The 285366-nt window shown below is 35.9% G+C and overlaps 26 protein-coding genes, 7 long non-coding RNA genes, 3 other non-coding genes and 28 pseudogenes across 73 annotated transcripts in view; 29 read left to right on the top strand and 35 right to left on the bottom strand.

Moving 5' to 3' along the window:
* Positions 1 to 1831: 1831 nt before the first annotated feature.
* On the top strand, positions 1832 to 7489 carry AT5G28250 (annotated as a pseudogene; the record flags this gene model as incomplete). Its single annotated transcript has 18 exons — positions 1832 to 2698; positions 2972 to 3257; positions 3329 to 3402; positions 3439 to 3567; positions 3739 to 3786; positions 4056 to 4103; positions 4264 to 4311; positions 4484 to 4519; positions 4680 to 4727; positions 5354 to 5401; positions 5625 to 5711; positions 5798 to 5845; positions 5933 to 5989; positions 6094 to 6129; positions 6257 to 6316; positions 6397 to 6468; positions 6544 to 6653; positions 6772 to 7489.
* A 2919-nt stretch (positions 7490 to 10408) lies between these two features.
* Positions 10409 to 13776, bottom strand: AT5G28253 (annotated as a pseudogene; the record flags this gene model as incomplete). Its single annotated transcript has 1 exon — positions 10409 to 13776.
* A 4208-nt stretch (positions 13777 to 17984) lies between these two features.
* AT5G28260 lies at positions 17985 to 18815 on the bottom strand (annotated as a pseudogene; the record flags this gene model as incomplete). The annotated part of the gene is made up of 1 exon: positions 17985 to 18815.
* Positions 18816 to 21358: 2543 nt separating this feature from the next.
* Positions 21359 to 22582, top strand: AT5G28262. The gene is made up of 2 exons (NR_144275.1): positions 21359 to 22160; positions 22379 to 22582. It is a non-coding gene; the product is annotated as an other RNA (non-coding RNA).
* A 1563-nt stretch (positions 22583 to 24145) lies between these two features.
* Positions 24146 to 39340, top strand: AT5G28263 (annotated as a pseudogene; the record flags this gene model as incomplete). The annotated part of the gene is made up of 1 exon: positions 24146 to 39340.
* A 404-nt stretch (positions 39341 to 39744) lies between these two features.
* AT5G28266 lies at positions 39745 to 40699 on the top strand (annotated as a pseudogene; the record flags this gene model as incomplete). The annotated part of the gene is made up of 1 exon: positions 39745 to 40699.
* A 199-nt stretch (positions 40700 to 40898) lies between these two features.
* Positions 40899 to 43280, bottom strand: AT5G28270 (annotated as a pseudogene; the record flags this gene model as incomplete). The annotated part of the gene is made up of 7 exons: positions 40899 to 41066; positions 41138 to 41257; positions 41338 to 41687; positions 41773 to 41971; positions 42056 to 42153; positions 42256 to 42966; positions 43202 to 43280.
* Positions 43281 to 45645: 2365 nt separating this feature from the next.
* Positions 45646 to 46396, top strand: AT5G28280 (annotated as a pseudogene). The gene has a single exon.
* Positions 46397 to 47699: 1303 nt separating this feature from the next.
* AT5G28285 lies at positions 47700 to 51429 on the bottom strand (annotated as a pseudogene; the record flags this gene model as incomplete). Its single annotated transcript has 1 exon — positions 47700 to 51429.
* Positions 51430 to 57980: 6551 nt separating this feature from the next.
* AT5G28287 lies at positions 57981 to 58351 on the bottom strand (annotated as a pseudogene). The gene has a single exon.
* Positions 58352 to 59051: 700 nt separating this feature from the next.
* On the bottom strand, positions 59052 to 59435 carry AT5G28288 (Defensin-like (DEFL) family protein; the record flags this gene model as incomplete). Its single annotated transcript, NM_001036884.1, has 2 exons — positions 59052 to 59218; positions 59348 to 59435. 2 exons carry the CDS (start codon positions 59433 to 59435, stop codon positions 59052 to 59054), a joined length of 255 nt encoding a protein of 84 aa, NP_001031961.1.
* Positions 59436 to 59986: 551 nt separating this feature from the next.
* On the bottom strand, positions 59987 to 60762 carry AT5G00495. 2 transcript variants are annotated; one of them, NR_144162.1, is made up of 2 exons: positions 60636 to 60762; positions 59987 to 60180 (listed from the first exon to the last, which is right to left on the bottom strand). It is a non-coding gene; the product is annotated as an uncharacterized misc_RNA (transcript). The 2 variants fall into 2 exon arrangements; NR_144163.1 differs by having other exon boundaries at positions 59987 to 60762.
* A 661-nt stretch (positions 60763 to 61423) lies between these two features.
* Positions 61424 to 65633, bottom strand: NEK3 (NIMA-related kinase 3). 3 transcript variants are annotated; one of them, NM_122712.3, is made up of 15 exons: positions 65214 to 65633; positions 64604 to 64732; positions 64424 to 64490; positions 64126 to 64191; positions 63981 to 64027; positions 63849 to 63894; positions 63679 to 63759; positions 63556 to 63598; positions 63426 to 63475; positions 63268 to 63349; positions 63123 to 63172; positions 62958 to 63031; positions 62813 to 62864; positions 62361 to 62729; positions 61424 to 62282 (listed from the first exon to the last, which is right to left on the bottom strand). In NM_122712.3, exons 2-15 carry the CDS (start codon positions 64687 to 64689, stop codon positions 61689 to 61691), a joined length of 1707 nt encoding a protein of 568 aa, NP_198181.1. In that variant the 5' UTR covers positions 64690 to 64732; positions 65214 to 65633; the 3' UTR covers positions 61424 to 61688. The 3 variants fall into 3 exon arrangements, with proteins under 3 accessions (NP_198181.1, NP_001330383.1, NP_001330382.1); NM_001344067.1 differs by having other exon boundaries at positions 61480 to 62237; positions 65214 to 65423; NM_001344066.1 differs by having other exon boundaries at positions 61461 to 62282; positions 64604 to 65425.
* Positions 65634 to 66090: 457 nt separating this feature from the next.
* On the bottom strand, positions 66091 to 66586 carry AT5G28295 (uncharacterized protein; the record flags this gene model as incomplete). The annotated part of the gene is made up of 2 exons (NM_147927.1): positions 66091 to 66168; positions 66269 to 66586. 2 exons carry the CDS (start codon positions 66584 to 66586, stop codon positions 66091 to 66093), a joined length of 396 nt encoding a protein of 131 aa, NP_680232.1.
* Positions 66587 to 67414: 828 nt separating this feature from the next.
* Positions 67415 to 68561, bottom strand: AT5G04705. The gene is made up of 2 exons (NR_142779.1): positions 68181 to 68561; positions 67415 to 67520 (listed from the first exon to the last, which is right to left on the bottom strand). It is a non-coding gene; the product is annotated as an other RNA (long non-coding RNA).
* Positions 68124 to 68638, top strand: AT5G04715. Its single transcript, NR_142780.1, has 2 exons — positions 68124 to 68449; positions 68556 to 68638. It is a non-coding gene; the product is annotated as an other RNA (long non-coding RNA).
* A 4600-nt stretch (positions 68639 to 73238) lies between these two features.
* AT5G00500 lies at positions 73239 to 74168 on the bottom strand. 2 transcript variants are annotated; one of them, NR_144164.1, is made up of 2 exons: positions 73414 to 74168; positions 73239 to 73325 (listed from the first exon to the last, which is right to left on the bottom strand). It is a non-coding gene; the product is annotated as an uncharacterized misc_RNA (transcript). The 2 variants fall into 2 exon arrangements; NR_144165.1 differs by lacking the exon at positions 73239 to 73325 and having other exon boundaries at positions 73327 to 74168.
* Positions 74169 to 75087: 919 nt separating this feature from the next.
* Positions 75088 to 78092, bottom strand: AT5G28300 (Duplicated homeodomain-like superfamily protein). Its single transcript, NM_122713.3, has 2 exons — positions 77516 to 78092; positions 75088 to 77062 (listed from the first exon to the last, which is right to left on the bottom strand). Exons 1-2 carry the CDS (start codon positions 77908 to 77910, stop codon positions 75598 to 75600), a joined length of 1860 nt encoding a protein of 619 aa, NP_568506.2. The 5' UTR covers positions 77911 to 78092; the 3' UTR covers positions 75088 to 75597.
* Positions 78093 to 81941: 3849 nt separating this feature from the next.
* Positions 81942 to 82407, bottom strand: AT5G04725. Its single transcript, NR_142781.1, has 2 exons — positions 82324 to 82407; positions 81942 to 82259 (listed from the first exon to the last, which is right to left on the bottom strand). It is a non-coding gene; the product is annotated as an other RNA (long non-coding RNA).
* A 518-nt stretch (positions 82408 to 82925) lies between these two features.
* Positions 82926 to 84653, bottom strand: AT5G28310 (NAD(P)-binding Rossmann-fold superfamily protein; the record flags this gene model as incomplete). Its single annotated transcript, NM_122714.1, has 6 exons — positions 82926 to 83084; positions 83126 to 83179; positions 83273 to 83420; positions 83488 to 83572; positions 84319 to 84434; positions 84514 to 84653. 6 exons carry the CDS (start codon positions 84651 to 84653, stop codon positions 82926 to 82928), a joined length of 702 nt encoding a protein of 233 aa, NP_198183.1.
* Positions 84654 to 84744: 91 nt separating this feature from the next.
* Positions 84745 to 88951, top strand: AT5G28320 (embryo defective protein; the record flags this gene model as incomplete). Its single annotated transcript, NM_122715.5, has 12 exons — positions 84745 to 84827; positions 84937 to 85006; positions 85089 to 85161; positions 85269 to 85381; positions 85447 to 85707; positions 85764 to 86622; positions 86734 to 86884; positions 86943 to 87076; positions 87344 to 87874; positions 87971 to 88032; positions 88128 to 88436; positions 88814 to 88951. The coding sequence occupies 12 exons, from the start codon at positions 84745 to 84747 to the stop codon at positions 88949 to 88951; spliced, it is 2784 nt and encodes a 927-aa protein (NP_198184.5).
* On the top strand, positions 88375 to 91118 carry AT5G28330 (annotated as a pseudogene). The gene is made up of 8 exons: positions 88375 to 88730; positions 88814 to 88987; positions 89299 to 89478; positions 89586 to 89726; positions 89895 to 90073; positions 90231 to 90554; positions 90644 to 90729; positions 90816 to 91118.
* A 291-nt stretch (positions 91119 to 91409) lies between these two features.
* Positions 91410 to 96395, bottom strand: AT5G28335 (annotated as a pseudogene; the record flags this gene model as incomplete). The annotated part of the gene is made up of 1 exon: positions 91410 to 96395.
* Positions 96396 to 96926: 531 nt separating this feature from the next.
* On the top strand, positions 96927 to 99969 carry AT5G28340 (Tetratricopeptide repeat (TPR)-like superfamily protein; the record flags this gene model as incomplete). Its single annotated transcript, NM_122717.3, has 6 exons — positions 96927 to 96938; positions 97312 to 97431; positions 97504 to 97572; positions 97662 to 97735; positions 98253 to 98336; positions 99021 to 99969. 6 exons carry the CDS (start codon positions 96927 to 96929, stop codon positions 99967 to 99969), a joined length of 1308 nt encoding a protein of 435 aa, NP_198186.3.
* A 686-nt stretch (positions 99970 to 100655) lies between these two features.
* On the bottom strand, positions 100656 to 102669 carry AT5G28345 (uncharacterized protein; the record flags this gene model as incomplete). The annotated part of the gene is made up of 4 exons (NM_001344068.1): positions 100656 to 100952; positions 101765 to 101871; positions 101978 to 102168; positions 102656 to 102669. The coding sequence occupies 4 exons, from the start codon at positions 102667 to 102669 to the stop codon at positions 100680 to 100682; spliced, it is 585 nt and encodes a 194-aa protein (NP_001331379.1). The 3' UTR covers positions 100656 to 100679.
* A 253-nt stretch (positions 102670 to 102922) lies between these two features.
* AT5G28350 (Quinoprotein amine dehydrogenase, beta chain-like; RIC1-like guanyl-nucleotide exchange factor) lies at positions 102923 to 110183 on the top strand. Of its 2 annotated transcripts, none has more exons than NM_122718.6 (23): positions 102923 to 103256; positions 103349 to 103456; positions 103768 to 103916; positions 104029 to 104110; positions 104189 to 104601; positions 104868 to 105300; positions 105390 to 105613; positions 105817 to 106012; positions 106136 to 106278; positions 106351 to 106525; positions 106709 to 106762; positions 106939 to 107118; positions 107248 to 107360; positions 107484 to 107666; positions 107858 to 107915; positions 108137 to 108196; positions 108296 to 108337; positions 108433 to 108560; positions 108658 to 108793; positions 108882 to 108959; positions 109135 to 109251; positions 109343 to 109405; positions 109489 to 110183. In NM_122718.6, exons 1-23 carry the CDS (start codon positions 103110 to 103112, stop codon positions 109588 to 109590), a joined length of 3384 nt encoding a protein of 1127 aa, NP_568507.3. In that variant the 5' UTR covers positions 102923 to 103109; the 3' UTR covers positions 109591 to 110183. The 2 variants fall into 2 exon arrangements, with proteins under 2 accessions (NP_568507.3, NP_974846.2); NM_203117.2 differs by having other exon boundaries at positions 103014 to 103256; positions 103888 to 103916; positions 109489 to 109700.
* A 1351-nt stretch (positions 110184 to 111534) lies between these two features.
* On the bottom strand, positions 111535 to 112748 carry ACS3 (annotated as a pseudogene). The gene is made up of 3 exons: positions 112344 to 112748; positions 112112 to 112243; positions 111535 to 111855 (listed from the first exon to the last, which is right to left on the bottom strand).
* A 2167-nt stretch (positions 112749 to 114915) lies between these two features.
* On the bottom strand, positions 114916 to 117593 carry AT5G28370 (Pentatricopeptide repeat (PPR) superfamily protein). The gene has a single exon (NM_122720.3). The coding sequence runs from the start codon at positions 117365 to 117367 to the stop codon at positions 115184 to 115186; it is 2184 nt and encodes a 727-aa protein (NP_198189.1). The 5' UTR covers positions 117368 to 117593; the 3' UTR covers positions 114916 to 115183.
* Positions 117594 to 121347: 3754 nt separating this feature from the next.
* AT5G28380 (Tetratricopeptide repeat (TPR)-like superfamily protein) lies at positions 121348 to 123816 on the bottom strand (the record flags this gene model as incomplete). Of its 2 annotated transcripts, NM_122721.2 has the most annotated exons (4): positions 121532 to 122480; positions 123165 to 123254; positions 123594 to 123676; positions 123766 to 123816. In NM_122721.2, the coding sequence occupies 4 exons, from the start codon at positions 123814 to 123816 to the stop codon at positions 121532 to 121534; spliced, it is 1173 nt and encodes a 390-aa protein (NP_198190.2). The 2 variants fall into 2 exon arrangements, with proteins under 2 accessions (NP_001331188.1, NP_198190.2); NM_001344069.1 differs by lacking the exons at positions 123165 to 123254; positions 123594 to 123676; positions 123766 to 123816 and adding an exon at positions 122623 to 122836 and having other exon boundaries at positions 121348 to 122512.
* Positions 123817 to 124832: 1016 nt separating this feature from the next.
* Positions 124833 to 125806, bottom strand: AT5G28390 (RNA-binding (RRM/RBD/RNP motifs) family protein; the record flags this gene model as incomplete). The annotated part of the gene is made up of 5 exons (NM_122722.2): positions 124833 to 124968; positions 125055 to 125140; positions 125230 to 125246; positions 125346 to 125553; positions 125711 to 125806. 5 exons carry the CDS (start codon positions 125804 to 125806, stop codon positions 124833 to 124835), a joined length of 543 nt encoding a protein of 180 aa, NP_198191.2.
* A 1026-nt stretch (positions 125807 to 126832) lies between these two features.
* On the bottom strand, positions 126833 to 131043 carry AT5G28400 (embryo defective protein; the record flags this gene model as incomplete). The annotated part of the gene is made up of 9 exons (NM_122723.4): positions 126833 to 126970; positions 127348 to 127656; positions 127896 to 128430; positions 128602 to 128847; positions 128900 to 129096; positions 129184 to 130415; positions 130506 to 130609; positions 130774 to 130851; positions 130961 to 131043. 9 exons carry the CDS (start codon positions 131041 to 131043, stop codon positions 126833 to 126835), a joined length of 2922 nt encoding a protein of 973 aa, NP_198192.4.
* A 2306-nt stretch (positions 131044 to 133349) lies between these two features.
* On the bottom strand, positions 133350 to 137462 carry AT5G28405 (annotated as a pseudogene; the record flags this gene model as incomplete). Its single annotated transcript has 1 exon — positions 133350 to 137462.
* Positions 137463 to 140992: 3530 nt separating this feature from the next.
* Positions 140993 to 142247, top strand: AT5G28410 (uncharacterized protein; the record flags this gene model as incomplete). The annotated part of the gene is made up of 5 exons (NM_122724.2): positions 140993 to 141250; positions 141497 to 141542; positions 141640 to 141753; positions 142045 to 142106; positions 142218 to 142247. Exons 1-5 carry the CDS (start codon positions 141182 to 141184, stop codon positions 142245 to 142247), a joined length of 321 nt encoding a protein of 106 aa, NP_198193.1. The 5' UTR covers positions 140993 to 141181.
* Positions 142248 to 142400: 153 nt separating this feature from the next.
* On the bottom strand, positions 142401 to 146827 carry AT5G28415 (annotated as a pseudogene; the record flags this gene model as incomplete). The annotated part of the gene is made up of 1 exon: positions 142401 to 146827.
* A 595-nt stretch (positions 146828 to 147422) lies between these two features.
* On the top strand, positions 147423 to 148277 carry AT5G28420 (Pentatricopeptide repeat (PPR) superfamily protein). The gene has a single exon (NM_147928.2). The coding sequence runs from the start codon at positions 147643 to 147645 to the stop codon at positions 148096 to 148098; it is 456 nt and encodes a 151-aa protein (NP_680233.1). The 5' UTR covers positions 147423 to 147642; the 3' UTR covers positions 148099 to 148277.
* A 273-nt stretch (positions 148278 to 148550) lies between these two features.
* Positions 148551 to 150230, bottom strand: AT5G28430 (annotated as a pseudogene; the record flags this gene model as incomplete). The annotated part of the gene is made up of 3 exons: positions 148551 to 149264; positions 149330 to 149514; positions 149669 to 150230.
* Positions 150231 to 150479: 249 nt separating this feature from the next.
* Positions 150480 to 151126, bottom strand: AT5G28440 (annotated as a pseudogene; the record flags this gene model as incomplete). The annotated part of the gene is made up of 3 exons: positions 150480 to 150677; positions 150749 to 150982; positions 151061 to 151126.
* Positions 151127 to 151155: 29 nt separating this feature from the next.
* AT5G28442 (quinoprotein amine dehydrogenase, beta chain-like; RIC1-like guanyl-nucleotide exchange factor) lies at positions 151156 to 151997 on the bottom strand. The gene is made up of 2 exons (NM_001203486.2): positions 151683 to 151997; positions 151156 to 151592 (listed from the first exon to the last, which is right to left on the bottom strand). Exons 1-2 carry the CDS (start codon positions 151827 to 151829, stop codon positions 151485 to 151487), a joined length of 255 nt encoding a protein of 84 aa, NP_001190415.1. The 5' UTR covers positions 151830 to 151997; the 3' UTR covers positions 151156 to 151484.
* Positions 151998 to 155680: 3683 nt separating this feature from the next.
* AT5G28450 (Chlorophyll A-B binding family protein) lies at positions 155681 to 156999 on the bottom strand (the record flags this gene model as incomplete). The annotated part of the gene is made up of 4 exons (NM_122728.3): positions 155681 to 155804; positions 155892 to 156178; positions 156675 to 156739; positions 156848 to 156999. 4 exons carry the CDS (start codon positions 156997 to 156999, stop codon positions 155787 to 155789), a joined length of 522 nt encoding a protein of 173 aa, NP_198197.1. The 3' UTR covers positions 155681 to 155786.
* Positions 157000 to 157521: 522 nt separating this feature from the next.
* AT5G28460 (Pentatricopeptide repeat (PPR) superfamily protein) lies at positions 157522 to 160188 on the top strand. Its single transcript, NM_147929.4, has one exon. The coding sequence runs from the start codon at positions 157736 to 157738 to the stop codon at positions 160034 to 160036; it is 2301 nt and encodes a 766-aa protein (NP_680234.1). The 5' UTR covers positions 157522 to 157735; the 3' UTR covers positions 160037 to 160188.
* A 2066-nt stretch (positions 160189 to 162254) lies between these two features.
* Positions 162255 to 163782, top strand: AT5G28463 (uncharacterized protein; the record flags this gene model as incomplete). The annotated part of the gene is made up of 3 exons (NM_147930.2): positions 162255 to 162499; positions 162756 to 163567; positions 163719 to 163782. The coding sequence occupies 2 exons, from the start codon at positions 162255 to 162257 to the stop codon at positions 162904 to 162906; spliced, it is 396 nt and encodes a 131-aa protein (NP_680235.1). The 3' UTR covers positions 162907 to 163567; positions 163719 to 163782.
* Positions 163783 to 164546: 764 nt separating this feature from the next.
* Positions 164547 to 165093, top strand: AT5G28462 (uncharacterized protein; the record flags this gene model as incomplete). Its single annotated transcript, NM_001344070.1, has 2 exons — positions 164547 to 164717; positions 165073 to 165093. 2 exons carry the CDS (start codon positions 164547 to 164549, stop codon positions 165091 to 165093), a joined length of 192 nt encoding a protein of 63 aa, NP_001331226.1.
* A 13014-nt stretch (positions 165094 to 178107) lies between these two features.
* On the top strand, positions 178108 to 178595 carry AT5G04745. The gene is made up of 2 exons (NR_142782.1): positions 178108 to 178255; positions 178294 to 178595. It is a non-coding gene; the product is annotated as an other RNA (long non-coding RNA).
* Positions 178596 to 180999: 2404 nt separating this feature from the next.
* AT5G28464 lies at positions 181000 to 182858 on the top strand (annotated as a pseudogene; the record flags this gene model as incomplete). Its single annotated transcript has 1 exon — positions 181000 to 182858.
* A 970-nt stretch (positions 182859 to 183828) lies between these two features.
* Positions 183829 to 184549, bottom strand: AT5G28466 (annotated as a pseudogene; the record flags this gene model as incomplete). The annotated part of the gene is made up of 1 exon: positions 183829 to 184549.
* Positions 184550 to 189796: 5247 nt separating this feature from the next.
* AT5G28468 lies at positions 189797 to 192505 on the top strand (annotated as a pseudogene; the record flags this gene model as incomplete). The annotated part of the gene is made up of 1 exon: positions 189797 to 192505.
* A 5854-nt stretch (positions 192506 to 198359) lies between these two features.
* Positions 198360 to 198902, bottom strand: AT5G28469 (annotated as a pseudogene). The gene has a single exon.
* Positions 198903 to 210403: 11501 nt separating this feature from the next.
* On the top strand, positions 210404 to 210740 carry AT5G04755. The gene has a single exon (NR_142783.1). It is a non-coding gene; the product is annotated as an other RNA (long non-coding RNA).
* An 801-nt stretch (positions 210741 to 211541) lies between these two features.
* On the top strand, positions 211542 to 215216 carry AT5G28470 (Major facilitator superfamily protein; the record flags this gene model as incomplete). Of its 2 annotated transcripts, NM_001344071.1 has the most annotated exons (6): positions 211542 to 211676; positions 212587 to 212706; positions 212788 to 213005; positions 213083 to 213630; positions 214242 to 214627; positions 214718 to 215166. In NM_001344071.1, the coding sequence occupies exons 2-6, from the start codon at positions 212622 to 212624 to the stop codon at positions 215164 to 215166; spliced, it is 1686 nt and encodes a 561-aa protein (NP_001332604.1). In that variant the 5' UTR covers positions 211542 to 211676; positions 212587 to 212621. The 2 variants fall into 2 exon arrangements, with proteins under 2 accessions (NP_001332604.1, NP_198199.2); NM_122730.3 differs by lacking the exon at positions 211542 to 211676 and having other exon boundaries at positions 212610 to 212706; positions 214724 to 215216.
* A 929-nt stretch (positions 215217 to 216145) lies between these two features.
* On the top strand, positions 216146 to 221101 carry AT5G28480 (annotated as a pseudogene; the record flags this gene model as incomplete). The annotated part of the gene is made up of 15 exons: positions 216146 to 216224; positions 216459 to 217366; positions 217450 to 217648; positions 217747 to 218426; positions 218478 to 218582; positions 218679 to 218822; positions 218870 to 218983; positions 219057 to 219197; positions 219296 to 219373; positions 219455 to 219556; positions 219628 to 219705; positions 219781 to 219903; positions 219963 to 220243; positions 220331 to 220416; positions 220527 to 221101.
* Positions 221102 to 222079: 978 nt separating this feature from the next.
* On the top strand, positions 222080 to 222775 carry AT5G28482 (annotated as a pseudogene; the record flags this gene model as incomplete). Its single annotated transcript has 1 exon — positions 222080 to 222775.
* Positions 222776 to 223447: 672 nt separating this feature from the next.
* On the top strand, positions 223448 to 224102 carry AT5G28484 (annotated as a pseudogene; the record flags this gene model as incomplete). Its single annotated transcript has 2 exons — positions 223448 to 223900; positions 223992 to 224102.
* A 397-nt stretch (positions 224103 to 224499) lies between these two features.
* AT5G28487 lies at positions 224500 to 228804 on the bottom strand (annotated as a pseudogene; the record flags this gene model as incomplete). Its single annotated transcript has 1 exon — positions 224500 to 228804.
* A 1006-nt stretch (positions 228805 to 229810) lies between these two features.
* AT5G04765 lies at positions 229811 to 230016 on the bottom strand. The gene has a single exon (NR_142784.1). It is a non-coding gene; the product is annotated as an other RNA (long non-coding RNA).
* On the top strand, positions 229811 to 230054 carry AT5G04775. The gene has a single exon (NR_142785.1). It is a non-coding gene; the product is annotated as an other RNA (long non-coding RNA).
* A 7142-nt stretch (positions 230055 to 237196) lies between these two features.
* Positions 237197 to 238490, bottom strand: LSH1 (LIGHT-DEPENDENT SHORT HYPOCOTYLS-like protein (DUF640)). Its single transcript, NM_122732.3, has one exon. It carries the CDS (start codon positions 237920 to 237922, stop codon positions 237350 to 237352), a length of 573 nt encoding a protein of 190 aa, NP_198201.1. The 5' UTR covers positions 237923 to 238490; the 3' UTR covers positions 237197 to 237349.
* Positions 238491 to 238616, bottom strand: AT5G28491 (uncharacterized protein; the record flags this gene model as incomplete). Its single annotated transcript, NM_001125821.1, has 1 exon — positions 238491 to 238616. The coding sequence occupies one exon, from the start codon at positions 238614 to 238616 to the stop codon at positions 238491 to 238493; it is 126 nt and encodes a 41-aa protein (NP_001119293.1).
* Positions 238617 to 246364: 7748 nt separating this feature from the next.
* On the top strand, positions 246365 to 250148 carry AT5G28495 (annotated as a pseudogene; the record flags this gene model as incomplete). Its single annotated transcript has 1 exon — positions 246365 to 250148.
* Positions 250149 to 253066: 2918 nt separating this feature from the next.
* AT5G28497 lies at positions 253067 to 254387 on the bottom strand (annotated as a pseudogene). The gene has a single exon.
* Positions 254388 to 260364: 5977 nt separating this feature from the next.
* Positions 260365 to 262193, top strand: AT5G28500 (rubisco accumulation factor-like protein). 2 transcript variants are annotated; one of them, NM_001203487.1, is made up of 2 exons: positions 260580 to 261404; positions 261731 to 262193. In NM_001203487.1, exons 1-2 carry the CDS (start codon positions 260619 to 260621, stop codon positions 261752 to 261754), a joined length of 810 nt encoding a protein of 269 aa, NP_001190416.1. In that variant the 5' UTR covers positions 260580 to 260618; the 3' UTR covers positions 261755 to 262193. The 2 variants fall into 2 exon arrangements, with proteins under 2 accessions (NP_198202.1, NP_001190416.1); NM_122733.3 differs by having other exon boundaries at positions 260365 to 262193.
* A 1372-nt stretch (positions 262194 to 263565) lies between these two features.
* On the bottom strand, positions 263566 to 266882 carry BGLU24 (beta glucosidase 24). Its single transcript, NM_122734.2, has 13 exons — positions 266658 to 266882; positions 266488 to 266557; positions 266312 to 266367; positions 265985 to 266060; positions 265797 to 265874; positions 265603 to 265690; positions 265141 to 265411; positions 264944 to 265059; positions 264655 to 264872; positions 264531 to 264565; positions 264334 to 264436; positions 264141 to 264249; positions 263566 to 264057 (listed from the first exon to the last, which is right to left on the bottom strand). The coding sequence occupies exons 1-13, from the start codon at positions 266829 to 266831 to the stop codon at positions 263850 to 263852; spliced, it is 1602 nt and encodes a 533-aa protein (NP_198203.1). The 5' UTR covers positions 266832 to 266882; the 3' UTR covers positions 263566 to 263849.
* A 7920-nt stretch (positions 266883 to 274802) lies between these two features.
* Positions 274803 to 275323, top strand: AT5G28515 (annotated as a pseudogene; the record flags this gene model as incomplete). Its single annotated transcript has 1 exon — positions 274803 to 275323.
* A 462-nt stretch (positions 275324 to 275785) lies between these two features.
* On the top strand, positions 275786 to 277820 carry AT5G28520 (Mannose-binding lectin superfamily protein; the record flags this gene model as incomplete). Of its 2 annotated transcripts, NM_001344072.1 has the most annotated exons (5): positions 275786 to 275811; positions 275900 to 276113; positions 276217 to 276660; positions 276782 to 277246; positions 277404 to 277671. In NM_001344072.1, 4 exons carry the CDS (start codon positions 275919 to 275921, stop codon positions 277659 to 277661), a joined length of 1362 nt encoding a protein of 453 aa, NP_001330158.1. In that variant the 3' UTR covers positions 277662 to 277671. The 2 variants fall into 2 exon arrangements, with proteins under 2 accessions (NP_001330158.1, NP_198204.3); NM_122735.4 differs by lacking the exon at positions 275786 to 275811 and having other exon boundaries at positions 275919 to 276113; positions 277404 to 277820.
* A 2284-nt stretch (positions 277821 to 280104) lies between these two features.
* Positions 280105 to 285366, top strand: part of AT5G28523 — a pseudogene marked incomplete at both ends in the record, with an annotated part of 5507 nt that continues 245 nt past the window's right edge. The window contains one exon of the mRNA in view: positions 280105 to 285366. This exon is cut by the window's right edge and continues 245 nt beyond it. The product of the transcript in view is annotated as an uncharacterized protein (mRNA).

The raw sequence follows: 285366 nt of genomic DNA on the forward strand, positions 1-285366 counted from the left end.
AAACATTAGCAATAATTTAAACATTCCTATTAAGTTCGACATTCACCACCAGAAGTTGGATAGGGTCATATAATTATACATTAAGTGGAACAGAAGCTGTACGTACATACATTTAAAAAATACAGTTCCTTCAAGTTTCTTATTTATAACACACATCGGCAGAACATTGATTGCATCATCCTAGCCTCTCCCATCCGTAACTTCCTTCCTCAAAAAACCTTCTCCTCTACCCCCAAAAGCTCGATGCTACTTTTTTTACTACGGGCCCTGCATACCAAACGCATTTACAAATTTTATTGAACTACAATGTTTGTTAACTGATAATAACCCTCTTATCATGATAAATGCGACAATACATGAATGGTTGTGTAGCTCTTATCTGCGAGAAAATCCGCATGGGAGGACATTGGATAAACCTGCTACCACGTACCCGATAACTTAATTTAACTGTAATGAATTTTTACCACTAAACAACATAGCGACTAAGAAAAGAACGATATCTTCAAAAGCATTAAATGCTGCCGCATCATTACGTATCCAACAATATCTCGTGTTGGTAAGGGTAAAAGCATCATAGATTGTTGTCGGCGAGTAGAGAGGTTTAAATACAGAATTATCAAGCATACTTACCTAATTTCCACTTTCTGTGAGCATAGATAATTAATTCACCATAAATAAATTGGGGTTTTTAGGTTGACCAAATATAAGCAAAAATAAATAAACAAAAAAAGAAGAAAAAATTAAGCAAACATAGTAAAGTATAAGCAAATGAACAATTTGATTTAACATTTCTAGTTTTCTCATCTACAATATTAATCAAATTAACTATAAAAAATATTTAATGTGATAATATTTTTTTAGTATGAAAAGGATTTGATTTTGATTTGATTTAACAACATTATGGAAACACATTCGATATTCTCCTTCCTTAATTTGTAGTCGATATGGTAGCTTTGATAATTATAGATTTTATTGGGAACTTAATTTACTTTTATTTAAAAAAATCTCAGGTTTGAGATGATATTGGATATATGTTGCTGGGAACTAAATTTCTTATTATCCCATTTAGTTTTGAAATTAAACTGTTTGTTGTCATATCGTTTGCAAACTCGGTTCATCATTGGGCTTGTGAGAACGTTATCATCACAATGAGAAAAGCGGAAAGCTTCGTATGACCCAACAACATTGTTGAAGGTTTTTCTCCTTTCTTCTCTTTTTTAGTGAATTTGGATCATGTCACGTGAGGAAACAGGAGCTACAATGGTCATTTTAAACAAACAAAAATAATTTAGATTTTATTCGAGATTTTGTTTTGAAATTATTATTAACTTTGTGTTTGTCTTACAATATTGGGTATTGTCAATATATGTACTTAGAAGAATCCGAAATTTATTCTTTGATTTTGCCACTGTTTGTCTTATACTGTTTATGTGGTAAATACTATGCTACCCCTATAATATATTTTCGAAAATCTCATTACCGTTGGACTAGTATTGTGTCAGAAGGCAACATAATCTTTTTGATAGATTTTTTTGGAGAAGCGTGATATAATTATGAACTAAATTGAACTTTTATAGAAAACCGAAGCGGTGTTTCCTTTCTTCTACACTCATCTGTTCACATATTCATTTATTAGAGTCCCAAAGAGAGAGCGAAAGTCTAAACTGCCGTTCATAGAAGGAAATTTGGTGTTCAATCGGATTTTTATTGTTTACCCGGTATACTCCGCTGAGTCTCGATCGTATGGTATGGATTTGATTTTTTGGGTTTTTGATTGATGAATTTCTGTGGTTTTTGCCGATTTATGACAAATCCCCATCTTATTTTGCAGATGGAAGAAGTTGAACTACCTAATCGATTGATTGCCTTTGGAGAAAAACCCTTAGGCAAGAGGGTTAATGTCTACAACAAAATCAAAACTCTTTGCAGCATCATAAACGCACTTGATGACGAAGAGCGGGCATTCATCATTAACAGTTCGCTTGGTGGGTTGATGGATTTTCCGAATAAACCGGCGTTTTCGGCGAGTTATAGTCTATTTTTACTGAGTAGGCAATTGGAAGTTGCTAAACCACATGAAATTTGGATAGTGTACGCTAGTACTCCGGTTAGATTCTCGCTGAGAGAGTTCAAGATCGTCACCGGGCTTCCTTGTGGGAAATACCCAAAGGTTCCAAAAAAGAAGAAGAAAGGAACTACTGGAAAGCAGATCCCTTATTATAGTTCCTTGTTTGGTCTCGAAGAAGATGTAATGGTGGAAAGAGTTATTACGATGCTCAAGAAGAAGGTTGTAACCGATCAGGAAATTAGGTTAAGATATGCATGTTTGGCTCTCGTTGATGGGTTTTTGTTGCTGACCTCTCACTACCCCAAAATTATGAAAGACCACGCTGAAATGGCCGAGGATTTGCAGTGGTTTCTGAAATATCCTTGGGGGCGATTGTCTTTCGAGATGATGACGACTTCCATTAAGGAGAGGGAAGTTGAGCAGCTTGCTACAACTTGCATCACCGTTCAAGGTTTTCTGTACGCATTGCAACTTGTGGTATTGGAAGCAGCACCTGTTATACAGGAAGGGCCTCAAATTGACGAGATCGTTGGTTCTGATTCTGATGTAGACCCCACCGTTGTCGTAGGTCCTCGTCAGGGTGTAGCACTCAAGCTCGGTAATGCCAAGGATGTGGATGCAAAATGCGAGGTAACCCTAACTTGCAGTACAACGTTAATAGATGTGTTAACACCATTCAACTTTTGTTATCGGCGATAATAAATCTGTTAATATTTTACTATATATGCTTAGTGTTTGATAACAAGTTTAATTCTCGGTGACCTCGTATCGCGATAATGTTTTGCATACCGTGTATGTTTTTTATTATTTGTGTACTCGCCATACCGATATACTTAGCTGATAAGCATGTGGTTAACGCGCTGCTAATTTTTTTTGCCGTTGGTTCATCCTATTTGGCTGCAGGCTTATGTTGATCCTATCATATATCCCGATTCCCGGATGAATCCATCGGAAGACTTATCTTGGTCAGATGATGAAGATGACGTTAGGGTGGAGAATTTGGTGAAGATGGCGGAAGAAGGGAAGGCATTTTCGAATAAAATGTTTGGTGGGGGGTGTATCCCATCTGAGGTTGTTGTTGCAGTGAAAAAACCCAAGAGAGGTGGCAAAGCAAAAGTAGTTCGTGGCAGGAAAGGTACAAAAACTGGTAGGAACACTGTTGGGCTCAGGAGGAAGCAGAAAATTCCCGGTGTAGATGAAAGGGAAGGGTTTGATTGTCTAGATGCTAACGCTTTATTCACTAGTTTTTGGAAAATCTAGTTGTCGATACTCGAACTTCAACGGCTTCTGCAGCAGCAGGCAATGGTACCAAACCTAACCCCGAAGCTGCTGATGTCGAAGAAAATACCAATCTTGTTCCTAGCCCGTAGGAGTCCAACAATGAAACAGCTTCTGGAGATCAGGAATCAAATCCCCCTCCTAGCTACTCCCGACCATTGCATTCTGATTTCAACCTTCCGTCTTTTCAAGGAGACCAAGCAATATCCACCATCGACGACGTTGTTTCTTTTTACAATGCTTCTGATCTTCAGGACGATCCGATAGAGGAAAGAACTATTTTTCAAAAATAGGTCCGAGGGCAGTGTATTATTTTTAAATTACATGCTAACATTTTAAACTGCTAATGTTTGGTATATTTCCCTAATATGTAGTCAACGTATTATTTGTAGGGCGACAGTAATATGGGAGATGACACTAACACAGGCGTGGGCGGGCAGGTTGGGTTTTCATTGCTCGAATACCCATTTAATACCGCTTGTTAGGTGGAAACGTTGATTAGGTTATATGATATAACCATATAGTTATTCGATAATATGTGTAATAGACTGTCGGGGCAAACTATGGTTAAGTCAACTCGATAACTGTTTTGTTAATGTTTAGCTTTAACATTATTTATTGTTTACGCTAGGTTGTTGGGGGAGTCATATGTTATGGCGCAAAATATATTGTTAACTGTCAATTTATCTTATTCTCGTCTTTGTTGTAGTCTGACGCGGAGATTGCAGACAACACCGCCACAGTCGTGGATGTCCAGGTTAGTTCTGTTTTGGTAATAAATATATAAGATAACTATTTTGTTAGTGTTTAGCTTTAACATTATTTATTGTTTACGCTAGATTGTTGGGGGAGTCATATGTTATGGCGCAAAATATATTGTTAACTGTCAATTTATCTTATTCTCGTCTTTGTTGTAGTCTGACGCGGAGATTGCAGACAACACCGCCACAGTCGTGGATGTCCAGGTTAGTTCTGTTTTGGTAATAAATATATAAGATAACTATTTTGTTAGTGTTTAGCTTTAACATTATTTATTGTTTACGCTAGATTGTTGGGGGAGTCATATGTTATGGCGCAAAATATATTGTTAACTGTCAATTTATCTTATTCTCGTCTTTGTTGTAATCTGACGCGGAGATTGCAGACAACACCGCCACAGTCGTGGATGTCCAGGTTAGTTCTGTTTTGGTAATAAATATATAAGATAACTCTTTTGTTAGTGTTTAGCTTTAACATTATTTATTGTTTACGCTTGGTTGTTGGGGGAGTCATATGTTATGGCGCAAAATATATTGTTAACTGTCAATTTATCTTATTCTCGTCTTTGTTGTAGTCTGACGCGGAGATTGCAGACAACACCGCCACACTCGTGGATGTCCAGGTTAGTTCTGTTTTGATAATAAATATATAAGACCGATGTGCTGGGTAGGCTAATATGTTATGGTTTAAATATATTGTTAACTATTATAAGTCTCCTTACCTGTGTACAAATAACTGCTTGTTTGTGTCAATATATTGTTTTGTTAACTTGATAACTGATAAGTTATTATAATAATTGTTTTGTTATCATGTACCTTTATCTTTTTTTATTTTAAACTTATCGTAAGAACTTTTTTGTGGAGCCATAATCCGATAATTGTTTTGTTAGGGTGTATATTTATCAGTTATTTATGTTTTACTTTTCGGTGCTGGGGAGACATAATTTGTAGTTTACCCCTCCTAAATTTTAACAGCCGAATTCCAATTTTTCTTATTCACGTCTTCGTTGTAGGCCGACGCGGAGATCGCATACAACACCGCCACAGTCGTGGACGCCTAGGTGAGTTATGTTTTTTAAATAATTTTTTTAAGCCCGATCTGCTGCATATGCGAGTATATTATGGCGCAAATATATTGTTAACTGGTAAAAGTCTCCTTATATGTGTACAAATAACTGTTTTGTGTGTGACCCTATATTTATTTTAAAAATTTACTGTTACCATTTTGCAATATTCGTATGCGTTGTAGGGCGACATTGAAATGGGAGACGACACTACCACAGTCGGTGGTGACCATGTCTCTCTTTTTTGTTTAATTAATCTTTTTTACCGCTGCTCATTTTAGTCCTCAATTGAAATTTGGATGTATATTTGTTATTTGGTAAATAACTTATCCGATAACATTAATAACAAAATATGAGGCGATAACATATTGGTTATCAGTTGATAGATTACTATAACGTATTCTTCAGATTAGGGCGCTAACATATATTTTTCTCGGCAATCAAATTTTTATTTAGGATATGAACCGTCCCTCCGCAACTCGTGTGTTAGAACACACCCCAGAAGACTCAAATGTCCATCCGTTGTCGTATGTTTCAATTGAGGTTAGTTGTTTTATGTTCTAATTGGTTAATTATTTGCCTATTAAGCCCCACCTCACAGGTTTTTGGCGCTTTGTTTAACAATTGAGGAACTTCTCGTTGGTGTTGAACCAACTCCTCAAAGAGGCCAGGTAAAGGTGAGCATTTTTACCCAACTGTTAATCTTAGTTGTTAGTTCTATCGTTATATGCAAAATAATAAACTATCTCAATGGTACCTTTCAGGGTAACGACGATTTCCCCTTGCATTCCTCCCAACTACAGTCTCGTGCCAGCGAGGAGGTTGGTTAGCAGTTTATTATTTTGTTAGCACACGATTGGAATATTTATGGTCATTTTCAAATTTTTCTGTACTCGTTATTTAAATGTGTGTGTTTTTTATGCAGCCCCTTGCAGATGTGTCTAAAGTAGCCTCGAGTCAAGTAATTTGTATCTATAACTATAAAGCCAAATGTATATTACCCTATAAGTATATTTTTGCTACGATAAACATATAGTTAACGGTAATTGGATGTTGGGCATCTAGTCACCAATTTAAATTTCTTACAGATTGGTGATGTCGCTGCTAGAGAGACTAGTTTGTCACCTACTCATCGGGATTCTGATGAGGTACATTTTCTTGTCCTCTGCTGGATGTAAACTACCTACTACATGTTAACATTTTTATTTTGTTTTTAATCATGTTTTAGGACTTTACAACACCCCCACCTTCAAACCCGTCTGCTACAAAAGCAGCCATTGGGACTGTACCCGATGTTGAGGTGAACAAAGGAAGGAAAAGTTAAATACCTAGGACTCTGTCTAGCAAATTAGATGGGCGGTTCCACTTTGACAAGAAAACCAAGCTGCTTGTTGGTCACCCGTCCCCTTTGCTGAGCGTCGGTGAGGTTGTTACCGATCCAGAAGAACGTTATCAACGTTCTCTGTCTAAAATCAGAGGGAAAAGGTAACAATATTACATTTTAAGCTTGTTATCAAATAAATGGTACATTATTTTCAATTGTACAAGGTAAGATGTGTGGCTGTTACTGGTATGTTTTTTTAAAAATTTCATGGTTTTGCAGTTTCATTAGCATTGTTGGTGAAGTTTCCCTATCAGCCAAAAAGATCTTTGACATTATTGAGAGGAAAAAACAGTTCACCAGCAAGGTCATGGACGCTCTTATTAAATTTAGTAGGCATCTTTTAAGGACTGACGATATTGATGGTGAGAAGCTAAGGGTAGATGTGCTTGGTTCCAAGTTTGTTTCACAACTGACTAGGCTCTTTTTAAAGTTTTCCAAAACATCCCCGCCCGAAGATTTCATTTTCCCCGCAGTCCTTGTTGAACTACTTATGGGTGTCGGCGAGGCAGATCGTGTAAGATTGTTTGATGAGGCGGATTTTGTGTACATGCCATTCAATTTCGACAAAAAACATTGGGTGGCATTGTGTGTTGATCTCAAGGCGCACAAGATCACAACTCTTGATTCTAATATTCAGCTTCGCAAAGACTCAGCGATGTGTGCCGAACTCCAGCCGCTTGCTGCTATGCTCCCTTACCTCTTCAAGCAGGCAAACTCGTCCAGGGATCCCATCTCGTTACACCCTTTCTCGATTGATCGCCTGCATGGTATACCTCAGGTCACATCGTCCTTTGATTCAGGCGTTTTCTCGGTGTTTCTCATTCACGCCCATGCCGCTGGTGGGATCGAGGAGTGTGTGAATTTTGATGTAGCTGCCTTGGATCAAGAAGCTAAGAAACTTGTCTCGACCATAATACTTGTTGGTGTTGCTTCATAACTTCAAAGTTATCGAACTATTTCGTATCAGAACTCTGTGTTTATGACCTGTTTTGTTTTGCTATTTGGTTATGGTCCCCCGGATGGGTTCTTTTATTATGGTGATGGTTTATTTTGGCTTATATCGGTTTGCCACCGAAAACTTGGGTAATGGTATGAACACGTAATCATTTTATTAACATTGTCTTCATATTAGAATCATATTAGACACTAATTGTAAAATTGTTTTATTAGCCGAGAACGCAGTTTTAAACTGTCGTTGTTAACCCATATAATACCCCGTAGTCGCTAATATTAGTGTTACTTGATATCGCGAATTCATAGCTGTTGACAAGTTTTCTATTATATTTTAAATTGTCGTGGATAAAATACGTTTTAAGAAACAAAAACAATGTTAAGGACTAACTTATAAATTAACACAATTTATAAACAATATTCTACATTTAGTGTCATTATTATTCGGTTGGAAGAATTATCGTAGTAACCTATAAATTATTCAGTCAGCGCTAATATTACTGTTACTTGATATCGCAGACTCATAGTTGTAGACAAGTTTTATATATTTTATTCTGTCGTCGTTAACATTAGTGTTACTTGATATCGCGGTCTGATATCAGTAGACAAGTTTTATATTAGGTTCTATCATTAATACATATATTGTATATTACTTGTACTCTTACATGATAACACAAATATTATATATTCTTTAAATTTTGTGTTTTTTCCCAGTCTTATTAATCTTGTTCTCTTACTAGGTAACTTATATTTTATTCAGTCAACGCTAATATTACTGTTACTTGATATCGTGGACTCATAGCTGTAGACAAGTTTTATATAATTTTCTAAAATATCGTGTTGATATTGACGTAGTTATTTTTAAGTTTGTGTGTTTTATTTATCTTGTTCACTTACTAGGTAACTTATATTTTATTCTGTCATTGTTAACATTAGTGTTACTTGATATCGCGGTCTATTATCAGTAGAATGTTTTTATATTAGGTGCTATCATTAATACATATCTCGTCTATTACTTTTACTCTTACATGATAACACAAATTTTATACATTTTTTAAAGTTTGTGTTTTTTCCCGAGTCTTATTAATATTGTTCTCTTACTAGATAACTTATATTTTATTCTGTCGTCACTAATATTAGTGTTACTTGATATCGCGGTCTGATCTTAGTAGACAAGTTTTATATTAGGTGCTAACATTAGTACAGTAAACCTGTTAACACAAGTTTTTTACATTCTTTAAAGTTTGTGTTTTTTCCGAGTCTTATTAAATCTTGACCTCTTACTAGGTAACTTATACTTTATTCTGTCCTCGCGAATATTAGTGTTACTTGATATCGCGGTCTAATATCAATAGACAATTATAATAATATTTTCATGTTTCATTACCCACTAACCTAGTTATTAACCGATTTCTATTGGGTAAAAAGTTATCATATATTTTCATGCAAGTCACCGTAGCATGTATCTATTATTATAATTGCTTATAAATATGCATATAACACAAATATTATACAGTTGTTACTAATTCAAGTTGTAGATGTTAACATTGATTCATACGATTATTAGCACATATATTACCTGTTAACACAAGTTTTACACATTCGTTAAAGTTTGTGTTTTTTTCTTCTGTTATTAATCTTGTCCTCTTACTATGTAACCCATATTTTATTTTGTCGTCGCTAATATTAGTGTTACTTGTTATCGCGGTCTGATATCATCAGTAGACAAGTTTTATATTATATTTGTCTTGGATAAAAAGTTATCATATATTTTCATACAAGTCACCGTAGCATATATCCATTATTATAATTGCTTATAAATATGCATATAACACAACTATTATATAGTTGTTACTAATTCAAGTTGTAGATGCTAACATTGATTCATACGATTATTAGCACATATATTACCTGTTAACACAAGTTTTACACATTCGTTAAAGTTTGTGTTTTTTCTTCTGTTATTAATCTTGTCTTCTTACTATGTAACCCATATTTTATTTTGTCGTCGCTAATATTAGTATTACTTGTTATCGCGGTCTGATATCAGTACACAAGTTTTATATGATATTTGCCTTTTTCCATACCCGCTAACCCAGTTATTAACAGAGTTTTGTATGGGGTTATCATATATTTTCATACAAGTCACCTTAGTACGTATCTATTATTATAATCGCTTATAATTATGCATGTAACACAACTATTATACAGTTGTTACCAATTTAAGTTGTAGATGCTAACATTGATTCATATGATTATTAGCACATATATTATCCCGTACTCAGTAATGTTCATTTTATTGGATAATGTTGTATCATACTTTTCTAATAATGTGTGTGTACCATTGCCTCATAAGATTTATTGATTTCCATTGTAACATGTTTGTTACGCTCCGGTTACGAATATTGACTTAGCTGGGTTTAGCTATTTAACATCGTAAACAAAAGTACTAAACAATATTATAGCATTTAACCGAAGGTTTAACATAATTTATCACATGCATACAAGGAGGTTTGATGGGAATCGCCCCCGATCGTAATATTACATTCTTAGGATCAGATTCCGTACGTATATACAGCGAAAATTTCCTGATCCTTCTTCATTATTTATCATACATTCTCAGTTTCCAACTTTCATGGTACCATCCTTTCAAACCTCCTTTTACTCAAAAAACTTCTTTCAGTCGCCAAAAAACCACTCCGAGTTGTAGCTATGGACCCTACACATAATTACTTGTGTTGGTACCATGGATGGAGATGTTCATCAATTATTAATAATATTTGCTAAAATTAATGTTACCGTTATCGGTCTCCTGCACGTTGCCCTATTATGTCCCATTGTCCTGCATCTGGAGCAACGTTTTGATGATTTTTTCTGGACATAAATAACATCCACATTAGCTCTATATCTTATTGTTATATATATCCGTTAATAACAATGTTACCTTGAACTCTTCCCTAGAGAATAGTCTTCTCTTACGCGGCCTTCCCGGTGGCCTACGAACGTAAGGTGGCGCAAGTTTTCCGCCTCTGACATTACTGGGGGAAGGAGTCAGTGTATCCATGTCGTGGACGGGCATGATTACTCCTCTGTACGCCAATCTCAGATATGGGACGGTGTGGTGGACGCCTACCATTGTTTCGACACAGATTCCTTCTTTTATCACTGCTGCTATGGCATGAGAACACGAAATCGTTAACAGTTGGAATTCTATGAATGTGCCTGTCCTTTCCCAAAGGTTAACCGCAAACGTTGAATCTTTTCTCTCTTGCACTTCATAAAATGCATCTCCTATTTTAATTACGAGATATCCTGCTCCTTTTCAAAATTTTCAATGACCATCTCATTCACCTTAGGGGCAAAAGATTCCCCTCGTGTTGTGCAGCTTTTCGCCTGAGGGCAAACCATGTAACAAGTGTGATTCGCATAGTCTTTAAGAGAGAAATTACCGGATAACCCCTTGCCATGGTTAAGACATTGTTTAGCGACTCTGCTATGTTGCTTGTCATGAAATTATACCTATCTCCCACAAACTGCGAGCGCGTCCAATGCTCAAACCTAATGTCTTCGAGGTAATTAGTACATTCTGGGTGCATAGCTCTTATCTCAGCAAAGATGCGATTGAAGTCGCTTGGCCGGTAAGCTTGGGCTGCAGTGGCGACCAAAAAGCTCAACCCTTCCGACTTGAATATTGAGACTATGTTCCTCTTTTAGATGGACAACGCATACCGCGCGTGAAGACATCGGATAAACCTGTACATTAGCGATAATGTATCAGTGTTATGATACATACTTACTCAAGGTAAAGTAACATTTACGAGATAGCCACGAAATTAGGGGATTAACTATATATATATCGATGTAATAGTATAATTATTGGGGTTCGGTATATAACTTACCTTCTGTATGCTTGCATAAATCGATGAGTGCCTGTCTAAAACGAACACCAAATCCGGATCATCTGGGATGGCGTCCGTGAGCCTCTCCATGAACCATGTCCACGCATCGTCATTCTCGATGTTCACTATCCCAAAAGCAATGGGAAAGACTTTGAAATTGGCATCTTGAGCGCTTGCAACAATTAAGCAGCCACCGTATCGGCCCCTCACATGCGTTCCATCAATCACTATCACCTTTCTCATATAAGAATATCCTTGTACAGCTGTATCTAGGGCAAAAAGCAATTACCTGAATTGCTCCACACCTTTCTTATCTTTCTCCGTATCAAGGGCAACTAGAGAGTTAGGGTTTGTTTCCAGAAGAAGCATGAAATAAGGCTGGATCAAAGCGTAGCTGCCCATCACCGAATCTATCGCATTATCCATAGCTATTTCTCGAGCCCTCCATGCCTTCCAGTACGAGACATTTAGGCTGAACTCATCCCGGAGCATCTTCCTCAACTCGTTAGGCCTTGGCCTCCTACCAACCCCAAGATACTTTGTTCTCATCAGTTTCCCAGTCACAGCTGTAGATGCTTGTTTGTGAAAGTCTCCTCTGGTGTCTACACTGCAGGTGTGATGTTGACTTGCACATTTTATCTTGAACCGGTCACTATCCTCCAATTTTGTCGCATAAACACGCCACAGGCATGTATGACTTACGCACACAGCGAGGACAATGTTAGGGCAAGACTTGGCGGTAATGAAGTGAAACTTTCGCCGTATCGCATGTATTGCAAGTTTTGTTGCACAGTCTTGTTTATTCTTGAACAATCTACCATATGGAAGATATGTTAATGTTTACCGAGGTAAATACCCGAATTACTCTTAATATCTTAGCGTCTGACCTAATGGTACTATACTATATCGTCTGATATAAATGTCATATATTATCATTAAAATTTGTAGATACATTAAAACTTAGGTGCCAATCCATTTTATATCCTAACATGTTTTACCTTCTTCTCCCGGATCGTCAAAATATGGTGGGGCGTCCTTGTCACACAACACGGTTGGCACTGGTGTTTCTTTCAAATATATATCTGCCAACCTCCGGCGAACATGGGTATTTAACTCAGTAACTTATTTTTGAGTTGCAACAACCTCCCCCCTAACAATGTTGTTGACTATACTCATTTTTGGTGTATTTATGGGTGCCATACGCAGCGGTCCGTCGGGGTCTGATTAGTAGTGTGCCACATCGGCTTCACCTGTGTATATGAATAAGAAGACCGTTATCAGATTGTTTCCTTTTTGTTACAAGTCAACATGTATGTTTTTCGATAATGTGCACTGTATTTGATAACTTACCTATCCTGGCCAAACAATTGTTACTAGATATTTCATCTTCGTCCATTAGATCCTCACTAGAGAAGCTTATACTATTCGACGGTGTCTTGAATGTCGAGTCAGTTGAAGATAACGCCACTATTGATACCACGTCAAGAGCTGGGTCCGCATTGCCAAGTGTAAGACGAATGGCTTCCTCCGGGTTTGAACTTGTTTGCCTTCTAACCTCGTTATCCTTAGCATTAGCCGGAGTCATGTCGAGTTATCCTACCATAGAGCCAGCCAGTCGTATTTCTCTTTCCTGCATCTCTCTCAGCATTACTGCCTGTTGGGTTTTCCTCCAAACTGCGAACTCCAAGTCCTTAATGCTCTTATCGTCCAAGACACGTTCTTTCCCTTTAGCGGTTGCACTTGGTTGGCCTTGGGATATGGTTCTTGGTGCGACGTTTCCTACACTAGTCTCCCCCGTATTTTCTCGGATAGTTATACCCCCACTCCTTACTATGTGGGTTACTACACCATACTTGTCAAGTCCGAGATCACCAATCACACTATTACCAGCGACGTTACCAAATAACATTCTCGTTACCGCCGAATCCTAAGCTGCTCTTGTTTCACTGCTATTCCAATACTTATCGGATATCGCTTCCGAGGTCATACCTCCTATATCTAAGACGCTTCGGTAGGAATTTACTGTTGATGCCCCCAACATCTTTCGTATGGTCTTGACCTTTAGGTGAACTTCCTCTAGATCAGATCGAATCGCCATAAACAAAGTCATATCCTCGTCATCGAGAATATGGATCGGGTTTGCCCTCTGCCAATCTGGGCCCATCATCCATTGCGACCATTGGTATGATAGCTCAACTTCATCTTCCGACTGGAGTGATAATCTTTCCTTCACAGCGTCAACAACTTTAGCGAACGGGTCTCTTTCCCAGATTTTTACCGCCAAGCATAACCCATCTAACTCGGCGACGTGTTCATAGCATCCAGACTCATCTCTTTTCCACTCTACTCGAACCAGTCTAACAACCATCGCCATAGTTCCTGTCGATAATCATCCATAATTGTAGTGTTAGCGTTCGAATGAGACAAAATTTTCAAACCCTAAGTTAGGGTGTACTATTTATTACACTCTACATATGATGAACAAAGTAACTTGAGAATTAACTTCTTACCTGAAACTTCAATTACTCTAATCTTGTTATCATCGCCTTAGTAAATGCAGATATTTTCCGTTATGTGTTTTCAGTTTTGTTGTTGAAGCAACATTGATAGGGGTGTAATAAATAGCCAAACACGCAAACCGAATTATATCCCCCCTCATCATTACGATTCTCGTACTGTAAGTTACACCGGCGGATTTTTTTGCAGGTTTTGTCGACTCATTAAATGCGAGATATCCGAAAATCTTTTATCTTCCCACTACGCGTATCCTTAGCAATAGGGCTAAATCAAGCATATTCGTTTTGCATGTTTTCTTCTACCTAAATATTTCTTTTACATGTACACTTCCTTAATTAAATCACGGTGGAAGTACATATATTTAACTCACCCTACAATATTTGTATTTGTAGTAAGTATATATAATAGATGATAACCTTTACTCATTTAAATTAGTGTGTGTCATTTATTGATTGGTACAAATTATTTCACCTTAGTTACTATTTATCGGAACCTTAAATATTCAGAAAAAGACAAACATGTGAATAATTATTGAATTAGACCAGAAAATATTATACCAGAACACTTATATAACTTACATGCATGCATGAATTAGAAATAATAAATAAATAATAGATATGCTATTAAAATTTTATATGACTATAATGATTGATGTAGGGAAAAGGGTCTTTTTCAATTCGAACTATTTAAAAAATGTGTTTTTCAACCTGAACAAATTCTTAATGCTGATTTATACCTGAACACATCAAAAAATTTAAAAACCTACCTGAACTGTTGATATAGTGCAAAATTAGAAGTCAACGTTAACAGATGTTAGTCAACGTTAACGATTGCTGACTCAGCTGACACATGTGCATTGACATGGCATATTACAGAAACGACGCCGTTTTTGTCATTTTGAATTCAAATTTTTTTAATTTTTTTTTGTATAATCACGGACTCGAACCTGAGATCCTTCCACATATTCTATTAGTCGTTACCATTGAGACACTAACATTTTTAATGTTTTTGTAATTCTAACATTTTATATAGATCAATAAAGCATAAGAAGTCACTAAATCATAAAAAGGACACAAGATAAAACTAAATCCAAGGAAACAAAATTTAAAACTAAAGACTCAGCATTTCCAACATAAGAGTTTTTTAAAAAAACTTCTCAACATAAGAGTTATACAAATTTAAATCCGAAGACACAACATAACCATCATAAGAGTTACTAAGAAGACATAAAAATCAAGACCATTGTAAGAGTTGCTACTTGTCCCAAAAAATTCAGAAAAACCCTACACCAAACCGGAAAGAGTCGGATGTGTTGTTTCCTTATCACCAAACCTGAAAATAGATCAATCTTGTATTGGTTGACTTGCTTGTGTTGCTCGACTTGATCCTTCTTCTGCATTAGTGTTTGAAGTCTTCTTCTTCCTTGGTGGCATATACTTCTCTACTCCAATATTATGGCACTTTGAAGCATTGTGATCAGAATGCCCACATCGACGACAATGCATAATTCTTTTCTCTCTACTGAGTTTCTTCTTCTTTGAAGGTATGTAACCTTTCTTAATTCTCATAAACAAAGTATGTAACCTTTCTGAATTCTCATAAACCCTGATGGCTTGATCTTATTTTTCTATTAATTTCCTTATTTATTTGTTTAAATTCAATTAAAATTTATTCGGTATATAGAATTAAGATCACTTTCACAGCAGAATTTCAATTGATTTTGTTTGCTTGCTTGTAATTTTGATGTGGTCTAAATTACTAGCATTTGTTTTCTTCTTCTCTTTGGTTTTTACGTACAAATCCATTGTTATAACCTTCTAATACACAAACTAATTAACTTTTACTTATACTAATATTTGTAATCGATAAACAAACAATAGTTAGAAAAAACTTAATTTTTGAGATATACTAGAAGGGCTATATTAATATCTATTCCCAAAGATGAGAATATTAGGTATTCATGCATGAAAACTGAGAAATTAACCTTTTCTTTTTTCGACTAATTTATGACGAAAAAGCTTCCACAAAATCGAAATAACGATAACAGTTTATAGCATAGGTCCAACAACATTAAATGCTAAAGATATTTTGGAATATATTTCCCGCCGGAATTGGAATAAAGATATTGTAAATGATTACTGATATGTATGGGGTTGCAGGTATATCGAATATATACGTTGGTCGGTTTATTAGCATTGTATCCTCTTTCCTTCAATAACCCACATCTATCACACTAAATAGCTTAGCCTCCGACAACTTTAATGCAAGAGGAAGATAAACACAAAGAGAAATCTAAGCTGAAAAGTAAAAGTAAAAATTATGAGTATTACGTATATTATTGTTAATGATAACAAGAGTGATATTTTTACTTTAGGGTTTCATAGATATGAATAACAAGAACGCTAACAAATTTGTTATTGCCGAAACTCCAGCAGGTGAAAATGGTGTTCGCGGTGAGATTGGTCCCTAGGAATGGAAAAACTATGAAAACGGCTCGCAAATGGATGGGTTTGCACTAGGAGTCCGACTGCGTGAGCAAAATGGGTTTGCCAAAGTGGTAATTATGGCGGTAAAAGAAAAGTTAGCGCTGGGTTATGAAGACAATATCGAGTTAACATATCAGTGGCCACTGTGGATGATGGGCCCTGATTGGAAACGAGCAAACCCAATCGATATATTAGACGATGATGACATGACCCTGTTCATGGCGATTAGGGCCGATCTAGATGAAGTGCATCTGCAAGTAAAGATTATACGAGGTGGGAATGTTCGAAACGTTAATAGTTATCGGAGTAACATGGATCTAAGTGGCCTAAGTTCAAAAGAAATATAGGAAAAATACTAGAATAACGCAAAAACGAGGGCTGTATGGGGAACCGAACTAACAATGTTGATGCGTAACAATTTAGATGAAAACTAATAACTATAGTCTTGAGTATATTGTAGTAAATATTATCAGCTAATGATAATATCGGACACTATTACAATTTAGAGAAGTATATATTTTCATCTCAATAACATTAGTCGATAATTTAGATATCAGCTAATAGTATACCTGTTTCAGGTGACGCAAACGGTATGAAAACAATGGGGAAAGACAATGAGATGACTATAAGTAAAGGCAAGGAGCAGCACAACACGTATTGAGGGGTTACCATAAGAGACAACATGGATATTACATCTGGGACTACCAGCAAAAGTAACACAACCAGGGGCAAGTACAAGCTTGAAAGGAAAAGAGAAAGTTATTGATGACGAGGAGAGGGAAAGAGATTGTTTATTTGAGATGTGGCGAACAAATCAACAAAAAGAAACGTGGCGAGATATGTGTGTAACACAAATGACCTTGTGAGGAACTCAAACAAATACAACAAAAAGTGTGCGGCAAAGAGAAAACAGCGAGGGCCCTAGATTTCGGAAGTGGCCATTAGGCAAAAAGAGATCCAAATGAAAATTTGCGCCTGACTCTTGCAAGTGCATAAACACATGTTGTTGGGCCAAAAGTGGTGCCCTATCTTCTAGCGATTCAACCTTCGGAACGCTAACCTCGCTTTCCACAAGCATTTGTTTTTGTAGCGAAGACCTAATGGATGATACTGACTCATCGACCAACAATAGCTTATCGGTCATAGGTGAGTTATCTAATCATTCATATATTATCCGATAATTATCTTATGCGTTATTAACAATTATTCAATCTTTTTAACTTTTAACTGTAGGTGACGAAACACTAGTACACTTTTACTCTGATCCTGATAGCCCACTCATTATGGATCCTCAACCCATCACAATGATTGATAAAGTCAAAGGTCTAATTATAGAGGACGAATTATCCACTAAAGAGATAGGAACAGATTCAACTAACACAAGAGTATCAGAGGTATCGAGGTATAATGATAGGGGACAAATTACCCACTAAAGAGATAGGCGATAACTTGATTAAATTGAAAAGAACTTAGTGATTAACAATAGAGTTATCGAAAACTATGTTGGTAAATGTTAACAAAGTTAATCGATAAGAGTATTACCGAACATTTCTCATCCAACTCTTTAGCATTCTCGAGCTTAAAGGAAGGACTCTCGAGGGACCTCTTCAACATCGTCTTCTGCGCCTTTATATTCAGACTCAATTGTCTCATCAATTACAAGCCCTTCTTGAATAGATTGAGCTGCCTGTAAGATAACCAATTGTCGAGCGTACAACAACCCCTGAACAACGAAACACGTACTTGCTAATTGTTCAATTTCCCTCTCTTTTATTGACTTAATCATCATCTCGAAAGTGGAACAGCCCCAGGGATAAGCAAGAAATGCACCCACATCGTCAGCCATTTTAGCGTGCGCCTAAACAATTTTAGGATAATGAAAGGTAACGACAAGGAAACCGTCGACGATAGCTAAGCAAGCACATCAGATCCTCATACCGGAATTTGAGACATTCTTTCTCTTCAACATCATAATAACCCAATCCATGGTAACATCTTCTTCAAGCCTAATAAACTTAATGTAAAATGGAATTGTCTTCTCCGTAGTGTCTTTCTTCTTCTTCATCTTCAAGCTCGAATACTTCCCACATGGTAATCCAGTAACGATATTAAATTCTCTCAAAGAAAAACGAATAGGAGTACCCGCAAATAACACCCAAATTTTGTTTGGCTTCGCCACCTCCAACTGTCTACCTAATATAAAAATTCCAAAGCTCACGGACCAGTCGGGTTTGTTAGGAAACTCCAACAGGCGACCGAAAGGAGATCGAGAAAGGTACTACAGTTCACCATTGTCGAGGGCGTTGAAGATACCGCATTGATTATTCATCTTCTAATAAACATTAACTTTCTCGCCGCGAGGTTCTTCGCCAAAAGCTAACAGACGTGGAGGGAGAGGAATCGAAGGCATCGTTTCTAGAAAAAAGGATAAACCCTAGTAAAACAACACAAGAGATGTAGTCGAAATAAAAATCAAAGAGGAAAAATTTAGATTGATTACCAGAACAAGTCGTGAGGAACAAAACCCAGATTTGAGAGATAAACTTTTGCTCGAAAAACAGAAATATATAATACAAGAATTTTGGGGAGTCGTTTCTTATTTCCTTCTGCCTCAAAACGCTGTCTCTCATCTTCATATAGGATCGAAAAAGATGACTGTTCGTTAACCGGGAAAGAAAAAAAAACAAATATAAAATACACAATTCCCAAAACAATATCTACATAAAATCTTCTCATACCGTCTACAATAATATCGCTCTACTCTCTATAATTGACTAAATTGATAACATAGGGATACATGCGTAAACAAAATGTTAACAGTAGTGAGGGAACACTAGAAATTGAAGAGAGTGAATTATCGAGTCGTCTGAGCATATCGAGTGATATTTTTCATACTAAAAGCTTGGTACATCAATCATGATAGTAAATATAATTAATTGTAGTCATTCTTATTTAAATATGATTTTTATTATTACTTTTAAATGAATCTATTATAAATGATTGATTTCTCTCTCTTTCTTTTATTAATTATAAGAAATATATTCACCACATCGGAAAAAACATTTTTGTAATTTTTGAAATGTTTAACAAGGATATAAAAAATTCATTTTCTACAGGTATCTACAAAATCACAAATACAGAGACTTGGACCACCCTTTAGAAAAGTGTGTAAGCCTTTTTCACTTTAGGTGTTAAATAGTGTTAATTGTAGTCATTCTTATTTAAATATTATTTTTGTTATTACTTTTAAATGAATCTATTATAAACGATTGATTTCTCTCTCTTTCTTTTTTTAATTATAAGAAATATACTCACTACATCGAAAAAAACATTTTTGTAATTTTTGAAATGTTTAACAAGGATATAGAAAATTTATTTTTTACAGGTATCTACAAAATCATAAACACAGAGACTTAGACCACCCTTTAGAAAAGTGTGTAAGCCTTTTTCACTTTAGGTGTTAAATAGTGTGGAAGACATTAGTTGTAAGTCTTTATATGATATAATTCCTTTGTTCCATCAAATGTGATGTCTAATAGATATTCAATGTCTGACACAATCAGAAGATTGTAATATTAAACACTAATCTTATAATTATACGAAACAACATATCATTGGTTTAAGTCCATACAAAACAGAAAAAGACATCAAACTCAAAACAGACGTACACAAACTAAACTAATAAAACATTAAATCAAAGACTTATCTTGTAAAGTAATTCAAGCGGCCTTCAGCCATATCCCTCCATGAATAAGCTTCGTCACATTAAACTGGTAGGCTTCCTTCGAATCTCTAATAACTGGATAACTTAACAAAAAAATAAAAAATAATTAAAAAAAACAAGAATAAACTTGTAAAATAAAAGTGAATTGATCTATTTGCGTTAAATAATTAATTTTTTCTCCACCCTTAAATAGATTGTACAATCAAGACTGAATGTGATGCATCTTATTATCGACGCATGTGAGAATTTTGCCTAGATAAAAATTCATGTCTTTACACTATAGTGCCAATTACTCTTGGAACATTGTGGATGTTTCGATAACAAAGATATATGAATTTTCATAGATTCCAAACATCATGCTCCTCCTGTCAAGTTTATGCTCTTGTGAGTAGGAGTACAATTATCATAAAACAGGCCCTAACTGTTCAACAATTATCATAATACTTACAATATCATCATTTGAAGCACTGTTTTGACGTCTCTTTTCACATTGTCTTATGTGTCCATGTAATATGATAATCGAGGATGAGCGTGATCTCGATGCACTGATTGAAGTTGAAATAAAAGATCCACCTTCAGCAGTCCAAATAGCAGAAGATGGTGATATCCAGTTCCAAGAGTTTCTAAGTTGATTTAGAGAAGTCAAAGATAAAGAAGCTGATTTTTCACTTTAAAATGCACTAATTGATTATTTGTGAGAAAAATATAATATTGCCTATGGTTAAAGAAATCTATAATATTTTCTTATTTTTAAATGATGTAATGCTTTTTTTCTTTAATAAATGTTTAATTAAAACAATGATAATTTTTTATGAAAGTTTTGTAAGAGTTAAAGTAAATGGATTAATTTGCAACTTTTGTAAATTAAAGATAATAATACTAAAATAAAAAGAATCTGAAATATTTTTTTATATAGAAAAAATTGAGACAACCATTAGAGTGAAACTCACCTCTATTATATAGTTGCTATATTTTAGAGAAAAAAATATAGAAACAACTAGTGAAAATAGTGTAACATAGCTAATTAGACCATCACCAATGGGGGAAAAATTGAGCTCTCATGAGAGGTTCTCTCATCAATTTTGGAAAAAAATAAATCAGAAAGAATGTATTTTGAGAGAGCTGTTTCTCTTGAGAGAGCTTTGGAGGTGAAGAGAGGCGCACACGTGTCACATTTTAATTGGTTGATTTTTATAAAAAAAACGTGTGAAAGAATCCGTTTTTTTCTGCAAATTTTCCTCGACTACCTCTCTCTCTTTTTAGGCAACGGCGGTGGCGATTGATAGTATGAGTTTTGCTCCGACGATTGAGAGTAGGATTGAAGCTACTTTCCTTTAATCATTTCTAATTTTGCAAACTAATTTCTTCACTTTCATCTTTGATCTCTCTGGAAAAATAACTAATTTGAGTTGTTGGAATTAACTTGTTGAATTTTTCTCTGCAAATTGTTTGGAATAAGGTAACGTTTCCTCTATGTCCACAATTTTGTGTGTTATTCCAATAATTGATTGTTTTTCTCTCTTTCTCAATTGTTCATCGTTGATATCGAGAATGCATGAAGATCTATAGGAAATAGTTTTACATTCGCGTAGATTCGGATTGCAATTGTGTAGATTCGGATTGCGATTTTTGCTTCATGCATTAGCTCTTGATCGATAGTTAGATTGTACCTGTTTGGATTGGAAATGTCTCTGATGTTGTTCGATATCCTAATTTTTTGTTATTTATAACTTTTTTATGAGGTAATTATCTAGTAGAACTCAAATCGAGCTCCGTTTGTTTTTTATGCAGTGGAATGCGAGCAAAATTTTTGTTTTCGAAGCATGAAATTTTTTTGCTGGACATAGCAATTATTTTGTTTTCGAAGCAGGAAAGTTTCAGATGTTTTTGGTGTTTGTATATGATACAGACAATTTTAACAAAAAAGTAAACGTTTGAGGCGGACTCAAAGAAAGAAATCAAGAAGTTGCAGCGGTATAGAGACCTCAGATCAAGACATGGATTCAGTCCAGTGAGATCAAAGATAAGAAAGTCAGTGGTCTTTATCTTCAACGCCTTTTCTTTTAACTGACTAAGGATGCGACTTGGCTCCCTTGCAATCTCTTAACTTGCACATGCAAACCGTAATCTATGGCTATGTGTTTAGTTATCTCTCCTGTTTAAAGTTTGTGGTGATGATTTCAATATTATCATCTTATAACTAAAGCTTGTCTAACATCTCTAGCTACTTTACTTTGGTTTCATATAAGCTGAGAGGAGTGGCTTCATCTCTGTGAGAAAGAAACCAAGACAAGACCAAGACAAGGGATGGCTGAATAATGTGGTGAGTTGTTTTACCGTATTCGTGCCTAAATATTGATTCTTGACCCCTTTCTTTAACAAAAACGTCAAAGAAGACAAATGTTTATGGTGTTTTTGAAATATATGCAACGTTATGCAAATGTTGTAATTTATGCTATGTGGGTGAGGCAATGTCTTTTGGCTTGTTTTTCTCTTTCAGACTCATCTTCAGACATCTATTACAAGGCATAAGGATCACATAATAAAGTTGGAACTGATCTTGAGGCACAAGGATCATTTTCATTTTTGTAAAGAATCCCACTTAGAGAACCTACCATTGGAGGATGACAAAATTAATAAATTTTCTAAGGTTCTAAAGCACCCTCAATAGTGTATCTTAGGTATATCTTAACAAAATTTTAGGATTAAAAATGATTAAATTAAATCAAACTAACAATCTTAATCTAAGAAATGTATCTAACATAAGATGTTTTTGCTTAGCTAAGATGTGTCTATGTGTCACTTCCTAATTGGTTTAAGAAATGAACAATAGGGAAAACAAAAAAAAAATGCAAAATTAATTTTCTATCCTTAAGATACAATTGAATCTTAACCATTGGAGATCATTTTTGTTAAGATACTTAACTTTTAGTCTTAGCTTTCAAAAGGCAAAATTTTATTTTTAAATAATGCTAAGATTCAAAATTAAGAACTAATTGATTCTTAACCATTGAGGATGCTCTTACCTATTAAAATTTCCAAAAAATAGAAATAAAATATTGGTGAGGGTCAATAGGTGGCTCTCACCATTGGAGATGCTAAATAGCTACTTAACGTAAGGCCCACCAAACCACCATCATGTGCTTCTTTTCTATTTTTTATTTTTTTTATTGATATTTGTTATTGGACCACCATGTGTTTATAGTGCCTCATCAATATCCCACACACAATATGATGCCTATATATATATGGGTAAATTATATACAGTAGCCATTGACCCACTTTTATTTTCAAATTTTGACACTGTGGGCGGGACCTTTCAATTCTTAGCCTTTCAGCCAAAAACTGACCAAAATGCCCCTGACGAAACTGAACCAGGTTTGTACCTACGGACTGCATCGTTGGAATCCAATTGAAGCATACACTGTTCACCGACGGGAAGTGCATAAAATATTTTCTGGGTTTCGGCGAATTTGACATTATAGCTTGGAATTAAAATTTTAAAAAAATTTGTTGGGCTCAGATGTTTTAAATGCTAAAAAGTTTTGACAAGACAAAAAATCATGATTACCTATTATAATAGAGATTATATTATAAGATATTTACATAATTAAGATTAGAATTCTGGGAAAAAAAACGAATCCAAATTGTGTTACGGTGAAGAATCTGAAGTTTTTAGTTGCTGTTTTACAAAGTTTGAAGGTTTGAAGGGGAGACAATCTGTGATCTGGGTAAGAAATTCGTGTTAATCTTATTAATTACACTTGAGAACGTGATATGAAAGTAATGATCCGTTTTAATTTTTTTTTAAGTTTATAAATTGTTTTGTTGGAGATTCTTTTTATCTTTGTAGATATAAATGAAAGCCCTATGATCTGTTTTATTAAATTCCTAAGTTCATCAATTGTTTTGTTAGAGATTCTTTTTGTCTTCGCTGACATAAATGAAAGCCTTCAAAAAGATCTGATTTTTTTGTATTTAATGTTGTTCTGACCTGAGGAATTTATGTTGCAGGTATGGAGTTACCTGTATTAATTATGGTTGGTGAGTGGATATACAAAGAAGAATGTTTGAAATATGAAGCTGAGAAAAGGAAGTTTCGGACGTTCTGTACGTATTACAGACACAACGACGTACACGGATTTGGCAAGTACAATATGTGATATTTTCAGTTTCAAGTTTAGTGAATGGAACCCTATAATAAGTTACTGGATGCCTGGAAAGATGTCTGATATGATAGCAAGTAATCGCCCTCCAGTATATATTGAGAATCAAATCAGCCTGGATACATTTATGTTGATTCGTAATGGCGATCCTTCTGTTAACTTGTTTGTGTCTTTTTACTCTATCGGCAAGGGAGGCCATACAGAGACAGAGGTTACAAATGTTGATGTATCTCATAATTTTTACGAAGATATAAATGTAGATGAGGATGACATAGATGAAGGTGATGAGGATGAATATGAGGACGAGGATAATGAAGAGGACGAAGATATGGATGTACATGACGATGACACCGATAGTGAATGTCGTGGAAGTACCCTCGACCCTACAATAGACGGTAGTGAAAGTAGTTGCGAAGATTACGATTACAATAAATGGGGTGATCTGATTGTGGAAGAATATGGAAATGGTCATGTTGAGGAGGACGTCGTGAATAACACTCAACAAACCGTGGAACCCACAGGGGAATTCACTCGTCTATTGGCATTGTGTACGTCAACAGATAAACATGTACATCATGTAGAACCCACTGCTGTTTTGGTTGACAGTACACCAACCTCTGCTCCATCCCCGACGTGTCAACATGATTTGTACCAATGTACGTACACTAGAGTCTGTGTAGAGGAGACAAGATGCGAAGGTGAATTAGTTAAGTACACGGCTGCAAATGTGGATGATATAGCTGAGAACGTAACTGGAGATGATGGTATAGTCGTCCTAGAAGGGGTTTCTGCAAGTGGGTTAAATATTGAATCTGACGACCGTCTAGTGACAACAGGTGAAGCCTACGAAGTGTATAAAAGGTTTTCTACATTGCATAATGGTGAGAATGAGTTTCTCGATACCAATGCTGCTCCTGTATTCGATGATTTAGCCAATGTTCGAGTCGATGCGAAATAAGTTGAATTGAGTACGTCAGGTCATCTCTTGTATGTGGGAAGTGTTTTCAAAAACAGGCAAGTCATACAGCAGACTATGCGACTTGTTGCAATCAAAAGGTGCTTCCGCTACAAACAAACTCGGTCATGCCCTAAAAGATTAGAGATGGTTTGTGTAGATCACAATTGTTCATGGCATTTGACTACACATGTCATACCCAATTCCAAATGTTTCAAAATCACAGGGTATGATTCTATCCATGTTTGCAAGATCGAGAGTCAAAATGATTATCGTAAACATGCTACTTACAAGCTTTTAGGCGAGGTTATGAAGAATAGATATAGTTCTACGCAAGGGGGTCCGAGAGCTGTAGATTTACCTCAATTGGACTTAAATGATCTTAATTTTGGATCTCATATTCTACAGCATGGAGAGCTAGAGAGGTTGCAGTAAACTCTATAAGGGTTGATGATATGGCCAGTTACAGGTTTTTACCTACATATCTGTATCTTCTACAATTAGCAAATCCCGGTACAATCTGTCATCTCCACTCCACTCCTGAATCTAATGGTCGCCAGCGCTTCAAATATGTATTCGTTTCTCTCTCGACATCTATAAAAGGTTGGAAATATATGAGGAAAGTCGTTGTTGTAGACGGAACGCAGCTGATTACACTGTATTTTACTCATTTTAGGTATATGTATATCATCATTTAGCTTTGCATTTGCTCATTATATCATGTCATTTTAGCTTATTTTGCATACTTAGGCATCTAGGATCGTCTTGCATTCGCATTGCATGTTTTGGTGTGTTTTCAGGTGCAGAAGGAGCTAAAAAGGACTCTACTCGATCCATTCACTCGATCCAGGCAGCTACAGCAGAGGTATCATTCTACTCGACCTCTTTACTCGATCCAGGATGCTACAAAGGAGGCTGCAGTTTACTCAACCTTCTTACTCGATCAAGGCAGCCTTAGATGAAGCAGCAGATTGATCTACTCGCCCCTCCTACTCGATCCACTACTCGATCCATTTACTCGACCAAGGGTGACCAACTCTACAAGACTTGTTGAGCTATCAAAGCGTCTTCGGATCCTCCTCATTCCCCACTCAACCAGACATCTGAGCATACGGATAGGAGAGGATGAAGCATCTACTCGACCAATAGATCACTCGGAGCATAGACACAAAGGCGCAGACTTTGCAGCACCCTCTTTACTCGATCCCCAAGATCGAGTATTCGCCCAAACCGCCTCAAGTCTCTTGTCTTCTAGTGAATCTAGGGGTTCCAACATTTTAGTATAAATAGATCACTTTGGGATTTGTCCAAAGGATCTATGCTTTATCTTTCAGTTTTTCTTTGTGTTTATGAATCTTGAAACCTTAATTACTCTTAATCTATTTTGTTTTTGCATTTGATTGTTTAAGTAAAGTTGTTTAGCTTGTTTAGATCTACATTTTGGTATGATTTTAGTAATTTCTGGGTTTGTGTTCTTGAGAATGTTGCATGAGTAGTGATTAGGGTTCTTGAGGATGGATTAGATTAGGGTAATCTCTAGGTTAGTTAGGTGGTTAGTGTTTAGGTTTATAACCTTCTGGATTCGCTTGGCCCCTATGCGGTTTTTGCTGGCTAATGTGGAGATTCGAGCATAGACGTTCAGCGTCCAAAAGACGTTCAAATGGATGTCTGACCTACGAATTCCAGAGATTTGTAGACTCGACCAAGGGATTGGCTTGTCTGCCTATTGGCTTTGGTAGATTGTTTCTTAAACCCTGCTCTGCTATGTTACATCAACGAGAGTTGAGATTAGGAAGTGGTAGAGTTATGGGGGTCTCTATCACGAGAGTGGATTGACCCGGTTTTTGAATCTATCGTCATGGGTATCTACCTTTCGCCTATTAGCCATCTGATGAACCCTAGAGCTGCCCTTATCAATGAATCCATCCTTATAACTTCTATTAGATTTATTTGTATCCCCTGTTGATTGCACTTTTATCTACCGGTTATTTGTATCCTCTATTTGCATCCCCTATTGATTGCATTTTAGTTCTTAATTTTGTCACATGTTGGTTCTACTCGACCCAATGATCGAGTAGGGCTATTAGGTTCTCATTTTTACTTGTTTGAATCCTGACCTAGGATTGTTACTAGAAACCCACCATCATTATAATCTGGCTTGACTTAGTAGTTTCTGTACACATCTTGATTGCTAGCAATACAGTGCACTGGATTGACACCCCCTATAGCTACATCGACATGTTTGTGTTTTAGGGGAATTGAATGAATCTCACACACATTCAACATAAGTAGGCCTGAAAAACCTTCTTATCAATTTGACGCCGTTGCCGATTCATTATTGCATTGTTACATTCAAGATATCCGAAACTTTTAAGATCAAGTTCTTTTACATTTATCAAGTTACTAACTCATATTTTCGTTTGCTTGTTTTTGTGGTATAGGTACTAATCTTTGTGCATGATTATCGTAAACATGCTACTTACAAGCTTTTAGGCGAGGTTATGAAGAATAGATATAGTTCTACGCAAGGGGGTCCGAGAGCTGTAGATTTACCTCAATTGGTCTTAAATGATCTTAATTTTGGATCTCATATTCTACAGCATGGAGAGCTAGAGAGGTTGCAGTAAACTCTATAAGGGTTGATGATATGGCTAGTTACAGGTTTTTACCTACATATCTATATCTTCTACAATTAGCAAATCCCGGTACAATCTGTCATCTCCACTCCACTCCTGAATCTAATGGTCGCCAGCGCTTCAAATATGTATTCGTTTCTCTCTCGACATCTATAAAAGGTTGGAAATATATGAGGAAAGTCGTTGTTGTAGACGGAACGCAGCTGATTACACTGTATTTTACTCATTTTAGGTATATGTATATCATCATTTAGCTTTGCATTTGCTCATTATATCATGTCATTTTAGCTTATTTTGCATACTTAGGCATCTAGGATCGTCTTGCATTCGCATTGCATGTTTTGGTGTGTTTTCAGGTGCAGAAGGAGCTAAAAAGGACTCTACTCGATCCATTCACTCGATCCAGGCAGCTACAGCAGAGGTATCATTCTACTCGACCTCTTTACTCGATCCAGGATGCTACAAAGGAGGCTGCAGTTTACTCAACCTTCTTACTCGATCAAGGCAGCCTTAGATGAAGCAGCAGATTGATCTACTCGCCCCTCCTACTCGATCCACTACTCGATCCATTTACTCGACCAAGGGTGACCAACTCTACAAGACTTGTTGAGCTATCAAAGCGTCTTCGGATCCTCCTCATTCTCCACTCAACCAGACATCTGAGCATACGGATAGGAGAGGATGAAGCATCTACTCGACCAATAGATCATGAAAGGCCCCGATCCGGACTGCCTAAAGTCCGGGCGAGTTCTCTCGACCCAAGCCACTAAGTGACTCGGCCCTAACCGTTTATGAGGTTCTTTCCTAGTCTAATCCGTTTCATATGATTCCGAGATTCAATATATGAGACGAATAGAGTAAACAAACAATCGGATACTTTATTAATTAAGCAAAGGATTCGATACAACCTATGAGTTTGCATATAAGCTATTACAAGTCATATAATCGATCCCTAGACTATCCGAACTATCACCACCCATCATCCCGGCCTTGAGTCTCTCGCGCCTAAGCCAAGTCCTTCCCACGATCACCATTCGTTCCTGAAAGTCATAGAGCCATAAGTAATCTTATTTACTTAATCATATGCAAGTCCATGCAATGCTCTATATGCCATACACTACTCGGATCCGTGGAGAGAATTCAGAGAGGGGAAGATCGCGCATCAGTCCGGCCGATTCTCGGCAGGTCAGTTAAGACCCGCCGGTCCTCCGCCGAGCCGCGTCCCCGCCTCAGCCGATCCCTACCCGGTCCGAGTCTTGTGTAGGATGCACATGACCCGGATACTACTCAGCCCGCGGGCGTTACAGATCACTCGGAGCATAGACACAAAGGCGCAGACTTTGCAGCACCCTCTTTACTCGATCCCCAAGATCGAGTATTCGCCCAAACCGCCTCAAGTCTCTTGTCTTCTAGTGAATCTAGGGGTTCCAACATTTTAGTATAAATAGATCACTTTGGGATTTGTCCAAAGGATCTATGCTTTATCTTTCAGTTTTTCTTTGTGTTTATGAATCTTGAAACCTTAATTACTCTTAATCTATTTTGTTTTTGCATTTGATTGTTTAAGTAAAGTTGTTTAGCTTGTTTAGATCTACATTTTGGTATGATTTTAGTAATTTCTGGGTTTGTGTTCTTGAGAATGTTGCATGAGTAGTGATTAGGGTTCTTGAGGATGGATTAGATTAGGGTAATCTCTAGGTTAGTTAGGTGGTTAGTGTTTAGGTTTATACCCTTCTGGATTCGCTTGGCCCCTATGCGGTTTTTGCTGGCTAATGTGGAGATTCGAGCATAGACGTTCAGCGTCCAAAAGACGTTCAAATGGTGTCTGACCTATGAATTCCAGAGATTTGTAGACTCGACCAAGGGATTGGCTTGTCTGCCTATTGGCTTTGGTAGATTGTTTCTTAAACCCTGCTCTGCTATGTTACATCAACGAGAGTTGAGATTAGGAAGTGGTAGAGTTATGGGGGTCTCTATCACGAGAGTGGATTGACCCGGTTTTTGAATCTATCGTCATGGGTATCTACCTTTCGCCTATTAGCCATCTGATGAACCCTAGAGCTGCCCTTATCAATGAATCCATCCTTATAACTTCTATTAGATTTATTTGTATCCCCTGTTGATTGCACTTTTATCTACCGGTTATTTGTATCCTCTATTTGCATCCCCTATTGATTGCATTTTAGTTCTTAATTTTGTCACATGTTGGTTCTACTCGACCCAATGATCGAGTAGGGCTATTAGGTTCTCATTTTTACTTGTTTGAATCCTGACCTAGGATTGTTACTAGAAACCCACCATCATTATAATCTGGCTTGACTTAGTAGTTTCTGTACACATCTTGATTGCTAGCAATACAGTGCACTGGATTGACACCCCCTATAGCTACATCGACATGTTTGTGTTTTAGGGGAATTGAATGAATCTCACACACATTCAACATAAGTAGGCCTGAAAAACCTTCTTATCAATTTGACGCCGTTGCCGATTCATTATTGCATTGTTACATTCAAGATATCCGAAACTTTTAAGATCAAGTTCTTTTACATTTATCAAGTTACTAACTCATATTTTCGTTTGCTTGTTTTTGTGGTATAGGTACTAATCTTTGTGCATGATTATCGTAAACATGCTACTTACAAGCTTTTAGGCGAGGTTATGAAGAATAGATATAGTTCTACGCAAGGGGGTCCGAGAGCTGTAGATTTACCTCAATTGGTCTTAAATGATCTTAATTTTGGATCTCATATTCTACAGCATGGAGAGCTAGAGAGGTTGCAGTAAACTCTATAAGGGTTGATGATATGGCCAGTTACAGGTTTTTACCTACATATCTGTATCTTCTACAATTAGCAAATCCCGGTACAATCTGTCATCTCCACTCCACTCCTGAATCTAATGGTCGCCAGCACTTCAAATATGTATTCGTTTCTCTCTCGACATCTATAAAAGGTTGGAAATATATGAGGAAAGTCGTTGTTGTAGACGGAACGCAGCTGATTACACTGTATTTTACTCATTTTAGGTATATGTATATCATCATTTAGCTTTGCATTTGCTCATTATATCATGTCATTTTAGCTTATTTTGCATACTTAGGCATCTAGGATCGTCTTGCATTCGCATTGCATGTTTTGGTGTGTTTTCAGGTGCAGAAGGAGCTAAAAAGGACTCTACTCGATCCATTCACTCGATCCAGGCAGCTACAGCAGAGGTATCATTCTACTCGACCTCTTTACTCGATCCAGGATGCTACAAAGGAGGCTGCAGTTTACTCAACCTTCTTACTCGATCAAGGCAGCCTTAGATGAAGCAGCAGATTGATCTACTCGCCCCTCCTACTCGATCCACTACTCGATCCATTTACTCGACCAAGGGTGACCAACTCTACAAGACTTGTTGAGCTATCAAAGCGTCTTCGGATCCTCCTCATTCCCCACTCAACCAGACATCTGAGCATACGGATAGGAGAGGATGAAGCATCTACTCGACCAATAGATCATGAAAGGCCCCGATCCGGACTGCCTAAAGTCCGGGCGAGTTCTCTCGACCCAAGCCACTAAGTGACTCGGCCCTAACCGTTTATGAGGTTCTTTCCTAGTCTAATCCGTTTCATATGATTCCGAGATTCAATATATGAGACGAATAGAGTAAACAAACAATCGGATACTTTATTAATTAAGCAAAGGATTCGATACAACCTATGAGTTTGCATATAAGCTATTACAAGTCATATAATCGATCCCTAGACTATCCGAACTATCACCACCCATCATCCCGGCCTTGAGTCTCTCGCGCCTAAGCCAAGTCCTTCCCACGATCACCATTCGTTCCTGAAAGTCATAGAGCCATAAGTAATCTTATTTACTTAATCATATGCAAGTCCATGCAATGCTCTATATGCCATACACTACTCGGATCCGTGGAGAGAATTCAGAGAGGGGAAGATCGCGCATCAGTCCGGCCGATTCTCGGCAGGTCAGTTAAGACCCGCCGGTCCTCCGCCGAGCCGCGTCCCCGCCTCAGCCGATCCCTACCCGGTCCGAGTCTTGTGTAGGATGCACATGACCCGGATACTACTCAGCCCGCGGGCGTTACAGATCACTCGGAGCATAGACACAAAGGCGCAGACTTTGCAGCACCCTCTTTACTCGATCCCCAAGATCGAGTATTCGCCCAAACCGCCTCAAGTCTCTTGTCTTCTAGTGAATCTAGGGGTTCCAACATTTTAGTATAAATAGATCACTTTGGGATTTGTCCAAAGGATCTATGCTTTATCTTTCAGTTTTTCTTTGTGTTTATGAATCTTGAAACCTTAATTACTCTTAATCTATTTTGTTTTTGCATTTGATTGTTTAAGTAAAGTTGTTTAGCTTGTTTAGATCTACATTTTGGTATGATTTTAGTAATTTCTGGGTTTGTGTTCTTGAGAATGTTGCATGAGTAGTGATTAGGGTTCTTGAGGATGGATTAGATTAGGGTAATCTCTAGGTTAGTTAGGTGGTTAGTGTTTAGGTTTATACCCTTCTGGATTCGCTTGGCCCCTATGCGGTTTTTGCTGGCTAATGTGGAGATTCGAGCATAGACGTTCAGCGTCCAAAAGACGTTCAAATGGTGTCTGACCTACGAATTCCAGAGATTTGTAGACTCGACCAAGGGATTGGCTTGTCTGCCTATTGGCTTTGGTAGATTGTTTCTTAAACCCTGCTCTGCTATGTTACATCAACGAGAGTTGAGATTAGGAAGTGGTAGAGTTATGGGGGTCTCTATCACGAGAGTGGATTGACCCGGTTTTTGAATCTATCGTCATGGGTATCTACCTTTCGCCTATTAGCCATCTGATGAACCCTAGAGCTGCCCTTATCAATGAATCCATCCTTATAACTTCTATTAGATTTATTTGTATCCCCTGTTGATTGCACTTTTATCTACCGGTTATTTGTATCCTCTATTTGCATCCCCTATTGATTGCATTTTAGTTCTTAATTTTGTCACATGTTGGTTCTACTCGACCCAATGATCGAGTAGGGCTATTAGGTTCTCATTTTTACTTGTTTGAATCCTGACCTAGGATTGTTACTAGAAACCCACCATCATTATAATCTGGCTTGACTTAGTAGTTTCTGTACACATCTTGATTGCTAGCAATACAGTGCACTGGATTGACACCCCCTATAGCTACATCGACATGTTTGTGTTTTAGGGGAATTGAATGAATCTCACACACATTCAACATAAGTAGGCCTGAAAAACCTTCTTATCAATTTGACGCCGTTGCCGATTCATTATTGCATTGTTACATTCAAGATATCCGAAACTTTTAAGATCAAGTTCTTTTACATTTATCAAGTTACTAACTCATATTTTCGTTTGCTTGTTTTTGTGGTATAGGTACTAATCTTTGTGCATGATTATCGTAAACATGCTACTTACAAGCTTTTAGGCGAGGTTATGAAGAATAGATATAGTTCTACGCAAGGGGGTCCGAGAGCTGTAGATTTACCTCAATTGGTCTTAAATGATCTTAATTTTGGATCTCATATTCTACAGCATGGAGAGCTAGAGAGGTTGCAGTAAACTCTATAAGGGTTGATGATATGGCCAGTTACAGGTTTTTACCTACATATCTGTATCTTCTACAATTAGCAAATCCCGGTACAATCTGTCATCTCCACTCCACTCCTGAATCTAATGGTCGCCAGCGCTTCAAATATGTATTCGTTTCTCTCTCGACATCTATAAAAGGTTGGAAATATATGAGGAAAGTCGTTGTTGTAGACGGAACGCAGCTGATTACACTGTATTTTACTCATTTTAGGTATATGTATATCATCATTTAGCTTTGCATTTGCTCATTATATCATGTCATTTTAGCTTATTTTGCATACTTAGGCATCTAGGATCGTCTTGCATTCGCATTGCATGTTTTGGTGTGTTTTCAGGTGCAGAAGGAGCTAAAAAGGACTCTACTCGATCCATTCACTCGATCCAGGCAGCTACAGCAGAGGTATCATTCTACTCGACCTCTTTACTCGATCCAGGATGCTACAAAGGAGGCTGCAGTTTACTCAACCTTCTTACTCGATCAAGGCAGCCTTAGATGAAGCAGCAGATTGATCTACTCGCCCCTCCTACTCGATCCACTACTCGATCCATTTACTCGACCAAGGGTGACCAACTCTACAAGACTTGTTGAGCTATCAAAGCGTCTTCGGATCCTCCTCATTCCCCACTCAACCAGACATCTGAGCATACGGATAGGAGAGGATGAAGCATCTACTCGACCAATAGATCATGAAAGGCCCCGATCCGGACTGCCTAAAGTCCGGGCGAGTTCTCTCGACCCAAGCCACTAAGTGACTCGGCCCTAACCGTTTATGAGGTTCTTTCCTAGTCTAATCCGTTTCATATGATTCCGAGATTCAATATATGAGACGAATAGAGTAAACAAACAATCGGATACTTTATTAATTAAGCAAAGGATTCGATACAACCTATGAGTTTGCATATAAGCTATTACAAGTCATATAATCGATCCCTAGACTATCCGAACTATCACCACCCATCATCCCGGCCTTGAGTCTCTCGCGCCTAAGCCAAGTCCTTCCCACGATCACCATTCGTTCCTGAAAGTCATAGAGCCATAAGTAATCTTATTTACTTAATCATATGCAAGTCCATGCAATGCTCTATATGCCATACACTACTCGGATCCGTGGAGAGAATTCAGAGAGGGGAAGATCGCGCATCAGTCCGGCCGATTCTCGGCAGGTCAGTTAAGACCCGCCGGTCCTCCGCCGAGCCGCGTCCCCACCTCAGCCGATCCCTACCCGGTCCGAGTCTTGTGTAGGATGCACATGACCCGGATACTACTCAGCCCGCGGGCGTTACAGATCACTCGGAGCATAGACACAAAGGCGCAGACTTTGCAGCACCCTCTTTACTCGATCCCCAAGATCGAGTATTCGCCCAAACCGCCTCAAGTCTCTTGTCTTCTAGTGAATCTAGGGGTTCCAACATTTTAGTATAAATAGATCACTTTGGGATTTGTCCAAAGGATCTATGCTTTATCTTTCAGTTTTTCTTTGTGTTTATGAATCTTGAAACCTTAATTACTCTTAATCTATTTTGTTTTTGCATTTGATTGTTTAAGTAAAGTTGTTTAGCTTGTTTAGATCTACATTTTGGTATGATTTTAGTAATTTCTGGGTTTGTGTTCTTGAGAATGTTGCATGAGTAGTGATTAGGGTTCTTGAGGATGGATTAGATTAGGGTAATCTCTAGGTTAGTTAGGTGGTTAGTGTTTAGGTTTATACCCTTCTGGATTCGCTTGGCCCCTATGCGGTTTTTGCTGGCTAATGTGGAGATTCGAGCATAGACGTTCAGCGTCCAAAAGACGTTCAAATGGTGTCTGACCTACGAATTCCAGAGATTTGTAGACTCGACCAAGGGATTGGCTTGTCTGCCTATTGGCTTTGGTAGATTGTTTCTTAAACCCTGCTCTGCTATGTTACATCAACGAGAGTTGAGATTAGGAAGTGGTAGAGTTATGGGGGTCTCTATCACGAGAGTGGATTGACCCGGTTTTTGAATCTATCGTCATGGGTATCTACCTTTCGCCTATTAGCCATCTGATGAACCCTAGAGCTGCCCTTATCAATGAATCCATCCTTATAACTTCTATTAGATTTATTTGTATCCCCTGTTGATTGCACTTTTATCTACCGGTTATTTGTATCCTCTATTTGCATCCCCTATTGATTGCATTTTAGTTCTTAATTTTGTCACATGTTGGTTCTACTCGACCCAATGATCGAGTAGGGCTATTAGGTTCTCATTTTTACTTGTTTGAATCCTGACCTAGGATTGTTACTAGAAACCCACCATCATTATAATCTGGCTTGACTTAGTAGTTTCTGTACACATCTTGATTGCTAGCAATACAGTGCACTGGATTGACACCCCCTATAGCTACATCGACATGTTTGTGTTTTAGGGGAATTGAATGAATCTCACACACATTCAACATAAGTAGGCCTGAAAAACCTTCTTATCAATTTGACGCCGTTGCCGATTCATTATTGCATTGTTACATTCAAGATATCCGAAACTTTTAAGATCAAGTTCTTTTACATTTATCAAGTTACTAACTCATATTTTCGTTTGCTTGTTTTTGTGGTATAGGTACTAATCTTTGTGCATGATTATCGTAAACATGCTACTTACAAGCTTTTAGGCGAGGTTATGAAGAATAGATATAGTTCTACGCAAGGGGGTCCGAGAGCTGTAGATTTACCTCAATTGGTCTTAAATGATCTTAATTTTGGATCTCATATTCTACAGCATGGAGAGCTAGAGAGGTTGCAGTAAACTCTATAAGGGTTGATGATATGGCCAGTTACAGGTTTTTACCTACATATCTGTATCTTCTACAATTAGCAAATCCCGGTACAATCTGTCATCTCCACTCCACTCCTGAATCTAATGGTCGCCAGCGCTTCAAATATGTATTCGTTTCTCTCTCGACATCTATAAAAGGTTGGAAATATATGAGGAAAGTCGTTGTTGTAGACGGAACGCAGCTGATTACACTGTATTTTACTCATTTTAGGTATATGTATATCATCATTTAGCTTTGCATTTGCTCATTATATCATGTCATTTTAGCTTATTTTGCATACTTAGGCATCTAGGATCGTCTTGCATTCGCATTGCATGTTTTGGTGTGTTTTCAGGTGCAGAAGGAGCTAAAAAGGACTCTACTCGATCCATTCACTCGATCCAGGCAGCTACAGCAGAGGTATCATTCTACTCGACCTCTTTACTCGATCCAGGATGCTACAAAGGAGGCTGCAGTTTACTCAACCTTCTTACTCGATCAAGGCAGCCTTAGATGAAGCAGCAGATTGATCTACTCGCCCCTCCTACTCGATCCACTACTCGATCCATTTACTCGACCAAGGGTGACCAACTCTACAAGACTTGTTGAGCTATCAAAGCGTCTTCGGATCCTCCTCATTCCCCACTCAACCAGACATCTGAGCATACGGATAGGAGAGGATGAAGCATCTACTCGACCAATAGATCACTCGGAGCATAGACACAAAGGCGCAGACTTTGCAGCACCCTCTTTACTCGATCCCCAAGATCGAGTATTCGCCCAAACCGCCTCAAGTCTCTTGTCTTCTAGTGAATCTAGGGGTTCCAACATTTTAGTATAAATAGATCACTTTGGGATTTGTCCAAAGGATCTATGCTTTATCTTTCAGTTTTTCTTTGTGTTTATGAATCTTGAAACCTTAATTACTCTTAATCTATTTTGTTTTTGCATTTGATTGTTTAAGTAAAGTTGTTTAGCTTGTTTAGATCTACATTTTGGTATGATTTTAGTAATTTCTGGGTTTGTGTTCTTGAGAATGTTGCATGAGTAGTGATTAGGGTTCTTGAGGATGGATTAGATTAGGGTAATCTCTAGGTTAGTTAGGTGGTTAGTGTTTAGGTTTATACCCTTCTGGATTCGCTTGGCCCCTATGCGGTTTTTGCTGGCTAATGTGGAGATTCGAGCATAGACGTTCAGCGTCCAAAAGACGTTCAAATGGTGTCTGACCTACGAATTCCAGAGATTTGTAGACTCGACCAAGGGATTGGCTTGTCTGCCTATTGGCTTTGGTAGATTGTTTCTTAAACCCTGCTCTGCTATGTTACATCAACGAGAGTTGAGATTAGGAAGTGGTAGAGTTATGGGGGTCTCTATCACGAGAGTGGATTGACCCGGTTTTTGAATCTATCGTCATGGGTATCTACCTTTCGCCTATTAGCCATCTGATGAACCCTAGAGCTGCCCTTATCAATGAATCCATCCTTATAACTTCTATTAGATTTATTTGTATCCCCTGTTGATTGCACTTTTATCTACCGGTTATTTGTATCCTCTATTTGCATCCCCTATTGATTGCATTTTAGTTCTTAATTTTGTCACATGTTGGTTCTACTCGACCCAATGATCGAGTAGGGCTATTAGGTTCTCATTTTTACTTGTTTGAATCCTGACCTAGGATTGTTACTAGAAACCCACCATCATTATAATCTGGCTTGACTTAGTAGTTTCTGTACACATCTTGATTGCTAGCAATACAGTGGACTGGATTGACACCCCCTATAGCTGCATCGACATGTTTGTGTTTTAGGGGAATTGACTGAATCTCACACACATTCAACATAAGTAGGCCTGAAAAACCTGCTTATCAGCAGCTAGTCGGTCGTTACAAAGGATGCCTCCTCATAGCATGTGCACAAGACGGGAACTTCCAAATCTTTCCATTAGCTTTTGGGGTTGTTGACGGCGGGACCGATGCTTCATGGATTTTGTTCTTTGAGAACTTATCAGAGATTGTTCCAGATACTGACGATTTGATGATTGTCTCAGACATGCATTTTTAACATATATAAAGGCGTCAGTGTGGTGTACCCGAAAACCCATCATGGAGCATGTATAGTACACCTGGAGCGAAACATATCGGTGTTTTACGCAAGGTACGGTGTGTCTGGTTTATTCTTTCGCGCCGCTAAAGCATATCGGATTAGAGATTTTGAAAAATACTTTGAAGAGTTAAGAGGTCGGAGTCCCGGATGCGCAAAGTATTTAGAGGATGTTGGATTTGAGCATTGGACAAGGGCATATTGCAAAGGGGAGCGGTACAATATCATGACTAGCAACAACTCCGAGGCAATGAACAATGTCTTAAGGAAGGCAAAAGCTTATCCAATTGTCTATATGCTACAGTTCATCCGAGAGGTCATCATGCGAAGATTTGCAGCAAGGCGGAAAAAAGTGTTGAAGTGTAACTCTTTGGTGACCCCGGAGGTAGATGAACGTTTTCTCCAAGACTTGCCTGCGTTAGGAAAGTTCGCAGTCATGATGTCTAGGCCATGGAGTTATCAAGTTACTTCAAAGAGTGGTGAGCATTTTCACGTTGTACTAGATGAGTGTACGTGTACTTGTCTTAGGTACACGATGTTAAGAATCCCATGCGAGCATGCTCTAGCTGCTGCAATACCTTTTTGGCATCAACCCGAAGGCTGAGGTTGGATTGTGGTATAGCTTTCAAGTGTTTTCTAATTCTTTCCAAGAACCTGTTTTACCTATAGCGGACCCAAAAGACGTTGTTATTCCTCAAGATTTATCGGACCTGATTCTCATACCTCCACGCAGCAGACGACCACCTAGGAGACCACCCACCAAAAGGATACCATCTACTGGGGAAAACCGGGTAAGTTTTTCCCCCATCCTAACTGCTATGCAATTTTTACTTCGTTTTAACCGACTTACTATTTTATAACTTTCAAAAAAAGAGGCAGAAAAGACTCATTCCTAATCAATGTACAAGATGTCAAAAAACCGGTCATAACAAGAAGACATGCAAAAACCCTATTTAGTCCTCGCGATGGTTATAGTTTACGTCTTTGTGCTTTTGGAAGATGTTCTACGTACGTTTTTGGAAATCTTTTTATCAGTCTATGTTGTAATATTACATATTATTTTGTCTGTACGTACGTTTGTGGACCTCGTATTATCGGTGTATTTGATTATCCTTCAACTCTTTTGTCAATACTGTTGTTGTCTGTACGTACCTTTGATAAACGTTTTCATTTGTACGTACACTTCGTAAATCTAATTATAAAGAGTTGACGGTTACATTTTTTACTAAACCGTTACATCGATTTGGGACCAATCATCGCGTCTTTTTAAAATCTATTTCAGAACCTGGTAATAACACCCTTCATTCATTCAAACAAAAGTCTAAACCCATCACACAAATAATACAGAAAGTTGGTTATTCTGGGTTTTTTTTGGCATCATGGATGCTGGATATCATGCCATTTTCGAACTTTGTCCAATGATCACCGGATGGAGTATACGCGCTTTTGTGGTCAGGGTATTTAAGAAATGCGTGGGAATAAATGAGTTCGACGTGGGTCTCATCTTGGCCGATAATCGAGTACTATTTCGCCAATGTGTTTATAACGTTTTTACTTTCACATATCTTACATGTCACTAATCATGATGATTTGGTGCAGGGAATGCGTTCCCGCATAGAGGCTACCATTAATCGTCGCATTGCTTCGTTTTACTCTGACCGTATCCGAGAAAATGAGTGGATAGTTATCAATACTTTCTCGGTTTGTCTCCACGACGAGGGGATACACAAAACGTCCCATGACTACCGGATCTGTTTTATGGATCAGACCATTGTTACCAAAGTTTTGGGATTGGCTGTAATACCGTATTACGATTTTACTCCTTTTGACTACATCATCGAGAGGATAGTTTCAACCGGAGTGTTAGTCGGTTAGTATATTTGACTCTCTATTCATTCTTGTATATCTGTACGTACACGTAATACTTTTATCTTTTATTACGTACACCAGATGTGATTGGTGCGCTCCTTTAGGTTGGCAACTTGACTGAAGACTACCGTGGGCTGAACCTTCCTTTTAAGATAATGGATCAATAATAAGTGTCCCTATGTTATTTTTTAAAAAAAGTTTCACCTAAATGTTTGTTATATCCTCCATATAATATATATTCTCTGTAGCAAGGAAGTTCTTCAATGTGAAACACACAATGATCAAACTTTGGAATTTCAAAGATTCTTCCAGCGGCTAACTGGTCCTCAAAATGTTATTGCTCTCGTATCGTGGCGTCTGAGCGGGATTTATAAACTGAAGGTTGTGAGCAATGGCCCCATCTCCAAAGTCATTGCTAATCCGGATATACCGGAAGTGGAAGAAATCAGAGTAGTTGTCTATTAGTTTATCTCTTGTTTCTGTTATTCTTAATAACTACACATTTGTAACCGAATTTAAACATATCATTTATTTATGCTAAAGTTTTACTTATTTTCGACATTATATTTCATGGACGTATATTGTATCAGTGTACGTTCAAACTACTACAGTTTACTTATTACAAAATACATCATAACTGTAATGACTTTCCATGGACGTACATTTATATCGGTGTACATTCAAATAGTTGTTCTGTACGTTCAAAAGCAACTTCTTGCCTAACCTTGTCTTCCGGTGATTGTGGCAGTTCGATTCTGTGCTCCTCCAACTTTTGTGACTCAGGAGCAACAACTTCTTCTTCACGATTACCACTAACACCTTTCGCAACATCCTATAAATATGCAAACCATACAAATTAGAAATAACATGTACGTACACTATAATTAGTAGTACCAGACGTACCTGATTGGACGAGGAAGATGCATCATCTGACATTTTATCAATGCCTGGGTCAGACAGTATTTGTTTTGACTGCGGTAGGAGTTCTTCAAAGTTACCACCATCAGGAATGCCTTGTTCGGGCTGTTATGTCAAAATTAAGAACATAAAGAACATAAAATATTCTGTACGTACAATAATGAAATACTAAGAACATAAGTTACCTGCTGAGTTGGTGATGGAACACGATCGACATTGTCTTCCATTATAGAGTCAGAGACATTTCGGTGTAACTTGGAAGAATCTTCATCAATCTCCGAGTTCTCTCCTACCTCCTTCGAAATCAAAACCATACACTTGGTCAATAATTGTTCTTTTAAATCTTCAAATTTATTATCCAAAAGATGTTTTTGCCTCTTGAAGAAACGCCTCAATTCGACCGCATACTTATCAAACGCTTCGTCTCCAAAACCATCACCACCACTGGGTCCACCTTCCCCATCATCAGAGTGGGTAATTTTCCTTTTTTTGTTTTCAACAGGATCAAGCACCCGTCTTTGCCTCTTCAAAATAACTATATAAAACGGTTTAATCATGCATTACTACTCTTAGAAGAACCTAATTCTGATATAAGTTATACGATGAAGAGAAATGGTTACCTCTCTCTCCTGTTATTGAGGGCCGGACTTGCTTCTTAGGCTCATCATCGCCTCCAACCCACATTTTCTCATCCCACTCCTGCCCAGATTTCAACATCCTTAAAATATTATCAACTCTTGGGTCCTCTTTTTCTTTCCTCCATACCAAAGATTTTGGGCAATCATTGTCTGCTGGGTCCACAATATATGTGATATCCACCTACATAGATAATCATTGTTAATTTCAGAGTGTATGTACTTCATCTTTTTATACCAATGTATGTACAACAACAACTGTACAAACCTGCTCAGTAGCCTCGCACGCCAATATGGTGGATGTCTTGATTGGACGCAGTTTGGAAAGGTTTTTAATAGTCCTCTCCGTAAAGACGGCGGTATCTTCTTCAGAAGGTAGGAGACTAGCAATAAACTGGATAGTTTCGAAAGCAAAGAGTTAGAGTCCAAGTGGGAAGCCATGGAGTGCATAAGATTGTTGCTTGCAACCATTCCGGAGTTTTTCAATGTCGGTCTCTCCTTCTTTGAAACTTGTGCAACGATCCAAAGTTAGGAGAAATGATGTCCTTCTCCAGGGATATTTGCAGAAGAAATTCAGGTTCTTCGTCAGCTCAACTGTCATCTCATTTGGTCTCAGGGGAGGAGATGTGTCACATATTAGCACCCCATCCACAATAATAATTAGGGCGAGAGCTAATTTCTTCCATGGAGGCATGTCAGTTTCAGAAATCAATCTATCCCTTAAATCTTCAACTTTTGGATTAGCATTAGCAGATCCAAACAGAGTATTCCAAACTGTTTTTTCACCTGCCTTCCGCTGCATAACAGTTTCTATAGCACTATTTTTAAGATAGGTTTCACATTCCAAACCAGTTATACGTGCCAATTCTCTTAATCCTAACCTAATAGGATGACCACTGAATACCATCCACATCTCATAACATTTCTTTGTAACTAACTGATGGCATATTAACCCAAGAACAAGTTTACCAGAAAAAGATGCCTTGTTAGTAGGGATCCTAAAGAGGTCACCAAATGGAGACTCTAGAAGGAACGTCATTTCTGGTGTGTCCTTAAGCGCAGCTGCTATTTGACCAATGTACTCCGGTCTGGAGTATGCATTTATCTTCGCCTTGGTAGGGTAGTGGTCGAGTGCAAACAACCTCTGTGGTAATTCACCCGGATCCTTAGAAGTACTTCCTGAAAGTTGAAAAAGACGAAAAAGTTCTTAACACGTACATTATATCCCAATACCAACTAAACATAAACTCGATATTCATATACACGTACACCTAAACTTTTATACTCAATCAACTGTTTTTGGCGTTAAACACTAAAAACCCTTTGTCAATTGAAAATTTCTGAGTTGAAATCTCTAAAATTAACCTAGATTTTGCATCAAGACATTCTCCAAACGAAGTTAGGGCAAACTTACCCAAATTAGTCGTCGCCGTCGATGACTCATTAACATCTGAAACTCCTCGCCGCCGACTACTCTTCCTCGTCTCCGCCATTTGAGTTTTTCTATGAACAGTTAATCGATAAACCCGAAAATCGTCTTATTGTTAGACACTTTAACACGAACTCGATCGAAATTTCCTCCACTTAATCAAAGACTCGAACTCGAATAGAGCCTCAATCGGAATAAGGTTTAAGTTTCGTCGGAATTTTTCTGCGTCTTCGAAATGACTCTTCGTCGGAACTGTTCTACGTTTCTCGAAGACAGTTTTTGATTTATTTTAAGTTTTAAAATTATTTACTTACGTTTTTTTAAATAATTTTAAATATTTAAAATTATTTCCGTAACCAGAAAACGGTTCACGAAACTGAACCGGCTCCGTCAGTTTCTCGTTCCAGGGCAAATTCGTCAATTTTGGGCCGAATGGTTAAAACTTGGTTGGCCCAGCCCACTTTGCCTCTTCCTAAAAGAAAAACTCACAGAGGTGGTCACGGTGAAATTTTCTTTATATATATCATGTTGCATTCTAGCTTCAAAACTTGGTTGGCCCAGCCCACTTTGCCTCTTCTTCGCGTCTTAGCTAAAATTCAATACCTTTGGATGGCGTCGAGGCCGGGAGTTCTGACGGAATGGCCATGGAGTCCCCTTGGTGGCTTCAAGTTCTTGGTTGCCCCGTTGGCGATTGCAAGCATACATTCATACGTGACAGCTGAGGAGGAGGAGAAGGACCTATGGAGACTAATGATAGTGGCGATGATGCTGTGGAGAATATTCACAGCCAGATATGGATCAGTGTGTCGCGTCACAAGACGGCCAAGGGAAGGAAGAAGATCGTGGATGTAGTGTTTTAAAAACCTTAACAGTGGACAAGCCCATTGAGTTCGAGCAAGTGGACCGAGAGCAATCTTGGGACGACCAAATCATCTTCAACACGCTCTTCATGTATCTCGTCAACAACAAACTCCCAGGCTGCTCGCGTATCCCTCCCAAGCCACCATCATGTGCTTCTTTTCTACTTCATGCTGTTCCCGTCGAGTTCTTATACTACTGGTTCCACAGATCTCTCCACCACCACTTCCTCTACTCTCGTTACCATTCTCACCACCACTCCTCCATCGTCACCGAGCCCATCACGTGTATGTACCTTCATCTATCATTTTTCTTCTACTAAATATTATACATCCCTCAACATATTTCTTTAATCAAAATTGGCAGCTGTGGTGCACCCCTTCGCCGAGCACATCGCCTACTCAGTACTCTTCGCCATACCCATAGTAACGGTGTCCCTATGTGGGATCCTCTCCATTGTTCCCTTCGTTGCATACGTTACTTACATTGACTTCATGAACTATATGGGACACTACAACTTCGAGTTTTTCCCTAAGCGTCTCTTTCATCATTCCCTCTCCTCAAGTTCCTCTGCTACACCCCCTCGTACGTCTACACTATATATACCTACATTGTTAAGATTTGAACTCACATATATAAAACATAACGTGGCATCAAAATATGTTGAAGGTTCCACTCGCTCCATCACACGCAATTTAGAACCAACTACTCTTTGTTCATTCCAATCTACGACCATATCTACGGGACGACCGACAAATGCAGCGAGTCCTTGTACGAGAAGTCGTTGGAGAGAGAGGAGGAATCACCCGACGTCATCAACCTCACTCACCTCACTACACTCGACTCCATCTACCAAATGCGCCTTGGCTTCCCGTCCCTCTCATCTCGTCCCTTGTGGTCTAGATCCCCATGGTACCTCACCTACTTCATGTGGCCCTTCACCGTCCTCTTCTCTTTCGTCTCCGTAACCTCACCCTTCACTCTCACCTCCTTCCAAAGTTTGCATTTCACGTAAGGCATTTCGTTTACATACGCACACCCACTCTATTTATATATTATCTTAACATAGAAGGGTTTAATTTTGTAAATTGGAATTTATGGTTTAAATCAATACTGTTCCAAATTTTCACACACAAAATACAAAAAAAAAAAAAAAAGTTTCTCCCTAGCAAGAAATAACCTTTAAAACCAAAAAGAAAAAGGTAAGAAAAAAAAAATAGGTGAGAAGATAACCTCTAAATCTTGTCTCATGTGTATATCTTTTGGAATTGGCATCTAAAATTTTACTACTAATTTTGCATCATAAACATGTGGCGGCAGTATAAGTTGCAGCGCTACCATGAGTCCATCAACAAAATCATAGATGCAGCTATCCTTGAAGCAGATGAACAGGGTGTGAGAGTAATGAGTCTTGGCCTGATGAACAATGTAAGGTCATTAGAGCATCCTTAACGGTGGGTTTTAGTGATGGTTCTTAGCTTTGGATTGATTAAAATTAAATCAATAATAGGCTTTATTTGAGAAACCCGCTCTTAACTAAGAGGTTTAAAGAGCCTTTAAGAGGCGCTGACGTGTCTGATTGGGTGTACTGTGAAACGAAAAAAAACATTATCCTCCTCTCTCTCTCTCTCTTCCTCCTCTTTCTTTCGCATATTCTCTCCGATTGCAAAATCGGAAGAGATACGTCTCGATTATCACTCTCCCCGTCACAGTGGTGATGTTGGTGATCGTTTTTCACTTTCATCGATCGGTGGTGCAGCCTCACTTTAGTTCATTTATTTGGGATTGCAGAAAAAAAATCATATTTTGGCTATATGGATTCGTTAAGAGTGATGATTCTTGTAGTTTGTTTTTTTTGTTTCCCTAACGTTGTTTTGATGGCATGTGTGAGACAATTTAACAAGTAGATATAGCTAGACGAAGCTCAGGTGTTGATCATCTGTTCTAGCATTTTGAAATTGGTTGATCTGTTGTGCAATTGATTGTGACATGTTCTTGTATCGCTTAAACTAGAAAGCAAATGTTTGATTAATAGATATGTAGCTCGTTTGTTCGTGGATTAGTCTGACTCTTGTATAACAAACCAAATTTATCAACTAGTTTTAGGTAGATAAAGTGTTCGATCATTTGTCTAGCCTTTGATTGACAACTAGTTGGTTGATCTGTTGTGGTATGCTCTTGAATTGCTTAATCTATAAAGCAAATGTCTGAAGCACTCATTTATCTATTGTGCAGCTGGTTAAGGGGGTGATTGGTAAGAGGCTTTCATGGCTTTAAATGGATTCTAAAGCCTTTGCAGTATTTTTTTTTTTTTTTTTTTTTTAGTTTTTAAGGCTTTTTTTCTTCTTCCTTTCTCTTCCTTTCTGAAAGTCATCGTAAATGAAGCTTTTAAAATAAATATTATTAAAAGCTTTTCTTTTTCTTCTCTAAACATAATTAAAAGCTCTCTACAAATTACATATATATTTTTTTCAAAATGTTTTTGATAAATTAATCATTATCATTTTTCTAACTTTCTTTTAAGATCCATTACACTAATAATAATTTTATTTTTTTATCATCACCACTAATAAAAGTAGAAATCAATTTTATTGAGACATAATATTTTGTCACTATGCCAACAATTCCATAACAATATAAATTATGTGACTAATTTGTGACTAACTGATAATGGTTGCAATACATTCGTCACAAATTTTTTTCTTATCAAAAACGTCACAAACATTGTGACGTTATATTTGGTAATTGTTTTGTAACAAACAGCAACGAGAAATAAAAGTAACAAAACTGTCATATTTACCGACTATAATTAGAGTCTTAAAACCGTCATATGTGGTGACTATCAAAATGTCATAGTTCTGTCACTAATTAAAACGAAAATATAGTTACTAAATCGTTACTAGTGATGACTAAAAAATCGTTGCTTTATCGTCACATCTACCGACTAAAAACATCGTCGAAAAATTGTCATATATCCTGACTATCAAAACGTCACTTTTGTCACATATGAAAACGAAAATATAGTTACTAAATCGTTACAAGTGATGACTAAAAAAGCGTCACAATTATGTCATTTCTTTCAACGGAACTATAGTCACTAAATCGCCAAAAGTACGGACTAATCATCGTCACCAAAATGTAATACTTTGTGACAATCATACCGTTCCAAGACTGTCTCTAGTTATAACTAAAAAGACGTTATCAATCGGTTCTCATTTCCAACTATTTTATCTTCCTAACTTCATCACATTTTATTACTACAAATCAATCATAATCTTTCATAATTAAAAAACTATTTGACACTTATATTAGTCACTATATTTACTAAATTATTTTCAGAATTTGTGATTTTTTCTCCTCTAAATTTTCATATATTGTTGATTAAAAAAATAGATTAATAAAGAAACTGAAAATAAATTACGAAAGCAACATCTAAATTAAAATTGTCTGAAAAAAAAAAACGTAATATGGTCTAAAATAAAAGCAAACTGAAGTAAATAAACCAAATCAAAGTAAAACCAAATAAAAAGCAAAGTCAACCCATATGGTCTAAAATGAAAGCAAACAGAAGCAAATAAAACAAATTAAAGTAAAACCAAATAGAAAATAAAGTCAAGCCATATTACGTAGCACGATAAAATGGAGAAACTCCCATGGGAGCTTGTGGAGAAGAAGAACTTTCTACAGGTGGAGGAGGTAGAGCTGATGCATCTAACCCATTCTGACGTGCAAGAGTTTGAATTAGTTGCTCCACAGCTTCGAGTCGAACAAGTACATTATCTTCACGACTCTTTTGCAGTTCAGCTTCTAGTTCTTTCACTCGGAGAGTTAATGCTCCCACTTCTTCAGTAGCTTGAGGGGGAACTAAGGAACCATCTGACATGGAAACCCCACTCTGAAGTGATCCAAATCCAAATACACAACCTTGTTTTGGTATTCCAACAATCTAGAAAAAAAACATTAGTTCATGAATATTGACAAATTTTAAAACACAAACTTCTTCAAAGATCCAAGAAAGCAAAGTAGATTCAAGTGAAAGCAAGTGAAAGTTATCTTGACATAGATTTCATTTTTCTCTTCTATGGTAAGGCAATCCATTGTCAAAACCTCTCCATTGGAGGAATTCGCTTGTGTCAAGCGTTCAAGAAGACATTCATCATATTGTTCAACAATTAGTCTTGCTCTTTCAACAACATATGTTCCATCAGATTTTTGGTGTGTAGCTCTCATCACAGCAACGAAGGAAGAGTCTTCGTTATTCGCTTCCTAAAAACAAAACAAAAAAGAAAGTAAATAAGTCTTATGAAAGGTTTTTAAATAAAACATAATTGTTACCAAAATGAAAAATAAAATATATTACCAAGACATCTTGAACTTTAGCATACGAACGTTAACCCGCTCTGTGACAATGTTGGTCTAAACCATCACGACTAAATAGTCGTGAAGAACGAGCTTTTTCACTTTTTTCTTTTGCTTTTGGAGTCTTCCAATAAGCTACCATTACTCTCAAATATTCAGCCAGAATCCAGTCAGGTTGTTTTCATTTGGACTTTGCAAGACTAACCATTCCTTTGATGCGAACAGCAGAAAGGGCATCAAAGTTGGCTTTAACTAGATGCTCAATCGAGGCATCCCACTCAAACCTTGTCTAAAATATATCTATATCAGACATGTATTAAATAAAAAATTATTTCTGAAAAATAGTTTATATATGACTAACACACAACTTAAACGTTGTAAACCATGCATCTCTATAAAATTGCGGCACTTTTCTCCAGCTATACCAAGGTCCCTAAAAACACCCTTCAATGATTTTTCTAACACGCGTTGATACTTCGGTGTTGTTTTTGAACCTGATGCATATGAATTTAAATTATATTTACAGTTACTTTTGTTACATTAAATAATGAATGAAACATAAAAGAAAGAACAATACCATTTAGCTCCATTTCTTCGAGAGGGGTGAAGCACTCGAATATCATATTGCACATGTGCAATTTCTTCTCTCTGCTCACTTGATTCAACGTTTGCAGTTTGAGACAAAGGTCTTTCATAACCAGCAGCTTGAGAACTCGATCCTTGTCCATAAAAACGACCGCTAATGGTTATTGTTGGACGCATCTATAATTGACAAACAAAAATAAAATAAATAAATTACGTTTAGATAGATATACATATAATAATAGAATGTTATTATATTGTTGATACAATAATTATTGGCATGTTATGTTATCCACGTACGCTGTCCACAACAACAAAATTCATTTTCATAATTCTTTCATTCCACAATTTTTCACCTGTTAGCAGTTGAGCTGGAAGATCACTTACAACTCTTCCCTTTTTAAAAATTTTCTTGTTCCACCTATAACTATGATCATTCGGCAAAAAGGAACGATGACAATCAAACCAACTCGTTTTCCTACCATTCTTCAACTGAAATGCATATGTCTGATTTAAACAATAAGGACACGCCAACCGACAATGAGTTGTCAAACCTGAAAGCATACCATAAGCTGGAAAGTCGCTTATTGTCCACATAAGTACAACTCGTAAGGAAAAGTTCTCCTTTTTATAATGATCATATGCTTGAACGCTAGTATACCACAAATCTTTCAATTCTTCTATCAATGGTTGAAAAAAAATATCAAGACTTCTCTTAGGATGATTTGGACCAGGAACTAGAACTAAGAGAAACATAAACTCTCGTTCTTGCACATATCAGGTAGAAGATTATACGGAGTCAATATTACAGGCCATAATGAGTAGTTATGTCCTGACATACCAAATGGATTAAAACCATCTGTACATAATCCAAGGTAAACATTTCTTGTTTCAGACGTAAAATTAGGGTATACTTTGTTAAAATGTTTCCATGATTCTCCATCAGATGGATGAGACATTTCCCCGCTTTTCACCGAGTGTTCTGCGTATTATATTAGATTGATACAATCTCTTCAATCTGTCGGCAAGCGGCAAATAAAACATCTGGCGATATGCAACTCTTTTATGCCCAAGCTGAGTTGGACGAAATCTATCTTTGCCACAGAACTTACAATTCTCTAATGATGCATCATCTTTCCCAAAAAGCATGCAATTATCTTGACAAACATCAATATTTTGATAATGTAACAGTGGCGGATCTAGAAAAATATTTAGTCTAGAGCACTATTAATCTACTTGTTATATATTATTGTTTTATCAAAATTATTACATATATTGTTCGTTACTAAACTATAAATTTGTGATCAAATATGTAGTTCAACAAATCTGTAATTTGTTTCTCACAATATATATAGGTACCCAAGGAAAAACTATGAAATTGTGTACATATAATTTTGTTATTCATTTTCACATAAAAGTAAATGAATATATATATCAAACATTTTAGAAATATATCAGCAGACATACTATTTAATCAATTAATAAAGAAATTTTAAAAGAAAGTTAAAAGTGAATGTTCATAAATCAAAAGAAGAAATACAAGTGATTAAATTGATAATAGTGGGGGAAGAAAAAAGAAAAGTCAAAAGAAGAAAAAAGTTACTTCAACTAGTTTCGAACCTGTGTAAGGAAGGACGAATATTGAAAACACTTAACCATTTGTGCTGAATCATTTAACTTACATAAATTTACAAGCTAATATTTATAATTTAGTGTAGGGCACGTGCCCCACCTCCCATACACATAGATCCGCCCCTGAATGTAAACCTAAAGACCACATAAGCTTCTTTACATCGTAGTACGATTTCATTGACTTGTTACCTTCGGGCAAATATTCTTGCATCATTTCACAAATTGCGTTCATACAATTTTGAGAAAGATTATAATCTGTCTTCAAACTCATGAGTTGAGCTGCTAAAGATAGTTGTGAAAGACCTTCTTTACATCCATCATAAATTGAATTTTTTGCAGCATCCAAAATATCATAAAACTTTTTTGCTTTAGCATTGGGCTCTTCTTCTATGTTTTCACCAAATCTTGATTCTGGTTTATCAAATGCTTCTGAAGCTATTGTTGCATAAGGATTCATTGGTTCAGTGTGAGACGCAGACCCAAAAGCATCCTCGGTAGCAGAATGATTGTCAGACATGAGAAATCCAAACTGAATAATTAAGCATAAATCCTCTGTTATATAAGTGTTTCGTCACGGTCGTCTCAGGCAACATTTTTCCATTCTCACACTTAATACAAGAACAAAAAAGTTTGCTTTTCTCAAGAAATAAAGGCTGATTCTTAGCAAATCTTAGAAATTTCTTCAATTCTTGGTAATATTTTGTTGAAACGTCATTAGTTTTGTAATCGATTCTTTCATATATCCAACGTCTTGTTGCTGAAATATTATTGTTCGACTACATTAAATTAAACCTACAATATTAAAAACCATTTATCAGAAAAGTAATAAACTATATGAGAAAATTATAAGTATTAGAAATGTGCGAGAAACTGAAAACTTTAATTTACTGCATATATATACATACATGTAAACTTTAATTTACTGCATTTAACGTATTATTGCCGATTAGTATTCTCTAGCAATTGTATTATTATTCGAATTGTTCCTGCAACTCAACAAAGAAATATTAAAAACATTAGTAGAAAATAAGTCAGTAGTTACGTTTATAACTTAATACATAGTAACAAGAGTTGTGAGTTTGTATTCGTTTAGTATTAATAAATACTAGATGAGTACCCACGCTACGCGTGGGTTTGTTTTGAAAATTGTTAAAAAAATATTTATATTGATTTTTATTTTTGCTAATTTATATTTTTTTTATTGTTAATGAAATTAGATCCATAATTTGTATTTTATAATTTTTATGGTTAGATTCATTTGTAACTCGAAATATCAATTTCTAATTTTCATGTATAAAGCTGATTATTTATAAGATGTTAATATTTTTTCATAATTTTGATACAATTATGTGTAACCATGTTACTTGTGTGGTTTAAAATTTACCTTACTCGATTATAAATAAATCAATTCATTGTTTTATGTAATTCAACAACATTGTGATAAGCTCATGATTAAAGTTTGGATTAACTTCAACTGAACAAGATCTAAAGAGTATTCATATGAAAAAGGAGTATGAAGAAAATAAAAAGATAGCAAAAACTAAATGTCATTTAAGTCAACACTTTTAAATCTTCTGTCATTGCATATATCAATATTAGAGAAATGATCGTGTCTTGAATGAATTGAAAATTGTCTAACTTGATTATAAATAAACTCTTTCTGGTTTTATGTATTCTTCTGATATAATACTCCAACAACATTGTTATAGGCTCATGATTAAATATATAAAATTGATATAAACTCAACAAGATTTCAAGAGTATTCATATGAAAAAATAAAGATAAAGCAAAAATGAAAGTATCATTTAAGTTAATACTTTTAAATCTTCTGTCATTGCATATATCCATATAAGAGAAATGATCTTTGTTGGGTATTAAAAATAATTAACAATTAACAAAACATAATTAACTAAAAAACAGAAATCCACAAAAATATTTAGAAACCAAACATTGTTGAAAATATTTATTTTTTATATGCCATAATTTCGTAAGTTAAATTTACATCATGGAAATTAATTTTAAATGAGTTAAAATTAATAAATGAAAATATTCTCATTAAAAGTAATTGAAAAATTAAATCCTATAAGCAGTTTTTCTCAAAATATTCTATTTTCACTTATGATTACATGAGTTAAAATTTTTAGAATAAAACATAGGTATAGTAACACATCAAAGGATGCAAGAGTGCTCCATCGTACGATGCGTTAAAATTCTTAGGTTAAAACATAGGTATTCAAAAATTTATTCTTATAATTAATATTTTGTGTTTTGGTTTAACGAATGAAAACATTATATTACATTGACAAATATAATTTTATCCAACTAAACTAATGTTAAATAAATTATATTACTATTTTAAACTTCAATGGTCTTTTTAATTAGTATTATTATCCATACTAAATTATTTTAAAAAAAATATAATATGTGCTACATTTAAATGATCAATAACACATGTAAAAACAAATTTGTTAATTTTCCTTTTATTGAATAAAAGTAAATATATATATAGTTATATATAGAGACATATAAATTAGTGTATGTAAATTTGTTTACTTTTTTAGATTTTCTATTTTTTTAAGAGAATAAAAAAGTTAAATTTTTAATGACACATGTAAACATCTGATCGTTTGACTTGACACGTGGCACGATCCTATGAATTAGTAACTTTGAAAACCATACTTTATATAATTCAAATACTATCTATAAAAATATATTTTTATAGATAGTATTTGAATTTTGTATGGTAATCAATATATTTTTCTTCATATTTAATTTAATAATTATTGTTTTAAACAAAATTTCAGTCTTATGTATTCTATTTCAATTATACACACTCAATGTTATCAGTGAATAAGAGAAATGATCGCGTATTAAATTATTTGGTAGGTCTTATGTTTTAAAGGTTTATTATAGTGTATTAAAAAAATTTAGTCATTATAGAGTAGTGATTATTGCTATAAAAAATAGTAATAAAAAGAATATAATGAAAGTAGTGCTTAATTTATTAACATATTTTTTTATTTTTTATTTTTATTTTAAAGAAATCAATTAAGAGTAAGATTGATGATACATTTAATTTGCTTATTTAATTTTATTAATTTTTAGTTTTAAAAAAATCGAATGACACATGTCATTTTCTTGTGTGATGATGTGTCATTCATATGGAGAGAGTTGGCCAACTTTCATATATATGATTTTTTTACAGATGTTTTAAGGTTAACATGTTAGCAAAACTGAAACATACCAGCAGATTTTAGAGCAGAGCATGTGACAAGTGAAAACTAAGCATGAGCTTATTAATAAACATTCATTGGACTGGATTCTAAGAACAAATTTGACGAAGTACTAAACCAGTTTGACTTTTTGTAGTGAAGTGAGGGAATCAAACACTAATTGATATGATAGAAGACACATAAAACAATTTTGTTTCTTACTTGTAAGAGAAGACACATGTGTTGATATGAGCAAAACCTTTATTACTTGTAAGAGAAGACACATCGTCGTGGGCAAAACCTTTCTTCTTTTCCGAGCATTTCTAAATCAACATAACGTGGGCAAAATCTTTGTTAATTGAACTATAATTTTTAATGTGTTTATATATAAGTCTTTCCACATAAACAGGATAATATATATGTTGATCGATAAGATTCCTATTTTTACTAGGATTAGAATTAAAATTAAATATAATACTTTTTAAAGTTTATCTAATAAGAAAAATAGTCTTTATCTCATCTAAAATATTATAACAAAAATAAATTAAGATAATAACGGTTTGAAATATTTTTAAATAAATGAAGATGATAACTTTTTAAATGTTGTTAATCAGTCCACATTGGGACAAAATTGTAACAAAATTACGAAACTATTTATAACAAAATATTTTGTCACTCATTGGTATCAATCCATGACTACTATTTAGTCACTCTAATGTCACAAATTGTGACTCCCATATTCATTACAAATTCGTAACTAATTTGTGACCAAAGATACGTCACAAAATCGTCACAGTTGTTTCGGTCATAGAATCGTAATATTTTTGTCGCTAATTGAGACAAATTTCGGTGATGATGAAAACCGTCACAATTTTGTGACGAAATTACTACGAAATTGTGACAAATATATTTAGTCACCAAAAACGTATCAAAAAGGTCACAAATTAGTGACGTATATTATTAGTCTTAATTATTTTCTCAGTAAAAATGATTTCTTGTAGTTAGATGTCATTTCATTATCATTAATAAATTTGTTGATTTTTTGATAAATCAAAAAAACAATCAAAACAGTTTTGAGAAAAAAATTTAGCCATAAGAATCATTGAAGATAAGTATTTTAATTATTAATGTGTTTGGATATTAAGTTTCGGCATGAAACAATAAATATAAATAATGCAATGTTTTTTTCTTTTTTAAATGTATGAATAATATATATTTTTAAAAATCATTAATAAAGTTTTATTGTTACATAAATTTATTTCTAAATTTATTTTATTTATTATTATATATAATAATAATAAAAATAACAGTCACAGCTTCTACAATTTTGTTCTACCAATCAGATTTTAACAGCCAAAGTCTTTACAACCAAATTCTCTGCAGCTCAAATTTTTAAAGTCAAAGCTTCTAAAGCCAATGATTTGGACAGAAATAGTTTTTATTAAAACCGTTAAAAGTCATTGCTCTTTTCTAATACCTTCAACTAACGATTTCCAAAGGAAAAACATAAATATCTCTTATTAAAACCCTAGCTCTTATAAAATTCTAGATGAGACTCCGGCTCCTTGGAGTTGTGGAAATCACACAAATTTCCGAGTTTTACACTTCGGTATCGGTGTTTGTTCTTTTGTTTTCGGTCTGGTTTTTCTTTCTTCTGTTGTGTTTATTATTGTATGCATATTCTTTAGTTTTTTTGTATTTTTTGCTACTTGTACACCTTGTAATTATTATGGAAACTTCAGAAATTATATAAATATTTCATATTTTACCAAAAAAACAAAAAAAGAACCCTAGATGTACATAAGCTAGCTCTACCACAAGGAAGTGGGCTCATGAGAAGGTAGGTGTGGTTCGCCATTCTTTAACAAATTATTGCGTAATCATAACTATATTACATTCGATGGTATATAAGACCATCTCCATTGCACATAAAAATGGGGGTCTTTAATTTAAAAAAAAAAAACCATAGAAAAAAACAGTATTAATATTTAGTTTCAGAGGGTTTAGTTAAAAACATTTGAATATTCTCTCTCTTATATGGTTCTCCCATGTCAATTTCTTATTTGTTTCCATATTTTAAATAAATTAAATAATTAAACTAAATAAAAAATATTATTATTAAATTGTAAAGAAACACATATGAGTAGTTAACCAATGCAGATGGTCTATGACCACAAAACCGGGAGTCCCTTATCGATTGGCAAACAATTTAAGAGGCCACTTGATAGTAATTCCACATATTAAATCCGGCACATCCACTAAATTTGTCAGGCGTAACACATGCGCTTACAACACTAGACACAAATCAGATATCAAACGATGACATCACATACACTTGATTTGTTTGTCTCATCACTAGCATCTCCAACAAACACCTTCATTAGTGCAAACTCTGAGAGAAGGAGAGACTAGTAGAGTTATCGTTGTGAATTTCTGTATGAGATGAAACCCACATATACTTGATTACCGCAATAATAAAGCGTAATTACGACATTAAGGAGAATCTCATGAGCTTTTACAGATTTGAGACTTTCTTGCATTGACTGATTCAAATCTTGTATTAATCAGTTACAAAATTTAAAACGTGGAGCAAAAAAGAAAACTATCGAAGGCCCACTTATCCAAATTCAGATCCAAGTCAAGCCAACTCATGGGTGTGTGGTTTAGTATGGGTATATTTTTCTTTCCTTTTACTGTTATATTGTGCTCCCAAAGTTTTGAACTTTACTATGAGGTCCCAAAGCCACTCTTGGAAAGTAACTCCAGTGGGCTTCAACCATAATCCTCCTTGAATAAGCTTTGCCACAGTAAATTGTTCGGTCTCATTTGAGTCTTCATTAAACTTTAAATCTCGTCCAATTCACTCTCTTACCCGTATCCGCTAGGCTTGGCTATAATACTTGAACCCGAAGAACCGAACCAATAGGCATGACCACAGTTACGGTTATAACGGTTACGGTTTATTAACCACCGGTTATGATTATAAATTTTTTTTAACCTTAACCTTAACCGTTATATATACGGTTAAAACAGTTACGGTTAAATACGGTTACGGTTAAATACGGTTATCGTTAAATACGGTTACGGTTATTTGATAATTATGATATAGTTAATATATGAGACAAAATATTATATTTTTTAATATTTATAATAAAATAAATAAATAAATAGTGATATATCAAATAATATTTATTTTACGTGATTATGTGTTTCAAGTATTTATAGTGAATCAGCTATCTATTTTTCTTAAATAAACCAATGAATAAACAAATTAATGGTCATAATTATAATGATTGAATCAATTACATTTTCCAAACAAAAACAATACTAAGGAGAAGATGTTGTGAGCATTAAAAAACAGTTTTAAGAGTATAAATAATAATAATATGAACTACTTATGATTTGATTTATGGTAAAAAGAGTAGTGAAGTAACTTCGATCGTAGTAGTGGGCATATTAAACAATTTAAGTTATTATTTTAGTGAAATAATTATTTATTTATACACAGTTACAACTTACAACTATATTTTTAAGGTTTTAAAAATACGGTTAACCGCGCGGTTTTTGATACGGTTACGGTTAATTAACGGTTACGGTTAGTATATTTTCTTAACCGCAACAGATCTATTTTCACGGTTAATGGTTATGGTTATTAATCGTTTTATACGGTTACGGTTGGGTTACGGTTAATAAACGGTCCGGTTACGGTCCAAAATACGGTTACGGTTAGATTTTGGTCATGCCTACGAACCAAACCTGATCCGAAATACCCGAACCCGTTCTACTTTGGTTCTGTCTAATTATCCGATCGGGTTTTGTTTTCAAATAACCGTGGGTATCGGGTATTACCCATACCGAACCCGATATCCGTGAGTATTTTTTATTATCCGAACATATATATACATATGAGGACAGATATGCATTAATAAGTTGAATTTGTGACTTGTTTAATGATTTAAGTTATGAAACAAGCTCAAAACAAGGTTTACTTCTTGTTTTATACTATTGTCTTAAGGAAAAACTTGTTATAATTTCAGATTTTTCGGATTTTATGGGTACTTTTACGTATGTTTGGGTATATTTGGACAAAATTTGAGTAAGTAGTACTCAAACCCGAAATAGTTTTGGTTATTTATGAGTTCTTTAACCAATATCCGAATTACCTAGACCCAAAGTAAACCCTAACCAAACCCGACCCAAATACCCACATGCACAGGGCTACTATCCGCTCTTAGGACCGGTATTCGCATACTCTACATAGTACAATGTGGAGAGCACAAACTCGGCATCCCATGGGAACCAACCAGTCGGGTCAATGTGCTTGTCAATGAAAGACTGCATGATCACTGTTCTTGAGAACAACTTCCACGGCTGTCCAAGGAACATTTTCACATATCCTTTTTACAGGAGCAAGATCTGAACTTGCCGTTATCTTACATTTTTAGATCGAAATGGCTGTGTTCGGATTCTGATCCTCCCGTCCTTGTGCCGTAAACATGTAAATAATTGTACACAATTTACTTTCATACTAACTGTGTTTTTTTGTATGTCCAAGTTGAAAGAATTATTGTCTGACCATTGTTTTATGGTGTTTTTGAATGCCTGTTTTTTTTATAATTTTGTTAACTATGTGGTTTATTAATATTTTTTTAAAGTTTTTTTTTTATAATTCTGATTTTGATAAATTTTATGTTTGCCTTAGGATTATTAATTAACATGTTAATCAAATTCACTATACATAGACATACCATGTAAACAAGGACATCTACTAAATATACAACTATGTACACAAAGGAACACATCAATCCTATAATAAATTCAATAGTATCAATGTTTAAAAGGTATCAATAATAAATTGATGAATGTTTAAACGTTGTAAATTATACAAGTTAATATTTACAGACAAACAAAAAATTAACTATATTAGTATTGTATCAAGAAGCAAAATTGATAAACTAATTAAAGCATTAATCCCATGCAAAGCACAAGTACTGACATAGTTAGATTGTAAACACAAACGCTGAGACCAAAAACAAAATTATAAACCGCTAGTAAAATAAAATAAACTTTATTTTACTGCATTCATTATCAAGAATTTGAAGAGCAACAAATGATAGAAAATGCATATTTTAAAATGTTGTTAAGAGAGAAAGATAATGCTCCAATTGCCAATTACTAAGGAGGATCAATTTTCATAAGTTAATGCAACAACACCGTGGTGTTGGTCCTTCTCCTTCAATAAAAGCACATTCTCCTCCTGCCATGTACTTCCTAGACAAACATTCATTTTCACACCAATGAGGCACGGCATACCTCGGACATGGACCAATGCAACGAGCATATATCGATTGATCGCTCGCTGCACATAAACAACCCAGTTAATATATTTGATAATAAAAAGAGATGTGTACAAACATATATACATATAAATAGTTACTACCCGATCTTAAAATGATCAAAGATATATAATTGAACATTAACAACTTACCCGGAAATGCCAAAACATTGTTGTAATAAAACAAAATTGGAAACAATACTACAAGAAGTAAAGTCACGATGTTCTTTGTGATATCCATTATATCTCACTATCAATTCTATTGAGAAAATATGTTTTTGATCAATTTCTAGATCTTTACCAAGAACATTATTTATATGATTTTTTATCTTGAAAAATCTCAAGTTTCAAACTTTATTTTATATTTTCCTCTTAATGGTCTTTCATATTTGTTAATTAGGATGAGGGTTGATTAAAAATTTAAAATGATTTAACTAAAAATTATTATCTATGAAATGGTAAATTTGACCCAAAAACAACTTTTTAGTATCAGATTGACTAATCAATATATTCAAGAATATATATATTTATAAATGTATCTATCGATATTAATGTTTAGATTTTCTATGATGATTACCCAAAATTTGTATTGAATTTGAAAAGATTTTTTTATTATCCATCATAATTAAAATTAGACTAAGATACAACTATCACTATATCAAACTAGTAATATTAACTTATGCATCTCTTAAATTATATTGCTTCTAAAAGGCTTGAGGAAACAACGAGCAAGTGGTTAGATAAGAAAAAGAAAATTATTGAAATTATATATATATATATATATATATATATATATATATATAAATAATTTTATGCAAAAGAAGAAATAAAGTGAGTCTCCTTAATTCGAAGAAATCAGTACAGAGAAGTGAGCGCAAGGGCTTACGAATACAAGTTTCACTATCTCTTGTATTTGTAAATCTAATCCTTCTTTTTGTTGAGTAAGCCGATGCACAAATTCTTCTTTTTCGACGCCATCAGTCAACCTAGAGACGAGAGATTACTTTGAATTTAAAAAAGAAGAGAGAATCCGAAGAAAAAGAGAAATAAAAAATCACCATGTAATAGTATTCTGATGTACCAAAATACATAAAATTTACTTAACTATGTAAAAACCAAATTCGATACCAGATTTTGACACCGGAGTCGCAGCACTATTACAAACTACTAGGATATTAACTTAGGTCAAAAATACATTTACTATATTGTTGTTATTTTCTTTTACTAAAGGTCTTTTAACACTTGGGAATTGGAGCTTTACAATAACGAAGAAGGCTGAGAGCAGTTTCCTTTGGCGTAGGGTACTTAAAAAACAAACACATACAAGGTTGTGGCCCTGGCTTTTTAAATTTCTTACAACATGTATTATATAGCAAAGCCCATTGTTGGTTATTTCTCATGACCACACATTTATCGAGCTCAACATCGCAGCCAACGATACCTTGAGCTTTGATCGGAGCTAGAAATGATATTGAAAGTATGATCAAGGCGATGAACATCAATGGGATAGTCTTCATGTTTAGCATAAATAAATTAGTAGCAATCAAAAAAGATAATGTTATTGAATAGGAAATTGTTTTGTTTTAGGTCTTTAAATAGGAAATTTAATCAATAAATTTCCTAGAACATAAGAAAATATGAAAGGTGAGAATCAATTCCTATACATAAGGAAGGACAATGTTCAAAAGCAATCAAAAACAAACAATCGACTTGTTCAAAAGACCGATTCAATAGGGTCTGCAAGAATTTTCTCAATGAACTTGAATGTGATTAACCAACATTTTGATATGTTAAAGACATCAAATTAAGTGAGTTAAACCATACTGTATACGGGAAAATGTTCATTTTATTCCCCAACTATTTGCAATTAACACAATTATTCCTTAACTTGTCGTTGACTTAACAAATTTGGCCAAAATTTGGTCAACGTTTACTAGTTAATAGAAAAATATTAAATTACTCGATTAAAACCTAATAAACTCAGAAAATCCTAAAATTTCCCCCAAATTGAAAGTCATTCCTTCGAATTAGAAGCTTTTTTCTTCATCTATTTATCGTACTCTCGTCAAAATATGCAGATTCAATTTTAATTTCTACATGTTTATCAATCGATCTTCAGAAAAAATTACGTAGAGTTCTTAGTTTGAGAGAAATTTTGAGGATTTTATGAGTTTATTAGGTTTTAATCAAGTTATTTAGCATTTCTCTATTAACTAGTACAAATTGACCAAATCTTGGGCCCAATTTGTTAAAATAAGCATTTTCTCAACTTTATACCTCATATACTTGAACAATGTGGTTGGTTCATAAATGTTTTTTGTTTCAGACTGAATAAAGGATTACATAGAGAATAGAAAGCTGTATATTTTGGTCTCATTGTATCAGATACAGGAGTTAGCTTCAAAGAACACAGCCTAAGAGTCAAACAATTTATCTATCAAATCGTGGAAACGTCATGCTCTCAAAAACTTTTAAGGAGTTAAAACCCTGTTTTTCAATCTTCTTCCAAGTTACTAGGACTACTTTCCTTGAAGCTTTTAGACAACCATATCGCGGTTTCTCTTGGCGATACCTTTCCCGGACCAAATGGTTTTAGTAACACGTTCAGCTCATCGTACCTCTCGTCTATAAGTAATCTTGCACTGAATTCAAGTAGTCCTTCAAGTGCCTCAGCTCGTTGTCGATATGAGCTAGGGTCGAATCTTTGTCTTCTTGATGCACCTGAGGAAGCTCTACTTGATGCTCCAGCAGTTGCATTTTGATCAGACAAATCACTTTTGGTTTCTCGTTCTGGTTCAAGTGTGAATTTGTCTTTTGTTATTGAGCAGTCTAGTGGTGGCTCTGGAGGCGGGCTGTATGATCCTCTGGACGATCCTTTCTTCTTGCGAACAACGGGAATGAAAGGCATTTCTTCATATGAAGCTAACGGGAACTTGATCCTGTCGATTCTTGGCGAGTTTACTGACACATCTGGAGAATTTAGCTGATGGAGTATACCGATGTTCGGGTGGTATAGAGAGTCTTTTGTTCCTTTTGCAGGTTTCTGTGAGATAGGTAAGGAGGCCCTACGAGTCACTACCGCAGGTTTCTGATACATCAGATCGAATATATAATCAGACTGAATCAGCAGTTAGTAAGATAAAGAGCATTTGGACGAACCACTTACCAGCAGACCACCACTCTTAGGCTGGTTTGATCTCACTGGCACATATTTTGAACTGTTAGAAACCACTGAAGAAACAGCGGGTCTACGAACAACCACTCTACTAGTGTCATTTGCAGACAAATCCACTGGCCTGTGACGGTGTAAATACGTGTGCACGGGTTTAACAGAAGAAACAGAATCTTCTTGGTCAACACCGAACCTGCTTGGACCGAAGCTCACACTTTTGCCAGAAGTACGCTTTCTCTGCTGAGGATAGCTACTTCTCCTTTCGGATTCAGATGGCAATGTATCGTGTTCCCGGAAGCTCAGCTTGAGAAGAACCTTTTGAACGTAGGGCTGAAGTAGTGGCTGTCTGAGAAGATCAGAAGCCTACACAGAAGAAGAGACATGTTACTCATCAGGTTTATACTGCTCAGGTTAAATGATCACAAATGCTACAAAAATGTGCGTACGCTTGGTCTGAGTTCTGGATTCTTCCTGAGCATGCTTTTAACGAGACTGCGACTGAAGAAAGCAAGAACACAAATCATATTGAAGTTGTTGCAGAATTCAATAAGCTCTAATAGCTTCACATCACAAAGAAGAATCTATACTTACAAGGCGGTAGAATATTGCGCAGGAAGTGGAGCAACGATGGACCGGTTTATCCTGTTGATCAGACCTTGCATGTCCTAAAATGCAGAAAGTGTAACAAAAATCAGAATGTCATGAACATAAGGCAAAGGAACATGAACTTAAAGATGTGAATGAAGAAGAACTTACAAAGGCTTTGAATGCCGGTTTCAGCGCCGTCATCTCATACATACAACAACCTGAACGCAAGTGCAAAAAGAGAAGAAAAGACTCAGATGAATACTTTGTTATCTAGAGCAAATGTTACTGTCTAAGCCATGGAAGAGAAACTTACCCAGCGACCAAATGTCCGACTTTGACCCGTAGGGAATATCAGCAAGAAGCTCAGGGCACATGTAGCTCGGCGTTCCAACCACCTGATTTAAAACAAGTCATAGTAAGAGCCTGAGAACAGAAACAAAATCATTTGAGAAGTCCAAAGTCTATACTTACTGAAGAAGCAAGGTCATCAGATGTCAAGATCTTCGCAAGTCCGAAATCACCTGCAGAAGTTATCGAACTTAATTTTGTCACACGGACTAAAAAAAGGATAGAAAAATAACATATTTGCTTAGCATCTTACCTAGGCGTATATCTTGATCCTTTGTCAAGAATATGTTTGAACACTGGATCAAAAGATTTTGTATTAGTAAGATATATTATCAATAACTGTGTTATGCCTTCAGAATCAGATATCATAACTAACCTTGACATCGCGATGGAGAATGTGACTGGCGTGCAAGTATTCAAGAGCCATTAAGAGTTGTACCAGCCACTTGCAGAGTTTCTGAAAACAAAGCAAGAAACGAGTTTCAGAACTTTATGTAACAATAATATTTCAGAACACAGACTTTAAATCAGATTAGTGTAACACACCTCTTCAGAGAACTCTACGCCGTTGGCTTTCTTTATTGCTTCGGCCCTGTAATGCAGAGGAAACAATGTATTAGAAACCTATTCATACTCAAGAATGGGGAAAAAACTCTGAGAAGGAAACAACAATTATACATGTCACCGCCTTTGCAATAGCCTATGACAATGCACACATAGCAACCCTGCAAACATACACCAGAGCGACAATTATATACTCTTATATGTATATGTATACAAATAAAATCTCTAATGAAGTAACATAGAGGCTTGAAGAACTTACTTTCTCAACCCAAGAATCTTTATATTCCACAATAAATGGATTCCTTATCTTTGAGATCAATTCCATCTACAGAGAGATAACAAGTAAAACTGTTAGTCTCATATAGTAAAGAGTCATCATGAGATATCATCTACACCTAGATCCTACTAAGATTTCAAATTCTTCAGCTCAATAACTTTAACATGCTTGATCCTCTAAAGGAACCACATTTTGTTTTCGTTTCGAATACCACATACAGATTTGGCCTCATAAAAGAAAATATGTACCACATTGTGTTGAAGAAGAGCTTAGAACTAACCTCTTGATGAGCAGACCTTCTTGTTCTACCAGTCTGCCTAGCTAACCGAATTTTCTTCAAAACATAACTTCATAAACCAAAAACAAAAAAAAAAAAAACAGAACATAACAAAGAATCAATCATTGAAGAACTAACAAAAACTCTCTCCAGTTTCAGTTTCAAATAAACACAATCTCTTACAGTTTCTTCTCATGTTTATGCCTCACAAGAAGAGCTGACCCAAAAGAACCTTTCCCAATTTGCTCAAGAACCTCGTAATGCTCCATCGAAAACAACCTCCTTAAAAATATTCTCTTCCTCTACAAGAATCTGAAGTAACAAATGAAGATAAAACAAACAAAACAAAAAAAGTAATGATCCAATTCTCAAGTTCTTGTAAGAAAACACTAACCGTACCTTTCCGGACATATAAAGATTTGTGGGAAAAAAAGTTGCTAAAAAAGTGAAAACATTTAGTAAGCTAATAAAGTGAAAGCAATCTACACGAATCTTCAACGTTTTTTTTTGCCTGCCGACCCACCAAACTAAATAAAGTCAATTTGTCACAAAAATGTCACAAAAATGAAAATTTTTAGTAAAGCTGAGAAAAGAAATGTATCCACATCATGAAAAAATGATCTATAAACTAAAATAAAAATCTTGACTTTTTTTTTTTTTTTTGGTCTTGTTAAAGCTCAAATCTTTCAAGCAATAATTGAAAAATACACGAAAATGAGAAGTACCCATTAATTGTTTAAGTCGATTAGACATTACAAAACACAAAAGATTAGTTCTTGAGTTCGAAACTAACCTAAAAAAGCGTCGGTGAGAGATTTGAGGAATGTGGGTTTAGCATTTTCGGGAGGAGAAGCTATAAAACGGCGGCGTTTAGGAGGTAGAAGTGACGGTGGAGAGGAAAAGGAATCGGAAGATGGTGAAGAAGCTGGTTCGCCATGAGAGGTGCTTCTTCTTCTCTCTTTCTCTCTCTGTGTCTCTCTGACTGAGGAAAACGACAGAGTTTACTGGGAGAGACGTAAATCGACTTTGTTATTTTCTATATATAAATATCCTGACACTATTTTATATAATAATGTTATTAAATTATGTAGAATAACGCCGAAAATGTATAGTATAATAATTTGTTATTTAAATTGGTCAATTGATGTCAAAAGAAAGAAAAACAAAAGGTGGTAATAATTGGTCAATTAATGAGTGAAATTTGTAGAAGAGGAGGACATTTTTAAAGAAAAGAATTGGTTTATGTATGGCATAGGTAGCACTAGCACACAGTGGTCAAATTGGTTTATGAACTGGGTTTAAAGGTATACAGTTTAAGTCCCATGAATACAGTTTTCTACTATTATTTTCTAACACAACGACTCTAATAACGAAAAGCCAAGAAAACTTAATCATTTTATCCAAAAGTCGAACAAAACTTTATGATTTAAATGACATTTTGAAAGTTCATGATTTTTCATCATAAATTTGAAAACTTGCGCATATTTTAACATTTTTTATTTTAAAATTATAAAATAACACATTTTACATTGGTACGTGTTTATGAAAGTTTTATATATGGATCAAAGCAAAAAATTGGTACAAACCAAAATCATTTAGAAGATGAAAAATTTAAGTAATTAGAACGCTCTCAAACACCATTCTCGAGATAGCTCTTTTGTATCTAATCTCTAAAGCTGGTGAAGTTGAGGTCCGCCCGATTCAACTTGAGTACTCCATTTGGGGTGGAGAAGCAACAACGCGATCAGCTCACTACGTCAGAAAATATCTTTTTAAAGTGGGTGTTTCTCAGTTTTGTGTTTGCTTTCCTTTTATGTGGTGAATTTTTCACCGCAAAATCTCGGCAACCTCTATGGTCATATCCTCTCTCAGCTTTAGTTTGAAAAGCGTTGTTGCCATCTCTCCCCTTCTCTCTCCTCCCCCCCCCCTATCGTTCTCCTCCATGGTGGTTCTCCTCCATGGTGGTTCTCCACCTCGAAGCCTTCGACGAACCAAATCTCGTCCCTCCTCGACACTTATGCTCTCGTTCCAGATATGTGGCTTTCCCAGATGTTTTCTCTCACCGAATATCGCTGATGGCAAGAGTCCAGCCTCTTGGACCGTAAGTTGCGCCTCGTTCGGTGAAATTGTCGACGACGCAAGATATGGATGAACAGACTCACTCATGGGCTCAAGCAACAGTTTTCAGATCCATCATGTTCATTAATGGAATCCAGCATACGTAGTTGCGATGTATTCAAGAAAGCTCTAGGTGCTAAGTGGACGATAATCCTCCGCCTAGCACATAGAACGCTTTGTCGGGGTCTAAGCGATTTTAGGACGTTTAGGCAGTTTTAGAATAAAACAATGTATATTTCTATACTACTACAATGTTGAAAAAGCATTATAAAAATTAAAAATTATCAAATTTTTGAAAATGAATTTAAATTTTACTTTTAAAAGTAAAATAAAATAAAATAATAAAAATATAGGATTCTTTAAATACAATTTAAATATATTAAAAATAATCAAAAATATTAAGATACATTTAGACCCGTCTAGTCTGCTTAAACACGCCTAATGTCCGTCTTATCCCCTTAATAAAAGCATAGCCCGCCAAATCTATCCCACCGCCTAATAGAACCGATTTTAAAAAAGTCAAAGCAGCACATGGGCGCCTATCCCGCTTTCTTGAACACACCCCAACTTTATCTCCATCTTGGCCTCTGCTTCACTATTCATGTTTCCAATTCCAATTACATTGATGTCTCGACATTATGCCTTGTACGACAAAAGACACCATCCAAGCATGATGTAGACATCTTTATTTTGGTGTTGCGATAATAATTCCCAAACCAATGTCCAACGCTTCACTCAAAGCTCTTCGACTGAGTGTTTAAGATCTAAATTTTTCGGCATAGTATCTCTAAATTTGAGTCATTTTTGGTGTGACATTGGTCACCACCTTAGCATATCATTATCTCTAAATTTGGTCAATAGCTCTGTCGAGTCTCTGCCAAAGCATCTCCTAACCACCTCCACCCTTCAGATATGGATTGGACTTTGAAAGAAATTCATTGACCTCTCTTTGAGATTTCCCGAATCAATGCGAAGAGCCTCAACCTATGTCTTCGATCTATAGTTTTTTTTTACTCCTTCCTTTTTGAAATTTTAAAAACCTTTGATCAAGACCTCCTCTTATATGGAGAGAACTCTTTATGAAACTTACCTTCCTTGGCTTCCAGCTTCTAAGTTTAGAAATGACTCGAGCTGAGAAGGGACCAACCATCCCCACAACCACCTATGAGAAGATTAACACCAAAGCCACATCAGACTCACCATAGTGGGAGCCATCACGATTCGCTGAAAAAGCTTGAACGCTACACCATGACCAACATTCACGGATATGAACCACCAACGACTTATGTAAATCAAGCTCTATAAGCAGACCGAGCAGAAGACAACACGAAAACTAGACAAAACCATCTCGAAAGAGTTTAAACTAGGGACAAAAGAGGAGAAGAGAATATCTCGAAGAAGAGGAATATCTGAAAACAAATGCCAGACAGTGCTCCGAATGCTGCATGACCACAAAATGATGGAGAAACACCACAATAAACCGTATAATGAGCCCTAGATCCGCCAAAAATTATACCCTTAGGAGAGAGACAAAGAAAGCTAAGCTAAAAATTGGAGACGATATACCCAAGCCATCCTATTCACATCTGAGAATCCTAACCGCCACCAAAACTAAATCAAACCACAAGAAAGACGAGACTACCATTGTGAGACAACCGAGACTTTGATTCCCTCAAACCAAAGATGAAGTCTTCTAGCTAACTGGGACAAGAGGACACATGTAACCAGTTGAAGATACTAGGAACGGAGACCGACTTTGAAACAATGTTGATTCAGCCTCCACTTTCGCCTCAATGATAAAGCTCTTACAAAACCACCACCTGAAACTACGGAAACATTGACGAGGGGAAAGCCGAAAACTACTTGAAAGAGAAAGAGCATTCACACAGCACTGGCGGGGAAAGCCAGTGGTCTTAGAGAAAAAATTGTGGCTTAGGTTTTTCATTATGTTACTATATCAACTCTTATTGGTCAATGATTATGTGGTTTGTTGCGAATTTGTTGTGGATTTGAGGTTGCTTGATTTACTTAGTAAAAAGTAAACTTAGCTCAATCTTATGCAATATGTTATTGATGATTGTTCTTTGACTGCCGCTTGGAGATGATCACCATTTATACAATAACATAGTTATAATGAAAAAAACAAAAATATGTCGGTGTAACATCTTCTTGGATCTATATCAAGAGTCAAAATAAAACAGATTGAGGTCTTTTACTGTTTTTTCATAGTGCGTTTGATGATTTGTGGTTCAGGAAAGATCGCTTGATATCTCTTCCATCTTCTCCATTTTAGACTTTGTGATAGCTTTGTATAACTGTGATCTTTCATTTTCATGATTTTTTCCTATGATTTGAAGCTTAGAGACCCAATGACTGAAAGAACCTTCTGGTGGTGAAGTTCTCACAAAGTGTTCGACAAAACTCTCTCGAGAAATTTCTTGGGTTTTTTTCATATCTCGTCTTTTGGTTGTGAATTAAAGCTCATGCATCTTATGTTTATCGTCCCACTAATGGAGGATAGCCTCCAAATGCATCAATTTATCATGAATCTATATATTAGAGCAATGTGATGTTTTTACTATCTATACCCACGGAGTCGAGAGACCCTTACGACTATGATATATACCAACTTGATACGATCCAAACGAATCAAAGTTTCATCGAGCAGAAAGTTAGGGAGAAGAGAGGACAAGTTTGAGAGGAGACGAGAAATTAGGGAGAAGCAATGACATTTCATGTGATCGTTCTTCCAAAGTCTTATGACATAGTGAATTTCTAAAAATATATACTACGAGCGTCGAATAAATCCTAACATATTGGCTCTTAGCATATAATAACATCGTATGTTTGCTTATTTTTACTTTATTTTTCATAGGTTTCCAGTGAAGACTTCAAGTGATTATGGATACTTCAAGACTGTTTTCAAGCATTTTTTCTTCCAGAAGCATTTATAGGTTTTTGAGCAAAAAGGAGTAAATGACGAGCAAAACCCATTTCATGACAGTTTTGGAGCCTCCCAAGTTTAACGTCCACTGAAGGGGTTCGCAAGTACCAAATCAAGATATCATGGCAGTTATGGAAATCTAGAAGAGTCAAGATCGACATTAAAGTGTAATCAGACTCATATGACCCACGGTTGATTTTTAGTGCCTAATTGAAGGAAGCACCGTCCATTACCGGTCATAGGCTTGTGACCGGTGGGAAGCGCCTCATGGAACCGGTCACAACCCACATGATCGGTTGTTTGCCTTCTCTAGGGAACCTCGTCTAGGAGCTCTCATCCCTACACTTACCAAAACGATGGTGTTTTAGCATTTTTAACCCTAATCCAAGATCCGAACCTAGAAATACCACTTTATATTGAGAAAATCATATACTTCTTCCACAACATCTCTTGACGCCTCCAACAGCCTCCACAGCAGCTCTTTGTCGTCTCCAAGCCTTAGAAGTCGTTCCTTGAAAAAGCTATCATTTGTTCATTGTTTCTTCCCTCTTTCTTATTCTTATCGCCTTTGGGGAGACAAGTTATCTTCTGTGAAATGTAGAGAATAGTCCTTTGTAAAAAATTTGCTTATTTATTCGTTAAGATGTTATTGTTCATGAGAGTGATTTCGTTTACTTGCTTAATGACCAAGTAATCTCTTTGTTGGGTTTGATTGGGTCATTCAAAGGGGATTCATGGTTTGAGTATCTTACTAGAGTGTTAGATCTTATTTTCGTTCATACTAAGATTCTTCCGAGACATCTCTTACTTAATATTTGTCATATTTATAAAGCTTTTGTGCATGTGTGTCATTTTTGTGTCATATTTCCATAATATTTATGAAATTTGTTTTTTAAAAAATCATATGTATGTGAAAGATACTCAACTATTTTATAAATATCAAGTAAAAAAACTATACAAATGATATTTTTTGCCCTACAGTCAGTATGTATGGTCTTATTCAATTCTTGATGTTTAGAACATAAAAAAACATCAACGTCGTCTATGTATAATTCTAATTCTCGTCGGTCGTGCATTAAGAATAATTGTTTTTTTTTCTTCTTATAATCGATTTTTGTTTGGTGCGTGAATTATGTGTTCTGGATATGACTTTGATTTAAATTTAATTAATAGATTATTTCTATATATATCTCTAACAGCAACAGTGACGTCTCTATCATGGAGCTTTGAGGTTCCTAATAAGTAAGTATTCTATAATAGAACAATTGGTTACAGCTATGTAAAACAGTGTATGTGTGAACTGAAGTGTGAACACTTTTAATTTATTAACTTATTAGATTATGACCCGCACGTACGTGCCGGATTTCATATTTTAAATTTAAATTATTTTGTTATTTTGTGATATATATTATAGTATAATTTATTAGATATCTGAACTCGCATATATATGCAAAATATATCATATTTTGTTATAAGTAAACTTTATAATAGTATGGATATTATAAAGTTAAGAGTAATAATCGAAATTCAATTGTGTTCGTGTATAGTTATATTTTAAGATCCGGACTCACACGGACAAATAACTCAAACTAAAACCAAATGTATATCCTATTTTACACCAGTAATCAAACTGTTATAATGTTTTGATTAGTTTAGAAAATAAAAACGTATATTTGACGTATTTTTCTTGGAACGGAAAACCCATAATGTGATGTATCTATCATAAATTATTCGTCCTATAACCCGTTTGTATATGTGGAATAAAAGTACTACCAACCCGTATCCATCACAAATAGAATTTGTGTCACAAAAATACGTACATGCAGGGTTATGTGTGTAAACAAATTTATTTTATATAGTGCTCATAAGTCATAACCCAAACTCATACCAGGTGGATATTTAATTTGATGTCCAGTTTGTTTTCAATTTATTTTATATAGTGCTTCCGTTTCTTTTCATGTCGTTTGTGTCTCATAATTCTTGTTTTCATTTCATTCCATTAAAAGTACGTTCCAAAATTCTTATTTGCTTACCTTTAAATACCATGTTATATATGACTGAGTTTTGCGGATTAACATATAGGATGTTAAAGTTTACAAATATATCATAAATTAAAACACACAAATACCCTTTCTTGATTTATTTTTCCTTCTTCAAATTCAAAAATATGAATAGCATTATAACAAATAATTTTGTAAAAAATTAAATTTTAAAAAATGTAATAGTGTTTATTTCCTTAGCTTCATTTTCAATATTCTTCTTTCCCTTGTTTAATTATAATTAATTGGATTTTTGAAATATAATAAATTTTTTGAAATACACCTATAAAAGCAATTTATTTTTGCTGCATAATTTTTTTGAATGAAAAATGTATAATTAGTCTACATTATTTCAAAAGTTTCTGCAATAATATATTATGGATTTATTTTTAAAAATATCCGGTTGAAAGAAAGAAAAAAGAAAACCCAAAATATTTCGAAATTAGTATGTACAATTTATTGTTTAGATATTTCTAAATGTAAGGCATAATGATAATTACCTTAAATTAATTATTTTTAGTATAATTTATAGTAAAAATAAATCTTTATATTTCAAAATACTTAACCCAAAATTCTAAAATTGAATTTATTTATGTATCACAAATTATAATTTTTTATTCATGGTATCAAGCAAGTTTTATGATTTTTAAATTTTTTAATAATAATATAGTAATAAAAATAAAAATTAACTTCCAAAATGTTAGTTTAATAATATAGTATAATTTGATATCATATCTTAGTTTTTTAATTTTTATTGGTTAATAAATTTTAAAAAATAAATTTTAATTTTTTTGTCCATAATTAATAGGAAAGAGAAAGTGAGTTTAATTTTGGGAAACTAATAATTACTTAAAAGAATATATCATTTTTTATATTTAAATCTATTAATTTTGTTATTACTATTGTATCCTTAATGAATTTATTTAAAAATATTAATAATCAATGGCATTTTATGTAATATTTTACCCTTCATAAGGTTGTTTATTTTCAATGATTCCCAATTAATAGTATAGATATAAGTTTGATTAATCTTGTGTGTGTGTCTACATATTTATATATATGCTATAGCCTATGTGAATGAAGTGATGACATGTTCAAATAATTGGCCCTGTCAACGTTTATTTTTGGATTTAAACTAAAAATATGTGATGTATACTGATTGTCACATACGGTTAATATCCTAAAAGTTTTTACTGAAAGTACATAAACTTAAACAATATAATTGTGCATTTCATACGTGAATCAGCTAAAAATCTAAGTAACTAATTAGTACTGTGTTTCTTAGAAAAAATATTAAGAGAGTAAATGGTCAATGTGTACATCAGAAATGCCGATAACACTTAACATTGCAAGATTTATGCGTCTTACTAAGACGGTCTTAGTAATGACATTTGCTATATAGTCAAATTGACTATCCTAACTAAGTAACGAGTCCGTCGCAAATCTAAGTCAAATGTCTCACAATTTATGATGGATATGAGACGACTTACAGAACAACAGATTTACTAGACAATTTACAGACCGGTTTTGCATGAAAAAAAATTGGAAAATACATTTCTTTTTTTTTCTTCTTTTTTTCAGGGTGAATTGTTAAAATGACTCTTTTGGAAGACGAAATAAATAATATAGCACCATAAAATCTATAATGTATTGAATAACACTTAGGTGTGGTAAAAAGACCACAAACTCCTTCCAACGAAAAAGATGGTAAACGTGTGAAGCATGAGAAGAATTGAATACGGCTGGGTTACGTGACGTTGTTTTCACCCAAACAATTTTCAGTAGCATCAGCAAAAAAAAAGTCCTGCAAACAGAAGATAATAGAACAGTATGGATGAGGGTGAAAATAGTTTGGTAGTTAATACGACGATTCAAAGTGTAAAGGTACATACATTTCGCTTTCGAGCTTCACTTTGTTTGGAGAAATAGCAAATTGTTTATAAGTACAGAAAACTAAACCCTAAGGATGATAGGGAACACAAATAACAAGTTGTATGAATATATGAGATGAAACTTGTAAATAGAATAGTCATTGAAAGTCTCAATCGCATATTGTTTTGCTGCACGTACTGGAAATTGATGTAACTCCAAAAAAATCTGAACTCTTGCCTCTATAAATTGAAACCCCCAATTCATTTTAATCACAAACCCTAGACGTCATTTCCGAAAATTAACAACATTGCTTCCGTCGCCAATACACCTCCGCTGATTGTTGGCGAAATCAGAAGCTTCAGAAAAGGTGGACTGTAACTTAATAGGGATCAATTATTGATAAAGCACAAAAAACCTTGTGTCATTTGCTCCCATACCATTTTTCAATATTCTCATAAGATTAGGTACTTCTCTCATTTGAGTGACCATTTTACCCCTTTTCTCTCTCCTTTGCCTCCACTATCACCATTGTTATAGATAAGATGCAACAATCTAAGCAAGCCATGATCTTCACTCTCCCTCAAAGAAATCAATAATGCAATTCGTCGGTGGTCGAATTTGATTTTGCAATTATGGGTCTTATGAAATTATGATCAGCTTTTAAGTGTAGTTTCCAAAATAATCCCAAATTAGTTGTTACTAGAGATAAGAGTCTGGGTGAGAAGGAAGAGGCCGTCTTGTTGATAAGATGTTGTCATCTTTAAGGGATTCAAAGAATTCCATGGATTAAGTTTATCCAAGTAACTCTCAATCCAAAGTTCTCAAAATAATTTAGATTCTTAATTGAAATTCATAATTGATTCTATATGTGTCTTTGATTGAAGCATTTGGGTTCCCTATACTCTTGATAGGGTTTAGATTTCACTAATCAAAACAAATTTAATGGGGATTCATTGGGTTTAATTATTTTGTTTGGGTTCCTTTTGTACTATCCGTTAGGATATAGATTTTATTATTATTAGGTGTGTGATTAAAAACAAAAAGAAATAAAAAAACGAAACTGAAATTTTTTGGGAATATTAAGAGGAGAAAGAAGCGATGAAGAAAGAAAAAAGAAGGAAAGAAGAATAAAAAAGAAGAAGATGAAGAAGAAGAAGAAGAATGAGGGCAAAATCGTTATTTCTTATAGCAGAATGTGTCCATCTCCATTAGCCCAACAAAAAGTACTCTTTTTAGAGTTTTTGGACTTAAATGTACCCCAAATACGTAAAAGCCCCAACTTATTAGAGCCAAAACTCTGTTTGAAAGTTAAGAGTTGGTGAGAGAGAAGAATTTGTTTCATGCGAAAAGGAGAAGACAAAGAGCGTGTGTCTCAAACAGGAATAACGTTGTCATTATTACAGAAAATACAAACAATATCAAGTTACTTTTTTTGGAATGTTAGTTTTTTAAATATATAATATTTTTGTAGGTTATAAGCCCAAATTTCTCTTTTTTATAATTAGAAAAATAAATTTCAAATTAGACAAAGCTTCAAATTTTGCATTAATAAACAGAACTTAAGAAGAAAAGTAATTATCTTTCCCTTTAACCTAGAAAACAACAATATAATATGTCTACTAAGAAATAGTTAATATTAAAAACATACAAAAACATCACATGTAAAATCAGACAACATTTTTTTTTTACGTTTTGCCTAAGATTGTAAAGAATGAAACGACTTGTATTATTATTATTTTTTTTTTTTTGCGGTCTGGTTCTGCACTTCAAATTGAATTAAGACATGATTTATTTATTTTCTGAATTTGCTGGCCCATCCCGTTTTCCACCTCTAAATAGTAAATAGAAACCAGATAAGTAACTAATTTACTAATTCACAAAAATATTTATTTTCCTTGCATTTATTTATTTTGATTATTGTTGAAAGACCTGATCTCTTCACGTATACGTGAAATTCATGGAGAATAAAAGCTAGAATACTAATAGGAATTTAACCAGTAGTTTATTCAAGTTCAACTGAATTTCACTGTTTGTCGGTGCACGTGTACGGTCGACCAAGTCGTCAAGATACGTTTCCCACTAATAGCATTAAAACAGTAACACTATTCATATATAATAACTTTATCATAATAACCAAAAATGAGGTTTTAGCAAAAAGCAGAAAAAGAGAATATAACTGATAATATATATATAGAAGGGATTTATTAGAACTCAAGATCGAAACCTGAAAACTGAACATTGCTTTTATCGCCAGCACCATCTCCATCTACATGCATGGGTACAGAAATATCAGGATCTTGGGATCCAACCCGGTTTTCCTCGGGTCGGGTGTCTAGATCTCTGGCTGACGTGGCCGTGGTGGCGGTGGTGGCGGTGGTCCCTGTTGGTGGTTGGCTGTATAAAGCTGTGAGTTGGTGAAAATAAGGACAAGTCCTTGAGTCAAGTGGTCTCTTCTTGTTAACATCTTTTGTCTTCCTAAAATACTTGTTGATGTTTTCCCATTTCTCTTTGCATCTTTTGGCACTTCTCTTGTACCCAATCTCCAACATTTTCTTGGATATTCTTTCCCATAATGGAACAGCTTTTGAAGATGTTGATAATGAGTTCTCATCTTTATGATCATCATCATTCATGTTACTGATACTTCTTCTAATGTTGATCAGAGCCAACACTTCATCCTTTGGCCATCTCTTGCCAAGATCACTTTTATCATCGCTTTTTGGAGGTTTTGGGTTTTGGTTTTTGGGTTTTAGGGTTTTAGTAGAAAAAGGTTCAAGTGATTTGTCAATGGTTAAAAGGTTATGTGGAGTTAGGGTTTGAGGTAATAGTGATGATGAAGTTTGAAACTTTCTTCTGCCTTGGGTTTTTCGTAGAGCTAAAGAAGATGAGTCTTGAGAAGGGCTTGTTGGGTTTTGGACAACATCAAGATCATGGTCTGTAAACTTGGATATGAACTTGATGATGTTGGTGTTTCTATCACTAGCCATGGCTTGTTCTTGTGCTCTAATCTCTACCTCTTTGTTAACTCTCTCAATCTCTTGCTTCTTCCAAGCTTCCTCTCTCGCTATCTTCTCTTCTTCCTTCTTCACCATATCTTCCAGGAGTTTCTTATGCATCTCCTCTTGTTGAGCTATCATGTTCCTCACTAGACCCTCACAAAACCCTTTTAACACACCAAACCTCTCTTTCTCTTTCTTCCTCTTCTTCCTCTTCTTCTCCTTCATGATCATCATCAAGCTTGATGATGATGATGACTTGGCATCATCTTCTACGTTTCCAACTTTTCCAACCTCAATAGAGTTTCTTTGATTCTCCATTGATGCTTCTTCTACTTGACCCTGATCCTGATCTCTTAATTTGTCCTCCGCCATTAAGTCTTGTACCGTTTCTCCCACGTTTCCTTTTCCTTCTACTAAATTGGTCCTCTTGTTTTGGTTATCCCCAACTTCTGATGAAACATGTTCATTGTCATGACCATGATGATAAAACTCTTCAACCTCACTAAATATCCTATAATTATTTCCCTTGTTGTTATAATTGCCGATGTGTTGATGATCATTAGTGTTGTTGTTGTTGTTGTTGTTGCTATTGAAATATCTTCTCTCTTCTTCTTCAAATTTCTCTTTGCATTCTTGTGGACTCCTCTTAAAACCAACTTCTGCCAACTTTCTACAACATCATAATTTCATAAACGACATAACGTCATTAATAATACGAATATACATATATATATATATACGAATATACATATATATATATATACACACTTCTACCAATAATATACACATATATGTATTGATATCTTACAATTTCATCGTTAGTTTATTTTTAAAAATGCATTAAAATGGCACAAAAATGTCAATTATGTATAAATATAAATAGTTATTAATGGCCAATCATTTGTTAACATCAAAATTAAATATCCCAAAAAATGCTTATTCAAAAGAAAAAGATCTCTAGTCTATCAAATCAAATTGAGTAACATGATAATTGTAATTGTTGTAAATGTACTCTTATAAAATAAATACTAATGTTCATGTCCATATGCATATGAAGAAAAATATAAATGTGTTGATGCATATATAAAGAAGTATATTTATATATGTGTGTGATATGTATTACCTTGAAGTATGCTCCCAAGTGAATTCAGGGAACCAATTCTCCACTGTAGATCTGAACCTAAGAAGAGCAAGAACTTCATCACTACACCATGGATGATGATGATGATGTTGATGATGATTATCGCTATCATCATGATCCGTCTGACCTATCCACTCACCAGTAGTAGCACCACCATCTTTGATGTCATGGTGATGATGATGATGATGATGGTGAATGATCTTACGGCTATCCAAGCTCAACATATGCTGAGGTTGATGATTGGTGTTAAAGGAAGAGAATGAGACAGGAAAAGGTAGTGATCTTTCCGCCGCCGGTTGATGCGGCGGAAGCGGAGGCGGTGGCGGTGGAGAAGCTATGAAACGGTGGATCTGCTCAGGTACTCCACCATCAAACATTTTCTTTTATTCTTATTCTTCTTTTTTTGTTCACATCGAAATCTCTCTTTTCACTCTCTTTTTTAGTCTCTCTTTTTATATTGCTATTTTTTTTGTCATTTTGAGGGCAAGACCTTATATTTATTTAAAAATAAAATATCTGTGGTTGGTATTTAACCATTAATGAATAGTTATTGTTTATTAACTACTTAACCATGTATTTTATTTTCTTTTGTCTGATTTGATTCCGTTTTGTTAATTATTATGTATATATATGTTCAAAAAAAATTCCTAGAATAAAAGTGAATGCTTAAAACCTTTTTTTATGTTTTTGTTCTACTAACTTTATAGAGAATATTCGAACCATTCTTGAATTATTTGGCATATATAGTTGCCAAGTAAAAGAATTGAGATTTTCAAGGATGATTCTGAGTCTCACGATCCAGTTCTCATATTAATGCAAAAGTTTAGACCTAATTTACATGAAAAATATCAACAAATTTGTTTTCTGATTGAATCGAATGTATCTAGTAGCATTATATGTTTTATTCTTATCTTTCCATATAATGAAATTACAAGTCAATTTTTTAACTCAAAAGCTACCGTGTAGATAAACACGCGTATATAGTCCAAGTTTATATTTTGTTCTTCTTGCATAATAATTGACTGATAGTGAGTGTTATTTTTTATATGTGTAAAAATTCAATTTACAAAATGGCAAAGACAAAGACAATATTACTAAAAACGCCAAACATCACCTCTCTCTCATTTATCACTGACATTTTGTCCAAATACAATAAATCGAATCATTTAGCCCATGTTATAGCCACCCCTTATGCTCAAACAAATTAAGTGAAACCTAAGCATTAAAGGAATACTTGTATAGTTGAATACTATAAATATTAAGTAAATAATATATAGTATAAAGCTGGTTCTCAGATTCATATTTTATACTTTTGTCCTAGAAATATAGGATAAATATGGGCATGATCGAAATGTTTAATTCATACTTCAAAATAATTACGAAAGCATAGGTTAATTATTGATATTCCGGTATCTACTAAATTGCTGGATATATATGGAAATAAGAAAAAAAAAAAATCCACTAACAAATGATTTTTTACTTCTTATTAGCCAACAAAATATTTACTTCTTTTAAACATAGTATAAATTGATAATATATATAAATTGACTCTTTTATTTTTTTAGTTACAGACTTTTACAGTCGACTAACAAGTGACAACCAATAGGTTATATTAATCATTAGTAATCAACAATTTAAACTTCTTTTATTACAACTCTTACAACAAAATCAATTAAGTTATTAGATGATAGTCTTTCATTTTCCAAAAGCTTATTATTATAATTAAACAAGATATGATGGACTATTAGTACCGTTTGAGGTGTGTAGTTATGAATTTAGGCTAGAATCGATTTTTCAAATGCTTCAGAAAAAATCTTGCTCTCCATATTTTAACCATCGGCAGATGCTTTTAGTGGTAAATTTTTTTTATTGAAATGGAAGCTGAAATTAGTATGGAATTTGATATTATATTCCCCGGTTAACAAAAATAAAATAAAGGAGTATCCAAATTTTAATAATCATCAATCAAACAATCAAGTCTTAAACAAAAAAAATTATTATTTTATTATAACAATAAATGAGTAGAAAAGAAACACTACATAGAATATTGAGAGCCACATTTAATCTGAAACAATAAAATTTACTACAAATGCATAACTTAATATAAACCAGATAGAGTATCAAACAACATCCGGTACGAGTGATCTATTTTTTCATCTCTAGAGACTACCAACATGTACAATTACATTATTTTATAGGGAAATATACATAAATTAATTGTGCTTTGTCTTATTTTTACATCAATTGTTCTTGTCATTATTGTGATACTTTATAATATTTTTGGAAAAATAAATATAGAAATTTTGGAGGTACATTAGAATCCTATGCAGAAGCAGATGCAGATGATAGTGTAATAAACGGCAAGCGAGAATGGCAGGGCACGTGAATACATGCAGGAACTGGGTCCTCTCTTTTATTAATTTATTATGATTATTTCTTACAATTTGTTTATTTATGACCCCATTGATTTTGTCTTTTAAGTTCTACTCATCTGCTTCTCAGGTCCACCTATTTATGGTGCACCTCTTTTTCTTTTGTCGACTTGTCGTTATTGCGTCAGCGATTGTATTGGATCATGGAATCACTATTAGGACGAGGTACGTGCAATTCTTGCTTTCTTCTTTTTCTAATGTCGGCTTAAATTACTTTCACATCTACTTCTTGTTCAAATACGTCACATTATATGTGAAATCTTGTAAATCTAATTAAATTCATGTTTTGTCTCTAATCATATGTATCTCTATTCACAAGGTCACAATGATCCGTTTTGTTTGAGTCTTTCTAGAGAAAAATACTTAATCATACTTGTATTGACGATGTCATTGGATTTGTGTTCAATTTTAATTTGAATCTAATCTCTTCTATTGCAAGAATTATACCGGGAATATATAATATATCGTTTATACTTAGATTTTCTGCAAAATAACCTTCCAAAATGTATTTTTATAATAATTATATGATATATTTTCATAAAATTATAAGTTAAACTAAAAGTAATGCGCAATATAATTTATTAGTACTATCTTCAAATTTATAATATTATGATATAAGAAATATTATATCAAAGTTCTTGTAAAGAGAATTCCAAGTTAATTTATTCTTATATTTTGAAAATTTAATGTATGTGACAAAAAAACTCTTCAAAACTACATATGATGATTATACTGCATTTTATTTTTGATTTCGCGAGATTAAGTGTTTTTTTATTTAAAGTATAAGATAAGAAGTTGCAAAAATAGCTATATAGTTTGAGTTTTCCTCTTTCTACTTTATAATATTACTTAGATTAATATTATGACATTCTTGATAGACATAAATCTCTATAGAGATTTATGCATTTGAAAAGTAATTTACTTGCTTTGCATTTCACTAAAGAAAACTAATCCTCTTTAAAATTCCTTTTCAGTTTTATAAACTATTTTTACAAACTCCAAACGTAATTTGAAAGATTGTCTACTTTTTGAAATTTAAAATTACAAAGTACCTAAAGGAAAACTGATTTAAGATTAATTTGAAAAGAATATTCATTAATGTAAATGCATGCAAACAATCTAAACTAATACAATGCCATTAAATATCCTGGCATCTTTGAGAGGCATATTGTTTATATGAATCGGAGGAGGAAACCTTTAAAAACCAACTAATTCAATGTGTTCTGTTCCATTAGTTGAATGACTCCTCTTACTATGATTTAAGTTAAGGTTGATCACTATTAACTAATAAATAACATGATTAATCCAACACACCAAAGATTCGTCTAGGTTTCCGTCAAAATCTCATGGTTAATGGAAGAAAGAACTAGTCATCTTTCAAACCCCTAAGACGGCAATCGAAATCATGCAACTCTGGTTGTCCTTCTAGTGATCTGACCTTTATCAGTGGCGACATGAAATCATGCAACTTTAATTATATTCAATTTTCATCAACTTAGTGGGTTACTACCAAAATGGACTTATTAATTTTCATTGTTCAGTTAGATTCTACTATATATGGGCTTTTATTTCTAGAGTGAGCTTTTGGTAAAATTATTTGGTCATTTTGTTGTTCCTTCAAATTATGAGCATCAATATATTATTGAGAGAAATAACTTTCCTCAGATATTCCCAAGGAAAAAGGACATTAAGATTTTTTTTTGTTTCTTAAGATTATGCAATTTTATAAATAACTCCAATGTGTTATATCCGGATTTAGGTCTACTAGGGCGTAACCCGCGGTTTTTTTTTGGTAATGTTATTTTTTGAAGTTGTATGTTGTTAGTGAATTTGTGATTGTTCATGTTATATGTAGAAGAAGAAGTTTATTAGAAAGTAGATGGAAATACAATGCATTTGTTGTTTTCATATGATTTGCAAGTTGAATAAAAAAAATAAAATGAGTAATGGAATAACTATTAAAAATATAATCATATGTTAACATGTGATAGTTGGGCCGGGTATTGGAACTATAAACCGGCCCGATAAACTTTTCAAGACGGAGACAATCCTGGAAAATGCGGAGGTGGCTAAAGGAGACTCTCTCTACTGGCAGGTAAACGAAACTCGTGGGAAATGGACAACGAGAGGATTCGAGAGCTAGAGAGACTTCAGATCAAGCAGATTTGTGAGCTTGGTTTGAGGGATTCCAAGTTGAAGAAGTCAATGATAATGATGACCTCTCTTCATTTCCCTTCTCTTCCCACGCTCAAGCTTCGTGAGCCAATCTCTCCTCTTAAACGCTAGTTGAGAAACACTTTACAAAGACAAAATATAAGCCAAAAACGCTCTCTGTAGTCGAAACACAATAACACTTACAAACTCACATTAAAGTCAAAATGACAATAAAAGTGCTTAATAAGCTCCGAGTGGTAGGCCAGTCGAAACACAAAAACACTTACAAAATTTTTAACGACAAAACTCAAAATGACACAAAAAAAACTTCCCTACAAATCCGAATGGCTAGTCGGAACATTAATTATACGACAACACTCGATCATGTAAACAAATAGTCCGAACGATCCATACAAAAAATTATACGACAATACTCGTAAGAAAACATGAAAAATATGTCAAAATTCTAACGTTAGCTCGTTAAAAATTCTAACGTTCGATAGTTGAAACATTCAAAATACAACTTGCTTAAGTCATAAGAATGTTGAAGAAAAAATAAACCAACGGTAGTCGGTGAAAAATACAATGTCAAACAAGAAGCTAAAAATTGATATTACGAACTATCAAAATAATACGTTAAAATTTGCCTATACACATAAGCTAAAAATTGCCAAACAAAAAAGCAATAATTAGAAACACTGAAATGTAAATCAATCCCACATTAACAATTAAAACAAAGAAGAAAAACAAAGGAACAGAAATGTACAATCAATCCCACAACTGCTTAGCCGTGACGATGAGACCCATCAAAGAACAGGAGTTAAAAGAGGTTTATTGGAGAAGAAAGCTTCAATATTCCCTACTACAACTTTCCCAAGTTCTTCAAGACCTTCCAATGTCATAAAAGCACAATGTGGAGAGAAAACAACATTATCCAATTCAAAAAGCTCCTTAGGAACATTAGACTCATCTTCAAAAACATCCAAACCAGCACCACCAATCTCACCATCTCTTCCTCATCGATTATAGCCCCAAGAGCCACGTTAACGATCACTCCATGCTTTCCCAGAGCAGAAAAAACATCTTTATTAATCAAACGCAATGTATTCTCATTCAATTCACAACAGATTATGAGTGCATTACAGTTAGCTACCATCTCCTCTATATCCATGTAATAATGATATGGAACAGCATATGGTTTTCTGTTTCTTGAGCTATATGAAATTTGGCAACCAAAGGCCTTGAGCCTCGTAGCTACCTTCGAGCCAATGCTTCCTAGTCCCACGATTCCGATTCGCTTTCTCTCAAGTTCAAGATCACCTTATCTTGACTTAGGTACCATCTGATACCGTTCAGATCAAAGTCGACTTGCTCTGATACTGATTCAAATCAGGATCGTCATATCCTGAAGTAGACGCTGACTGATTCACAAAGTAGTCCAACAATACAAGAACTTGAAAGATATAAAGAACGACTTTTCTATATATTGATTTAGAAACTTCTTAAAAATAAATCTCTCTCAAGAACTTAGGTCTTTGGAACATCTCTCCAAAGCCTCTTACTTAGGTCTTATGGAACAACTCTCCATAGCCTCTTTATATAGAACTTAGCTACCCCTAAGTCTATCTCTCTTTAGGTCTTATGGAACAACTCTCCATAGTCTCTCTATATAGAACTTAGCTACCCCTAAGTATATCTCTCATGAGGTCTCTCTTGACTCTCATGTTTATCTCATGAGGTCTCTCTCGACTCTCATGAGATCTCTCTTGAGATCTCTCTTGATGACTCACATCTTGAGCTCTCTCTTTGATCCTCTTGGATGCTTTTGCTCTCTTGTGTTATCTTCTTCTTCTTCATAGAGATCATATATATACTAGAACCAAACACCTCCTTTGCCTATTGTGAATAGGAATACTTACAAATCTTATCCAACTGGACATTATTTGTATTTCTTTTTCTCTTGATTTCCTTTCTTGAATTTCCTTTCTTGTATCTCTTCTAGCATCTTCTACAAGGAGATAACTTGCCCCTCAAGTAAGTTGGAATTATCCAACATTCTTCCCAACTGCAAATTAGAGGGAATCATTTACAATTAATGGAATATTTGTTGCTAATTTGATTTTTTCGCAAGTTATGTTGCAAACCTTGGAACCGAGGGGATAATCTCCTTTGAGTGGCCAAAACCGTTGCATAACTAACCGACTGGTAGCAGAGATGCGACGGAAAACGTCGATAAGTAAACCGATGGCAGTATTTGCGACATCTTCAGAGAAGCTTGAGCCAACGTTGGCGACGGAGATACCTCAACGACGACACTCAACTAAGTCAACATGGTCAACGCCAGCGATGATAGTAACAACCAAGCGAAGAGATTTTCTTTGAAGTCAAAAATACATGTTGCTTTTGAGGTCTTGGTTATCAACGCCCGTCTGTCCCCTATTCTGTTGCATCTGTCTCTCGAACCTCTGTTCCTTCCTTGTCTCTCGATAGACTCGTTTTATTCTGTTTTTTTCTCCATTAATTTTCTCTTCCATTTGATCGGATCCGTACAGTCTCAGGCTCGCTCTGTCTCCCTCCGATCTGACCGATTCTTTTTCTTCGATCTGACCAATCAGAGTCACCAAAATGGCGGAGACGAAGGCCAAGAGACTACTTAAAGTGGAAATCAGATTCAGCTTTCTCGTCCCAATTCGATTCACTAACAAGAGGTACCAACATCGATTCAACTTGCCCATCTCCAAAAAGATCTTCGGTGACTCCGAAATGTTCTGTGCAAGGTACGAAACCTCTAAACGAAAGCCATAATTTCGATCACAGTGATGATTCCGAGGGATTGAAAGATAGGGTTGCTCACGATTCGAATTTGCTGAATGAGCTCGAAGATTGGGTTGCTCGGTATAACAAGGAAGCAGAGTTTTAAGGTATTGGTTCGAATCCCATTTTCACTGGATTCTGTTGGACACGTGGAGAAAGTAGAGGTTAATGAAGACGAGATCTTGAGTAGAAGAAGAAGATCAGGTCTTGGGGATTTGGAATTAGTAAGTTCTAGGCAGCACAAGGATTTGTAAGATCAGTTACAGTGGAAGTTTTGCACATCGCGACACAGTGAAGTATTTGATAAAAATGAACGCTTGGGAACTTGTCATCAGTGTTTTCTCAGCTTGTCAAAATATATCTCAACTATCATGAACAGCGTGAAGCATTGTTTTCTGGAAAAGCTGCATCTGTACCTCCTGTGAAATATGAAGAACAGGGTATTGTGGTATTTGCTCGAATCCCATTTTCACTGTCTATCTGGATTCTGTTGGAAACGTGGCGAAAGTAGAGGTTGATGAAGACGAGGTCTTGAGTAGAAGAAGATCAGGTCTTGATGATTTGGAATCAGTGAGTTCTAAGCTTGTATATGCGAAGAAATTAGCTGAACAAATGGAGAATGGGGAATATGTGACCCATAAGGATACTTCTCTTCTCAAGTTCGTTTCTTCTTCTTCTTCTTCTTCAGAGGAAGAGTTTCGTTTCGTTAGCTCAATCCAAAACGCAATTCTTCGTCTTGACTTAATTCCAAAGTTGCCGGCGATTGGAAGAGCTGTTTTGTTTGGTTACATTGGACTCTGGTTGCTGAAGAGGTGCTTGTGTATAGGAAGAGTAATGAGGTTGAGTGTACAGAGTTGGAGAAGGAGATGATGAGGAGAAAGATGAAAGCTTGGGAGGAAAGGGATATGTCGGAGAAAGGTACCGTGGAAGTTTTGCACAAGGAGGGCTTGGAAAAGCCATTGATGTCATTTGAGAAGCCTAAGTTTGATCGGAATGAACTTATGAGTAGCATATCTAAAGTTAAGGGTTCAGAGAAGAAACTGGAACTCGTGAATTCTTCTCATGTTGAGCTGGACTTTGATGATAAGATCCATGAAATCAAAGTAATGGCTAGGCGAGCACGGGAGATAGAAGCTGGCATAGAACTTAATGAAAAGGAGAAGCGCGATGTGAACAAAGAAACAGGCGACAGTGATGAAGATATAAGCATTCAGTCACAGAAGAGTCTTCCACATGACGGTTTGACACACAGTGAAGGTGATGATGATAAAGATGAACGCTTGGGAACTTCGACTGACAGTGAGAACACTGAACTTTCTGCTTTTGCTGTTCCGATGTTGAATGGGGCTATGGTAGATTCAGGTTTTCCGAATCATGAAATGGCAGCATCTGACAAAAAAAAGGTGAGTAATGTGGTACCACTAGTTCCTACAGACGGAGTCATCCAAGCTTCTGATGTCACTAAGGATCAGTTAAGTATGATGAAGAATAGCACTGGTCGAAAGTCACGGGTCATACGGTCTGTAAAAGAGGCTAAAGAGTTCCTTTCAAGAAGAAGTGGTGAGAAAGAGCTTACTCAGGAACTTTCTCAGATGGCCCAAGACAGTGATGAAATCTTCCCAAAACAGAGCGACGAAGAGCGTGGTGTAGCTAGAAAACACAAATTGGTTGACAAAAATAAAATCCTTGGTGCAGCTGTCAATTGAACCTTGAAATCTGCACTTGAGTCTACTTCTTCTGAACCGTTGGGGAAGGATGTTGATTCTCAACCCCAAAAGAATGACTACCAAAAACTCTCAGAAACTGGGACTGCAGTTAAGGGATCGAGTTCAAATAAAAGAGAAGAGCTCAAATCAGCCAAAAGCTCTTCTGGTGGTACTGAACATATAGAGAAGGAAGAACCATCAGGAAAGGAGAATTGGATAGAGAAAACTACCATGAATTTGAGCCTGTTGTTGAAAAACTGAGAGCAGGATTTAGGGATAATTATATGGCTGCAAGAGAGAGAGAGAAACTCAGGAGCCTGGTACGATTGCTGATATTGCAGAACTTTACCGTAGTGAATATAATGATGAGCTTGAGTGGATGAAGGACGAAAAGCTAAGAGACATTGTCTTCTGTGTTCGAGATAATGAGCTGGCTGGTAGGGATCCATCTCACCTGATTGATGCTGAAGATAAAGCTATATTTTTGCAAAGCTTGGAGAAGAAAGTTGAGAAAGAAAATGAGAAACTGTCTCATCTGCATCAGTGAATTCATTCAAACGTTGAAAACCTGGACTACAGAGTAGGTAATCTTCTCTACAACTTTGATTGAGACTAAGTTTGCTCAATATCTTACGTACACAAATGATGCATTAATCAGCTTGTCAAAATATATCTCAACTATCTCCCTTCCTCTTATTATTCAGATGGCGTCAGTGTGTATGATCCACTAGAAAAGATCATACCGAGATGGAAAGGGCCTTCGCTTGATAAGAACCCCGAGTTTCTCAATAACTATCATGAACAGCGTGAAGCACTGTTTTCTGGAAAAGCTGCATCTGTATCTCCTGTGAAATATGAAGAACAGAGCTCTCATCAGGAATTATCAGAGTCTGCTTCCTCTGAGAACACTCTCACCCCTTCATCAGAAATTACCTCAAGCCAGCCAAAGATTGTTGTAGAAGGAAGTGATGGATCTGTTAGACCTGGTAAAAAATCAGGAAAGGAGTACTGGCAGCACACGAAGAAGTGGTCACGTGGGTTCCTTGAGTTGTACAATGCAGAGACTGATCCAGAAGTGAAAGCTGTTATGAGAGACATGGGAAAAGACTTAGACCGATGGATTACAGAAGACGAAATCAAAGACGCAGCTGATATAATGGAAAAGCTGCCAGAGAGGAACAAGAAGTTCATGGAAAAGAAACTCAACAAACTCAAGAGAGAGATGGAGTTGTTTGGTCCGCAAGCTGTTGTCAGCTAATACCGCGAGTATGGAGAAGATAAGGAAGACGATTATCTATGGTGGTTGGACATTTTATTACTAAAAAGCTCAGTTCGAGCAGGCACTTATGCAAGAGATGCTGACTGTTTGTTTTTAACCGAAAAGAGCTTATTGGTAAGAGATGTTTCTTGTGGATAATATAACTCTTCTTTGTGGGTAAAAATTGGTTTGTTATGTAAACTAGTAACTTGAATATTGTTTTATCTCAGATGTTATCAGTGCTGTTTAAAGTGTATGGGGCTATGGTAGATTCTGGTTTTCCGGAGCATGAAATCGCAGCATCCGACAAAGAAAAGGTGAGTAATTTGGTACCACTAGTTCCTACACACGGAATCATCCAATCTTCTGAAGCAGAGTATTGTGGTATTTGTTCAAATCCCATTTTCACTGTCTATCTGGATTCTGTTGGAAATGTGGCGAAAGTAGAGGTTGATGAAGACGAGGTCTTGAGTAGAAGATCAGGTCTTGATGATTTGGAATTAGTGAGTTCTAGGCTGCAGAAGGTTTTGGAAGATCAGGTACGATGGAAGTTTTGCAGAAGGAGGGTTTGGAAAATCCATTGGTTTCGTATGACCGGAAAGATTGATCTGTTACTGACTTACTGCTGATGATGTTTCCGGATCAGCTACTACTTCATATCTGTTACTGCTGATGTTTCGGAAGATTGATCTGGAGGTTATATCCCACAGGCTTATTAAGGGACCAAGGCATCATATTTCTATACGATCTTTTTCTGAAACTTATGGTCATTTACAGGACCATGCATGGGTCAGACAAGGATTGATGTATCCATTTACGGAATTTATGGGCAAGTAAGTACATGAGACGCTCATATTTACTGTATTCTTTCATATTTGTCTGTTTGTGTCTGTTCCTTAGCCTTTCATAACTTCAGATTTCAGGATCAGACAAACTTGTACAATTACAAGCCAAATTTAAGAATGCACTTGAGGAAGCAGTTTTAGCAGAAAATGGGGTCGAGAATAATTGTAGAGATGCTGAAATCAGCTGCCCAGATTCCTCTGCGCCTTAATCCGACCAGGACTATGGACCTGCTTCTAGATTTCAGGCACGTTTTCTTGACAGTTGACACATATTCCTTTTCGTTTTTTTTTTGGTTAGATGTTCAAGTTTGCTCTTCTAATTGGTTTGGGAAGACAAAAAGTAAATAAATTGACAGTTCTATAAGCATCCTGTATAATTCATAATCAGTTCGGTAAGCATCCTGTAGCATCTACGTCTGGTGATATACTTTCTGTTCTAAGTCATGAAGGCATTTATACATACTACATAGGCGTGGACGTACAGTTTGTATCTGACTCTTTTACAGTTATTGGGAATACACACCCTAAACGATTTGCTTATTTAATTACTGTGTAGGGTTCATGTCATGAGGACATAAGGACATGCGACGCTTGTGGCTCAGGTTGTGTGATGTCAACAGGTTAGATAATGAGGGAAAAGGAACCTGGTGATGGAAAGGGTTATCCATTTGTAACATTCAGATGTAAGGACTTAGCTGCTGAAGCAATTGATAATCTAAATAACACTGTATTCAGAGTAAGTTCTTTGACCTGATTCTTAATAGTTACCTAGAATTTTGATGGATTGGTGTTTCCGAATATTTCTGGCTCTTATTTGTTTGTTTACTTATTGTTATTCAATAGGGTAAAAGGATAAAATGTTCGACTACCTAAGCAAAGCATCGTCTCTTTCTTGGTAATGTCCCTAGAAATTGGATGGAGTCAGACATTAAGAAAGCAGCAAATAGAATTGGTCCAGTCGTTCAAATTGTCGAACTCCTAAAGGTTTGTCTCCTGCAACTTGGATAAGTTTCAGCCTATAGTGTATATCTAGTTAGTTCTGTAACTTTCATCTCAACTTCACGTATAATTGTAACTTACAAAAGTGAATTTTCTGTAGAAATTAATACATTTCTTGATCAGTTTTTCTATTTGGTTTTGTTAAAATCACAGGAACCACAAAATATGGGCCGGAATCGTGGATTTACTTTCATCGAGTATTACAACCATGTATGTGCTGAATACTCAAAACAAAAATGTCAAATCCGAGTTTCAAGCTTGATGATAATGCCCCAACTGTAAGCTGGGCTGAATCAAGGAGTGGAGGAGAAGGAGACTTTTCTGCCTCTCAGGTTTACTTCTTTAGAATCTATCTTACAAATAAATTATAGTAGCAGCAACAGTAACCTTACCAACAAAATGTCACTACCAAGAAATTATTATCATAGAGACGTGTTCTGCAAATATTCTTCTTTCTAAACAATGAAAAGCTGTGTGGAATGATTGCAGGTCAAGGCATTGTACATCAAGAATTTACCTAGAGATATAACACAAGAACGTCTAAAGGCATTACTTGAACATCACGGGAAAATACTGAAAGTGGTGATCCCACCAGCAAAACCAGGAAAGGAAGACAGTAGATACGGATTTGTGCACTACGCAGAGAGGACAAGCGTAATGCGAGCTTTGAAAAACACTGAAAGATATGAGATTGATGGTATGTTCCATTCCGAAATCACAATTGCAACCAAACTATCCTCCTCTTCTTAGTTATGGCATGGCTCTTAGTCCCTTGGTGCTCTTGGTGGATTTGGAGCTTCTGCCTATTCACAAGTGAGATTTCTACTACTTATCAATCAAATCATTATCTCTTGAGAAAAACGTTAAAAAAAATTGAGTATAATTTTGTGGGAATTATGTAGCCATTAATGCATGCGGGAGGTCACGCAGCTGGTGGAATGTCGATGATGCCAATCATGTTACCTGATGGAAGGATCCGATACGTCTTGTAAGTTCTTATCTATACTCCATATACTGATCTCATGTGTTTGCTATAAGACACGTTTACTGATCTGATGTGTTGAAATGTAATAGGCAACAGCCTGGACTAGCAGCGATGCCACAACCACCACCGAGGCCTTCTCCACCGTATAGGGGATGCAGCGGTTCGAGCAGCAGCAAACAAAGTAGCGACAACGGTAGAGGACGAAGCTGTTACAATCCTTATTAGTAATTTCATAAATTATGTCTTCTTTATTTGGAAAAACACCCCAACCAAGTCACGGAAAATAAAAAGTCAATTTTAACCATTGTGTTTTCGTTTTTGTGTCATTTGTTTTAAATTGAATCCAATTTTTTCACACATGTCTCTTTGTTTCTGGTTCCTTAGTAGCCTGATAAGGTCTGACCCTATCGAAGACAAGAAAAAGACTAAGACTGATAAAATAACAAGACAATAGGAAATGCACCTTGAACGGCGGAGAGTGTAGATGAGAGAGAGAATTTCAAGATTAATGTTGTTGATTGTTTATTTGATAACAAAACCCTAAAAGGGAAGGTTCCTTAAATAGCATCTACTGAGACTCAATACAAAACGCAACATTTCGATAACCCAAAAGTAAAACGACACAGTTGGCGAGCTGGCGAGCTGTCTTTCTGTGCCGAGCTGGCGAGCTGTCTTTCTGTGCCTTAGCCACTTTTAAATAGAAGCTTCCTCAGGAACTTCTTACGAGCTCTGCCTTTCCTTCCATTTGATCTCGCCCTTCTTCTCACACCAGCCAACGTCACTCGTAACCTATCAATGCTCCCGCGCAGAAGACTGACCTTGTCCTCAAGGTCGAAGTCCGGGTACTGCTGCACCAAAGTGAGGAGCGGCTCCCAAGTTGATTCCAAGGTTGATAATCCAGACCACTGTACCAGCACCTTTGGTCCTGAATTTGTGTTGCTCTGTCGGATATCTAGCAGCTTCTCAGGTCCTGTGTTCCATTCCAGTGTGGGTGATAGTATCTTGGGAAGTTCCTGCGGGGTGAATGACGGAGGTACAGCCCTTTTCAGTTGAGATACATGGAACACCGGGTGAATTGTGCTGTGTTCGGGTAGTTGGAGCTTGTAAGCGACCTGACCTATGCGTTGCAGCACTTTAAAATGGACCGAAGTAGCGCTGGGACAGCTTTTCATTCTTCCTATGAGCCACAGAACTTTGCCTATAAGGACGCAGCTTCAAGTAAACCCATTCATCAATTTCAAACGCTACATCACGTCGACTTTTATCAGCAGCCTTTTTCATTTGAGCTTGAGCTATCTCCAAGTTCTCTCTTAATTCAACCAGCATTCCATCCCTATCCTTAAGTAACTCCTCTACATTCGCATTATTGGTTGGAATATCGCCATACCTGAGCAGAACTGGTGGTTCTCTGCCATAGACTGCTTGAAAGGGAGTGGTTTTGGTGGCTGAATGGTACGAGGTGTTGTACCAGTATTCTGCCCAAGGTAACCACTGAAACCACGATGTAGGCCTCCTCCCTGCAAAGCATCGCAAATAAGACTCAAGACATCTGTTAACAACCTCGGTCTGCCCATCAGTTTGTGGGTGATAGGCTGTACTCTTCTGTATCCCCGTGCCCTGCAGCTTAAACAACTCAGACCAGAATCCGCTCAGGAAAATCCTGTCCCTGTCCGAAACCAGTGTGTTTGGGAAGCCATGTAGCTTGACTACATCTCTTATGAAGGCCTCAGCTACAGTCTTGGCAGTGAATGGATGTTTAAGTGGAATGAAATGACTGTACTTACTTAATCTATCCACCACTACCAATATACAGTTAAACCTGTTAGAGCTTGGCAACCCTTCTACAAAGTCCAAGCTGACATCACTCCAAATCTGTTGTGGAATAGGGAGAGGTGATAGTAAACCGGCTGGAGAGAGGGTAGAGTATTTATTCTCTTGACAGATTTGGCATCCCTTGATGTAGTTAACCACGTCTTTCCGCAACCCTCTCCAGTATACTTCGCTTGTGAGTCGTTTGAATGTCTTAAGGGCACCTTCATGACCTCCAATAGGACTGGTGTGGAACTTCTCTAGCATCTTTGGAATGAAGGGAGATCCTACAGGAATTACCAAACAGCCTTTTCTGTAAATCAAGCCATCTGCCACAGTGAAGTCAGAATCATGGTGGTCCCCTTGTGCCCAATTCTTAAGTATCTGGCTCAACTCATGATCCTGCTGAATTTCTGCCTTTAGTGCAGTCAAGTCGATAGTAGGAGGACCAGTTATAGTGAGCTGTGAGAGAGCCTCAGTTGGAGGTCTCCTTGAGAGTGCATCAGCTACCTTATTGTCAACTCCTGGTTTATATTCGATCCTATACTTCAGTCCACTCAACTTAGACGCCCATCTCTGCTGTATTGTGGACACCGACTTCTGTTCCAACAAATGTCTGAGGCTGCGTGATCTGTCTTGATAATGAATTCTTTACTTGATAGGTAATGCTTCCACTTTGTGACAGCTTTCACTATGGCTAACAGTTCACGTTCATAAACTGACCTTATTCTGCCTTGACTGGAGAAGGCTTGGCTGAGAAATGCAATAGGCCTCTTATTCTGTGACAGTACTGCTCCAATCCCCATCCCTGATGCATCCGTTTCCACAGTAAACTCCTGCTGGAAATCCGGTAACACTAGCACAGGTAGTGCTGAAACAGCTGCTTTGAGAGCCTGAAATGCAGAAGTAGCTGCCTCATTCCAATCAAAACTGTTCTTTTTTAACTGATCTGTGAGTGGTCTGGCTATTTGGCCGTAATTCTTGACAAATCGGCGATAGTAGCCAGTGAGTCCTAGGAAGCCTCTTAACTCAGTCACAGATTTAGGTAAAGGCCATTGGAGCATTGCTTCCACCTTTTCTGGATCTGCTGCGACTCCTTGCTCAGAGATAATGTGTCCCAAATATGAGATCCTAGTGCTTCCAAATGTGCACTTTTTAAAATTGGCATAGAACTGATGAAGATGCAGTAGCTGTAAGACGGTTTCCAAATGCTTCAAATGTGTCTTCATATCATGACTATAAACTAGTATATCATCGAAGAAAACCAAGACGAACTTTCGCAAGTATGGCCTGAATAGGTCATTCATGACGCTTTGAAAGGTGGAGGGGTCGTTGGTCAAGCCAAATGGCATTACCAAAAATTCATAATGGCCCTCATGTGTCTTGAAGGCAGTCTTCTCCACATCACTTAGTTTCATCCTTATCTGGAAATAGGCTGATTTAAGATCCAACTTTGAAAACACTGTGGCTCCTTTCAGTTCATCCAATAGCTCTTCTATAACAGGAATCGGATACCTATCGGGTATTGTAGCTTCATTCAATGCTCTATAATCAACGCAGAAGTGCCATCCTCCATCTTTCTTTTTCACTAGGAGAACTGGACTTGAATATGGACTCACGCTAGGTCTTATAATCTGAGCATTCAACATTTCACGCACAAGCTTCTCTATCTCATTCTTTTGAGCAAAAGAATACATGTATGGTCGGAGATTGACTGGTGAAGACCCTTCTTGTAAGGTAATGGCGTGTTCTCTGTTGCGAACTGGTGGCAGTAGCTGTGGAGTTTGAAAAACCCCTTGGTACTGATCCAAAAGCCTCTGGATTGCAGGCTGCAAGGCTGTTTGCTCTTCCTGTTTCTTGCTTTCAAACAAAGATGCTAGTTCCAAGAGATATGCAGTTCCAGTGTATTTGATAACTCTTTCCATAGACCTCATCGAAATTTGTCCTCTACATAGATCCGGGTCGCCGTATAAGGATACCCATGTGCGACCTATCTGCCAACTGATCCTCAAATCTCTCCAGTTGGCTCTTGTTTCTCCTAGTCCTGCCAACCAAGAAAATCCCAGAACCAAATCCAAATCTCCCAAGTCAAATAAGTAGTAGTCTTCTACAAACTCAATTCCTTGGACCTCTAGTGGTATATCGACACACTTCCCACTACTTTTGATGATTCTGCCTCCACCAACTTTAACTCCAAAACTGCGAGTTTGAGTCACTAACCATCCTTTCTCTCTTACCAAAGCCTCACTAATGAAGTTGCAAGTTGCTCCTGAATCAACCAATAACACCACTTTGGTGTTGCCAATGTATCCCCTCATTTTCATTGACTGCTCATGAGACTCATCATTCAAGGAGCTGAGTGTCATTACCTTGAAACCTTCTGCAGGTTCTGGATCCCCTTCTTCTTCTGTCAGTGGTTCATTCAACTCTTCAATTAGAGGACTCTCCTCTTCAACCTCTTCTGTTATGGCTAGACCCTTGAGCTTTTATGGTTTGCATTTATGGCCTTGAAACCATCTATCTCCACTGTAGCGGCACGGGTTTGAGTTCCTGGCTTCCCCACTGCCTGAAGCACGAGTTGTATCCCTACTAGGAATGAAGGGTTGTCTCGTTGGAGCACGGTCTACCACTCTAGATCCTGTGGAGACCTGATTGTTGAATGGAGCTGTGTTGGTTCTAGCTTGATTTCGCACTTGGTAACTAACAGCATTCCGCTCTTGTGACTCAATGAGTTTAGCTATCTCAACAATATCTGCAAGATTCACTGGCCTACAGCGAACTACCTGGTCTCGAAGACTTCTTCTCAGTCCATTGAGGAATGCAGATTCCAATATGTCAGATGTGACATGGGGTAAGTCGACTGTGAGCTCTTCAAAACGTTCTCTGTATTCCTCCACGGTTCCTGTCTGTCTCACGTTGAAGAGATGATCCACAGCAGAACTGCCTCTGCTTGGTCGAAAACGTAACCTGAACTTTTCTTGAAATTCCCTCCAGGTATAGATTTGTTCTCTGTCCTTAGAGCAGCGCCACCATGTAACTGATGCTCCTGTTAAACAAGACACAGCCTTTTCCAGTTTTTCTTCCTCTGGGGTGCGATTGGATAAGAAGCACTGTTCTAGCCGGAACAACCAATCGTCGGCATTGCCTCCTTCATAAGCCGGATAATCCACAGTCCTAGGCGGGGCTGCTTCAAACCGAGGTTGATGTGGCGCAGATTGAGGCGGAAACGTCTGTGTTTGGAAGGTTGGAGTAGTCTGAAACCCCGTGGAAGGATTAGATGGAAAACCTGAAGATGATGGAAGACCCGTGGAGGCATTCAGCTGAAACCCTGGTGGTTCTAATGGTGACGAGTGAAAGCGACGCGGTTCGAAGGGTGAAGCTGGAAGTCGAGGTATCTCTGAAGTCGACGCCTGGTATCGCGACTGGTCAAAGAGTAAGGGCCGAGGGTGTGTGTCCCGTTGATTTGTGCCGGAAAACAGAGTCTCTCTGTTCTGTACCTCCAAGTGTTGAGGATGAGAGGTGTAGACTGGTAACGCCGGAGCTGGAGAAGAAAAACGGACTCCTCTATTCGGTCCTTCCAGATGTTGTGGGTATGAAGCTTGTAAAGGCAGTGCCGGTGTCGGAGTGGAGAACCCTATCGGAGCTGCACTTCCCTCACGCGTAACCCCAAAGATCTGATTTCTAAGGATCTGGGTTAGAGCCTCGCTGACATAAGTCATCTCTTTCTCCACTTTGTCTACTCGTGTGTCCAAATGTGGAGCTGGCGGAGGTTCCTCAGGTGGTGGTGTTGTTGTCGAGCCGAGTTCAGGTGACTCGACGGCGGTATCAGATGCGGTGGCTTTAGGTAACGGTGGAGCCATCGGTCTCTACAATGAAGAAGCACCAATGATAAGGTCTGACCCTATCGAAGACAAGAAAAAGACTAAGACTGATAAAATAACAAGACAATAGGAAATGCACCTTGAACGGCGGAGAGTGTAGATGAGAGAGAGAATTTGAAGATTAATGTTGTTGATTGTTTATTTGATAACAAAACCCTAAAAGGGAAGGTTCCTTAAATAGCATCTACTGAGACTCAATACAAAACGCAACATTTCGATAACCCAAAAGTAAAACGACACAGTTGGCGAGCTGGCGAGCTGTCTTTCTGTGCCGAGCGGGCGAGCTGTCTTTCTGTGCCTTAGCCACTTTTAAATAGAAGCTTCCTCAGGAACTTCTCACGAGCTCTGCCTTTCCTTCCATTTGATCTCGCCCTTCTTCTCACACCAGCCAACGTCACCCGTAACCTATCATAGCCTTTCATCTCTTCAGATTTCAGGATCAGAGAAACTTGTTCAATTTCAAGCCAAGTGAATTTAAGAAGGCACTAGAGGAAGCAGTTTTAGCAGAAAATGGGGTCGACGGTAATTGTGTAGATGCTGAAATCAGCTCCCCAGATTCCTCTGCGACGGAATCCGACCAGGACTATGGACCTGCTTCTAGATTTCAGGCACGTTTCCTTGACGCATATTCCTTTTTTTTTTTTTTTTTTGGGTTAGATGTTCAGGTTTGCTCTTCTAATTGATTTGGGAAGACAAAAGTAAATCAATTCTGAACAGTTCTATAAGCATCCTGTATAATTCATAATCAGTTCTGTAAGCATCCTGTAGCATCTGCGTCTGGTGATATACTTTCTGTTCTACGTCATGAAGGCATTTATACATACTGCATAGGCATGGACGTACAGTTATTGGGAATACACCCCCTAAACGATTTGCTTATTTACTTACTGTGTAGGGTTCATGTCATGAGGACATAAGGACACGCGACGCTTGTGGCTCAGTAATGCCATTAAAATCTCTAAAAAGGACTAAAGACTCACAGCCGGAAGAGCTTTTATGCAAATACTGTTCAAAGGTTCTTATCAAAATTTCCTCACTCTTCAGTTTTCTTTGATCAAAAGGAATTGAATCCAAATTTTTGTAACAGTTGCGGAAATCCAATCAGTATTGTGGCATCTGCAAGAGAATATGGCACCCTCCAGATGATAGAGATTGGGTGAGAATCTCTTTGACCATGTTTGGTGAATTACTGACCTGAGTAATAAACTATTGCATCCATGTAGCTGGCTTGATTTGATGTAGTAGGTATGTTGTGATGGGTGTAACGTATGGGACGGGTTCATGCTGAATGCGACAACATTACGAATGAGCGCTTTAAGGTGCAGTTATACATCGCCGTGCATCTTATGTTTTGATTTTGTAAGTATGAAAGACTATTGTCGAATGACTGTTCTAATTTGGTTATCAGCACAACAATTACTATTGCCCTGATTGTAAAATCCAACATGAGCTTGCGCCAACAATATTAGAAGAACAGAATTCAGTGTTCAAGTATGTTGTTAACATCTTATGTTCTCTCACTTTAGTCTTCTGGAAAAAATGTGTTCTCCTGCTTTTATTATTTGCACTGTTCTATTGTTAATTCTTTAATTTGCAAAATATCCTCTTCACAACCTCTTTGGGACAGGTCTACAGAAAAGACGACAGGACTGAGCTGCCTGATGCGATTACTGTAGTCTGTAATGGCATATATTTTTTTTTTTATCTGAAAACGACAATTCTGCGTTCTATCCTAGGCCTCTGTTATCATTCTCTTGTTGTTCCAGAGATTAGAACAACACTTTTATCTTGGGACTATTGTTTTCAGAATTGAGTGCAAGTGTGGTTAAGTGCAAGTGTGGTTCATGTGGGTCAAGGAAGCAGTCACCAAGTGAATGGGAAAGGCATACAGGCTGCAGAGCCAAAAAGTGGAAGTTTAGTGTAAGAGTGAAAGACACAATGCTTACCTCTATAAAAATGGGTACATCCGTTATGTGTTGGAATATTGAGAGAAAAGCAAAAACAGAGTAAGAGACATTTGTCTCAGAGACATTTGTCTCTTTTCTTGTAAAGAAGACAAGAACAAAACTTTGTTTTATTAAAAATGAAACTTGTTGTTTTACTCGACTAGATACACACACTTATGTACAGGTCTTAGGTACATAACCGACCAAACTAAACATTGTGACTGTTGAAACTAAGATAAACTGCCCAAACTAAAGTTACGACTCTTACAACCACCTTTTGCTATAACATAGAAACTTAATAATCAAATAACATATTACCAAACTCAATTATAAACTAACATTATGCTTAACTCTCTCATAAACAGGCCCTAATATATACCCCTGAATTTTCCATGCAAATAAGATATTACAGATTGTGTGCGTCCGAAATCCAAACACAAGCCGAACAGAGTGGTGTATTTGATTCTCAATCTGCAGCAAGATGATGGCTTATATACAGTAGATCAAACACAAAGTGTATGCTTCTAGGGATCTTGTTTATTATTGGACATTGGAGAGTCGTTCATTCTTAAGTATTCCCTGGCAAAGGTACTAATATTTCATCTCTGTTACTGCTGATGTTTCAGAAGATTGATCTGGAGGCGATATAATACGACAGACTTATTAAGGGACCAACCAAGCAATCATTCGTTGGGTACGACGAAGCCATCTCTCTGTTCGATTACTTTTTCAACGAGTCTCAGACTCTCCCAAACATGCTCTCCTGCAATCTCATCATCAAAGCACACTGCGACCAAGGCAGCGTCGACCACGCTCTTGAGCTCTACCGCCACATTTTGCTCGACGGGAGTTTAGCTCCAGGGATCGAGACGTACAGGATACTGACGAAAGCCTTGGTCGGTGCTAAAAGATTAGATGAAGCTTGTGATGTAGTGAGATCCATGAGCCGCTGTGATTTCGCCGTATACGACATTCTGATTCGAGGGTTTCTGGATAAAGGCAAATTCGTAAGGGCTAGCCAAATCTTCGAGGAATTGAAAGGACCGAATAGTAAACTTCCATGGCGAAACTATCACAAGGCGATTGCAATCTTCAACGTTTCGTTTATGGACTACTGGTTCAAGCAAGGCAAAGACGAGGAGGCTATGGAGATTTTCGCAACTCTCGAACATGCTGAATTGCTCAACACCATTTCCGGAAACGGAGTTTTGAAATGCCTTGTGGAGCACGGTAGGAAAACAGAGGCCTGGGAATTGTTCTTAGATATGATAGAAATCTGTGATTCCGAGACGGTTGGCATAATAATGTCCAAGGAGGGTTTTTTCGGCGAAAAGACTATCCCGTTTGAGCGAGTGAGAAGAACGTGTTATACCAGGATGATCGCGAGTCTCTGCCAACAAGGAAACATGTTGGAGGCAGAGAAACTCTTTGCCGACATGTTTGCCGACGTTGACGGTGATGACTTGTTGGCAGGACCTGATGTTTCAACATTCAGAGCAATGATCAATGGTTATGTTAAGGTAGGGAGAGTCGATGATGCTATCAAGACCTTGAACAAGATGAAGATTTCTAATCTCAGAAAGCTTTCTATTCATCAAGCCACATAACTAGACTCTTTATTTTATTTTTATCCTTGTTGATTCTGAAAATCACACAATAAATTTTTTAAAAAGGGGTAAACAAATTTACTTAACTCTCTCTCGCTATTTAGTGACCAAAGATTCAATGGAAAGAAGAACAAAGTTGCTTGGAGACAAAGTTAAGGTTTTGCCCAAGAACAATGAAGAAAACTAGGGTTTTTAGTATTAAATTTCGGATCCTTGAAATAGAGGACAAACCCCTCTATTTATACACTATTAAGACGGTTAAAAGATTTGTTAAACTTCTATTTCTTCGAGGCTTGAATCTTCTAATTTCCTTTATCTCCAAAGACTTTCTATTTTCAAAGGAGAAAACTTCTTTTTCTTCGAATTAGGAAGTCGGCTAGACGGTCTCCCTACTTGGGCTAAAGTCGGCAAATGAGCTCCTTATTTTGGCCCATTAACAAGCTAAACCGGGATACCCCGGTTTGATTGAAATCTCAGTCTAATTCGTAGTTCCTCTGGTTTAAGCCGGTATTGTCGGAGGTGCTAAATCCGGCACCAACAATTAGTCCCCCCCAGTTCGGGAAAATCCAAATGCTAAACTCGAGTTTTTCCGAATTAAAAGAAGTGAATATTCGGCTTATACTTTAGGAAGATGCGAATTAAAATTTGATCCGTTGAACCTCCAAGATACGTCAGTTTAGCTTGGCACGCGTCGACGATATAAAACAAGGCTAAGCTTGTGAGTTAGGTAGTCTGATGGACCTCATGAGTTGTTGAGGAGCTGTGGGATGCTCTCCTAGATGATCTGAATGCCTAGCAGAGAAATGACCTGACTGATGAGCCGAGCAGTGAGATAGGTTACCAAATGATCTTGCTAACAAGCTGCAAGGCAAGCTATCAGATGATCTGACGAGCGATCTAGGATATAGGTTGCTAGATGGTTTGTCTTGCGATCTGCGAGATAGCCGGGCAGATGAGCTAAAAAAAACATAAGTTGCGATGAGCTGCAAACATGCCATTATCATTTGGTTAGCAAGATACGTGAGCTTTTGAGCTCTTTTTTTCTTTAAGGTGCGAGGAACTCTCGGCTTATCCTGTTTTGAAGACTTAAAGCAAGACGAGGTCTCGGTTTTTGTGAAACATTCACATAATAGCAAGCGTCGAGCTCGGCTCAATTTATAAGTGTGACTGCGAGCGTTGAGCTCGGATTAACTGCAAGAATTATTTTTATCTTTTGAATGTAGCTCGATGCTAGGTGAACTAAGCTTTTTGAGTCGGGACTCAATTTAGAGCTTGACTTCAACAATCAAAAAATGTAAAGCACGAATACTTATCTTGATGGGAGAAGAAATGGCGAGAGGCTGAGCTCAGAATTGCTGTTCCAAAGGTAGAGTTGCATTGTTCGTCTATGAAGAGTCGTTCTTATCAACTAGTGATTACCTTGCAGCAGAGAAAAATACTGTGATAACTCTTTGTCGAATTCGACGTTAAGGTGTAGGTTGGTCTTTCTAGAAAGCTGAGCCTCGGGGCTTCGAATTGATATGCAGATCGCCATGAATATTCTTTTGGATTGCTAGAAATTTGCTTTCTAATTTGGTTGATCGTGCAGTGAGGATCTGCGTTTCGCTGGTTGCATCTGTTGCAAAGAAAGAGTCATAACCTTCAGTGTAAATTTCTGATTGAGGCGAGATTGGCTTCTTTTGAAAGCTACTTTTCGGGGCATTTCGGGGAATTTTGGAGTCTTTGTAAACTTCTTTGGAGCTCTCCACATTGTTGACTTGTCTTGTAGAAAAAGCTCAAAATGTTAGCTGTTGACAAGTTGAGCTAGGAAAGCTGCTAGGCGACTTGTTGAAGAACTCCAAGCTGTTGACGAGCTGTTAGGCGGGCAATAGCAAGCTAGGAAGGCTGCCGGCGAGCTGTTAGCTGGGCGAACGACGAGCCAGAGAAACTGCAGACGAACTGTGAGCTAGGAAAAGTACAGACTAGGTGCTAGCTAGACGAACTGCGAGCTAGGAAGCTACAGACGAACAGGGAGCCAGGAAAGCTGCAGACGAGCTGTTAGCTAGGCGAAGTGCAGACGAGCTGCTAGCTAGACGAACTGCGGCTAGGAAAGCTACAGACGAACTGGGAGCTAGAAAGGCTGCAGACGAGCTGTTAGCTAGGCGAAATGCAGACGAGCTGCTAGCTAGACGAACTGCGGCTAGGAAAGCTACAGACGAACTGGGAGCTAGGAAGGCTTTAGGTCGGTTGACTTATGTTGACCACTCTTATCTTTCAGACTTATATTTGAATAAAATGTTTTTGTCCTTAAGAACAAGTTCATGTTTTTTTTTTTTTTTTTTTTTTGTGAACCTTCGTCGTTTGATTACGTATTAACAATATCGGATTCCCAAACTTGAAATTAGGTTTTAAATCGACTAAATTATAAGCCATCTGCAAGCTTTGAGCTCGGCTTTCGGGCGGACTGGTTTTCACCTGACGTCACAGCCGATTTTTTCTGTCTAAGTTCGGGTTAGATGTTAAGTGCGAGACTGAGCTCGGCTTTATAAATAAAAGTATTCGGCGTGTACTGGGCGCGAGACGTCTCTCGGCTTATGCCCAGTAGGCCTATGTATAATTTAAAGAGGGAGTTCTGGGCTCTGTATAAAAAATAAGTGAGGCGGACTCAGCATATTAGTTGGGGAGCGAGATGCTGGGCTCAACTTACTCCCCGTAGAGCATCTGTTCGGCAGATCGCGAAATACAGGGTTCGGCTTATATTTCTGTCCGAACCAGAGCTTAAGTGCGAGAAAACTAATAGTCTATAGAATTAAATTAATAGTCTATAGAATGGAGTAAACCGAGAAATGAGAGAGAGTTCTCCTTGAACCAAGGATAATCAATAATTGATTCCCGGTTTGTTCATAAAATTAGATTCGTAGCACCCAAACCGATTATATTCGCAAAATTAAAATCCGATCAACATAAACCGGTCGGGCAATTCCAATTTTGATGCTCCGTGTATTGATCTGCGACTGCGAGATCCATCTTCTTCTTCTTCTCCTTCTTCTTCTTCTTCTTCTTCTTCCAACAAATGTTCCTATGATCTCTGTGTATGAGCAGAATCTGTAATCAGATCCATTGTAGAGAGAGATAGCCATTTCAATTCGAGGTAGCCAAAGATGTATATGGCTTACGGGTGGCCGCAGGTGATCCCGCTTCTACCTGGATCGTGTCCGTCTTCGCAGCGAGTCGTGTACCTTAAGCTCGCCGGCCGGCTATTGCTGGTAGTTTCTCCGTCTCACCTGGAGCTTTGGGGTTCTTCTCAGGTGCTTTATCATCATCTCTCTGCATTTCCTAGTAATTGGAGTCTAGAGTTGGTTAACTTACATAGCTTTTTGTTTGATTTTCCTGGAATTAGCAACGAGTGAGGTTGGGAAAGTATATGAGAGATGACAAGTCTGTGCGAGAAGAAGGAGAGAATTTGCAAGCTGTGTGGAGTCCAGACGCCAAATTGATTGCTGTTCTTGTAAGTTCTTAGTCTCACTCTTTTCCTTTGCTAATTTCTGCTAATTGTTTAGTCACTTTCTCCAGCTGAGAATTTATTGATTTGTTTATACAAAATCTTGTTATTGGATCTTCTCCAGATTGTTCTTTATGTGTAAGGATGAGAAAAAACATGTTTTTAGGTTTGATTGGTTGATGATTTCAGACATTCTAAAGCCTCTAATTTCAGTAGTATCTTATTTGAATCGTTTGATCAAGATGCATGAAAACTCGGAACTTGTGAAAAAACCAGTTTTTTGTATGTCTTCTCACCAATTATTTTTTGATTCGCAGACATCATCGTTCTTTCTTCATATATATAAAATTAAGTTTACCGATAAAAGAGTAAAACCCGGAGAGAGACAACCCTCGGAGTTGTGTTTTGCAACCATATCTCTTTTGCTAAGTGAGCAGGTCCCTTTTGCTGGCAAGGACTTGTCTGTGTAAGTGCTTTTTCTGTACGTGTCTCTGCCGTGCTCAACATTTTCCGTAGGAGTCTACACAGTTAAAACTCTGGGATTATAAATGTAAGGCCAATTCTTTCTCTCTCTGCAGGAGCAATTTTGTGAGGGACAGCAAAACTATGCTTTTGGGACTCTCCGATGGATCTTTATATAGTATTTCCTGGAAAGGAGAGGTAATGTACATCTGCTTCATCTGCATTGAATTCTTTGTGCAAGATTCCTGATTTCTCATGTTTTGTTTGTCTTTGTAGTTTGGTGGAGCTTTCAGTATTGGCTCCCACCCTTCTGATAGCAACGATGATAGACTCTTGTCCTACACTCTCGGTAATGGGCTAGTCTCTGGAGTAGCTTCACCAACACTTGCATCTGATGATAAATTCTCTACAAATCCGGCTATTGTTCAGCTGGAACTTTGCACTCGTTCCAAGTTATTGTTTGTGTTAAATTCGGATGGGCAGCTAGTAGTATGCTCTGTGAATAAGAAAGGTTTAAAGTACACGGAGAGTATTAGAGCTGAGAAGAAGGTTGGTGGTGATGCTGTTTGTGCATCAGTGGCTTCAGAGCAACAAATTCTTGCTGTGGGTACAAGAAAAGGGATGGTGGAATTATATGATCTATCACACTCGATCTCTCTCTTGCGAACAGTTTCTTTGCATGATTGGGGGTAAGTAACTTGTTACTATGAAAAGGGATGGTGGAATTTTGTGTTGAACCTTTATTTTTTAAAATTTGTTTTGAAAGGTTTGAGTATTACTATCCATCTGAGTAGTTTTTATTGTGGTGTTGTGTAAAGACCATAATATCATACTTGTCATACTACAACTGGAAGTTTATACGCCCTTGGTAGTTTTCAAGTTGTCTTACTGTGATTTATTTCATGCCCTTGATATTTTGGCTGCATCGTTAATAAAACTGTTTTAAAACTTGCAGTTATTCAGCGGATTACACTGGGCCTGTAAATAACATTGCATGGACGCCTGATAATTCTGCTTTTGCAGTTGGGTGGAAGTCGAGAGGACTTGCAGTTTGGTCTGTTTCTGGATGTAGATTAATGTCAACTGTCCGCCAAATTGGACTGACTTCTACATCTTCCCCTAAAATTAATCCAAAACAAGACTGTAAATACGAACCACTGATGAGTGGTACTTCAGCCATCCAGTGGGATGAATATGGATATAGACTATTTGCTACAGAGGAGGCATCATATGATAGAATTCTTGCATTTTCTTTTGGGAAATGTTGCTTAAATAGAGGAGTTTCAGGAAAAACTTATGTTCGTCAGGTAATGTATGGTGATGATAGACTACTCATGGTTCAGGCGGAGGACACTGACGAGCTTAAGCTTTTACATCTAAAACTTCCAGTTGAGTATCATCATATCCGTTATCCCCTTTTGCTCATTCATCGTATCACTTTTGAAATAAATTTCTTATATATGTTTTCTTGGTCCAGGTTTCTTATATTAGCCAAAATTGGCCTGTTCAACACGTGGCAGCTAGCGAGGATGGGAAATACTTGGCGTTTGCTGGTTTACATGGCCTGATTTTGTATGACATTAGGTTTAAGAAGTGGAGGGTATTTGGAGATGTCAGTCAAGAACAACAGATTCATTGCAAGGGTTTGTTATGGTTGGGGAAGATTGTCGTAATCTGTAACTACATTGAAGCTTCTGAGACGTAAGTCCCGATCTATATTATTAGTTTCTAATCACGGTTCACTGGCTATATTTATTAATGTTTACAAGGAAGAGAAAGTGCCTTTTGGTAGAAATGTGTTTGCAACTCTTCCAGACTTTTTTACATGAATGTGATAAACGTTTCTGAGCATTTTGTCTTTGAATGTTGTTTAATTTCACGTGTATGTTCGCTAATTATTGCAGATATGAGCTGCTTTTCTATCCAAGATATCACCTTGATCAGAGCTCTTTACTTTGTCGTAAAGTGCTGCTTGGCAAACCAATGGTGATGGATGTTTACCAGGATTATATACTTGTATCTTATCTTCCGTTTTTCATCCACGTCTACCATGTGAAGATATATGGTGAATTGACACCTTCAAGCAAAGCAGATCTGCAGGTAGTTAGTTATTTCGGTTCATTTCTTCTCTGCATCATTTTCAGTAAATTATACTTTTTAACTTTCAAATGTGAGCGCTTGAGTTGCTTTTCATGCACCTTAAAGTGATTAAATGACAAACAGCTTTCCACAGTAAGAGAGTTGTCCATCATGACTGCAAAGAGCCATCCAGCAGCAATGGGATTTGTTCCTGATCAGCACCTGAGAGAAGGCGAATTGGATAATGATAATTTGTCTTCTGATTTGTCGGACAGGGAACCCTCAAGGTAATCATCAATAGAGTAGAACATCCTTTCGGTTTATGCTGTCATTCTAATTGCCTTTTGTGGTCTCCGTAGATGTCTTATACTGAGAGGAAATGGGGAGCTTTCACTTCTTGATTTGGTTGATGGACGAGAGAGGGAACTTACAGACTCAGTTGAACTATTTTGGGTGACATGTGGTCAATCGGAGGAGAAGACAAATCTTGTCGAGGAAGTTTCTTGGCTAGATTATGGACACCGAGGAATGCAGGTAATTCCTCTGCTTCAAAGCTGCTTGTTATGCTCACTTTTCTTCTTCTTCTTTTTTTTTTTTTTTTTTTCTTTTTCTCGTTATAGGGTTGCCCTGCCCCTAAGTGTCTGACAGTAACTCTCTATTTGATCCCTGTCTTTTTTATTTTTTTATTTGTTATAACGCTGAGATTCTATATTGCAGGTTTGGTATCCTTCTCTAGGGGATGATCCTTTTATGCAAGAGGATTTCCTGCAGGTATGCATGCTAGTAGAGTCCATTTTCACTGCCATTGGTAGCTTGTCTTTTTGTTCTGATTTTTATTGTCTGTAACATCATTGTTTGACGACATTGACATTCAAACACATCCCTCTTATAAATTTCTATTTTTTTCATTGTTTCAAAATGCATTTTTATTATGTTCCATTCTCTAGCTGGATCCAGAGTTGGAATTTGATCGCGAGGTGTATCCCTTGGGACTTTTACCAAACGTGGGCGTCGTTGTCGGAGTTTCTCAGAGAATGTCATTTTCGGCAAGCGCAGAGTTTGCGTGTTTTGAGCCTACACCCCAGGCTCAGACTATACTACATTGCCTGCTCCGTCACCTCCTTCAGGTATTGTTGGTCCTGGCTTCTCTTTTCTTAAGTTAGAATGATCCCTTCTTTCTTCCTTTATTCATTTCTCCATTGCAATTTTTTTTATTCTCTCAGAATCTTATTCTGTTTTTCTCATATTTTGGACAGAGAGATAAAAATGAAGAGGCGTTACTCTTAGCACAATTATCGGCAGAGAAACCCCACTTCTCCCATTGTCTGGAGTGGCTTCTTTTTACTGTTTTTGATGCAGAGATTTCTAGGTATCCAATTCCTATCAATCTTTATAACGTATCTCTGTTCTTTGTAATTTATACTTAACCTTCTTGTCTTGCTTCACCTAATTTGATTTTTTGTACTGAACATGTGGCTTTTACAAATTTCAGGCCAAATCCAAATAGGAACCAGATTTCAGGACCTGGACATCTTAAAAAGTTATCCCTTTTGAGAAAAGCCTGTGATTTAATAAAAAAATTCCCGGAGTACTATGATGTGGTTGTGAATGTAGCCAGAAAAACCGATGCCCGTCACTGGGCTGATTTATTTTCTGCTGCTGGGATATCAACAACGTATGTTTTCCTGTCTCTATGTTTGGCTTTTGTTTCTTGTAACGTTCATGAAACTAGGTTAGTTTACTGTACTAGACACGTGAGCAGTTAGCAGTTGCTAAGATAGCAAACTTCACCAATCTTGTCTGCTCTTTTTGTTGAGTAAACTGTATTCTGTGCTACGAAAGTTGATATTCTCTTTTGGGTTCTAGGTTATTTGAGGACTGCTTCCAGCGAAGATGGTATCGAACTGCAGCTTGCTATATCCTTGTAAGACTCAGAAGCCCTTAACCATTGAGTATGTTTAGTTAAATAATGTTGTATCAACAAAACTGCAGTCTTCAGTTTGTTACTAGGCAAGTAGCAGTGTCAGTCGTCATTTGATTAAAATCTCTCGGGACAAAAAAGCGCATGGAGTTACTATTATAGAACACTGAAGAAATCTATTAGGTTATGTTTCAAATCGTACACTAAGTATAGAAATGGTGCAGGTGATTGCCAAACTAGAAGGTGTTGCTGTCAGTCAGTACTGTGCATTACGGCTATTGCAGGTAATTTCGGCTGTCGCATGTTGAATTTATATCTTTCGAGTCCTTTCTTGTCAATTTTGTTCTTTCTGTTCTTAAGAAAGTTTATTTTTATATTTGCAGGCGACACTTGATGAGTCCCTCTATGATCTTGCTGGAGAGCTAGTATGTATTTGATGTTCTTCTTGTTTGTTTAAAATGGGCAATTCAAAGCTTGAATCCTAACTAATGATGTTATTCTATGAAAATTATGCTGTTAGGTGAGGTTCTTACTAAGATCTGGAAGAGACATTGAGCAGGCGCCAACAGAATCAGATTCATTATCGCCTAAGCTTCTCGGTTTCCTTATTTTTGGCTCCAGCCACAAGAAATCATCACTCGATAAGAGGTGGAAACTACAACTCTGATTGTAGTTTTTGATTTTCTAGAGTGATACAACTGTTTTCTGATCAATTTTTATTTGTAAAACGTGACCCTAAATGTAGCTCCTCGTTCAAAGAGCAAAGTCCTCATGTTGCTTCTGTAAAGAGCATACTTGAAAGTCATGCCAGTTACTTGATGTCTGGTAAAGAACTTTCAAAGCTTGTTGCATTCGTCAAAGGCACCCAGTTTGATATTGTGGTACGTATACAATTTGTACCTTTCACCTTTTCATGCTTGGAACCAATACGGTATATATATTGATTCACTAACAATACCAAAATTCCAGGATTTTCTTCAACGAGAAAGATATGGTTGTGCGCAGCTGCAGAATTTTGCTGCAGGACTTGAACTGATTGGGCAAAAGGTTAGAATCAACCCCCTTGTGGTTTCTTTGATGTTCAAAACTCGTTATTTTTCTCTCTCATTCTGCTGCTTGAAACAATTTGATAACTAAAACATAGATCCCTGTCACATCGTAAAAGTCTGCATATTTGAGTAAATTTATCTTATATCGAAGTCTAACTATTGAAATCCCTCAGCTGCAAATGAGTGAGCTACAGAACCGGTTAGATGCAGAGTTTCTATTGGCTCAAATGTGCTCTGTCAAATTCAAAGAATGGATAGTTGTTCTTGCCACTCTTTTACAACGGTCTGAGGTAAAAATCTTTTAGATTTCCACCGTAATCACGACTTTAAAGCATTCACAGTGATATAACCAGATTGTTTCTTTATTTTGTCACAACACAGGTTCTTTATGATATTTTCCGGTATGATCTACGGTTGTGGAAAGCATATAGCGTGACATTAGAGGTAACAAACTCTTGTTTCCATAACAATCGATATCCATTTCATCACGTGCGGGTCTCCTCTTTAAAACATGTTCTTTGTTTCAGTCTCACTTGGCTTTCGCTCATTACCATGACTTACTTCAGATTTTAGAGGCAAAACTCTCAGCGACCTCACGAGAAGAAAGCAATAGAGGTTCCATCTCTTGATAAATCATTTTATTTTTGAAGCTTTTTCACATCAAACATTTTCTGCCTGAGTTTTCACGTTCGTGTAGATAAACATAATTTGAGAAGAAATAAGAAATACATCACCTCACATACTTTTACTATTTATTTTGGTCACAATAGAAAGGAAAAGAAATGTATAAGTCATATCATGTTTGGCCTAAATAATCGAATTGTTACAGCCTGAAATCGAAAATAAATTGAAAAAAACACTCTGCATTTTGTGTAATGTGCGTGTATATAAAACCATTGTTTTGTCCAACATAAAAAGATAAATGTATATGTATTTTGATTTACTATTCAGTATAACATGTTTTTATTCAAATCAATGAAGCTTGGAACAAAAGTATATGAGTGCTGACTAGGTGTAATGTTCTGGTCGTTATTATTACAAATAGTAGATTAGAGGTATTAAAAAAACAATCGGAGAAAGAAAAAGAGAGTTGTATTAAAATAAAACTGAAAAGTAAGATAAGCATAAGCACCCGTGACCGTGAGTAAGTATGGAGGCGGCAGAAGTGGGTCGGCAGAAGTGGGGATGAGTGGAGTGAAAGTGGGACAACCCCAAAGTTCACAAGAGGCTAATTAGAAAACCAAAAAAAACAACAATAACAAAATTGGAGATGCTCTTTTATGCAAAAAAAAAAAAAAAAAAAAAAAAGCAACAATAATGAAAATTAACATGGTTTAACACATTCTCATTCCTATATATGTTATATGCGTAACTGGAGATGCTCTTGTATGCCCCCCAAATTTGCATAGTCCATGTTACTTCACTTAAAGATAGTTTTATTTCTAACTTTTTCTTTATAAAAACTAACTGCCGTAAGTAGTAACTACCGAGTAGTATAAGATGGTAATGTAAAATTTAGTAGCCACGTCGAAAGTGACAAACAAGTGATGTATCTATACTCTACTCTCATAAGTCACAAGTCACATAGAGACAATCACCCATTCTTGTATCATATTCTTTTCAGATGCAAAAATAACCTCACACATTAAAACCCGTGAGTAAACAAACGAAGTAAAGGAATTGACGTTGTACTCACCTCACATTCTCTCCCTAGTTTAAACAAATTATGATTGTTATATGTTTGGAAAGATACATGCAACACATTTTAAATAATATGTTGTGATTGAGCCGAATGCTTATATGATTTTCTATTATACGTATAGCAATGAACACGATTATGAATTCGATTTAGAGTGATGATACAACCTTAATACCTTAATCCATTCAGGCTAGAGACCATAATAAGTTAACTTAATCTCCTCATCCTAGTCACTACTCGAATGCCATCTTTACGTTTAAAACAATTATGGCCACACTAACGATATACCTATGTTTGTTTGCTAGTATAATAAGGATATGTCTCTATTTGCTATCACTTCAGCCTTTTCTGAAGACAATGTTACCGCTATATCTTCCAATCAATTGATACCACTAAATGATAAAATCATTGCTAATCTTATAAGATCACCAAACACTCAGACAAACAGTTTGAATCTTGCTTCTTCTTCGTTTCTCCACTCTTTATCCGCTTATAAATACTCTTATTCTCTCCTCTTAACATCCTCATCAAACCATTTAGCCTCTCCACACTCACAAAGGGCTCACAAGTCTCAAGTAATTCTCTTTCTCTCTCTCAAGCACAAACACACACACAAATGTATAAACAAACCCACCATTTTTGCTTTCAAATGTTAGTTGTTCACTATGTCAAGCAAGTGTTAATTAATGGTTTGACTTTTGTGAAGAGTCAATCGACAATTTGATCATAGTTGTAACTTGTGTGGACGGGGTTGCTTACCAAATTAAAATATTGAATCAATCAAATGAGGTATATTTCACAAATAATTCTGAAAAGTGAAAACCCATTATCAAAAGAGTCTTTTGTTTTTTGACCTATGTAATTATGAAATCATTAGAACTTTTGCCCTTTTCGATTACTTTTATTTTAATATAGTATAATGTTTACTTATTCTATTTCATAACATCAAAATCCCTAAGTAATGTGTCTTTTTAATTATTAATGACCAAAATAATATTTATTTGAATACTAGTAAAGTGTGTATATATACGTACGCAGCATAATAAGGAGTAGGGACGAGAAAAGCGTCGCCGGGATCAGCAAGACAGAACATGATCGTCTCATTTGCTCCGGTGGCTCCTCCGCTCATCACCACCCTCTCCGCCTCAAACCTCACCCGCCCGCCTCTCGCTCTCTCCATAAACGTCGCAATCGCCTGTTTATTTTCCGTCCCCAAACAAAACATTATTTGAAAGCAAATTATAGTTCTAGAAATATACAAATCTCAAATTCCTAAGATTATAATATACTCAATTCATAATCTTACATAAATGTAAGGTGTATAATTACTACCAAACAAGAGTACGTGAATGAGCATAAAAATACTTGATACTGTAACATATATAAGTATATAATAATTTAATAGATACTGTATAATAATAATAAAACCTTATAAGAAATGAGATAAATACCTGTCTAAATTGTTTGAGACCGTGATAATCTTGAAAAACAGCAATGTCGGAGAAAGAGTCAATTCCCTCCGCCGTACAAATAGATGCATGTGGATTTTCCTTTATCCATTCTTTGATCAAATCTGAACAAAGCTGAAAGCAAATCACAATAAAATAAACTAAATTAAAAAACTTATTAGAAGAAGAAAAAGTATAACGAACTCATTAGGATGTAACTAATAAGAAGACGAACTTGATTTTCGGCGAGACCCATTTGAATAACTCCTTGTGGATTATGAGTTGGATGAAAAGGATTATTGTCGTAAGCTTTCCAGCCATGGAAGTACGGCGAAGCTTCTCCATGTTTGTCACTCAAAGCTAATTTGGATAGAAGTTGATTCTCACATGCACCCTGAGACATTTATCCGTTCCAGTAATTTGAACAATGTGTGTGATTTTTGTGAATTTGATGGATTAGTTTACTTGTGAGTTGTGATATGTAAATGAATGGGAGCATTCGAGGATTATTTATAGTGGGATATTGAGAGCGAGCATATGAAAGAAACTTGTTTCCGTTATGAGGAAACTTAACTGAAATTTTCTGTTTTCTATAAAACTAGTAGTATTAATTTTGCGTGAAGTCAAACCTACGGCCAAAGCCCAAAATGTTTTTAGTCTTTTTTTTTCTTCATCTATGCCAATTATAACATTTTTTTTTTACAAGGGAACTGTTATATGGCCAAAAAAAAGTCTTATTAATATTTATGAGTATCTATAATCAACAAATGAACAAACATTTAATTTCTGTAACTGAAAATTATAGTTTTGATATAAAAATAAATAAGAATTAATGATGATAAACAACTGTAGATTCTTTTAGACACACCTGTACCATGCAGATGGTACATTTGAAAATTTAAGAACTTTATATACTATGAAAAACATTGTAAGACAAAGTATACTTTGTGTTAAAAATACAGCCGCGACTTGGTATCACGGTAATAACTAAGTACTAATTACATTAAAAAGACTTTGTGTTTCATTAATTTTAGTTAAACAATTAGATCAAGCAAGAGGTTTTACAGACAAAAACAAATTAAAAGTCGAGAGTGTTTTAAAGATTCAACGGAGTAACAAATTAACAAGTTCAAGTCTTACGAACTCTATTATTAGACCCACGTTGATATAAGATTCGGGGGGAGATTGTTGATTCTGAAAATCACACAATAAATTTGTTTAAAGGGGGTAAACAAATTTACTTAACTCTCTCTCGCTATTTAGTGACCAAAGATTCAATGAAAAAAAGAACAAGGTTGCTTAGAGACAAAGTTAGGGTTTTGCCCAAGAACAATGAAGAAAACTAGGGTTTTTAGTATTAAATTTCGGATCCCCCAAATAGAGGACAAACCCCTCTATTTACACACTATTAAGACGGTTAAAAGATTTGTTAAACTTCTATTTCTTCGAGGATTGAATCTTCTAATTTCCTTTATCTCCAAAGACTTCCTATTTTCAAAGGAGAAAACTTCTTTTTCTTCGAATTAGGAAGTCGGCTAGACGGTCTCCCTACTTGGGGCTAAAGTCGGCAAATGACCTCCTTATTTTGGCCCATTAACAAGCTAAACCGGGATACCCCGGTTTGATTGAAATCTCAGTCTAATTCGTAGTTCCTCTGGTTTAAGCCGGTATTGTCGGAGGTGCTAATTCCGGCACCAACAATTAGTCCCCCCCAGTTCGGGAAAATCCAAATGCTAAACTCGATTTTTTCCGAATTAAAAGAAGTGAATATTCGGCTTATACGTTAGGAAGATGCGAATTAAAATTTGATCCCTTGAACCTCCAAGATACGTCAGTTTAGCTTGGCACGCGTCGACGATATAAAACAAGGCTAAGCTTGTGAGTTAGGTAGTCTGATGGACCTCATGAGTTGTTGAGGAGCTGTGGGATGCTCTCCTAGATGATCTGAATGCCTAGCAGAGAAATGACCTGACTGATGAGCCGAGCAGTGAGATAGGTTACCAAATGATCTTGCTAACAAGCTGCAAGGCAAGCTATCAGATGATCTGACGAGCGATCTAGGATATAGGTTGCTAGATGGTTTGTCTTGCGATCTGCGAGATAGCCGGGCAGATGAGCTAAAAAAAACATAAGTTGCGATGAGCTGCAAACATGCCATTATCATTTGGTTAGCAAGATACGTGAGCTTTTGAGCTCTTTTTTTCTTTAAGGTGCGAGGAACTCTCGGCTTATCCTGTTTTGAAGACTTAAAGCAAGACGAGGTCTTGGTTTTTGTGAAACATTTTCACATAATAGCAAGCGTCGAGCTCGGCTCAATTTATAAGTGTGACTGCGAGCGTTGAGCTCGGATTAACTGCAAGAATTATTTTTATCTTTTGAATGTAGCTCGATGCTAGGTGAACTAAGCTTTTTGAGTCGGGACTCAATTTAGAGCTTGACTTCAAAAATCAAAAAATGTAAAGCACGAATACTTATCTTGATGGGAGAAGAAATGGCGAGAGGCTGAGCTCAGAATTGCTGTTCCAAAGGTAGAGTTGCATTGTTCGTCTATGAAGAGTCGTTCTTATCAACTAGTGATTACCTTGCAGCAGAGACAGAAAGATAAGAGTCTGAAAGATAAGAGTGGTCGACATAAGTCAACCGACCTAAAGCCTTCCTAGCTCCCAGTTCGTCTGTAGCTTTCCTAGCCCGCAGTTCGTCTAGCTAGCAGCTCGAAGAACCATTCAATTCAAGACACGTGTCTGTCCAAGTCTCGGGGACCTCAAATACACGAGGCCCATAAGTAAATGGGCTTACTTAAGTTACTGCATTGAGAATTGTAGAAAGCTGGATTTTTTATTTTAACAAAATTTAGCAAATAACCATACATAAATAAATAGCGATTGTGTAATTATATAAAATGCATAATCAAGAAATTATTAAAAACATTATAGTAATGGTTACTGTATCTAAAAGAACATTATCCCAAGCTAAAGACATCGAAAGGTGAAGCTTTCTCGGTCGGCGAAGCAACAGAGTAGCCTTGCATAAACTTCCTCAGCTTAACTAACTCATCAGAACCTGAGAGACGCTCCATTAGAATCTCCATTGTGATCTGATTTGGTTCACAAGATGTTCGACCATCTCATCCATCAGTTTAAGTAATGTCTCTCCTTGGGTTTTCTCGTTAAGACACTTAAACAAGGCATTGTAAGTTTCAACATTAGGTCTCACCATCTTCATCTTCATTTCCTCTTTCAGAGAGAGCGCTTGCCCGAAATTCCCCAGCTTAGAAAATGCGTTTATGAGAATGTTGTATATTACAGTGTTCGGATTGACCTTTGAGTGCAAACCCATGTCCTTAAAGAGCTTCAATGCTTCGTCTAATTCGCCGACTGAGCAATAAGCGTCAATCACCGCTCCATATGTCGTGACAGTCGGGTCTAACCCGTCTTCTCTCATCTGCTCCATCATTCTCTCAACACTCTCGAAGTCCTTGTGTTTACCGAAAAACGAAATCAGAGTGTTGTAAGTGATGGAATCAGGTTTCTTCCCTTCTTTTTCCATATCGGTTAGCATCTCATAGACTTTCTCTGCATTATTCTTATCACAAAACAACCCAATAAGCATGTTGTAAGCCAATAAGTCAAGAGAAAACCCTCCTTCTTTCAGTTTCTCCACCACTCTAATGGCGTCATGATCCCGTCTAACTTGGCACAATCCAGAGATCAAAGCATAATAGATCTTTGCATCAGGAGAACAACCAGCTTCCAACATTTTTTCATACCAATACATAGCCTTCTCTACATTACTGACGCTGCAACAAGCATGAATCAATGTCATATAAGTAACCACATTCCCTTTCACGCCTTCCTTTTCCATATCCATAAAGAAAACAACCGCCATGTTCAATCCATGGTGCCTGCACATCCCACCAACGATTGTATTAACAGTTACCACATTAGGTTTAATCTCGTCCTCTTTCATCCGAGAAACGACTTCTTTAGCCGTCTCAAGCTTTCCAGCTCTGCAATACCCATCAATCAAGCAATTGTAAGTAACTGCATTGGGCACACATCTCTCTTCCAGTTTCATCCTTACCAATAACTCCTCTGCTTCTTTCAACCTCCCCACCTTGCAGAGCCCGTCAATGAGAGTATTAAAATGAATCGAATCAGCTTTAATCACATTTCCATCATCAGTTCTCTTTCCACGCATTTGTTCAAAAACTTCGAGAGCTTCATCTACCCTTCTTGATTTGCATAAAGTGTTAATAAGAATCCCTAAAGTCACAACATCAGGCCGGATTTTCACCTCATCCATCTTCAAGACTAAATCATTCATTCTACTAATGTCCATATTCCTTCCTAAGCAAGACAAAAGCGCATTGAAGGGAGGAGCTTCAAGTGGGGTTTTGTTCTTCATCAGGTCGCTCAAAATATCCCAAGCAGTATTGGCGCGAGCATTTTTGCATAGACTTGATATAAACCGAGTCAACCAAACAGAGTTTGGGGAGACACCATGAGAGCTAAATCTTGAAATCAAAGCAATTATCTTTTCTTCTGTCAAAAGCCTTTCCTTCCAAACCTCGTGTAACACAATATCCGCTGTGATTCTATTAGGAGGAAAAACAGATTCTTTCTGAAGCATTTCGTCGAGCACCTTGAAGGCATCATCCACAAGTCCATTTCTTAGCAAGACGTCTACCACAACATTACGAACCTGCGAGTTTTTCATATTCGAATCGAGTCTTTCGTATACAAGAACCGACTGATTCACCATACCCATACGCCCAAACCATCGGATCAGAAGCTTAGTGGCAACGATAGTAAGAGGAATGTTCTTCTCTTTGGCGATCTCGTAGAGACGGAGAAGTTTATCACGCGGGTCCGGTTCACTACCGGCGAATTCAATGACCGACTGAAGCGCCAAGGAGAGAGATTCTTCACGGCGTTTCAGAGACTGAGACTTCGCATCCAGGTACTCGAAGAACGAGATTGCTAGAGAATACGATCCTAGCCGCCGCGTGATTTGCGAGAATACTAAAGGAGAAGCAGAAGAAGAAGATACGACAAGCGCACTTAGCGACTCGCTCGACGCCCAATCATGTTGCGGGGTATTTTGAAGAGTTTTCACAAATTTGACTACTACAAATTCCTGGCTCTCCGATTTGATTTCCGGCCGTGGGTCAACATCATAAGAAAAACGCCGGAGGAATCGAGAATGGTTGAGCAGAATATAAGAGTTCTGGCGCCGGGAAATTGATAGCATGATACTCATTGTCTAAGGTTTTGAAAAAGACGGCCACCGGGAAAAGTGAGACGACGAACTCTGTTGGCGAATTCAACGTACAAGAAGTTGGGCCCATTTTAAATAATGGGCTTACACATTAGCCCAAATAAACCTTTACAATATTACACAATGGGGACAAAAATTTATTTTTTCTCATAAAACTGAACGTGAGCTTTTTATCATGCTGATTACATTATATTTATAACAAAATGAGGATGAATCTTTATTTTTCTCATATAATTATCCTTTACATTAAAACTCCAAGAGGGCTTTGTTGATCACTTCTCCTACTTTACCTTTGGAACAGCAATTCTGAGCTCAGCCTCTCGCCATTTCTTCTCCCATCAAGATTAAGTATTCGTGCTTTACATTTTTTGATTGTTGAAGTCAAGCTCTAAATTGAGTCCCGACTCAAAAAGCTTAGTTCACCTAGCATCGAGCTACATTCAAAAGATAAAAATAATTCTTGCAGTTAATCCGAGCTCAACGCTCGCAGTCACACTTATAAATTGAGCCGAGCTCAACGCTTGCTATTATGTGAAAATGTTTCACAAAAACCGAGACCTCGTCTTGCTTTAAGTCTTCAAAACAGGATAAGCCGAGAGTTCCTCGCACCTTAAAAAAAAAAAAAAAAGAGCTCAAAAGCTCACGTATCTTGCTAACCCAAATGATAATGGCATGTCTGCAGCTCATCGCAAATGTTTTTTTCAGCTCATCTGCCCGGCTATCTCGCAGATCGCAAGACAAACCATTTAGCTTGCCTTGCAGCTTGTTAGCAAGATCATTTGGTAACCTATCTCACTGCTCGGCTCATCAGTCAGGTCATTTCTCTGCTAGGCATTCAGATCATCCAGGAGAGCATCCCACAACTCAACAACTCATGAGGTCCATCAGACTACCTAACTCACAAGCTTAGCCTTGTTTTATATCATCGACGCGTGCCAAGCTAAACTGACATATCTTGGAGATTCAACGGATCAAATTTTAATTCGCATCTTCCTAAAGTATAAGCCGAATATTCACTTCTTTTAATTCGGAAAAACTCCCTCTTTAAATTATACATAGGCCTACTGGGCATAAGCCGAGAGACGTCTCGCGCCCAGTACACGCCGAATACTTTTATTTATAAAGCCGAGCTCAGTCTCGCACTTAACATCTAACCCGAACTTAGACAGAAAAAATCGGCTGTGACGTCAGGTGAAAACCAGTCCGCCCGAAAGCCGAGCTCAAAGCTTGCAGATGGCTTATAATTTAGTCGATTTAAAACCTAATTTCAAGTTTGGGAATCCGATATTGTTAATACGTAATCAACCGACGAAGGTTCACAAAAAAAAAAAAAAAAAAAACATGAACTTGTTCTTAAGGACAAAAACAATTTATTCAAATATAAGTCTGAAAGATAAGAGTGGTCGACATAAGTCAACCGACCTAAAGCCTTCCTAGCTCCCCGTTCGTCTGTAGCTTTCCTAGCCCGCAGTTCGTCTAGCTAGCAGCTCGTCTGCACTTCACCTAGCTAACAGCTCGTCTGCAGCCTTTCTAGCTCCCAGTTCGTCTGTAGCTTTCCTAGCTAGCAGCTCGTCTGCACTTCGCCTAGCTATCAGCTCGTCTGCAGCTTTCCTAGCTCCCTGTTCGTCTGTAGCTTTCCTAGCTCGCAGTTCGTCTGGTTAGCACCTAGTCTGTACTTTTCCTAGCTCACAGTTCGTCTGCAGTTTCTCTGGCTAGTAGTTCGCCCAGCTAACAGCTCGCCGACAGCCTTCCTAGCTTGCTATTGCCCGCCTAACAGCTCGTCAACAGCTTGGAGTTCTTCAACAAGTCGCCTAGCAGCTTTCCTAGCTCAACTTGTCAACAGCTAACATTTTGAGCTTTTTCTACAAGACAAGTCAACAATGTGGAGAGCTCCAAAGAAGTTTACAAAGACTCCAAAATTCCAGATCTCAACTTGAGCAGCATCGCATGTCTCCCTCCTTCGTTAAAAGTTCTGAAGCAGCACAAAGTAACCTTTGCTTTCGTCATCATGAATTCTGATCGCCAATGGAGCAACAAAACAACTCGGAAAATTACGATATTTTCTGGAATAATCAGCAACAGTCACACGAAGCCACAGAAAAAAGCGGATCACGATTTGAGGTTATGGTTTGAGAGTTATGATCGTTTTTCCAAGACAATTCAGACTGACACCACTTGCAAACGACCAACTTCGTGAGCAATTTTCCGACATTGTACGACGAACCAAGAGACGGGAAACATATCCACAGATTGCCCAGACAGACAGCTCTCCATATAGTCCAATATTGTTCCAATCGAAGCTATGTGCCGAAAGTTACATGCGCTTCTCTCCAGCAGATACAGCAAGACGAAACACTGATCAAAAGTTACAAAACCAGTCGACTTTGAAATCAATTTCCAGGAAGATTCCGACGAACTGCGTGGCGTGTAACCTATCCACGGAATGCCCCGAAAAGTAGCTTTCAAAAGAAGCCAATCTCGCCTCAATCAGAAATTTACACTGAAGGTTATGACTCTTTCTTTGCAACAGATGCAACCAGCGAAACGCAGATGCTCACTGCACGATCAACCAAATTAGAAAGCAAATTTCTAGCAATCCAAAAGAATTTTCATGGCGATCTGCATATCAATTCGAAGCCCCGAGGCTCAGCTTTCTAGAAAGACCAACCTACACCTTAACGTCGAATTCGACAAAGAGTTATCACAGTATTTCTCTCTGCTGCAAGGTAATCACTAGTTGATAAGAACGACTCTTCATAGACGAACAATGTAACTCTACCTTTGGAACAGCAATTCTGAGCTCAGCCTCTCGCCATTTCTTCTCCCATCAAGATTAAGTATTCGTGCTTTACATTTTTTGATTTTTGAAGTCAAGCTCTAAATTGAGTCCCGACTCAAAAAGCTTAGTTCACCTAGCATCGAGCTACATTCAAAAGATAAAAATAATTCTTGCAGTTAATCCGAGCTCAACGCTCGCAGTCACACTTATAAATTGAGCCGAGCTCGACGCTTGCTATTATGTGAAAATGTTTTACAAAAACCAAGACCTCGTCTTGCTTTAAGTCTTCAAAACAGGATAAGCCGAGAGTTCCTCGCACCTTAAAGAATAAAAGAGCTCAAAAGCTCACGTATCTTGCTAACCAAATGATAATGGCATGTTTGCAGCTCATCGCAACTTATGTTTTTTTTAGCTCATCGGCCCGGCTATCTCGCAGATCGCAAGACAAACCATCTAGCAACCTATATCCTAGATCGCTCGTCAGATCATCTGATAGCTTGCCTTGCAGCTTGTTAGCAAGATCATTTGGTAACCTATCTCACTGCTCGGCTCATCAGTCAGGTCATTTCTCTGCTAGGCATTCAGATCATCTAGGAGAGCATCCCACAGCTCCTCAACAACTCATGAGGTCCATCAGACTACCTAACTCACAAGCTTAGCCTTGTTTTATATCGTCGACGCGTGCCAAGCTAAACTGACGTATCTTGGAGGTTCAACGGATCAAATTTTAATTCGCATCTTCCTAAAGTATAAGCCGAATATTCACTTCTTTTAATTCGGAAAAACTCGAGTTTAGCATTTGGATTTTCCCGAACTGGGGGGGACTAATTGTTGCCGGAATTAGCACCTCCGACAATACCGGCTTAAACCAGAGGAACTACGAATTAGACTGAGATTTCAGTCAAACCGGGGTATCCCGGTTTAGCCTGTTAATGGGCCAAAATAAGGAGCTCATTTGCCGACTTTAGCCCGAAGTAGGGAGACCGTCTAGCCGACTTCCTAATTCGAAGAAAAAGAAGTTTTCTCCTTTGAAAATAGCAAGTCTTTGGAGATAAAGGAAATTAGAAGATTCAAGCCTCGAAGAAATAGAAGTTTAACAAATCTTTTAACCGTCTTAATAGTGTATAAATAGAGGGGTTTGTCCTCTATTTCAAGGATCCGAAATTTAATACTAAAAACCCTAGTTTTCTTCATTGTTCTTGGGCAAAACCCTAACTTTGTCTCCAAGCAACTTTGTTCTTCTTTTCATTGAATCTTTGGTCACTAAATAGCGAGAGAGAGTTAAGTAAATTTGTTTACCCCTTTTAAACAAATTTATTGTGTGATTTTCAGAATCAACAAGGATAAAAATAAAATAAAGAGTCTAGTTATGTGGCTTGATGAATAGAAAGCTTTCTGAGATTAGAAATCTTCATCTTGTTCAAGGTCTTGATAGCATCATCGACTCTCCCTACCTTAACATAACCATTGATCATTGCTCTGAATGTTGAAACATCAGGTCCTGCCAACAAGTCATCACCGTCAACGTCGGCAAACATGTCGGCAAAGAGTTTCTCTGCCTCCAACATGTTTCCTTGTTGGCAGAGACTCGCGATCATCCTGGTATAACACGTTCTTCTCACTCGCTCAAACGGGATAGTCTTTTCGCCGAAAAAACCCTCCTTGGACATTATTATGCCAACCGTCTCGGAATCACAGATTTCTATCATATCTAAGAACAATTCCCAGGCCTCTGTTTTCCTACCGTGCTCCACAAGGCATTTCAAAACTCCGTTTCCGGAAATGGTGTTGAGCAATTCAGCATGTTCGAGAGTTGCGAAAATCTCCATAGCCTCCTCGTCTTTGCCTTGCTTGAACCAGTAGTCCATAAACGAAACGTTGAAGATTGCAATCGCCTTGTGATAGTTTCGCCATGGAAGTTTACTATTCGGTCCTTTCAATTCCTCGAAGATTTGGCTAGCCCTTACGAATTTGCCTTTATCCAGAAACCCTCGAATCAGAATGTCGTATACGGCGAAATCACAGCGGCTCATGGATCTCACTACATCACAAGCTTCATCTAATCTTTTAGCACCGACCAAGGCTTTCGTCAGTATCCTGTACGTCTCGATCCCTGGAGCTAAACTCCCGTCGAGCAAAATGTGGCGGTAGAGCTCAAGAGCGTGGTCGACGCTGCCTTGGTCGCAGTGTGCTTTGATGATGAGATTGCAGGAGAGCATGTTTGGGAGAGTCTGAGACTCGTTGAAAAAGTAATCGAACAGAGAGATGGCTTCGTCGTACCCAACGAATGATTGCTTGGTTGGTCCCTTAATAAGTCTGTCGTATTATATCGCCTCCAGATCAATCTTCTGAAACATCAGCAGTAACAGAGATGAAATATTAGTACCTTTGCCAGGGAATACTTAAGAATGAACGACTCTCCAATGTCCAATAATAAACAAGACCCCTAGAAGCATACACTTTGTGTTTGATCTACTGTATATAAGCCATCATCTTGCTGCAGATTGAGAATCAAATACACCACTCTGTTCGGCTTGTGTTTGGATTTCGGACGCACACAATCTGTAATATCTTATTTGCATGGAAAATTCAGGGGTATATATTAGGGCCTGTTTATGAGAGAGTTAAGCATAATGTTAGTTTATAATTGAGTTTGGTAATATGTTATTTGATTATTAAGTTTCTATGTTATAGCAAAAGGTGGTTGTAAGAGTCGTAACTTTAGTTTGGGCAGTTTATCTTAGTTTCAACAGTCACAATGTTTAGTTTGGTCGGTTATGTACCTAAGACCTGTACATAAGTGTGTGTATCTAGTCGAGTAAAACAACAAGTTTCATTTTTAATAAAACAAAGTTTTGTTCTTGTCTTCTTTACAAGAAAAGAGACAAATGTCTCTGAGACAAATGTCTCTTACTCTGTTTTTGCTTTTCTCTCAATATTCCAACACATAACGGATGTACCCATTTTTATAGAGGTAAGCATTGTGTCTTTCACTCTTACACTAAACTTCCACTTTTTGGCTCTGCAGCCTGTATGCCTTTCCCATTCACTTGGTGACTGCTTCCTTGACCCACATGAACCACACTTGCACTTAACCACACTTGCACTCAATTCTGAAAACAATAGTCCCAAGATAAAAGTGTTGTTCTAATCTCTGGAACAACAAGAGAATGATAACAGAGGCCTAGGATAGAACGCAGAATTGTCGTTTTCAGATAAAAAAAAAAATATATGCCATTACAGACTACAGTAATCGCATCAGGCAGCTCAGTCCTGTCGTCTTTTCTGTAGACCTGTCCCAAAGAGGTTGTGAAGAGGATATTTTGCAAATTAAAGAATTAACAATAGAACAGTGCAAATAATAAAAGCAGGAGAACACATTTTTTCCAGAAGACTAAAGTGAGAGAACATAAGATGTTAACAACATACTTGAACACTGAATTCTGTTCTTCTAATATTGTTGGCGCAAGCTCATGTTGGATTTTACAATCAGGGCAATAGTAATTGTTGTGCTGATAACCAAATTAGAACAGTCATTCGACAATAGTCTTTCATACTTACAAAATCAAAACATAAGATGCACGGCGATGTATAACTGCACCTTAAAGCGCTCATTCGTAATGTTGTCGCATTCAGCATGAACCCGTCCCATACGTTACACCCATCACAACATACCTACTACATCAAATCAAGCCAGCTACATGGATGCAATAGTTTATTACTCAGGTCAGTAATTCACCAAACATGGTCAAAGAGATTCTCACCCAATCTCTATCATCTGGAGGGTGCCATATTCTCTTGCAGATGCCACAATACTGATTGGATTTCCGCAACTGTTACAAAAATTTGGATTCAATTCCTTTTGATCAAAGAAAACTGAAGAGTGAGGAAATTTTGATAAGAACCTTTGAACAGTATTTGCATAAAAGCTCTTCCGGCTGTGAGTCTTTAGTCCTTTTTAGAGATTTTAATGGCATTACTGAGCCACAAGCGTCGCGTGTCCTTATGTCCTCATGACATGAACCCTACACAGTAAGTAAATAAGCAAATCGTTTAGGGGGTGTATTCCCAATAACTGTACGTCCATGCCTATGCAGTATGTATAAATGCCTTCATGACGTAGAACAGAAAGTATATCACCAGACGCAGATGCTACAGGATGCTTACAGAACTGATTATGAATTATACAGGATGCTTATAGAACTGTTCAGAATTGATTTACTTTTGTCTTCCCAAATCAATTAGAAGAGCAAACTTGAACATCTAACCCAAAAAAAAAAAAAAAAAAGGAATATGCGTCAAGGAAACGTGCCTGAAATCTAGAAGCAGGTCCATAGTCCTGGTCGGATTCCGTCGCAGAGGAATCTGGGGAGCTGATTTCAGCATCTACACAATTACCGTCGACCCCATTTTCTGCTAAAACTGCTTCCTCTAGTGCCTTCTTAAATTCACTTGGCTTGAAATTGAACAAGTTTCTCTGATCCTGAAATCTGAAGAGATGAAAGGCTACTAAGGAACCAGAAACAAAGAGACATGTGTGAAAAAATTGGATTCAATTTAAAACAAATGACACAAAAACGAAAACACAATGGTTAAAATTGACTTTTTATTTTCCGTGACTTGGTTGGGGTGTTTTTCCAAATAAAGAAGACATAATTTATGAAATTACTAATAAGGATTGTAACGGCTTCGTCCTCTACCATTGTCGCTACTTTGTTTGCTACTGCTCGAACCGCTGCCTCCCCTATACGGTGGAGAAGGCCTCGGTGGTGGTTGTGGCATCGCTGCTAGTCCAGGCTGTTGCCTATTACATTTCAACACATCAGATCAGTAAACGTGTCTTACAGCAAACACATGAGATCAGTATATGGAGTATAGATAAGAACTTACAAGACGTATCGGATCCTTCCATCAGGTAACATGATTGGCATCATCGACATTCCACCAGCTGCGTGACCTCCCGCATGCATTAATGGCTACATAATTCCCACAAAATTATACTCAATTTTTTTTAACGTTTTTCTCAAGAGATAATGATTTGATTGATAAGTAGTAGAAATCTCACTTGTGAATAGGCAGAAGCTCCAAATCCACCAAGAGCACCAAGGGACTAAGAGCCATGCCATAACTAAGAAGAGGAGGATAGTTTGGTTGCAATTGTGATTTCGGAATGGAACATACCATCAATCTCATATCTTTCAGTGTTTTTCAAAGCTCGCATTACGCTTGTCCTCTCTGCGTAGTGCACAAATCCGTATCTACTGTCTTCCTTTCCTGGTTTTGCTGGTGGGATCACCACTTTCAGTATTTTCCCGTGATGTTCAAATAATGCCTTTAGACGTTCTTGTGTTATATCTCTAGGTAAATTCTTGATGTACAATGCCTTGACCTGCAATCATTCCACACAGCTTTTCATTGTTTAGAAAGAAGAATATTTGCAGAACACGTCTCTATGATAATAATTTCTTGGTAGTGACATTTTGTTGGTAAGGTTACTGTTGCTGCTACTATAATTTATTTGTAAGATAGATTCTAAAGAAGTAAACCTGAGAGGCAGAAGAGTCTCCTTCTCCTCCACTCCTTGATTCAGCCCAGCTTACAGTTGGGGCATTATCATCAAGCTTGAAACTCGGATTTGACATTTTTGTTTTGAGTATTCAGCACATACATGGTTGTAATACTCGATGAAAGCAAATCCACGATTCCGGCCCATATTTTGTGGTTCCTGTGATTTTAACAAAACCAAATAGAAAAACTGATCAAGAAATGTATTAATTTCTACAGAAAATTCACTTCTGTAAGTTACAATTATACGTGAAGTTGAGATGAAAGTTACAGAACTAACTAGATATACACTATAGGCTGAAACTTATCCAAGTTGCAGGAGACAAACCTTTAGGAGTTCGACAATTTGAACGACTGGACCAATTCTATTTGCTGCTTTCTTAATGTCTGACTCCATCCAATTTCTAGGGACATTACCAAGAAAGAGACGATGCTTTGCTTAGGTAGTCGAACATTTTATCCTTTTACCCTATTGAATAACAATAAGTAAACAAACAAATAAGAGCCAGAAATATTCGGAAACACCAATCCATCAAAATTCTAGGTAACTATTAAGAATCAGGTCAAAGAACTTACTCTGAATACAGTGTTATTTAGATTATCAATTGCTTCAGCAGCTAAGTCCTTACATCTGAATGTTACAAATGGATAACCCTTTCCATCACCAGGTTCCTTTTCCCTCATTATCTAACCTGTTGACATCACACAACCTGAGCCACAAGCGTCGCATGTCCTTATGTCCTCATGACATGAACCCTACACAGTAATTAAATAAGCAAATCGTTTAGGGTGTGTATTCCCAATAACTGTAAAAGAGTCAGATACAGACTGTACGTCCACGCCTATGTAGTATGTATAAATGCCTTCATGACTTAGAACAGAAAATATATCACCAGACGTAGATGCTACAGGATGCTTACAGAACTGATTATGAATTATACAGGATGCTTATAGAACTGTCAATTTATTTACTTTTTGTCTTCCCAAACCAATTAGAAGAGCAAACTTGAACATCTAACCAAAAAAAAAACGAAAAGGAATATGTGTCAACTGTCAAGAAAACGTGCCTGAAATCTAGAAGCAGGTCCATAGTCCTGGTCGGATTAAGGCGCAGAGGAATCTGGGCAGCTGATTTCAGCATCTCTACAATTATTCTCGACCCCATTTTCTGCTAAAACTGCTTCCTCAAGTGCATTCTTAAATTTGGCTTGTAATTGTACAAGTTTGTCTAATCCTGAAATCTGAAGTTATGAAAGGCTAAGGAACAGACACAAACAGACAAATATGAAAGAATCCAGTAAATATGAGCGTCTCATGTACTTACTTGCCCATAAATTCCGTAAATGGATACATCAATCCTTGTCTGACCCATGCATGGTCCTGTAAATGACCATAAGTTTCAGAAAAAGATCGTATAGAAATATGATGCCTTGGTCCCTTAATAAGCCTGTGGGATATAACCTCCAGATCAATCTTCCGAAACATCAGCAGTAACAGATATGAAGTAGTAGCTGATCCGGAAACATCATCAGCAGTAAGTCAGTAACAGATCAATCTTTCCGGTCATACGAAACCAATGGATTTTCCAAACCCTCCTTCTGCAAAACTTCCATCGTACCTGATCTTCCAAAACCTTCTGCAGCCTAGAACTCACTAATTCCAAATCATCAAGACCTGATCTTCTACTCAAGACCTCGTCTTCATCAACCTCTACTTTCGCCACATTTCCAACAGAATCCAGATAGACAGTGAAAATGGGATTTGAACAAATACCACAATACTCTGCTTCAGAAGATTGGATGATTCCGTGTGTAGGAACTAGTGGTACCAAATTACTCACCTTTTCTTTGTCGGATGCTGCGATTTCATGCTCCGGAAAACCAGAATCTACCATAGCCCCATACACTTTAAACAGCACTGATAACATCTGAGATAAAACAATATTCAAGTTACTAGTTTACATAACAAACCAATTTTTACCCACAAAGAAGAGTTATATTATCCACAAGAAACATCTCTTACCAATAAGCTCTTTTCGGTTAAAAACAAACAGTCAGCATCTCTTGCATAAGTGCCTGCTCGAACTGAGCTTTTTAGTAATAAAATGTCCAACCACCATAGATAATCGTCTTCCTTATCTTCTCCATACTCGCGGTATTAGCTGACAACAGCTTGCGGACCAAACAACTCCATCTCTCTCTTGAGTTTGTTGAGTTTCTTTTCCATGAACTTCTTGTTCCTCTCTGGCAGCTTTTCCATTATATCAGCTGCGTCTTTGATTTCGTCTTCTGTAATCCATCGGTCTAAGTCTTTTCCCATGTCTCTCATAACAGCTTTCACTTCTGGATCAGTCTCTGCATTGTACAACTCAAGGAACCCACGTGACCACTTCTTCGTGTGCTGCCAGTACTCCTTTCCTGATTTTTTACCAGGTCTAACAGATCCATCACTTCCTTCTACAACAATCTTTGGCTGGCTTGAGGTAATTTCTGATGAAGGGGTGAGAGTGTTCTCAGAGGAAGCAGACTCTGATAATTCCTGATGAGAGCTCTGTTCTTCATATTTCACAGGAGATACAGATGCAGCTTTTCCAGAAAACAGTGCTTCACGCTGTTCATGATAGTTATTGAGAAACTCGGGGTTCTTATCAAGCGAAGGCCCTTTCCATCTCGGTATGATCTTTTCTAGTGGATCATACACACTGACGCCATCTGAATAATAAGAGGAAGGGAGATAGTTGAGATATATTTTGACAAGCTGATTAATGCATCATTTGTGTACGTAAGATATTGAGCAAACTTAGTCTCAATCAAAGTTGTAGAGAAGATTACCTACTCTGTAGTCCAGGTTTTCAACGTTTGAATGAATTCACTGATGCAGATGAGACAGTTTCTCATTTTCTTTCTCAACTTTCTTCTCCAAGCTTTGCAAAAATATAGCTTTATCTTCAGCATCAATCAGGTGAGATGGATCCCTACCAGCCAGCTCATTATCTCGAACACAGAAGACAATGTCTCTTAGCTTTTCGTCCTTCATCCACTCAAGCTCATCATTATATTCACTGCGGTAAAGTTCTGCAATATCAGCAATCGTACCAGGCTCCTGAGTTTCTCTCTCTCTCTTGCAGCCATATAATTATCCCTAAATCCTGCTCTCAGTTTTTCAACAACAGGCTCAAATTCATGGTAGTTTTCTCTATCCAATTCTCCTTTCCTGATGGTTCTTCCTTCTCTATATGTTCAGTACCACCAGAAGAGCTTTTGGCTGATTTGAGCTCTTCTCTTTTATTTGAACTCGATCCCTTAACTGCATTCCCAGTTTCTGAGAGTTTTTGGTAGTCATTCTTTTGGGGTTGAGAATCAACATCCTTCCCCAACGGTTCAGAAGAAGTAGACTCAAGTGCAGATTTCAAGGTTCAATTGACAGCTGCACCAAGGATTTTATTTTTGTCAACCAATTTGTGTTTTCTAGCTACACCACGCTCTTCGTCGCTCTGTTTTGGGAAGATTTCATCACTGTCTTGGGCCATCTGAGAAAGTTCCTGAGTAAGCTCTTTCTCACCACTTCTTCTTGAAAGGAACTCTTTAGCCTCTTTTACAGACCGTATGACCCGTGACTTTCGACCAGTGCTATTCTTCATCATACTTAACTGATCCTTAGTGACATCAGAAGCTTGGATGACTCCGTCTGTAGGAACTAGTGGTACCACATTACTCACCTTTTTTTTGTCAGATGCTGCCATTTCATGATTCGGAAAACCAGAATCTACCATAGCCCCATTCAACATCGGAACAGCAAAAGCAGAAAGTTCAGTGTTCTCACTGTCAGTCGAAGTTCCCAAGCGTTCATCTTTATCATCATCACCTACACTGTGTGTCAAACCGTCATGTGGAAGACTCTTCTGTGACTGAATGCTTATATCTTCATCACTGTCGCCTGTTTCTTTGTTCACATCGCGCTTCTCCTTTTCATTAAGTTCTATGCCAGCTTCTATCTCCCGTGCTCGCCTAGCCATTACTTTGATTTCATGGATCTTATCATCAAAGTCCAGCTCAACATGAGAAGAATTCACGAGTTCCAGTTTCTTCTCTGAACCCTTAACTTTAGATATGCTACTCATAAGTTCATTCCGATCAAACTTAGGCTTCTCAAATGACATCAATGGCTTTTCCAAGCCCTCCTTGTGCAAAACTTCCACGGTACCTTTCTCCGACATATCCCTTTCCTCCCAAGCTTTCATCTTTCTCCTCATCATCTCCTTCTCCAACTCTGTACACTCAACCTCATTACTCTTCCTATACACAAGCACCGTCTTCAGCAACCAGAGTCCAATGTAACCAAACAAAAGAGCTCTTCCAATCGCCGGCAACTTTGGAATTAAGTCAAGACGAAGAATTGCGTTTTGGATTGAGCTAACGAAACGAAACTCTTCCTCTGAAGAAGAAGAAGAAGAAGAAGAAACGAACTTGAGAAGAGAAGTATCCTTATGGGTCACATATTCCCCATTCTCCATTTGTTCAGCTAATTTCTTCGCATATACAAGCTTAGAACTCACTGATTCCAAATCATCAAGACCTGATCTTCTTCTACTCAAGACCTCGTCTTCATCAACCTCTACTTTCGCCACGTTTCCAACAGAATCCAGATAGACAGTGAAAATGGGATTCGAGCAAATACCACAATACCCTGTTCTTCATATTTCACAGGAGGTACAGATGCAGCTTTTCCAGAAAACAATGCTTCACGCTGTTCATGATAGTTGAGATATATTTTGACAAGCTGAGAAAACACTGATGACAAGTTCCCAAGCGTTCATTTTTATCAAATACTTCACTGTGTCGCGATGTGCAAAACTTCCACTGTAACTGATCTTACAAATCCTTGTGCTGCCTAGAACTTACTAATTCCAAATCCCCAAGACCTGATCTTCTTCTTCTACTCAAGATCTCGTCTTCATTAACCTCTACTTTCTCCACGTGTCCAACAGAATCCAGTGAAAATGGGATTCGAACCAATACCTTAAAACTCTGCTTCCTTGTTATACCGAGCAACCCAATCTTCGAGCTCATTCAGCAAATTCGAATCGTCAGCAACCCTATCTTTCAATCCCTCGGAATCATCACTGTGATCGAAATTATGGCTTTCGTTTAGAGGTTTCGTACCTTGCACAAAACATTTTGGAGTCACCGAAGATCTTTTTGGAGATGGGCAAGTTGAATCGATGTTGGTACCTCTTGTTAGTGAATCGAATTGGGACGAGAAAGCTGAATCTGATTTCCACTTTAAGTAGTCTCTTGGCCTTCGTCTCCGCCATTTTGGTGACTCTGATTGGTCAGATCGAAGAAAAAGAATCGGTCAGATCGGAGGGAGACAGAGCGAGCCTGAGACTGTACGGATCCGATCAAATGGAAGAGAAAATTAATGGAGAAAAAAACAGAATAAAACGAGTCTATCGAGAGACAAGGAAGGAACAGAGGTTCGAGAGACAGATGCAACAGAATAGGGGACAGACAGGCGTTGATAACCAAGACCTCAAAAGCAACATGTATTTTTGACTTCAAAGAAAATCATGAATACCATTTTTACCATATTACTCATATATACTTCAAAGTCTTTTTGCCACTTTATTTTTTTTCCTAAAAGTATTCTCTTTTGTTTTAAAAGTTCACACATGGCACATCCCATTTGTTTTTTTTGTTTTGTCAATTTGAAATAATAATTTCATTTCATCTGAACTACAACTTCAGTAAGACTCTTTATTTTTAAAAAGTAACTATTTTTTATTTCTTTCTTTTATGTGTTTTTTTAGATTTCTTGTTTCAGTTTTCCCCAAACATTTAAAAAAAAAAAAAAAAAAAATTGTTTCCTAGTATCTGTCTAAGTCGTATAATACTATTCCATTTATATAATTAAGTTACATGTAAAACTTTATGTGAAGTACTAACTATAGGGACTTGTGGGGGGTAAAAAATGAAGAGGTGGTGGTGAAAGTATACACTTTTAAAATACTTGGTTGCAGATTATATAGTGAATCAACTAACGCTTTAGGAATGATTGTTATCCAATGTCACCACCTTTTCTAATGCTCGGAGACTCTCAGATAAAATATTCTGCCAATAAAAATGGTCAAACCCAAAAAAAAAAAAAAAAAAAAAAGGCTCAGAGAGGATATTAATCCCAACAGTGCAATGATGAGATTCCTTTTTCTCCTATTATCTCTTTCTTTTTGTTTAACATTTATAAATATCTTAGTAGTATTTACAAACTTACAACCACACAAAAAAACAAATTGTTTTATGGTTAATTCGGTTGAACAAATAATAAAAACGAAAATTAAAATTCGAGTTATGCTGATGTGTCGATTGAATGGGCTCCAGTCTCTAGGGATTGGGAACGAAGGGAGGAGACTGCGAATTTTGTGGCGTACAAGAGCGCCAAGTCGAAACCTTCCTTTTGCTCAAATCCCACGTGGCGATCAATTAAATAACTTTCTCTTTTCTACTTCTTTTTGTCACAAATAATGATGATTTTCAATTCATGTAGTCATTGTTTTCAAGTCATAAACTTTTAGGATGCTAATAGTTGTGTTCCTAGAGTTCTAATTTGAAAGGTCAAAAAGATTTTCCATTTAAGATGAAAATTTATAAACAATTATTCATTTTTTCAACTCCATTTTACATTACTTGAAAACAAAGAAGATAAATTTCTCAAAACTTCCATCCAGATCAGATGAATAATTTATTTTTCATTTCCATTTATTTTTACTAATTTTTTTAATCCTATTCACTTATAGTAACAACCATTTGCACTCCTAGATACTACAGTATTCATTAAAACGGAGTTTTGGCAATTATTGTATCTATAAAATTATATGTTAGTTATATTTCACACAGTTATGGTGCAAACAGCCAAACACACTTGGGAAGTATGTTTCTCATCGAACATTTTGGCATTACTATTCGTAAATGTGTTTTTACTTTTCAGGAACAACAACCTTCAAAACTCACTCACATGACAACAAATTGAGTCATTGACAAAAAAAAGAATTAAAAATAAAATAAAAAATATCACCATGTTTCTCTAAAGTATAAACCAAGACCGATTTGAAACCCCAAATCGGCAAATATATATTAATATTTTTTCGTTAGATGCAGTTTAAAAAAAACGAAATATACACATGCTCTTTTTGCCAGGGACAGAAGGGAAAGATAAAGGTTACATATTGTACTATTTCATTTTTGCTTATAATTAAATTTGATTTTTTTGGGTTTGTCTGGTGGGACATCTCTGTGCGTGTACGATCCTGCTAGACTTTGGGAACTTGGTGTGTGTTTCTCTGTTGCAGTAAAGATCATACAATATAATCTTTTGCATATCTCATTGCAGCTTTGCTTATTTTTTTTTATTTTTTTTTTTTGTTGGTTTATTTATGATACATAAATAGTTTGTTCTGAATTGTTTTTTTTTTTTTTTCACTGAAAGGATTATAATGATTTTCCAGAACTGATAGGTTCCCTTTACAAAAGATTAGTTAGAGTTACCATGAGATGTTATTTATAACCATAACATCACACCAAAAAATGACGACAAAGATTGGAGAAGAGGACAAGGCTAGCTAGAAAGAGAGGTTCTCTCAACCTCAAAGAGACCATGTAACCAATGAGGATGCCCTGCTGCGACATAAGACTGAGTCCTGTTGTCCCTCACCACACTCTGAGCAATTAGAGAAGCTCCCTTGTTTGCAGCTACCTTTTCCTCCATAACTTTCCAATCACCAATCTTACCCAAAAAATGATTAAGCTCTGAAACTTGATACGCAAAAGACGGCCAAGCTTTAGGCCTTTTGAAAGCTGAAGACAAATCTCCAGGTTCAAAAGCAAAAAGAACCTTAGTGATCTTGTGACTGTGTAAACTTTCAACAGCCCAATTGACACACCTCGACAACACATCTTTTTTGGTGCATTGATCACTAAACGCCTTTCTGCTATGAAGAAGCACTTCCCCCAGATCGTTTCGTAAAACCCAGGCGCCTCCACCTAGCCTTTTTTTCCCCGACCACGCAGCTCCTATGTTACACTTAACCCAACCCGAGTCCGGCGGTTCCCATCCAATAGCTGAAGGAGTTGATAAGCGAACCTCCTCATTAACAATGTTCTGAGTTTGAGTGTTTGCTAAAAACCATTCAGCGGTATCATCTCTTATCTTCTCCATAGAAATGAGTGGACAAAAGATGGAACCTTCGAAGAACAACTTGTTTCTGTTTTTCCAAAGCCTCCAAAGAATCCAGGGCCAAGACCTTCTTATGTGAAGAGGAATACAATCTCTTCCCTGCAGTTCAAAGAGATAATGGATATTGGCAAAGATTGATCCATCCTGAAAACCTAGCTCCGGCGAAGGTACTCTAGAAAGAGCCCATACCTGCCTGGCAATGGAACAAGTAAACAAAACGTGATTTATAGACTCTCCTTCACTGCCACAAGATTGACATCGAGAATCAATGGACATCCCTCTACGAATGATCTGATCTGCCACAGGAAGAGCCGCACAAAGAATTCTCCATAAAAACATTTTGATCTTTGGAGCTGTTTTTGTAGACCAAACACGTTCTTTTAGAGCATTTGTTGAGGGTTGAAGGCAAGCTTCTGAGATTAACTCTGGTTTATTTGATTGAAAGGCCAACCAATAACCAGAGTTAACTGAATACTCCCCTGTTTTTGTGTGCAGCCAAACCCAGAAATCCTCTTCCATCACGACAGGTTGCCTCTTTGTAATGATCTCCACATCAGCTGGATAGAACAAATCATCAAGAGTGTTCCTATTCCAGCATCTTCCTTCTAAATCAATGAGATCAGAGACTTTAAGACTTAAGTTGACAGAGAAGTGTCTCTGAAGAGGGAGTCTCGGTCCGTTATCATGAATCCAAGGATCCATCCAAACATTGAGAGAATTACCACTACCAACTTCAGTTCTTAAGCCTTTGATTAGCAGCTCTCTCCCATGACAAATACTCCTCCATGCGAAAGAGGGACGAATCCCTATATCAGCCTCTAGGAAATCATCTTCTTCAAAATATCTACTTTTGAAAAACCTTGCAAAGAGACAACCAAGATGCTGCAGAAGTCTCCAAGCTTGCTTTGCCAAAAGAGCTTGATTGAAACTCTCAATGTCCCTGAATCCAAGACCTCCCTGCTCTTTAGTGAGGCACATTTTTTCCCAGCTCACCTAGTGAGTTTTCCTTTTACTCTCAAGTGCATTCCACCAGAAACTTGACATAGCACTAGTCAGATTGTCGCAGGTTGTCTTTGGCAACTTAAAACAAGACATTGCATAAACCGGCATGGCTAACGCCACTGCTTTGAGAAGGATCTCCTTTCCTCCCATAGACAGAGTTCTAGCAAACCAACCAGTTAGTCTTGTCTTCAGTTTGTCCTTAATGTAATCCAACATCTGAACTTTTGATCCACTAAAACACTCTGGCAGACCTAAATAGGAGCCAACACCTCCTTCATTAACAATGCCTAGCTCATCTTGAGTCCATTTTTTAATGTTAGCTTCAACACAAGAACCAAAGGTAATGGAGGATTTGTCAAAATTGATTCGTTGACCCGTGGCATCCCCATACACTTTGAAAATGTTCTTGAGCACTAAGATCTCCTCTTTATCAGCTTTACACATGAACAAGCTGTCATCAGCGAATAGCAAATGATGAATGGCTGGCCCGTCAGGGGAGAACCTAATACCACTTATTAGACCTTGATTTTCAGCTCTATTCATGAGATGAGTTAGACCCTCGGAGCAAAGAATGAATAAGAAAGGTGACAGCGGGTCACCTTGTCTTAAACCTCTAGAGGGTGTGATATGTCCATGAGCTTTATCATTAAGTAGAACCGTGAAGGACATTGAGGTGATCGTGAACATAATCCACTGCACCCATTTCTGATGAAAACCAAGAGCTTCCAGCAAGGCTCTTACATAGTTCCATTCCACTCTATCGAAAGCCTTGGACATGTCTGATTTTATTGCTATGAACTCCTTCGACACCTTCTTATGAGTTCTGAGACTGTGAACCACTTCATGTGCAATTAAAATGTTATCCGAGATCAACCTTTCAGAGACGAAGGCAGATTGATTAGATGATACCAATTCCGGGAGAAACGGTTGCAATCTTCTAACCAAAATCTTAGATACAATCTTGTAAAGCACAGAGCACAAACTGATTGGTCTTAAATCAGACATTTTATCCGGTTTCTTCTTCTTTGGAAGCAAGCATAGTTGAGTAAAATTCCAGTCTCTAGGAAAGTTACCAGTCCTGAAGAATTGTTGGATTTCAGCTGTTACTTGATCCCCTAAGATGCTCCAATATTTCTGAAAGAAAAAGCCTGTGAAACCGTCTGCTCCAGGAGCACTAGAACCCTTTATGGCAAAAACAGCTTCCTTTATCTCAGTTACAGAAACTGAAGCAATGAGCACATTATTCATTCCATCAGTAACTTTCTTTGGGAAGTCAGAGAACAGCTCCTGGAAGTTGCTATGATCTGATGAAGTGAAAAGCTCCTTGAAATAAGCCTCTGCTATTGCTCCCTTAGACACTTCATCTTTATGCATTATGCCATTAACGTCCAAAAGCTGGTCTATGTGCTGTTTCCCTCTATTATCCTTGACTGAGGCATGAAAAAAGGACGAGTTTTTATCACCACTGTGCATCCATTTCGCCCTGCTTTTTTGACTCCAGAAGGTTTCTTCTTCATGATTTGCCTTACAGAGATCCTCCTTTAACGAGTTAACCACTAAGAGCCTTGGAAAGACCGAAGATTGTTCCGTCTCTAAGGCTGCTCTGGCTTGAAGGATCTTTGTCTGCGAGTTGAAATTGTTCTCCTGTTTCCACTTACTTAAAACTTTTCTGCACTTCTTCAATTTTGTCAAGACTGTAGGACCCTCATTACCACTCCAAGCATTGAAAATCGTCTCTTCCACTCTTGGCTTATTGAACATTCTCTTCTCAAACCTAAAACTGCCTCTGTTCATCTCTTTTGTTGAAGAAAGTCTAACCAAGACCGGTCGATGATCTGATCCTCTTTTATCTAGAAATTCTTGATTAGAAACCGGAAAATGTCTATACCAGTTCTTGTTGCCAAAACATCTATCCAATCTACTCTGGATATAGAGATCACCTCTTCTTCCACCCCAAGTAAAGGGATTTCCCGTACTAGGCAGTTCTAACATGTCACAAACTTCCAGCATTTCCTTGAAAGGTAAGAAAGAAGAGTCACCCTTTCTTGGACCACCAATCTTTTCACCATTATGCAATATGGCGTTGAAATCTCCCAACATACACCAAGGCTCCTTTCGCTGAATACCAATCCTTTTGATTTTCTCCCAAACATTAGGACGAGAACTAAAAGCCGGGTCTCCATACACACAAGAGACAAAGAAATCAAAAGAACCAAATTGAATTTGAAAATCAATGAGGTTCTTGTCCGCATACTTTATTTGAATATCTACACCTTGTTTCCACAGCAAAGCTAACCCACCACTAAGGCCAATCGGATTTACTGTGAAGATTCTATCATAACCCAACCATTCTTGCAGGTCAACGACAACATTACTACAGTTCTTAGTTTCCATCAAAAACAACACTTCAGGGAAATGAGATCTCCTCATCTCCATGAGTCTAGGAATTGTCAATTCATGAGACCGTCCCAGTCCTTGACAATTCCAACTGAGTAGACTCATTAAACGTTGGACGGTCCCTCAATTGGGACCACCATTTCAGGGTTAAGCTTTGTGAATTTGGCAGTGCTTTGACCCTTGTCAATTGCTTTTCTCTTATCCTTAGTACCCACCACAGAACCTTCAACTAGACTTGGAAATTGAACACCACTAGAAGGAACCCTTGGTTTTGGCTTAGGAGGTATGTTCCTCTGCTTGGCCTTTTTCAGAGTAGTCCCAGTGATAGCTCCAGTCTCAAAGAAACCAGGGCTATATACCGTCGAACTATCTGGAAAAGGTTGAGAGAGTGCAAGGAAATTACCCGCTTCAGTGATAGACAGCGAAGGCTCAGCTTCCACAAGCCAGTCTCTAGCAGTTGACGGAGATGCGGTGATACTTGATGAAACAACCATCTTGTTTTTGTCCCCACTACTCGAAGGAATCTCATGATCATACCCAAAAACAATTCCTTTCTCTTTAGACAAATCATGATGGACCACTGGAAGAGCTTCGAGACGAAGAACCGATTTTTGCGTGAAAGGATCTTTTTCGCTTCCCTTACTGATTGAATGACTCTATCCACTCTTATTAATTTCTCCTCTTCATTCGCCACTCTAAGATATTGGCGCATACCTTCTAAAACCTCTTGAGCTATTCGTGGTCTGCCAGTATTGGGATCAATACCCACTTGGCTTTCTTTGAGAACTCCAAAGAGAGGATCAGATTCACTAAGAACTGGAGTCGGAGGAGGCTTTGGAATAACCTGACCTTTACGACGAGCAGCAGCTTGATCTTGTCTTGCCTTAACCAAGATTGGACACACGTCTTTCTCGTGGGTAAGCCTCTGACATTCGTAACATCTTTTTTGGATCCTCTCGTAATGAAATTTCACAGTAGCAGTCTCTCCATTCCTCAGATTAACGACCTTGGACTTTCTCAAAGGCCTTGATACATCAAAGAGAACTTTTACCCGTACAAACTCTTGAATCTGAGATTGGTCTGGGTTAAACACAACCTCTCTAACCTCTCCGATAAGCTCTCCTAAGGAAGTGATTGCTTTTTCCGTGTAGTAGTTCACCGGGATATTCCAAATTTGAACCCAAATGAACATAAACCTTAGATAATCATCCGGAGGTTTTTCATACCACCTATCCACCACAATAGCCCATTCACTGAACGTTTGGACACCTTTTTCTAGCACTTCTTCCAGATCGTGTTTCGAATCAAAGATGAATTGGAAACGCTCGCTAGTTAGAGCCACACCTTTGACTCTTCCTTCCTTCTCCCATTTTCTGGGCATATTCCTAATCAGATGCTTCATAGGTTGACAAGCAGGATTGAGGACTCTTCCAATTAAGCTTAACTTATTTCTTTCACATGACATGTACTCCGACAGATCCGGCATGTCAAAGGGCTCATCTTTTTCCTCCAGTGACATTTCCATCAGCGCTCTATCCATAGCCGACGACATCACTTGAACCGAAGGGAACTGAGAACAACTTATTTTTCGAACTCGAGAGCAACTAGAACCGGCAAAAAATATAGCACAAACTTGACTGAGAAATCGAAAACTAGGGAGGGTAGCAGTGAAAAGCGGCTGAGGGAAAGAGGGTTATCCGGTTCTAAGCTCTATTCAAACCTAATGAAAGACACTTAGGGAGAAAGCGGGTTCTAAGCCCAAAAGAGGGATTCTTTTGACGAATTGACCAGGTGGTTCTCCATAGTAATTCTGAATTGTTTTAGAAAAAGAGTTTGATACAGGGGCTATATATTTGTGTGTATGTAAGTAAAATTTCCAATCATTGCATTTATAAATATTGATTACAAACACATGATATTAATTACTAGTAGTAAATGATTACTCCTTGTGTAAGTACTAGTCTTGAAGGTAAGAAGAGTATTATTAATTATGGTCTTGTATCAACGATTCAATTTCTCTAGTCATTTTTGTAGGTTTGTTATCGCAGCTTTATCGTAATAACATATAATGTAAGAGAACACGCTTATTTTGTGGTGCTCTCGTATGAGTGATCGATCTCACATGTTGGTTAAAGATTTTTTTTTTAAAAATAATAGCAAGAAAGAAAGCATTGGAGTGGGTTCCACGAGAAACCATTCCCAAATAGGAAAAACATTTGGAAGTGGGTCCCATAAAAAATATGCAAATCTCAGACCCGTCTCTCAATGAAACATTTGGAACGGGCGGCTGACTTCCGTACTCTTCTTATTTCGTTTTGCATACGCTACGATAATTACGTTTCTACCCTTTTCTTTTTGAGCTATGGTCGAGTTTTTTTTTTTTCCCTTTCTAATAAATTAATACAGCTATAACATTCAAATAGTTAAGGATTTATACTATATACACAGACGCTAAATGTTTACTTAATTTTATTTAGTATTTGGTGGCGAAAGTAAACATTTATAATACTCGCGCGGTTGCATATTGTGAATCAACATGTATTATTGAAGCTAATAACGATTTCATTAAGACACTCGTGCTATATGATACTAAAAAAAAATTCAAATAGATACAAGACGTTACTTTTTTTTTTTTTTTTTTTTATACAAGACGTTACTTAGCTTGTTCAAAAAATAGTACTCACATGACAGAGATTCTGATGCCCCCATACTCTTTCACTTTTCTTAGTTTTATTTTTTTGGTCAAATATATAATTTCATTTGGCTAAAAAATTTAGAAATTGGAGATACAAATATTTGTCATTACACAAGTAACATGTCTTGTCACTAACTAAACAAGAAATGATTAAAATGTATATTTATGAAAAAGCTAAACCACATATGTGGGTTGATACTTTCCATGGGTTGATTAGTTTTGACACCGAAACATAATTAAAAAAACGAGTCAGTTAAAAATATAAAGTCGGATTACTTGGGGTTTGAAAAGAATTCTGAAACGCTAATCAAACTACACATATGTGAACTTAAAAAAAATTTGGGTTGGGATTTTTTGTTTTTGACTTTAATCAACCGTTGTATTTTTATAATTTGATCTGTGTGTTGTATAAAATGTCTTCGATAAAGAGGTATTTATATCCAATATCCACTTGTATCTCTACGATTTCTCTAGGTTAGAGAAAATAATATTTATTGTAAGTTTCATATTTAATAAAATAATATTTCTACGATTTCATATAAACCCCAAAAAATAAACAATTAAATTTCATGTACTACTATGTAAGCTTTTTTAGCTCTCTCTCTCTCCTCCGTGCACCATTTCCCGATCATCACCGCCGTGCACCATTTTCCGATCATTACCATTGCTCTCTCTGTCTCTCTGTCTCTCTCCCTCTCTCTCTCTGTCTCTCGTGTTTTTATATAAAAGTACTTCAGAAAAAAACAAAAAAAGAAAAGCTGGTTCGTCGTTCTCACACACTACACATTCGGAAAACCATTTATATAAGCTCTCTCTCTCTCTCTGTGGACGGAAGCTCTCGCTCTGATCTCACAATGTAAGCTCTCTCTCTCTCTGTGTTGTGTGTTTGTATTTCTCTCCGACGCTAGATTTCTCCATGGTTCTTATGAGCTGAGCACCGCCGAAGCTTTCCTCTGCATTCCGTCGTCCCTCTCTTTTGTCTCTTTCTCCGACCCTAGCTCTCTCTCTTCTCTTCCGTTTATCACCATCGCCGTTAGCCCGTTACCATTCTCTCTCTCTCTTCTCCGTTCTCCGTTAACTTATTCACGATCTACTAAGGTTTTTAATTTTTGTTTGTTATTATTATAGGATGCGGATTTCTGTGATGAAGCCCGTTCGCCACCAACAGGTTCTTCTTCCTGGACTCTTGAAGCGTGCGGTACGTAATCATAAATCTTTCAATCAAAAAGTTTAGGGTGTTATTAGCTTTGGGTAAAGTTTAGGGTGTAAATTCAAGGTATTGGAGAGAATCGAAAAAATCTCTGTTTGTAGCAGAATACAACTATAAAAGGATGATGCTTAAAAAAAAAAAAAAAAAAAAAAAAGTATGATGCTTCTATCCTCTAAACTCTAAAGTTTGTGTGTGTTAGAGCAAATTAACAAACATTGATTATTTATTTGACAGCTCAACTGCATAGCTGCAAATCAAGATTGTGAAGTTGATCCAAAAGGTACTTTCTGCTGATAATCTAATATACCTTGTAGTAATTTGAATTGATTGATTCTTGTTGTTTAAATGTTTGATTCGTTGGTAATTTCTGCTATCAGGAGACATGACTAAAATTGATCTCAAGGACCAAGGCACCAATGCTGTTGAGACTGGTCGCAGCAGCAAAGTAGTATCTACAGTCCCACTTCATCGCAGTATCTTCTCTCCTAATGGTAAGAAAAGCCATTTTACTTCCTACATTTCCATCAAGAAAATAACCAAACATGCTTTAGGAATCCTTAGGTCTTGTACACAGGGTGTGATATTCAATCAAGTTTTAAGTTTATGTGTTCTACCTACCATCTTTCCCATTTGTCTTCCTGTATCCATACTCTAACCAATTTTTTTTTACTTAAAATGTTTGTAATTGTGAATTTGACACTTGTCGATCTTCCTGGGCTGACAAAGGTAGCTGTTGGTAAGTGACTTTGCAATGCTAAATTTCATTTTTTTTTTTGTTTTAGGAAACAAAGCAATGATGAGTTCAAAAGCCGAAGCTCGGGATCAAATGCCATTAGTTATACAGGTATTACAATTTCATTAATACATCAATATATGCATCGTATATTCTATAATTGAATTATTCTTATTCATATTGAAAGAGAGATTACATCAGTATATACATGAGTCGTTCCAGGGTATTAGGTTCAAAGTTAATTACAATTAGATCCCTTAACTTTTTACATACTTATATTTCTATATATTCTAAAACGATTGAATGATTATTATTATCATTAAAAGAGAGATTACATATATACATGAGTCGTCTAGGGTATTAGGACAATTAGATCCCTTAACTTATTACATACTTATACTTCTATACACCCCCTCAAGATGGAGGAAACTGTGTGACTCCAATCTTGACACAAGCATGATGAAATTGTGTTCTTGGGAGAGGTTTAGTGAGTGTATCCGCCAATTGATCATTAGTGAAAACATGAGAAACACGAAGAATGCCGTCTTGAATATGATTGCGAACGAAGTGATAATCAAGAGCTATATGCTTCGTACGAGAGTAGAAGACTGGATTTGCGCAGAGATAAGTGGCGCCAATATTGTCGCAATAAATAACCGGGGCAGCTGGTAACCGGACCTTCATCTCGTATAGAAGTGAGCAAAGCCAGCGAAACTCAGATGCAGTGTTCGCCACTGCTCGATATTCAAATTCAGTTGAGGAGCAGGAGACACCTCGTTGTTTCTTAGATGACCAAGATATAGGATTTCTACCGAGATATATCAAGTAGCCATTAGTTGAGACATAATCTTTCGTGTCGCCAGCCCAATCTGCATCAGAGAATGCAAGAAGTGTTATTGGAGAAGACTTGTTTAGTTGGATACCATGTGTGGATGTGCCGGCAAGATAGCGGAGAACTCGTTTAGCTGCATGCCAATGTGCGTCTGTTGGGTGTTGGACGAATTGAGAAATCCTGTTAACCGCATAGGCAATGTCTGGTCTTGTGAAGGAGAGGTAATGGAGGCTGCCCACAACAGAACGATATTGCGATGCATCACGGAGTCTTTCTCCGGTGGTGAGTGTGAGTTTTGGACTGGTTGTAACGAGGTTGACACTGGCTTCACATCGAGCATGTTGTTCTTTGTGAGAAGATCAATTATATATTTCCTTTGCATGAGATGAAGACCACGAGATGAGCGTGTAACTTCGATGCCAAGAAAATAGTGAAGATCTGTTGGGTCTTTAATAGAAAAGCGATCTGCAAAAGAAGCTAAAACTTGTTCCACCATCATGTTATCATTTCCTGTAACGAGAATATCATCAGCATACACAAGGACATATGTAATTGTGTTTCCCGAACTGAGGATGAAAAGTGACGTATCAACCATTGAGTTTGTGAAGCCCGAGTGGAGGAGGAATTGCTTGAGTGCCATGTACCAAGCTCGGGGAGCTTGTTTGAGGCCGTATATAGGCTTCTTCAAGCAACATACATAGGATGGTCTATTGTTGTCTACAAAGTCGGGAGGTTGGGACATGTACCCTTCCTCGGTGAGTTCGCCTTGAAGAAACGCGTTATTGACATCAAGTTGTTTTATTGGCCAATCTTTGGATGTAGCAACGTCAAGAACTAGGCGGATCGTGGTTGATTTGATGACGGGACTGAAGGTTTCGGCATAATCTTTCCCGTATTGTTGATGAAAACCCTTAGCAACAAGTCGCGACTTGTAGCGTTCTAGAAGTCCATTAGAAAAGTATTTGGTTGTGAATAACCATTTGCAGCCAACTATATTTTGTGTTGCGGCAGGAGGTACGAGATCCCACGTGTGGTTACCCATAAGTACATCAAATTCTATCGAACATGCCCGACTCCAATCTTTATCTTTCAACGCTTGTTTGATCGTAGTAGGTTCGGTAGGTCATTTTTGATTTGCAGTGATAAGAAGACTGAGTTTCTATATGGGTTTGGTGATATTGTTTTTGGCCCTGGTTCTCATTTTGTGGGTATTTTCTGGTGGCTGGATTATTTGGTTCTGTCGTTTATTGTACAAGGCTTGGTGTGGTGGTTGGGTTTGTTGTGGCTGAGGCTAAGTTGTAGGATTCAACTCATATTAACGTGGAGCAGTGGGCTCAATTGGAGACGATGGTGATTGGGTCGAGGTTTGTGACCCATTTTGAGAATGAGCAGTGGGCTCGGAGAAACAAAAGGATGAAGAAGGGATAGAGTTTGATACCTGAGAGTTTGACGATCGTGGTGAAGAGGGGTGAAGATCCAAGCTTGGGGTCCCAGTGGCGGCGTTGAGGAAGGAGCCGTTGCATTCGTCGAGTCCGTGGAATGGAAGGCGACAACAACGAGGTAGTTGGTGCACGATGTTGAGCATTGGGAAGATGAGTTGAGTGGTGTTGCTGGGTTTGGGCCGAATTTAGTGTCAATGTTGGGCCTAGTTGAATTTGGCCAACATTAGTGTTGGAGATATCATCGACTTCCACACGTGAACTAGAAGTGCGATCATGAGGAGCAGTAGAGTTGGTGGTCGGAAGTGATACAACAGTTATCGGCGACGATGAAATCTTCGCTGGTCGGAGATGAAAAATGTTGGAGAGTGATGAAGGTTGGACACTTTCATTTTCGCAATGATGAGACTCGGGCTGCTTAAAGGGGAAGATTTCTTCATTGAATTGAACGTGGCGGGAGAAATACACTCTGTTTGTCGGTAGATGGAGACATAAATATGCACTTTGGGAAGTGTAGTAGCCAAGAAACACACACCGTTGTGACCGGTCGTCAAGTTTGTTTTGTGTGTAAGGTCTCAGCCAAGGAAAACACAAACAACCAAAGACACGGAGCTTCTCATAGTTTGGTGGCGACTCGAATAGCTTGTGAAACGGTGATTGCATAGATAGAACCGCCGTGGGCATTCTATTGTTCAAATACACAACTGTCGAAAAAGCATATGTCCAGTACTGTTTCGGTACCGATGCGGTGGACATGAGTGTGAGGCCGGTCTCTACGATATGACGGTGTTTGCGCTCCCCTAGCCCGTTGTGTTCAGGGATGTGTGGTGGTGTGGTGAGATGAGTGATCCCATGAGTGGCGAGGAATTGCCGTAATGCCACAAATTTACCCCCATTGTTAGAGAACAACGTGCCAATGCGACATTGAAATTTATTCTCAACAAGGGCTTTAAACGCTGTGAATATATCGTTGACATCGAATTTGCGGACAAGTGGGTACAACCAGGTGTAGCGAGTGTAGTGGTCTACTAACAAAAGATAATATTTGTGGTTATCAATAGAGTGAATGGGTGAAGTCCAAACATCAGTAAAGACATATTCAAGAGGGTGATGAGAGACAATTGAAGTTTGTGGCTTTTATTAACAAGGCAATCAGAACAAGAATATTGTTTTTGTTTTTGTGGAGAAGATGAAATAGGAAGCAAAAATTTGGAAATAATAGATTGCGAAATAGAAGAAGAAGGATGCCCCAATCTTGAATGCCAATTGATAAGACTAGCTTTTGGACCAAAAGAAGACACCATCGCTACTGGTTGAGAAGATGTAACAAGCTACTCATACAACTCATTCCTAGTTCTGCCTTGGAGTAATGGGACCCCCGTGCTGAGATCCTTCACCTGAAAGGAAGAAGGGAAAAAATTCCACGGAGACTTTATTAGTGTTACACAAACGAAACACATAAATAAGATTTTTCTGTATATCAACACATAATATTTTATCAAGAAGTAAGGAGCGAGTTTGATTAGGAAGAAAATTGGAACCCGTGTGAGAGATGTTCATTCCGGAACCATGAGCAATAAGAACGTCATCACCGCCATTGTATGGTTGATGCACCGAAAGGTTGTTGAGGTCGGATGTCAAATGATGAGTGGCTCCGAAATCGAAGAGCCAATTGTTGGTAGTGTACGGTGAGCCTACAACGAGGTTAGCTCGTGGCTGCCAAGGGCGGAACGGAGTGGAAGCCATTAAGGACGTGGATGTTTGCAGCGATTGGATTTGGGGACATAGTCGAGCACTATGACCTTGTGTGTTGCAGTATTGGCAATTTTGGTATTGGTTCGGAGTCCATGGTGTGTTGTTGTTGTTCTTCTTGTTGGTATTGTTGTAGTGGTTGTTGTGTTAATTACCGGAGTTGTTGTGTTGAGCAACGTTGGCAGAGACAAGAGCAAAAACAGATGGAGCGGCCTGAGTTTTAGCAAGGAGCTTGGCTTCGTAGTTCAGCAGCCTTTCTTAAACTTCATTGATTTGTGGTGTTTTGTCTTTGGCTGCAATTTGATCGATGATAAGCTTGTACTCCTCAGGGAGACCTTCAAGGATGTGCTCGATTTGATCATCATGTTCAAGGTCACTGTCACGGAAAGCCAATTGATCGAGACGGATTGTCATCCCTTCGATGTACTCGTCAATGGACTTGGTGCCCTTGGTGTACAGCTTGAGTTGGTCTTTCAAGACACGAATATGGATTCTGGATGGATTGGCGTAGGTGGAGGCGAGTTTGGTCCAGATCGGAGCAGCAGTGGTGGTGCGACCAACAATCGGCTGGACTGAAGAGGAGATCGACCCGATGAGTGCATTGTGGATGAGTCGGTCTTGGCGACGCCATTTCGTGAATTCTGGGTTGGGAGAGGTTGTTGTCCCAAAAGTGATGGTTTCAAACGGAACTTCTTTGGATTCATCCAAATGATCGACAAGTTCATACCCATCAAGGAGAGCATGAACTTGGAGCTTCCACATGAGGTAGTTTTGTGTTGTAGCTTTGAGATGTTCGACATGTTGATGTTGGGAACAACATTTGAGTTGACAGCGCTGGTGTTGTCTCAAGACATGGTGACGGCGTGAGAGAAAAAAGAGAGGAAAAAATTTAGGTCTTAGGAGCTTATTGCTCTGATACCATATAAGGATTGAATGATTCTTATTATCACTAAAAGAGAGATTACATCAATATATACATGAGTCGTCTAGGGTATTAGGATCAAAGTTAATTACAATTAGATCCCTTAACTTATTACATACTTATACTTCTATATATTCTCAATCTGAACTTGTTACTGAATAATGTTTTTTTCTTACAAAATTTCTTACAGAAAATTCAGGGAATTGTTTCTACTTGGGAGAGCGACATCAGATATAGAATTACTCAAGCTCGGTATTTACAAGACTTGGTGGATCTTGCTACTCCCTCAGTCTGTCTACGAGATATATTCCGAGCTGCTAGCATCAAATCAAGTTTCGAGCTCCCTCTCCTTGAGCAGAGATTGGAGAAGTTGATGTGGTGCAATGTGGATCTTACCCTCTTAGTCTGGTTTGGTGAGCAACGATCTTTGGTATTCTTATTGTTGGCCAATGACTATGCACATGACATGCGTTATCATCCAAAGAGTAGACAACTCCACGGTTTAGCAATGAAGATGGATCTGCTACAAGATGAAAGCAGCCTCTGCAAAGTCATGATGCTCTATTTATTAGAGGGACGATCGCTGCAGTCAATAGAGTGTATATTCAGATCTTCCAAAACGAAAGGAAGACTGATATATAACACCATGATCTCGGTTTATGGGAACATTTTGCTGAGGATGCACACGGGCTGTTTTTGGAGATGGTCAACAACGGAATTCGTCCCAACGGTCACACCTTCAGGTATCTCCTAGAAGCATGGACCGTAGCGTGCAAACCACAGAGGGCTCTCCAAGTCTTTCATTCCATGAAGCTGCACGGAGTTGAGGGTGAATCGTTTCACTACGGGGCGATTGTTGACTCTTTTGCAAGGATGAGGACTCCAGAATACATCCACATGGCGATATGCTTTCTAAAGCAACATCCCATTGCACATGGCCAATATGCCTTCAATGCAATTTTGAGCCGATGTGTCCCTGAGATGAAACCTTCTGAAGAAGACATAGAATTGAAAGAGATCATCAAGGAGAACATTTCACTTGCTCAGGAGATGGTAATCTACTTTCATGAGAAAGGCTTCAGATATGAAGTTCTTGAGAAGACTCATTGGAGGTTAAAGAAGAGTGGCTTGAACTGGCCTAGAACCGTGAGGTACTGATTGGTGTAGAAGGCAGGAGGGATGCAGAGGCTTGAGTAATTGGCCGTTTCTAAGTTCAACGCTTTTATAATTTTGTCTTAGTCTTCCTCTTTGAATAGAACTCTTAACTATTTCCTTTACTATGGGTTAAACGTTACAGTTTGCTTTCCTTTTTTCATTACCTAATTCCTTACTTTGTGTAAATGAGTTCCAAGTTTAACGCTTTCATAATTCAGGTTTGATAAAGCCATCCAGGCACGGGTTCTACATGTCAACTTTTGGATTTCAAAAATGACTTAAATTGACTTAAATTGGATAAATGAGTTCCATAACTTTTGGATTTCAAAAAATGACTTGCATAGGATAAAGCCATCCAGGCACGGGTTCTACATGTCAACGGATAAAGCCATCCAGGCATAAGTATTATAACCGAGCAGAAAGAGGAGAAAAACAAAAAAAAACGCCTCGGGTCCCTAGTCGAGATCTTCGGATGGGCGGTTATCCTTGGCAGGGAGGAGCGATCCGGCTTGATCTGTAATTCCCGCCTCGTCGGCTAATGACTCGACCGACCTATGACCACCCGGACTCAGAGGAGCGGGCTCGGGAGCTGGAGCTTTGAGGTCATCTTTCAATTCGGCCATGAAGCGATTAAGATTTACCTCAGCATCGGCGAAATCTTTTAACCACTCATCAACCTGCTCCTTCTCTCTCTCCAGAACTCCGCCACCTTCGAGGACCTCGATCAGCTGCGCGTTGGCTCGCGCCTGGGACAAGTACATGAATCGGTCATTGACCTCATCAAGGAGCGATACTTTGTGCTCGGCGGTCTTCATTTTGGCAATGAAGGTCTCGGAAACCTCCCGCCTCGTCGTCTGAACGGCCCGAGCCACCTCGCTGTCACGAAGCCCCCTCTCCTCGGATAACATCCGCTTAAGACGGACGATCTCAGAATTCGCCTTGAGATTCTGCTCGGCCATCTTAATGGCATTCTCTTTATTCACGTAGGCCATCCTCTCGACCTCTTCCCTTTCCAGCTTCGCTGCAGCAGCTTCGGAGAGTGCCTCGTTCTTCTCTCGCTCGATGGCCTGAATCCGAGACTCCGCCTCGGCTAATTTACCAGCCACCTCCATGTTGCTCCGCATAGCCGAATCATACGAATGTACCATCCGGTTCATCGAAGCGACAGCCTGGAAAAGAGAAAAGTTAGATTTACAATAACACCAAAATAAGTTATAAGCAACAAAGCTCATACCCGCAGAAAGTGAGATGCCGTCTCGGCATACTTCCGAGATTCCAGAAGAGTATCTGGAGGAAGAAGCAAGGGGCCAACACATCCCCCGAGCAGATTGGCCGAGGCAGTACGATCTTCAAAAATATTTTCTCCGCCTCGGCATATTTTCTCCGCCTCGGCATATTTTCTCCGCCTCCGCCTCGTAACTCCGAATCAAAATCCCGAGCAGATGTCTCAAAGACCGCATCGTGATCTGGGAAAGAGCGATCTGATATGATGTCACATATTCCAGGACCAATCTCGGGATCGGCAGCCATAAGAAACAGCCGTAGAAGAATCCCTCGTACAAAGTATAGAAACCTGCAGGAGGACTGTCGGCTCGCTCTTCAGGGCTCGGAACACGCAAGGTTACAGCGCCAAGACCAAATCGAGCCCTAAGATCCGAGAGAGATCGCTCGGTACACAATGACGAACCGGGAGGATCTGGCATTACCGCCTTTTTCTTCTTTTTCCTCTTCTCAGCCTTTTCGAAAGCCTTCTGCTCGTTAAGACGCAAGATATCCTCTGTCTCATTCGGGCCGAAGTAAAGAAAGTCCTCGATCTTAACCGTCGGCATGAGGGGCTCGGGCACATCTTGCCAATTGGATGTCCCAGCTTCGTCGACCGGAGCAAAGGACCTCCGAACGAGAGGCGGCTCGGGATCGTCGGGTAAATCCAATTCCCGAGCGATGTCGGCATTGGTGTCTTCCCGAGCCGTGAAGGGAGTCGTCTGCTCGGGGGAATTCGATGAAGAAACAGTATCTTCAGAAGACGTCCAAACTGATCTCCGTTTATAGATCGGAGAAAGATCGTCTGGATGGTTTGAATCGCTAGAATCGATAAAAGAAGCGCTCGGGATCGACGGTGATTGCGAAGAACTCATTCTCGGCTCGGGACGTTAGACGAGAAGGGAAACAACCGGAAAACCAGAATTTCAATCCCGGCAAAATCAAAAATAACAAGAAGAACGACGGGACTTCACCGGAAAAAAAAAAACGATAGAAATATCAAGATCAGAGAGAAGGAAGCAAACCTTGATTATTATCTTCGAAAACTTCAAATGAAGTATTATTGGAGTGGCTCGCTACATATATATAATTTTTCAAAGGCGCGTCGGATCCGCATTAAACATTCAAAACGCGTTCAAGCGCGTGGGCTCGGCAGAAGAAAAAGATCCGCGTGATCCTCGGGAACAAGCGAAAAACGTTTCTACTCCACAAGAATAGTCGGCGACACGAGACAGAAGTTTGACCGTCCGAGAAGATGAAGCGACAGAACTAGAAGGCGAACAGTCGGCTCGGGAAATCCATTCATGAAGCTCATCATCTTTCTGCTAAATCACTGAGCTGGGGGGCAAACTGTTGGGGTCGGATTTCACCCAGGATAGCGAGCCGACCACACCTCCGCCTCGGGAACCATCGATGAAATATCCCGAACCGGACCACAAAACACCTCGGAGGTCTCTTCAAGAATCCATACCGAGGCGATGTCAAGAACGCCTCGGAGCCCCCGACCCGACCTCGAAACGCCTCGGGCATAAGACTTGGCAAATCGTCCGAGGCGGGCTCCAAGACACCTCGGGAGCTTGTCTTCGAATACCGCGGACCGAGCATCCCGATCATGACCCGAGGCCAGCTTAATCACGACTCGAAAAGATTTCGGGTTAGACGAGGGAAAACTTCAAAAGACTTAGCCGATGTAAGTTCAAAACACTTCACCTCCAAAAACCCCGGAAGAGATAATCTTCAAAGATATCACCGGATATAGAAATCCCAGAATCTTCGAAAGATAAAGACAATGACTTTGAAGGCGAAAACACCTATTTCTCATATTCTAACACACTTGTACGATAAAATTATTGCTTTCTCATTAATACAATCAAGAACACCGTCCGCGGTAATAGAGAATTCTGTTGTTCTTTGAGAATCTCACAAAGATCCGTTCTTTGAAGAAACCCTTAAAATAAATTCTATTGTGCGAGTTTCGACTCTCACAGTACCCACAGCAAGAATTTGTTGCTCTGAAGCCACTGATGCACAAACAGCATCACCACCCAACTTCTTCTCAGCTCTAATACTCTCAGTGTACTTTAAACCTTTCTTATTCACAGAGCATACTACTAGCTGCCCATCCGAATTTAACACAAACAATAACTTGGAACGAGTGCAAAGTGCACAGCTTGCAAATTCTCTCCTTCTCGCAACGACTTGTCATCTCTCATATACTTTCCCAACCTCACTCGTTGCTAATTGCGGGAAAATCAAACAAAAAGCTATAAGTTAACCAACTCTAGACTCCAATTACTAGGAAATGCAGAGAGATGATGATAAAGCACCTGAGAAGAACCCCAAAGCTCCAGGTGAGACGGAGAAACGACCAGCAATAGCTGGCCGGAGAGCTTAAGGTACACGACTCGCTGCAAAGACGGACACGATCCAGGTAGAAGCGGGATCACCTGCGGCCACCCGTAAGCCATATACATCTTTGGCTACCTCGAATTGAAATGGCTATCTCTCTCTACAATGGATCTGATTACAGATTCTGCTCATACACAGAGATCATAGGAACATTTGTTGGAAGAAGAAGAAGAAGAAGAAGAAGGAGAAGAAGAAGAAGATGGATCTCGCAGTCGCAGATCAATAAACGGAGCATCAAAATTGGAATTGCCCGACCGGTTTATGTTGATCGGATTTTAATTTTGCGAATATAATCGGTTTGGGTGATACGAATCTAATTTTATGAATAAACCGGGAATCAATTATTGATTATCCTTGGCCTTCTCAACCCCAATGCATTTCAATTTTACGAATCTAATCGGTTTTGGGGATACGTTGATGTAAGCCCAAATCCAACAGAAACAGTTTCAGCCCATCAAACAATAATGACTAGAAATTGCCCAGATTAATTTTCAGCTCATGCATGTGTGTGATTACATAATTGAAAACTCTAGTTTTCTTCTCTTTTTGTAGGTTGATTTTTTATTTGTTTAATAAATTTAAGAATTTAGTAAAGTAAACGTATAGAACTAGTAAATTCACCGACAAAAAAAGAACTAGTAAATTTTTATTATAGTTTCTATAGATATTGTTTTTATAAGGGTATAGATTAAAGTCTGTTCCGCACAAACTATTGACTATCTCAAATTCTTAGTTAATTATTTTGATATAAGTCCAAAAAAATAATCAATTATGAATAAATCGGGAATCAATTATGATTATCTTTGGTTAAACGAGAATTCTCTCTCAATTTTTTCTCGGTTTACTCAAACCATTTTATAGACCATTAATAATAGGGATTACAAAATACTAGTATACCTTCGTCTAAATTTTTAATAATTAATAACACAACTAAACTTTTGTTCTTTTTGTAATCGGAAGTTCGATGTTTGATAAGTTTATACTAATTTATGATAATCATATATATGAAAGTTGGCCAACTCTCTCCCTATGAGTGACACATCATCACACAAGAAAATGACATGTGTCATTCTATATTAATTAAATAAAAAATTAATACAATTAATTGAGAAAGAATCAAAAGTCTTTTGTTGTGTTAAAATTCTCTATAATCTCTTTTTCAAATAAATTTTCTTAAAACATTCAATAAATAAAAAATTATAATAATATATCAAGTACTACTTTCATTATATTCTACTTATTTTTTAAAATATTTTTATCAATAGTTATCAATTTATAATGGCTAAAATTTACTTTGTGTTGTAGTTAAATGTTTGCTACCTAACCTCATATTAATTAGTAATTTTAGTTAGATATTTTCTTATTATTACGTTATATGAATATGATTTATCATATGACCTTCTTTCTGTTTATTTTTGTGCGTTCTGATAACTTGGTAACATTGATATACATTTTTTACGTAATGGTCATCCGAGACATTAGACATACCCACACAAAAACACGAGATTCTATATGGCTATATGCAAGGGAAGAGAATTAGGGGGTGTTATTGGTTCCTAATTTACAAGGAATTTTGATGACTTCAATTAAATCCTTGAAAGTTTAAAGAAACGAAAGATTTTAAAGGATTGTTAGAGAGTTTTTTATAATCTTGTTGATTAGTTTTTCATAATCTTGTAAAGTTTCTCAAACAATCTCTCAATTTTGATAATAATTTCCATGACTTTTCATGACTTCATTTTGTGAAGAAAAATGTAGGAAGTCATGAACCAATAACACAATAATTTAAATCATTAACAATCATTAACAATCAAAGATTCTTTTGTTTTAATTGAATAACACAAAACTTCTAATGACTTTATAAAAGTATTAATCTAATAACCCAAAATTTATAAAGATTTTAGATTACTTTTTACAAATCTTAAATGAATAACACAAAACTTTAACATACTTTTGAAAAATCTTGATTGAATAACAACAGATTTTACATGACAATTTAAATCACTAAAAACTCTTTTGAAATCATAAACGAATAATACCCCCTTAAAGTGTTGACTTGAATTACTAGCATATCATGATGTGGTTAGTGTACTAGATAACGAGAGAATATATGGAATAAAAAATTGTTTGTTACAATTAAATTAGACAAGTTTCAAAATACATAAGTAATATAACTACATATTAATATATCATATAATTTTGTTGTATGTGTTTATGATAGTGAAATATTTGAATAATAGGTTTATAAATATTCATATTATAGTAAAATTGATATTTCGAATTATAGATAAATTTAATTATAAAAAATTATAACTCTATAAAATAGAGATGACTTTATTACTTACACATTAACACACACACAAAAATGAATATCAAAATCAACAAAAGACCATAATCATATATTCCGACAATTTTAAAAACAAAAACCCATACGTAGCATGAGTTTTCATTTAGAATAACAAATTAACTAATAATAACAAATATGTAGGTAATTTTATAAATATTGTATATATAAATATCATAAGTTTATATATTATCTATATGTGGTGTAATCATATATATGAAAATTGGCAAACTCTCTTCATATGAATGACACATCATCACTTAGCTTTTAATTTGCCACATGTCCACTTAATAATTAATGTAAGTTAATGGTTTATAGTGATTTATTATTTAATTATATATATTATTAAATTTTAAATAATTAATTGTATAAATAATAATTTTCTTTTATTTTGTATGTCTTTTTCTTATATTAAATTATTTAATTGATTTTCTCATACTCTTAAATATTTTTCCCTAATTTTTATAATTTTAAGTTAAAATATGATTAAATAATTGTATAGTGGATTAGCTAATAGTTTTCGTAGGTTATTCTTTTTTCTATATAATATATTAAAAATGGTGAGAAGTACTTGAGAACTCTAGCATCAAATTCTTGGACTCAAATCCTCTAGCATTTTGTCTTATTTATTTGGTTTAAGGTTAACACAAATGAAATTTTTTTATGAAAATAATGTTTACTGAGAAAATATTTTGTTAGAAATCTAAATGCAAAATGCAAAAACAAATTGTTGATTTATGGAGCTTAGTATCAAATAGGAATTTTGTCTTCTAGCCTATTAAAAAACTAACCTAAATTTTACATTTAGATACTTTTAAATTATGAAATATAAAGTGAAAGCCCGCACGTAGTGCGGGTACTCATCTAGTGATTATTAATTTACGATATTACTAGACTATATAGTTACATTAGATTTTCAAACAAATTATTATTTTATCAAATTATGTTAAATATTACATTGATATAACTCATTGATATAACTCATTGATATCAAATTATGTTAAATTTATATAGTTACATTAGACCAAAAAAATAATTAATTTATAGTGATTACTAATTTATCGAGTGTTAATTGATAGAGGTTCTTTCTCCGTACAAAATATTTACAAATTAAACTTCAATTTACACATGTGTTCACTTTTTTCCACCTTATCTATTTGGATGTTGTATAATTGCTAAATTATGTTCATAATTAACGTATAACTACTATCTTAGATTTAACTTTAGTGAATATGCATTAGACAATAACAAATTTTCAGTTGATTTTCAATATTTAAATTTGTCATGTTATATTGAGAGAGATAGAGAAAGGAAGAAAGGTGAGAAAGGGAGATTTAGAAAAAGGTAAACAAGAGAGAGAGAAAGGTGAGGAAGAGATATCAGAAAAGAGGTAAACGAGAGAAAAAGAGAAAGGTAAGAGAGAGATAGAAGAAGAACATAAGCTTAGATATCAACAATAACGAAAAACAATTAAGATGGACTCTTTTAAGCTCTGAATGACAATGTAAAAGCATCTTATGATCATTGAGTTAGGAAAAAAGAGTGTTATGTGAAACCTTAATTTGCATTCGACCACAATTTATTTAAAATACATAATACTTTTAAGTTCAAAACGATATTTGTACAAACATGATCACACACAAACGCATTCACCTCCCCATAACCCTTTTTCGTTGTCTCACTTGGGTGTGAAAGCCTGTAAAAAAACACAAAAGCTAGTCATTTAAACGAGTGGATGTTATGAATATTTAAAAAGATATGTTTTGATTCGGATCACACTTACAGCGAAGATGGTGGCGTGACCAGGATCAGCAAGATGTGCAAAAAGGTTATCAATAGGACCAGTGCCAGTGTAGATGTGTTGGAACCAAGCACCCATCACTGCCAACATCGCCAACCTTCCGTTCTTGATCTCCTTGGTCCTCAACTCCTTGATCTTAGTTGGGCTACCGGATCCCCAACCCAACGGGTCGAACCATAACCCACCTGGGTAACCAATGTCTGTGCCCGTCAGTTTGTTGTTTGGGAAGACTGGGTCAGTGTTGACGCTACCGGGCTTGATGATATCGGCTTATGCCCAGTAGACCTATGTATAATTTAAAGAGGGAGTTTTTCCGAATTAAAAGAAGTGAATATTCGGCTTATACTTTAGGAAGATGCGAATTAAAATTTGATCCGTTGAACCTCCAAGATATGTCAGTTTAGCTTGGCACGCGTCGATGATATAAAACAAGGCTAAGCTTGTGAGTTAGGTAGTCTGATGGACTGATAAAGAATGACCTTTATCTGAGCTAAGAACAAGTAAACTAAAACAAGCAATAGAGAAATGCGCCTATTTAGACGGAGAGTTAGATGAGAAGAGAAGATTTTAGACTCAAGGTCGTTGATAGTTCATTGATAACAAAACCCTAAAAGGGAAGGTTCCTTAAATAGCATCTACTGAGACTCAATACAAAACGCAGCATTTCGATAACCCAAAAGTAAAACGACACAGTTGGCGAGCTGGCGAGCTGTCTTTCTGTGCCTTAGCCACTTTTAAATAGAAGCTTCCTCAGGAACTTCTCACGAGCTCTGCCTTTCCTTCCATTTGATCTCGCCCTACTTCTCACACCAGCCAACGGCACCCGTAACCTATTATGGACCTCATGAGTTGTTGAGTTGTGGGATGCTCTCCTGGATGATCTGAATGCCTAGCAGAGAAATGACCTGACTGATGAGCCGAGCAGTGAGATAGGTTACCAAATGATCTTGCTAACAAGCTGCAAGGCAAGCTCAGATGATCTGACGAGCGATCTGGGATATAGGTTGCTAAATGGTTTGTCTTGCGATCTGCGAGATAGCCGGGCAGATGAGCTGAAAAAAACATTTGCGATGAGCTGCAGACATGCCATTATCATTTGGGTTAGCAAGATACGTGAGCTTTTGAGCTCTTTTTTTTTTTTTATCATTTGGGTTAGCAAGATACGTGAGCTTTTGAGCTCTTTTTTTTTTTTTTTTAAGGTGCGAGGAACTCTCGGCTTATCCTGTTTTGAAGACTTAAAGCAAGACGAGGTCTCGGTTTTTGTGAAACATTTTCACATAATAGCAAGCGTTGAGCTCGGCTCAATTTATAAGTGTGACTGCGAGCGTTGAGCTCGGATTAACTGCAAGAATTATTTTTATCTTTTGAATGTAGCTCGATGCTAGGTGAACTAAGCTTTTTGAGTCGGGACTCAATTTAGAGCTTGACTTCAACAATCAAAAAATGTAAAGCACGAATACTTAATCTTGATGGGAGAAGAAATGGCGAGAGGCTGAGCTCAGAATTGCTGTTCCAAAGGTAAAGTAGGAGAAGTGATCAACAAAGCCCTCTTGGAGTTTTAATGTAAAGGATAATTATATGAGAAAAATAAAGATTCATCCTCATTTTGTTATAAATATAATGTAATCAGCATGATAAAAAGCTCACGTTCAGTTTTATGAGAAAAAATAAATTTTTGTCCCCATTGTGTAATATTGTAAAGGTTTATTTGGGCTAATGTGTAAGCCCATTATTTAAAATGGGCCCAACTTCTTGTACGTTGAATTCGCCAACAGAGTTCGTCGTCTCACTTTTCCCGGTGGCCGTCTTTTTCAAAACCTTAGACAATGAGTATCATGCTATCAATTTCCCGGCGCCAGAACTCTTATATTCTGCTCAACCATTCTCGATTCCTCCGGCGTTTTTCTTATGATGTTGACCCACGGCCGGAAATCAAATCGGAGAGCCAGGAATTTGTAGTAGTCAAATTTGTGAAAACTCTTCAAAATACCCCGCAACATGATTGGGCGTCGAGCGAGTCGCTAAGTGCGCTTGTCGTATCTTCTTCTTCTGCTTCTCCTTTAGTATTCTCGCAAATCACGCGGCGGCTAGGATCGTATTCTCTAGCAATCTCGTTCTTCGAGTACCTGGATGCGAAGTCTCAGTCTCTGAAACGCCGTGAAGAATCTCTCTCCTTGGCGCTTCAGTCGGTCATTGAATTCGCCGGTAGTGAACCGGACCCGCGTGATAAACTTCTCCGTCTCTACGAGATCGCCAAAGAGAAGAACATTCCTCTTACTATCGTTGCCACTAAGCTTCTGATCCGATGGTTTGGGCGTATGGGTATGGTGAATCAGTCGGTTCTTGTATACGAAAGACTCGATTCGAATATGAAAAACTCGCAGGTTCGTAATGTTGTGGTAGACGTCTTGCTAAGAAATGGACTTGTGGATGATGCCTTCAAGGTGCTCGACGAAATGCTTCAGAAAGAATCTGTTTTTCCTCCTAATAGAATCACAGCGGATATTGTGTTACACGAGGTTTGGAAGGAAAGGCTTTTGACAGAAGAAAAGATAATTGCTTTGATTTCAAGATTTAGCTCTCATGGTGTCTCCCCAAACTCTGTTTGGTTGACTCGGTTTATATCAAGTCTATGCAAAAATGCTCGCGCCAATACTGCTTGGGATATTTTGAGCGACCTGATGAAGAACAAAACCCCACTTGAAGCTCCTCCCTTCAATGCGCTTTTGTCTTGCTTAGGAAGGAATATGGACATTAGTAGAATGAATGATTTAGTCTTGAAGATGGATGAGGTGAAAATCCGGCCTGATGTTGTGACTTTAGGGATTCTTATTAACACTTTATGCAAATCAAGAAGGGTAGATGAAGCTCTCGAAGTTTTTGAACAAATGCGTGGAAAGAGAACTGATGATGGAAATGTGATTAAAGCTGATTCGATTCATTTTAATACTCTCATTGACGGGCTCTGCAAGGTGGGGAGGTTGAAAGAAGCAGAGGAGTTATTGGTAAGGATGAAACTGGAAGAGAGATGTGTGCCCAATGCAGTTACTTACAATTGCTTGATTGATGGGTATTGCAGAGCTGGAAAGCTTGAGACGGCTAAAGAAGTCGTTTCTCGGATGAAAGAGGACGAGATTAAACCTAATGTGGTAACTGTTAATACAATCGTTGGTGGGATGTGCAGGCACCATGGATTGAACATGGCGGTTGTTTTCTTTATGGATATGGAAAAGGAAGGCGTGAAAGGGAATGTGGTTACTTATATGACATTGATTCATGCTTGTTGCAGCGTCAGTAATGTAGAGAAGGCTATGTATTGGTATGAAAAAATGTTGGAAGCTGGTTGTTCTCCTGATGCAAAGATCTATTATGCTTTGATCTCTGGATTGTGCCAAGTTAGACGGGATCATGACGCCATTAGAGTGGTGGAGAAACTGAAAGAAGGAGGGTTTTCTCTTGACTTATTGGCTTACAACATGCTTATTGGGTTGTTTTGTGATAAGAATAATGCAGAGAAAGTCTATGAGATGCTAACCGATATGGAAAAAGAAGGGAAGAAACCTGATTCCATCACTTACAACACTCTGATTTCGTTTTTCGGTAAACACAAGGACTTCGAGAGTGTTGAGAGAATGATGGAGCAGATGAGAGAAGACGGGTTAGACCCGACTGTCACGACATATGGAGCGGTGATTGACGCTTATTGCTCAGTCGGCGAATTAGACGAAGCATTGAAGCTCTTTAAGGACATGGGTTTGCACTCAAAGGTCAATCCGAACACTGTAATATACAACATTCTCATAAACGCATTTTCTAAGCTGGGGAATTTCGGGCAAGCGCTCTCTCTGAAAGAGGAAATGAAGATGAAGATGGTGAGACCTAATGTTGAAACTTACAATGCCTTGTTTAAGTGTCTTAACGAGAAAACCCAAGGAGAGACATTACTTAAACTGATGGATGAGATGGTCGAACAGTCTTGTGAACCAAATCAGATCACAATGGAGATTCTAATGGAGCGTCTCTCAGGTTCTGATGAGTTAGTTAAGCTGAGGAAGTTTATGCAAGGCTACTCTGTTGCTTCGCCGACCGAGAAAGCTTCACCTTTCGATGTCTTTAGCTTGGGATAATGTTCTTTTAGATACAGTAACCATTACTATAATGTTTTTAATAATTTCTTGATTATGCATTTTATATAATTACACAATCGCTATTTATTTATGTATGGTTATTTGCTAAATTTTGTTAAAATAAAAAATCCAGCTTTCTACAATTCTCAATGCAGTAACTTAAGTAAGCCCATTTACTTATGGGCCTCGTGTATTTGAGGTCCCCGAGACTTGGACAGACACGTGTCTTGAATTGAATGGTTCTTCGAGCTGACTAGTAGCGAATCCTAAACAGAGAATTTGACTCGGCTTTCTTTTTTTCAGACAACTAAAGAAGCGGAAGTCAAAGCTGCCATTTGTTCAACGAGTTGATTAGTTTTGTTTTAATTGTTGACTAATCATTATAACTCCCCTAACCCTAGGGGTCACGACCGTTAGATCTTCGCACTTAAATTTCATTAGTGTATAAATCACGATTTATTAAATGTACACCTTTTTCGCCCTATTGTTCCGACTTATTACGTGCGCACATTTTATTATGTTTTGAGGAACATTTGTATATTTTCTACGTAAAACTAAAATATTCTTCTCGAATCTTATACAATGTGGATATGGAAATTAAGAATACAGATTCTCTTTCACCTCTTGAGCTTTTGTTACAGTTAACCGTCAGAATTTTCAAGCGCCATTTAGGTTTTGTATCATGCGTCAAATAAGAATTGATTTTATGTTACAATCTACAACTCACAACCAATTTGACAAAGAAAAACATCACATGCATTTACTTAAACTGACAACTTTGGAAGCTGAACCTCTAGCTTTGGTTCCGATCATTGGTCATATTGTTAGTCACGATTTAATGCCAAAAGCATCACATGCATTTACGAAGGAATAAGAATCAATATTTTTAAAGACTAAAACAAGATAAAAGGAAGTTGGTGTAATTAATATCACAGTCACTGTACGTGCGTATACGTATTCTTTTTCCCTACAAATACACTCTAAGAAAACGAGTAATCACTCCACTTAGATACATACAGCGTGTCCATCTAGTTTTAGTCTTTTCGATCTCCGACCAATTCAATCTAAGGCAAAGATTAATGTAGAGAGAGTTTTACTATGTCGTAAATCTGGAAAGCCGCCCGAAAAGATCTTTGATCGCCAATTCAGTGGGCTGCTCCACGGGTCAATACTTTTTCACATGTTAATTTTGTTGGATTACTATAAACATAATGAATGACCTTGAAGAACTCTTTGGAGCTAAACCCAACGACCAACCCATTACGGCATTACCATTCTCTCTACATGATTTTCTTCCTCTTAAACTAATTTAAAATGGAGAAAGACAAAATTTGAAATTTTATTTTCACGTGATTAGACCATGATTACGTTTCGGTCGACACGCAAGTAATTTTAAAACTTAAAACATATGATTTGAAAAAGGTAAAACACCAAGTCATGGTAAACTGATAACTTCCGTTTGAACCGTTTCCGGAATTAGCACCTCCGACAATACCGGCTTAAACCAGAGGAACTACGAATTAGACTGAGATTTCAATCAAACCGGGGTATCCCGGTTTAGCTTGTTAATGGGCCAAAATAAGGAGGTCATTTGCCGACTTTAGCCCGAAGTAAGGAGACCGTCTAGCCGACTTCCTAATTCGAAGAAAAAGAAGTTTTCTCCTTTGAAAATAGGAAGTCTTTGGAGATAAAAGAAATTAGAAGATTCAATCCTCGAAGAAATAGAAGTTTAACAAATCTTTTAACCGTCTTAATAGTGTATAAATAGAGGGGTTTGTCCTCTATTCGGGGGATCCGAAATTTAATACTAAAAACCCTAGTTTTCTTCATTGTTCTTGGGCAAAACCCTAACTTTGTCTCTAAGCAACCTTGTTCTTCTTTTCATTGAATCTTTGGTCACTAAATAGCGAGAGAGAGTTAAGTAAATTTGTTTACCCCCTTTAAACAAATTTATTGTGTGATTTTCAGAATCAACAATTGGCGCGCCAGGTAGGGGGACACAAACAACTCTCTTCGCATATTACTCATCCAAGTTTTCGGTGAACGCTCATCAAGCCAAGACAATCCAATCCGTTTATTTGCTCGGCGATTTCCCGTCAGGTTCCAATGAACCGGGTGACGTGTTCCCGGATTGCCCCGGAGATCAGCTTTCCAGGGAGTCTAACCATGGTTCAATCGGATATCTATTCTGAGAGTTATCACCGTATTTGTAAAGCCGATGCTGTCTGTTTCAACACAGATCCGTCTGAATAGACCAGTCAACCTCAGGACCGATTTCCTTAGGGAGGAGGCGAAACAGATCTGCAGTGACGAGAGCAGGTACAAGGGCTATAATGGCGGAGACGGAGTCAGAGTGATTGGCCAAGAATTCAGGCAGAAGAAACTAAGAGTCAAAGGCTTTGAGGATCTCAAACTTGGTGGAGGCGACAAATCCGTCGCCGAACACAGCCATGGCGTCATGACGTTTTGACGATGAGGACACGTGGCAGTTCTTGGTGGAAGAGCTCGTCGCCATCATTGCGTAGTGGGAGATGCGAAATTGATCTGTTTTGTTTTATTATAAAAACATTGTTTTCAAAATTATCTCTCCGGTTGTCCGATTTCAATCGGCATCGTGAGAGGTCTTACTTTGCTTCGCATGGGTCTTTGTTCCTTTTTGTGCTCTTGATTTGTTTCCGGAGGGATGATTTGTTTCTGTTTCACGTGGCGAGTGGAGAAGGATCCGCCGTGCAGGACGGCCGGTCTTCTCGTGGTTGTTTCTAGTGCTTCTATCTCCACTGCTTGTAGACAGCAGTGTGCCATGGTGGATGTTCTATTTTCTGGCCTTAGCATCTCGCATCTCAAGCAGTGGAGCGAGCCTTTGTTTGTAGATCTGTTGTAGATCGCCTTCTTCCCGGTGGTCCCGATTATGAGTTTCGAGTCCCTTCACTTTGCGTGTGGTTGCTTCTCTCCTTATCGGTTCCATTATTTCCAAGTTTATCTTGGTCTTTCCGCTACGTGTCCGCGCGTATCTACCAGAGATTTGGGCTTCTCTGTGGCGGGGTTTGTTTTGAGGACAACTTCCTCCTTCACGTCTGAAGCCTCTGTCCTCTCCGTTTGAGTCGATCGTGTGTTGGAGTCCGAATCGAGAGGTTTTCATTTGCTGTGGCTGATTTTTTAGCCTTGGTTGGTGTACTCCATCGACTCGTTGTAGCTTATGTTGCCTCGGCCTCTCTTTTCTAGCCCTTCTTCGCTTAGGTACTCAGTGATTGGTTACTATTGGTGCTTTGAATCTCGTCTAGCTTTCACCGTCGAGTCTGGATTTTGGCGTTCTACGTCTCTGTTGGCATCTTCTACATGTGGACAATAGCAGAACTATTAGGAGCATGGTGTCTTGTGGCGTTTAGGCTCTCTCGTTGTTCTGGATGCTCTATGTCTCCTTTTTGTAGCGGCTTTGGTGTTTGATAGGTTGTGGCTTAGCTATCGGTGGTAGCTAGTCCCCCACTTCTTTTGAAAGCTCTTTAGTTGTATCATCCCTTTGGTTATCTCCAGGCATGTTCTAGGTTGTGGCTTCTTTTGTTTGCCTTTGTTTTGAAGATAGTTTTGCTTTGCGTTTTTCTCTTTTTTCTTGCGTTTGGATTTAGCTTTAGAGGAACTAGTAGGGCTGATGGCTTTTGGTGTGGTGGTGATTGGTTTTATTTAGCTCTGCGCTGCTGACTTCGGGGAATGAACTTGGTATTGAGGGAGCTCGCACCTTTTGCATTTTTTGGTGTGTGAAGTTCCGGTTTTGAGATAGCTCATGGTCTACATCAAAAATTCATTTTGGAGTTGTTAACCGTTGACGGCTTGGTCTCGGACCTCCTGCGGAAGGCTTCTAGCGCTCTTGGTCCGTCGCATTTGGGTGTTTTAACAATTGGCTAAAGCCCTTATGCTCTTGCAACACATTCTGGAAGAATAGCTTTGAATGTCATCGCTTCATCTTCTCATGCAGCTTCATTGCTTAGGTCGAGAAGATGGATCGAAAATTTGGTTTTAATTAACCGATTTTATGTGTCATTCTTTTTTGCCATGGATTCATACTTTTAGGTTTCAAATTATGTTTGTAACCTAAACTGTTTTCATTTTGTGAAATATTTACAATTTAGCGGAAAAAAAGGAAAAAAAAAATTCTTTTATTTTTTTCAGGTTACACAATAACACGACACGTTTAATCCATCCACACACCATAATTCAAAAATCTTCAAAACCCTTTTTTTTTGTTGGGTCACAAGCAAGATTCCATATCAAACCAGAAAAGCAAAAAGAACAGAGCATGAATCTTCTACCCATAAATATATACAAGCCACACCAATCCGCGATTCAAATGTTGTAAAAGTTCAGTGGTGGCCTTGTACATTATTATCTTCAAGAAAATATGGTTCCAAAAACTTGGCACATGGGTTAGGATCTTGATGCATAATCCTTGCAGCTTGTTCGAACTCTTCCCTCAACACTCTCTGATACTAAACTTGACGACCACCCGACCCAGATCATGGCTCGTCTCAAACGGATTCTCTATGCATATCAAGTGCCTATCGTTCCCCACCCATCTCATTCAGTCCTTCTCTCGCTTTTTGCAACACACACATATTCATGTTTCATCTCTGAGATTGTTGCTTCACAGATGTTTCCTTCAGCTTCCGCCTCCTCCGCCGATAAGAAGGTACAATTCTGGTTTATAGATGATTCAATTGTACCTTGTAGACGGTTTTCTAGGGCTTGTTTGTGAATTTCATGTCGGCTTAGTGAGGTTTTAGGGTTTCGTGTTTGGATTCTGGCTACGTAAATATCGTCTTATAACTGACTGGCTTCACAAAAATTTGTAGTTGGATAGTTTGAAACGAAACAGGTTAAAGAACATAACATAGAAAGTATAGAAAGTATAGCCCATGTAATAACATAGGAAAAATAGTTTTTAAACAACTTGGGCTGGGCTAATCTAAAATTTGTTAGAACATAGAAAGTTTAGTTTTAAAAAAATTTGGATTGGGCTAATTTTAATTTAGTTTTCATAATAGAATGACATGTACAAATACTAAAGTTTGATTGGTCAACAAAAATGATCTATATTTAAACGAAATGTTCTAATGGGTTGTTGATTTTGTAAAGGTGTCAAGCTGATGTTAACTGAAAAAGGTGATGTGTCAGCACAAGAGAGACTTTTAGTGTTTTTATGATATTGATTGATTACAAGCCCAATCCACATACATCAAACCGGACAAAACCATCAACTTAAAATTGATCCACGATCACCATACCTAAATAAATCGGTTAAGTAAGAAACTCTAATCTTCAGTCGAAATACCCTTTTGAAGCCGTAGCCCTAGAAACTGTGAACTTTTTTCCGGAACAGGACCTCCGGCGAATCAGGATGACACAAACCGAGCGGAGATGGTGACCTAGGAACCGTCGCTATCCGCCACCGTAGAGCCGTTTTGAGGAGGAAGAAGAAAAGCTGATCTTACATTTTTCGAGAAGAAACCATGCAGTCTTGAGAGACAAAGGCAGTAGGGAGTAAATATGGAATCTCTCAACGGGGGCTTAGCTTCATCATGCCGTAAATGATCTCCCCCGTCAAGCGACAACCCTCTAAAACATCCTGCAGCTATAGTCTCCATATCTAAACACCTTCCTCTTTCGTCACTCGCCGTGAAATCTCCCTTTTCCACTCTGCGATGCAACACCAATGATAGAACTCTTACCGCCAGTGTCTCGCAGAAACTTCTCCCATGATATTGGTTGGATAACTTTTCCGAGAAGGTTGAGCGAATCACGATTGAAACACCATGAACCATGGGGTCCTCACCGTCACCAAAATCGACGGAGAACCCCCACCGACTGCGCAAGAGATTGTGATTAGAAAGAGAAAATTTGAGAGAAAAATCATCCTGAATGAGATTCGAAACACTCGATTTCTCTCTTTAATGTTCTCTGAAGTGGTCAAAAAGGGAAGTTAAGTTCATTACTAAAAAGAGTGACACACATAAGCTAAAGACCATCAAGAAATTGCATGCCCGATAACATACCCTGACTTCTACAAATATACTTCACTCTCTTTGTTGTTGTGCCTTCACGCACTCACTTCTGTTAATTCTGATATATATAGCTCTGAAACCATGTAAGATTCAGAATTCTTCGTATATATTATAATGAGTTCTAATGTTTACATATATAGCTCTTTTATATGTTTACAAACATGGTTCTAGTCTATTTATACAAAGAATAATATTTACTAGGTTCAAATTGATTTTAAAAGTGGTAAGTATGATATTTATAAAACTGCATTTGTACCAAAGTGATCAATACTTGGTCTGATTCTTTCTTGGTAACTAGTTTTCTTTCTTAAATCAAGATGGGATTAATTAAACACCTATTAGCCATAAAGTAAATTCGTGCATTATGCAATCACAGTAATAATCACAGTAATAAACTAGAGACTTCTTCAAACCGATGCATCAAGTCGAGCCCAACGAGTATATATAGAACGGTCTGTTCCAATTGCTTTCAAAATTCCACCTTTGGTTAATTAGTTAGGTTTTGTTCTGTTCTGGTATATCTTGTTTCTTGGACAGTAGAAGTACCACTCTTTCTTCCTCATCGCCGCAAGCTCTTTTTAAGCATCGATTCAAGAAGATGCAAGAAAATCAAAGATTTTGTTTCCATAACTTTGGAGAAAATTCAAAATTTAGAATTATGTGGCTTACTTGGGAGGCCCCATGGATCGTATTTGTAAATGTAGACTCTTGATGAGTTGAGAGGGTAGAGGTTTGGTAAAAATCTTCTATTATTTGAATGAATATAATAAAATCTAATATAATTTTGATCATATAGTAAAACACTTACTCTTTAATTATATGATCATATAATTAATCACTTCTATTAAATGAATGAAACTCTCACAGAGGAAATCACTTCGATTAAATGAATGAAACTCTCATAGAGGAAATCACTTTGCTCAACCACAAAACCGAAACTCATAAGTAATATCTAATAAAATTTTTGATACAAAACCAAAATCTAAATTGATTAAAATTACCAAAAATATAATTTAAAATCAAAATTTTATATCCACAATTTTTATGAATTGATGCTAAAGTCTCTTAAGTTTCTATAGCTAGGTTCCTTACAATCAAAGTTTTTGCAGCCAAAGTTCATGCAATCTAAATTTGTTCGTCAATAGTCAAAGTCGTTACCAATTGGCCTCTAAAACATATTTATTAGTGATACCCAATATGTATGTCTAATTCTTTTATATAATTAATGTTATTGATTTAATAAAAAAGTCTAGAAGAGGGGATAAGACCTCCCCCTATGGTGTTGGAGACATTTCCTGTTTTAGTTGTGTTTTGGTTTACTTATACCTTACTCTTTGTTTCTCTTGTGTAAAATAGATTTGAGATATAATTAAGAGTAGGGTGAGTCGAATATAAACAAGAAACAGATATAGGAAGATGACAAAAAAAAAAACAGGTACACGAACAAACAAGAAACAGAGTCAATTTTTAATAATTTTTGTATAATAATTTTCAACTTCAACTATAAAAGATTTGAAAATCAATTGGAATTTCAAGATTTCAAAAAGACAATAAAGAAGGAGATAATTAAGAAAGATTAGCTTTTAACTAAGGTCTCAAATAATCAATAGTTATTGTTTATTTTCTTCTTAAAATAACTCTTTTAAAAAATAAATAAATAATCAAAACTCATTTTCTTATGAGTATTATTTTCAACATGTAATAAAAGTATATGAGAGATTAAATTTAAATATATTTATATAAATTATTAATAATAAATGTTAGTTTTAGTTAAATATTTAATATTCCATAAAAAAAAAAAATTGAAAATGTATCTTTCCTCTTCAATGTTATAATGTCCATACTACTATAAATATACATTAGAGTAGATTAGAGAAAATACCGTTTAATTCAACAAAACCATAATCATCATAACATTTACACCCAAAAAACCTATAGTTGGTATTGGGGAGAATGTGGTTGCTAGAGCGACGATTGTGGTTATTGGAGCGGCGATTGTGGCTGTGGTAAATAATGCAGTTGCTGCTGGTGCTGAGATTATCGTTGTGGCTATTGATGACAACCATGTTGCTGGAGTAGATGTTGTGGATGGAGGTATAGAGAATGCTGCTAATGTGGAACAAAAAAAACAAAATTAAAACTAAAAAAAAAAAAGAATAAAAAGTATCAAAATTACAAATAAAAATTTAAATTAAAGAGTATCATGCAATAAATCCTAAGGAAATCCCCTAAAAAATCTCAAGAAGTGAACCGAACAATATCTCTTCCATATTCAAGCGAGTAGTAAACCTAAACAACATCTCTAAAGTTCATTATAATAATAACTGAATAAAAATCATTTGTTGAGACTAATATACAACCAAAACCAAAAAATGACATTTATTTAGAGTATATAAGATATCTATATGTTACTTGTTTCAATTTCACTTCAAAGTGAACCCTTTAAAAAAAAAATTTGAACAAAAATTACACACTCTCGTTGCAATTATGTAATATGAGTGAAAATTTGATATGTGTCATGGGACATTCAGAGTGATCTATGAACATGTAAATCAAATGAAGGTTAGAAAAATTAGTTTTTAAACAAAGGTAAAATATCATACATTTTGATATGGATTAAATTAAACATCAGATAAGAGATGGTTGTAGTAGTTAAATTAAGAGATGGTTGTAGTACTTAAGGGTCGGATTTACAAAGCTCTTTTGTTCACATAGAAAGTTATAAGAATCAAAATTAAGCTAAATTTAATATCAAGTAAATTAAAATATGAAAAGCAAATCAAATTGATTGTAAATTCAGATGGATTGAAGCGACATGCGTAGAGAACTTCTCAGAAAAAGATAAATTGTAGATCTAGCAATTAATTAGAAATTATTCGCTAACCGTTCTCAAACTTAAAAGTCACAAAACTATAATCAACCACATCTCGTCGGTATTGACTATCTATGCTTAGTAGCATGAATTCCAACTCTCATATCTAAATCCCTAAAACTAAACAAGCATTAACGATAAGGTTTGATATGTTCACAAAAGTATCTAAACAAACTCTCGTCTATATTTAGCTACTTCTGCCCACCTAAAACAATTACGATAATAATCATACTCTCATGTCTAACTTATTATCATAAGATGAAGTTCTAGTTAGCTACTCTAGAACTAGCATTAAGAATAATCAAAGATGAAGAACTCTAAAGACATTATCCTAACATGTTATCAATATACTAATTCATCCAAATCCCTAAAACTAACAAGAGGACTATTCAAAAGGAATAGAGTTTCAGAAAATCTTCTCTCTACAAGGTTGTGAAGTCTCTGAAATACACTCCAAAAAAATCTTTGGGAATTGCGAAGTAAAATACAATGAAAAAGATAGGTCTAAACAATGACCCTCAAATCTATTTATAAGATATTACTTAAATCACGAGCTTTAAAGATTAAACTAAATGAATAAAAAACAAGATAATCATATTAGAATTCTTTACCGAAAGAAAGCTTGATCTTTCATTAGGGTAGTCTGTATTTCTGTGTTGGATTCTTGGTGGCCGCCAAAGAAAGCTTGATCTTTCATTAAGCTTGATCGGTATTGCTAACATGAATCACACACTATGTATTACAATGCTCCCACATCACTTTCTAACAGGTAGGTGAACAAACTTGGACTTTAAGTTGGTTTTCTTCCTCTTGATGATGTTATTCGAGATCATCCTTCAGAGTTGTTTTGTCCATCACGCCATCACCAAGGTATTGTAACACTGTTGATTATTCTTCTTGGTTTCAAAGCTTACGACTGGAGATGGATTGATGGGACGAGGTGGAGATAGAACGAACCTGTATGTTTGAGTCTCATAAACACATAAGAAACGTAAACAAGACTAAATAATCACACCAATAACCAATAGATTTGAATTGACAAGGACACAAAAGACTACACGTATTTAAACAAAACACAAAGGTTTATTGCAAAAAAACTTGAACGATACTTGGGTTTTACAATGGGGAAAACCTGAGCTTAATCAGCATTCTAAAATCCTAAAATAAGAAACTAAATAAAGAAAACAAGCCGTTGGAGTTTTAATGTGAAATCGGTCGAGATAAGGAAAGTATGTTTAGTCTTGAGAGCTTGAGTGCGAAGTTTCTTTGGATATCTAGATGCACTGAAAAAGCATCCAAAACGCATGAGAGATGCAAAGGAAAGAACCGTTGGTGTTTGAATGTGCTTGGCTCCGTAAAAGGCAAGTCTTGGGTCTGAAGGTTTCCCATGTGTTAAGGTACAGTTTGGCTCTTGTGGGGAGGAATCTTGTAAACTGGCTGTCTTGGTTTTAATGTATAGCTCTCGAAGGCACACAAGGGATGAGATAGGCAACTTTCCATATATGACACAAAACTAACGCGTTTGGAAAATGGGTGGTGTCTTCATGTTCCGGTGGGCTTTTCATATCTATGGTTTTTGGATTCACGAGAGATGCATTAATATACTCCAAGCGGTTTTGGGTTGATTTGATATGCTCCTTCAGGGGTACATATATTGCTTGAATGGCATGTTTGGTGGATCTCTGGTTCAGCTAATGGGGTGATGCATTCATCATACCTTCGCTCTTCAAGAAGTTCCTCGAAACTTATTTACCTAAACATAGATAATTCAAGTTAGTTTAAGTGTATAAGGATTTAGAAGATTACATCAGGTTTGGTCAACTGGTTGAGCATCCGAAGGTTCTTCTTTGATCTGAATATTTTCATTGACACCTTCATCATCTTTGATAGCAGCTTCGTTCAACATTGGGGTGGATTCTTCATGGTATTGAATCTTGTCGAAGAAGACCTCTCCTCTAATGGAAGCTTCTCCTCGGTCTAATTTTAGTTTCTTTGTACATGTATCCATAGCCGATCCTAGGATTATATGGACGCGAAGCATTGTTCTTAAAAAGGTCTTAATTCAAATACAAAAAAATTAAAAGTAATAACCAACATAATCCTAATAACTAAAACAAGAGTAAAACCCAGAATATTGCTACAAAATCATTACCCAAGCTAGCATAAAGCTTTATCCATAATCTGGATAAAGCTTGCCTCTTGTGATAAAACCACACTTCCTTTCACTCTCTTTGATTCTTCACCATAATTCCTTTTTATTTTAATGACCCGCTTTACTTTTTTTTGGAAAATACAGCCTCAATCTCCATCTAAACTACAATTTGTTCAGTTACCAATTTTGCTTTCTCAAAACCTGAATCTCTAACTTTTGAAAATAAGAAACAAGCTCTTTCGGTTGAAAGATAACAACATCTATGTTCATATCTGCAGATTGCAAACTCTTTCTAACAATGGAAACCAATAACTCAAAATTTCCAATACCACGTATTGCACTTGTTGCAAGACATTTAACATCGCTTAGTTCTCACGGATCATCACTACTCTCAACAATATAAACTAAAGCGTCCATTTTGGGTGCTTGAATTCGTATTGCGTTAACACTTTCAACATGACTCTCCCATCGAGTATGTGATAAAGGCTTGAGTGTTAGACCTCCCACCTCATCTTCAAATATTTTTCACCGCTTATTTGAAGATGAAAAGAAACAATAAGTTCGTTGAATGATTCCGAAAAATGGTATTACCTTTGAAGAAGTGGTTGCCATATCACAAAGCACAATATTAAGACCATGAGCACCACAAGCTGTGTAAAACCCCCTAGGATTAATCTCAAGTAACATTTTCTGCAATCCTTTATGCTTTCCTTTCATATACGAGCCATTATCATAACCATGATATCTAACATCATCAATTTTTAACTCAAAAGCACCAAACACATCTTGGAGCTCACAGAAAAGTCCATCTCCAAAAGTATCATCAACTTTCAAAAATGTCAAGAAGAATTCTTCTATCGTAGTTGAAGTGGCTGAAACATCTACAAAACGAATGATTAAAATCATTTGTTCGTGATAACTAATATATGGAGTGCAGTCAAAGATGACAAAGAAGTACTTTGCATCTTGAATTTTCCTCATAATCCTGGCTTTTATCTCAGTAGCTAACAAAGCTCTCAACTCATTTGAATATTGTTGTTGAGATAATGACAACAAGCTTCACCATCTTTATATCTTCTAACATGTTCTATCATCACCGGATCAAAATCACCAAGCATCTCAATAAAATTTAAGAAATTCCCATTACTATCTTCTTCAATCTTTCCATTGCTTCCACAAAACGCTAGATTTTTTTAGCAAGAGTTTTAACCACAACAATTATCCTAAGCAAAACTTGCATCCAATGAATTCTCTCTTTAGTCATTTTTTCTTGAGCATATTTCTGAATTGTCTCATTTTTCTCCGGCCTCCGTTTTAATTCTACCCTTTGATTCATGCAAATATTATGTTCATGACTAGATTCATGCTCTTTAAGCCTTTTCCAAATATTTCTCCAATCGCTGAATCTCATAGATGCCAATTGACAATTGTCTCTCTGGTTGAACAATTTACAAATTACAACAAAATTAAAAAAAAATGTTAAATGCTTTTGAGTAAACTAACCAACACCAATCTTTTTTTCTTCCATCACTTATTTCTCTTGTATAATAACAATACGAGAAATGTCTTTAAGACCATCTTTTGAAAAACTAAAATCCATCAACAATTTTTTTGACTGACCTTCTAGAACCATAAAATCTCATGGGGTCAACTGCAATGACATTTATAAACAAGTACGTAGATATTTGATCAAAATCATATAGGTTGACCCTAGTGCCCATTGTGAAAACCAATCTTTTGACCCCTTAAACCATCCTATAATATTATTTGGGAAGTACAAAATACAGAATAACCTTACTTTTGTAAGTAATTAGATAGGTATGTCATTAGAAATAAAATTGTAAAGAGAAAATGAATTCATCTCAATAAAGATAACAAGTCAAATACTAATTTATGCAATTTAATAAATGTAATTTTAAAAGTGAAAATACATTATTAATTTCCAAGAAAAAATGACCAATCAAAATCTACATATAAGATTTCATATCTAACTTACCATATTAATTTTTATTAATTATTATACTTCACCCATAATCTTTTTGTGATTCTATTTTTGTGAATCAAATAAATAATCATATCATCCGTATAATAAAAAAAAAAATTGTTTATGTATATGCCAGGATTTGAATTTTTTCTTAAAAATATGAACTATTCAATACATGAATTATTTTTTGTAGTAGTCAAAAATAAATTCAAGAAAACTTTCAACGAAGTAACAAATAAAAATTTGAATTTTTACATTCAATTTCATACATTTCATATACTAAAATAAAGTTTATTTTTTTTTAGTTTTGGAACATTTAAAAATAGTTCTACTTGATATTTTTAAAAGATGTCATAAATTCTTAATAGATTTTTTTTTTTTATAAATACTCTAATTTGTTTTCTTAAAAGATATATAAAAAATATTTATAATAGGAGGCGATTAAATATAATGTATTATATGATGGAATGAGTTATGAGCTTTATAACCCTTATAACTATTGGAATATTTATATTCAATTTCCTACAATTTCTTTTTTGAAATTGAGAATTTTATATACTACAGTAAACTTTTTATATACTTAGTTTGGAACATTTTAAAATAGTTTATTTTAAATTTTTTAAAGAATATAATAAAGTTTTATAGATAAAAAATAAATACTCTATTTTGATTTTTATACATATATATTTAAAATATTTATATCAGGCGGTGGGTTAAATGTACTATCATGTTAAGATTATATGATGAGATGGGTCAAATAAGGTTTGATATCTCACAATTTTGAAAATAGCGAATGATGAATTGCATAAGAAATAATGTTTTTAAAAACGATTTGACACTCCTAAATATCTTATAATTTGATTTTGCATGCAATTTTAATAACGAATGATGGATTGTGTAAGCATTTTTTTAATTAGGATTATGAAATGAAAATATAGACTCTAGTCACGAGTTAAATTTGATATTATTATATACAAAAAAATTTATAATATATTTTATTAATCTCTATTTCAACAACCGAAGAATAACAAATTGAAAAAAGAACTTCCTAAATTAACTCAAAATAATAACTAATTTCTAAATTAACTCAAAATAATCTACGTTTCAGATGCCATTAATTTATAATATTTAGATTTTTGATTTAACTCAATTATATGAAATCTCATTTTGTGGTTGTCAACATAAACAAACTCATTTTGAAAACTATATTAACTTTTTAATAATAATATTACTTTTTTTTTCATATCTTAAGAAAAATGATCTATAACTAAATATTATATTTTTAAGACACATTATTCATTCTAATTTTATATATAAGGGCTAAAAAATATATGTTTTTCACTTCTTACTATAATATATCAAAACTCTATTCTAAAAACAAATTATAATATATAAAATTTTGTATCAATAGAATTCAACCTTTACAGTAGTACGGGTTATGATCTACTTTAATTTTTAATATTGCAAACTAATATGCTCCATAACCACTAATAAATCTATACTATATAAAAGTTGAGGCTATTTGCTTCTAGAGGCTTCCACGTGAGATTTAAAACAACTAATCCGCAGTTGAGACATCAATAATTAACAACCAATCGCGGTATTAAATAGGATTAATAAATTATATAGGATAATAAATAAGATACATATAGTTTTTGTATAATTATCTTATTTAGTTTTTCCAAACAAAAACATGTACTTTTAAGGACAAAGTAATCATTTTTCCTTTCTTCTATAATTGATGTAAAATTTCCTGTATAATTGATTGCTTAATAAATTATACAGGATTTAAAACAACCAATCGCGGTTGGACATGTCATTAATTAATATTTTTAGCCATTAGTTAGTTTACATTTTTAAATTTTAACAAATTTTTATATTAAGATATTTATGAAAAGGAAAAAAAGATATGAACATAAAAAAAATGTATAATTCACTTATTAAAATATAGAAATATTAATATCATTGTTAGTCTCACTATATTAGCTTCCAAATAAATTAAGAAAAATCATAATTCTAAAATAATATAGATAATTAGAATTGGAAAAAAAATTCAAATATAAAAAGAAGTTTTCTAAAAATTAACAAAAAATAGTAATAAACAACTAAGCGGAAGTTTTCCGAAAGTCTGAAAAAGTTAAAGTTTAAACGAAAAGGAAAGCTTAATGACGTAAAGGAATACTTCTTCGTAACAACCAAGGAAACTAATAAAGTCCTAAATAATAAAGCAATGGCGTCTATATAAATAAACATCTATGGATCATTGATAGTCAATCAATAATTTTATTCTGGAAAGTTCAAATAAATAATTTATTGACTTAAATAAGCTACATCTCGACGAGCTTGAAAAAGACTTTTTACTAATAAGAAAAGGAAGGGATTTCAAAAAATATGTATGAAGCATGTGAAAACTTTGGAAGGTAAAACATGTACTGCTTAAACAAAATCAGAAGAGGATGAAAAGAAATACCGTAGGAAAGAAGTATGTGAAATCTTTCACAAGAAGATGAAGTGAATAGGGATTAAGGTGTGTTTGGTCCGTGAAACATTAAAGTTTGGAAGGACATGGTGTCATGGTGGTGTTCTTAATCGTATCAACTTGAATAAAGTTTCAGAATATATAAGTCGAGGTTTTTCAGTCTCGGAAGCGTGCAGGTAAAGAGGATCTAAACTGCATCATTAAAGGAGAGAAGTGATAAAGTTAAGAACCAATTTAGAAGCTAAAACCTTTTTTTAGAATAATAGAAAACAATATATAGCAAAACAAAGATTTTATTCTTGAGAAGAGTTTATTGACTTGACTAAGCTACCTCTCGACGAGTTTGAAAAAGGCTTTTACTAACAAGAGGAAAAATGGATTTTCTAAGAAGAAATATGGTGCATGTGAAAAATTTGGAAGGTAGGGATGTACTGCTTAGACAAAATCATAAGATGATGGAAAGAGACATTGTAGGAAAGAAGTATGTGAAAGATTTTTTCATAAGAAGGTGAAGTGAAGAGGGATTAAGGTGTGTTTGGTCAGTGAAGCTTTAAAGCAACAAGGTCATGGTTTGATGGTGGTGTTCTTGATCGTATCAATTTGAATCAAGTTCCAAATATATAAGATGAGGTCTTTTAGTCTGGGAAGCGTGAAGGTGAAGAGAATCTCAACTGCAACATCAAAGGAGAGAAGTGATAGAGTTAAGAACCAATTTAGAAGTTAAAACTTTTTATCAGAATAATAGAAAACAATATAGAGCAAAAATAAAATTCAAAAGAAGAGTTTATTGACTTGACGTAGCTACCTCTTGACGAGGTTGACAAAAAAATTTACTAACAAGGAATAGAATGAATTTCCAAAACAAAATATGAACCATGTTAAAATTTTGGAAGGTATGGGATGTACTGCATAGGCAAAATCATAAGAGGATGGAAAGAGACACCGTATAAAAGAACAAAACAAATAAAACGAGTGCTTACAAAAAAATAGAAAGATTGATAGCTCTTCGAAAAAGTTGTTTAAACGAATATTTATATAGATATTAAAAGAAATGTGAGAAAAATATGAGTTGTTAAAAAAAAAGTATAGATAAGCTTATGAATATATTTGTGTATAGAATCTTATTTTTAGAAAAGCTATACTTACTAATCCATTGAAGATAAACGAAAAAACAATAGTAAATTTGCGGATACCAAAATGAGAAAGTCGTCGAAAATATTTCTCATACAACAATTTATTTCATGAGACTGAGACTCAATAAAAATGTCTTACCTAAAAAAACTTGATCATCCAAAATTTGTAAACGTTTACAACATTTATCAAAATATATGAGCCAAAAAAGATGTTCTTTTGATAATTGTTGTAATAAGTTGTATTAGAGTTATTTGTAGTTATATATATATTTAAATTGAATTATTTGCTATGCTAACTTTAAAACTCAAGAAATTTAAATTATTAACAATAAGTAGATATATTAAAACTAGGGGTGTCAAAATGGGTCAAAATTCATGGGTTAACTCAACTCAACTCAACTCATGAACCCTAATGAGTTGAAAATTTTGACTCAAATGAGTTGATGGGTCAAATGAGTTATTGGGTCAATTGCTTTGATGATTAAAATGAGTTGGGTTGTAATGGTTAATGGTTTCAATAATTTACCCAATTAACCCATCAAGTTTTATAAAATTGAATTAAACTAACTAAAATCTCTAAACCAATGTCAATTTAAGTTTAACCAACACATCTAAACCAATTTAATAAAATAAATATTTTTCCAAATTTCTTAAATATACAAGCGATGAAATTGTGAAGAAGTAAACTCGTAATTTTTCCACCAATAAAACATAAACCCGTAATTTTCCGTCAAAAAAGTAAACCCTTGATTTTCCTGCCAATAACGTAAACCCAAAAGTTTTCCGCCAAAAACAAAAAACCCGTGATTTTTCCCGCCAAAAACGTAAACGCATAATTTTTCTGCCAAAAACAAAAAACCGTAATTTTCCCACCAAAAACGTAAACCCGTAATTTTTAGTAAATATTTTAAATCAAACCAAAATTTATTAAAAGTTTTAAAAAGGCATTCATTTTACGCGTAGCGTGGGTTCATAAACTATTATATATAAATTTCCATGTTTTAATTTGTGAACAGTTTTCATGTGCTTCAATAGCCTATTTCTTTTTTTCTTTAATTGTTATGAATTTACTTACTTCTATACCACGATCTGGTTTATTTTTATTATTTTTTCTTTTACCTTTTTCTCCCATTTATAATTGTCTTTTATGAATATCAATTATCATGTTTTATACAAACCAAACTCTTTTTTTTGAAATATCAAAATATTATTTTGTTTATTTAATAAAAAATAAGAAAGAAGCATAAGCTATATGCAATCAATATAATTTTAACAAACAGCAGCATCTATTTTATTGAAAATAATTTTTATATTTTAATCTCGATAATTAAAAATAAATTCTAGCTTCGCCATTCGGCTCGGTTTTGGTTACACCCTCTCTTATGTGACATAACTTGGCATGGTGTCCCTTTCCTTTTCACACTGTAACAAGAGTTATTTTGAACCTTAGGTACATACGACTTTCCTTGGTTTCCAATTAGATTTGGAGTTTGTTTTTGGCTTAAGATTGGGTGTTTTGGCTTCTCGGATGGTTGGTGTTAGAAGGTTAGTTTCTTGGCTCTGTTGATTTTGAATTTGCAGAGAATACTTTGCACACATGATCCAGTTTAGGTTCTCTCACGTTCTGATCTTTGGCTTATGTTCATATCATCGATTGTACTCGTCTTGATCCACCACCTCAAAGCGTTAACCATGACTTGTCCAAGGGCAAGTGAAAGATTGTCATCGTGTGGTGTAGAATGATAATCGAAGTAGTAATTCATATTTTCTTCCCACTGTCGATAATCCAATCCTGAAAAGAAAGAGTTTAGGTACATAAGTATTAAATCCATTGTTCAAAAATATTCTGATTTTGGATTTGCGAGTGGGCTAGAAATTGGTAGCCCTTGATGATGGATTCCATGAAATTGATAGCTATGCGTGGTATATCGAGCTTTTATATCCATCATCATGTCATGGCTCCACATAACCTGACCTGTAGGTGCTCATGTTTTGTTCATCATCTTCTCATTGGCTCTAATCTGCTTTATAAGAGTAAGACTCCTCTTTCTCCATGTAGGCCATTAATGCTCCGTTTTTTCTTGCAAAAAGAACAGAATAAGCATATTAAGTTCGCAATCAACAAATATGGAAAGAATTATGGATTTGTTTTCTTCTTTTCTTTTAAAACAAAACTCAAAAAACTTAAATAACCAAAAAAAATTCAGTTTTTTTTTTTCTGTTTTTAATAAATAAGAAAATTTAGTAGGTGATTGGTTTGGATTTAACTGTACAATTTGTGCTGTAGGGATTTTGTTGTAGATATGTTGGTTGTACCTATAACTTTTGTTGCTTTACAATTGTTACTGTAAGTTTTTGACTTTAAATATTTATAAAAAGGATTAGTAAATATAATAGTTGTAATAAAAGATTTTTTTTATAGTAACTAAAATGTCTTGTATTACTAATTTAAATAAACATATTATGATGGTATAAAAAAATCCTATGAATTATTGATAATTTCAATTTCTTGTATTTATGTCAAAAAATTCAATTTCTTGTATTTATCTAATGAATTAAAATTTCTACAGCAAAAAAAATAGGTCTGCGAGAATTTACTCTACTACAGACTTAAAAAAAATTGGACTGTAAGTTTGAAAAAAAACTACAACACGATTGACATGTATTCGAGGCTTTAAGAAAAATTAAGGTTGTAAGATTAATTTACAGCCCAACCAATCATGCATAATTAAAAGTAAATTTTTATATAATTTTCTGATTTTTAAATGGGAAAACAAAACAAACAGAAAAACAAGATGGACAAATCGAACAATACAACTTTATGGCTTTTCCTTTTTAGAATCAAAACAAGAATTCAAATAACATAATTTTATTTTTCCTGGTTTATGATTGCAAGAAGCAAATAACAATTAAAAATTCAAAATAAAACAGATTTTTATTTTGGTTTTAGATTTTATAAGACGAGAAATCGCAAAACAGAAAATTAGAAAAAATATAGGGAACAAATTCACCTGGATATATAGGAGATCGTAATTAGTTTTGATACCAATGCTACAAAACATTAGAGTCATACATTGGATTTATGATTTTCAGTTTCAAGGCTTCATTCGACGACTGATTTGATTTATGATATCTACAAAAAAACAAGTATTAGCGATTTCATTCGGCGGTAATGGGCTTTCTAAGCCCATTCCAACTTCCATTTAGTATGATATTGTTCTCTTTGGGCTTACATGCTCAAGCCCGCAAGGATTTGTTATTGGACTCCTTCCTAAAAGGCCTTATACTAGTTAGAGTTGGACTTGGCTTATATATTAGAAACTCTTTTTCTAAACTTCAAATGTGGAACCTTTGGTTTGTACCAACAATCTTCCCTTCAAACCAAACTCCACGAACTTGGGCCTCCTCTTCAACGAAACTTTGGCACCCTTAACTAGGCACCTTCTTATTCGTGAAATTCTTGAGGCACCTTCTTATCGTGTCATGTTTGAGAGATTCTCCCACACCGATCATACCCCAAGCCATAGGTCCACTTTTTCAACCTAGGCTTTGATACCATTGAATGGGCTTTCATTCCAACTTCCATTTAGTATGATATTGTCCTCTTTGGGCTTACATGCTCAAGTCCGCAAGGATTTGTTATTGGACTCCTTCCTAAAAGGCATCATACTAGTTGGAGTTGTACTTGGCTTATATATTAGAAACTCTTTTTCTAAACATCAGATGTGGGACCTTTGGTTTGTACCAACAGGCGACTGATTAGGTAGTCGTTCATTTTGGCGACTGAATAATGACGTATTAGCGACTAAATAGTCTAGATTATACATTAGTCGATAATCAGTCTATAATGTGAGACAGATTAAATTAGTCGCTAATAGGTCTCCAGTTACAACTACAATTTAGCGACTCATATATTCTATTTGGGCATTAAATTGGGCTTTTATCGGCTAGATCCAATAACGAGAGCCCATCAGCCTAGACTATATAAGGTCTTTTATCGACTAAATCAACAAACCCTAACCCTAAACTCCTTTCATCCTCTCTCGACAAACCCTAACCCTAATCCTAATCCCCTTTTGCGATCGATCTCAATTCTTCTTCAATCCTCTCAATCTCTCATCTTTTAGCTTCCAACGATGGCTCCTCATGGTAGAAAAGGCAAAAGAGGAAGAGGAAGGGGATCGAAGACATATACAAATCGCCCACTTCTTCCTGGAGGCCGAATCAAAATAGTCTTCCTAGCAAGTAAGACTTCACGCCGACGAACCATCAAGCCCCACTTCCAGATTTAGAGCAGAATCCAACGGGACCTAGTCTTTGAGACTATCCTCCTCCGACACAGCTTTTCTAGTCGGGCAAAGGTTCTCCTTGAGGGTCTGGATCTTTCTGAGGCTCTGGATCTCCTTGAGGTTCTAGATCAACTCCATTTCGAGCATCCGGATCGACTCAATCTAGATTTGGAGGATATGTTCGTCTAGCCTCTAGATAGAATTAATCTTCAACACCGATTCAACGGGAGGCGTCGATTCAGACTCCAGTCGTGAATCAACAACCACCACTTCCTCAACCTCGACACCCTAATTTTCGCATCACAACTCTCAATCTCAAAACTCACACGAGGAAGAAGATGATGAAGAAGAAGCGAATCTGAGAAGGATGTGTTAAGGGAGCCAATTTTTTCGGAAAATATACTCGCTACTTTAGATGAGCTTCTTAGGACGCATGACCTTGAGGAATATACCACTATCATCTCTCCCACATTGGATCCTAAAACGTTTTTGTAAGTTTGCCATGAATTAGTGTCATTAGGATATGAACTGTACGATTAGGTAAGATTTAGTTATTGTTTGTGGTTTGATTTAATGATAAGAACTGTATGATTTTGTTTGATTTAGTTCTTGGTAGTGGTTTGATTAGTTTAAATTTGTTTGTAGGTTTGGTAAGGACAAGGGTAAGCTAACTCAGAAGATCACAAAGATTTTTACAAACAAGTTTGATGGGCCATATTACAGTTGGAGATGTGTGCCTACTGGAAGAAGAGAAAGATACTTCCTCGAATTCGCAGATCTTCTACTTTTGTTTTGATTATTGTGTAACTAACATCAAACTCTCCTTGTTTTGTAGAAAACACACACTTGGGATCCCTCATTGACCGGTGATTGAAGCTAAATTCTAGAAGATCTGTCAACTGCGTATGAAAAACATAGTTTATAAGGCAGCGAGGTTACAGCAACAACCTCCTTGGATTGAGACCACACTGTGGGCAGTGTGACTATTGGGACACAAAAGAAGCCAACGCAAAGAATTCAACCACATCATTAGCACGGATGTCTTGGTCCTCACAAGCATGTATCGGAGCCAATGTCGTTCTTACAAATCGAGGTAGAGATGGTAAGTTCTTTTAGCTATGAACATTTGTTTTCTTTACTTATACAATGTTAAGAAGTTCACTTGTTTTGTTTTCAACATTTCAAAAAGTTGAATTGGGAAGACCGCCTACTATTAGTGAAGTTTTTCTCAGGACTCATACCAAAAAGGATGACATTTTTGTCGATAGGAAGGCGCAGAAGGTTCATGAGGTATATAAGAAGAATAAGGGAGCTAAGTTGGCTGTTTTTGAGAATGATGAAGGGTCTAATGGTACTTCGCATCGATCACATCTATCTCAAGAGGAAGATGATGAGATCTTCTTTTAGGTAATGTGGTTAATTCTCTGTACTTTTGATATTATCGCTTTGAAACTGACAAAGACTAATCCTCTTTTCTTTTGATTATGCAGTCAACTATCATAAACGATAGAGGGGAATACTATAGAGTTGGAAGCTTAGGGAGCATCAATGGGAAGCGAAAGTACCCAGGAAGGAAGCAGTTCTCCTTTCACAACCCTGCACTCACAGCTTGAGGAAGCCAATCGCAAAATAGAGGAACAAGCTACTCTACAAGCATATCCTGAGGCAGAGGCTTTCCAGGTTGCAGCTGAGCAAGCAGAGGCTTTCCGGGTTGCAGCTGAGCAAGCATAGATCAAGCGGGTTGAAAATGGGCAACAAGTAGTGATCAAGCACTTGAGGATGGTGAAGAAGTACTTCACCAAAACTGACCCAAATTTTCTCGCCTTCCTCGAGTCTTCTACTGTTTTAGAAGATCCAACTGAGGATTTCCCTTAGCTTCCCTACTTCTCTTCCCTGACTTTGAAAACATGAACTTGTGTTTGTTTGGCGGTTTACTTAAAAACTTGAATGTTGAATGTTTTTTTGAATGTTAAATACAAGTTTTTTGTGAATATATTCGTAATTACAATAGAATTATGATTCCAAAAAATAGCATGCTAAATTGATAGTTAAACCTGTCACCAGTCGCGAAGTAGTAGCAACTCAGTCACCAAAACTATAAAAACAGTCGCCACGTAGTGACAACACAGTCGCTATATCATTCTCCAAATAGTTGCCTTATAGTGGCATAAATGTAGCCAAACGGTCGCTAAATGGCGACTGGTTGGCGACCTTCTGCAGTCGCTAATCAGTCGCCAATTGGCGACTGTTTGGTTACATATCAATTTAGCGATACGTGGATTGCCGACTACTGTTTTGCCAAATAGTCGTAAATATAGATTTAGCGACTGTTTAGCTACTTATAGTGTAGTTGCTAATGCCATGTTTTCTTGTTATAAGATGGATTAATGGGGCGATGGTGGAGATTTGTTGTGTAATCATGCAACAATACGTGAACCAGAATGTTTGAGGAATCACACTAGTAGGCTTTGAATTGACAAGAAAACAAAAGACTACACGCTTTTAAAGAAAATATGAAGGTTTATGAAAAATACTTGAATAATGTTATAAACAGAGAAAGAGATAGAAGAAATGAGTGTGTTATTCCATTGAGATAAAAGGTTCTTTATATAGGAGTACAAGGAAAGGGTAAAACCCTAGAAACATCTAGATGATGGACTTAGATGATGGGCCTTATAATGGGCATCCATCTTTATTCATAACACTCCCCCTAATGACCATTATAGTATCATAACTCGTAAAGTATTTGAAATGCTGCCTCATTAAAAACCTTACCAGGAAAACCCAATGGGAAAAACCATGGTTAAGGGAAAAAGAGTGCAACATACAATTACTCCCCCTTATGAGTATATTCGTCGAGATCTTTGAGACGGCGTAATCCGATACGATAGACTAACTTCTTGAAAGTAGCAGTAGGTAGCGCCTTGGTGAATAAGTCAGCCAGATTATCATTCGAACGGATCTGTAGAACTCGTACATCGCCGCTCTTTTGTAGATCGTGTGTGTAGAAGAATTTTGGTAGGATGTGCTTTGTTCTATCGCCTTTGATGTATCCGTCTTTGAGTTGTGCGATGCATGCTGCATTGTCTTCGTACATAATTGTTGGAGTCTTTTTCCCTGCATATATACCACAGTCTTCTTGTATATGGTAAACTATGGATCTTAGCCATACACACTTGCGGCTAGCTTCATGAATTGGTAAAATCTCTGCATGATTAGAAGATGTGGCAGAGAATAAACAGTATTTGAGAATAAGTTTGCCAAATTTTCTCTTGAACAAATTTCTGGATAAAGTACAACGCCATTCTTCTGCTCATGAATCTTTTAGATGATTCATCTTGACCATCTTATTTATTTCTCTAAATATCATTAGTGTATAATATTCATTTGGATGATTGATAGAATTTCTTAATATTCATCAAGTGTATTATTTGCGTGTTCTTTAATGTCTCGTTAAAAACCTTGTCATAGAAAAATCATGTGGGATAAAAACTATGATAAGGAAAAAGGGTACATCCACGCATATCATTCAATCTCCCCCTCGGAAACATCTTCTTCAGGAGATGATTTTCAATCAAATACAATATCTCGTTGGAATTAATAACCATAATCTTAATGATCAAAATTATATGGTTTTCATATAGACTTATAAATATCATTATCTAGTGATATTTTATCATACATTATTGCATCGTATTACTTATGATAACTCTGTAGGAGTTTTAATGATTTTCAAAACAAATATTAGTTTGATCAATATATTTTGACAAACTCAACATAAATATACATTTATATGATTATATGCCATGTTACATATTTCTTTTTATTCGATCGAGTAGAGTTTTAGAGAACATAATTCTCATATAATTAATCCTTCAGAGATTATATCTTTCAAGAATTTCATATAAATGTCATATCCAGTGTTCCGTCTCTTATTGCCAGACTTTAGATACTTAAAAAAAATATTACATCCACCACAAGAGAATATATCTCTTCATAATACATTTCTTATCTTTGTGAAAATCTCATTAATTTCACTATTCTTTCACATAAAGACTCATTTATTTTCCACTGGTTTTACACATCATGTGCATAGACTACTAGTCCAATTATCTCTACTAGAGATTATAATTATATGTCTATTTCTTCTTTTCCATTTTTGGCTAATCATTACTTTGTGTACACTTTTCAATAGACTTTCTTTCATGATCCTCCTTTTTGTCCATAATATCAACTGCTCATAGCATGCAAATATATTACGACGTCGATTTGCTTTTGATTCCATTATATTTTGACATGACATAGCTAGCTAGATCTCTTCATTGTCAAGTACTTGAATGTTTCATTTGTCATGTTTATGTCTCTTTTAGAGATCATTCACTCTCTTCAAGAGATCATCAAAATATTTATTTCCTCAATTTGGTCATTTTTAATTTTGTGCTCCTTCACTTTTACGAGGATATTTATATTTGGAACCAAGGTCTATTACACTTCATGCGATCTTAAGACTCAATAGCAGTTTGAAATTGGTCCTTACAGGACATTCATTATATTCTGGAGCATTTAATTTACAACTAGTATAAGTGACTTCATCACTTTATTTGGGTCAGCAAATGCGTCTGGCAATTACAACGCTAAATTCTGTAATTGAATTATCTTTTGGACTCTTAATATACATTCTTTACTCCGAGGATCATTGATAATTCATTTCTATTTATCTTTTTCACCAGCTGTATACATTCTCCCCCTTATGTTGGAATAGCTGACTATATAATATGATAGTCTTCAAAACGAGCGGTATATAAATCCTTCTAGGATGGCTTAGTTATCATTCATATCCAACATGTATTCTTATCCTCCTTTGAGGATTCATCTCTGCGTGCTGTGGTGGAGCACTTTTCACATTCAAAGCTTTTAGATGAAAACTATTTGGTTTCTGACGCAAAACCAATAATAATGGGGAAAACTATTAATTATTCATTGGCTTGATGCGTATCGATGTTACTAAACCATTTTGTGTATGAACATGAATTTCAAAATGTTAAACACTTTCCCAACGGATATCCAATAATGGTTATTATAAATAAACACTGAAATACTCTTGTACTTTAATCAAGAAAGTAATCTCGCAAACTCTATGTTGCGGGTTTATAACAAAGATAAATATGACCTTCTTGTCGATGCAACAATCGATTCAATGCGTCCATTGAATCGACGCATCTTTTACAACCATTAGGTATCTAAATGTCATATAGTGGGTGATCAACCCATAATTATCTCCTTGTATATACTTACGAATAGATAAAGTCCAAATTACTTACACTGGTAAAAATCACATTATCATATTGCTTTCTGAGCAAGTAACATTTGATAAATCATTAGGGAGAATCTTCTGGTTTTTCACCTAATGTCCACATAATTCTCAATACTTTCACATCATCATTAAACCAGGATGACCAATCCGGTTAAGCCAAATATACTCTTGAAACTTTTAATTCTTTTGAAACTTGTAGTTCTTTCAAAACTTCTAATTTACTTTTCATTGCTTATCAGTTACTCCCTTAATGAGATCTTATAATCAAAATTACTTCCATGTATTTTAATAATCAATCATATGTTAATAAAACAATAACGAGATAATAATTAAAATTTTATATTCTAATATAAACGATATTAAATTTGACTAACTATGTAAGATCTTATATTCACTTCAGAATATGAGTATTACTTATCATAGATAACTCATATGTTTTCTTAGCCTTTGAAAAACACTCGATTTAAGTTTATAATAGTTCTCAAAATTTCTTTCAAAATATTGTGTCTACAAGACAACAATACTTGCGTAAAAGTTTAAGTGTCTGTTTTACCATCTCCGCATCAGAGATATTCTCTTAACAATGTGAGTTATATTCACAAAAAGACTTCAAGTCTTGAAGTTTTAGTAATAACTAATTATAACTTATTTTATCTAATAACACATTCGTATAAGAATTGCTTTATACAACTTTTAGATTTTTAGTAGTCAAAGATTGAACATAATCTTCTGGATATGTCACTTATTATCCATGTGAGATTCATTACTTCTCCTCCTCGAAATGATGAAACTTCAAGTTCATCCATCTCGTATTGAATTCCACTCTAGAATCATAATGTATTTATATCTCATCATATTAACTTTGAGATTTGGAGAACTATACCGCATCGATGATTTTAATTTTGTATTCCCATAGAAAATAATGTATATGTTCTCCTAGAGTCTTTTAATAAGATTTTATACTACTTGATATACTAGATTATTTCATCGTTAGATTTTTTTTTTTTTTTTTTTTTTTTTCTCAACTTCTGGTGATAATTTAAGTTCTTAAAAAAAACTTTGACCATCAAAAATATGATATCTTCTTAAGATACATTAAACTAGTCATTCATGAAAATTTCTATAAGTGATTATACCTTTAAATTAAGTTATTTATCAATCAATTTATTTCATAAAATAATCAAGTATTATATACTAATACAATTTTAATGCAATATTGTAAAACCAATCAGAATAAAACTATTTTGTGCAAAATCTGGATTTTACATATATCTTGACAAAACTTTTATTTAGGGTAATATGAATTCGTGCAAGATTTGGGTAAAATGATTTCGTGCAAAATTAGGGCAAAACCATGAACTATTTTTCTTTTTTTTTTTTTTTTTTTTTTTTTTTTTTTTTATATATATTTAGATACCACAAAGATTTAGAGAAAAAAATCTTATAAAAAGAAAAATTATCTTGCAACGTTTTTAGTAAAAATAATAATAACACAATCAAATATATGGAAATCTTATAAAAAGATTTAGATAATAATAACACAAAGATTTAGATATATGGAATCTTATAAAAAAAAAAATTATCTTGCAACGTTTTTAGTAAAAATAATAATAACACAATCAAATATATGGAAATCAAATATTTAATATGGAAAAGTCAATATCTAAAAGTGATAAGATATGTATAACGTTTTAATCAAAGGAGTTAAATAAGGGATATCATATCAATCATAAATAGATTTTAGACAATATAATATTTATAAAATGATATTGAATATAGATGCAACTATTCAAAACTGGAATGCTAAAACATTATTACATGGTTGCATCACCCACCACCGGGCTATGAATAGTTACAAAATTAGTTATATAATTATAAAATTGGTAATTTATATATTCAATATTGTAATAGTAAATCACAAAAATTAACAATTAACAAGCATGATTCTCTTCTTTAACGATTTTCTTTGTAGAATCATTGAATCATGCGATAGTAATTATAGAAACAAATGATAAGCATGATTCTCTTCTTTATTGAATCATTGAAAACATGCTTTTACCGATCTATACTATAATCATCGATTGGCTCATATTGTTTTGTTTCAATAATAGAAAATAAGTACTATGAACCATGAGTCGATAAGTAAACATGGTTCTTAAAAAAAATGTAAGAATCTCTATATCTACCTTTTAGAGCGTGTTGATAACGTGTTATAAACAGAGAAAGAGATAGAAGAAATGAGTGTGTTATTCCATTGAGATAAAGGGTTTTTTATATAGGAGTACAAGGAAAGGGTAAAACCCTAGAAACATCTAGATGATGGGCTTAGATGATGGACCTTATAATGGGCATCCATCTTTATTCATAACAAATAATAACTTGTTGTTACAATTGGGGATAAGCTTAAATTATAGAGAGGACTTACTCAAGGTTCTAAAATCATAAAATAAGAAACTAAATCAAAAATTTATATTAAAAACTAGTTTAGAGCGGCCCACTGGTTGACAAAGGGTTAATTAATGCTTCTACTTCATGAGGTCTGAGTTTTGAGTCTCTAATACTACGACTTATTAATAAATTTACAGATTAATAGAGACAAGTGTACATGAAATCTCAACTATGTATAATTAGAGCCGTTCGTCGTGTATCTACGTAGAGAGGTAAGTGACATTAAGGCGTGGATCGTTGAAGGTGTCCAAAACATAAAAAAATATTGTATGTTATGGATCTAATAAGGGTGGGAAAGAATTATCCGTGGTAGAATCGCCTAGGTAATAGTTCTCAGAATTTACAATTAATAATAGATCCAGACGTTAAAAAAAAAAATCTAGACCAAGTTGAACACTTGATGAATATTATGAATGGTAAAAAGTAGAGGGTGACCAAGTTGTTTTCTATTCATCCCCTCAATAATTTGGGTAAAGTTCAACCTCATAATACATATTTTGGGTAATTTGGATAGTTTCAAAAAAATTTGAAAAATTTCCAGAAACTTAATAATTTTCAGAAATTTTTTAAAGTTTAAATACCAAAATAAATAATTCAAGTATTATATTTAACTTGTTTTTCTATCCGTTAAAACAAAATAAGTAACTCCAATGAATAATTATTTATACCAAAACATTTAGAAATATGAAATTTTGACAGATACAAGTTATGTTGGAAAATCTACTTTCGTTGGACACACATTCCGGTTTAGCTCATTAAATGGTGGTTAACTTTCTTCAAAATTGTTTGAGCTTGGTTATAATAACTTGCTCATGAAGCTGCGTGAGTATTATCTCAATTCCGTAAGATCTGTGACTCTCCATACAATTAGATGTATAAATATATTTTTTCCTAATTGTAAAGATCTGATATGTCCAGATCTTTTCTTTTTCAAATATATAGTCGTGTATGTAGTGTTTCACAATTCAACACAGAAAAATTGTCTACCTCTGATATTTCATGGTATCAGAGCTTGAAGCTCTCTTGTAAAAACAAAAAGGGTCCTTTTCTTTTCTGATCAACAATGGTGAAAAAAGAAAATCCAGGAAATCTGAACGACAACCCATCCGTGAACCTGACCTTTGCTGACAACTCTGGTGCCGTGAATTCCCATCCCTTGCTGAAAGGGAATAATTACGATGAGTAGGCATGGAGAATGAAGACATCACTATGCTCTCGAAAGAAATTCGGCTTCCTTGATGGGATGATTTAACAAATTGAAGATGGATCTCCGGATCTGGAAGACTGGTGGACCATTCAAGCACTTCTTGTGTCTTGGATAAAGATGACGATTAATTAAGCCCTCTGATCAAATATCTCGCATAGAGATCTGGCTAAGGATTATTGGGATCATCTGAAGAAATGGTCCTTTATTATAAATGAGCCAAAGTTGCAGCAAATTAAAGCGTAGTTGGCTTGTTGCAAGCAAAGGGGTCTTGCGATTGAGAACTACTATGGCAAGTTGATGATAATTTGGGACAATATGGTAAGTTTTTGACCTCTACTTACATGTAAGTGTGGAAAATGTGAATGTGATCTTGGAACTGTCCAAGAACAAAATCGTGAGAAAGACAAGGTTTATTAGTTCTTTTTTGGACTTGATGATACTTTGTTTTGAACTGTGCGATCTAGTCTCATCTCTCGCGTGCCGGTGCAGCCATTGGAAAAGGGTACAACATCGTAAGGAAAGAGGATGATTTGATTCGCAATGGTGCTAACGTGGGTGATGAACAGCCTAAAGTGAGTGTTGGTGCTGTTCATATGCGTTCACGTTAGAACCAGTTTCAAATGCGAAGCGATGAAAAGGAGATTGGAGTGATGTGTAAGCATTACAATCGATGTGGACATTCATCCGACAATTGCTATGGAAACCCAGAGTGGTAGGGCGAGAGATCTCGGAGTTGGTATATAAAAGGTCGCTATCGTGAAGTAGCTAGCTCTAGTGGAAGAAGAGAACGTTGAAACACGACCTATGAAAATCGTGTTCATGTGTTAAATCAGGACACAATAGAGCAGGCATTTCATGTGGTGATGGACCAGAAACTATGATGGTGTGAGTGGTATCACGGACAATCAATGGCATTCCATCCATCATATTCTTCATCTTGGCAAGGAGTTCATAACGGACAAATTAGCGGGTAAGCCTAGTTTTTCCAATTGGATTATGGATACATGAGCATCTCATCATTTGAAAGAAAAATTAGATATACTGACAAATGTGAGAGATATGGCTCCAGTTTCGATTATCTTGGCTGATGGTAGAGAAATAGTATTTGTTAAAGAAGGAATGGTTAAGCTTAGTTCGAAGTTAAAATTGAAATCAGTGTTTTTTTGTTAAAGAGTTTCAGTCTCATTTCATAATTGATGGATAAAAATCAATGTGTGTTGCAAATATCTGATTACTTTCTTGTGGTGCAGGACCACATTACGAGGTCTTTGATTGGAGCGGGAACAAGATAGTAGGAACATTTCACTTTCGCAGCATTAGTCACAACAAAAGAGGAGAATCATTATGAGTTGTGGTATAGTTGGACGGGTCATCCTTCTACAAAAATTGTCGGGTTACTAGCTACAATTTTTGTTTGTTTCTTCTTCCAATTTGAATATGGCGTGTGATATCTTTCTCCGTGCCAACCAAACAAGATATTCTTTTCTTTTGAGTATGAATAAAATTTAACGAGTTTTTGAATTAATTCATTATGACTTATGGGGGCCTTATCGTACACCATTACATTCAGAGAAACATTAGTTTTTAACAATAGTGGATGATTACTTAGAGAGGGGTTTCATTATATCTGTTGACGGATAAGACTGAAGCTCCTCATCATTTGAAGAATTTATTTGCTCTAATTGAGCATCAATTTGGAGCTAAAGTTGGAACAGTCAGAAGTGATAATGGATCTTAATTTATGTGTTTAGCCACATTCTTTCAAGAGCAAGGAATTGCACATGAACGCTTGTGTCTATCGACGCCTGAGCAGAATGGACGAGTAGAAAGCAAGTACCGACATATTCTCAATGTTGCAAGAGAATTGAGATTTCAAGCCAATCTTCCGATTGATTTTTAGGGTGAGTGTGTGCTCACTACCACTAATCTGATTAATCGAACTTCAAGTTCAGTGCTCAGCTACATCACTCTGTTTGAGCGCCTGCATAACAAACAACTCATATTTGATCATTTAAGATTTTTTTGGGAGCTTGTGTTATGCACATCATCATAGACGGAATAGTGATAAGTTTGAATCAAGAAGTAGACGGTGTATATTTGCTGGTTATCTATATGGTCAAAAAGGTTGGCAATTATATAATTTAGAGACATTAAATTTCTTTGTGTCCAGAGATGTGGTCTTCTGCAACACTAAGTTTCCATTTCAGAAATATCCATCACTTAAACCTTCTGTCGTCGAAGAAGCAGAAAAAGAGTGGTGGTCTCCAATTTCAATTGGCCCATTCGAAGATAATGGGGACATCACTATTACAGGCCCGATACTTCATCAAGGCCCAACAAATGTGGTTTCAGCCCAAGGAAAGATGCAGGCTATACAAGATCTCGCTTTGTCATCTCTTCCCTCCGATATTGGTCCGATCGTCCCTGAGCTTAATCAAAATTCAATTATAGAGGTTTTTCCTTCACCTTTGATTCCCTCAACCTCCACAGCGACGTGTCCGACTAATCGACCTACCGTGAAAATGAACTTCAAAAGCTGTCGCACCGATAAATCATCCTCCGACTCGATAAAGAAAAAGAAAGAGAGAGGCTCATGTAACATTGCACGATTATGTGTTCAATTCCGCATAATTCCGCATTCAACCTTGACATGTTGCTACGACTTCTCAACTAGCTGTTATCTTCATAAAACCTATTGGCAGGGATGGCTTCACATCGTTTCGAGTCAAGCTGGCATAAAAAATTCTGTATGCTCCACCTAGAGGGGGTAGGGGGCACACATTCTTGTTTAGCTGATTAGGTTGTGGTTATATCTCTTCAAGATGTTTGATCTCGGTTATAATAACTTGCTCATGAAACTGCGAGAGTATTATCTCAATCCCTTGAGATTTGTGACTCTCCACAAGATTAGCTGTGTAAATATATTGTTTCCTAATTTGGAAGATCCGATATGTCAATATCTTTTCTCTTACGAGTATATCGTTGTGTATGTAGTGTTTCACAATTCAACACAGAAAATTCGCAACCTCTGATCTTTCATCTTCTCAAAATGCACAAGCCCAGATTTGTTATTGTAAATTTCTAATACAACTTTTGGTTTTTGTTAGTTTGTTATAACTACTATTTTGTCAACTCTTCCTACGCTTTGTACTTTGAAGTAAGATAAATTTCATAGCAGAATCACAAAAGACATTTTACTTGCACAACCAAATTTAGATATTAAACAAATGAATCTTAGGTAACGAAAAAAAACAAAGGTATGGAGCAAACAACAACTCAAGATAATACATAGAAACAAGGATAAGTCAAACACAGAGTAAAATTATTACAAAACCTAGATGGAGGTAAGACTTGAGAGTAATAATCATAAAAGTATAGTGAGAACGAAAAAAGGAAATTAAGAAGAGAAAAAATAAGTTAGTTTCTTGAACCATATCTGAAGATATCATCGATGAAAAATTGCTGATTCGTTGCCTCGTCCTCACTCTAGTTTTTCAATCCAAATTTACTTTGCAGCTATGTTCATGTAGTTTCCGTTAGCGCTTTGAGAATCCAATGGTAGTTTTCCTAGTTTTGGACACTTCTCTACATGATTTTTTCTCAGGTTTGGAAAAGGGAGAGGATTCCAGTAGACACTCATTAATTCGTTCAACTCCTGAAAACCAAGATAGTTTAGTTTTTCAAAGGGTATAAATTTTTGATGATACACATTCATTAGGACAAGAACTTTCGCTTTCTTAATTATTGTTTCTATCTGCGGAGACTTCACTACAAGTAGATGGGTGAGGTTTTGAGCAAAAACCAGCCATGTCAAAACCTTCAAACTCCTACATTCTCTTAAAGTCACAATAGAGAGATTATGGAAGCATGGAGTAGTGAGACTTTTAGGGAAGTCCAAACATGGATCACTTGGACGGTAACTGATACCCTTATTAAGTAGCAAAGATTCAAGCAAGTCCGACTAGGTTTGGCCTATAAGAAAGTCTAGACGTGGAGTAACTGAACTTACACCCTCTATGGTGTGTCATCTGCGTTTATCTCTATCTCAGAGATATCAGAACTCTGGAACTCAAGACGATGAAGATCAGCCAAAACTACCAACATTAAAATCACAATATGTGCCAACATTTTATTGAGAGATAAAGCTTGAGTACAACTTGCCAACCTTTGAAATTCTTACAAGCTATTTAAACATTAACATTCATTAGTGTGATTGGTAAAAGGTTTAGATGCTCCAATGATTCCAACACTTCCGCTAATTCAATATCATTAGGAACTCCTGAAGAAAAAATCTTCAAGACTTAGAGACTTAGTAGATTTAATATCCCACCAATACTTTGAAGTTTAGTGGTATAATCCTAATTCAAATAGATCAGTTTGCTTAACTTCTTTAAACTATCTGAAAAATAACGTATCCTTGTAAGTGATAAGCTAAGATACCGCAAAGAGACTAAACTCAAAAATTCATCTCGCTATGCGGTGCGACTTGCGTTCCAAGATAGATCCCATACCACAAGCATTGACCTATATGTAAAAAATTCTCCAGCGATGTGAACCAACTTGTTTTGTCGTAAGAATAAAGTTGTAAGTTGAGAATATTAGGAACCCTTTAATATTTTTGCAATCAGATTATTCATTATAAACAACCTTCTCATGATTCCACAACTGTTAGTATCGATCTGGAAAGTGACATAACATTGACCATGTCTTCACAATAAATCCTTCTTTTTGCTTCCCAAAGCTAGAAGCTATCCAAGTGGTCATAACCTGAACAGAGTCGTGCCTATGTGCAATTAAAATGGCATTTGTTTCAGGTAACAGAAATATAAAGATTTTTTAAGACCCCCAAATTTCATCAATGTAGTGTATCAGAATGGTTTTAGCAGATTCATTAATGGCTAAGCAACCCAAGTTTGAATTCGTTAGATAACTTTTTTTTTTTGCATTTATACACAATTAGACTTAGAATAAGGAAATTGAGAATTTCCAAACCGGTAAGGAAACTATCTCAAACCAAAAAAGTAATCAGAATCCTAAATTGAAAAGGATTCGAGTAGAGTTTATAAATAAATTTTTTGATTTAGGTTTTAGAAAGACAGAGAAATCAAAATTCCCAATTAGTTCTTATTCTTCCAAGTTCTAAGATTCATCTTTTTCTTCCACAGTTCTATTGGCACGGTGATTAAATGGGTGATATCTCATATTCTTCTTCTCCTTCGTTGGTGGTAAGTCTCTTTCCTCTGTTTCTTTCATATACAATTTTATAATCCTGAAAAAGTGACGAATTTGGTTTTTATGGTTTGTTTATTCACTTTCTTCCTTTGAGAACTATTGGAACATCCAAACATGACAGCTTTTTGTTTATTAACTTGTTTTTTATACTAGCTTTGTTTATGAACTATCATTGGCGCTGATTTGATAAATTGTTTATTTTTCAATCTTTAGAAACATGTCTTTTAGATCGTATCCAACTGGATCACAAAAAAGACAGAAGAAAGATAAAGATGATGCGTTTGTGAAGTCACAATCAGGTGCTATGCTTAAGTTTCTAAAAAACCTGAAATTCCTACTGAATCTATGGGAATAAACGATCAGCCGGATGATCCAATGGAGAATGAGAATGAACAAGATGATGAGAATGTTAACAAAGAAGATTATGAGAATGTTAACAAAGAAGACAATCAGAATGTTAATGAAGAAGATGATGGAAACGATATGAATACAGATGAGAACAATGTTGAATCTAAAGAGCATCATGGAGTTCCAGATTTTTATGATCGTGGAAACTGGGGAAAGGTTGAGTCTGGACTAAGAATTATTATGGTTGAAAAAGGTCCTGCTGCAAGACAACCAATTGATTTCACTTTTCCAAGAGAGAAGGTTAGTGGTCGACACTTCTCGCATTCATACTACCGACGAATTTTGAGTAATGGAGAGAAACAAGACCGTCGTTGGCTAGTTTACTCAAAGATATTAGATAAAATCTTTTGTTTTTGTTGTAAATTGTTTACTAGAGACAAAAATCCTAGTCACATGGCATCTAAGGGATTGAGTGATTGGAAAAATATTTTGGAACGGCTTAAGAAGCAGGAGACTAGTCATGAGCATATTAAATGCATAAGTCAATGGATGGATTTTGAATCAAGGCTAAAGAAAAATCAAACTATCAATAAGCATGTGCAACAAGAACTCAGGAAAGAGAGGAATTATTGGATGGATGTGATGCTTAGAATTTTTTTGTTGGTAAAAACTCTTGCTAAACAAAATTTAGCGTTTCGTGGAAGTAACGAAAAGCTAAAAGCAGATGGCAACGAAAATTTCTTAAGTTTATTGACATCATGGCTGAGTGGAATCCGGTAATGAGGGAACATGTTAGACGATATGAAGATCGTGAATCTCGTTACTATTTTCTCAGCAACAAAATTCAGAATGAATTGATCAAAAAGATAGCAGATGAGATCAAAGGTATGATCATTAAAAAGATTCAAGGTGCAAAATATTTTTATGTCATTGTTGATTGTACTCCAGATATTAGTCATCATGAACAAATGACTCTTATTCTTTGATGTGTTGATGTTCAACATCTTCAGCTAAGGTAGAAGAATATTTTCTCACGTTCTTGAAAGTTGATGACACGTCTAGAGAAGGGCTTTTTTGTGAGATTCAGAATGTGTTGGTTGCTCTTGGTTTAAACATTGATGATGTGAGGGGACAAGGATATTATAATGGGTACAATATGAAGGGAAAACATAAAGGAGTGCAAAAGAGATTCCTTGATGTCAATCCACGTGCATTTTATACTCTGTGTGGTAGTCATAGCCGTAATCTTGCACTTTGTGATATAGCGACCACTTCTTAAAAAGCAATTTTATTTTTTGGGATAATCCAGCATATTTATTGTTTATTTGCATATTCAATTAAGCGGTAGAAGATCTTAGAAGATATGATGGGAGGTTTGACGGTTAAAAATTTATAACAGACTCGTTGGGAGAGTCATGTTGAATGCGTAAAGGCAATAAGATTTCAAGCTCGAAAAATAAGAGAAGCTTTGATTTATATAGCAGAAACGACTGATGATCCAAAAGCACAAAGTGATGCTGAATGTCTTGCGACAAGTGAAACACATGGGATTGGTCATTATGAATTCTTGTTGTCTATGGTAATTTGGTACAAACTTCTATTTGCTGTTAACACCGTAAGCAAGAGTTTGCAGTCAGAAGACATGAATATTGAAGTTGTTGTTTCCCAGTTAAAAGGACTTGTTTCTTTTTTCAAAAGTATCGAGACACGGGTTTTGAGAGTGCAAAATCAGATGTTCAACCTATAGCAGAATCTATGGAGATTGAAACCATTTTTCTTACTAGGAAAAAACGTGTCATCAGAAGAAAGAAGTTTTTGGCGAGGAACCTGAGAGAGTTGACGAAACTGTGAATTTGTCTCCTGAAGAGTGCTTTAGAATTTCTTATTTCATCCAAGTTATGGATCAAGCTCTATATTCTCTTGAGACCAGATTTGAGCAATTTGAAAAGTATGAACAAACATTTGGTTTCCTATTTGATTTGGATAAACTGAAGTCTGCAAGTGATGATAGTTTGATGGCGTCTTGTGCAAATCTTGAAGAATGTTTAAAACATGAAAATCATTCAGACGTTATTGGGGATGATCTGTATTTTGAACTATCAGTTCTAAAAGATGCTTTGCCAGAAGATTGCAAGAGACCTATCGAGGTGTTGAACTTTTTAAAAAGAATGGAAGGTTGTTATCCAAACGAATGGATTGCTTATCGAATATTGTTGACGATTACAGTTTATGTTGCCTCAGCTGAAAGAAGCTTTTCAAAGTTAAAGTTGATCAAGTCTTATTTGCGATCAACTATGTCACAAGAAAGATTAAATGGTTTAGCTATCATATCCATAGAGAGAAAACTAGTTAGGAACCTAGATTATGAGCATATGGTGAAAGATTTTATCAAGACCGAAGGAAGGAAGATCGTGTCTTAGTGTTTTGTTTGTTTCTTATTTCTTTTATTTTTAAACTTTATCGTTTGGAATTTTCTTACATTTATTTTATTTAAAAGTTTTGTTACAAAAAAAAATTTTGGCCCCCAATAACCCTGGGCACGACACTGCTCCTGAATCACGTCATGCATTTTTACTCTTCTTACCAAACACAATCCATCAATAAATGTGCATGAACTAATGAACTAATTATATCATGGCTTGGTTTATCAGCTCCATCATCGTATCCTCTATAAATCTTTCACATATCTAAAATCTATCAACTCATCTTTCCTTATTTCGTAATCTCCCAAAAATAGAGAGCAATATAGGAAGCACGATTATACTCTTTCATCGTTCAAATTATCATACAAAACTTCAGAATATGAAGAATCTTATCTTACGTACTTGGAAACTGAACTTAAAACTTCGATTCCTCGACCCCATTCTTCTATCGTCTTTTTATATGATATCACCGTGCCAATAACATTAAGAGCAAGTTGCAAGCAACAACATTTTTGACTAATTTTTCTTGTAAGTTTGGGAATATGTGGATGACTTCTGAGTGCGACTTCTCCCAACGTTTCTTTGAAACAATTTCCATGCATCTTCTGGTGCCAAACAACTAAGTTCCATATCATCATTTACCTTCAGTTTTTTTACAAACTTCCTCTTGCCGAGTGGTCAACAATACTTTTCATCCATTTTCTTGTGTTATAAGTGGAACACTGATCTTATTTAGATCCACCTCACTTCATAAATCGTCCAATAACAATATAAATCTCTTTCTACTAAGGATATTATATTTGTCAATAGCCTTTTCCTTTTCTGTCTATTGTCAATATTCCTTACCAAACCCTAGTATTTTGCCGATCTGTTCTTGAATACTCTCAATCTGACAAATCTTTAGACACCACAACCCAAATCACAATATCAAATCAATTTCTTGAATCAAAGTATTGATCTGAGGTAGGGTTGTGATCTTGCCTACTCCACCCATACCGTAAAATCCTAGAGTTATTACATCATCTTTCAAGAGAAGGTTCCATTCCCGTTGAAAGACCATTTCCAAACCAACTACTGTAGGTGAAATGTACTTCTTCTCCAACTTAGGAATTACAATTTTGCTTGTAACCACTACAAAATATTATTCTTTAGCTTTAAGATTTTTGACTTCTTTCAACTTCCTGAATATTGTTTTACTGTAAAAAATGCTTAATTTATAAGTTTTAGAACAAATACTACACACAAAAATGTTCGATTTCGTTTGTGCTGGCACTTAACAAATCATTCACTTGAGACTCCATACCTTCGACCCTCAATAGCCATTACTAGACTTGAGCAAACTTTTATAGACCGTTATCTTCCTCAATCTTAACTATTGTCAAAAAATCATCACGTACCTCTACGAGCTCTTGCATCAGGAACTTCAATGACTCGATATTCTCCTTTTTGTGAGTGTGATTTTCATAACCACATAATCTTCCACTAATATGATCCAACACTTGATCACATGATAATTGTAATTGTACTCAAAGACAATTTCACATATTTTTTAAGAAATCTGGAACTAAACGCAAAGATGGGACATGTAAAAAGGAGAGAGACTAATCGGTATATATTGTAGTACCATTATTTTTTTAAGACATAGTTGAGAGATCGTTTTAAAACATCACATTAGAGCATCTCCAATGGTGAGAGGCCCCAACGGATTCTCAGCATTTTTTAAGAATAAATTTTTGAATTTGATGAGATTAGAGCTTATGTTGTTATTTTTTAATTTTGCAAATTCCAATGGTAGTCACTCTTTGTGGGGTTCTCGGGTAACGAAATAAATAAAAATTTTAAAAATTATTTTAATTCATAAAACTGAAAGACTATTACAATTCATAACATATTAAATATATATTAATTTCATACATTTGAAATAAATTTGCAAAAAAAAAAAAAAGAGAAACAATAAGTTGTTCAGTTGGATTGTTGCGAAATTATGTCCATATAAGCTCAACCAAATCAATTTTCAATTATTAATGCATATTTTGATCACAAACTTGATTTCGAATGCCCATCATATTTTCGAGATTTTGAGGCGTACCTGTAGAATACGATAAATCGATTTGTGAAGCTTGGTTTCCTTCAACATGTAGAAATTCTAAAACATCAAACTTGACGACATACTTTCATAATATTTTTATTATATTGCGGCGTAGTAGTCACTATCTTCCTCTTCTTTTCCTGCGAGGACTACATTGATGACAAAATCGCTGTGGTCTTGGTCAAGGAATCTGGCGTTACTCAATTCATTGTAGCAGTCAAGGTAATAAATAGCTTCCTCATGGTTGTTGGACAAAAACATTATTTTTATCTTATTCTGAGTAAAAGAAATGGATTGGTGGTATTTACTCAGGAGAAATATTACAAAAAGAGAATAGAGAAAGGAGTGGTAAAGGAAGAAGATATGGAGTTTTACCTCTTTGCCTCCAAGCCTTCAAGTGGTGCTGCCATCTTCAACCTCTAAACACATCTCTCTCCCTCTTTATTAATTTTATTTCAAATCTGAATTGTTTGCAGCAATTGTGCCCATTGAATTCCCAACTTGCTTTCGTATTAATATTTCTGAATAATATGTAGGAGTTGACGACGATAATAAAATGAAGTTTCATTCACAACTCTTTTTCAGAGTTTTATACTATAACTAGCAAAGTACACATTTCCAATTTTAATATAATTCTCTAAATTTTCTGATTTTCCCTGTTAAATCCACCTGATACACATTAATTTAGTAATTTACCTAATCCCATTATTTCTCTAAGTTGTAAACTAATAGAGAAAATATAACGGGATCCGTGTAGATACGCCGCCCGTACAGTGTATAAGAAATCGAGAGGTTGACGGGATCCGTGACTCCGTGTAGATACGCCGTTACTTTAGAGGCATGTACATTGTATAAGAAATCGAGAGGTTGATCAGACTCCGGCGATTTTGTCATCAATGTCGTCCTCGCCGGAAAAGAAGAGGAAGATAGGGACTACTACGCCGCAATCGCAGTAGGAAGATAGTGTTGTACCCATCTCGTTTGTCTTCTACTATCATATTGTTTAATATAATATATACTTCATAATATTTTTATTTTTTTTCCTTATTCAAAACAAGAGTTGGGTTGTTAATAATTTGAAGCGAGCTTGCAATACTCCAAATGCACGCTCGACATCTATACGGACCGCTTCTTCATGTGTAGCAAATAAAGTTGCTTTCCGAACTTTGTGGAAGTCGAGTAGATTGAATAAAAGTTGTCCATTTCGGATAAATACCATTTGTGACATAGTAAACTAAGAGCATCTCCAATGGTTCAAAACTAGAACTCTCCCCATTGATTCTCTGATTAAAAGTGTGAAAAAATTAACTAGAATAATTTATTATAGAGAGAGTTGTCTCTCTTGAAAGAGATTTTGGAAGGCATGGGAGACATTTACGTGTCACGTTATAATTGGCTGGATCTTTTGACAAATCAGGATTTTTTTTTTTTGCCTTTTTCGATCTTCCCCGACTCGGAATTCACTAAGTCACAAACATTGTTGCTCGGTTACAAGAATCTCTCTCTCTCTCTCTCTCTCTCTCTCTCTCTCTCTCTCTCTCTGGGCGAGATGATGCGACGGTGATGGCGGTGGAGAGTGACATTTTCTCCGACGATTGAGGGTAGAAATGAGGTGGTCTGTATGTTGTATGAGTAGTGGTTGGGCCAGATTCGTCATTTGTAGAGCCGCTGGTCACAATATGCGCTGAGTAATGATTGAAACCGGAGATCCATATCCACCTCAGGAGAGTACTCGATGAAGGAATCTTGTAATGTGTAAGAATCTACTTCTTTTATGCAGTTTATCATTATTTAATTTGGAAAATTTGATGTTTGTTTTAAGGTTCTTTGAATTTTTTGAATTTAGGGTTTTGTTTTGTAAATTAGGATTTTTTGTTCTAAGCATTGATAAGGTTTTTTTTAAATAAATTGGAGGCTATGTGTTTGTTATTTGGCATGATTGAAGTGAGGATGAGTCGTTGAATGTTTGTTTAGAGTTCATAGTTATGGATAAACAAATTAGGGTAAATTGAAAACCATGTGGGTTTCTTTGATATTTTTTTGTCAGGATTGAATCGAATTGAGTCATTGAATGTTTGATATAAAGTAAATAGTTTCTGACTAACAAATTATAGCATCTTTAATGGTTGAAGTTGAATATATTTGGGGATTCTGTTATAGTTCTTTGTCATGATTGAAATCTAGATTGATTGTTTTTTTCTAGATTGTGTCGAATAATCATTCTCTATTTGGAATCAATAAGCAGTTTGAAATTGATATGTATATCTCTTTTATTTGCTTGAATCAATTTGAATTTTTAATGTATGATGTGTATGCTAATAAGAATTTTTTGTGTCTGTTTTGGTGAGCTTAAATGGAGTGCTTGTTTATACGAATGTCACAAGTGGAGCTGACATAGATTTATCAGCTAGTAAATCAAGGTACAGTTCAAAGTGGTTGTTGTTTTATTGATTGTCAGTTTGAGTTTGGTATATAGTTAAGTGTATAGATTAGTTAACTGAGCATCAAAACTAATTGTTTTTACTGTTATCTGTGATTAATGTTTGGTAAATGTTGATGAGGACAGTTTTTTTGAGATAAATGTTTGGTATGTTCTTTGAGATAAATGCTTGTTATCAATGCTTAGTTGGTTTAGATTAGGTAAATATTGTTATCACTAGTGATAAATTCATCTTCATTAAACAAAGTCTAACATTTTCATTCTTCTTCAACCTTCAGTTTTCTCTGAATGTCTCATTTTAACTCCCACAACCACTAAAAAATGGATGATATGAATCCATTTTATGAGTTTTCGAGTTTCATCAAACTATTGCATAGTAAACAAGAAGACATCAATTGGTATGCGAGTTGATCATTTGAAGTCACTACCTTTAGTGCACAATTATCTAATGAATGAAGTGAAGATGAAGCCACATTCATGGTAATGCAAGTTCCCAACCAATCAATGTTGAAGATGATGGAATAATGAGTCGCCTCCTTGTGTGAAGGCAACAAAAGCGAAAGGAAAATAATTATCCACTGTTAAAGGAGAAGCAGGCCAGTCAGTGGAATAATTTCAAAGTTTATGGAAGTTTAAGAAGAAGGATTGAGATAGCAAAGAGAAGCACATCAAGCATCAGATGCTTGAAAGTCTACTTTCAAGAACCGATCCTCTATTAGACATTAACTTGGCCCTAAAGAATAAGCTAATCACAGATTTTTGGTCCTAAATTTTAAGTTTTAATTTGGAGCTCCTTCTTTGTTAAATGTCTTCATTAGTTTTCAATGTCTATGTAGTCTATTGTCTGATGTAGTATGATTATATATGATGTTGTTTTAGTGTTGCACTTGTATGATATTGCATTGTAATGTATGATATGTATTTTGTGTTAATGCACTTGTCTTGATATGTCACAAGTTAATATTTCACTTGTCCGCATATGTAACTTGTCTTGATATGTCACAAGTTAATATTTCTCTTGTCTTGATATGTCACTTGTCTTCATATATCACAAAAAAAAAAAAAGAATTCTTAAAACATCACTTATTATGAAATAGAGTGACTTTAGATTTTGGAACCAAAATAAATTATTTTGAAACAAATTAATATAACATATAAATATGTACTACCAAAAAAAAAATTACATCGCTTATTTTATATATTTGCATCATTTATAATTGAGGCAAATTAGTTTTAAATCACTTATATAAGTGATTCTACAAGTGGTGGTGCAAATATTTTGCATCGATTAGTGTACTAGTATTAATATGCATCAGTCGCAAAAAGGTAATGTTATTTTTGCATAAGTTAATAGAAATTGTGTTAGTAGTGGTATCAATTTACCAAAATCACATTAATATTTACAACAATAATAATTGGTGATGTTAAGGGTTTATATCAATTCCAAATAATTAATGTTTAATTAATAAAACTAGGCCAGTGTAGCACGGGTATTCATGCTGTAGTTAGTTTATAAATTTTACTTATGTATATATTACGAATTTCATGTATGTTTGTCTGTAAATGTTTACTTGTATAATTTATAAATTTTAAAATTTTATCAATTTATTATTGGTATCATTTAAACATAGATACTATTAAATTTATTACAGAATTGATGTGTCCCTTTGTATATATAATTATATATTTAGTATATGTATTTGTATACATGGTGTATCCGGGGTATAGTGTATTTTTTAACATGTAAATTAATTATAAAATTTGAAAAATTAATAAGACAAATATAACTTTTTATTAAAATCAGAATTATAGAAGAAACCCTTAAAAGAATTATTAATAAACTACATACTTCTTTAATCGTATATAAAAAAGACAGGATTAAAAAAACGTAAAAACAATGGTCATATAATAATTATTGCATAAGTTAGTGTTAATATGCATCAGTCGCAAAAAGGTGATGCATTTTTTAAATTAATTGATAGAAATTATGTTAGTAGTGGTATCAATTTATCAAATGACGTTAATATTTACAACAATAATAATTGGTGATTTTAAAGGTTTATATCAATTTTAAATAATTGATATTTAATTAATAAAATAATATTCAATTTGTTTGAAAGTATATTATTTAATTTCATTAACCAATATAAAGGAAAATTATTAATTTTTTTGAGTAACAGTTATCACAACCAAAAAATCAAGTCACTATTTTCAAAAATTAATAAACAATTGTGGCATGCACAAGTTTTTACTTATAGAAATGAAATGGAAAAAAAAAAATTGGTGACCTTCAACGTTTGGGTCTTTTGCAAAAGTAGCCATTTTGGAAAAAGTAATTAAATTTCTAACACAATAATATGAGAAACTGAATAAGTAACATGATTTGTATTTAAAAAATCTAGTTTGTCCTTTTCATTCGTTGTAGGAGGGCGTGTATGAGAAAATAAAGAAAGGTAAAGAAGATGTATGTATAAGAGTGGAAGAAGAGAGAGAATAATGATGACACGACAAAATTGATATTATCCCCAAATAATTTCAATGTTGAATTACTCTCATAAAAATAACTAGTTACATCTTCTAATTTTTTTTAATAAAACATATATTTTTTCTGTTCATAACATGATTTAAAATTTTGAAATCTAATACAAATTATTCAAAATAGTGAATAATATTTGACTAAAATACACAAATAAAATATTATAGAATGAGAATAAATTGTATAGAACGAACATTACACTAACAAAGGATCGAGTTAAACCGATCTGATCCAAAAAACCTATACCCTATGAGATACCACATTGGCAACCCAAGAAACCAAGAAAAATTGTAGTGGTGTTGTTGACGGTAGCGGTGGTAGTGGTGGTGACGGTAACGGAGGTGGTGATGATGATAATGGTAGTGGTGGCACTAACAGTGACGTTGACGGTGGTGGTTGCGGCGATACGGTTGTGGTATTGACAGTGAAAAATGATGGTGAGTTGGTGGTGGATGTGATGGTGTAAAATATTTAGAATAGTTATGATATGAGTTGGAGTTGCAGAAAATAAGTTGCAGTAAAAAAAATTAAGTATAGGAAGAGGAAGAATGTGGGTTACAAATAGAAGTTAAAGTTGTCTTTATTACATATATTATACACAATATTGTCTTCTAATTTTTGAGGTGTTAGTTTTCAAATTATTAAAAAAATTTAGGTTTTAATTACAAATTTCCCTAAATGTTTTGGCGAAGAGAGAAGATTTGGCTTCAGGATTTACGTAGGTTTTTTTGCTGATGTGGCATCATAGTGCTTATCTTGTCTACATGGGTTTCTTAATATCGATTTAGCCCAAAACACATGTAAGTGGTTCTGTCGTTATCCTTTGATGTAGTGTGTATGGGCTTCTTAATAGCATATCAGCCCGACAAACCACAGCCCAACAAAACGGGCTTGTCATTAAATGATGTGATTATGTAGCATAATTTTAGAAAGTTTGTGAACGCTGATGTAGATGGTTTGAGAAGCTTCAATATGCTTCTTTTAGTAGTGACTAGGCGAGTGCCCGCGCTACGCGCGGGTTTTTGTTGTAGATTTTTTATAAAGCATCTTGAATCTTTAATTTGTAAGAAATCTTTGTTTTTTCTGGTATGTGGTTGGATTGAATCGGATGATCAGCTATGAGACTGATTACCACACGGAAGTTGATTTGAGTAGGCCGTGACGGCTTCCAATTGATTTATATAGCAATCCGTAAGGTGTTTTTAAATTTTATTTTTAACGTGTCATGGCTTACTAAATCTTGAAGGTGATATGCCAAAATGATAGAGAGAGATGTTTGTTTGGTGTCCGTCGAGTTGGTTATTGTAATTTTAGATTTTTTTTAAAAAAATAGAAAGAATCTAAATGCATTTATTTGTAAAATGTAAATTCAGTAGTTGTTCTAAAAGAAATCAAGCTATGTAGTTTACTTTTTCTAAATGGTCTGAGATAGATGGATTCTTATTCCAAACATATCTTGTATCAATAATTCTATCACCGTCCAATTTGACACAAGTCAAAACAATTGTGTGTCTACTAAGATAAATTATAGATTTTTCCGTAGCGTACCTTGCCAAATCCTGTCATCCCCATCTTAGCTAGAAGGTACAAATCAACAGCCCATACTCCTAAACGTAACTATAGGAAGCCGATTTCTCAGTTGTAGTAGAGGATGAAGCAGCAGCTCGTTAAGTGATGTTGATGCCTTTGTTAGGTTGTTGATATCCCAAACTCCAATTCCAAATACGATATTCAATTAGAAAGATGATCTGATTGATTATCAAAACAATTGCTTAGTCAAAGTCTCACAAAGAACTCTCACAACATCAAAGCATAATCTCTCTAAATCGATATCTCTCCTTATTTAAACTCAAACAGAGTTTGTGAAAGATATTTTTAGATCCTAAGAATATATTTTTCTTCAAGCAAGCTTCCTTTTCATGTGTCTCCTCACTTGCACGTGACTTCTTTTGCTTTGTCTCTCATTCACATGATACACCAATATCGTACCACCCTTGAGGTTGCAAAGCTACAATAACAGTACTTATATTTTGTACTCAACGATAATGTCAGTAATAATAATATGAAAAGGAAATATTAGTAGTAGGACCCTTCAATTCATACCCCTACCTTTGTATCAGTTTCTGTTAATCTTTGTTGTATGCCTTTGGCGATTGAAAAGAAAAGATTTATAATATTGAGGTTTGTTTTTGCACTCTGCATCTCTTTAGATCACATCGTTAATCTAAAGAACACATTAATGAAAATGGCATATGTGTTATGTTTTTATCTAGGTCCCCGTCTTAAAGAATTTGATTCTATACTCAGCTAAAGCTTAGCCCTTCATTGTTGGGGCAACCTGAAGAAGAACACCATCATCATTATCCTACAACCTAAAAATCAAGAAATTAAACTAAGCATTCAACTTAAGAATATATACCCTTTTGCTGTCATCAATGTCACCTTTGTACCAACCAATCTTTTATTAACATTATCTGAGGTACGTTGCTCGAAGTTCTTCATCCAGTTCCTAATGTCTATTGAAAGAATCGTATTCAATTACCACAAGTCTGATGACAATCCCATTTTCTAAAAATGTCATTGTAAAAATGACTTTACTTTCTAAAAATGTCATTGTAAAAATGACTTTACAAAGTACAAAGAATATCAAGACACAGAAAAAAAGACAACGACATATTGTTGAAGGATGACTCATCTCTTACATTGTCGGCATGGAGTATACCCATCACTCCCTTGTAATAATATGCTGCAAGAGAAAATATGGTTAAAAACGTTTTAAATAAACTGCATAAACAAATGAATTATCTTTTACTTCTTGACAGTATCAAAATATTCAACTTATTATTGAGAGAAGAGTGGGGAATCAATCAACCAATACAAGTAGAAGCATTAGTTAGATATAAGAATGTGCATGCATAGTAAATATCGTTCATGACTTCTAAGCAACAACGTCAAATCAGCCTTATTAGTTATGGTTATAGTATGAAAACGTTCTTGACCCCTTGTGTCCTATAATTGCAACTTGATACACTTCCCATCAAGTGCAACTATTCTTATCTTCAAGTCAACTGTAGAACTTAGTCACACAAATCAAACAAATTACACAAACTTAGTCGCACAAATCAAAGAATTAGACAATCTAAAGTAAGCCACTATTGCAAAAGTAAACATATAAAATGGTAAATAATGAAACTTGTAGTCAAAGAACAACTTTTGCATGACCAACGTTTTAACACAAACCATAAAATCTGAAATTAGTACAACACACATTAGCTAATCTCTTAACAAAAACAATCATAAACGAAGAAGACAGACAGACAAAACCTTGAACATTAAACTCTTGGTGCTACTGCTCATGGTGCCAAGAAAGTTTAGTAACAAACCATAATCATAAATCTTGGGAAAAGCGGAGGGAAAACCCCAAAAAACAAAACATAAAAAGTAAAAATCATAACCTTAAGTGGTCGATGACAACAGAGCATTGTCAGCCAAAAGTTATGCTCTCACGAGTACTCGTGAAGTCACAAAGAGTTTGATTTTACAAATCCAACAAATCGATCTTGCGCCATTTGACTTCAACCTATTGTTAACTCCTCTCAGGCTACAACAGAACCAGGAAATCCACGGTATTTCATCAAGTTCCAAAAAACTCACTTCCAATCCGCCGATTAAGGTTTTAGAAGCGACCAGTAAAACCAAAGGAAGATTGAGAATTAGAAAAAAGATTCGACAGTGATCGACTCAAGAATCATTACAAAAGAAGGCGGAGTTAATCCAATGGATATGATGACTAAAAACCCTAGGAACGATATGTATCAATTGAAATTAGAACCTACGTTTTGTACCTTCTAAATGCGAGAGTCAAGTCCTCTTCGAGTGGTCGCTCTTCCAACACGCTTTCTTCTTAAGAAAATCGAGAATTAGGATCTTAACGCATTAGATCAATGGGTTATTAATGGAGAAATAGGATATTGTTATTGAACGGATATAAGGAAGCTTTAGAGAATCAAGTGTTTGAGAAAAGAGTGACTAAGTCTTCTCGCCATTGGATTTACGAATCGTTGGGTGATCGAGCATGCCGATGACCCGTGAAACTGAGAATTAGCATTGGAGCATTTATATAATTTTGAGAGTTGAGGTGACGGTCTCCAATGTTTAAGCTTCCTAGCTTCTCAAAACATTTTACGTAGAAGAGGAGGCGAGAAGTTAAAGAGTTATTTCAAAAAAAACATGTGTCATTTTCTTGTGTGCTGACGTGTCATTCTCTGGGAGAGAGTTAACCTTCATTCATATATATGATTAATGAGAAATTAATAAGGTTAAAATAATGGATTTAAAGAATTTAATTTAAAAGACCAACAAATAGGTAAGCAATAGCTAATTCGCTCTAAACAATTTCTCCCAGGCACAAAAACTAAGGTAGCCGCAAACCTTGGTCGAGATGAGTTTCCTTCACCGCTATTGCTCTTCCGACTGCCTTCGTCCATGATCGGTACTACTCCTAAGGTGAGATCTCTCTAGTGAATCTCATTTTCCGGTGACGTTAAAGTTTTCGAGCGAGCCTTTCACTTGAGATGACTTCTCTTTTTCTGTCGAATGCGAGCCATTCTCGTCGCTTACCATTGTCATTGGTCGGTTTCCTCCTTTAGAGGTCACCTCGTGCACCACCACCGGAGCCACCATCTCCACCAACTCCACCGGAACCACCATATCCACCAGACTCTCCAGCTTTGATTGGTAACACGCATAATCGCATAATGGCCTTTTCTTATGCGAGTATGCAAGAACTTGGCCAATCAAAAAAATCTGCACAATTGTGTTAGAAAACGAAAAACGCAGGATTTGTATTTTCGCGTAAAATTACAAGTAAAAATTTATTATGAAAAAAGTGGGTATATAGTTGCTTATTTGCATAATAAATTGTTATTATTCTATACATACTAAATATTAGCAATTATAAAAGAAACAAATATAATTGTTTACACAAAAATAATATCATTAATAATATAAGAAAACATATTCACAAATTTTTAATAAAATTTTAATAATCTTCTATTTTTTATTATAAGATATTACTTAAAATTTATTTAAAATATTATTTTGTTTATTAAGTATAAATATACATACATATGTATATAAATATATTATTAATATAATATTTTAGTCTATCATTTTGCAAAATATATCCAATCAACATATTTTTAAAATTATATCATTCTATAAATTTTTATTCTGCAAATTTTCATTATGCGAATTGATTCTACAACTTATATTATTATGCTATTATGCAATGTTACCAAAGAGAGCCTCAGATCTGCTTCACTTTTGTTTTTTCTTGTGATGAGCTGTCAAACTCCCTTTCCCTCCCAGCGTTTGACTTGCTCGTCCTCCATCTCTCCTGCGCAATCAAGCAAAATTTCCCTTTTTGTTGGACTCTACTTCACGACAAGTTTGGAGATCTTGAAGCTCGTCTTTGGTCGCCCTCTTCTACCATAGAGTCTTTTAGTGATGTTCACTATCTCGCCAACGCCACCATCTTACTCTCCGTCCTATAATTCTTCTAAGATGGAAGCGTTTGGATGTTGGTAAAGTTTGTGGCCTTGGTTTTGTGGAATCTTGATGTAGCTCATTTAGTTTTGATGGGCTTGGATACTTTTGTATCTACACTTGTACTCTCTTGTAGCACCTTTCTCGCTTTGATGCGATCATTTACCGTAATAGGCAGATTCTTTCTTGATTTGGCTATGTTAAAAGTTGTTTCGTCGCAGCTTCGACACAGTTCTTTGAGTTCAGACAACTGACCAGTTTTTCTAGTTCATTGAGGCTTCTATAGTCATTTCTCCTTTATGAAGCTTTTTATTGTGTTTAGTGATTGTATGACGGAAAGCATTGTGTGCAAGACTGTCCTGCTTAAAGTAGAAGCGAGGATTGTTGTTTAAGACTGGCCTCTTTCAGCTTTTACTGATTGTTTGACGTTAGTGTCTTTGGAGGCTTCGTTTCCTCCTCATTGTGGTTTCGACAAGGCCTTCCAAGCTAAAGATTGCATTATTGGATGCTCTTGGTTATTGCTCTTTTGGGAGGATCGAAACCGGGTTGGGAGTTTCACCCTTCACCAAAGTTTCCCCTACCCCTATACCACAAATGCTTGGGCTATTGTCACAAATTGTCAAATATCTTAATTTTGTGATTGACGTTCTATACATATTTTTCAACATTCTTAAGTGAGTTTTTGTTTTCTATTTATTTTTACTGAATTATTTTTTGATATGGTGTTAAAAAGACACCAAGAATAAAAAATGAAAGAAAAAAGATTGATGATCAAGAGAATAAAAAGGAAAGAACACAATAGAACCAAAGTTTTAAAGTGCACATATATCTTCCAATTAAAGATATGTATAATTAGTTTTTTTTGTTAATAATTTCTCATGTTTTCGCTTCGTTCCTTCATTTTTTCTGTCATTTTGTTATGCTCTTCGAATCACGTCTTTGTGTTTTACGAATCATGGTCGTAAAGAATCTAAGGATTTAGTTTTGAGTTTTTCAAAATGTGAATTTTTAATTCAAAGAGCATAACAAAATGACAGAAAAAATAAGACGAAGTTCTTCCTGGAAATAATTAGGTCACCAGGAAGCTGTTGAAGGTAAAATCCACCATCTTTTTGGTTGTAGCTTCGATTGAAGTTGAATTGTTGGGGAAAAATGAGGAAATTAAATTTGGGGGATTAAGTTCAACATATTTCCTCTCATGTTTAGATTGAGTATTACCAAAATGAGAAATTTTAAGAATTTGGTTACTCTGTTTTATCATTTATAGATTAGCTTTTCAGGATTTGTGCATATTTTGCCATTAAAAGTTTCATATTTAAATTATTTTTGACATTTTTCTTAAACTTTTTATGAGAAAGCTGAAAATTGCGTAAATGACAACAATGTGGCTTATTACACTATCAATTATCAAATAGTGTAAATGTTATGAAAAAATTTTAGTCTATCCTTAATTAATATTTAACATCCTATTTTATCGAAAGTACATTTCAAAATATAAACATTTCGTATGCGTCTGAATGAATACAGAATTTCAATAAAATAGACTTGAAGAAATAGAAATTTATTGGATATAGTTACTTATAAAAACCTTGTTGCGAGAAAAAAAACAAAAAAGAAAAAAGCGTTACACACATAGTTAGATTTAAAAAAAGAAGTAAAACAGTCTAAAATTTATATAAAATTATTGTAAAAAGAAATGATACAATTATTTCTGTCATTTTATTGCAATTTTTTCTGTCCACTTAAATATATTCAGTTCCAAAATTATCAAAATTAATTATAAGATAATTATCTTAGTATAAATTAAATTAGGAAACGGGTTACGAATCCTAAGCCCCATTTTGACTTGATAAAACAAAATAATTTCATTAGTAATCTATAACAAACTCGGAAATCTATCCCCTATTCCTAGTAATCAGCTTGAATATAGTTACATACACACTGTGTGACTGACTTTTTCCTTTTACTTCTTCTCTGCAACGAATATATAAACACTATCAAAAGCATTTTTCATTTCCTCTCAAACCAAAGAACAAAAAATGGACGTCGAATCTTCATCACCATCGTCACATGCTCTTATTAAGAAGGAGAAAGGAGGATGGAGAGCTATCAAGTACATTATTGGTTCGTTTTTACTATCTTAATTGATGTTTTTTTGGGGTTTAATCTTATAATATAGTGTTTTATTCATTCGTTTTTGTGAAGCAAACGAGTCTTTTGAGAAGCTGGCCTCAATGAGCTTAATTGGGAATCTATCGGTGTATCTCATGACAAAATATAATCTTGGTGGTGTCTTCTTGGTGAACGTCATCAACATATGGTTTGGTTCTTGCAACATTCTTACACTCGCTGGTGCTTTTGTCTCTGATGCTTACCTTGGAAGATTTTGGACTCTTCTACTCGGTTCCATCGCCTCCTTTATAGTAATTTTCCTTTCCTTTGTCGTATTTTTCATATAGTAAATTCGGAAGCCGAAACCAAAAGTGTCTTTCATTGATAGGGAATGGGAATATTTGCTCTAACCGCTGCTCTCCCGAGTTTAAGACCTGATGCTTGCATTGATCCATCGAATTGTTCAAACCAGCCGGCGAAATGGCAGCTCGGGGTTCTATTCTCCGGTCTAGGTTTACTAGCCATTGGAGCAGGAGGAGTAAGACCATGCAATATCGCATTTGGAGCTGATCAATTCGATACAAGCACTAAAAAGGGCAAAGCTCACCTTGAAACATTCTTTAACTGGTGGTACTTCTCTTTCACCGTGGCTCTAGTTATTGCACTGACAGGTGTTGTCTATATACAGACTAACATCAGTTGGGTCATTGGTTTCGTGATCCCCACGGCTTGTCTTGCACTCTCCATCACAACCTTCGTCATTGGTCAGCATACTTACATATGTGCAAAAGCTGAGGGCAGTGTGTTCGCAGACATAGTTAAGGTTGTTACTGCGGCTTGCAAGAAACGTAAGGTGAAACCTGGATCAGATATAACGTTCTATATAGGCCCTTCTAATGATGGATCACCCACCACTTTGGTCCGAGACAAACACAGGTTTGTAATTACTTACATTAGAATGTTTATAGTTGATTTGGCCTTTGCATATATCATCTTATAAATGAAGTTAAAATAATACTTTTATCTTATGAACCTTAGAAAACAAGAATGATTTAAGCAAAAGCTTCCCTTCACTCCAACTCTCTCTTAGAGAATTAGGTTAATTGTTGGAGCTGGATTTCTTATTAATCAATAGAGACTCTTATATAGGTCTTCATACAACTTAGACATAACACTAATGCATAAAAGAAAACACTTACGTATAAAGGAAATAATGAAATCCCAAATCATAAAGTAAACCACCACAACTAATTAACTAAAACGTCCTAACCGGTGGCCTAATCTACCTAATTGTATCATTTTTAATATTTAAAATAGTTTGTTGATTTGCATCTTGTAAAATTGTTTTTTCCTAAATCAATCCACAATTTTTCAGACATGCAAAAAATAAATTCATTAATGTAAATTTTAATGTTAAAATATGGAGATTACAACATACACGCTAGACGCTACAACATACACGCTAGACGCAAACAGTTTATGTTTGATGTTTGCATGAAATATGAGTGTAATATAGTTTGTGTTCTTTTGATGTTTTGGTGTGACAGATTAAGGTTCTTTGACAAAGCATCTATCGTAACGAATCCGAACGAGTTAAACGAAGACGGTAACGCGAAGTACAAATGGAGATTATGTAGTGTGCAGCAGGTGAAAAACCTCAAGTGTGTGACAGCAATTTTACCAGTTTGGGTCACGGGAATCGCGTGTTTCATACTGACTGACCAACAAAACATTTACGGGATCCTTCAAGCAATGCAGATGGATAAAACGTTTGGACCACATAACTTCCAAGTCCCGGCAGGATGGATGAATCTCGTCTCCATGATCACTCTAGCGATTTGGATCTCACTTTACGAGTGTGTTATCATACCAATAGTGAAACAAATCACGGGTCGGAAAAAACGGTTAACGTTAAAACATAGAATCGAGATAGGTATTGCTTTTTTTTTAGGTTAAAAGATTTACAAGATCATAGTTTAGTTTCTTTGCTTTATATTTAGTTTTCTAACATTCTTTGTATTAGGTATAGTAATGGGAATCATTTGTATGATTGTCGCGGGTTTCCAAGAGAAGAAGCGAAGAGCATCCGCTCTAAAGAATGGCTCATTCGTGTCGCCGGTTTCTATTGTAATGCTCCTTCCTCAGTTCGCTCTTGCCGGTTTAACCGAAGCGTTTTCCGCGGTGGCTCTGATGGAGTTTCTGACGGTTAGGATGCCTGAGCATATGAGAGCGGTTGCTGGAGCGATCTTCTTCTTGAGCTCGTCGATTGCGAGTTACATATGCACACTTCTTATAAATGTGATTGATGCCGTGACGCGCAAGGAAGGGAAATCTTGGTTAGGAGACAAAGACTTGAACAAGAACAGGCTTGAGAATTACTTTTTCATAATAGCCGGCATTCAAGTCGCGAATCTTCTCTATTTTAGGTTATTTGCTTCAAGGTATGCCACTGAAAACAAAAAAGGACACTAAAGATGTTTAGATAAGACTTCAGAGAGGTTAGGTTTTCAGTTTCTTTTTTTTTCTTTAAACTACCTGAGACTTGTTTTCCATAAGAAAATTAGATTTTCAAAGGATGTTTTATGCAAATTTTTGTGTATTCATTTGATAGTTTTATAATACCATCAAAATTCTGATGTTAGTCGAAACGCTTAGTAACTGTTGGTTTGGTAAAATTATTAAACTAGCTCTAATATAACTGACTATAATAATTTGTATTTTATTAAGAAATTATTTTCACGGCGAACACCTATTTGAGTTTTTCTTCCATGAATTAGCAAAGTGGGTTAGGCCTTCCAGCATTTAGCCATTTGAGCAAAATTAGACGAATTTGCCCTTAAACGAGAACTGCTGAAACTGGTTACTTTTGGTTTCAGTTTTTTGTTTTCTCTCTCTTTAATGTCTTATAATATATTTTTGTTAAACAAAATTTTTTTATTGAAAAACAGAAGAAGAAAGAGAAAAAGAATCGAAGAAGAGGTGGTATTAAATCAAAAGAAAATTTCACGTTATAACACCCTTGTCACTTTTTCTTTCACAAATAGGCAAAGTGGGCTGGGTCAACCACGTTTTAGCCATTAGGCCCAAAATGGCCGAATTTGCCCTCCAACGAGAAACTGACGGAGGCGGTTTCGTTTCGTGGAACCGGTTCAGTTTCCTTAACCGTTTTCTGGTTTCAAAATAATTTAAATATTTAAAATTATTAATTTTAAAACTGAAAATAAATCAAAAACTGTCTTCTTCGAGAAAGCAGAACAGTTCCGTCGAAACGAAGAGTGGTTTCGAAGAACCAGAGAAATTCCGACAAAACTGAATCACAATTCCGATTGAGGCTCTGTTCGAGTTCTAGTCGTTGCTAAAGTGGAGAAAATTTCGATAGAGTTCGTGTTAAAGTGTGGAACAATAATACGCTTTTTGGGTTTATCGATTAACTGTTCATAGAAGAGCTCTAATGGCGGCGACGAGGAAGAGTAGTCGGCGGCGAGGAGTTTCGGATATTGATGAGGCATCGGCGGCGACGACAAATCTGGGTTAGTTTTCCCTAACTTCGTTTGGAGAATGATTGATTCAAAATCTAGGTTAATTTTAGAGATTTCAACTCAGAAATTTTCAATTGACAAAGGGATTTTGTTTTTTTCCGCCAAAAACAGTTGATTGAGTATAAAAGGTTTCGGTGTACGTGTATATGAAAATCGAGTTTATGTTAGTTGGTATTTGGATATAGTGTACGTGTTAAGAACTTCTTCGTCTTGCTCAACTTTCAGGAAGTACTTCTAATGATCCGGGTGAATTACCACAGAGGTTGTTTGCACTCGATCACTACCCTAGCAAGGCGAAGATAAATGTGTACTCCAGAGCGGAGTACATTGGTCAAATAGCAGCTGCGCTTAAGGACACACCAGAAATGACGTTCCTTCTAGATTCTCCATTGGGTGACCTCTTTAGGATCCCTACTAACAAGGCATCCTTTTCTGGTAAACTTGTTCTTGGATTAATATGCCGTCAGTTAGTTACAAATAAACGTTATGAGATGTGGATGGTATTCGCTGGTCATCCTATTAGGCTCGGATTAAGAGAATGGACACTTATAACTGGTTTGGAATGTGGAACCTATCCTAAAGATAAGGATGTAGAAAGTGTTATGCAGCGTGAGGAAGGTGAAAATACAGTGTGGGCTACTCTGTTTGGAGATGATAAAGCTAAGCCAACAGTTGAAGAATTAAGGGATAGATTGATTTCTGAAACTGACATGCCTGCATGGAAGAAATTAGCTCTCGCCCTAATTATCATTGTGGATGGTGTGCTAATATGTGACAAGTCTCCTCCTTTGAGACCAAATGAGATGACAGTTGAGCTGACGAAGAACCTTGATTTCTTCTGTAAATATCCCTGGGGAAGGACATCATTTCTGCTTACTTTGGAGCGTATCGCAAGTTTCAAAGGAGACACCGACGTTAAAAAACTCCGGAGTGGTTGCAAGCAACATTCTTATGCACTCCATGGCTTCCCACTTGGACTCCAACTCCTTGCATTCGCAACTATACCGTCTATTGCTAGTCTCCTACCTTCTGAAGGAGATACCGCCGTGTTTACAGAGAGGACTATTAAAAACCTTTCCAAATTGCGTCCAATCAAGACATCCACCATATTGGCGTGCGAGTCTGCTGAACAGGTTTGTGCAGTTGTTGTTGTACGTACATTGGTATAAAAAATGAAGTACATACACTCTGAAATTAACAATGATCGTCTATGTAGGTGGATATCACATATATTGTGGACCCAGCAGATAGTAATTGCCCAAAATCTTTTGTATGGAGGAAAGAAAAAGAGGACCCAAGAGTTGATAACATTTTAAGGATGTTGAAATCTGAGCAGGAGTGGAATGAAAAAATGTGGGTTGGAGGCGATGATGCGCCTAAGAAGCAAGTCCGGCCCTCAGCAACTGGAGAGAGAGGTAACCATATCTTTTCATCGTATAACTTATATTAGAATTAGGTTCCTCTAAGAGTAGTAATGCATGATTTAACCGTTTAATATAGTTATTTTGAAGAGGCAAAGACGGGTGTCAGATCCTGTTGAAAACAAAAAAAAGGAAAATTAGTCACTCTGATGATGGTGAAGGTGGACCCAGTGGTGGTGATGGTGAAGGTGGACCAAGTGGTGGTGATGGTGAAGGTGGACCAAGTGGTGGTGATGGTGAAGGTGGACCAAGTGGTGGTGATGGTGAAGGTGGACCCAATGGTGCTGATGGTGAAGGTGGACCCAATGGTGCTGATGGTGAAGTTGGAGACGAAGCGTTCGATAAGTATGCGGGCGAATTGAGGAGTTTCTTCAAGAGGCAAACACAACTTTTGGATAAAAAGTTTGAAGATTTAAAAGTATTTGTCCGTGAAGAGATACGTGCTGCTCTACAGTCCCAGGACCGAAAGGAAGAAGGCCCACGATCATCTCACAAATCTGATTCACCATCTGAGAAGGTTGAGAGGGTGACCAAAACTGTTGAGAAGGTGAACAAAAGGGTTGAGAAGGCGAACAAAAGAGTTGAGAAGGCAGCTGAACAGGTACAGAGAAAATCTGTAAAGAAATCCACCAAACCAAGAAAATTTGTTCCAAGAAGATCTTCCAGGTTGAACAATACTCCCAAGAAGGCTGCAACTGGTAGTCTTCCTGTTGAGGTACGTCTACAGCATGTACCTTGTGTAAATACAATCGAAAAAAGGTTTTTATTATGTGTACGTACAACCAAATACTTAGGAATGCGTTATATTGGTGTTTATTCACAGGAGGTACCAGGCAATGATGGGGATGGCGAAGTTTCAGCAAAACATACCGTCTCTGACTATGATATGGAAAACATATATTTGGGTGGAGCATCATCAACTGAAGAGGTAACTCACTTGTGTAATAGTCATGTTATAATTTATGCCTTATTATACGTACAAAAAGAAATATTACTGACCAATTGTATGGTTTTGATTTCGAAGGAGGAAGGAGGGAACTCGGAGATTGAAGAAGATTCTTCAAAGTTACACCAAAATGTATCTGACTCTGTAATGGAAGACAATGTCGATCGTGTTCCATCACCATCTCACCAGGTAACTTGTGTTCTTATTATTTCATTATTGTATGTACAAAATATTTTATGTTCTTAATGTTCTTACTTTTGACATAACAGCCCGAACATGGCATTCCTGATGGTGGTAACTTTGAACAACTTTTGCCTGATCCAATACTGTCTGACCCAGCCCTTGAGAAAATGTCAGATGATGTATCTTCCTCGTCCCATCAGGTACAGGGTACGTACTACTAATTTTTGTGTACGTACATATTATTTCTAATTTGTATGCTTTGCATTTGTATAGGACGTTCAGAAAGGACTTGGTGGTAATCCTGAAGAAGAAGTTGTTGCTCCTGAGTCACAACAGTTGGAGGAGCCACAATCACCGGAGGTCAAGGTTAGGCAAGAATTTGCTTTTGAAGTTACAGAAGATGGCAATCCCAGTGTACGTACAATGTTTTTGAAATCTGTTTCGCACCTTTGAATGTTTTGCTGTGAGTTTGACTAATACAATGGCCATCCATCTCCATATAATGAGGTCAGGCTGGAACAATTTGTGGGGAAGGAGAGGAAGCTTTGAAGGAGGATAAATCTCCAACCGTTGTAGATGAAGCCTTGGAGGTATGTGTTACTATTTTGCTCTTTGTAACGCTTATTTGCCAATTAGAGATATAACCAATTATTTGGTTACTAAATATGAAGGACACTGCGTTACCTGGATTTGTTTCTCCGACGACTGTAGGGGATTTTAATTATGAAGCGAATCTCAGTGACCCGTCTTCACCAACCGTAGTTGTTAGCAAGGTAAGTTCCTAACTAACTATAACATTAAAGTCGGAGATATCATTTGATGTTTGTTATATTGTTTTCATTAGGTGCTTACTCAATTGAAGGACGATATTCTCGCAGAAAATGTATCTAAAATTCCTGAGAAGGTTGCCGTCCCTGAAGAGGTAATTTATTAGCTAACTATTAATAACATTACTGTCGGAGTTATAATTTGATGTTTGTTAAATTGTTTTTATTAGGTGCTTACTCAATTGAAAGACGATGTTCTCGAAGAAAAAGTATCTGAAAAGGTTGCCATCCCCGAAGAGGTCAGTATATTATCCCGTGTACATATTAATATTTCAACTAGACGGGCATATAGTGTACGTACTCTTGTAGCTGTTTCCATGACCAATCTAATTATATGATTTTGTGCTTGCAGACAGGAAAGGAGGACGATGTTGTCGAAGCGGGTGTCTCTAAAACTGAAGCAATCGTTGCTCCCGTCAATGAGAAAGAGAAGAAAAGTGTAAGACGGAGAGTTACCTTCTCCGATGACACCAAAAATGATGATAAAAAAGATCCTGATGTAACATTTGTTGAGGAGAGAGAGGCAGGCCCGGAGGTTTTGGTTAAGGCTGGCGATTCGTTGTACAATCCTTTGGAGAAGGTTGACGAAGCTAAATTCCAGAAATTATGTACTATAACTCAAGGAGAAAAAAGGTATGCATCTGTGCATTCACACAATTATCTGATTGTTTGTCAATCTTATATCAATCCTAACTATTTCATATGTCTTACTAATTTCAGGTGCCATACTCTTTTCGGCTTTCGGAAAGTGGACAATGAATTCTTCACTACTCTAGCCGAGGCTAATGATTGGGTTGTCATTCAATGTAACTGTAATTTCCCCAACAATATCTCCATCCGTGGTTATTAAATGAGAGGAAGAATTTGACCTCTTCGGAGTATCTCATTTCTAAGATGGTCAATCCCACTATTTCAGACGACTTGCTCGCTATGATAGCTAAGAAAGTGGCAGACAAAAGCTGGTTGGACCTTAAGCCACTGATACGATCCGGCACTCGTGGAAGAGACATTGTCTACCGACCGGATGTCCTTAAAGACGCTAACATCTACAGCTTGTGCCGTGTTCCCGATGATTTCCAAGTAGGAGGTGGCCATAATCCAACCGGACCCCAAGGAGAAGGCCGCAATCGACTATTTTTCAAAAGGTGCCTTCTCGCTAACAATCCGACGGCTGTGTATAACGAAGCAATACGTGTTCTAATTCATGAAACTGACATCAATGGAGCACTTAAGCTCATGCAGCGTCATGCACCCGTCCGAGCAGATGCAACCATCGCCTGCGCCATCATATTCATATGTGCGGGGTATGATTATATGGGTGGGTTGTTTCTGGACCTCTACACACGCAACCATCATCCATTGGATTCCGATTTCACACGAGATTTGTGTGAGGAGTTCCTCGAGGAGATAAACAAGTTTAACCCGCCGTACAATAATACTTACGCTCGTTCGTTCTGTTATCCCAGCAGCCATGGAATTAAAATGCCATAATGCGCCTACCATTGTTTCATGGTTTCTGGTGCATACCAGAACGTTTGCAACAAGTGTTACCTATGATCGTGTGCTAGGCGAATTAGCCGAATTCTCTAGGTCTCTCATTTGTACGTGTGTTTGGTGTACGTACACTGTCACGTGTTTCAAGTTTGTTAGGGGTTTGGTCCTATGTATTTTGTTTTTGCTTCATCCACAATGCGCCTATTATGTTGTTTTGTTTCCGTTTCCTTTAAATTCCTATTTACAACTTCTGTGTCTTTTTCATGCGGTTTGGTTCTATCTGTCATGAATAATATATTTCTGTTGTCAAACTAAACTGGTAGGTGTACTTGCATTCTAACAAGTACTTACATTATAATAAGTACCTATATTCTAACTATAAATGTAATAGTAAATGTAAGGATATATGTCAGTGAATTGAATAAGAATGTCAGTCTTATTCAATTGACGTGCCAGGCGTTAATTAATAAATACACTCCCACTTGTCATAATTGCAAGAACTTTAGTCTTATTGGAAATATACGTACACGTGTAACTCCTTATTAGACGTACATATATCAATTATTTAATTTAATTTCCTTCGGATTAGACCGCAAATATGAGAATTATATATGTACGTACACTGTTACTCTATACGTACACGTGTAACTCCTTATTAGACGTACATATATCAATTATTTAATATAAATTTCCTTCGGATTATACCGCAAATATGAGAATTATATATGTACGTACACTGTTACTCTATACGTACACGTGTAACTCCTTATTAGACGTACATATATCAATTATTTAATATAAATTTCCTTCGGATTAGACCGCAAATATGAGAATTATAAATGTACGTACACTGTTACTCTATACGTACATTTATTGGCAAATTTATTGTAAACGCTATCTCCCCATCCGTTATCCTCCCTCCTCGGTTATTAAAAGGACAATGATCTGACCTCTTCGGAGTATCTCATTTCTAACATGGTCAACCCAACTATTCCTGACGATTTACTCGCAAAGATTGCTAAGACAGTGGCGCACAAATGCTGGTGGGACCTTCAGCCACTACTACGGTCAGGCAGACGTGGCAGAGATGTTGTTTACCGTCCGGATGTCCTGAAAGGTGCTAATATTTTTAGCATGTGTGAGGATCCCGACGACTACCAAGTTGATGGCAGCCATCATCCATCCGGCCCACAAGAAGAAGGCCGACATCGAGCCTTTTTCAAAAGGTGTGTGGATGCTGGCAATCCGACTGCCATGTATTTTGAAGCTCTTCGTGTTTTAACGCATGAACGTGACATTAAAGGAGCCATCAACCTCTTACGACCTCATGTTCCATCACAAGCCCATGCTACATTTGCTTGTGCGATACTTTACATAATTGACGGGAATGATTACATGGGAGCCATTTTTCTAAACCTATTTGGACGCAATCATTATCCTTTGGGGACAGAAGAGACACGGGATTTGTGTGAGGAGTTCCTGGAGGATTTAAAGAAGTTTCGCCCTCCATATAATAATACTTACGGATCGACGTTCTCTTATCCTAACAGCCGTGGTATTAAAACTCCAGATTGCGCCTTGCTTTGCTACATTGTATCTGGACCGTTCAAGAACGTGTGTAACTGTTGTTACCTCTGGTGGTGTGCTAGGCGAGTTAGCCAAATGCTCTAGTCATATAAATCTACTAGTTATTTGAAGTTGTTATTTAATGTTATCGTCTAAGTTATGTTCCTAGTTCTTCTAATGCCGTTATGTTTCTATTTCGTTTTATCCTCTATGCGTGAAGTTGTTCAAGTTCTTGTAATGCTTCTATAAAGTTATGTTTCAATTTGTGCTTAACCTCTGGTTTACAAGGTTTATCGGTTTAAGGGTTTATTCGGATGTAAGCAATAAATTTGAAGTTTCGTAATCCATACTTCTTTCTGTACTTACATTATAACTTTAAAGTTACTATAAATGTAGGAATAAACATGATTGGATTGACGCAAAAAGACAGTTTTGTGATAGACGTGGCCAGGCATAATAAATACAAATTTCAATATAGATGTGCACGTGTAAATCTGAACGTACATAAACCAATAAACTCGAAAATTGTAATTTGAAGTTTCGGTTTTAATCGGAAATAGTTTATAGTTTACTATTTTCATGTAAACACGAGTTAATGTCCAATATTAATACCACCTACAATATGTAAGTGGGACGTGAAACATTTAATTAGTTGTCTCCTCGCCATTAGGTCTATATAACATGTACTCCTCGACAAGTCATCTTCTCCACACTTTTCATTGCTCTTACTACGCCATATATAACCTAAACTCACAAATAAATCCCTCAGTCTCGGCAATGGACGTCCCCACACCCCCACCGGCGGAAATTTACCTGGCCATTCAGCTACCTAACCCACTCAGCATCCTCGTCAACTACTTACCCGTTTCCGTAACTCCCATTGAAACACTCAGAGGTCTCGTTAGCACGCTGGAGCCGACCGCTATCAACATGGATGAGTTTATGACGTGGCCTGATTTCGTGTTGCCGGAAACACCTTTCCGAACATACTTCACCCTCCTGCTTGAACGTGGAGCAAGGCCGGCGATTTACCTTGAAGGGGTTCGTTTAGCTTGCAATTTCGTTACGGTTGCTCATGGTTTAACCATGTTGAGTTCTATCTCGCCCATCGACGCTTACGCATGTTTCTCTCATGGTCTGTTCCTCACCGCAACTGGCAACGGACGAGAGGTTGAAGCCGTGAACGCGACTTTCTGGGATTTAGTGCCATCATTCGAAGCTGCAAACACAGTGGGGGAGTTGGTTATGTATCACATAAGTCGACTGCATGCTGAAGGAACTCGTTTGTGGAATCGTTCATGGAGGTTCGTGGTTTCACCAGACTGCTTGGGTCGTTGCAGCTACGGAGCCTGCTGCCGCAATTGCTTCTTCTACTGGTATGCTAGGGAGTTGTGCATATTTTATTAAGGAAAGGCGTTCGTTCAGCATCTGATTTCCCATTCTATGCATCGGCTATAATTTCGTGTTGTTTGTAAAGCATATGTTTTCCTGTTATATGCTTCGGCTTTATTAACATGGTTGTATGCTCTACTCGGTTTGTTGTTATGCTTTGTATTTCCTACTCTTATTTTAACGTTTTTTTATTTCCTTGTTTTATTGTTTATCTTATGAATGGAACTAAGTTTGTTTACATTATACATATAGTACACCTATTTGAACGTACAAAAACATAATTGTACGTCCATGGAAAGTCATTACAATTAGGCTGTATTTGTAATAAGTAAACTGTAGCAATTAGAAGGTAAAACTTTAGCATAAAAGTAGGGATATGTTTAAATTCGGTTACAAATCTGTAGTTATTTAGAATAAAAGAAACAACAATTAACTAATAGACCACGACTCTGATTTCTTCCACTTCCGGTATATCCGGATTAGCAATGACTTTGGAGATGGGGCCATTGGTCACAGCCTTCAGTTTATGAATCCCGGTTAGACGCCAGGATACGAGTGCGATAATGTTTTGAGGACCAGTTAGCCGCTGGAAGAATCTTTGAAATTTGAAAGCTTGGTCATTTTGTGCTTCACATTGAAGAACTTCCTTGCTACAGAGAATATATATTATACACAGGATATAACAAACCCTAAACCCTAAATAATTAAAAATAAACAACTTACTGTTTATCCATTATCTTAAAAGGAAGCTTCCGTCCACGGTAGTCTTCGGTCAAGTTGCCAACCTCAATGAGCGCACCAATAACATCTAGTGTACGTAATGGAAGATAAAAGCATTATGTGTACGTACATATTTACAAAAATGAATAGACAGTCAAATATACTAACCGACTAACACTCCGGTAGAAACTGTCCTCTCGATGATGTAGTCAAAAGGAGTAAAATCATAATACGGTATTGCAGGCAATCCCGATACTTTGGTAACAATGGTCTGATCCATAAAACAGATCCGGTAGTCATGGGACGTTGCGTGTATTCCCTCGTTGTGGAGACGAACTGAGAAAGTATTGATAACTATCCACTCATTTTTTCGGATACGGTCAGAGTAAAATGAAGCAAGGCGACGATTAATGGTAGCCTCTATGCGGGAACGCATTCCCTACAACAAATCATCATGATTAGGGACATGTACGGTATGTGAAAGTAAAAACGTTAGAAAGACGTTGACGAAATATTACTCGATTATCTGCCAAGATGAGACCCAGGTCGAACTCATTTATGCCCACGCATTTTTGAAACACCCTGACCACAAAAGCGCGTATACTCCATCCTGTGATCATGGGACAAAGTTCGGAAATGGCATGATATCCATCATCCATGATGACAACAACAAAAACCAAAATGACCGACTTTCTGTCTTATGTGTGTGATGGGTGTGGACTTTTGTTTAAATGAATTAAGGGTGTTATCACCAGTTTCTTAAATAGATTTTAGAAAGACGCGATGATTGGTCCCAAATTGATGTAACAGTATAGCAAAAAAATGTAACCGTCAACTATGTATAATTAGAAGTACCCAATATACGTACAAATGAAAACGTTTACCAAAAGTACGTACAGAAAACAACGGGATTGACAAAAAGTTGAAGGATAATCAAATACACCGATAATACGAGGTCCACTTACGTACGTACATAAGGTAACGTACAGACAAAATAATATGTCATATTACTACATAGACTGATCAAAAGATTTCCAAAAACGTACGTAGAACAGCTTCCAAAAGTACGGAGACGTAAACTCTAACCATCGCGAGGCCTAAATAGGGTTTTTGCATGTCTTCTTGTTATGCCCCGTTTGCCGACATCTTGTACACTGATTAGGAATGAGTCTTTTCTGCCTCTTTTTCTGAAAGTTAAAAAATGGTAAGGCGCCTAAAAGGAAGGAAAAATTGCATAGAAGTGAGGATGGGGGAAAATCTTACCCGGTTTTCCCCAGTAGATGGTATCCTCTTGGTGGGTGGTCTCCCAGGTGGTCGTCTGCTGCGTGGAGGTATGAGAATCATGTCCGATAACTCTTGAGGAATAACAACGTCTTTTGGGTCCGGTATAGGTAAAACGGGTTCTTGGAAAGAATCAGAAAACACTTGAAGGCTATACCACAATCCAACAACAGCCTTCGGGTTGATGCCAAAATGTATTGCAGCAGCTAGAGCATGCTCGCATGGGATTCTTAAAATTGTGTACCTAAGACAAGTACACGTACACTCATCTAGGACAACGTGAAAATGCTCACCAGTCTTTGAAGTAACTTGATAACTCCAAGGCCCAGACATCATGACTGAGAACTTTCCTAACGCAGGCAAGTCTTGAAGGAAACGTTCATCTACCTCCGGGGTGACCAAAGAGTTACACTTCGACACTTTTTTCCGCCTTGCTGCAAACCATCGCATGATGACCTCTCGGATGAACTCTAGCATATAGACAATTGGATACGCTTTTGCCTTGCTTAAGACATTGTTCATTGCCTCGGAGTTGTTGCTCGTCATGATATTGTACCGCTCCCCTTTGCAGTATGCCCTAGTCCAATGCTCAAATCCAACATCCTCTAAATACTTTGCGCATCCGGGGCTCCGACCTCTTAACTCTTCAAAGTATTTTTCAAAATCTCTAACCCGATACGCTTTAGCGGCGCTAAAGAATAAACCAGACACACCGTACCTTGCGTAAGACACCGATATGTTTCGCTCCAGGTGTACTATACATGCTCCATGATTGGCTTTCGGGTACACCACACTAACGCCTTTATATATGGAAGAATGCTTGTCCGAGACAATCATCAAATCGTCAGTATCTGGAACAATCTCTGATAATTTCTCAAAGAACCAAATCCATGAAGCATCGGTCTCGCCGTCAACAACCCCAAAAGCTAATGGAAAAATTTGGAAGTTCCCATCTTGTGCACATGCTATAAGGAGGCATCCTTTGTAACGACCGACTAGCTGCGTTCCGTCTACAACAACGACTTTCCTCATATATTTCCAACCTTTTATAGACGCCGAGAGAGAAACGAATACATATTTGAAGCGCTGGCGACCTTTATCTTCAGGAGTGGAGTGGAGATGACAGATTGTACCGGGATTTGCTAATTGTAAAAGATACAGATATGTAGGTAAAAACCTGTAACTAGCCATATCATCACCCCTTATAGAGTTTACTGCAACCTCTCTAGCTCTCCATGCTGAAGAATATGAGATCCGAACGTTAAGGTCATTTAAGACCAATCGAGGCAAATCTACAGCTCTAGGACCCCCTTGCGAAGAACTATATCTATTCTTCATAACCTCGCCTAAAAGCTTGTAAGTTGCATGTTTACGATAATCCTTTCGAGTGTCGATCTTGCAAACATGGATGGATCATACCCTGTGATTTTGAAACATTTGGAATTGGGTATGACATGTGCAGTCAAATGCCACGAACAATTGCGATCTACGCAGAACATCTCTAATCTTTTAGGGCATGACCGAGTTTGTTTGTAGCGGAAGCACTTTTTGATTGCAACAAGTCGCATGGTCTGCTGTATGACTTGCTTGTTTTTAAAAACACTTCCCACATACAACGGATGACCTGACGTACTCAATTCAACTTCTGTCACATCGACTCGAACATTGGCTAAATCATCGAATACAGGATCCGCATCAGTATCGAGCAACTCATTCTCAGCATTATGCAATGTAGAAAACCCTTTATACACTTCGTAGGCTTCACCTGTTGTCACTAGACCGTCGTCAGATTCAATATTTAACCCACTTGCAGAAACCCCTTCTAGGACGACTATACCATCATCTCCAGTTACGTTCTCAGCTATATCATCCGTGTGCTCAACTAATTCACCTTCGCATCTTGTCTCCTCTGCACAGACTCTAGTGTACGTACATTGGTACAAACCATGTTGACACGTCGGGGATGGAGCAGAGGTTGGTGTACAGTCAACCAAAACACCAGTGGGTTCTACATGAGGTACATGTGTACCCGTCGACGTACACGATGCCAATAGACGAGTGAATTCCCCTGGGGGTTCCACGGTATGTTGAGTGTCATTCACGACGCCCTCCTCAACATGACCATTTCCATATTGTTCCACAATCATGTCACCCCATTTATTGTAATCGTATTCTTCGCTACTACCTTCACTAAAGTCTACTGTAGGTTCGAGTGTACTTCCACGGCTTTCACCATCGGTGTCATCGTCATGTACATCCATATCTTCGTCCTCTTCATTATCCTCGTCCTCATGTTCATCCTCATCACCTTCATCTATGTCATCCTCCTCATCTACATTTATATCTTCGTAACCATTATGGGCTGCATCAACATTTGTAACCTCTGTCTCTGTATTGCCTCCATTGCCGATAGGGTAAAAAGACACAAACAAGTTAACAGAAGGATCGCCATTACGAATCAACATAAATGTATCCAGGCTGATTTGATTCTCAATATATACTGGAGGGCGATTACTTGCTATCATATCAGACATCTTTCCAGGCATCCAGTAACTTATTATAGGGTTCCATTCACTAAACTTATAGCTGAAAACATCACATATTGTACTTGCCAAATCCGTGTACGTCGTTGTGTCTATAATACGTACACAGCGTCCGAAACTTCCTTTTTCAGCTTCAAATTTCCAACCTTCTTCTTTGTATATCCACTCACCAACCATAATTAATACAGGTAACTCCATACCTGCAACATAAATTCCTCAGGTCAGACCAACATTAAATAAAAAAAAATCAGATCTTTTTTGAAGGATTTCATTTATGTCAACGAAGACAAAAAGAATCTTAACAAAACAATTTATGTACTTATAAATTTAACTAAACAAAACATAGAGCTTTCATTTATATCTACAAATACAAATAGAATCTCCAACAAAACAATGTATGAACCCAGAAATTTTTAAAAACGTATCATTCAAATCACGTTCTCAAGTGTAATTAGGATTAACACGAATTTCTTACCTAGAACACAGATTGTCTCCCCTTCAATCCTTCAAACTTTGTAAAACAGCAACTGAAAACTTCAGATTCTTCACCGTAACACAATTTCGATTTTCGTTTCTTCACCTTAACAGAATTTCGATTTACGTTTTTTACCCAGAATTCTAATCTAAATTATCAAAATATCTTACAATATAATCTCTATTATAATAGGTAATCATGAGTTTTACTCTTGTCAAAACTATTTAGCATTAAAAACTTCTGAGCCCAACGAATTTTAAATTTTTTTTATTCCAATCTCAAGTGTCAACTTCGCCGAAACCCAGAAATCATTTAATGCATTTCTCGTCGATGAACAGCGTACGTACGAACCCGGTTCTTTTGGATTCCAACGACGCGGTCCGTACGTACAAACCGGGTTCAGTTTCGTCAGGTCGTCAGGGGCATTTTGGTCAGTTTTTGGCTTAATGGCTAATAGCTGAAAGGCCCAGCCCACTTTGTCAAAATCTGAAATTAAAAGTGGGTCAATGGCTACTGTGTGCAATTTACCCTTAAATCAAAGAATTTAATAGAAAGTACTTGAATTGAATTAAAGAGCTAATTAAGGATTTATAAGGAATCGTTTGGGTAGAATAGAAAATACAACCCAGACAACAAATCATCGTAATCTCTACGAAACCAACTAACCAAAAGTCAATGACTAATCACCATTGTTGATCAATTTCTTTTTTCTTTGTTTCTTAAATCTCACTTCCATCCATTCCATCACAAAAAAATCTCTGATTCAATCTCTTCTCTGCTTCCACCATCGTTGTCATGTTTCCATCATCATTTCTATGGCAAAATCCAATTAAAATCACAAGATCCATAAATGATTACTAACAATAAATAGCAGATCCGAATCTGAGAATGGAGAAAGGAAATTTCGTCATGGCCTAGCACACACATAAAAGAAAAAGAGGGAGAATTTCGTCATGGAGATAGGAGAATTCTAGGATAAGTGGTAACAAATGCCTGCAAAATTAGGGTTACAGAGGTTGAAGACGATTACAAAATTACCATTATACCCTTTAATAAATTTCTTATGTGTACGTATTTATAATTTATATTATACGTACATGTGAACATGTAAATATGTTAGATTATGTTTTATTGTAAAAGCGGCAAACACAACTATTTGTTGAGTTTTTACATTAGAAATCTTTGGTTATTTCGTTTAGGTGAGATATTTTTGGGGATTTTCTCATTAATAAGATAAAAGTTTTGGAAAATAGACAAGATTTTAAACTAAATCCATAGACGTACACGATAATATTGAGACACACGTACACGTGTACGACCTCTTCAAAGAGTTACATCTTAAACATGCGTAAATCACATAAGTCTTATACTATGTACGTACACAAAAATATATATTGGAGCGTACATGGTACAACATTAATCTAATTTTTTTATATCAAAATTAAGTTATTTGTATGACTATATATCTTAATATAAATTATGCAAATATGATATTTCAACAAATCGTACTCTGATTAAGGTAAAACCGATTTTCCAATACTTAATTGTAGATCTTTCATAACTATATGTATTCATGTACGTAAAATATTCACCTTTCTATACTGTACCGGATACAAAGTTAGTAGTGCACTTATATTATTCCAAAAATCATGTCTTACTTTCGGGTTAGGACTCACAAATGATTGAATGACTTCATTCTTTTTTAAATGAATGATTCTTTCAATCAAGAACATGTTCATTAGTGACACTCACGTGCAGAAAAGGATACTCAGGTTGAAGATGACTGAAAAATTACAGTTATACTCTACATCGGATTTCTTCATGTATATATATTTAATTATAATGTACATACACGAAATTATTTAGTGGAATTCTAATGAATATCTAACCACCAACAACAACAAATTTAATATATAAATATATATGTCAGTTTCATGTATTTTTTTTCATGTGTACATGATTTGAATGTTTTGCTTTTATGGTCAGAAAATATTTGAAACGTAATTATACAAGTTATTTAGATATTTACGTACATACATACACACACATTACTATCGTGTATGTACACATTACTGCCGTGTACGTACACATTACTGTCGTGTACGTACACATTACTGCCGTGTACGTATATAATATTACCGTTACGCACATATGTGTATATGATATTGCTAATCGTGAATTATTTTTCGATGATAATAAATAAAATATTATTTAAAATAGAAATAAACATGTTAGATTTTATTTTATTGTAAATGCGGCATACACAACATTTATTGAGTTTGTACATTAGAAACTTGTGGTTATTTCGATTAGATGAGATGTTTTTTGGGGTTTTTCCCATAAATCTATTCGTATATAATAATTAAATAAAAATATATGGTCAATGTATAGTTATTCCTCATACTTTTAAAAAATATTAGGTATGTACATATATAATAATGTACGTACATCTTTGTTGATGAGTTAACATTGTTGAGAATAAATAAGATTTTAAACTAAACCCGTAAACGTACACGATAATATTGAGATACACGTACACGTGTACGACTGCTTCAAACAGTTACATCCTAAAAATGTCTAAATCACATAAATCTAATACTATGTACGTACACAAAAATATTTATTGGAACGTACATGGTATAACATTAAAATGAGTTTATAAATTCTCTAACCACTGTCTATTGGAACGTACATGGTACAACATTAAAATGAGTTTAAAATTTTTGATATCCAAATTAAGTTATTATGTAAGTTATATGTATGTCTGTATATTTTAATATAGATTATACATATATAATATTTCAACGAATCGTACTCTGATTCAGGTAAAATCGATCTTTTAATACTCAATTGCACACCATTACCATTCATTTCACATCTACCATGCCTATATGTATTCGTGTACGTAAAACATTCACCTTTTATATAATTCACCAGGTACATAGTTAGTAGTGTACATACATATTCTTTGATAAATATACGTTAAATGTAATTTGGGTAATTAGAATATAAAAATCTAATTTAATTTATGCTAAGTATATAACTATATTTTGGATACTCATTTGGTTCTCAGTTTGCTTGGGATAAAATTTTGATTTTTTAACTATGGGTCAGCTTATTCAGGTATAGATATTTAATACCTTTTGAATAATTAGTACATGGATTGAATGTTTTGTTTTTATATTCAAAAATTATTTCAAACGTAAACATACAAATTATTTTGATGTTTATGTACATGTATGGATATAATTACAACCGTGTACGTACAAATCACAAATGTGTACAAGATATTGTTAATCTTGAATTTGTAAAAAGTTAATAAATAAATTAATAAAAGTGAAAATATGAAAGTGTGTCTTAAATGATAGAAAAAATGAATTTTAACTAAAAGTACAAAAATCATAAATATTTATAAAATAGAAAAGAAAAAAAAAACTGTAAAAACTAATGACAATGAAAAATATTACTTTTAATTTTTAATAAGCAAACTATCTACTGTACGTCCATTCGATCCTAACTAAGTCATCCGTTCGCACTTTACGTCATTAGATGGTTCAGGTCCATTTTCGTCCAAATTTGGCTGAATGACTTAATGGTGGAAGGCTCATTCTACTTTGTCAAATCCTAAAATAAAAACATGGTCAACGACGTGTATAATTTACCCTTTATTAAAACACAACTCTCAGATATAATGATCTTCATCAAATGTTTTAAACTGTTAACATAAAAGAAGATTTGACATCTATTTCAATATAACGAAGTTTGTGAAAATTTAAACTTCTTAAATCAGCCAGTTCTAATAAATAAGTAAATAACAGCCACAAGCCGACAACAAATCAACAATTTAAGTTTAAGAATCTCACTAATGGGCCTACTAAGCATAATTTGTTTGGACCAAACTGCCAATGAAAAGCTAAGTCTTCATTTAAATTCTGAATTGGATTATATAAAAAGGGCAAGTCTATCTATGTCTATCAGTACTGATGGGCCTTTTCACAATAGTTATTAAAAAAATTCAGAGTGGTAGAAAAATATGTTTTCTTCTCACTACAATAATATCAAGGAATTTGCAGAAAAGTGATTTAAAAATTTGCTAATGTACGGATGCCAGTAAAAGTGACTTCTATGTTTAAAATCTGGTTTAACTTTCATCATTTTTTTTTTGCTAAAAAAAAACTTCAATTCAAATATAATCGATTACAAGTTAGATAAGCATCATCCGATATATATCCAATATGCAAAACAAAAAGGTAAAACAAAAAGTCTACAAAATAGTAAAAAGATGGTTACACAAAAATTGATATACATAAGAAGAGTCGTCGTAGCTTCAAAGATGAGTTCTATCGAAAAAGCAACAAACTTCGATTCAACTCTTTCAAATGAGTTGAAAATAGTCAAAAACTCGTTTTTCACCAGAATGTGACATGTTGCATCTTATAAGTTTTCGTTATACATATCTTTTAAACTATAAAATACTGTCGTAGTTACAAAATAAATTACAACCAGGAGACTCAAACCCGTTAGCTGTCATAAGATTTTCATAATTGATCATTGAGAACGAGGGAATGTAATGTGTATTGCGCTTTAAGATGAATTTGATGGAAGTCTTTGTATATATGCTAAAGACCAATAATTCACATTCCCTATCAAAGGGAACAATTCAGAAAAATTAGTTTTGTTTTTTCTTTAACGGACGAGGACATAAGCACTAAAAGTCATGTGTTTTGATGATTTATTTATTTTGACATTCTAATTGGTTTTACTATGTAGACTTTTCTATTGTCATTAGAGGCTGTAGAGGTTACCATTTTTGGGCCAACAATGGCATTTTAAATATAATTAGACTAGGATATCCCTGTGCTAATTATTTAAATATATTTTTTAAAATTTGTAATACCAAAAAATAAATCTATAAAAACAAAATTCAAAAAAAGAAATTATCGTTTTTTTTTATAATTTAAAGTTGCTTCTTCAGCAGAATTATTTTAACATCTACATGTGTTTACAACCTACATGTGTTTATTTGTTCAACTCGATTTGGTTGTTCAGTATTTAGTAATATCTCTCATTTGGATATCACCATTCAAACTAGATTTGGGTAAATAAATCTACCGAATAAGTAAAAAAACCAAAGCAAAAAAAAAAAAACTCAATCGAACTGAATTGAAAATTTGAAAATAACCAAATGGATTCTAAATTTATAACCGAAACCGAATAAGTACTGAACATAAATATTTTGGATAACCGAAAATATCCAAAATAATAATTTTTTCAAAAATATTAGTTATTTCTAAACTAAATAACTAAAATACTTGAATTATATATATAATAGTAAAAATACTCAAAAATAACCGAAAATATTTTTCAATAACTGAAATATTCTAAAATATTTAAATCAAAATAACCGAATAAATACTAAATTTTAAAACCGAAATTTTAAAATAACAGAATGCCGAGGACTAATTCGAACATTTCAAACAAAAACTTGTCGTTAATAAATATACCGAATAGACAATAGTATTCGTATAGTAACGTGCACAATGACGATTGACTCATGTTGAATTGATCCTTAGTGTTTTATACATTTTTAGCCTTCAATAATTTTTGTTTTTTCCTGGAATAGCATGATACATGCATATAATATTATAATATACATTTTTATAATCAAGAAAATGAAACTAATGGAGTCATGATTCCTGCATAGGTCTAAAAGACTATCACTGTAACGAGGTCTCTCTCTTCCTAAATCTGGGAAAAAATAGAGGTGGTGGTGAGTGGTGACAAAAGAGGGGCCATTCAATCTTATTGTACACCGCGCCGGACAGAATTTACTCGATTCCACGTGCGAGTCCGGGACCACTAATTTACGTAAAGACGATGAACACGTGGCAAGCATCGGGTACTCTTCTCTAATACTCTGTTTAATCTAAACCGTTTATGTTTGTGTAGTATGAGAACATCGTACCAACCTGTCTGCTGTTTGGGAATACCTATTTGTGTCTATCGAAGAGGTTTTTGATCTTCTCTGATTTATGTGAATACAAAGGATAATTTTATTACTTTTTTGTATGGTAAGATGAAATTTTTGATTATTTATTGAAATATATCACGTGAAGAAATTGAATTCCATTTTCTGTGCATGTGTTCTTGTTTTTGTGTTTTGTTTCTAGATATAGATACATTTTAGGTTTAGCTGTTTACCTAAATATACTATCAGTATTCTTAAAATATCTTCATTCAGTTTGGGAAAGAGCACTATCTACACTACAATTACTAAACCAAGTCTAAGACTAAACCAACAATAACCGATATATTTGACCAATATAGCTAAACCGACTAATATATATTTTAATACTACATTCTAGCTACATTCTCTAAACATTTTTAATCATAGATTTGATTATGGATCATACACATTCTACATTTGGCAAACCTATTTGGTTCTTAATCTGGAAAGGTTCGTAACTTATGTACTCGAAAATTTTATATTAAACGACATTTCACATGTGTATATATAAAGAATGTCCATTTTCTTTTTGTTACAAAAATGGTCAAGTAAAAAATATATTTTTGTAACCAAATGTCCATTTAACAGAGAGATGTAAATAAGAAAGTCCATTTTCATCATGTTAATACTACAATTTAAAATAATTAAGTATGATATTTAGCTGCCATAGAATAAGAATTTCAGTACATTTTGAATATTTAACTTCAAAGGCAAAGTTTACTTGATTCCAATTCTATAGTGCTGTTTTCAACTTTACAGCTCTCTTTTTACATATATAATCTTACCACTTTTGATTATAGCAGAGCGTTACGTATTTGGAAAAGAAAAGAAAAAAAGTTAATGATCAAACACTATAGATGTTTTGGTGATATTTTATCTTTATAACCTATGTTTGTATTGTAAAATATCATTTGACCATGACTCATGACAATTGTACAGTAAAATGTGGAATCCGTAACATTATTATAATCTTGATTAAAGTAAAATTTTGCATATATTGTCCAAGACTCATAACTATAGGTTACGAAACTTTCTGATGCCGAACTTATCTTAACAGTAAATCATAGTTTCTCATAGTTTTCTTTTATATATTGTAGTAAGAAAAATTCTTGGGATTATTACAGATTTTGCCTTTTTTGCCTCAACTTCGTTTAGATATGTCATTTGCTTAATGGCATTGTGAATTTGCCAGTTTTTAGCACTTCAAAACCATAATAATGGGATTTTTTATAACATACATGTATTGTTTTTTGTAGAATTTATAAAATACATACTTAAAAACAAATACTATATCTTAAAAACAATTGGAACCAAATAAACCCAAACAAAATGTTTAAAATTATGTTTTTATAAATAAGCAAATGACAAATCAGAAATATTTTAGCAAAACTGACAAATTCTACAAATGCCACTAAAAAGGAGGACTTTTTCCTAATTGATCAAAATCCTTATATACATCAATCAATAATGCACTGAAATAAAATAGAATCAATAATTTATAAGGTGGCTAGCTCCTATAGTCCAATCCTAAAGCGACCTAGAAAGTCAAAACAGTGAATCCATATTCAAAACAATAGTAGGCATTTAATGAGAAAGGATGTCAGATGACTTCGCTCATCAAATTTTGGGACTACAAGACCTAACAACGACCAATCTATATATTCTAATTTCAATTAAAATTATCTGGAATTAACTTAGAGAGCATACAGAAACAATTTTTATAGTCAAAACATATCTGTGAGATGGTGTGTTTATTAGTATATATCATAAAGTAATCATACAAGAGACAGAAGATCATACTAATACATAAGTACATATAAGTTTTGACCTTTAAAATATAATTTGATTCATATACAAATCATTGATCATCTACAAAATGTTCCTAAAACCTCAACCATAATCGCATGGAAATAAATGATTATTATATGATCTAAATTCTAACAAAGTGATATTTAAAGATGCCTCCACTAATAAATCATAAAGCATGGTCACATAATACACACGAGCCCTAAGTGTATCAACTATCAAGAATAATCATCGAATCATCTTTCAAATGTTAAAATTGAAAACAAAAGAAAACTCCAAGAACATAATGGATCAAACACTTTATCGTAAATAATCGTAGTTTTTCTTATTCATAAACAACTAGTACAGAAACAAAAGCATCAGTAGATAATGTAAAAGAAGGTTTTACATTAATATCTTAGAGAAAGCAAATAAGAGACAATACATATAGAAAAGGGGAAATTATATAAATATGATCATACTGTTGCACCCGAGTAATTAGCCATCATAGACTGACCTTGTTGTGGCTGCTGTTGCTGTTGCTGAAGCTGTAGAGGCGGCTGCGTTTGCGGTTTCTGCCTGTTGACTCTCTTCCTCTTCTTCTCATAGCTAACACCTCGAGCTTTGGCTTGAAAGTCTCTGACTTCACGGAGGAATAACCTGACGGCGCGTGAGCCAAATGGGTTAGCTTCAGGTGGGCCACCGTTCTCCTCGTAGGCGGCGCGGAGGCGGCCGATAAGAGCGTCGAGTGAGCCCCAAGCTTGCCGGAGAGGACAAGGACAAGGAGCAGGAGGGTTAGGGAGGCCAAAGAAGGCACAGTTCTGGTGGTGAACTTTTGTTTTCCCGAACTGGTCAAGGTAGCGGAGGAACTCGAGCACGTGTGCGCCGCTACACGAGGGGAGAGAGAGCGGAGGACGGTGGTTCCGGAGGTATTGACAGAAAGTGTTCCAGTCACGGCGTTTTTGGTTCTCGTACCGGCTTGAGGAAGGTGGTGTTAGTTGTGTTGAGGAATTAGGGTTCTTGTTTGGTTGGTGAGAGATCAAATCCATGGCTTTTTCTTGTTCTTGATTTTGGAAAAAGCAGCCGGTGAAGCCAAAGCAGATGTCTAGCCGGAGAGAAGAGGATAGTTGAAGAAGATTGAATCTTGATTTAGGGTTTTGTTTTTCTTCTTTAATTTTATATGGATCAAAGAGAGATTAGGGTTCTTTTTTTGTAGATCTTGAGCTAAGATCAATAATTGCAGCAAATGGAGAAAAAGTGAGAAAGAGAGAGAAACTTAGCTGGTTGTGATGATGAGATTGATACTATAAAAGGTATAGATTCATCTTTTTCAGATCAAATCTAACAAACACTTGTGAGCAGAAATGGTGAGGCAAAGAGAGAGAGAGAAGTGAAGTTTATTTGATGCTTATAGAAGATTATAGAAGGGGAGATATATAAGTGGAAGAGATCTTTTTTTCCTTTTTATTGTTTTCTAGCTTTTCTACTTTGGGAGATGATAGAGAGACAATACACAAAAACACACTTGTCAAGACTCAAGAGTGTATAGTAGCTCCAAGAGAGGAGAGAGAGAAGAGAAGAGGACTAAGTGTTTACACATCGTAGAAAAGAGTAACTTCATAGATGAAGAGAGAGAGAAAAGAGAGTGTGACCAATGGTTAAAGTGGGGAACTTGAAGTTGAACATTGACATGACATGAGGAGGGAAGAGTCTGTGTTCTTTGTCTGCAATTTGCAGCGACATTTTTCATTTTTTTTTTATTATAAATATTGATTACTTTCTTTTTCGCATTATTCTTTTATTTTTTGTGGTTAAGGGATTGCATTATTCTTGTTTTCTTACTTCACTTTAATTTTTACTTTGAAAACGACCTGATTAACATATAAATATCTTCTCTTTTTTCCGGCAATCATGGGTTTATATAACTAGGAATACACTACTTTTAAACACAAACGTTTCTTGTGATAAACGGTGGATTATCACAAAACCTCTTTATTGACTATAGGCTTTCAAGTTTTATAAATTAACATGTGTTCAGTATTTAGTATATATTGATGCGTTAGTGTCCGTGCCCCATAAATTAAATTCGTTCTCAGAGACGATTTTATTTACTATAAGTATACGGCTTTGTCTCAATGGTAAAGGCTGCCAATTGAGCAGCATGTAGACATCGTGTTGATTTTGGCAATAACTCCGACTATACTTTTAGCACCAAACTATTTTTAGCATCGAGAGTAAACAAATATTTCACGAAGAATAAATTTTAAATAACTCTATTCTCTTTTTGTCAAAAACATGCATCACAACCCTCGTTAAAAAAAACTGTATAGGTCTAGCGATTAGTCAAAAAAATTGAATTAAAATCGGGTTATTTTAGATTTATTTTAATGTTTTAAAACTTATTAATCCAATATTGTTTTCAAAATTATAGTAAATACATAAAACTATATTTTTAAGACAAAATTTCTGTTTTTTATTTAAATTTTGAACTTAAGTTGTTGTAAAACATTAGAAATTTTCAAACTAAATGATTAATTAGCAAAAAAGAAATTTTTTTTATACTTGCAATCTAAAAGTAATTAGGATATTCAAGATTAGGCGAAAATTAATCAAAAAAAATTGGATTAAGCAAAAATTAATAAAATAACTGATTTTTAAAGGATTAGTTATTATTCGAGGTAGAAAGGGTGGACCTAGCAATTAAACAGGGATTAATCGGATTAGGCTGGGATTTTTAAAAAAGGGATCACAACTATTGTAAGGTAATGCCTTAATGGTAACAGAACGACGATATTATCACAAGTCATATACATTTGTCTAATAAAAACCATTTATTTGAACATTACTAACTGAAATCTTCAAACAATTGCTATTAAAAATTTTAAAAAACTCTTGCGTTGGATAATTAATATTTAGCATCTTTATAACCAACTCTTTCGTTATTGGTTTTTATCAGCGACAAATCGTTAGTCTACAATTTTTTTTGATCGCAAGTGTTTGCCTCTTTTCTAAGATCTCATTTTGTACACATGTTTGTATAACCTTATCTCTTTTTTTCCATACTATGATCACTAAGAATAAAGTATAATCCGGCTTGCCTCTTGATAGAAGCAGCTTGGATAATTTATCTTTAACTACGAAAGCAGTTTGACGTTTCCAAAATTTTAAGAGGGCTAGGGAATTTCAAACTTTTTCGAAATTCTTATCTCTTCAGTTTATATAATTGAAAATTTTAAAGTAAATTTTGGATGAAATTCATGTTTAGTCAGGTTTCTAAATATAATATATATATATATATATATATTTATATCAAATTTATGAATTTGTTCTCTCATATTTATTTTTTCTTTTTTGGGTATATATATGTTCAAGTTAGATTATTTCTTATATTTTCTGTTGATTTTTCCGGTGTGTTCGAAATAACGATAAAACGTAGGATAAGTGATTCGTCTACTAGGTGAAAAACCGAAAAAAAACTCGTTGTGATGTTTGATCGCCTTCTAGAAGAAAAAATGCGATCATAGCATGGTCAAGACAACACATAGAAGGATAAAAATAGGTTTTTCTCTTGATGAATCTCGACGCTTTAGTCATGATGAATATTGTGGTAAAAAAATGTGTTTGAAGAATGTATGGGTGAAAGATAGTGGTACAACTATCTTTTGCACATATTTCTACTGATATAAAGTAAAGATAGAAGGATAATAGCATAGTGACAATGTAGAAAATGCATTATTTGATTGGGATTACATAGAATCCAATTTGTTTGAATATAATTTGTTAAGTTTGATGAATTTACAATTCAAATTCAATGGATAGTTAGTGAACTAGTTAACGGGAAAAACGGCCAAAATCAATCTGTACTATTTGATGGCGGTCTTTTTCAACTCAAACTTTGATTAACGATTGACTAACACTGTCAAAGTCAATGTTGAATTTTGCGTAACATATATAAATTTAGATTTAAAATTAGAATTTAACAATAATTCGGATAGAAAAAGACAAGGGATCGAAATTTGGGTTGGAAAAGGCCACCAGCAAATAATACATGTTGATTTTGGCCGTTTTCCCCTCGTTAATGTTTCTTATATATATAGTATTATTAGTTTTTTCTAAATTTTGATGCGAGATAATTTTATTATAGGATAAGTTTCAATCTAATTTTAGATTGAACTGATTTCACTTGGGATAGGTTTGCATATGTTTGAATTCTGATATCATATTAAATTTTGTGAACATATAATTTTATTTTTTGTATTGTTTTTTCTTCTTCTTATAATCAGGGGTGATCCGGGCTTTTATCACCCGACTAATCCTCCAAAGTGAATGTAACCATTGGCTAGCCCACTTACCACGTTTTTTAATGTGCTTCAAACATGACACTGCTTCGACTACCAAATAGAATGATTTAGTAATTTTTGCGCTTGAAGGAATTGATGTTTGGCCTACACCTACATGGCGACTCCTCCTCAAGTACTAATAGACCACTATCAGTTGGTTGTTTAGTTTCAAACAAATTTGCGAGAAGTTAATTAATTAATTAATCGGTATTGATATATGTTTCCTACACATTATTCTAGACTATTTTGTAATGTTAAGTTTATTGAAAATAGATGTATGACTCCGCATAAAGAATTACAGTGAACTTTATATAGGCTTCAAATGGTGACTGAACTGCACAGTGCGGTGCATTTCAAATAGTAACGAAATTTTCTGCATATATATATGTATGTATATATTTTTGTTATTATTTGAACCGCACTGTCCTTTATCCGTAATTTAACCGCAGATTTCCTTTCGGAGCCATAGTTTACAATGGTATTTACCCGAGACAGGTTTTGCATCAATAAGATTTGAGATCGAAGATAAAAAATACAGTGAATAGTCGATAAGGAAATAATTAAAACAAAACAAACAAAAACAAAACTAACAATGAGAGGTGTCTTTTACAGGAGAGGTAGAGCCACACGGGTTGCGCGTGAGAAACCACGCATTTCGAATCCATCTCTGTCAGTGGAAAGCAAAATAAAACAGTGTTTATGATTTGACACCAACGTCCCCATTTATTAATTTCTATGCAACTTCGATTATTTCTATTTCTGTTCATATTAATGTGATTTATTTTGGCCAAAGAGATGTTTCTAGGCACATGCTTTTTTTTTATAAGTGTTTCTAGATAACATGCTCATCGACCAAGTGTAGAAAAACATTATTATATTAGCCTCATCTATTTGGTTGTTCGGTTTAGTTTGAGGATGGATATATTTTGATTTTTGGATTTTTTGGTTGTTTGGAAAATTCATGAAATTAATAGATTTTAGTATGATATAATTAATTATACAGAAATATATTGAATATTTTTTAGAAATAAAAAGATAATATTTAAGATAGCCAATTGAATAATATATTTTTCAAAAATATTAAAGTTATGCTTGGTTACCCATTTCCGCTACAAGAAAGTATTAAACTGTTTTTGTTGTTGTTACCATTTCATTGAGATAGTAAGAAAATGAAGAAAAATAAACGGTAGAAGATGGGTGGTACATAATAAAGGATAAACAATAAGAATATCAGTTTAGAGGATAATATCAATAAGAGTATAAATTAGAACGTTATATAGTTGGTAAAAGTAATATTATATTTTTTTTCAAATCAAAATTGTTTGTTTGTAATTTAGATGTTTTTTTTGTTGTCAACTAAATAATAATTTAATTAAGCGATAAAAATAGCAGTATGGTAACGTATAGTGATTTTTACATAAATTTAATGGATATGTAAGTATTCAAAAAATATTTCTTATAACCTATTCAATTTTAAGCTATTAGAAAATTATTAACCTTTAAACAACTAAAAATTCACCAATGTAGATTATAACTAAATTGTGATTTTTACCATACCACTATTTTCTTTTCACTTCTAAATCTATCAACTTCTGTTACTGTTTTTTTTTATACCGCCAAAACAGATTTTACCACCTTCTATCACTAATTCTTCCCTATCTAACAACACACACATGTATCGACATGTATTTTTGTCTTTTGAAATCTCCATAGGATATATGATAATAGGGAGAGAACATTATACGGGGAACAGAGTTCCAGCATTTGGAAACTAAAGCCCTATCATACTAGTATATACTACCATGGATCTATAGGGTTAAGCTTTTAAGAGCTTTAATATTTTGGTTAACCCAAGACTATGTATTCTTTAATATCATCTAGATGTTTCGGTATTGTAGTGTTCCCTTTTAGCAATATACCATTGTTCCATATATGGCAAAGATTATAAGACTTCTCACATGTCTCTATGATTCCCTGCCTCCCTTCTTGTGTCTCTCTCAGGGTACATTCACTTGGTTATCAAAATCGGGATAATATAATTAATTAGCTTACTTTTTTTTGTTTTGTGGTTAAGAATTGTGACATTTTCCTAGTCAAAACAAATGTTCTGCTGGTACAATATACGGACATATGTATCAATGTATGCGTTGCGTTACTTGCGTACTCCTATTAAATGAGAAATTGCAGTATTGCAGAAATATATATACATTTTTAGAATGAACGAAGCAACAAACAACATGTCACAGCTACGCGAATAGATGTTTCTTAGTTTCTTACACACATGTCACAGATATTATTTTGTGTTCTTTCAATGCTTTGAAACTACTTTAAAAAAAGTATTAGTACTGAAAGTACTCCAGTGCTCAATACTGTAACTCGGGTTTTAAAAATATGTGTAATATTTGGCTTTGATACGTTATCCATTTTAATTTAATTCATTAACTCATATAACCAAAAACATACGAAGCAAATAAATTTTTAAAACTTAATATCAGCTAACAGCGAGTTACCAATTATGAAAATTTGAAACCTACTTTATGCTCTATATATACTCCACATATATAAACTATATATATGTAGTAAAACATTTAAAAGAATTCAATGAATTTTTAAACACTAAGAAGTAAAATCTGAAATATGGGTTTTTGATTTATCTATATAGTAGCTGTTCCTTTCTGTATTTTTATTTTATTTTTTTCTATATAGTCTAAGTTGTTTTTTTAAGAAGTATTTCAAAAAGTTTTAAGTGTAAATAAATATCCGGATTAAAAAATAATATTAACCACCAAATATCGTTGATTAGCTTTAAAGCAGATACATGATTAAAAAATGTAAATTTTAAAAACAAAATGAGGAGAATCACAAAAAATGATTTTTCCCTCCCTATCTCTAATTGTTGGTAGAAGTGATCTCCATTTTGATTTGATTTTAGTTTTTTTTTTTTTTTTGCTAAAATGTAAATACCATTATTAATTAACAAAGTAAATAAATTACAAAAGTGAATAATCTAGAGAAAAGAATAATCTTGAAAAAACACTAAAATAAGATTACATTAAATTTGTGTTTGATTTAGTTTAGTGTTTCTTGGAATCCAAAGCAAGATAAGATCTTTCCAACGCTTCATGTGTTTTCGACTGATATATTTTCCTAATTCATCAGTCAATATTCTTGAAGATGATTGAGGGAAGGATGATTTGAGAGTTGTGATAGATATTGTTTCTTTGTTTCGAGATATGATCATATAGACCACTGTTTCAGCTACAATTTTAAGAAGTGTAGCCGAAGCCTAAGAAATAGAATGTCATTGTCTATGATCAGGGTTGGCCCAACATTATAGACTGACTGCCAATTTTTTTGTTGGCCCATAAATATTAAAAATATGGTAAAATGGTATTTGAGAGACTTGAATCCTTGACATGAGAAACTGTAAGGGTTTTATACGCCAATATATATATATATATATATATATATTTACATACTAATTTAAGGGCATCAAATCCAATAAACCTCTTGTAACGAAGCGGATTTTTACTGTTTTACAGTTTAGGTGCCAAACCTCTTGTGTCGCCATTGTCCATGATAATAACTCTTGCCAAGAGCAAACCATTTGATGAGATAGATTTAGCCAAACATGGCAGCATACTTCATCCCGAATGGGCATAAGTAGTAGTGTGCACAAGGAATTACTCCCCATGATACTAGTCTTTCACTTATGGTAGTTTATTGAGAGTGTTAACACGCATGTTGAACGCGTGTATTGGAACAACTCCTTTAAACAACATAGACCTTTCCCAATCTGTCTCAACCTATCTTGGCCTCATAGCTTCCCAATTTGAGTAGAAGAGAACCTCTTGCATTCCACTCCATTTACCATTGAGGAGTCTTTCTAGTCTTTTTCGTATGTTTTGAGTCATTATAGGTGCAGTTATACATTTGAGAGCTATGGAGCATAATGAGGGACTTTGGAAGCTTTTCAGCAATGAAAATTATCATAGACGTTTTTCACGCGATGGTGTCGATCGACACCACATCTATGTCGATTGACACCCTTATTCGGCTGAGGGAATTCCCACGTTTTACAAGTCTTTGAGAAGCTCCTGAAGTTTTTCTTATTTGCAAAATAGACCCTACACGTTTTTAGTCGCTTATATACCTTATTTTATGGTTATTGTTTAAACCTAAACTTGTTTTATTTTAGAGATACATTTTTTGAGATAAGAATCCAATCCCTACAAAGAGGATTCTGAACTCTTTCTACTTTTCTTCATATTATTCAATGCAATCTATTTAGACTTTGATTTGTGTTCCTTTGATCATGTATGAGTAATCACCTTGTTGGGTTTAGGGAGTCTCACTAGGGATTTAGATGGATTAGTATATCAAAGACCCCTTAGGCTTATTCTTAGAGTTCTTCATCTATAATTATTCTTACTGCTAGTTTTAGATTGATCACCTAGAACTTGATCTTAGATAATAGATATACATGCCATAGGTATATGTTATCAGAATTATTATAGATAGACCTGGTTTATAGATGTGTAATAAGAATCGGCCTATCTCCTTTGGTGAACTAATCAAACTCGTTTAGCATGCATGTTTAGGATAAGGTTTTATAGAACGCCACTGGGAATCTTAGCTCTAGGCATAGTGAGTTTCACGGAACGCTACCGGTTATTATGATATTAGAGTTTGAGTTCGAGAACCGTTCAATAACAATCCTGATAATAGCTAGATCTACAATTTATCTATTTTCTGAGACCATTCCCTAGACCTGACACTTTAATCTCCTGAATCTACAACTCAATTTACTGTTTTAATGTCTTTTACTTTTACCTATTTTGTCTAGCTTAATATTAATCATCATAAGTCTATTGTGTGAACATCGAGAGCTCAGTGGAATTCGACTCTTAAGTGCTAATGACGATCTCTTATTTGAGGGAGTAAGCTTAAGGCAATTTGAGCTATATCAAATTTGGTGCCGTTACCGAAGTTCTCTCTAGTTCACCATTAGGCTAGGTATCGATTTAAGTCTAGACGTTTCTTTTACTTCACCTACTCACGTGTTTCTTCTTCTTTTGGTCTCTTGTGTTTTAGGTACCCTCAGATTTTGATACACGATTCTATGACAGAATTCGACGATAGTGTCGACCGACACTATCAAGGTGTCGATCGACACTATCTATAGAACCAACCGGCTACAATAGGCGACTTTAACAGAGCTGATCTTTTCAAATGTGCATTGATTACAGGAAGCTGAATGCTGCCACCAGAAAAGACTATTTCCCTTTGCCATTTATCGATCGTATGTTGGAGAGGTTAGCAAATCATAAATACGACTGTTTTCTTGATGGATATTTGAGTTTCTTTCAAATCCCGATTCATCCAGATGACCAGGAGAAAACGATTTTCACTTGCCCATATGGTACATTTGCTTATCGAAGATTGCCTTTCGGTCTTTGTAATGCTCATGTAACCTTTTAGAGAAGTATGATGTATATTTTTATAGATATGATTGAGGACATCATGGAGGTCTTTATGGATAATTTTTCAATTTATGGATCATCGTTTGAGGATTGTTAAGAGAATCTCTTCAAGGTATTGGCAAGATGTGAAGAGAAACATCTAGTTTTGAATTGGGGAAAACGTCACTTTATGGTACAAGACGAGATAGTTCTCGGTCACAGAATTTCTGAGATTGATATAGAGGGTGATAGAGCCAAGATCGAAGTTATGAGAAGTCTTCAGGTGCTTGAAAACGTCAAAACAGTGAGGAGTTTCCTTGGACATGATGATTTCTACAGACGGTTCATCAAAGATTTCAGCAAAATTGCCAGACCATTGATAGCTCTACTGTGGAAGGAAGTCAAGTTTGAGTTTACACAAGAGTGTCATGATGCCTTCCAGCAGATAAAACAGGCCTTGATCAGCGCAACAATAGTTCAACCACCAGACTGGGATTTACCCTTCGAAGTGATGTGTAATGCGAGTGATTTCGCAGTTGGGGCTGTTCTAGGACAAAGGAAGGATAAAAAATGTCACGCCATCTATTACGCGAGTAGGACACTTGATGACGCTCAAATGAATTATGCAATTACAGAGAAAGAGTTGTTAGTTGTGGTGTTCACTTTCGAGAAGTTCAGATCTTATCTTGTAAGATCCAAAGTGATTGTTCATACTGACCATGAAGCCCTGAAGTATCTGATGCAAAAGAAAGACGCTAAGCCAAGACTTTTGAGATGGATTTTAGTTCTTCAGGAATTTGACATCGAGGTAAGAGATAAGAAAGGATTTGAGAATGGTGTAGCGGATCACTTGTCACGCATTAGGGTTGAGGATGATGTTCCTATTAATGATTTCTTGCTTGAGGAGAACATATACATGACTGATAGAGCTAAGGAAAATAACTGCGAACTTGTTGTGTTGCATAATCAAGCTTCAGTGTCGATCAACACTCACTTTGCTGAATGGGATGATAATTGATGTGGCTCGATGGTGTCGATCAACACCCTCATGATCAAACAAGAAATTGGTTACCGACTGAGAACTGCGCCGCTACAGCGGTCGAGAAGGACTTCCCAGGATATGCTGACATAGTCAATTACCTAGCTACAGATGTGGAACCAGATAATTTCACAGATTACAACAAGAAGAGATTTCTGCGAGAGATTAGATGATACCATTGGGATGAACCATACCTTTATAAGCATTGTTCTGATGGAGTTTATAGGAGATGTATTGCTGCAACAGAGGTACATGATATACTATCACATTGTCACAGCTCCAACTATGGTGGTCATTTTGTTACTTTCAAAACAATCTCTAAGGTCCTTCAAGCAGGTTTCTGGTGGCCTACAATGTTTGGGGATGCTCACAAATTCATATTAAAGTTTGATTCTTGTCAAAGAAGGGGAAAGTTAAGCAAGCATAATAAGATGCCTCAGAAATTTATCGTCGAAGTTGAAGTTTTTGATTGTTGGGGTATAGATTTTATGGGACCCTTTCCACCATCGAATAAGAATCTCTACATCCTAGTACAGTAAAACCTGTATAAATTGATACTCGATAAATTAATAACCTCTATAAATTAATTTTTTCCGGTTCCGACTTGGAACAAGTGTAAAAATTGATAAAATTAGATAAATTAATAAGTTAATATTTTTTATAAAAAATCCTATATAAATATTGGTCCCAACAATATTATAAATTAATTAATCATATAAATTTACCAATATATATCAATATTATATAGAAATATTTAGTTAAATATGACTTTAGTATTTTTTTTTTTTAATTTGTATTAATTATTTGTAGAGTTCAATCATTTTTACCACGACAAAAAAAGTTTGTATTGTTATTTAAACTTAATATTTGTTTTCTACTTGTAGTTGGTTTCCGAAAGATTATTAATTATTAAAAACTATATTTTATATTGAATTTTTGTAAGAAATTACAAAATTTGTAAAACCTCTATATAAATTAATAATTATAAATTTATCAATAATTAATACCTCTCTAAATTAAAAAAATTTCTTAGTCCCAACATTATTAGTTTATAGAGGTTTTACTTTAACTGTTGATTATATCTCCAAATGGGTAGAGACTATAACTAGTCCGAAAAATGATTCTGTAGTTGTCATGAGATTATTAATGACTATCATCTTCCCTCGTTTTGTAGTACCACAGATAGTCATTAGTGATGGAGGTAAGCATTTTGTCAATAAAATCCTTGCAAAATTGCTTTATCAGTATGGAGTTAAGCATCGTGTGGCTACGCCCTATCACCCTCTAATAGGCAGATCAAAGAGATTCTTGAGAAGACAGTGGGAAAGTCGAAAAAGGATTGGTCTTTCCAGTTAGATGATGCATTATGGGCTTACAAAACAACTTTCAAAACTCCACTTGGAACCACACTTTTTCTTCTCTATGGTAAAGCTTGTCATCTCCCAGTGGAATTAGAGCATAAAGTAGTTTGGGCAGTTAAGATGATGAATTTCGACATTAAATCAGCTGGAGAAAGGAGATTTATCCAGTTGAATGAGCTTGACGAGATAAGAATTCATGCTTACGACAATTCCAAGCTCTACAAGGAATGCACCAAAGCCTATCATGATAAGAAGATCCTTTCTCGAACCTTTGAACCTAATGACCATGTACTCCTTATGATTCTAGATTGACGTTATTTCCTGGCAAATTGTCTTCTCGTTGGTCAGGTCTCTATATAATCCATTCGGTTAGGCTATATGCTGTTCATGATTTCTTTCCTCAGACTTTGAGGTTTGAGGATGTTGACCGTAATGTCAACTTTGGAGCTGTTTTTGCACATCATTTGGTCTTTCTTAAGACCAAGCCCTTTACAGGAACAAGGAAGAAAATTGAGAGGATTGGTAGTCTCCTCACTCATATCTTTGAGCACTTTCACATTAGTACTAAGGGAGAGAAGGTTGTGACCAAGAGAGTCACTATGGATGAGACATATCTGAAGAATGCTCATTAGCTGAAGGGCAGTTTGGTTTGGTGTTTCAAAGATCGTATAGAGAACCATATGATTCAGTTACCCTGTCCTGCGCTTACAGAGATTACAGGAGAGCCACATGAGCTTGGCTTTCACCCTGATCCTTCACTTCTACACGCCGCACCGAGCACTAGGAGACAGAGAGGTTCAGCATCAGGATCTGCGCCTACATAGACAGAAGATAAGTTCATCGACCCTGCTTGGGGACTTCAATTTGGGTCCTCTTCTTCAGCTCTACCATATCATCTGCCTACTCCTCCTCCTATCCTGATGGAGCTAGCGGTCTTTCACCAGTACGTTGTTGACAGCTTCAAGAGCGTTTGGAACGCTATAGCTACACTTTCTCGCTGCGGTTGTGTTGCTCCTACTCGTCGACGTCATCGCTCTCCCGCACCCACCTCCGGCTCTAAGCATGAGGATTAGCCATCCTCCATATCTCTGCTTTGTACTCTAACTTTTCTTTTCTTTTCTTTGAGACGATTTGTTGTTTGCTTCGAAACTTGTTGCACTTATTATCCTATGCTTTGTTGGACCTATTGATGTGTGTTTTAGTGATTTAACAGTTTAACTGGAGGATCCATGTGAAAACACTAACCTGAACTCTACAACACTGAGCTGAATTCACAAAGCTCTGTAAAAGGACCAGAGTGTCGATCGACACCACACTGGTATCGATCGACACCACTTCACAGAAAAGGTGGCAACTCACGTTTCTCTATCTTTTAACTTTTGATTATTTTTATTTTGGTTCTTCTATCTTGATAACTTTGGGGACAATGTTATCTAAGTATGGGGGAGTTAGTGACTAACTTTATCTTTTCCTTTCTTATGAGTCAGTTGACTCGTTTTCATTAGATAGTTGTTTTATTGAGTCAAAACTTTTGTCTGAAATTATGATCTTTCTCTCGAGTTTATTGCATGGATTGCTTAAGTACTATAGATTCGATTCAATCTGACTAATGGAAAATCCAGAAGGCAAACCAACAGACTTAAGGACATTCATTCCCAACATAATCTACAAAGGCTGGAGCTAATCTCACTGCTCTTCCTTTTATCTCATCAAAACGGTTAGTATTCTTAGGACTTGATTCCTTGTTCATACCTAATAAATTGACAATGTGATAGATAAAAAAAAAAAGTATTCCTCTCCCTTGATTAAATAAAAAATAAATAAACAAGAGATTGATATGATTTCCAGGTACTGTATAGGGGTAGGAATGTTTCCCATGACCCCATTATTATACATTACTAGGAATGATCAATTAAAAAGGTTGGAAATGCTGAGGGTGTCAATCTAGTATGCGAGTACACCTTTGTTCACTCTTTAAAAAGTATAAATCTGGGGAGAGAAAGAATACCAAAAAAAAAGGCGTATGGTCAATTTGTTATGGTATAGTACAGGAAAGAGTCTAAAAGGTTCTTGAACATTAGCTTGATTGATGAGACCCAGCGATGAGAGCCTAATGGATATAGTTGAGTGATTTGGTAAGTAATCTCGGATGTTGTGTGAGCTAGCTGAGAATTACATGGTGGTCAGGACTTGACTAGAACTGTTTAGTACATGGAATTGGTTTGTATGATCAGGGTAATAAGGTAGAGAGATTGGGAGTTTCTATGTTTTTCAAACCTCTTCCACATATTCAGTTTTATGTTTTGCTTGAGGGCAAGCAAAGACTAAGTTTGGGGGAGTTGATATATCATGGTTTTTACTAATTTCTAACATAGTTTCATAATAGTTTTTGGAGTCTTTCTAGTATTTTTTGTATGTTTTGAGTCATTACTGTTTTACAGTTTAGGTGCCAAACCTCTTGTGTCGCCATTGTCCATGATAATATCTCTTGCCAAGAGCAAACCATTTGATGAGATAGATTTAGCCAAACATGGCAGCATACTTCATCCCGAATGGGCATAAGTAGTAGTGTGCACAAGGAGTTACTCCCCATGATACTAGTCTTTCACTTATGGTAGTTTATTGAGAGTGTTAACACGCATGTTGAACGCGTGTATTGGAACAACTCCTTTAAACAACATAGACCTTTCCCAATCTGTCTCAACCTATCTTGGCCTCATAGCTTCCCAATTTGAGTAGAAGAGAACCTCTTGCATTCCACTCCATTTACCATTGAGGAGTCTTTCTAGTCTTTTTCGTATGTTTTGAGTCATTACAGGTGCAGTTATACATTTGAGAGATATGGAGCATAATGAGGGACTTTGGAAGCTTTTCAGCAATGAAGATTATCAAAGACGTTTTTCACGCGATGGCGTCGATCGACACCACATCTATGTCGATTGACACCCTTATTCGGCTGAGGGAATTCCCAAGTTTTACAAGTCTTTGAGAAGCCCCTGAAGTCTTCCTTATTTGCAAAATAGACCCTACACGTTTTTAGTCGCTTATATACCTAATTTTATGGTCATTGTTTAAACCTAAGCTTGTTTTATTTTAGAGATACATTTTTGGAGAGAAGAATCCAATCCCTTCGGAGAGGATTCTGAACTCTTTTTACTTTTCTTCATATTATTCAATGCAATCTATGCAGACTTTGATTTGTGCTCCTTTGATCATGTCTGAGTAATCACCTTGTTGGGTTTAGGGAGTCTCACTAGGAATTTAGATGGATTAGTAGATCAAAAATACCTTAGGATTATTCTTAAAGTTCTTCATCTATAATTATTCTTACTGCTGGTTTTAGATTGATCACCTAGAACTTGATCTTAGATAATAGATATATCCACCATAGGTATCTGTTTAAGAACTATTATAGATGAGCTTGGTTTATAGGTTTGCAATAAGAATCGGCCTATCTCCTTAGGTGAATTATTCAAACTCGTTTAGCATGCATGTTTAGGATAAGGTTTCACAGAACGCCACTGGGAATCTTAGCTCTAGGCATAGTGAGTTTCGCGGAACGCCACCGGTTATTCTGATATTAGAGTTTGAGTTCGAGAAATGTTCAATAACAATCCTAATAATAGCTAGATCTACAATTTATCTATTTCCTAAGACCATTCCCTAGACCTGACGCTTTAATCTCCTGAATCTACAACTTAATTTACTGTTTTATTGTCTTTTACTTTTACCTACTTTGTCTAGCTTAATATTAATCATCATATAAGTCTATTGTGTGAACATCAAGAGATTAGTGGAATTCGACCCTAAAGTGCTAACGACGATCTTTTATTTCAGGGAGTAAGCTTTAGGCAATTTGAGCTATATCAACCATCCAACGATAATAGTCATCCGCATAATGTAGTCTCGGGGGATGGATTGAGGTGAGATGTGCATGGATGCTTAAACTGTTGTTGGATCTTGGTGGTGGGAGCCACCATCCTTCCCATTACAAGCATCACCCTCCTTTGCATTTAGTGGTATACAACAAGATCGAGGACCATGTGCTCCGAAATTCTTGATAAGAGGACATAAGGGAGTTCAATTATCATGGCATAATTAGTAAGTATTTTTCCCATTGGCGACATTGTTTTCTTTTTATGAAACTTTTATCTATAGTTCTATACTTGATCAAAGATATTCAAGCATTTATAATAGAGTATTCAACTACCCAAAAAGATTTGTTCTTGAGATGATGGTACTTGTGCAAGAAAACCAAAGTGAGTCTTTATTCTCGAAAAATTAGATAAGCATTAAGCACAACGTTTTGTTCCAAACTAAGAATCTCCTTAGCCCCAGTCACCATCTTTTTTTGGGGAGACAAACCTTAGCCCATGAGGCTTTTGATACTTTCCCTGCATCAATGTCACCGGACCATAAATTTGCACACATAGCTTCAATTCTTTTAATGCATCCTTTATATATAGCATAAAAATAGACATCCAGAAGTTAATAGACCCATATATCACTGATGCTATGAATTGAACCTCTTTACAAATTTTTAGCTTTCTCCACATAATTGGTAATCCCAAGTATCAAATAGGGAGAAAGCCAATAGGGAACTATACTTTGCAATAGCAGTGAATTCACATTGGTTCAATCTGCCAGATAGAAGTTTGTTTTATTCTTATTGACCTGGAATTAAGACCAAGAAGCAAAATCTTTTGGAACTTCACTTTTTACATGTAGAGAAGAACTACGATCGTCGTAAAAACCATAACGCCGTTTACAAACATTAAATGGGAGATTGAGAGCTCTTGCATTTTTAGATGATAGTGGATATAACCAGCTTGAAACCTATAGTGCAACAAGGTAGGAACACCTCCATAGCCAGCATAAAGAGGTAGGGAGATAACAGGTCATCCTACCTTAAACCGTGTGTGCTTTGAAAAAAATCTCATGTGATCTCATTTACAAAGACTAGAAAAGTTAGAGTTTAAATGCACTATTGGATACAATTTATGAATACTTTTGGGATTAAGAATTTTTAGTGCCACTATGACAAAGTCCCATCTAGCATAATCAAAGCTTTCATAAGGTATACTTTTGAAATACATATAGACTCAATATTATTGTAGTTGTAACCTTAAACTCTCTGTTGCCATGTTAAATTACATGAGCAAGCAAATTTTGAAGGATGTCAAAAGCTTTGCAATATATGACTTTGTAAAGAGTGTTCAAACAAGAAATTGGAATGAAATATGAAGTTCTTGATGCGTTACCGATCTTGGTGATAAGCACTAGAGTGCAACATTATATTTCTTCAATAAGGTACTAGATAACCACTAGAGTGGTGGCTGTTCTTGCTAGACAAGAAAACTTTTTAGACTTGGTTGTTGATATTGCAAATGAATGATTATAAATGGGAAAAGTCAGTGATTAATCTTTAAGAAAGGAACTATAATCTTAAATAGTTTATCAACATTTCCAGTAACTACTAAACAAAACATATGCTACACAAGATTGTTGAGCAGAAGAAAAATGAAACGTCCCATTCCGGACTGTAAGTCCGACAAGGTTGTTTCCATACGAAAATAACTTAAGTATTCTTGGGACTTAACTGTATTCCTTCTAAGTGAAATTGGCTGCGAATATTCTGAGATTCATAAGTAAAAAGAGACGAATACACATTAGTAAATAAACAAACGAAATTCATTCATAGATATAAGGTTTCAAACGACATGAAAGTTTGCACTTTAGGCTATTACAATCATTCGATCCAATAATTTAATTTAAACACCATCCACTTCCCCAGACAACTATCATTGCCGCTAAGCCAAATTTTCCCACGAACTTGGTTGTCTCCTAAAATCAACAAAAGATAAGATTGCAGTGGTTTACACTTAGCGATCATGCATATGCTAGGATGCTCCCCATGTTTACTCCCACACATATCATATATCGCTCACACATTAATTATAACATAGATAAGTCGCATAAACCGAATTCCCTAGCCATTCTCAAGATCATCTGATCTAAGGCTGGTACGATTATGCATCACCTTGGTCGTACGACAGTAGTCTCCTAGGGCTGCCCCGGATCCGTTGATCCAGTTCACTCGCCCCTTTAGACATAATCGTATTATCCTCTCAATTTCTCTTTTAAATGTCGCTGGAATTTTGTGTTTGTTGTGTGTGTTTTCCGAAATTGTAACCCAAGGTGTCGCATATATAGGCGTTGGGGTAAGAAAACCGCTGACAACCGCCCTTATGAACGAATGGCTGTGAATTCCCATTGCTTCTGTCCATACATGTGTCGCCCATTTGTGGTCGGGTAACTGTCGGGGTAACCGGTGGGATAACCGCTCGGGTAACCGCCGGAGTAACTATCGGGGTAACTGTAGGGGTAACTGATGAGGTAACCGCGTCACTACCCATTCAACTCGGTTGAGCTAGCGCAGCTAGCTGACACTTCCATTAGCTGATCCAGCTACCCTCCAAGCATGTCGAGCTTCCCATGAGCTGTCCTAGCTTCCCCTTAGCTTCTCGAGCTCCCCTTTCTTAGTTTTGCTTCCTTTTTACCTTGGGTTATTGGGTTTTCGTGCATTTCAGCGACATAGCCAACCCTTTTGGACCATGGGACGAGTATTCTCATTTCCTCTCTCCCAATCTTCTTTATGCTCGTCCTGGGTTCCTTTCCCTCGATCCTAGTTTGGATCGGGGATGTTGCAGAAATAGACACATAATTGAATATATTATTAACTTTGAAAGGTCTTGTAACTTATATAAGAGGTCAAAGTGTGATTTACTAATCGAGAGATCAATTAGTAACATATTTCAAAAACTTCACATCCTATGCTACTTTTACAAAGTGGTGAGGTCGCTCTTCTTTTCCAAAAATTGCTTAATAAAGATATGAACCATCTCTTAATTTCATATATATGTACATAGATTACATATATCTATTAAGAATTTGTTCAAGAGGTCATGAAAATATCATAGTAAAAGCCTTATATATGCTACTGATATGCAAGGTGTACCATTTGAGGCTTGCCTTAAGTTGCCATGTGATTATGTGGGTGGTGTCACAAGTGTAAAGAGGAGAGAGGTATCATGCAACCTGTTATAGCGGGTCTAGACGGTCCACCAACACATATCACCCTACAGCATATCAAAGATGGATTTGATTCTAACGATTGGAAGTTTCCGATAAATCGTGATTTGGTTCTAACTGCAGATTTAGAAGACATCTTTTTTGATCTGCATAAATATAAAAAATTTAACTTTATTTCGAAATTTACCGTAGGTTTATAAAATTCTTGATGACCTTAAAAGCAAACATCATGTGGATTTTGAAACAATAAGGAGAATTTGTCAAAATACCTTTTTATGCCTTTTTGCAAAAATACCCTATTTTATTGTCGATTTTAAAAATATCTCGTTTCATGAATAAATAACTAAATTACTCTTCTTCTAATGAGAAAACGTAATGAAATTGAAATTTCTTGCCAAAATTTATTTTTCCGCCAAATAATTGTTTTTCCTCTAAACCAATTTTTCTAACGGCTATCTGCCAAAAACATTTCCTCCAAAATTTGTATTTAAAATATTTTGTAAATTTTATTATAACCATTTTTAAACCCTTGTAAATCTTTTAAAAACTCTTAAAATGTCCTTGTAAAGTTTTTTAAAATCTTTTAAAACCTTTGTTAAGTTGCTTAAAATACTTGTAAATCATGTTAAAACATCTTTAAATTCTTATTAAGTCTATAAATACACATGTAATACTTTAAAAACCTTTGGAAATATTTTAAAGGGTAAATTGCAAGAATAACGCTTTTGGAAGATGAAATAAAGAATATAGCACCATAAAATGCACAATGTAATGAGTAACACTTGAGTGTATTAAAAAAACAACAAACTCCTTGCAACTTGTCAGTGAAGAGATGGTAGGCGCGTTGGGATGTTAATATGGGCTTATAACTTAGGGTCGGCCCGAGTCCGTTAAAAAAAATGTAAGCCCTAACCCTGATAAAATTAAATAAAAGATTTCGGGCTAAGATAGGGCTATACTCAAATTGTTATGGGCTAAAATAGGGTTGGCCTAAGGCGCGTGGAGCAACAAAAGAAATGATCAAAATATATCCACCCTTTTTAATCTTGTTTACTATGTTAGTTTAACAATATTATTTGGTTAAAGTTAATAATATTATTAAAAAAAACAGATTTTTTTTTTGTTTATTTAACATGATTTGGATTTTAAAAATCAGAAACGAATTTTTCAGAGATGAATAGTGGTACCAAGTTCTATACATATCATCATAGAAAAATAGAATAGTATATATTTGTTCAAACCAAAACGTTTGTTCGGATGAATCCAAATAATCAATTAAATACTTTTTGATGGAAGGATACTAAACCCTAAGGGTATAATATATAGGGAACCCAAAGGTTTTAATCTAAAACAATGACCAAATCACTTAATATCCATAATCAAATCAAACAATTAGTATATTCACAAAATAGAATTGTACAATAGAATACCATCTCTAACAAATCTCCCAAACCCAAAATGACTAATAGGAAATCTCCGATGGAGTTTTGTTAATCATATTTATCACGAGAAATTTTCCAACTAATTAATCCATTTTTTTATGATTCACTTTTGTAAACTAATTTCTTCATTGGCATCAAATTTGATAACTTCTAAATTTCCAATGGAGTTTTTAATTGCTTATAATTAGAGAAAATTAAACCCTAAGTTAGTGTATAAGGAACCCAAGCAACAAATTTTATAGATTTTATGATGAATTTTTGGTTTTAATTTGTGAAATAAATGAAATTATCATTAATGATGAGATTCTAGTGAAAATGTTTGTACATTATGAAATAACATGGAGAAATGCAGAGGAAGATTGAAGACAATATGTTGGCTAGAACATTCTAATTATAGAGGAGACATATGAGAGCTCCTATAGAAGTTGTAAGAGAGAGAGAAAATGGAGGAGGTGGAGAGAGAGGAAGAAAAAAAAACTCGTGAATTTGTGTAATATGGATTAAAGACACAATTACCTCCAAAACATCGTATAAGAGTTCCATATGATATATTGTGTGTAATATGTATTCCTATAAGATGCTTTGGGGGTAATTCTGTTTTAATACATATTACACACAATATATCATATGGATTTGTTTCTTTGGTTAGTTTATTAAATATAGTTTTTTGTTGGTTATATTTCCAAGTTTCCTTATTTTAAAATCGTTGTAAATCTTTTAATACTATTGTAAACAATTTTTAAAGGATTTACAAGAATTTTAAAATCTTTAGAAATTCTTTTAAAATTCTTTTAAAACTCTTATAAAGTCCTTTAAAAAATTTGTAAATTATTTTTCAACTCCTAAAAAATTGTAAATATTTGAAAACATTTTTAAGTCTTTTTAAATCATTTTAAAACTCCTTTGAGACCTCCTTATAAAAGGTGTAAAAAAGATCTACAATAGTTCTTAAAGGATTTTAAAAGAGATTACAAAGGTTTTAAATCTATATCCCGCAAAAAACAAATGTTTTTAGGAGAAATTATTTTTCGAAAAAAGAATTTGGTGGGAATTATTTTTTGACTGGAAAATTATCGTGGAAATATTTTTGGCGGGAAAAATCACTATTTCATTTTGTAACCTAAAATATTTTCAAATAATGGTAAAATGGTCATTAAATTAAAAGAGGGTACAAATAAAAACAAACTATATAAAAGGGTATATTTAAAAATGGGTAGCTAAGGTCATCTTTAATAATTTCTCAATAATAAAAACAAAATTAAAATATAAAAAATTACATTCAAATTTCAAACTAATAATACTTCTAAACCGAACTTTTCTCTCTCTTCTCTCTCTAGAATTTTTTAGAGAGAGAAAGCTCTTCATTTTGTTTTTTGACAAAGTTATTGTCGGATTTTGTTTTCCGGCTAAGTCTGGCTTTGTATTTTCACCTACGTGTGAGTCTATACCCTCTATGGCTATTTTCTCTAGTTTGTTTAGTTTTGTCTTCTGCAATTGCAGATCTTAAATTTCTTCTATCGAAGGGGAAGTAGAAGCCGAGAGTTTATTCAGATTTTCTGGAAGCATCAGCTGCTCGATTCTAGTCAAAATGGGAATGAATCCTTCATACCCCCTACTGGGACCGTAATCGGCTAAGGATGAAGGTATCTCTTTATGATCGTGAATTGTGTTGAGTGGGATTCGGTGGTTCTGGCGCCGGTTCTGGCGCTTCATTAATCTAATGCTTTAGATCTGACCTCTCGCCATATCGCGGGTTATGGCGCTACATTAATCTGATAGTTCAGATTTCTGTTTGTTTACTCTCAGATGGTTGAACAAAAGGTGATGAAATGGTGATAGGAAATAGTAACTGAATTCTAGCAAAATCTTTGGGCAAAAAAAAACTGATCCGCTTGGCGTACAACGGTGGATTTGGTCGGCATTCCTGATCGGTGGAGATGGCGGAGCTGATGAATGAGTCGGTTGCGTTTTTTCTGCCCTCCGTCATGTGTGCCTCCACGTGTACACACATGTTCATTTTTGACCCAACTTGCTCTTACTTTGTAATCAATATATGGGTTAATTGGGCATTAATATTGTGTATGTGGGCTTATTTTCACCATGTAATCCTTTAAGGATTTAATGAAATTGACGAGAAAATAAAATAAAATAATACTTCTAAACCAATTAAAATCCTATGTGAAATCCAATCTTTATAATTAAAATCCAATTAAAATTTTATAACAATGTGGGTATTTTAACCGAACTGAACCGAACCGAACCGACCAAACTAAACTTAAACCTACCCAAACTAAACCTAAGCTTAGATTCAAACCATTTGGTTATGTTTCATCTCAACCAAAATGGTTCGGTTCGGTTCGGTTTTAAACTGAACCGAACCGACAACCCAATGTGTTTATTTAATTAATTAATTAATAATATTGTACATTACTAAATATTTAATTATTTGCACTTTTAATTTCTTTTCATGGTTTATTTGAATTAGTAAACTTAAATTTACAGCTTGAACTTGTTGATTGAGTTAACTATTTTAAACGACAATGAACGAATTTTTTTTGTTTCGTTACATTGATAAGTCTTTTAAAATCGAATTAAAAGCAAATCGAACTAAACCCCAATCGAACCATAGATTAATTCAAACACAAACCAAACCATATTAACTTCGGTTGAGTTTGATTAGAGTTTTACCAAACCCAAATAAACCAAACCAATCCGAATTCAAACCAAACCCGAAGTGAAACTAGAACGCCAGTAAACAATATTCAAATAGTATAAATTAATACAAAAAATAAACATGACACAAAAAAATTACAACATAATTGTTATGTTTGGTTTCCAAATAAATAAAAGTAGGTGGCGGGAAAAGAAGAATATCAGAATATGCGTTAAACCAAACCGGTTTAAATCCGGTTCAAAATCTTTAATTTTCCCAAGTCTCTTATCTCTTATCGACGAAGATGATAAGGTAACAACAACCACCATCATCGTCTCCACTCTCTCATCACCACCATGCTTTCTCTAACTGCAACAACTCTCAGTTCCTCCATTTTCACACAATCCAAAACCCATGGATTCTTCAATACCCGACCCGTTTACCGAAAACCCTTCACCACCATCACCTCCGCTTTAATCCCCGCTTCAAACCGTCAAGCTCCACCAAAACAACAACTCTATCAACCATTCCGTCCACCACCATCACCAATCCCTCCAAAGTTCCGATCACTCGACACCGCCGGAAAAATCGAAGTCCTCGCTGATCGTCTCGGTCTCTGGTTCGAATACGCTCCACTCATTTCCTCCTTATACACTGAAGGATTCACTCCTCCATCAATCGAAGAACTCACCGGAATCTCCGGTGTCGAACAGAACAGTCTCATCGTCGGCGCGCAAGTTCGAGACTCTTTAGTTCAATCCGGTGCCAAACCGGAGCTTATAGCTGCGTTTGACACAAATGGAGCCGAGCTTCTCTACGAGATTCGTCTTTTAAACACAACTCAACGTGTAGCTGCTGCTGAATACATTGTTGATCACGGTTTCGATACGAAAGGAGCTGGAGATCTTGCGAGAGCGATTAAAGATTTTCCGCATCGTCGTGGCGACGTTGGTTTGGGAGACTTTGATTATAACTTACCTGGAGATTGTTTGTCTTTTATGCTTTATAGGAAAAGTAGAGAGCATCGGAGTCCGTCGGAGATTCGAACTACATTACTCGAACAAGCTCTTGAAACCGCGGTAACAGAGAAGGCGAAAAAGGCGGTGTTGAGGGAGTTACATGGAGAGAGTGAAGAAGAGAGAGTTAAAGAAGAGGAGATAAAAATCATTCGTGTTCCTGTAGTGAGATTAAGGTTTGGAGAAGTAGCGGGAGCGAGTTCGGTTGTTGTTTTACCGGTTTGTAAAGCAGAAGAAGGAGAAGAGAAGCTTCTTGAAGCACCAATGGAGTTTGAAAGTGGAGGAGAGTTTGGTGTAGTGGAAGCTGAGAAAGATTGGAGTAGATGGGTGGTTTTACCGGGTTGGGATCCCGTGGTTGCGGTTAGGAAAGGAGTGGCGGTTTCGTTTAGCGATGATAGGGAAGTTTTGCCGTGGAACGGGAAAGGAGAGGCGATAATGGTTGTGATCGATAGGGAAAAGAAGACGGTGGAAGCTGATAATGGATACTACTACCTTGTTGTGGCTGATGGTGGGATGAAGTTGGATAGAGGATTGGTGTTGAAGGAGAAAGGAGTGAATGAGAGCTTAGGAATGGTTGTTTTGGTCGTTAGGCCGCCGAGAGATGATGATGATGAGTGGCAGATAAATGATGAAGATTGGGATTAGAATTCAATTAGAAGAATAGTTAAACAAATACTTATATGCTTTTGGTTTTGGCAAATATGTAATTTTTTTGTTTGATTGCTTTTTATCTCATAAATGTTTCTTTCATTGTTGTGTTTAGTGTCTAGCTACATCAAGATTCTCACCGTAGTTTTTAGTTGAACTATGTTTTGTGTAGTTAAAGAACATTGTATAAGGACTAGGGGATGATGATGAGATTGCAGCTTATAAAAGCCTATTCGGTAACAATGCAATAAACAAAATATTGTACATATGGTCTGATCTAACTTTTTTTTTATTATGTTTAGAGGTTAGTCAGTATTTTCTTTAACTATCATTTTTGAAATACTCTTTTTGTAAAGGGTGATTTAGCTGAATAACCATATTTGATAAACAAATTAAGAATATAGCACCATATGTATAAAAATTAAGAAAATAGCATGTAAGGATAAGGAAAAGATAATTTTAGTGTTGAATTGGAGGTGAGATAATTTAGTAACACTTAGTTTAGTTTTTCACCTATTTGTTTTTTTTTTGCTATATATCTTTTCCAAAAAATAGATTCTAATTATAAAATTTATTAGAAAAAACCCTATGTTTTTTTCTACATACAAAATAGTTTGAATTTTTAAAATCGGATTTAAATTTATAAAATAGTAAATAGTGTTTGTAAGTAAAAACATGTATTATTTTGGATAGAAATAAAATGTTATACTATACTATTTTGGATGTTTAGAAAAACTATACCCTAAGATACAACCTTGGCAACCCAAGCAACCAGATAACATAAGTGGTATCTGAAAAATCTACTTTGTCCTTCTCGTTTGTTTGTTATGTGATACAAAAAAAAAAAAAAGATTGAGAGAAGAAAGAAAAAGAGACGAGAGAGTGAGGAGAGAATGAGGGACTTAGAATGAGGTGGAGAAAAATGGGTAAATATGTCATTGTTTTTTTTGTCTTGTATTACTTTCTTAATTTATAAGTTTTTGTTAGTTATTCTTGCAAATTTCCCTTTTGTAAACTATATTTTTTTGTTTGCTTTAGTTTTTTCTTGTAGTTATAGAATGCAATTATTCTTCACGTTTTGAAGATATGTAAAACATTTATCCATTTCCAATGTTGCTTTTTTTTTTTTTTTTTTTTTTGAAATCCAGGAGGTTCTGGGCCGAAGCCCGTAATCCTCCCAGACCCGAAACCACATCATGTAATATTAGTTTCGTCCCAAGCGTCACTCGAACCGATGACCTCTAAGCTTCGTCTAGAGTCTTTACCAATTGAGCTAACGACATTTGGTTCTAATGTTGCTTTTGAGAGAGATTGCAAGGAGTTGATTAAAATTTTGGATATTCTGGATGAGTGGTGGCATTTGCTTCAGAATTAGAAGATTTCACTATTTTAATCCTTGGTTTTCCTCATTTCTCTTTATCTTTTATTCCACTTTTAAACAATGTCCGTACAGATTCTCTCGATGGAATACAAGATCACGTGATTCTATATTTTTCCATTTAAACTCTTTTACACCAGACTGGTTTTCTTTAGAACAAAACTGTCGGTTTCTATCTTAATTGGACGATTATATTTTGCTTTTAAAAAAAATAACATCTACCGCAACATTTAAAAAAGGTTAAGTTATTTATAATCAAAGCCTTCTTTATCTTGTCAAATCAGTGATCACGTAGACATCGAGAAATGAAAAACAACACTTTTATTATTATAAGCAAGACCTAGTGGATCTTGTTTAGCCACATACTAAAACATAAGAAGAAACATTGAATCGAAATCAAATCCTACAAACATAGGGCAAAGCTAATCTTGATCACGGAAAGACGAACATTTATTATTCTAACCAAGACCTAATGAATCTTGGTCAGTCACATACTAAGCATAAGAAATAAACATCTAAACGAAACCAAATCGTCCAAATATAGCTCAAAGCTCATCCTTCTTGATAGCGGATGGACGAACTCCCTCACTAAGGAATTCTCTATAATACTTGCCCGAAACTTTCTCATGACGTGTGAGGTTGTTTTTGTAATCAATGTAATACAGTCCAAATCTGTTTTTAAAACCATCTTGCCACTCAAAGTTATCCATCAATGACCATACAAAATATCCTGTAACATTTACCTTGTCTTCGCTGCAGATTTTATACATTTATTTTATTACTTTAGATTTTTATTTCAATTGTTACTCCACAATATCAGAAAAAATATCACTTACCAAATAGCTTTGTGCATACTCCAAAGATGCTTCTTAAGATAACTTTCCCTGTTGTAATCAGCAGTACCATTTTCAACCGAATCGTTCTCTTTAAGGTTTTCTCCATATCCTAAGAAAATAACATCAAGATTAAAGAAAATATAAACTGTTTTTAATAAAGTAAAATCAGACCCAAAAAAATATATTTGGTTACCGTTTTCCATGATGATAATTTCAGGATTTGCGTATTTATCTTTGACGTATTTCAAAACTTTTCTAAAGCCTGTAGAATAAACTGGCAATGGACCGGTTTCAGGCTGAAATACCAACAAAGCCGAAATGTTTACATCATAGACAGAATTATAATATTTATCTAATAGCGTTGTTGTTTACTCTAATTCAAATTCATACCTTGCTACCAATAGTGATATTGTTTACATTTTTATCTGTAAAGATGATATAGTATTTAATTAGTACCAAAGACAAAAAAAATCATTTGCATTTTCAGGTAAATATGTTAAAAAGAAAAACTTACTTTTCCATTCAACAAGAGAATCTTGTTTAAATTTTGGTTCTGCATGGTTTGGCTTCTCCAAGTGTTTTGAAAATGTAGAAGTATAGTAATTGATCCCTACGAAATCGGCTGAGTTTTTGAGTTTTGCTATCTGCTCAGTAGTAAATTTAGGCAATCTATGTCCAACAATGTCTTTCATTGTCTGTGGATAATCCCCAAACATAGTTGTGTCCAGATGCCTGAAAAGAAAAATTCCATTATATTCAGATTTCATTTTCTTTAAAATATTTCAGTCTTATTAACTACTTACCATCCCATTATAAAGTCAAGTGCACGGTCAATGGTCGCACCACTTTGTTCATCTTTAAAGTCATGTGGTTCAAACCAAGCCGGACTATGTGCGATTCCGATCTTTCCACCCTTACACTGTCGCCATAAACATATCACAAAAGACCATGAATAGCTAAGATTTATGCAAAAAAATGATTTTATGTATGGAGTATGTACTTTTTCACATTGTCGAAAAGCTTCAACGGCTTCTGCATGAGCGTTGAGGAGGTTGTGACTGACTAGATAAGCCTCATAACCTGATCGTCCGCCTAGACAATCTCCCTTGACAGTTTCGTCCTTGGCGTAAGGAGAACAACGTCCAGGTGCTTTCTTTCCAACGTCATAACCGGCATGCGCGAAAACCCATGGCTCGTTAAAAGTGATCCAATGTTTAACTTTTCCACCATATTCTTTGAAAACAAACTCAGCATACTCCCGAAAATCTTTCCTGTTTTGGCAAAAGGATATTGCATTAATTTAAATCACGTTGTGTGATTGTGAATTAAATTTCATGTTCTTCCAAGTCAAAATAAATTGACCAAAAATGGATTTATTCATCTCACTTATATATATACAAGTGTTCAAACTTCCCATGGGATCCCAACATGTTGCTATAAATGAAATATTATGGAAACTCACACAATGTGTGCGCTTAAGAAGCCCCCATATTCATTCTCTAGAGTTTGTGGCGTGTCCCAATGAAAAACAGTCACGAACGGAATTATACCTAAATAAAGTATTATACAAAATGATTTTTTTAGAGAATATACATAAAGGTAATATGTATATGTTTTTCTTTCCTTAATTTTTATTATTTATATGATTTATATTACCGTTTCTTTTGAGCTCGTCAATGAGGTCATGGTAGAATTGAACACCAGATTTACTCACTCCATTCTCTTCTCTCCCGTCTGATAAGCCATTATATATTGTTTCATTAATATTTCAAATGATTATAAAATAGATTTAAATATACCAAACCTTATTCACACTAAATCAATCTGGAAGCACATTTACTCACGAGGAAAAATTCTTGTCCATGAGATAGATAATCTGAAGGAATCTGTGTTTAGATTCTTCATTAATTGAATATCTTCCTACAAATATATTACAGAAAAGAAAAAAATGCAACATCATGTGTTAGTAGACTCATTAATGGGATATAGTTTTAAATTTAGAAGATATACGTGATGAATATTGTCATGTTTTCTAATGGAAAATCTTGTAATATGTTATGAAAAACATGTCAGGTTTCAAGAAGATGATGAGAATCAACATAATTTAGACATGTAAACAACTTTTCTATTATTGTTTGTCAAGTAAAATGTAAGGGATTTTCTTTATATACCTTGTAACGATAGAAGAAATCAACAGCTTGAGTACCATTATCGCCATTGCATTTTTCTGTAATTTATAATGAATTTAGAAACTCATGTTGATAAAAAAATTCAACATGAACATCAATTATTTTAAGAGAAAATATAAATAAACTTGAAAACGAAAAGTAAATGTAGAGACACTCACCTGGATATTTTTTACAATAGATATCCCATACGGATGGTCCACGACAAGTTTCATTCACTGCACCTTCAACCTAATGACATAATAAAATAGTTGATGGGTTTGGCAAATATTCGCACCATTGACCTCAAGTCGTAGATATAACATTTGAGCTATAATATTACATGTTGTACCTGATATGCCGCAGTCGCTGTGCCAAATAAAAAACCTTTAGGAAAATGTGCCCGGCTTAGTTTGTCCGACGGTTTCGGTGGGCAAACAGGTCCATCGGCATTTACCAGCGGACCTACGATGATTAGTAGCCAAAGCAGCCCAATAGACATGAGAGGAAGTTTTTGCAATACCATTATGAAGTTTTTGTTTTGTTTGTCTTCTTCAATAGAAAAGTTTAGGATGGCTCTTTTACATCTAAGTAAAGGTCTTTATATAGAGATTATGATTCATCGATTAGTCTCATATTATGTTCTTTTTTTAATGTGCCAACTGCCAACCAGTTCTCTTTAATCATGTTTAGATTTATTTAGTAAACTTATTTTATGTATATGATTGATGATTCATGAATCCACTATAGTACAGTGTTATTTACTGATTGTTTTAAAAAATTTGGAACATCAGTGTCTAATGTGCAACGTATATTAAAATCTTACTTTGAATAACTCGTTGGCATAAAATATTTCTCGTGTTTTTTTTTTGGTCATATATTTCTCGTGTTTAACGAGCAAACAATATTAGTATGTAATATAGGCTTGAATGTAAATCTAAACAAAATATAAAATTGCAATCTTGAATTATAACTCCCAAAATGAAACTTCATGTGACAGGAGTCTAAAACATTAATTGCTTCATGTTCATTATATATCTTTCAGCTAGATGAAAGCCAAAATGGTCTTGCCTAATGACTTTCGTTTGTTTATTTTAGCTATTATGAACCAACAATATCTATTGTTTTTTTCTTTTGTTTGTTGGGTTCAACTTTATATTGAAAGTCTCTATTTGTTTGTTGGACAAGAAAATCTATAAGTATTCAACACTTGTATTGGAGGCAGTTCGTGAATTATACGGGAAAAGGTGTTTTAATGTTCCATTTCCTAAACATTAGAATTTTAGTTAAAGGTACAATCTTGTACTCGGTCATCAGGTACATTTTCTCTTAGATATAGTCTTTGGTATTAGGTATGTGTTTGATCCTCAATGTTGATGGGCTAGAGCGATATGGTTGTTTAGAAGTTTTGTGGGTTTTGGTTTTATAGTTTTAATTTGATTAGAATATCATTGCTTTTATGATTATATTTTCCTTATTTTTGTTGGACTAGATAAACTCAAATCATGTGGTGTTTTTTCATAAATACTGTGAAAATTTAATGAGAAAGGTGATGAGATTTAACTACCAAATAGAAACTATGTGTTGATTATTCTATAGCTCTTGATTGGGACCTATTAAATATTTGGGTTTCCTCAAATACATTTTTTAAGGTATAGCGTTTGGTATAACTTCACAGAGGAGTGAATTCAGTTTGCTGATACGTGTTGAGTTCTCTCTTTACGTTAGTGGATTTCAGCTTAGTTAGATGGTGTTGAATTCACTCTCCAAAAATAAGTGAATTAATTTCTAGAATTTAAGGGTTGAGTTTTCTCGTCACAAAAGTTAATTTCCGTTCTCTCAAATAGTGTTGAATTCACCCTCCACAGAGAAGTGAATTAATTTCGTTGATAATTAAGTATTGAGCTCTCTGTACACAGAAGTGGATTAGCTCTCTCAAAATGGTGTTGAGTTCACTCTCTATTGAGTTCTCTCTTCATAGAAATGGATTTTAGCTTTCTCAAATGATCTTGAGTGTACTCTCCACAGAGAAGTGAATCCAGTTCACTAACATGAAAGTGTTGATTTCTCTCTTCACGTAAGTAGATTTCAGCTATCTCCAATTGTATTGAGTTCACTTTCCACAAATAAGTGAATTAGTATTCTCTATAGTTCCCACTTCACAAACTTATAATTCAACTCTCAACACAGGTTTGAGTCCTCTCATCACAGAAAAATGGAATCAGCTTGTTGAAATTTAAGTTGCGATCTCACATCACATCTAACCCAAGCTATTATCTCACACCTAAGCAGGGATCTTATCTTGCATCTAAGATGAGATTTAATCTCGTATCTAAGCTGAGGTCTTTTCTCGCCCAAAATTAATTTATATTTCAATTCTCAAACTATCAAAGGCCTCAAAATCACATCGCTTAAGCTTAGCTCATGCATGTAAGTCGAATTTACCTCGCCAATTTTTAACTTGAACTTTGTTCATAACATAAACCAAGTTTTTATTGCAAGTGTTTAAATCTGAACTCATCCAACAACACATTTATGATAATATTAGTTCTCCGAGAAAATCAATATTCTCAAAGAATTGTAGGGAATACTTGTTGTTGATCGCAATCTTTTATCTTGTGAATCAAATCTAGCGGAAATTTACATTCACATTAGAATTGAATTAATTGAGCTACCCGTTTATTGCTAAATGGGATCTAAACAAGCCGAAATTGCTTGCGGAAAATGTCCATATATATTAATGATTTTGATTTTTCATTTTAAAATTTTTTAAAAGTTCACCCCTAAATAGAATTAGGTTGCTTTTTTTTCTTTCTTACGAACGACAAGTAGATAAACCTTTATAGGCTTGAGGCTTTAAACCCATTTTTGACTTAAGCGGTACGTGTCAATTATGTGTGGTGTGATACATTACTTACCTACTGTTGTCTCTTTCGTGTTTGTGTTTCCAATATGAATCAAAGTATAATTGTTTAGTAAACTTATTTTTGTATTTAGGATGATTCATGCACTATATGATTTAGTTACCTGTGAGTTAGTTACTTAATTTCCAAAAATTTGGAACGTGAGTCACATGTCAAAATTCTAATGAGCAAGAGCAACATATATTCTTAAATGTGACTTTGTTAGTGGTGCGTGCATGATTCATGAATCATCCTACGTTTTAGAAAATAGTAAACTAATAGAGATTTCAATACGTGTGAAAGTAAAATAAATATATAAATGCAAATGTAGGGTTTGCCAAAAAGAGAGCTTTCATATCTATCCCAACATATAATAAAGTATATTTTCCTCTTTCGTTTCACTTCAATCAAAGTTTTTTTTTTAGCAAGTGCAAAGAGAACACGAACCATATTTATTTGTTCACACAAAACAGGTTCATTTGGTCCTTAAAAGTAGTAACTAACTAATAGTACCGCCATAATCGTTTCCACCAAATTACAAACTTTTATGGAAGCCCATGCAAGACTAATCTTCTATGGTTTCAACCGTTGGACCGAGTGTCATGTGTTATACTAATCAAAACATATTAAGACTCTTTAATGTAGCTACGAATTTTGCATAGACAAAGAAATTGAAAAGCTTGACTTTTCCAGTTTGGCCAAAACTTCAATCACAGATTTATGTAACACCAACCTGACATCATATATTACTACTGGAAATATATTATGAAGGTTATAGATACATAATGCCAATTTGCTTTAGAATTAGCAGTTGTGGTGCATCCCACACCAATCGTAACCGATATAAAGGCTAACAGACTGATAATCTTACTCGATCAAGTTTACTGAAAAAAGAAAGGAAAAAGGTATTTTAAATTTGGCAACTTTGGAAACTCTAGAGGCAAATACGCAGTTTACAAGTTTAGAAAACACATCGTGATTGAGCAAAGAGAAACTACTTCTTCTCTAACTATATATGATGTAAAGCCTTGTAGCATAATTGGCAATATATGATTGAATATTAACTAAGCAATGTATTTCAAACTAATAAGAGTTGACGGTAGAACGTATAGTGAACAAAATGAACTTGCTTTGTCTGAAGTGGAAATTTAACGAGAAAACTACAAATCAAAGTTTAGTAGCTGTGAAGCTTTGTAGCATCATTGGCAATATATGAATGAATATTAACTAAGAAATGTATTTCAAATTAATGAGAGTTGACGCTAGAACGTATAGTGAACAAAATGAACTTGTTTTGTTTGATAGTGCAAATTTAATGAGAAAATTACAAATTAAAGTTTAGTAGCTGTGAATCCTTGTAGCATCATTGGCATCATATATATGAATGATTATTAAATTAGCAATGTATTTCAGACTAATGAGAGTTGACGCTAGAACGTATAATGAACAAAATGAACTTGTTTTGTTTGATAGAGCAAATTTAACGAGGAAATTACAAATTAAAGTTTAGTAGTCGAGGTCCATAACTTTAGTACTTGAAACACAAGAGACCAAACGAAAAAGAAACACATGAGTAGGTGAAGTAAAAGAAATGTCGAGATTTAAATCTACACCTAGTCTAATTGTGAATTACTAAAATGAACTTCGGCAACAACGCCAAATTTGATATAGCTCAAATTTTCTTTAAGCTTACTCCCTCAAATAAGAGATCGTGGGTCGAATTTCACTAAACTCTCGATGTTAACACAATAAACCAATGATGATTGATAAAGATAAACGAAATAGACCTAATTACTTTAGGAATAGATCCTATCTTTTAGCACAAGACAGACATCTTATTTAAAGGATCAGAAGAAAACTTGAAGTACCCTTGATGGATTTTCATGGACCCGAATCTTTACTTGGTCTGTTGCGCCTAGGGGATCCTTGATGGATTTTCAAACACAAATACTCGGTTCTCATACAAGAGATTTTTCACATTGTATAATGGTCGATCACATACATGGCACAGAAATACTAAATTTATCATGCATTCAACACCACCAAATTACACACGCAAGTTACACAGATTATACATGTACTAGGTTCAACCTTAGGTCTTACAAACAATATTTCACAACTTTTTGTAGCCTTAGCATATTTACACACAAAATTGCTATGACTTGGCTGATTAAAAAGTTAACTATATTTCTTTCTAGATAATCTTAACGGATCATCGGTATAGATTTCCTTACACTTAGAATACTCGCATCTTACCCACTAAAAGTTTCTCAAATATTTATTATACTTTGGCCATATAAGAATGATTTTGATTTTTTATTTTAAAATTTAAAAGAAGTTGACCCCTAAATAGAATTAGGTTGCTTTTTTGTTTTTTATGAACGACAAGTCGATAATCTATAGGCTCGTGGCATTAAACCAATTTTTTACTTAAGCGGTATGTGTCAAGTGGTGATTGGTGTGATACATTACTTACCTACAGTTGTCTCTTTCGTTTTTGTGTTTCCAAGATGAATCAAAGTATAATTGTTTAATAAACTTATTTTTGTATCTAGGATGATTCATGCACTATATGGTTTAGTTACTTGTGAGTTAGCTAGTTACTTAGTTTTCAAAATTTGGAACATGAGTCACATGTCGAAATTCTAATGATCAAGAGCAATATATATTCTTAAATGTGACTTTGATAGTGGTGCATGATTCATGAATCATCCTACATTTTAGAATATAGTAAACTAATAGAGATTTCAATACGTGTAAAGTAAAATAAATATATAAATTCAAATGTAGGGTTCGCCAATAAGAGAGCTTTCATATAAATCCCAACATATAATAAAGTATATTTTTCTCTTTGGTTTCACTTCAATCAAAGTTTACTTGTTCACACAAAACAAGTTTATTTGGTCCTCAAAAGTAGTAACTAACTAATAGTACCACGATGATCGTTTACACCAAATTACAATTTTTTATAGAAACCCATGCAAGACTAATCTTCTATCAATGGTTTCAAGTTTTCAACCGTGGACCGAGCGTCATGTGTTATACTAATCAAAACATATTAAAACACTTCGCCTTTGTAATATAGCTACGACTTTTGCATTGACAAAGAAATCGAAAAGCTTGACTTTTCCATTGTGAGGAATAAGATCTCTAGCTTTTAGCCAAGTGGTACATAATAACATCGTACTTTCGTCCACTTTTTAGATGCTTTTATTACGTTTCCCATTAAGAATTCAAGAGAAAATTTAAATTGTTTTAACTCTATGTAAATCTAGAAAAGTCAAAATTATTATGGAGAAAGAATAAACTCATTATGGTCTCCCAAACTGATTTTACAACCGATTAAATGAAGATTGTCCGATACCGGTAACAAGGAGTTGGCCGACGGTGAAGCCCTTCTTGAGACCGATCACAGCCTACGTGACCGATGTGGTGCCTTATTCAGAGTTCAGTCATGAAGCTCGTACACGGTATGAAGCCCCTCGTCCCTGCACTTAAATGAAACTATGTAGTTTTGCCCAAAAAACCCCAAATTGATATTCTACTTCCCTAAACCTTTAAACACTTGTTGTAAACCCAGGAAGAGGGTGTGATCTCCGTTTGAACTCACAAAGAAGCTGAAGAAGAAGCCTAGAGACGCATCAGCCATCCTCTATCTTGATCCAAAGTTTTGAAGACACCAAATCCCTTCGTTTCTCTTCTTTTACTAAGATCTATATGTTAAGTTTTTACCTTTTGTATTCGACAATTAAAAATAAAAGTAATCTCTAAACCTTGTTCAGTTCATATTCATCTTATTCTTATGAGTCTATTAAACTTTGCTTTGATGAATCCCTTAGCCATGCTAGAGTAGTTTTTTTAGTTGGGTTTAAAAGGGAATTAAAAGAGGGACAAGACCGAGTGTTAGGTGGCAATATCTAGGGTTTTGTTTGATCGTTTACACTGTCATCTTTCTAGCTAAGATTTCTCTTAATGCATGTAGTTAGCCTCATGAACGGAAAGTCGGCTGTTTTATACCCAACCTAACCATCAGTGCTGAATTCATACCTAAACATTTTCTATGTGCTAATACATACCCAAGTTCTGAAAACATTCAAACTTCATACCCGAATTTACAAGAACGTGTGAAATTATACATGGCTGCTAACGTGGATGCCACTTCCTTGTATTGTTGTTAAAACGTGTGAAATTATACATCTTGTAAACCGAGATTTATATTTTCACTAGGGTCGACCCAAAAAAAAAAATGTCATGTGGAATGTTGTTAATTTAGTTAAACTGATCTTATCATATTTAATGTATGGTTTTTAAACGGTTGTATTTCTAGTCATCATGGACCTAATTATTTAGGTATGTCTGGGCATTTGGGTATTCGGGTCGGGTTCGGGTTTTCCGGGTTTGGGCATTTCCAATTTAGAAATCTAAGATCTGAACCCAAAATTTTGTACCAAAACATATTTAAATTACTTAAAAATACACAAAAAAATTCTAAAAACACTTGAGTATTTTACTATCTCATCTATCAAAAAGTAGATAAAGTACCCAACAATATACAAAATATCTTAAAATAAAAATATTTTAGGCACTTAAATTTTTGTAAATATGATTATTACTAATAAATTATTTCTATGTATATATATTTTGGATATGTTGGGGTACTTGATCGGGACCGGGTTCGGGTTTTGAAGTGTAGGATCCGTTCGGATATTTTAAAATTTTGGGTTCAGATCGAATCGGGTATTTCAGGTCGAATTCGGTTCGGTTATTTGGATTCGGATATTTTGCCTAAACCTAATTTTAGTAATAGATCCTAGCCTTTGTCTCAAGACAGACCTCTTGTTTAAAGGATCGGAAGAAAACTTGAAGTAGCTCCTTCTATTTCGTTGGAGACAATCTCATTATTATCATTTTAAATGTGAACTATGATTAAGTTGTACTATATAGCCATGAAAAATGTTTAGTTATAATCTAAAAACCTTTTTTCCTTTAAAATGTGTTAATCACTTTTTATGATGTTAATCTGGTATGATTTTATACATGTCTTTTTCATTTCTGTCTACATGGTTCTGAATTGAAAAGCAGGTAATAGTAAGACCATCCTTATTACAAGTCTCTTACTATAAGTCTTAAGTATAATATAATTAAAATAATATGTGAATAGTTTAGAAGTGTTTCTTAGGTAAGAGATAAAATAAGGTTTAAGAGCTTCAAATCATTACAAAAACTCTTAGCTATAATGTTTTTCAATAAAACAATTCATCATAATAGTTAAAAGGCTACCATTAAGGTTCCTCTAATGGCTCTTGTGAGTTCGTGATATACATCAGTGTTTCAATGTTTTTTTCCGTTTTTAAATGTAACCATAAACTAATTTTAAGTTCTGATGGTACGTTTTTTTTGGTTTTTTGCTTCTTTTAACCAAATGTTGTAAAAGCATCTTAGAAATGATAAGGGATAACACGTCTCGCTATCTTAATAAATCTTGTGTCTTCAGCTTATAGATGTTAAATTAGAAATAAAAATAATATTAAGAAACTAAGTTTCTAAATGATTAGAAAACTAAGTTTTTAAATGATTAGAAAACTAAAACTGAGTCGAACAACCAATCTGCAGATGGGGAAAGGGGTTTGGTTCTCGGAAGCAACACCAAAATTTTCCTTCATCACTTGGCTTGCAATGCATGATAGACTAACAACGGGTGCAAGAATGAGAACGTGGAACACACAAGTGGATATTACCTACAAATTTTGTGCGGAACTGGTAAGACAAAAATCACCTTTTTCAGTGTCCTTATTCAAAACATGTGTGGGAGAAGCTCACGAAAGGCCTACTTCAAAATCATTACACTTTTTATTTGGACCGCATTGTTTCGTTCCTCACAGGTTCATTTGTTGGGAGGAAACCACTTCTGCTTCTGAAATACACGCTTCAGATCACGGTACACACCATATGGAGAGAAAGGAACAATCGAAGATAAGGAGAGGAGGACCCTATCACAATTGTGGCCATTGGGAAAAACATTCACAAAAACATTCACAACCAGATCACTCTTCTTCAGAAAAAAGGAAACCCAAATTATGATGACTTATTTTTATTTTGGCTTTCTACTAAGTTTTAATTGACTTATTTAAGACAAAGTATGAGCTTAACAACTCAAACAAGATGTACTTGATGTAACCCTGATTTTTTTGGTGAATAAATTTTGCATTCATTTTAAAAAAGAAAACTAAAACTGAGACACAACCACCAGATTATTCTATTCATCACTTTACTCCCAACTCTCATTATCTCTCCCAACTCTACCCACAAAGGGTATGTTTTATTTCTCAATCTTATCTTCATTCTGTTTACATTATATAATAATATTAGGAGGAAAAAAAAGGGACACGTAATACTTCTACAATGTACCAACTGGCAGGTAACTCCCACTAAAACAACTTACCATATATTTTATAATGCCTTGTTTACCACGAGTAATGTTATTAAAAATACTGATTTCTAGGTACTTAGGAAACTAAATGGGTGTATAAAAAGCCACATTCACCACCTGCTTATTCATCACACTACACCGTTCATTGTCTCTCTCAACTTCAACCACAAAAGGTACTCTCTCTTTCTCACATGGTTAAGGTATAAACTAATAATGATCTTGATGAATGACTTTGGAAGTTAATATATTACTCTTTCATAGAAAATCAAAACAGTTCGTGATGGCTCAGAAGTTAGAAGCAATAGGTAGAGGCCTCCAGTGGGATGATTCATCTGACCATGACAATGTAACAAAGATTCTTGTACGAGGTGGTCGTGAAGGCATTCAGTACGTCAAGTTTGATTATGTCAAGAGTGGGCAACCCCAAACTGGATTAATCCATGGTCTCTCGGGTAGAGGAGGATTCACACAAACGGTATACATGTCTTATAAAATATAATACTATTATTCATTAACTAGTAAGCAATTATTATTATTATTATTAATTATATTAACATTTTGTTATCACCATATTACAGTTTGAGATTGATCAAAAGGATGAACATCTAGTATCTGTTGAGGGCTACTATGATGTCACTAAGGGTGTGATCCAAGCACTTAAATTCAAAACCAACAAGAAGACTTCGGAGATGATAGGATACGATGACACGGGTATTAAGCTTTCACTTGAAGTCAAGGGTAAAAAGATAATTGGCTTCCATGGATATGCCGAGACTAACTTAAACTCTCTTGGAGCTTATTTTACAACGACTGGTCCTATTGGATTGAACCCCCAAGTTGGTCATATTAAATTGGCCTATCAAGGTGGTGGCGGAGGGATCCCTTGGGATCATGGTCCTAATCACAACGGTGTGAAAAGGGTTAGCTTTATCTTTGATGAAAACGAGATAAGGCAATGGAGGGTCGACTATGACGATGGTGGAGTGATAAGACAATATGAGCCGATCAATGGATATGATATGGTATCTAAATATTCTCTCTCTCTCTCTCTCTCTCTATATATATATATATATATATATATATATATATATATATATATATATGGTCTTGATTATGCTTATATGACGCCATTTTCTACTTAAGTTTGAGGTCAAAGAATATCCAACTGAATACATCATATCGGTGGAGTGTACCTACGATGATGTAATACCTAGAAGTGGCAGGCGTATGATCAGGTCAATAATGTTCAAAACTTCAAAAGGGAGAGTCTCTCCGATATTTGGATACCCTGCTGCTCGCAAATTTGTGCTCGAAAACAACGGTGGTGCTCTTATCGGCTTCCATGGAAGAGTTGGTGCTGGTATAGATGCCCTCGGAGCTTATTTCTCTTCGTTTATTCCTTCTCCGCCTCCTCCTTCCCCCGAAAAACTACAACCAGAAGGTGGTGAGGCAGTAGGAGATCCATGGGACGATGGTATTTTCAATGGTGTGAGAGAGATACATCTAGAAGACGGTGAGGGTATCGCCCTCAAGTTTGTGTACGATAAGGACGTCCAGGTGACTGAACTGAAAGTTCATGGGGAACCATCAGGAATAGGATTCAATGAGGTGATTATATATTCATTCACGTATTTACTTTAAATTTGTATTACCAAATGCTTTTCCTTGACCTAGAGTAACATATGTATCGGCTAAAGATTCAGAGCTTCCTTGTTACAATTGTTCTTTATGATCAACCACTTTACTTATTCTCCATGTTTTGCAGTTCAAGCTAGATTATCCGAGTGAATACATCACTACGGTGGAAGGTTTTTGGGACAAAACAAGTGGAAATGAACGCGGAGTTATAACCAGGCTTCGGTTCACGACCAACAAACAAACCTTTCGACCGGTTGGATTGGAGTCGACAACAAGCTTCAGTCTCGGGAAGGAAGGTTACAAGATTGTAGGGTTCCACGGAAATTCTAGTACTGACAAGCTTCACCAGCTTGGGGTCTATGTCGTGCCCATCACGCGCGAGTGATCTTTGCCTAATCTTAAATGAGCTACTTCTCAGATCAATGCTTGATCAGGTTGTCTTATGCTTTTCATGTTTCTGCCATGTTTAATTTTATAAGTTATTGTCTTCTATGTTTGTTGCCTTATTGGTGTGTCGTTCAGTTATGAAATGTCATGTAATAAGAACGCTTGCGTCATTTTCTATCAAATGATTTACCCCGTCATAAATAACTCGTTGAACTCATATATATATATTTCTTACTTATAATTTAGTTTAACTATTTATGAACTCATGTAGTGTGAAACATTAAAAAGTTTTTATTGGTAGAAAGATTTTTAGTGAATATCTAATTAAGATTTTAATTAGCATTTTCAAAGTTAAAAATATAAAGCAAGTAAACCAAAATAATTCTTGTTAATTTTCGTAAAGTATTTTTCAAATTAATATTTTACTATTTTTGTAAAAATCTTTGTCGGAACGGATTGAAGATGAAGTCATCTGGTTGGGAAAACGGTGTCCTCGGCGATTGGACGTGAGGGTATGATTTGTTACATTTCCTTGCCATGTAGAGGAGTTAAAGGTTAGGGAATGGGTGTCTATAGGTTAGTGATTCCAGGAAGGAAGATTTGGGAATGGTTTGCTTCGGCGACGGGTCAACAACGGAAACCGGTAACTCCGGGCAATGAAGTCTCCTTTGTTATCGCCAATATTAATCATTTGACCTTGTGTTCTCATCACTAGTAACTTTTCAGATATGATCATCAGTGTTTTCTTGCTTTTTGTATTTGTAATGTCTCGATGTAACCATGTATTTCACCCATTTGGGTTGATAAATATAAATATATAATTAAAACAAGGGAAAATTGGATAAAAAGATAAATAATTGAAATATTGTCCATCTATACATTCTATATTCATATATACTTAAATATTATTTATATATGTTTTAATATAATTAAATTCCTATTATATCCTTAGTTTTTTTAAAAATCTTGCTAAATGATTAAATATTCCCAAATTAATTAGATTTATTTCTAAAACTAAGTTGGAGAAAATATTGGGCAAAAAACAATATTAATTTACTTTCCTTTTTTATATAGATAATTTCATATATTTTTCTTCTATTTCATATATTTTTCTTCTTTGATTCTTGTTTTTTTTTTGTTTGACGGTATTTTTTTTCGATTCTTTTCACGGTCACCTGTTTCTATTTTCTGTTTTGGTAGTTTTTTGGATATCTTCAATTTTTCGGAGCTTTTGTATCGAGGTAAAATTCTATATGTCCTTGCTTGTGTTGAATTATTGATTTGTAGTGTTATGCTATTTCTAAAAGTTTAATCAAACAAGTTGCAGTTTTCATCTTTCGTGTGTCTATTTTGTTCATGTCCAAGTCCTCTGTTACTTTGTCTCTTTGTCTCTTTGTCTCTTTGTCTCATACATCTGACTCTTTTCAAATTATTGTAAAACTAATCAATTTTGGTTATAACATAAACGTTAATTTTTTTTTTTTTTCCTTTTGCACTAAGTAACGTAAGAAGCAAAGTCTAACACTTTTATCACATGACTTGTTTCCATTATTTTCTTTTGTTACTAAACCTTAATTTGATTACATAATTTTGTGCCTTTTAGGCTTATTTTGTTGATTGGTGACATTTTCAAAAACTTTGCATTATATTCCATACTCTTTTACCAAGATTCCATGATTGTTGATATTTACACATTTTAACATTGTTTTTGCTTTTGTCTAGACATAGAAAATGAGTGTTGTTTAAAGATGGAAATAGTCACAAGTGGAGAAGTTAAATAACACTTGCAAAATGTCTCTTTTGACCAAAATAAAGAAAAATTTGCCATTAGAGTATGATTAAGTGAAGAGAGATCCAGTGTTCGCACATATCTTTGCAATACACGAAAATAAACTAAGTGAACTAGATTTATTTTCCCTTTTTAGAAATAAATTCTAAATTACATAGAATTGGTTTTCTATTTTCTATAGAATATAAAAGAAAAAATAAGAATGTGTTTTCAAACAATTTTAGAAAATGAGTAAATGTTAAAAAATACATTCTAAATTTTCTAGAAGAAAGAACAAAGAATCGAATATGTATTCTAAATTTCGTAGAAATAGCATTTTAAATACTATAGAACATAAATGAATTCTAAATTTAATAGAACATGTAGAGTTCATAGAATACGATATCTATTTGTGTGATCAAAAGACAGCTTGAAAATGTATTTCACAAAAAAAACCGGATGGCGGCTAGGGTTCTGCGTCTAGAGGCGAACGGCGAGATTTTCTTAGATCTATCTTCTTAGAACCCTAGATTTCAGTCAGAGATTGAAGATTTTTCGATCTGCTGTGTCATTAAGCTCGTGTGGCTTCTGTTTATGGATTTGTTTTCGTGTTGAAGTTGGAGTGAACGGTATTTCTCTAACTACAATGAATCGTCCTCGGAAGAAGAAAAAGATGTCTCTTATGGACGAACTGAAAGAGCTAGATCTGCTAGGGGAAGGAGATGTGGTGGAAATCCCAGATCTGGAAATCGAAGATCTCATCGAAGAGAACTCTATGAATGTGATTGTAAGATGCCTCAACCCGATGGCCCACAAGGTTGGAGGTCTGGTTAAAGCTCTTCCACCTCTCTGGGGTATGGAAGACCGAGTGCGTGGGAGAGGGATTGGAGACGACCAAGTGCGTGGGAGAGGGATTGGAGACGACCGAGTTCAAGGGATCTGTACCATGTGTTATATCGCAGACCTTGGTTTGTAAATGGGTGGATAGTCACAGTGGATCAATGGAAACCAAACCCAAGACCGGATTTCTTGCAAAAGATTCTTTTCTGGGTGCGCATTAAAGGTATCCCCATCCACTGGCTCAAAAGACAAACGGTGGATAGCATTATTGGGCCTCTAAGCAAAATTGATGCTGTAGAATTACACGCCAAAAACTCTTAGTCTCTGGAGTATGTCCGAGCAAGAATCTGGATTAATGCGGATGAACCCTTACAGTTCGTGAAGACAGCAACTTTTAGGACAGGGGAAGTCGCGCGCATTGAACTTGTGTATGAGAAGTTGTTAAAGGTGAGCTTCCTCTACAAAAGGCTCACCCATGACCAATCGGTTTGCTCCTACCAAGTGATTGAGGGCTCAGTGGCAGCCAGAGGAAAGACAGTGAAAGGGAAGGAGCAGCCAAACCAAAAGGGCAAAGGCAAAGGGAAGTTGTTTGATGAAGGAGCCCCATCGGATCAGCCAATGCAAAAGAAAAGCAGGATTTCTTCTTCTAAATCCGCACCAGCTCAGAGAACTACGAGTGCCAAAGACAGACCCAATTGGAATGGGAAGCATGGTGGTATCTCTGCTAGCCAGAGTCAACAGATTTGGAGACCAACGGGTAGAGTGCAGGATACACCTGCCAAAAACATGGCTTATCAAGGCTCTGAGGATCTCCAAACTAACCTCAGTAAAAAAAGTAGATCAAGCACAAGTGGGGGAAAATCTAATAAGAGAGCCCGGGTAGAGTCAGGAGAGTCTAAGCAGCACTCACCATTTGTGTTCGAGAGATTGGGGAATCTTGGTGATGGTGCTTTGAGTGCGGAAAGAAGAGGTTCCAATGAGAAGACGAAACACTCTCCTTTAGTCTTTGAACGTCTTGGCTCTCAGGGCTCATCCTCGAGTACTCATAATCTACTGAAATCAGGTCATTCTGAACATTCTGCCGGTGTGGCAGCTCAAGTCTCAAATCATTCTGCCTCCTCTGTGGCAGCTAACCGTCCTAATTCCTCTGGTACAAAATGTGGGAATGAAAGTGACACCAATTTTAAAGAAGGGTTGATGGGTAATTCTAACCCTTCGAAATCTCAATGAGGATATTGAGTTGGAATTGTCAGGGGGTGGGGAATACCCCTACAGTTCGACACCTAAGGGAAATACGTGGTTAGTATTTCCCAGAGGTTATATTCCTCTGTGAGACTAAAAACAGGAGAAGTTACCTAGAGAATGTTGTAGGCCACCTAGGATACTATGATTTGCATACAGTAGAACCAGTTGGTAAAAGCAATGGTTTAGCTTTAATATGGAAGGAGAGTGTCAATATTAGGATTATTGAGTCAAATAAACGGATGATTGATGCTTTGGTGAAATGGCAGAATAAGGAATTTTTCCTGACTTGCGTTTATGGGAAACCAGTCCAAAGCGAAAGAGGGGATTTGTGGGAGAAACTCTCCAGGCTGGGAACGACTAGAGACAAACCTTTGATGATGACAGGTAATTTCAATGAGCTGGTTGATCCAACAGAGAAAATTGGTGGGGCTCAAAGGAGAGATTCCTCCTGCGTGGAGTTTAGACAGATGTTGAATGCGTGTGGTTTATGGGAAGTCAAGCATCTGGGGTACCAATTTTCTTGGTTTGGAAACCGAAATGATGAGCTGGTTCAATGTAGGCTTGATAGGACTGTTGCGAATCAGGCTTGGATGAACTGTTTCCCAAAAACTCAAGCGAATTATCTTCAGAAGGTGTGTTCTGATCACAGTCCCTTATTTAATAGCCTAATGGGAATGGAATGGAAGTCCTGGGCTGGGTTTAAGTATGACAAGCGATGGGTTCAAAGGGAGGGCTTTGTGGATCTAATAACTGGTTTCTGGAGGCAAAATGAAAGTAGTAGCTGTAGAAAGGAAATCTCCAAATGGAAGAGGCAGACCAAACCTAGTTCAGCCTTAAGAATCCACGAGCTCCAGTTTCGTATTGACGCGGCTACCTTGGCAGCTACCTTTTGATCCCCCAGTAATCAAAGACTTGAGAAAAGAGCCAAACAAAAAGTATTACCAAGAAGAGCAATTCTGGAACCAAAAAAGCAGATTGGAGTGGGCTAATAATGGTGACAGAAATACAAAGTTCTTTCATGCTGCCACTAAAAACAGAAGGGCTCAAAACTGGATCCAAAAGCTAGTTGACGATGAAGGGAAAGAATGGCACAATGATATGCAGTTTAGAAAAGTAGCTGAAGCTTACTTTAAGAAAGTGTTTGCCTCAAAGATATGGGGTATCAACTCCAAGAGATGGCAGAGATAGAACCGGTTGTTACCAACCAAATGAATGAAGCCCTCTTAGCTCCAGTTTCTATTGAGGAGGTGAAAAAAACAATTTTTGACATCAACCCCTCCAAGTGCCCAAGTCCTGATGGAATGACGGACTACCTATATCAACAATTCTGGGAGAGTATGGGGACGCAAATTATTGATGGAATGGTGCAATAGTTTTTCAGATCGGGGAGGCTTGAACAAGATATGAACAAGACAAACATCTGTCTCATTCCAATGAAGTGTAAGGCTGAGAGACTAACTGATTTTAGGCCTATAAGCCTTTGCAATGTCATATGCAAAATCATTGGGAAATTATTGGCTTCCAGACTGAAGAAGGTGCTCCCTCTTATTATCTCTGAATCTCAAGCTGCCTTTGTGCAAGGTAGACTCATCAGTGATAACATTCTGGTGGCCCATGAGTTACTCCATGCGTTGAGCTCAAATAATAAGTGTTCGGAGGAATTCATTGTTGTCAAGACTGACATATCCAAGGCCTATGATAGAGTGGAATGGAACTTTCTACATGACAAATTGGAGGCGTTGGGGTTCAATACAAGATGGGTAAGTCTGATTATGGAGTGTGTCAAGTCAGTGTGTTATCAGGTTCTAATTAATGGCTCTCCATATGGGGACATTAAGCCATCAAGAGGTCTAAGACAAGGTTACCCCCTGTCCCCTTATTTATTTGTGATCTGTACAGAAATGCTGATTAAGATGCTGCAAATTGCTGAGAAAAAAGAACAGATAACAGGACTGAAAGTTGCAATCGGAGCTCCCCAAGTCTCTCATCTCTTGTTTGCGGATGATAGCATGTTCTACTGTAGAGTTCAAGAGGAGGAGATGAATCATTTGAGCAGAATTGTGGAAGAGTACAGTCTGGCTTCGGGTCAAAGAGTAAACTACCAAAAATCTAGCATAACCTTTGGGAAGAATGTTCCAGAAGAAAGAAAGATTGGAGTTAAAAAGAAACTCGACATAGAACAAGAGGGCGGACAGGACGTTTACCTTGGGCTCCCAGAGTCTTTCAAGGGCTCGAAGGTATCCATTCTCAACTACTTGAGAGAAAGGCTCAAGCAAAGAGTGACCAGCTGGCAGAATAACTTCCTCTCTCCAGGAGGGAAGGAAGTCTTGTTAAAGGCAGTAGCGATGGCCCTTCCCACGTATACAATGGCCTGTTTTAAGCTTCCCCTCACTGTTTGTCAACAAATTGTTCAGTATTGGCGGAGTTTTGGTGGAAAAAAAAGCAGGAATCAAGAGGAATGCATTGGAAGGCGTGGGATCAACTAAGAAGGCCAAAAGCTGAAGGTGGCCTAGGGTTCAAGGACATAGAAGCGTTTAATATAGCATTGTTGGGGAAGCAATTATGGCGTCTAGTCACCAGGCCAAAATCCTTGTTAGGGAGAATCTATAAAAGCAGATACTTTAGGAAGTCTGATCCTTTACATGCTCCTCTTGGATCCCGGCCTTCGTTCGCTTGGCGAATCTTTCACTCATCTCAAGAGCTAATAAGACATGGTATTAAAGCTGTGATTGGGAATGGAGAGTCTACGGATATTTAGAACCATCAATGGCTCTCAGGAAATCTGACAAAAAGTGTTCAAAAGATTAAGAGATTAAGCCCTCAAGATCTCCATATTATCTCGCACTTAAGATATGTAAAAGATCTCTTAGTTGATAATGGAAGAGATTGGAATATGGCTAAACTCCAAGCGTGTTTTCCTGAGGATGTGATCCATCAAATTGTTCAAATTAGACCAAGGGAACAGTCCACGAAGGATAGTTTTGCCTGGGACTTTTCGAAAGATGGCAAATATTCGGTGAAGTCGGGTTATTGGGTTCTCGTGGAAGTCTTACGGAGACAGCATGTCCCTCAAGAGATACTGCAACCCAGCTTAAATCCCTTATTCCAGCAGATCTGGAAAGCAGACTCTCCTCCAAAGATTCAGTATTTTCTCTGGAGGTATATAAGTAATTGTATCTCAGTGGCAGGAAACCTGTTCTATAGACATTTGGCAAGAGAAGGATCTTGTATTCGCTGCCCAGCACATGTTAAAACAGTCAATCATCTGCTGTTTAAGTGTGCCTTTGCTCGGCTTGTCTAGGCCATTTCCCCAATGTCAGCTCCGCCGGGAGGCGAATGGACTGATTCTATTTTCCAGAATCTGTTTTGCATATTAAATGCTAAGCTGGTGCATCCCCATTTGGATATTGATGGGAGTATAGGACCATGGTTGTTGTGGAGATTGTGAAAAAGCAGAAATGATTATATCTTTAAGGGGAAAGAGTACTCAGCACAAGAGGTTGTAAGACGAGCAAAGAAGGACGAGGAGGAATGGAGACTGCCAAAGCTTAGTCATAGCCAAACAGCTCAGGCACTTGACCCAGTGCAATCACGAGTTAAATGGCAGCCGCCACCTCCAAGATGGGTTAAGTGCAACACGGACGGTGCATGGAATAAGATAACTTGAGCTGTGGTATTGGATGGGTTCTTAGGGACCATCAGAACACAGTGCTTTGGATGGGTGCAAGGTCTCTACCAAAAACTGAAAAAGTTCTGACAGTTGAGCTGGAAGGCCTTAGATGGGCAGTTTTATCTCTGTCTAGACTTAGCTATGGAAAGGTCATATTCGAAACTGACTCTCAACAATTGG

The sequence above is a fragment of the Arabidopsis thaliana genome, chromosome 5, assembly GCF_000001735.4.
Source record: "Arabidopsis thaliana chromosome 5, partial sequence".
In the NCBI taxonomy this organism is placed as follows: Eukaryota; Viridiplantae; Streptophyta; class Magnoliopsida; order Brassicales; family Brassicaceae; genus Arabidopsis; species Arabidopsis thaliana.

What these genes read in the sequence shown, in the direction of transcription:
- NEK3 (NM_122712.3), bottom strand. Translation starts at nt 64,689, where the DNA reads ATGGAGCATTACGAGGTTCTTGAGCAAATTGGGAAAGGTTCTTTTGGG. An exon ending in CATAAACATGAGAAGAAACT is followed by an intron (nt 64,491 to 64,603) that starts GTAAGAGATTGT and finishes TGGTTTATGAAG; the next exon opens with TTATGTTTTGAAGAAAATTC. An exon ending in TTCTCCATCGCGATGTCAAG is followed by an intron (nt 63,599 to 63,678) that starts GTTAGTTATGAT and finishes CTTTTGATCCAG; the next exon opens with TGTTCAAACATATTCTTGAC.
- AT5G28300 (NM_122713.3), bottom strand. Translation starts at nt 77,910, where the DNA reads ATGTTTGATGGTGGAGTACCTGAGCAGATCCACCGTTTCATAGCTTCT. An exon ending in ACTTGGGAGCATACTTCAAG is followed by an intron (nt 77,063 to 77,515) that starts GTAATACATATC and finishes ATGATGTTGTAG; the next exon opens with AAAGTTGGCAGAAGTTGGTT.
- AT5G28350 (NM_122718.6), top strand. Translation starts at nt 103,110, where the DNA reads ATGTATATGGCTTACGGGTGGCCGCAGGTGATCCCGCTTCTACCTGGA. An exon ending in TCGGACAGGGAACCCTCAAG is followed by an intron (nt 106,279 to 106,350) that starts GTAATCATCAAT and finishes TGGTCTCCGTAG; the next exon opens with ATGTCTTATACTGAGAGGAA. An exon ending in TGCAAGAGGATTTCCTGCAG is followed by an intron (nt 106,763 to 106,938) that starts GTATGCATGCTA and finishes TCCATTCTCTAG; the next exon opens with CTGGATCCAGAGTTGGAATT.
- AT5G28370 (NM_122720.3), bottom strand. Translation starts at nt 117,367, where the DNA reads ATGAGTATCATGCTATCAATTTCCCGGCGCCAGAACTCTTATATTCTG.
- AT5G28420 (NM_147928.2), top strand. Translation starts at nt 147,643, where the DNA reads ATGGTCAACAACGGAATTCGTCCCAACGGTCACACCTTCAGGTATCTC.
- AT5G28442 (NM_001203486.2), bottom strand. Translation starts at nt 151,829, where the DNA reads ATGTATATGGCTTACGGGTGGCCGCAGGTGATCCCGCTTCTACCTGGA. An exon ending in AGCTTTGGGGTTCTTCTCAG is followed by an intron (nt 151,593 to 151,682) that starts GTGCTTTATCAT and finishes TCCCGCAATTAG; the next exon opens with CAACGAGTGAGGTTGGGAAA.
- AT5G28460 (NM_147929.4), top strand. Translation starts at nt 157,736, where the DNA reads ATGAGTATCATGCTATCAATTTCCCGGCGCCAGAACTCTTATATTCTG.
- LSH1 (NM_122732.3), bottom strand. Translation starts at nt 237,922, where the DNA reads ATGGATTTGATCTCTCACCAACCAAACAAGAACCCTAATTCCTCAACA.
- AT5G28500 (NM_122733.3), top strand. Translation starts at nt 260,619, where the DNA reads ATGCTTTCTCTAACTGCAACAACTCTCAGTTCCTCCATTTTCACACAA.
- BGLU24 (NM_122734.2), bottom strand. Translation starts at nt 266,831, where the DNA reads ATGGTATTGCAAAAACTTCCTCTCATGTCTATTGGGCTGCTTTGGCTA. An exon ending in ATTTCTTCTATCGTTACAAG is followed by an intron (nt 266,061 to 266,311) that starts GTATATAAAGAA and finishes ATATATTTGTAG; the next exon opens with GAAGATATTCAATTAATGAA. An exon ending in TGACGAGCTCAAAAGAAACG is followed by an intron (nt 265,691 to 265,796) that starts GTAATATAAATC and finishes TACTTTATTTAG; the next exon opens with GTATAATTCCGTTCGTGACT.